Genomic DNA, 235483 nt, shown 5'->3' on the forward strand with positions numbered 1-235483 from the left:
CTCACTGTTCCCCCAGCAACATCCTTCAGCCCCACACTCACTGTTCCCCAGCAACATCCTTCTGCCCCACCCACACTGTTCCCCAAGCAACATCCTTCAGGCCCACCCTCACTGTTCCCCTAGTAACGGCTTTCAGCCCCACCCGCAATCTGTTCACCCAGCAACATCCTTCAGTTCCACCCTCACTGTTCCCCTAGCAACATCCTTCAGCCCCACACTCACTGATCCCCCAGCAACATCCTTCAGCCCCACCTTCACTGTTCCCCCAGCAACATCCTTCAGCCCCACCCTCACTGTTCCCCCAGCAACATCCTTCAGCCCCACCCTCACTGTTCCCCCAGCAACATCCTTCAACCCCACCCTCACTGTTCCCCTAGCAACATCCTTCAGCCTCACCCTCACTGTTCCCCCAGCAACATCCTTCAGCCTCACCCTCACTGTTCCCCCAGCAACATCCTTCAGCCTCACCATCACTGTTCCCCCAGCAACATACCTCAGCCCCACCCTCACTGATCCCCCAGCAACATCCTCCAGCCCCACCCTCACTGTTCCCCCAGCAACATCCTTCAGCCCCACCCTCACTGTTCCCCCTGCAACATGCTCCAGCTCCACCCTCACTGTTCCCCCAGCAACATCCTTCAGCCCCACCTTCACTGTTCCCCAAGCAACAGCCATCAGCCCCACCCTCACTGTTCCCCCAGCAACATCCTTCAGCCCCAACCTCACTGTTCCCCCAGCAACATCCTTCAGCCCCACCCTCACTGTTCCACCAGCAACATCCTTCAGCCCAACGCTCACTGTTCCCCCAGCAACATCCTTCAGCCCAACGCTCACTGTTCCCCACGCAACAGCCTGCAGTCCTACCTTCAAATTGTTCCCCCAGCAACATCTTTCAGCCCCACCCTCACTGTTCCCGTAGCAACAGCCATCAGCCCCACCTTCACTGTTCCCGCAGCAACATCCTTCAGCCCGACCCTCACTGTTCCCCCAGCAACATCCTTCAGCCCCACCCTCACTGTTCCCCTCGCAACATCCTTCAGCTCCACCCTCACCGTTCCCCTAGAAACATCCTTCAGCCCCACCTTCACTCTGTTCCCCCAGCAACATCCTTCAGCCCCACCCTCACTGTTCCCCCAGCAACATCCTCCAGCCCCACCCTCACGGTTCGCCTAGCAACAGCCTTCAAACCCACCCTCACTGTTCCCCCAGCAACATCCTTCATCCCCACCCTCACTGTTCCCCCAGCAACATCCATCAGCCCCACCCTCACTGTTCCCCTGGCAACATCCTTCTGCCCCACCCTCACTGTTCCCGTAACAACATCCATCAGCCCCACCCTCACTGTTCCCCCAGCAACATCCTTCAGCCCCACTCTCACTCTTCCCCTAGCAACATCCTTCAGCCCCACCCTCACTGCTCCCCTAGCAACATCCTTCAGCCCCACCATCACTGTTCCCCCAGCAGCATCCTTCAACCCCACCCTCACTGTTCCCCCAGCAACATCCTTCTGCCCCACCCTCACTGTTCCCACAGTAACAGCCTTCAGCCCCACCCTCACTGTTCTCCCAGCAACATCCTTCAGCCCCACTCTCACTGTTCCCCTAGCAACATCCTTCAGCCCCACCCTCACTGTTCCCCGAGCAACATCCTTCAGCCTCACCCTCACTGTTCGCCCAGCAACATCCTTCAGCCCCACCCTCACTGTTCCCCCAGCAGCATCCTTCAGCCTCACCCTCACTGTTCCCCCAGCAACATCCTTCAGCCCCACCCTCACTGTTCCCCCAGCAACAACCTTCAGCCCCACCCTCACTGTTCCACCAGCAACATCCTTCAGCCCCACCCTCATTGTTCCCCTAGCAACGTCCTTCAGCCCCACCCTCACTGTTTCCCCTAGCAACATCCTTCAGCCCCACCCTCACTGTTCCCCCAGCAACATCCTTCAGCCTCACCCTCACTGTTTCCCCAGCAACATCCTTCAGCCTCACCCTCACTGTTCCCCCAGCAACATCCTTCAGCCTCACCCTCACTGTTCCCCCAGCAACATCCTTCAGCCTCACCCTCACTGTTACTACAGCAGCATCCTTCAGCCCCACCCTCACTGTTCCCCCAGCAACATCCTTCAGCCCCACCCTCACTGTTCCGCCAGCAACATCCTTCAGCGTCACCCTCACTGTTCCCCTTGCAACATCCTTCAGCTTCACCCTCTCTTTTCCCCCAGCAACATCCTTCAACCCCAACCTTCACTGTTCCCCCAGCAACATCCTCCTGCCCCACACTCACTGTCCCCCTAGCAACATCCTTCAGCCCCAACCTCACTGTTCCCCCAGCAATATCCTTCAGCCTCACCCTCACTGTTCCCCAGCAACATCCTTCAGCCCCACCCTCACTGTTCCCCCAGCAACATCCTTCAGCCCCACCCTCACTGTTCCCCCAGCAACATCCTTCAACCCCACCCTCACTGTTCCCCCAGCAACAGCCTACAGCCCCACCCTCACTGATCCCCCAGCAACATCCGTCAGTCCCACTCTCACTGTTCCCCCAGCAACTTCCTTCAGTCCCACCCTCACTGTTCCCCCAGCAACTTCCTTCAGCCCCACGCTCACTGTTCCCCTAGCAACATCCATCAGCCCCGCCCTCACTGTTCCCCCAGCAACATCCTTCTGGCCCACCCTCACTGTTCCCCCAGCAACATCCTTCAGCCCCACTCTCACTGTTCCCCCAGCAACTTCCTTCAGCCCCACACTCACTGTTCCCCCTAGCAACATCCTTCAGCCCCATCCTCACTGTTCCCCAGCAACTTCCTTCAGCCCCACACTCACTGTTCCCCCTAGCAACATCCTTCAGCCCCATCCTCACTGATCCCCAGCAACATCCTTCAGCCCCACCACCACTGTTCCCCAAGCAACATCCTCCAGCCCCACCTCACTGTTCCCCCAGCAACATCCTTCAACCCACTCTCTCTGTTCCCCCAGCAACTTCCTACAGCCCCACCCTCACTGTTCCCCTAGCAACTTCCATCAGCCCCACTCTCACTGTTCCCCCAGCAACGTCCTTCAGCCCCACCCTCACTGTTCCCCTAGCATCAGCCTTCAGCCCCACCCTCACTCTGTTCCCCCAGCACCATCCTTTAGCCCCACCCTCACTGTCCCCTAGCAACAGCCTTCAGCCCCACCCTCACTGTTCCCCCAGCAACATCCTTCAGCCCCACCCACACTGTTCCCCTAGCAACATCCTTCTGCCCCATCCTCACTGTTCCCCCAGCAACATCCTTCAGCCCCACACTCACTGTTCCCCCAGCAACATCCTTCAGCCGCACCCTCACTGTTCCCCTAGCAACATCCTTCAGCCACAACCTCACTGTTCCCCCAGCAACATCCTTCAGCCCCACCCTCACTGTTCCCCCAGCAACATCCTTCAACCCCACCCTCACTGTTCCCCCAGCAACATCCTTCAGCCCCACCCTCACTGTTCCCTGAGCAACATCCTTCGACCCCACTCTCAGTGTTCCCCGGCAAAGTCCCACATCCCCATCCCACTCTCTTCCTCTCGCGAGAACCTACTTATCTCTGCCGTAAAGCACTCAGTGACTTGCCCTCCAACGCCATCTAATGCACTGGGTTCCACCCTCTGGCTGAAGAAACTCCTAACTGTTTTAGTCCTAAAGTGTCGACCCTTCATTCTGAGCACAGGAAGTTGTCAAGATCTGTAACCAGCGACCTGAAAGGGAAATAGAGTCAAATTTTACGGTTCACAAACAGTTGGGGGAATCTTGTGATACGAGGGTGTCACAGGAAAGTATACGTGACGAATTTTGGATCAGCCATGATCCTACTGCATGGCAGAGCAGGCTTCAACAACTGGATGGCCTACTCCTGTTCCTATTCCTTATTGTTTTATGGACAGAACTAATTTGCAGGATTGACATCAGAAAACCGGGACATGGGCTGAAATTGGATGGTACGTGCGTGATGGGATGGAAGATCTCCTCTATTCCTTATTCCCAGGGAATTAGTTGATCATCCCACGGAATATCAGTGAGGGGGTGATGAAGTTCATGTGGATGACGTGTTAATAACATTTCGAAGGGTGTTGGATGAAATGTCACACAAGACGCCTTTGGGCAAAATTCGAATGCCCGTGGAATTGAACAGACAGTGACAGCCTCGTTACAAAACGTTAAAGGGTCAGAAATCAGAGGACAGAGGTGGACGGTTGGTATTCACATCAGGGAGAAGTCTACGGTGGCGTTTCATTGGGGCTGGTGTTGGTACTTTGAGAAGTGTTGGTGAGGAGTGTCCACATGCATCAATTGTGTTGATATCAGCTGACCTGGGACTGAGAACAAACTGGAGGAAGTACAAGTGAAGCCCTATTTGACCATGCCTCTGTATACAGTGAAGAAATGTTCTGAGCTAATTCTGGCATTGTGGTCAGTTCCCTCTTTCACAAGCTCCCAGAAGGTGCCAATGAAATTCACACGATCAGGTCTAAGATGCACTTCCAAAGTTTCTAGATGACGCAAGCATTGTAAACATGAGGGAGGACAGTTCCCTGGATTTAAGGAAATATAATCAGGCTGGGAAAATGGGCTGACATGTGGCAGATGAAATTTAGTGTGGAGAAGTGTGAGGTAATGTGTTTTTATTCCCAAGTATGAAAAGAAACAACAGGAGCTGGATGGAGATGATTCACAAATACAACTATCTGGAAGTGGTAGATAAGGCAAAAAGGATTCCTGGCTTGATGAATGGACACACTGAGCTAGATTTGTATAAACCTGAAGATGGGATGATCCCAGCCTCTAGAAAGCTGCATCCATCTCCTCAGACAACCTCCCTAGTTTTGTCTCAGAGTAATAAAGGCAGATGAGCGTGGATTGTGGGAGTCTGGTTTCAATTTAGACTCAGTTGCAGGACCTTCAGGAACCAATACACAGAGGTAACTTCTCTCTCTGTGCTGATTCGAAATTTAGCATTATGGATCAGACCAGACCCCCTCAGAATATTTTAAGAAGGTAGCCTAGACCCTAACTTTTTCTTATTTGAAAGGCAAATGTAAAGTGGCGTGTTCCAGATGCAATTCAACTGGTCAAACTACTCAATGTAAGGCAAAACACAATTTATTTAAATACGCTTGTTAAAACACAGTAAAAGAAAGAACTTAGAATAATTCAACTCTAGTGGAAAATGTAACAGAGTAATAGTTCCAGTAACTATTAATAATTGACTGTTCCAATACAGAAACATCCCTTGGAAAAAGGCAATTTCAGAAATGGATTTTCACTCACCCAATGCCTTCAGTAGGAAGAGAAACCTGAGCTTCTAGCTGTAACTGAGAGAAGGGAAAATAGCTTCTCCTTCTTCAAGTCTCCGTCAGCCTCTGCTGATTCTAAAAGCTAATCAAAGCAAAAAACTAGAAACGCTACATATCCTGGTCTGTGAGACCTGGCCACACCCATCCAGGCTGCTTCTACTGTTCCAACATTTAAAAAAACCCAAGTCCTCGCAGGCTGTTCATGCTACTGCAGACTGTTCACCGCCTCTCATTAAACTCTCTCACATAAGAAACCAGGACAAAATCACCCCTTAAAGCTACAGCATCATCACATTAGTTAATGGCTCCATTCAATATGTTCCACCCAGATATGAACCCAGATGTCACTTGGGTAGAACTGGAGTGTTGTTGTCCTGTGGGAGCTGCCACATGAAATAAATAATGTGCATATTTTGTATGTTCATTAGTGTGACAATGCTGCCCCTTTAACAAGTAATAGTGCCCTTGTTTTTTTTCAGGAGGGGTCGTAAAGGCAGAGGTTCCAATACGTCTGGAAATGTCTACTTAAAAACAATGGCAGGAGAGTGGCCAGTTCTCCCAGTTCAGGTTATTTTTCTAGCTTGGCTTAGTTTTAGCTGGTGACCTAGAGAAGCAGCTACAGTGGAAAAAGGTTCCATGTTTCAACAGAGGTTGTGCCTGAACTTCCTCTCTGAATCCTCTCCTGCCTGTAAGGCCCTGTGTTTGAATTTAACCTTGGTCAAGGGATGTGTTATGGGGGGGTTGCAGGGATTGGAACTGCTTCATTAAGTTGCGATATTGTGTCAGTTGGGCTATTAAATAAGTTATTCTAAATTCTGTTTTCATTTGTTCGTGTTTCATCTGTAATTTTAAATAAATTCTGTTTTGCTTAAAGCCGAGTGGTTTGACCAGCTGCGTCACTCCTGGAATATCCACCTCACATCTGCCCAAATAATAATAGAAAAGTTAGGGTTTGGGTTACCTTCTGAAAACATTTCAAAGTGGGGGATCGAGCCTGGTCCATAAGATTAGGCAAAAGTGAGGACTGCAGTTGCTGGAAACCAGAGTTTAGATTAGAGTGGTGCTAGAAAAGCACAGCAGGTCAGGCAGCATTCGAGGAACAGGAAAATGGCCGTTTCGGGATTAGCCATGACTGTGGCAACTGGTCCCAACCATTCTTGCTAACCAGCACATTACTGTTTTGTTGGAACAGATGGATGGTGTGCATCCAAACGCCCTGCCATTTTCCAAAAAGAAAACGTTTGAGCGTTCCAGTTTCAAACCATGTTCGTATGGAGGCCTGCTGTTTGAAACTGAAAAATGGAAAAATTGACCCTTTCAAAGGAAGAATACACATCGACAAAAAGCCCACATTCAGCTTCTAATGTCCATACTACATATTTCAATATGAAATATGGGAGAGCATTTGATTAGACGTCGAGCAAAAATAATTCTATCCTGAAGCTTAAACACTGGATCGTTTGAACCAATCTATGTCAAAGCTCCCATTCAATATTCTATGCTCAGTTCCCCAAACATAATCTCATAAAAGCGGAATCTATATTGTTCCATTTTTCACCCCATCCACTTTACATCTGCTACAAATGAGGATTGTTAAGTGACTACAAGTTCTGCCCCATGCCCACTTTGACTGAATGGAGAGTGATGAAAGTAGAATTTAATGTTTCAAACATTGAGGATTTTCTGAAGAAGAGTCCTAACAGAGTGACACATTGGCTGTTTCTCTCTCCACGGTCGGTTGATGTCAGAGCTGCTGAGTTTCTCATGCATTGCCTCACCTTGGACTGATGTAGGTTCAGGTCAGCAGTTTGGAATGGAAAAACATTACATTGCTATTTTATCTGAAGATAGTAAAATAAGATGATTCCTGTCGCTTACCCTCCAATCCACGCACCCTGGTCACCCTCCATCAAGGTGAAAATTTTATTTTGTCGACCCACATCTCTATAATTTTAAACATCTCAGTCATATCTCCTCTCAGTCTCCTCTGGTCCATTTCCAGAATAACCTCACTGCTCTTAAAATCCATGGCTTGGATAATGAAGGTAAGTATCTGGTATGCCTTCTTCACCAGTTCATATCATTGTCTCACGGTGATAAGTGACTGGTATCCCCAGTCAACATGTTCCAGCCCATTGACTCACTCACAGACGCATGCAAGCAAGTCATCCATCTGGGCTTGCTCACAGGCTGGATTCATATCCCCGTGTGACTAGACTCTCAGACACTCTGACACCATAATGCTAGGCTGCATTCCGGATCTTTCTCCACAGTCAGAGACTTCTTTCTATCTCTACCTTCCTCAAGAGGCCTTTAGACTGCTGAGATTGAACCTCTTATAGGAATCAAAAAGGCACTCTCAATTGCCAGCGATCCAGGTATACTCATCAGTGAACGATCTGGCACATGACAATGAAGGGATATTTGAACATGTGCTTCAACTGTTCTCTGAATTTAATCTGCGTCGCTACATAAATGCAGGTGTTCGTGCAGCAGCTCAAGAGCTGAAGCATGAACCCCAATTCTCGTGCAGAGCGATCGAGCCATAAGGTCCGATACCCCACATGCCACATGCGTCGCCATATACTATACAGCAAGAACACTACCCACAGCAGAATGAAATTCACTGAAATAACAAAGAGTAAAATGATGGATTTCCGCCGACTCGCCATCTCAGGATCTCTTGTAATCGCCCGACTGTTGTGAGTCAACAGTCTCCATCGGACTCTGCTGGTCACTATAATATGTTTCACAGTGACAATATTGAGAAGCAAAATGATAACAAATGGGACGGCAGCAGTTAGAATGTGATGGACAAACTCAATTGTTCCCCAGATCCAAGAATACTGAACATCCTCTGTTAACACGCAAAACCATGGTACATTCATCAGCCAATACTTGCCTGTATACATGAAGTACCAGGTGATGTTCTTTGAACAGCTCAGCACAATGACTGCTCCCAGAACTATAGCCGCTGTTTTCTCTACACAATATGTACATTTCAACTTTTGACAACAAATAGCCACAAATCTATCAAAGGTGAAACCAGCGGTGAACCAGACAGAGCAGTCTGTAGCTGCATACAGTAGGACAGCATGGATATTACACACACGGATGGGCTTCACAAAAGAGAATCACCTGTATTCTGAAAGAGCAATTAGAATGTGCCTCAAAATTAAGTTGAGAACAATGGCCAGTAGATCTGATGCGGACATGGCAGGTAATGAGAAATACAGTTGGAGAGACCAAACTTTCCCCGTGATAGGATCACCATCGTCACTATGTTTGTTGCAAAGAAGGTGGATTCTAAAGCAGGACGTGTTACTGTAACATTGCATTCAATGATGCGCTGAAATCAATTGGAGAGAGATTAGATCATGAAAAGGTTGCCACTGTAATTATGGAATTCATAATTTCATAAATTCATCATTTTCTACTCCCTGGTTAAAATATAGTTAGTTATCTAGAAGTGGAAAACTGACACTTTCTCAATTTTCTGTATTTTAGCTTATAATGGAACTTGGACTGAAATGGGAATAGTACAGCTAGTAATGACGGCAAATAGAATTGCTGAAATGGCCCTGAAATATGGGAGAGTGAGATTCATCCAGCAATGGTTGCACATTGTTTTGCATGTTGGTAAACAGCTTAATGGTTTACAACTGAGAGACAGATGTTTCGAGACTCCTGAATGCACAGTTTCTGTTTCTCTATCTCTATAGTCAAGTAAATGAAGACTCCACAAAATATTTTTATTCACCCACCAGTTTCTATCAGCTGCCTACTTGAAACAGCAAGAACAGGATTTTGTAATGAGTGTAGCAATTTTCCCTGTGAAAGAATGAAGGAATCCATAACGATGATTAGGGAACAGGAAATCCAGGAATGAAAAGTAACATTTCATCAAGTGACGTGGAATGGTACCACTGAGCCATGTTTCCCTGCCAATTTCCTCCACATATAACACCAGTATTTTGTTTTTGTTTGCTTCTGCCTGTGTCTTTGTGCAGAACTTGGAAACGGGCGTTAATGTTTCAGCTCGGAGAAAGTGGGTACTGCAGATGCTGAAGATGAGAGTCAAAAAGAATGGTGCTGGAAAAGCACAGTAGGTCAGGCAGCATCTGAGGAGCAGGAGAGTCAACATTTCGGGCAAAAGCCCATTCCTGATGAAGGGCTTTTGCCCCAAATGTCGATTCTCCTGCTCCTCAGATGCTGCCTGACCTGTTGTGCTTTTCCAGCACCACTCTAATCCTGACTCTTTATCAGGCATGTCGGTTTCAGTTTAGTGTTTCAGCTAGTAGACTTAAATATTGATCTTTCTGCTCTGCCTGTGACTGGTGTTCATTTATTTTCCATAAATAATCGTTCTTGAACAGTCGATGAATGTGGTCAGTGCTTTCTGTGAACACGATTCCATCAGAGAAGTTATTAGATTAGAGTAGATTACTTACAGTGTGGAAACAAGCCCTTCGGTCCAATGCCGAATAGGTCTGGGTGGGAATAGGGGAATAGGTCTGGGTGGGATACTGTTTTGGAGGATCTGTGTGGACTTGCTGGGCTGAATGACCTGTTTCTACACTGTAGGGATTTGATGACCTACTAGGAACCCCAGCAACGGTGAAGATGGGATAGTAATTACATTGACTAAACCGAAAAATCCAATAGTTCTGTTCAGCTACTGCGATCCACGTGTCATGTGCAGAAAGACGGTCAAGCCCAAAGTGATGAAGTCTATTGCTTTCAGATTGCAACCCATATTCTCTTTCTCATCCTGGTCTCTGTGGCTCTCAGTTTTTAGCTCTCTGATGAATTGCTCCAATCTGTTGGTCTCGGATTTCAGTCTAACCAACCAGTCTAAGGACCCGAGATCCTCCTACACGTGCCAGGAGTGACGTTTCCACTGAAGGCATTGGAAAAGATGCAGAAGGGAGCGTCTTTTTGTGGAAAGGCTAAATCTTCCGGTGACACAATTAATGCTCTCGTGGACTGACTTTAATTGCAATCACTGAACAAGCAAGTCCAGTTAACCCCTTCTGAACACAAAGCTTTCTCAAGTGGGGTACATGAGAAAGGTTGGTGGAAGGACATAAGGAAATAGCAAAGGACCTGGGCAAATAATACTCATTGGATATGGGAGGCGTGTGTGGAGCAGAAGAGCGAGAAAACTTCAAACCTGTTTGTAGGAAGTACCGTCAGAGAGAGACAGAGAGAGTAGGTCTGAGAACTACTGACTGGGAAGTGAAACAGTGGATGTGGGAGGCTAGGAAAAGCAGGAATGTACCTGCCGCTTTGAAAACAAGACAGGTTTTCGCACGATTGTGAATGTGAGCTTATGAAAGGAAAGTTGTACCACACTAAAGCTCACTCAGTGATTTAAAGGTGGTGTGGGAAATGACACACAATGCATTTGAAGTGAGATTCGATTACTTACAGCGTGGAAACAGGCCCTTCGGCCCAACAAGCCCACACCGACCCTCCGAAGAGCAACCCACCCAGACCCATTCCCCTACACCTAGCACTCTGGGCAATTTAGCATGGCCAATTCACCTAACCTGCACATGTTTGGGACTGTGGGAGGAAACCGGAGCCACCCGGAGGAAACCCACGCAGACACGGGGAGAACGTGCAAACTCCACACAGACAGTCGCCTGAGGCGGGAATTGAACCCGGGTCTCTGCCGCTGTGAGGCGGCAGTGCTAACCACTGTGCCACCGTGCCGCCCACAAAGAGAGCGTCACCCTGCATCATGGAATCCCTACAGCACGGAAAGTGGCCATTCAACAAATCGAGTCTGCATCGATCTCACTGACTCTGCGTGATGTGATTAGATTATGACTTACCAAACATTCAGCTCTTTAATAATTGATTCCAATACTTTTCCAAGAATAAGCCCAATCAGTCTTTTTTGGACTATGTTATGCCTCCCTCCCTTTTTGGTTAGGGGTGTCAAATTAGGAATTTTCCAATTCTCGGATACTCCTGTGATTTCCCTATCATGTTTGGTGCCCTGTGGCAGAAACTTTGATTAGGTTTAAAGCACAACATATGCAGCTGAATTTATATTGCACATGTCACTGGATTGGGTGAGTGTGATTAGACTCGATTCCCTACAGTGTGGAAACAGGCCCTTCGGCCCAACCAGTCCACACCAACCCTCCGAAGAGTAACCCACCCAGACCCATTCCCCTACACCTAACACTATGGACAATTTAGCACGGCCAATCCACCCTGACCTGCACATCTTTGGAATGTGGGTGGAAACCGGAGCACCCGGAGGAAACCCACGCAGACAGGGGGAGAATATGCAAACTCCACACTGTCAGTTGCCCGAGGCTGGAATCAAACCTGGGACCCTGGTGCTGTGAGGCAGCAGTGCTAACCCACTGAGCCACTGTGGGTGGGTCGGTGGGTGGGTGTGTGGGTGTGTGTGTGGGTGTGTGTGTGTTGTGCGTGTGCGCCTGTGTCTGTGTGTGCGTCTGTTTGTGTGTGTCTGTGTGTGCGTGTGTCTGTCTGTCTGTGTGCGTGTGTGTGTGTCTGTGTGTGCGTCTGCTTGTGTGTGTCTGTGTGTGTGTGTCTGTGTGTGCGTCTGCTTGTGTGTGTCTGTGTGTGTGTATCTGTGTGTGACTGTGTGTGCGTCTTTTTATGTGTGTCTGTGTGTGCATGTGTGTGTGACTGTGTGTGTGTCTGTGTGTGTGTGTGTATCTGTGTCTGTGTGTATGTGTGTCTGTGTGTGTGTCTGTGTGTGCATGTGTGTGTCTGTGTGTGTGTCTGTGTGTGCGTGTGTGTGTATCTGTGTGTGTCTGTGTGTGCGTCTGTTTGTGTGTGTCTGTGCGTGCATGTGTGTGTGTGTGTCTGTGCGTGTGTGTGTATGTGTGTCTGTGGGTGTGTGTGTATCTGTGTGTGTCTGTGTGTGCGTCTGTTTGTGTGTGTCTGTGTGTGTGTCTGTGTGCGTGTGTGTGTATCTGTGTGTCTGTGAGTGTGCCTGTGTGTGTGTATGTCTGTGTATGTGTGTGTGTCTCTGTGTGTGTCTGTGTGCGTGTGTGTGTATCTGTGTGTGTCTGTGAGTGCATCTGTTTCTGTGTGTGTGTCTGTATGTGTGTGTCTGTGTGTGTATCTGTGTGTGTGTGTCTGAGTGTGTGTGTGTGTATCTGTGTGTGTCTGTGAGTGCGTCTGTTTGTGTGTGTGCGTGTGTGTTTGTGTGTCGCGTGAGGGAGGGAAAGTCATCAGGAAGTAAAAGACTGAGCACGTGTGGAAAGCCAACAGACAGACGGTTCCAGAAACAAGAGGGGCTGGTCATTAAAATGGCAAGCTGATGCTTGAGTGAACTGACTGGAGGGAAACCAAGGGGGTTGGGGGGTGAGAGTGAATATCAAATTGTCAGAAGGTGAGCCCTGGACAGGCAGTGCAGAAACAGCAGAGATTGACTGCTTATGTAATATTCAATGTTTGACCAGTAAAGTTTAAAACTAACCTTTCCTGGTGGCCTCGTGTCTGCTTCATTGTGAAAACTTCAGACCCAACAATTCTCGGAGCCAACATGCCCCAACTAATGAAGAATCAATCCATCTCAGCCTGAAAAGTTAAAAATGACTCTGCTCATACAACTCTCTATGTCAGGGAGCTCAAAACATATGACATTCTTTGAGAGGAAATTCCTCCTCATATTAATTTTAAATTGGAGCCCTTTCATTCTAAGATGGGGCCCTCCAGTCCTGGACTGTCCCAAGCGGGGCAACATCCTCTCAGTATTCGCTCCGTCAAATCCCGATATGTTTCAGTAAGATCATCTCTCATTCTTCTAAGCTCCAGTGAGGAGAGCCCAAACCTGATTGGCCAACACTTATAATCCATCCATCCGAACTAGCTCTGAATGCCTCCAATCAAATCATACAATTCCTGCTCACATTACTCCAGATGTGGCCTCAGCAGCACCTTGTTCATTTGCAGTAAGAATTCCCAATTTCCATTCTCCATTTCCCTTGAAATCAGGGCCAACGTTCCATTAGTCTTTCTGAATGCCTGCTGCTCCTGTGTACCAGCTTTCTGTCCCTTTGTATTGCATTTTTCTGCAAACATTTAGAGTCATCGAGTCATAGAGATGTACAGCACGGAAACAGGCCCTTCGGTCCAACCCGTCCATGCCGACCAGATATCCCAACCCAATCTAGTCCCACCTGCCAGCACCCAGCCCATATCCCTCCAAACCCTTCCTATTCATATACCCATCCAGATGCCTCTTAAATGTTGCAATTGTACCAGCCTCCAAATCATTTATGTAAATGACAAAAAGTGGAGGGCCCAGCACCGATCCTTGTGGCACTCCACTGGTCACAACCCTCCACCCTCTGTCTTCTACCTTGGAGCCATTTTCTCCCTTTAAATTATAGTCCATTCTTTCGTTCTCTCTTACAAATGAATAACTTGATATTTTCCCACTTTATACTCCATTTGCCAACTGTTTGACAGTTTCCTTAAGCGATCAATATCTCTCTGTGAACTGTGTGTGTCCCTTTCACAATCTGCCTTTCCAGCTATTTTTTTGTGACATCTGTGAATCTGGCTGCAGTGCATTCACATCCTTCCTGACAGTCATCGATAAATCTTATGAACAATTATGTTCCCAGAACTGATCCCTGTGGAAGCTCACTGCTCACAGGTCACCAACATGAAAAATAACAACTTCGATTAACTTGCTGTTTCCAGCCCCTTAGCCAATCCTGATTTCTGAACAGTTACAACCAAGCATTCATAGAGTCATAGAATCCTACAGCACGGAGAGAGGCCCTTCGGCCCAAACTGGTCCATGCTGACCAAAATGTCCATCCACACTAATCCTATTTCCCTGCACTTGGCCCATATCCTTCTAACCCTTTCCTATCCATGTATTTGTCCAAATGCCTTTTAAATGTTATTAATGTACCCGCCTCAACCACTTCCGCTGGCAGCTCATTCCATCTGCGTACCACCCTCTGTGTAAGAAAGTTGCCCCTCAGGTTCCCTTTTATTCTTTCCCCTCTCACCTTAAACTGATGTCCACTTGTCCTCAACCCTGGGAAAATGACTGAATGCATTCACCCTACCCATGCCTCACATGATCTTCTCCACTTCTGTAAGGTTCCCCCTTAATCTCTTATGCTCTAAAGAAATCAATTTATCTGTCATTGCTTTATGGGCGGCACGGTGGCTCAGTGGTTAGCACTGCTGCCTCACAGCACCAGGGTCCTAGGTTCGATCCCAGCCTTAGGCAACTGTCTGTGTAGAGTTTGCACATTCTCCCCGTGTCTGCGTGGGTTTCCTCCCACGGTCCAAAGATGTGCAGGTTAGGTGAATTGGCTAAATTGCATGGAGTGTTAGGTGCATTAGTCAGAGGGGAAATGGGTTATTCTTGGGAGGGTCGTTGTGGACTGGTTGAGCCGAAGGGCCTGTTTCCACACTGTAGGGAGTCTAATCGAAGAATCTCTACAATGTGGAAGTAGGCCCTTTGGCCCATCGAGTCCACACCAAACCCTCTGAAGAGCATCCCAACCAGATGCACCTCCTATCCTATCCCTGTAACCCTGCATTAACCATAACTTATGCACCTAGCCTGGACATGTCTGGACACAATGGACAATTTAGCATGGCCAATGCACCCTAACCTGTATATTTTTGGAGTGTGGGATAAAGCAAAAGCACCTAGAGGAAACTCCCTCAGACGCAGGGCGAATGTGCAAACTCCACAAGGTCACCCAAGGATGGAATCGAATCCGGGTCCCTAACGCTGTCAGGCAGCAGTGTTTGAGACTGAACCAGAGTGCTGTCCAACTCATCATCCCTGTAGTTACCTCTTTTAGGATCTAGTAAGCAGGGCATTCAAGGCCAAGGGTTCTACCTGCATTTAGCCCAATTAGTTTGTTTAATATAACTTTTTGGTGATGGTGATGGCGATTAATTCCTCTCCTGTACTCTTCAGCATGAATGGGAAATTCCAAGTATCTTCCACCACAAAGGCTGATGCAAAACATCTGTTTACCAATCTTCAATTTGCTTGTTCCCCGAAACAATTTCCCCAGATTCATTTCCTAAGGGACCTATGTTTACCCTGACCTCTCTCTTTTGTTTTATATACTTACATATGTTTTTGTTGGCAGTTTTTATATTCCTCTCTAGTTTATCCTCATAGTTTGGTTTTTCTGTCTTTAGGCCTCGATTGCTGGATATTAAATTTCTCCCAGTCTGTGGAAATGTCACTGACTTTGGTCTTCTGATCTGTTTTTCCTTTCACCACACCATGATTTCCATAAATTCCTTAGTGAGCCACAATTGGTGTACTCCTGTGTTAGAGTATTTTCCATTTACGAACCAGAGGACACAGTTTAAAAATAAGGGGGAGGCCATTTAGAACAGAGTTGAGGAGGAACCTCTTCACCCAGAGAGTGGTGGGTGTGTGGAATGCTCTGCCCCAGAAGGCTGTGGAGGCCCAGTCTCTGGATACTTTCAAGAAAGAGTTGGATAGAGCTCTTAAGGATAGTGGAATCAAGGGTTATGGGGATAAGGCAGGAATAGGATACTGATTGAGGATGATCAGCCATGTTCATAATGAATGGTGGTACTGGCTCGAAGGGCAGAATGGCCTACTCCTACAATTATTGTCTATTGTCTATTACACAGATGTATTTTTGGTGAGGGTGATGAATTAACTCCTTCAATGTCTGACATTGCTTTCTTCCCATCATTCTGGCTAACCCACGTGCTCAGTTCACTTTAGCTAACTGTATGCTAATTTATTACAATTCTCTAATTTAAGTTCAACGTTTTATGATTCTGAACCACAGTTCTCACTCTCGATCTGTTTTGTAAATTCTACCACGTTAGAACGAGATCTGGGAAACGTCGACTTGGAACAGTTAGTTGTAAGTAAGTCGACATCTGGAGAGTGAAAGTCTTTGAAAAGTAGTATAGTGAGAATTCAGGGCTAGAATTCAAGGCTAATAGTGTGTCCAGGAATATTGAGAGATGCTAAAGAAAATATACAATAGACAATAGACAATAGGTGCAGGAGTAGGCCATTCTGCCCTTCGAGCCTGCACCGCCATTCAATATGATCATGGCTGATCATTCCTAATCAGTATCCTCTTCCTGCCTTATCTCCATAACCCTTGATTCCACTCTCTTTGAGAGCTCTATCCAACTCTTTCTTAAATGAATCCAGGGACTGTGCCTCCACTGCCCTCTGGGGCAGAGCATTCCACACAGCCACCACTCTCTGGGTGAAGAAGTTTCTCCTCATCTCTGTCCTAAATGGTCTACCCCGTATGTTTAAGCTATGTCCTCTGGTTCGGCACTCACCCATCAGCGGAAACATGGTTCCTGCTGCCAGAGTGTTCAATCCTTTCATAATCTTATATGTCTCAATCAGATTCCCTCTCAGTCTTCTAAGCTCAAGGGTATACAAGCCCAGTCGCTTCAGTCTTTCAGGAATTGACCTCGTGAACCTACGCTGCACTCCCTCAATAGCCAGAATGTCTTTCCTCAAATTTGGAGGCAAGAACTGCATATATACAGTGCACTGTAAATAGCGCAGGGCTCTTCAAAATTATAAAGACTGCAGGAGGGTTGCTTGAAAAGGAAATTAGGAGGGTAAAGGTCTTTGGTAGATAGAATCAAGACAAACACCACGTTGTTAAGTTGTAAGTACAGAGGAACTCTGATTATCCGAAGGACATGGGCCAGGAGTATTTCACTCGCTTAATCGAATGCTGGATAACATAGTCAGCCAAGCATTGGGACCTTGTGATCTTGTTTGGATAATCTGAAGTTCAGTTAATTGATTGCCGGACAATCGAGGTTCCGCTGTATGTTAGCACAAAACAATTGCCAGGGAGCAAGTGGGGCCTATTAGAAACCAAAGGGTCAACCTGTGCCTGAAACCAGTGGACACGGGTGAGAGCTTAAATTACAACTCTCCATCTATATTCACAGAGGAGAATGACATTGCAGCCAAAGCTATCATTTGGTATGTTGAGGTTGTGGACACGTTAAGGTTAATTAGGAGGAGGTATTAGTTGTTTAAACAGAAGTACAGGTGCATCAATCGAAATGACCTGATGAAATGTATCCCAGGCTGCTCTGAGCGACAAGGGCAAAGATTGCTGGGGCCCTGGCAGATATATGTAATCCTTTGCTGGTGAAGCTTAGATGAATGGAACGCAGCTAATTTGGTTCCTTTGATTGAGGAGGCCAGCAGGGATAGGAAGGTAATTACAGATCAGTGAGTCTAACGTCAGTGGAAAGGAAACTATTGCAAAAAGAGATTACTTAGACAGGAGGAATCAACACTTGGAAAGGCAGGGATTGATGAGTGATACTCAGTACAGATTGTTTTACAGGAAGATCCTGTCCGAGTAATTTAACTGAGTGTTTTGAAAAGGTGACAAAATATATTGAGTGGTGCACTACATGTGGTTTACATGGACTTCAAACGGTCCCACATGGAAGGCTGGTCCAAAAGGTATGAGCCCATGGGAACCAAAACCAGCTGGCAACCTGGATCCAAAATTGGCTTCCAAATGGGAGGTAAAGGGTGATGGTGGAAGGTTAAGTTTTGTAATTGGAAACTTGTGACCAGAGGCATTCAACAGGGATCCACAGTGGGACCCTTGCTGCTTGGTATGTACTTGAACAACTTTGATGTGAATGCGGAATGTTTAATCAGTAAGCTTACAGATGACACAAAAATTGGGGGAGTTGTTGATAATGAGGGGGATGGTGTCAGCTGGTAAATTTGGCAGAGCATTGGCAGATGTCATTGAATCCTGGAAAGTGTGGGATGATGCATTTTGGGAGGTATTAAGGGAAGGTTATGCACATTGAGCCAGGTTTAATCAATGATCTCAGAATAAAATATCACCAATGACCAGCGATCATTACATAAAGTCATACAGCACAGGACCTTTGTGTCTTTGCCAATCAATAAAATCCAAACCACACTAATCCTGTTTACCTGTGCTTGGTTAATAGTCAAGATTAGAGTGGTGCTGGAAAAGCACAGCAGGTCAGGCAGCATCCGAGGAGCAGGAAAATTGACGTTTTGGGCAGGAGCCCTTCATCAGAAATGGAGGCAGGAGAGATAAATGGGAGGGGGTGGGGGTGGGGAGAAGGTAGCTGAGAGTGCAATAGGTGGATGGAGGTCAATAGCCTACTATGGTCTGGCATTTTAAGTATTCATCCAGAGGATGATCTGAGATAGATCCTTGCAATAATAGAGGTAACAGTGTGGAAGTAAAATGATAAATATTTGTAACTGCAATAACAATTTAAGTTCTAAATGATTAATTAGTTCAAAGCAGGTCAAATAGGGAGACAATTCATGCCTGAAATGGTAACAGGGTGTCAATTGTGAATTTAACACAAATTGATTCAGTTTTGTAGGAGGGGAACCTGATTAATGAGAATCAAACACAGTGTTCAGGAATATATTGATGAATTTGAGGAGAGACACACCAAATGCATTTGAAGTGAAACAGGAAGGTGGAAATTGGATGGTATTTCACAAAGCTGGAGATTTTCCTCTTCTAGGAGAGGAAATCGTGATGGAAGATTTTAACAGGAAAGAGAACAAAATTGATGAGAGAGAACCATGAGTGTTTTCAGAGAAGTTTGGGTTCAGGAAGGGTCCCCATACTCCCCATAGTGCTGAGTCTCCATATGCCTTGCTCTCTTGTGTTTGGTTTCCCTGTTCAAGTCTGGCATTGGGGTTTGTCACAGTGAAAACAGCGAAGCCTACTTAAGGCTACAGACTGTCTCATGGGGAGGTAGCAAGGAACACCCATGGGGAGTATGAATGGGAGGATGCTGTACCGTGTGAAAACAGGAATCCATAAACAATTGATTCACATTGGAAGATTTAACATCTTACATTGTTAAGAGGTTTTCATTTCTTTCAACAGATGTGAGAAATTGAGAAACTAACCATTGGAGTGGATTAAAGACTAAAGGAGACAGATTTCACTTCTGCCCTTCAGGTGACTTTTGTTATCTCGGTTCCTCCCTGTCCTCCAGGCGTCTCCACTTGTACAATGGGTATTGCTCTTCGTAACCTCTCTATTTGGAATATGAACATACGTATTGCACGGACGACGTGAAACACTGGGATGCTTTCAGTTGTTTTGTTTATTAACTGATTGAATAACTGATGTAAACAGATATTTTACCGTACTTTTGGAGCACTCTCTGAGCTTCGATTGAGTCACTCCATAAATAAATGTGCTCATACAGCAACTTAAGTTCCGAAGCATAAATCCAACTTATCGCAGAATGTACACAGAATAATTATAATCCCTCGGGTCCAGGCCTGTAACGTTAGAATATAAAGAATTCTATGACATGAATCATCCAAAAAAGTATGAACCTTCAGAGATGTTGAAGAGTAAAATCACAGACATCCTTCTGCTCTCTATCTCTAGGTGTCTGTGATTCTCTCCCTTGCTCTGATCTCTCAGTCCTTCCTGGACTTGACTGGTCCTTAAAATGTGTCTGACTGTCAGGCATTGAGCAGCAATATTAAAGCACTTGGGAGTAATGGGGTTAAAACCATGTCAAACCAGTCAAAACCCAGCCATCCAGGCTGAGTGAGGTACCTTGACTTTAAAGAACAAAACCACGGTATATTATCAATGATCTCTCCAGGATCACCTGTAACGAAAAAGAGGATATTGTTTAAACAGAGTACACTGTAGGTTGTTGCAAGCACCACAGCTGCAGTTTTCTCTGTGCAATACTTTGTTTTTAGCTTCTGGCAACAAATAACCATAAATCGATTGAAGGCGAAAGAGATGGTGAACCAGACAGACCTGTCAGTGGCTGCACAAATCATGATGTACACATTATGGAGTGATGTCCAGGAATGATCCTAAAAGATAATAAAGTAAGAATGAATCCAACCAAGTATGGCTTCAATACAGGAGGGGAGCCTTGGTTTCTGACAGCCTTTCTAGCTGTTCTGAGCGGCTGGGTGCGTTTTGCTCCTGTAAACATCTGTGGGCTTGCAGCTTTCATGTGGCCCACATGCTTGTTCAGCACTGCCTCACATCTCTGAACTTTGTACGTCACTGGAGCTGATCTCGCATCGACCATGCCTCTTACCCATACAGAGCCAGTGCCACAGATGGTGAGGTCAATTTAAAATCCCTCCTCCTACACTGACTGAGGGTGAGTGGAAAATTAACGCTCCAGAGATTTATTCTGAAAACATTTCGAGCTTATTCTATCTTGTAAGATAGAATCATAGAATCCCTACAGTGCAGAAACAGGCCATTCGGCCCAACCACAACACACCTATCCTCTAAAGAACATCCACCTGTACCCGTCCCTGTAACTGTGCATTTCCCATGGCTAATCCATCCAGCCTACACATCCCTGTGCACTAGGCAATTTAGCACGTCCAATCCACCTAACCTGCACATCTTTGGAGAGTGGGAGGAAATCAGAGCGCCCAGAACTGATTGTTATCGTGGGTTAGAAACTTTAATCCCAAATATCACTTCTCTCCTTTGTTAAAGCTAATCACAGATTGCCATGTTACATTACAGATATTGAAGGTAGAATGAACAATTACTTTGAACTGAAACCAAATGTATATCAAATTAAAAGCCTATGCTTGATCTGAGGACAATTCCAAAGAATTTGGACAAGATTTTTGATTTCTTGGACCCTCTGCCCCTGATACTGATGTCAACTTTTGAAATTCCCCCCAACAAGACCCTATTAGTAACTAAAGTGTAGCCACCAAAGGTCAGACTTCCCTGGTTTAATAATTTTCATTTCCAGGTTGCCTAGTGTAGGATCAGTAGGATGATTTCCAACTCGAATTGGTTTTCAGAAAAGGGAACAGAGACAATATTCAGCTATACGCCTTAAATATAAAACGATTCTTTGTGAAACATGTGAGATTCTGAGAAGGTCACGGTGGCTAAATTGTGATATGGTGTCTCTGCAATGGTCTTCAACCCCACCCTCACTCTGTTACCTGAGCAACATCCTTCAGCCCCACCCTCACTGATTCCCCCAGCAACATCCTTCAGCCCCACCCTCACTGTTCCCCCAGCAACATCCTTCAGCCCCACCCTCACTGTTCCCCCAGCAACATCCTTCAGCCGCACCCTCACTCTGTTACCTGAGCAACATCCTTCAGCCGCACCCTCACTGTTCCCCAAGCAATAACCTTCAGCCTCACCCTCACTGTTCCCCCAGCAACATCGTTCAGCCCCACCCTCACTGTTCCCCCAGCGACATCCTTCAGCCCCACTCTCACTGTTCCCCCAGCAACATCCTTCAGCCCCAACATCACTGTTCCCCCAGGAACATCCTTCAGCCCCACCCTCACTCTGTTCCCCCAGCAACACCCTTCAGCCGCACCCTCACTGTTCCCCTAGCAACAGCCTTCAACCCCACCCTCACTGTTCCCCTAGCAACAGCCTTCAGCCCCACCCTCACTGTTCCCCCAGCAACATCCTTCAGCCCCACCCTCACTCTGTTACCTGAGCAACATCCTTCAGCCCCACCCTCACTGTTCCCCCAGCAAAATCCTTCAGCCGCACCCTCACTGTTCCCCCAGCAACAGCCTTCAGCCCCACCCTCACTGTTCCCCCAGCAACATCCTTCAGCCCCACCCTCACTCTGTTACCTGAGCAACATCCTTCAGCCCCACCCTCACTGTTCCCCCAGCAAAATCCTTCAGCCGCACCCTCACTGTTCCCCCAGCAACATCCTTCAGCCCCACCATCACTGTTCCCCCAGGAACATCCTTCAGCCCCACCCTCACTCTGTTCCCCCAGCAACACCCTTCAGTCCCACCCTCACTGTTCCCCCAGCAACAACCTTTAGCCCCACCTTCACAGTGAGGGTGGGGCTGAAGGCTGTTGCTCGGGGAACAAATTGAAGATGGTGCTGAAGGCTGTTGCTTGGGGAACAGTGAAGGTGGGGCTAAAGGTTGTTCCCTGAGCAACATCCTTCAGCCCCACTCTCATTGTTCCCCCAGCAACATCCTTCAGCCCCACCCTCACTGTTGTCCTAGCAACATCCTTCAGTCCCACCCTCACTGTTCCCCCAGCAACATTCTTCAGCCCCACCCTCACTGTTCCCCCAGCAACATTCTTCAGCCCCACCCTCACTGTTCCCCCAGCAACATTCTTCAGCCCCACCCTCACTGTTCCGCCAGCAACATCCTTCAGCCCCACCCTCACTGTTCCCCCAGCAACATCCTTCAGCCCCACCCTCACTGTTCCCCCGGCAACATCCTTCAGTCCCACCCTCACTGTTCCCCCAGCAACATCCCTGAGCCCCATCCTCACTGTTCCCCCAGCAACATCCTTCAGCCCCACCCTCACTGTTCCCCAAGCAACATCCTTCAGCCCCACCCTCACTGTTCCCCCAGCAACATCCTTCAGCCCCATCCTCACTGTTCCCCCAGCAACATCCTTCAGCCCCACCTTCACAGTTCCCCCAGCAACATCGTTCAGCCCCACCCTCACTGTTCCCCCAGCAACATCCTTCAGCCCCACCCTCACTGTTCCCCGAGCACCATCCTTCAGCCCCACCCTCACTGTTCCCACAGCAACATCCTTCAACCTCACCCTCACTGTTCCCCTAGCAACATCCTTCAGCCTCACCCTCACAGTTCCCCCAGCAACATCGTTCAGCCTCACCCTCACTGTTCACCCAGAAACATCATTCAGCCCCACCCTCACTGTTCCCCCAGCAACATCCTTCAGCCCCACCCTCACTGTTTCCCCAGCAACATCCTTCAGCCCCACCCTCACTGTTCCCCCAGCAACATCCTTCAGCCCCACCCTCACTGTTTCCCCAGCAAAATCCTTCAGCCTCACCCTCACTGTCTCCCCAGCAACATCCTTCAGCCTCACCCTCACTGTTCCCCCAGCAACATCCTTCAGCCCCACTCTCACTGTTCCCCTAGCAACATCCATCAGCCCCACCCTCACTGTTCCCTGAGAAACTTCCTTCAGCCCCACCCTCACTGTTCCCCTAGCAACATCCATCAGCCCCACCCTCACTGTTCCCCCAGCAACATCCTTCAGGCCCACCCTCACTGTTCCCCCAGCAACATTTTTCAGCCCCACTCTAACTGTTCCCCCAGCAACTTCCTTCAGCCCCACACTCACTGTCCCCCTAGCAACATCCTTCAGCCCCACCCTCACTGTTCCCGAGCAACATCCTGCAGCCTCACCCTCAGTGTTTCTCCAGCAACATCCTTCCGCCCCACCCTCACTGTTCCCCCAGCAACATCTTTCAACCCACCCTCACTGTTCCCCCAGCAACATCCTTCAGCCCCACCCACACTGTTCCCCTAGCAACAGCCTTCAACCGCACCCTCACTGTTCCCCCAGCAGCATCCTTCAACCCCACCCTCACTGTTCCCCCAGCAACATCCTTCTGCCCCACCCTCACTGTTCCCACAGCAACAGCCTTCAGCCCCACCCTCACTGTTCCCCCAGCAACATCCTTCAGCCCCACCCTCACTGCTCCCCCAGCAACATCCTTCAGCCCCACCCTCACTGTTCCAACAACAGCATCCTTCAGCCCCACCCTCACTGTTCCCCCAGCAACATCCTTCAGCCCCACCCTCACTGTTCCCCCAGCAACATCCTTCAGCCCCACCCTCACTGTTCCCCCAGCAACATCCTTCTGCCCCACCCTCACTGTTTCCCCAGCAACATCCTTCTGCCCCACCCTCACTGTTCCCACAGCAACAGCCTTCAGCCCCACCCTCACTGTTCCCCCAGCAACATCCTTCAGCCCCACCCTCACTGTTCCCCCAGCAACATCCTTCAGCCCCACTCTCACTGTTCCCCCAGCAACATCCTTCAGCGCCACCCTCACTGCTCCCCCAGCAACATCCTTCAGCCCCACCCTCACTGTTCCAACAACAGCATCCTTCAGCCCCACCCTCACTGTTCCCCCAGCAACATCCTTCAGCCCCACCCTCACTGTTCCCCCAGCAACATCCTTCAGCCCCACCCTCACTGTTCCCCCAGCATCATTCTTCAGCCCCACCCTCACTGTTCCCCCAGCAACATCCTTCAGCCCCACCCTCACTGTTCCCCCAGCAACATTCTTCAGCCCCACCCTCACTGTTCCCCCAGCAACATTCTTCAGCCCCACCCTCACTGTTCCGCCAGCAACATCCTTCAGCCCCACCCTCACTGTTCCCCCAGCAACATCCTTCAGCCCCACCCTCACTGTTCCCCCGGCAACATCCTTCAGTCCCACCCTCACTGTTCCCCCAGCAACATCCCTGAGCCCCATCCTCACTGTTCCCCCAGCAACATCCTTCAGCCCCACCCTCACTGTTCTCCAAGCAACATCCTTCAGCCCCACCCTCACTGTTCCCCCAGCAACATCCTTGAGCCCCATCCTCACTGTTCCCCCAGCAACATCCTTCAGCCCCACCCTCACTGTTCCCCCAGCAACATCCTTCAGCCCCACCCTCACTGTTCCCCCAGCAACATCCTTCAGCCCCACCCTCACTGTTCCCCGAGCACCATCCTTCAGCCCCACCCTCACTGTTCCCACAGCAACATCCTTCAACCTCACCCTCACTGTTCCCCTGGCAACATCCTTCAGCCTCACCCTCACAGTTCCCCCAGCAACATCGTTCAGCCTCACCCTCACTGTTCACCCAGCAACATCCTTCAGCCCCACCCTCACTGTTCCCCCAGCAACATCCTTCAGCCCCACCCTCACTGTTTCCCCAGCAACATCCTTCAGCCCCACCCTCACTGTTCCCCCAGCAACATCCTTCAGCCCCACCCTCACTGTTTCCCCAGCAAAATCGTTCAGCCTCACCCTCACTGTCTCCCCAGCAACATCCTTCAGCCTCACCCTCACTGTTCCCCCAGCAACATCCTTCAGCCCCACTCTCACTGTTTCCCCAGCAATATCCTTCAGCCCCACCCTCACTGTTTCCCCAGCAACATCCTGCAGCCCCACACTCACTGTCCCCCGAGCAACATTCTTCAGTCCCAGTCTCACTGTTCCCCTAGCAACATCCATCAGCCCCACCCTCACTGTTCCCTGAGAAACTTCCTTCAGCCCCACCCTCACTGTTCCCCTAGCAACATCCATCAGCCCCACCCTCACTGTTCCCTCAGCAACATCCTTCAGGCCCACCCTCACTGTTCCCCCAGCAACATTCTTCAGCCCCACTCTAACTGTTCCCCCAGCAACTTCCTTCAGCCCCACACTCACTGTCCCCCTAGCAACATCCTTCAGCCCCACCCTCACTGTTCCCGAGCAACATCCTTCAGCCTCACCCTCAGTGTTTCTCCAGCAACATCCTTCAGCCCCACCCTCACTGTTCCCCCAGCAACATCCTTCACCCCACCCTCACTGTTCCCCCAGCAACATCCTTCAGCCTCACCCTCACTGTTCCCCCAGCAACATCCTTCAGCCCCACCCACACTGTTCCCCTAGCAACAGCCTTCAACCGCACCCTCACTGTTCCCCCAGCAGCATCCTTCAACCCCACCCTCACTGTTCCCCCAGCAACATCCTTCTGCCCCACCCTCACTGTTCCCACAGCAACAGCCTTCAGCCCCACCCTCACTGTTCCCCCAGCAACATCCTTCAGCCCCACCCTCACTGTTCCCCCAGCAACAGTCTTCAGCCCCACCCTCACTGTTCCCCCAGCAACATCCTACAGCCCCACCCTCACTGTTCCCCTAGCAACATCCTTCAGCCCCACCCTCACTGTTCCCGCAGCAACATCCTTCTGCCCCACCCTCACTATTCCCCCAGCAACATCATTCAGCCCCACCCTCACTGTTCCCCCAGCAACATCCTTCAGCCTCACCCACACTGTTCCCCCAGCAACATCCTTCAGCCCCATCCTCACTGTTTCCCCAGCAACATCCTTCAGTCTCACCCTCACTGTTCCCCCAGCAACATCCTTCAGCCTCACCCTCACTGTTCCCCCAGCAACATCCTTCAGCCCCACCCTCACTGTTCCCCTAGCAACATCCTTCAGCCTCACCCTCACTGTTCCCCCAGCAACATCCTTCAGCCCCACACTCACTGTTCCCCCAGCAACATCCTTCAGCCTCACTCTCACTGTTCCCTGAGCAACATCCTTCAGCCCGACCCTCACTATTCCCCTAGCAACATCCTTCTGCCCCAACCTCACTGTTCCCCCAGCAACATCCTTCAGCCTCACCCTCACTGTTCCCCCAGCAACATCCTCCAGCCCCAACCTGACTGTTCCCCCACAAACATCCTTCAGTCCCACTCTCACTGTTCCCCCAGCAACTTGCTTCAGCCCCACCCTCACTGTTCCCCTAGCAACATCCTTCAGCCCCACCCTCACTGTTCCCCCAGCAACATCCATCAGCCCCACCCTCACTGTTCCCTAAGCAACTTCCTTCAGCCCCACCCTCACTGTTCCCTTAGCAACATCCATCAGCCCCACCCTCACTGTTCCCCCAGCAACATCCTTCAACCCCATCCTCACTGTTCCCCCAGCAACATTCTTCAGCCCCACACTCACTGTTCCCCCAGCAACTTCCTTCAGCCTCACCCTCACTGTTCCACTAGCAACATCCTTCAGCCCCACACTCACTGTTCCCCTAGCAACATCCTACAGCCCCACCCTCACTGTTCCCCTAGCAACATCCTTCAGCGCCACCCTCACTGTTCCCCCAGCAACATCATTCAGCCCCACCCTCACTGTTTCCCCAGCAACATCCTTCAGCCTGACCCTCACTATTCCCCCAGCAACATCCTTCAGCCTCACCCTCACTGTTCCCCCAGCAACATCCTTCAGCCCCATCCTCACTGTTTCCCCAGCAACATCCTTCAGCCCCACCCTCACTGTTCCCCCAGCAACATCCTCCAGCCCCACCATCACTGTTCCCCCAGCAACATCCTTCAGCCTCCCCCTCACTGTTCCCCCAGCAACATCCTTCAGCCTCACCCTCACTGTTCCCCCAGCAACATCCTTCAGCCTCACCCTCACTGTTCCCCCAGCAACATCCTTCAGCCCGACCCTCACTGTTCCCCCAGCAACATCGTTCAGCCTCACCCTCACTGTTCTCCTAGCAACATCCTTCAGCCCCACCCTCACTGTTCCCCCAGCAACATCCTTCAGCCTCACTCTCACTGTTCCCTGAGCAACATCCTTCAGCCCCACCCTCACTGTTCCCCCAGCAACATCCTGCACCCCACACTCACTGTCCCCCTAGCAACATCCTTCTGCCCCAACCTCACTGTTCCCCCAGCAACATCCTTCAGCCTCACCCTCACTGTTCCCCCAGCAATATCCTTCAGCCCCATCCTCACTGTTTCCCCAGCAACATCCTTCAGTCTCACCCTCACTGTTCCCCCAGCAACATCCTTCAGCCTCACCCTCACTGTTCCCCCAGCAACATCCTTCAGCCCCACCCTCACTGTTCCCCTAGCAACATCCTTCAGCCTCACCCTCACTGTTCCCCCAGCAACATCCTTCAGCCTCACCCTCACTGTTCCCAAAGCAACATCCTTCAGCCCGACCCTCACTATCCCCCGAGCAACATCCTTCTGCCCCAACCTCACTGTTCCCCCAGCAACATCCTTCAGCCTCACCCTCACTGTTCCCCCAGCAACATCCTCCAGCCCCAACCTCACTGTTCCCCCACAAACATCCTTCAGTCCCACTCTCACTGTTCCCCCAGCAACTTGCTTCAGCCCCACCCTCACTGTTCCCCTAGAAACATCCTTCAGCCCCACCCTCACTGTTCCCCCAGCAACATCCATCAGCCCCACCCTCACTGTTCCCTGAGCAACTTCCTTCAGCCCCACCCTCACTGTTCCCTTAGCAACATCCATCAGCCCCACTCTCACTGTTCCCCCAGCAACATCCTTCAACCCCATCCTCACTGTTCCCCCATCAACATTCTTCAGCCTCACCCTCACTGTTCCCCCACAAACATCCTTCAGTCCCACTCTCACTGTTCCCCCAGCAACTTGCTTCAGCCCCACCCACACTGTTCCCCCAGCAACATCCATCAGCCCCACCCTCACTGTTCCCCTAGCAACTTCCTTCAGCCTCACCCTCACTGTTCCCCTCGCAACATCCTTCAGCCCCACACTCACTGTTCCCCAGCAACATCCTTCTGCCCCACCCTCACTGTTCCCCCAGCAACATCCTTCAGCCCCACCCTCACTGTTCCCCTAGCAACATCCTTCTGCCCCAACCTCACTGTTCCCCCAGCAACATCCTTCAGCCCCACACTCACTGTTCCCCCAGCAACAGCCTTCAGCCACACACTCACTGTTCCCCCAGCAACATCCTTCAGCCTCACCCTCACTGTTCCCCCAGCAACATCCTTCAGCCTCACCCTCACTGTTCCCCCAGCAACATCCTTCAGCCCCACACTCACTGTTCTCCCAGCAACATCCTTCAGCCTCACCCTCACTGTTCCCCCAGCAACATCCTTCAGCCCCACCCACACTGTTCCCCCAGCAACATCCTTCAGCCCCACCCTCACTGTTCCCCCAGCAACATCCATCAGCCCCACCCTCACTGTTTCCCCAGCAACATCCTTCAGGCTCACCCTCACTGTTCCCCTAGCAACATCCTTCAGCCTCACACTCACTGTCCCCCCAGCAACATCCTTCAGCCCCACCCTCACTGTTCCCCCAGCAACATCCTTCAGCCCCACTCTCACTATTCCCCCAGCAACTTCCTTCGGCCCCACACTCACTGTTCCCCAGCAATATCCTTCAGCCTCACCCTCAGTGTTTCTCCAGCAACATCCTTCAGCCCCACCCTCACTGTTTCCCCAGCAACATCCTTCAGCCCCACCCTCACTGTTCCCGCAGCAACATCCTTCAGCCTCACCCTCACTGTTCCCCCAGCAACATCCTTCAGCCCCATCCTCACTGTTTCCCCAGCAACATCCTTCAGCCCCATCCTCACTGTTTCCCCAGCAACATCCTTCAGCCTCACCCTCACTGTTCCCCCAACAACATCCTTCAGCCTCACCCTCACTGTTCCCCCAGCAACATCCTTCAGCCTCACCCTCACTGTTCCCCTAGCAACATCCATCAGCCTCACCCTCACTGTTCCCCCAGCAACATCCTTCAGCCTCACCCTCACTGTTCCCCCAGCAACATCCTTCAGCCCGACCCTCACTGTTCCCCCAGCAACATCCTTCAGCCTCACCCTCACTGTTCCCCCAGCAACATTCTTCAGCCCAACACTCACTGTTCCCCCAGCAACATCCTTCAGCCTCACCCTCACTGTTCCCCCAGCAACATTCTTCAGCCCCACCCTCACTGTTCCCCCAGCAACATCCTTCAGCCTCACCCTCACTGTTCCCCCAGCAACATTCTTCAGCCCCACCCTCACTGTTCCACCAACAACATCCTTCAGCCTTACCCTCACTGTTCCCCCAGCAACATTCTTCAGCTCAACTCTCACTGTTCCCCCAGCAACTTCCTTCAGCCCCACACTCATTGTCCCCCTAGCAACATCCTTCAGCCCCACCCTCACTGTTCCCCCAGCAAAATCCTTCAGCCCCACTCTCACTGTTCCCCCAGCAACTTCCTTCAACCCCACACTCACTGTTCCCCAGCAACATCCTTCAGCCTCACCCTCAGTGTTTCTCCAGCAACATCCTTCAGCCCCACCCTCACTGTTTTATCCAGCAACATCCTTCAGCCCCACCCTCACTGTTCCCCCAGCAACATCCTACAACCCCACCCTCACTGTTTTATCCAGCAACATCATTCAGCCCCACTCTCACTATTCCCCCAGCAACTTCCTTCAGCCCCACCCTCACTGTACCCCAGCAACATCGTTCTGCCCCGCCCACACTGTTCCCCTAGCAACATCCTTCAGGCCCACCCTCACTGTTCCCCGAGCAACATCCTTCAGCCACAACCTCACTGTTCCCCCAGCAACATCCTTCAGCCCCACACTCACTGTTCCCCCAGCAACATCCTTCAGCCCCACCCTCACTGTTCCCCAAGCAACATCCTCCAGCCACAGCCTCACTGTTCCCCCAGCAACATCCTTCAGCCCCACCCTCACTGTTCCCCCAGCAACAGCCTTCAGCCCCACACTCACTGTACCCCCAGCAACATCCTTCAGCCCCACCCTCACTGTTCCCCTAGCAACAACCTTCAGCCCCACCCTCACTGTTCCCCCAGCAACATTCTTCAGCCCCACCCTCACTGTTCCCCCAGCAACATCCTTCAGACCCACCCTCACTGTTCCCCCAGCAACATCCTTCAGCCCCACCCTCACTGTTCCCCCAGCAACATCCTTCTGCCCCACCCTCACTGTTCCCGCAGCAACATCCTTCAGCCTCACCCTCACTGTTCCCCCCGCAACATCCTTCAGCCTCACCCTCACTGTTCCCCCAGCAACATCCTTCAGCCTCACCCTCACTGTTCCCCCAGCAACATCCTTCAGCCCCACCCTCACTGTTACCCCAGCAACATCCTTCAGCCTCACCCTCACTGTTCCCCCAGCAACATCCTTCAGCCTCACCCTCACTGTTACGCCAGCAACATCCTTCAGCCTCACCCTCACTGTTCCGCCAGCAACATCCTTCAGCCCCACCCTCACTGTTCCCCTAGCAACATCCTTCAGCCCCACCCTCACTGTTTCCCCAGCAACATCCTTCAGGCTCACCCTCACTGTTCCCCCAGCAACATCCTTCAGCCTCACACTCACTGTCCCCCCAGCAACATCCTTCAGCCCCACCCTCACTGTTCCCCCAGCAACATCCTTCAGCCCCACTCTCACTATTCCCCCAGCAACTTCCTTCGGCCCCACACTCACTGTTCCCCAGCAATATCCTTCAGCCTCACCCTCAGTGTTTCTCCAGCAACATCCTTCAGCCCCACCCTCACTGTTTCCCCAGCAACATCCTTCAGCCCCACCCTCACTGTTCCCGCAGCAACATCCTTCAGCCTCACCCTCACTGTTCCCCCAGCAACATCCTTCAGCCCCATCCTCACTGTTTCCCCAGCAACATCCTTCAGCCCCATCCACACTGTTTCCCCAGCAACATCCTTCAGCCTCACCCTCACTGTTCCCCCAACAACATCCTTCAGCCTCACCCTCACTGTTCCCCCAGCAACATCCTTCAGCCTCACCCTCACTGTTCCCCTAGCAACATCCATCAGCCTCACCCTCACTGTTCCCCCAGCAACATCCTTCAGCCTCACCCTCACTGTTCCCCCAGCAACATCCTTCAGCCCGACCCTCACTGTTCCCCCAGCAACATCCTTCAGCCTCACCCTCACTGTTCCCCCAGCAACATTCTTCAGCCCAACACTCACTGTTCCCCCAGCTACATCCTTCAGCCTCACCCTCACTGTTCCCCCAGCAACATTCTTCAGCCCCACCCTCACTGTTCCCCCAGCAACATCCTTCAGCCTCACCCTCACTGTTCCCCCAGCAACATTCTTCAGCCCCACCCTCACTGTTCCACCAACAACATCCTTCAGCCTTACCCTCACTGTTCCCCCAGCAACATCCTTCAGCCTTACCCTCACTGTTCCCCCAGCAACATTCTTCAGCCCAACTCTCACTGTTCTCCCAGCAACTTCCTTCAGCCCCACACTCATTGTCCCCCTAGCAACATCCTTCAGCCCCACCCTCACTGTTCCCCCAGCAACAACCTTCAGCCCCACTCTCACTGTTCCCCCAGCAACTTCCTTCAGCCCCACACTCACTGTTCCCCAGCAACATCCTTCAGCCCCACCATCACTGTTTTATCAAGCAACATCCTTCAGCCCCACCCTCACTGTTCCCCCAGCAACATCCTTCAACCCCACCCTCACTGTTTTATCCAGCAACATCCTTCAGCCCCACTCTCACTATTCCCCCAGCAACTTCCTTCAGCCCCACCCTCACTGTAACCCAGCAACATCGTTCTGCCCCTCCCACACTGTTCCCCTAGCAACATCCTTCAGGCCCACCATCACTGTTCCCCTAGCAACATCCTTCAGCCACAACCTCACTGTTCCCCCAGCAACATCCTTCAGCCCCACCCTCACTGTTCCCCCAGCAACATCCTTCAGCCCCACACTCACTGTTCCCCCAGCAACATCCTTCAGCCCCACTCTCACTGTTCCCCCAGCAACATCCTCCAGCCACAGCCTCACTGTTCCCCCAGCAACTTCACTCAGCCCCACCCTCACTGTTCCCCTAGCAACATCCTTCTGCCCCAACCTCACTGTTCCCCCAGCAACATCCTTCAGCCCCACCCTCACTGTTCCCCCAGCAACAGCCTTCAGCCCCACACTCACTGTTCCCCCAGCAACATCCTTCAGCCCCACCCTCACTGTTCCCCTAGCAACAACCTTCAGCCCCACCCTCACTGTTCCCCCAGCAACATCCTTCAGCCCCACCCTCACTGTTCCCCCAGCAACATCCTTCAGCCTCACCCTCACTGTTCCCCCAGCAACATTCTTCAGCCCCACCCTCACTGCTCCCCCAGCAACATCCTTCAGACCCACCCTCACTGTTCCCCCAGCAACATCCTTCAGCCTCACCCTCACTATTCCCGCAGCAACATCCTTCAGCCCCACCCTCACTGTTCCCCCAGCAACATCCTTCAGCCTCACCCTCACTGTTCCCCCAGCAACATCCTTCAGCCCCACCCTCACTGTTACCCCAGCAACATCCTTCAGCCTCACCCTCACTGTTACCCCAGCAACATCCTTCAGCCTCACCCTCACTGTTCCCCCAGCAACATCCTTCAACCCCACCCTCACTGTTACCCCAGCAACATCCTTCAGCCTCACCCTCACTGTTCCCCTAGCAACATCCTTCAGCCCCACACTCACTGTTCCCCCAGCAACATCCTTCAGCCCCACCCTCACTGCTCCCCCAGCAACATCCATCAGCCTCACACTCACTGTTCCCTGAGCATCATCCTTGAGCCCCAACCTCACTGTTCCCCTAGCAACATCCTTCAGGCCCTCCCTCACTGTTCCCCTAGCAACATCCTTCAGCCCCACCCTCACTGTTCCCCCAGCAACATCCATCAGCCTCACTCTCACTGTTCCCGGAGCAACATCCTTCAGCCCCACACTCACTGTTCCCCCAGCAACATCCTTCAGGCCCACCCTCACTGTTCCCCCAGCAACATCCTTCAGCCCCACCCTCACTGATCCCCCAGCAACATCCTTCAGGCCCACCCTCACTGTTCCCCAGCAACATCCTTCAGCCACAACCTCACTGTTCCCCCAGCAACATCCTTCAGCCCCACCCTCACTGTTCCCCCAGCAACATCCTTCAGCCCCACCCTCACTGTTCCCCCAGCAACATCCTTCAGCCCCACACTCACTGTTCCCCTAGCAACATCCTTCAGCCCCACACTCACTGTTCCCCCAGCAACATCCTTCAGCCACACTGTCACTGTTCCCGCAGCAACATCCTTCAGCCTCACTCTCACTGTTCCCTGAGCAACATCCTTCAGCCCCACCCTCACTGTTCCCCCAGCAACATCCTTCAGCCCCACACTCACTGTCCCCCCAGCAACTTCCTTCGGCCCCACCCACACTGTTCCCCTAGCAACATCCTTCATCCTCACCCTCAGTGTTTCTCCAGCAACATCCTTCAGCCCCACCCTCACTGTACCCCAGCAACATCGTTCTGCCCCACCCACACTGTTCCCCTAGCAACATCCTTCAGGTCCACCCTCACTGTTCCCCTCGCAACATCCTTCAGCCACAACCTCACTGTTCCCCCAGCAACATCCTTCAGCCCCACCCTCACTGTTCCCCCAGCAACAGCCTTCAGCCCCACACTCACTGTTCCCCCAGCAACATCCTTCAGCCTCACCCTCACTGTTCCCCCAGCAACATCCTTCAGCCCCACCCTCACTGTTTCCCCAGCAACAACCTTCAGCCACAACCTCACTATTCCCGCAGCAACATCCTTCAGCCTCACCCTCACTGTTCCCCCAGCAACATCCTTCAGCCTCACCCTCACTGTTCCCCCAGCAACATCCTTCAGCCTCACCCTCACTGTTCCCCCAGCAACATCCTTCAGCCCCACCCTCACTGTTTCCCCAGCAACATCCTTCAGCCCCACCCTCACTGTTCCCCCAGCAACAGCCTTCAGCCCCACACTCACTGTTCCCCCAGCAACGTCCTTCAGCCCCACCCTCACTGTTCCCCTAGCAACAACCTTCAGCCACAACCTCACTATTCCCGCAGCAACATCCTTCAGCCTCACCCTCACTGTTCCCCCAGCAACATCCTTCAGCCTCACCCTCACTGTTCCCCCAGCAACATCCTTCAGCCCCACCCTCACTGTTCCCCCAGCAACATCCTTCAGCCTCATCCTCACTGTTATCCCAGCAACATCCTTCAGCCTCACACTTACTATTCCCCCAGCAACATCCTTCAGCCTCACCCTCACTGTTCCCCTAGCAACATCCTTCAGCCTCACCCTCACTGTTCCCCCAGCAACATCCTTCAGCCCCACCCTCACTGTTCCCCCAGCAACATCCTTCAGCCTCACCCTCACTGTTCCCCCAGCAACATCCTTCAGCCTCACCCTCACTGTTCCCCCAGCAACATCCTTCAGCCCCACCCTCACTGTTCCCCCAGCAACATCCTTCAGCCTCATCCTCACTGTTATCCCAGCAACATCCTTCAGCCTCACCCTCACTGTTCCCCCAGCAACATCCTTCAGCCCCACTCTCACTGTTCCCCCAGCAACATCCTTCAGCCTCACCCTCACTGTTCCCCCAGCATCATCCTTCAGCCCCAACCTCACTGTTCCCCCAGCAACATCCTTCAGCCCCACACTCACTGTTCCCCCAGGAACATCCTTCAGCCCCAGCCTCACTGTTCCCCCAGCAACATCCTTCAGCCCCACCCTCACTGTTCCCCCAGCAACATCCTTCAGCTCCACCCTCACTGTTCCCCAAGCAACATCCTTCAGCCCCACCCTCACTGTTCCCCCAGCAACATCCTTCAGCCCCACACTCACTGTTCCCCCAGCAACACCCTTCAGCCTCACCTTCACTGTTCCCCTAGCAACATCCTTCAGCCCCACACTCACTGTTCCTGAGCAACATCCTTCTGCCCCACCCACACTGTTTCCCAAGCAACATCCTTCAGCCCCACCCTCACTGTTCCCCTAGCAACATCCTTCTGCCCCAACCTCACTGTTCCCCCAGCAACATCTTTCAGCCTCACCCTCACTGTTCCCCCTGCAACATCCTTCACCCAACTCTCACTGTATCCCCTGCAACATCCTTCACCCAACTCTCACTGTTCCCCCAGCAACTTCCTTCAGCCCCACACTCACTGTTCCCCCAGGAACATCCTTCAGCCCCACCCTCACTATTCCCGCACCAACATCCTTCAGCCTCACCCTCACTGTTCCCCCAGCAACATCCTTCAGCCCCACCCTCACTGTTCCCCCAGCAACATCCTTCAGCCCCACCCTCACTGTTCCCCTAGCAAAATCCTTCAGCCTCACCCTCACTGTTCCCCCAGCAACATCCTTCAGCCCCACCCTCACTGTTCCCCCAGCAACATCCTTCAGCCTCACCCTCACTGTTCCCCCAGCAAAATCCTTCAGCCTCACCCTCACTGTTCCCCCAGCAACATCCTTCAGCCTCACCCTCAGTGGTTCTCCAGCAACATCCTTCAGCCCCACCCTCACTGTTCCCCAAGCGACATCCTTCAGCCCCACCCTCACTGTTCCCCCAGCAACATCCTTCACCCCACTCTCACTGTTCTCCCAGCAACTTCCTTCAGCCCCACCCTCACTGTTCCCCCAGCAACATCCTTCTGCCCCACCCACACTGTTCCCCTAGCAACATCCTTCAGGCCCACCCTCACTGTTCCCCTAGCAACATCGTTCTGCCCCACCCACACTTTTCCCCCAGCAACATCCTTCAGCCCCACCCTCACTGTTCACCCAGCAACATCCTTCAGCCCCACACTCACTGTTCCCCTAGCAACATCCTTCAGCCCCACACTCACTGTTCCCTTAGCAACATCCTTCAGGCCCACCCTCACTGTTCCCCTAGCAACATCGTTCTACCCCACCCACACTGTTCCCCCAGCAACATCCTTCAGCCCCACCCACACTGTTCCCCTAGCAACATCCTTCTGCCCCAACCTCACTGTTCCCCCAGCAACATCCTTCAGCCCCACCCTCACTGTTCCCCCAGCAACAGCCTTCAGCCCCACACTCACTGTTCCCCCAGCAACATCCTTCAGCCCCACCCTCACTGTTCCCCTAGCAACAACCTTCAGCCACAACCTCACTATTCCCGCAGCAACATCCTTCAGCCTCACCCTCACTGTTCCCCCAGCAACATACTTCAGCCCCACCCTCACTGTTCCCCCAGCAACATCCTTCAGCCTCATCCTCACTGTTATCCCAGCAACATCCTTCAGCCTCACACTTACTATTCCCCCAGCAACATCCTTCAGCCTCACCCTCACTGTTCCCCTAGCAACATCCTTCAGCCTCACCCTCACTGTTCCCCCAGCAACATCCTTCAGCCCCACCCTCACTGTTCCCCCAGCAACATCCTTCAGCCTCACCCTCACTGTTCCCCCAGCAACATCCTTCAGCCTCACCCTCACTGTTCCCCCAGCAACATCCTTCAGCCCCACCCTCACTGTTCCCCCAGCAACATCCTTCAGCCTCATCCTCACTGTTATCCCAGCAACATCCTTCAGCCTCACCCTCACTGTTCCCCCAGCAACATCCTTCAGCCCCACTCTCACTGTTCCCCCAGCAACATCCTTCAGCCTCACCCTCACTGTTCCCCCAGCATCATCCTTCAGCCCCAACCTAACTGTTCCCCCAGCAACATCCTTCAGCCCCACACTCACTGTTCCCCCAGGAACATCCTTCAGCCCCAGCCTCACTGTTCCCCCGGCAACATCCTTCAGCCCCACCCTCACTGTTCCCCCAGCAACATCCTTCAGCCCCACCCTCACTGTTCCCCAAGCAACATCCTTCAGCCCCACCCTCACTGTTCCCCCAGCAACATCCTTCAGCCCCACACTCACTGTTCCCCCAGCAACACCCTTCAGCCTCACCTTCACTGTTCCCCTAGCAACATCCTTCAGCCCCACACTCACTGTTCCCGAGCAACATCCTTCTGCCCCACCCACACTGTTTCCCAAGCAACATCCTTCAGCCCCACCCTCACTGTTCCCCTAGCAACATCCTTCTGCCCCAACCTCACTGTTCCCCCAGCAACATCCTTCAGCCTCACCCTCACTGTTCCCCCTGCAACATCCTTCACCCAACTCTCACTGTAACCCCTGCAACATCCTTCACCCAACTCTCACTGTTCCCCCAGCAACTTCCTTCAGCCCCACACTCACTGTTCCCCCAGGAACATCCTTCAGCCCCACCCTCACTATTCCCGCACCAACATCCTTCAGCCTCACCCTCACTGTTCCCCCAGCAACATCCTTCAGCCCCACCCTCACTGTTCCCCCAGCAACATCCTTCAGCCCCACCCTCACTGTTCCCCTAGCAAAATCCTTCAGCCTCACCCTCACTGTTCCCCCAGCAACATCCTTCAGCCCCACCCTCACTGTTCCCCCAGCAACTTCCTTCAGCCTCACCCTCACTGTTCCCCCAGCAACATCCTTCTGCCCCAACCTCACTGTTCCCCCAGCAACATCCTTCAGCCTCACCCTCACTGTTCCCCCTGCAACATCCTTCACCCAACTCTCACTGTAACCCCTGCAACATCCTTCACCCAACTCTCACTGTTCCCCCAGCAACTTCCTTCAGCCCCACACTCACTGTTCCCCCAGGAACATCCTTCAGCCCCACCCTCACTATTCCCGCACCAACATCCTTCAGCCTCACCCTCACTGTTCCCCCAGCAACATCCTTCAGCCCCACCCTCACTGTTCCCCCAGCAACATCCTTCAGCCCCACCCTCACTGTTCCCCAAGCAAAATCCTTCAGCCTCACCCTCACTGTTCCCCCAGCAACATCCTTCAGCCCCACCCTCACTGTTCCCCCAGCAACTTCCTTCAGCCTCACCCTCACTGTTCCCCCAGCAACATCCTTCAGCCTCACCCACACTGTTCCCCCAGCAAAATCCTTCAGCCTCACCCTCACTGTTCCCCCAGCAACATCCTTCAGCCTCACCCTCAGTGGTTCTCCAGCAACATCCTTCAGCCCCACCCTCACTGTTCCCCAAGCGACATCCTTCAGCCCCACCCTCACTGTTCCCCCAGCAACATCCTTCACCCCACTCTCACTGTTCCCCCAGCAACATCCTTCTGCCCCACCCTCACTGTTCCCCCAGCAACATCCTTCTGCCCCACCCACACTGTTCCCCTAGCAACATCCTTCAGGCCCACCCTCACTGTTCCCCTAGCAACATCGTTCTGCCCCACCCACACTTTTCCCCCAGCAACATCCTTCAGCCCCACCCTCACTGTTCCCCCAGCAACATCCTTCAGCCCCACACTCACTGTTCCCTTAGCAACATCCTTCAGGCCCACCCTCACTGTTCCCCTAGCAACATCGTTCTGCCCCACCCACACTGTTCCCCCAGCAATAACCTTCAGCCCCACTCTCACTGTTCCCCAAGCAACATCCTCCAGCCCCAGCCTCACTGTTCCCCTGCAACATCATTCACCCAACTCTCATTGTTTCCCCAGCAACTTACTTCAGCCTCACCCTCACTGTTCCCCTAGCAACATCCTTCAGCACCACACTCACTGTTCCCCAAGCAACATCCTTCAGCCCCACCCTCACTGTTCCCCCAGCAACATCCTTCAGCCCCACCCTCACTGTTCCCCTAGCAACATCCTTCTGCCCCAACCTCACTGTTCCCCCAGCAAAATCCTTCAGCCCCACCCTCACTGTTCCCCCAGCAACAGCCTTCAGCCCCACACTCACTGTTCCCCAGCAACATCCTTCAGCCTCACCCTCACTGTTCCCCCAGCAACATCCTTCAGCCCCACCCTCTCTGTTCCCCCAGCAACTTACTTCAGCCCCACCCTCACTGTTCCCCTAGCAACATCCTTCAGCACCACACTCACTGTTCCCCAGCAACATCCTTCTGCCCCACCCATACTGTTCCCCAAGCAACATCCTTCAGCCCCACCCTCACTGTTCCCCCAGCAACATCCTTCAGCCCCACCCTCACTGTTCCCCTAGCACCATCCTTCTGCCCCAACCTCACTGTTCCCCCAGCAACATCCTTCAGCCTCACCCTCACTGTTCCCCCAGCAACAGCCTTCAGCCCCACACTCACTGTTCCCCCAGCAACATCCTTCAGCCTCACCCTCACTGTTTCCCCAGCAACATCCTTCAGCCCCACCCTCACTGTTCCCCCAGCAACTTCCTTCAGCCCCACACTCACTGTCCCCCTAGCAACATCCTTCAGCCCCACCCTCACTGTTCCACCACCAACATCCTTCAGCCCCACCCTCACTGTTCCCCCACCAACATCCTTCAGCCTCACTCTCACTGTTCCCCCAGCAACATCCTTCAGCCTCACCCTCACTGTTCCCCCAGCAACATCCTTCACCCCACTCTCACTGTTCCCCCAGCAACTTCCTTCAGCCCCACCCTCACTGTTCCCCCAGCAACATCCTTCTGCCCCACCCACACTGTTCCCCTAGCAACATCCTTCAGGCCCACCCTCACTGTTCCCCTAGCAACATCGTTCTGCCCCACCCACACTTTTCCCCCAGCAACATCCTTCAGCCCCACCCTCACTGTTCCCCCAGCAACATCCTTCAGCCCCACACTCACTGTTCCCCTAGCAACATCCTTCAGCCCCACACTCACTGTTCCCTGAGCAACATCCTTCAGGCCCACCCTCACTGTTCCCCTAGCAACATCGTTCTACCCCACCCACACTGTTCCCCCAGCAACATCCTTCAGCCCCACCCACACTGTTCCCCTAGCAACATCGTTCTACCCCACCCTCACTGTTCCCCCAGCAACATCCTTCTGCCCCAACCTCACTGTTCCCCCAGCAACATCCTTCAGCCCCACCCTCACTGTTCCCCCAGCAACAGCCTTCAGCCCCACACTCACTGTTCCCCCAGCAACATCCTTCAGCCTCACCCTCACTGTTCCCCTAGCAACAACCTTCAGCCACAACCTCACTATTCCCGCAGCAACATCCTTCAGCCTCACCCTCACTGTTCCCCCAGCAACATCCTTCAGCCCCACCCTCACTGTTCCCCCAGCAACATCCTTCAGCCTCATCCTCACTGTTATCCCAGCAACATCCTTCAGCCTCACACTTACTATTCCCCCAGCAACATCCTTCAGCCTCACCCTCACTGTTCCCCTAGCAACATCCTTCAGCCTCACCCTCACTGTTCCCCCAGCAACATCCTTCAGCCCCACCCTCACTGTTCCCCCAGCAACATCCTTCAGCCTCACCCTCACTGTTCCCCCAGCAACATCCTTCAGCCTCACCCTCACTGTTCCCCCAGCAACATCCTTCAGCCCCACCCTCACTGTTCCCCCAGCAACATCCTTCAGCCTCATCCTCACTGTTATCCCAGCAACATCCTTCAGCCTCACCCTCACTGTTCCCCCAGCAACATCCTTCAGCCCCACTCTCACTGTTCCCCCAGCAACATCCTTCAGCACCACACTCACTGTTCCCCCAGCATCATCCTTCAGCCCCAACCTCACTGTTCCCCCAGCAACATCCTTCAGCCCCACACTCACTGTTCCCCCAGGAACATCCTTCAGCCCCAGCCTCACTGTTCCCCCGGCAACATCCTTCAGCCCCACCCTCACTGTTCCCCCAGCAACATCCTTCAGCCCCACCCTCACTGTTCCCCAAGCAACATCCTTCAGCCCCACCCTCACTGTTCCCCCAGCAACATCCTTCAGCCCCACACTCACTGTTCCCCTAGCAACATCGTTCTGCCCCACCCACACTTTTCCCCCAGCAACATCCTTCAGCCCCACCCTCACTGTTCCCCCAGCAACATCCTTCAGCCCCACACTCACTGTTCCCCTAGCAACATCCTTCAGCCCCACACTCACTGTTCCCTTAGCAACATCCTTCAGGCCCACCCTCACTGTTCCCCTAGCAACATCGTTCTGCCCCACCCACACTGTTCCCCCAGCAATAACCTTCAGCCCCACTCTCACTGTTCCCCAAGCAACATCCTCCAGCCCCAGCCTCACTGTTCCCCTGCAACATCATTCACCCAACTCTCATTGTTTCCCCAGCAACTTACTTCAGCCTCACCCTCACTGTTCCCCTAGCAACATCCTTCAGCACCACACTCACTGTTCCCCAAGCAACATCCTTCAGCCCCACCCTCACTGTTCCCCCAGCAACATCCTTCAGCCCCACCCTCACTGTTCCCCTAGCAACATCCTTCTGCCCCAACCTCACTGTTCCCCCAGCAAAATCCTTCAGCCCCACCCTCACTGTTCCCCCAGCAACAGCCTTCAGCCCCACACTCACTGTTCCCCAGCAACATCCTTCAGCCTCACCCTCACTGTTCCCCCAGCAACATCCTTCAGCCCCACCCTCTCTGTTCCCCCAGCAACTTACTTCAGCCCCACCCTCACTGTTCCCCTAGCAACATCCTTCAGCAGCACACTCACTGTTCCCCAGCAACATCCTTCGGCCCCACCCATACTGTTCCCCAAGCAACATCCTTCAGCCCCACCCTCACTGTTCCCCCAGCAACATCCTTCAGCCCCACCCTCACTGTTCCCCCAGCACCATCCTTCTGCCCCAACCTCACTGTTCCCCCAGCAACATCCTTCAGCCTCACCCTCACTGTTCCCCCAGCAACAGCCTTCAGCCCCACACTCACTGTTCCCCCAGCAACATCCTTCAGCCTCACCCTCACTGTTTCCCCAGCAACATCCTTCAGCCCCACCCTCACTGTTCCCCCAGCAACTTCCTTCAGCCCCACACTCACTGTCCCCCTAGCAACATCCTTCAGCCCCACCCTCACTGTTCCACCACCAACATCCTTCAGCCCCACCCTCACTGTTCCCCCACCAACATCCTTCAGCCCCACCCTCACTGTTCCCCCACCAACATCCTTCAGCCTCACTCTCACTGTTCCCCCAGCAACTTCCTTCAGCCCCACCCTCACTGTTCCCCCAGCAACATCCTTCTGCCCCACCCACACTGTTCCCCTAGCAACATCCTTCAGGCCCACCCTCACTGTTCCCCTAGCAACATCGTTCTGCCCCACCCACACTTGTCCCCCAGCAACATCCTTCAGCCCCACCCTCACTGTTCCCCCAGCAACATCCTTCAGCCCCACACTCACTGTTCCCCTAGCAACATCCTTCAGCCCCACACTCACTGTTCCCTTAGCAACATCCTTCAGGCCCACCCTCACTGTTCCCCCAGCAACATCCTTCAGCCTCACCCTCAGTGGTTCTCCAGCAACATCCTTCAGCCCCACCCTCACTGTTCCCCAAGCGACATCCTTCAGCCCCACCCTCACTGTTCCCCCAGCAACATCCTTCACCCCACTCTCACTGTTCCCCCAGCAACTTCCTTCAGCCCCACCCTCACTGTTCCCCCAGCAACATCCTTCTGCCCCACCCACACTGTTCCCCTAGCAACATCCTTCAGGCCCACCCTCACTGTTCCCCTAGCAACATCGTTCTGCCCCACCCACACTTTTCCCCCAGCAACATCCTTCAGCCCCACCCTCACTGTTCCCCCAGCAACATCCTTCAGCCCCACACTCACTGTTCCCCTAGCAACATCCTTCAGCCCCACACTCACTGTTCCCTTAGCAACATCCTTCAGGCCCACCCTCACTGTTCCCCTAGCAACATCGTTCTGCCCCACCCACACTGTTCCCCCAGCAATATCCTTCAGCCCCACTCTCACTGTTCCCCAAGCAACATCCTCCAGCCCCAGCCTCACTGTTCCCCTGCAACATCATTCACCCAACTCTCATTGTTTCCCCAGCAACTTACTTCAGCCTCACCCTCACTGTTCCCCTAGCAACATCCTTCAGCACCACACTCACTGTTCCCCAAGCAACATCCTTCAGCTCCACCCTCACTGTTCCCCCAGCAACATCCTTCAGCCCCACCCTCACTGTTCCCCAAGCAACATCCTTCAGCCCCACCCTCACTGTTCCCCCAGCAACATCCTTCAGCCCCAACCTCACTGTTCCCCCAGCAAAATCCTTCAGCCCCACCCTCACTGTTCCCCCAGCAACAGCCTTCAGCCCCACACTCACTGTTCCCCAGCAACATCCTTCAGCCTCACCCTCACTGTTCCCCCAGCAACATCCTTCAGCCCCACCCTCTCTGTTCCCCCAGCAACTTACTTCAGCCCCACCCTCACTGTTCCCCTAGCAACATCCTTCAGCACCACACTCACTGTTCCCCAGCAACATCCTTCTGCCCCACCCATACTGTTCCCCAAGCAACATCCTTCAGCCCCACCCTCACTGTTCCCCCAGCAACATCCTTCAGCCCCACCCTCACTGTTCCCCTAGCACCATCCTTCTGCCCCAACCTCACTGTTCCCCCAGCAACATCCTTCAGCCTCACCCTCACTGTTCCCCCAGCAACAGCCTTCAGCCCCACTCTCACTGTTCCCCTAGCAACATCCTTCAGCCCCACTCTCACTGTTCCCCCAGCAACATCCTTCAGCCTCACCCTCACTGTTCCCCTAGCAACATCCTTCAGCCTCACCCTCACTGTTTCCCCAGCAACATCCTTCAGCCCCACCCTCACTGTTCCCCCAGCAACTTCCTTCAGCCCCACACTCACTGTCCCCCTAGCAACATCCTTCAGCCCCACCCTCACTGTTCCACCACCAACATCCTTCAGCCCCACCCTCACTGTTCCCCCACCAACATCCTTCAGCCCCACCCTCACTGTTCCCCCACCAACATCCTTCAGCCTCACTCTCACTGTTCCCCCAGCAACATCCTTCAGCCTCACCCTCACTGTTCCCCCAGCAACATCCTTCACCCCACTCTCACTGTTCCCCCAGAAACTTCCTTCAGCCCCACCCTCACTGTTCCCCCAGCAACATCCTTCTGCCCCACCCACACTGTTCCCCTAGCAACATCCTTCAGGCCCACCCTCACTGTTCCCCTAGCAACATCGTTCTGCCCCACCCACACTTTTCCCCCAGCAACATCCTTCAGCCCCACCCTCACTGTTCCCCCAGCAACATCCTTCAGCCCCACACTCACTGTTCCCCTAGCAACATCCTTCAGCCCCACACTCACTGTTCCCTTAGCAACATCCTTCAGGCCCACCCTCACTGTTCCCCTCGCAACATCGTTCTACCCCACCCACACTGTTCCCCCAGCAACATCCTTCAGCCCCACCCACACTGTTCCCCTAGCAACATCCTTCTGCCCCAACCTCACTGTTCCCCCAGCAACATCCTTCAGCCCCACCCTCACTGTTCCCCCAGCAATAGCCTTCAGCCCCACACTCACTGTTCCCCCAGCAACATCCTTCAGCCTCACCCTCACTGTTCCCCTAGCAACAACCTTCAGCCACAACCTCACTATTCCCGCAGCAACATCCTTCAGCCTCACCCTCACTGTTCCCCCAGCAACATCCTTCAGCCCCACCCTCACTGTTCCCCCAGCAACATCCTTCAGCCTCATCCTCACTGTTATCCCAGCAACATCCTTCAGCCTCACACTTACTATTCCCCCAGCAACATCCTTCAGCCTCACCCTCACTGTTCCCCTAGCAACATCCTTCAGCCTCACCCTCACTGTTCCCCCAGCAACATCCTTCAGCCCCACCCTCACTGTTCCCCCAGCAACATCCTTCAGCCTCACCCTCACTGTTCCCCCAGCAACATCCTTCAGCCTCACCCTCACTGTTCCCCCAGCAACATCCTTCAGCCCCACCCTCACTGTTCCCCCAGCAACATCCTTCAGCCTCATCCTCACTGTTATCCCAGCAACATCCTTCAGCCTCACCCTCACTGTTCCCCCAGCAACATCCTTCAGCCACACTCTCACTGTTCCCCCAGCAACATCCTTCAGCCTCACCCTCACTGTTCCCCCAGCATCATCCTTCAGCCCCAACCTCACTGTTCCCCCAGCAACATCCTTCAGCCCCACACTCACTGTTCCCCCAGGAACATCCTTCAGCCCCAGCCTCACTGTTCCCCCGGCAACATCCTTCAGCCCCACCCTCACTGTTCCCCCAGCAACATCCTTCAGCCCCACCCTCACTGTTCCCCAAGCAACATCCTTCAGCCCCACCCTCACTGTTCCCCCAGCAACATCCTTCAGCCCCACACTCACTGTTCCCCCAGCAACACCCTTCAGCCTCACCCTCACTGTTCCCCCAGCAACATCCTTCAGCCTCACCCTCACTGTCCCCCCAGCAACAACCTTCAGCCCCACCCTCACTGTTCCCCCAGCAACATCCATCAGCCTCACTCTCACTGTTCCCTGAGCAACATCCTTCAGCCCCACCCTCACTGTTCCCCCGGCAACATCCTTCAGCCCCACCCTCACTGTTCCCCCAGCAACATCCTTCAGCCCCACACTCACTGTTCCCCAGCAACATCCTTCTGCCCCACCCACACTGTTCCCCTAGCAACAGCCTTCAGCCCCACCCTCACTGTTCCGCCAACAACATCCTTCAGCCCCACCCTCACTGTTCCCCCAGCAACATCCTTCAGCCCCACCCTCACTGTTCCCCCAACAACATCCTTCAGCCCCCACACTCACTGTCCCCCGAGCAACATCCTTCAGCCCCACCCTCACTGTTCCCCCAGCAACATCCTTCAGCCTCACCCTCACTGTTCCCCCAGCAACATCCGTCAGCCCCACCCTCACTGTTCCCCCAGCAACATCCGTCAGCCCCACCCTCACTGTTCCCCCAGCAACATCCGTCAGCCCCACCCTCACTGTTCCGCCAGCAACATCCTTCAGCCTCACCCTCACTGTTCCCCCAGCAACATCCGTCAGCCCCACCCTCACTGTTCCCCCAGCAACATCCTTCAGTCCCACCCTCACTGTTCCCCCAGCAACTTCCAACAGCCCCACCCTCACTGTTATCCCAGCAACATCCTTCAGCCTCACCCTCACTGTTCCCCTAGCAACATCCATCAGCCCCACCCTCACTGTTCCCCCAGCAACATCCTTCAGCCCCACCCTCACTGTTTCCCCAGCAACATCCTTCAGCCTCACTCTCACTGTTCCCTGAGCAACATCCTTCAGCCCCACCCTCACTGTTCCCCCAGCAACATCCTGCAGCCCCACACTCACTGTCCCCCCAGCAACGTCCTTCAGCCCCACACTCATTGTCCACCCAGCAACATCCTTCAGCCCCACCCTCACTGTTCCCCCAGCAACATCCTTCAGCCCCACTCTCACTGTTCCCCCACCAACATCCTTCAGCCTCACCCTCAGTGTTTCTCCAGCAACATCCTTCAGCCTCCCCCTCAGTGTTTCTCCAGCAACATCCTTCAGCCTCACCCTCACTGTTCCCCCAGCAACATCCTTCAGCCCCAACCTCACTGGTCCCCCAGCAACTTACTTCAGCCCCACCCTCACTGTTCCCCCAGCAACATCCTTCAGCCCCACACTCACTGTTCCCCAGCAACATCCTTCTGCCCCACCCACACTGTTCCCCAAGCAACATCCTTCAGGCCCACCCTCACTGTTCCCCTAGTAACGGCTTTCAGCCCCACCCGCAATATGTTCACCCAGCAACATCCTTCAGTTCCACCCTCACTGTTCCCCTAGCAACATCCTTCAGCCCCACACTCACTGATCCCCCAGCAACATCCTTCAGCCCCACCTTCACTGTTCCCCCAGCAACATCCTTCAGCCCCACCATCACTGTTCCCCCAGCAACATACCTCAGCCCCACCCTCACTGATCCCCCAGCAACATCCTTCAGCCCAACTCTCACTGTTCCCTCAGCAACATCCTTCAGCTCCACCCTCACTGTTCCCCCTGCAACATGCTCCAGCCCCACCCTCACTGTTCCCCCAGCAACATCCTTCAGCCCCACCCTCACTGTTACCCAAGCAACAGCCATCAGCCCCACCCTCACTGTTCCCCCAGCAACATCCTTCAGCCCCAACCTCACTGTTCCCCCAGCAACATCCTTCAGCCCCACCCTCACTGTTCCACCAGCAACATCCTTCAGCCCAACGCTCACTGTTCCCCACGCAACAGCCTGCAGTCCTACCTTCAAATTGTTCCCCCAGCAACATCTTTCAGCCCCACCCTCACTGTTCCCGTAGCAACAGCCATCAGCCCCACCTTCATTGTTCCCGCAGCAACATCCTTCAGCCCGACCCTCACTGTTCCCCCAGCAACATCCTTCAGCTCCACCCACACCGTTCCCCTAGAAACATCCTTCAGCCCCACCTTCACTCTGTTCCCCCAGCAACATCCTTCAGCCCCACCCTCACTGTTCCCCCAGCAACATCCTCCAGCCCCACCCTCACGGTTCGCCTAGCAACAGCCTTCAAACCCACCCTCACTGTTCCCCCAGCAACATCCTTCATCCCCACCATCACTGTTCCCCCAGCAACATCCTTCAGCCCCACCCTCACTGTTCCCCCAGCAACATCCATCAGCCCCACCCTCACTGTTCCCCTGGCAACATCCTTCTGCCCCACCCTCACTGTTCCCGTAACAACATCCATCAGCCCCACCCTCACTGTTCCCCCAGCAACATCCTTCAGCCCCACTCTCACTCTTCCCCTAGCAACATCCTTCAGCCCCACCCTCACTGCTCCCCTAGCAACATCCTTCAGCCCCACCATCACTGTTCCCCCAGCAGCATCCTTCAACCCCACCCTCACTGTTCCCCCAGCAACATCCTTCTGCCCCACCCTCACTGTTCCCACAGTACCAGCCTTCAGCCCCACCCTCACTGTTCTCCCAGCAACATCCTTCAGCCCCACTCTCACTGCTCCCCTAGCAACATCCTTCAGCCCCACCCTCACTGTTCCCCGAGCAACATCCTTCAGCCTCACCCTCACTGTTCGCCCAGCAACATCCTTCAGCCCCACCCTCACTGTTCCCCCAGCAGCATCCTTCAGCCTCACCCTCACTGTTCCCCCAGCAACATCCTTCAGCCCCACCCTCACTGTTCCCCCAGCAACAGCCTTCAGCCCCACCCTCACTGTTCCACCAGCAACATCCTTCAGCCCCACCCTCATTGTTCCCCTAGCAACGTCCTTCAGCCCCACCCTCACTGTTTCCCCTAGCAACATCCTTCAGCCTCACCCTCACTGTTCCCCCAGCAACATCCTTCAGCCTCACCCTCACTGTTCCCCCAGCAACATCCTTCAGCCTCACCCTCACTGTTACTACAGCAGCATCCTTCAGTCCCACCCTCACTGTTCCCCCAGCAACATCCTTCAGCCCCACCCTCACTGTTCCGCCAGCAACATCCTTCAGCCTCACCCTCACTGTTCCCCTAGCAACATCCTTCAGCTTCACCCTCTCTTTTCCCCCAGCAACATCCTTCAGCCCCACCCTCACTGTTCCCCCAGCAACATCCTGCAGCCCCACACTCACTGTCCCCCTAGCAACATCCTTCAGCCCCAACCTCACTGTTCCCCCAGCAATATCCTTCAGCCTCACCCTCACTGTTCCCCAGCAACATCCTTCAGCCCCACCCTCACTGTTCCCCCAGCAACATCCTTCAGCCCCACCCTCACTGTTCCCCCAGCAACATCCTTCAACCCCACCCTCACTGTTCCCCCAGCAACATCCTTCAGCCTCACCCTCACTGATCCCCCAGCAACATCCGTCAGTCTCACTCTCACTGTTCCCCCAGCAACTTCCTTCAGTCCCACCCTCACTGATCCCCCAGCAACATCCATCAGCCCACCCTCACTGTTCCCCCAGCAACTTCCTTCAGCCCCACGCTCACTGTTCCCCTAGCAACATCCATCAGCCCCGCCCTCACTGTTCCCCCAGCAACATCCTTCTGGCCCACCCTCACTGTTCCCCCAGCAACATCCTTCAGCCCCACTCTCACTGTTCCCCCAGCAACTTCCTTCAGCCCCACACTCACTGTTCCCCCTAGCAACATCCTTCAGCCCCATCCTCACTGTTCCCCAGCAACTTCCTTCAGCCCCACACTCACTGTTCCCCCTAGCAACATCCTTCAGCCCCATCCTCACTGTTCCCCAGCAACATCCTTCAGCCCCACCACCACTGTTCCCCAAGCAACATCCTCCAGCCCCACCTCACTGTTCCCCCAGCAACATCCTTCAACCCACTCTCTCTGTTCCCCCAGCAACTTCCTACAGCCCCACCCTCATTGTTCCCCTAGCAACGTCCTTCAGCCCCACCCTCACTGATTCCCCTAGCAACATCCTTCAGCCTCACCCTCACTGTTCCCCCAGCAACATCCTTCAGCCTCACCCTCACTGTTCCCCCAGCAACATCCTTCAGCCTCACCCTCACTGTTACTACAGCAGCATCCTTCAGTCCCACCCTCACTGTTCCCCCAGCAACATCCTTCAGCCCCACCCTCACTGTTCCGCCAGCAACATCCTTCAGCCTCACCCTCACTGTTCCCCTAGCAACATCCTTCAGCTTCACCCTCTCTTTTCCCCCAGCAACATCCTTCAGCCCCACCCTCACTGTTCCCCCAGCAACATCCTGCAGCCCCACACTCACTGTCCCCCTAGCAACATCCTTCAGCCCCAACCTCACTGTTCCCCCAGCAATATCCTTCAGCCTCACCCTCACTGTTCCCCAGCAACATCCTTCAGCCCCACCCTCACTGTTCCCCCAGCAACATCCTTCAGCCCCACCCTCACTGTTCCCCCAGCAACATCCTTCAACCCCACCCTCACTGTTCCCCCAGCAACAGCCTTCAGCCCCACCCTCACTGATCCCCCAGCAACATCCGTCAGTCCCACTCTCACTGTTCCCCCAGCAACTTCCTTCAGTCCCACCCTCACTGATCCCCCAGCAACATCCATCAGCCCACCCTCACTGTTCCCCCAGCAACTTCCTTCAGCCCCACGCTCACTGTTCCCCTAGCAACATCCATCAGCCCCGCCCTCACTGTTCCCCCAGCAACATCCTTCTGGCCCACCCTCACTGTTCCCCCAGCAACATCCTTCAGCCCCACTCTCACTGTTCCCCCAGCAACTTCCTTCAGCCCCACACTCACTGTTCCCCCTAGCAACATCCTTCAGCCCCATCCTCACTGTTCCCCAGCAACTTCCTTCAGCCCCACACTCACTGTTCCCCCTAGCAACATCCTTCAGCCCCATCCTCACTGTTCCCCAGCAACATCCTTCAGCCCCACCACCACTGTTCCCCAAGCAACATCCTCCAGCCCCACCTCACTGTTCCCCCAGCAACATCCTTCAACCCACTCTCTCTGTTCCCCCAGCAACTTCCTACAGCCCCACCCTCACTGTTCCCCTAGCAACTTCCATCAGCCCCACTCTCACTGTTCCCCCAGCAACGTCCTTCAGCCCCACCCTCACTGTTCCCCTAGCATCAGCCTTCAGCCCCACCCTCACTCTGTTCCCCCAGCACCATCCTTTAGCCCCACCCTCACTGTCCCCTAGCAACAGCCTTCAGCCCCACCCTCACTGTTCCCCCAGCAACATCCTTCAGCCCCACCCACACTGTTCCCCTCGCAACATCCTTCTGCCCCAACCTCACTGTTCCCCCAGCAACATCCTTCAGCCCCACCCTCACTGTTCCCCCAGCAACAGCCTTCAGCCCCACACTCACTGTTCCCCCAGCAACATCCTTCAGCCGCACCCTCACTGTTCCCCTAGCAACATCCTTCAGCCACAACCTCACTGTTCCCCCAGCAACATCCTTCAGCCCCACCCTCACTGTTCCCCCAGCAACATCCTTCAACCCCACCCTCACTGTTCCCCCAGCAACATCCTTCAGCCCCACCCTCACTGTTCCCTGAGCAACATCCTTCGACCCCACTCTCAGTGTTCCCCGGCAAAGTCCCACATCCCCATCCCACTCTCTTCCTCTCGCGAGAACCTACTTATCTCTGCCGTAAAGCACTCAGTGACTTGCCCTCCAACGCCATCTAATGCACTGGGTTCCACCCTCTGGCTGAAGAAACTCCTAACTGTTTTAGTCCTAAAGTGTCGACCCTTCATTCTGAGCACAGGAAGTTGTCAAGATCTGTAACCAGCGACCTGAAAGGGAAATAGAGTCAAATTTTACGGTTCACAAACAGTTGGGGGAATCTTGTGATACGAGGGTGTCACAGGAAAGTATACGTGACGAATTTTGGATCAGCCATGATCCTACTGCATGGCAGAGCAGGCTTTAACAACTGGATGGCCTACTCCTGTTCCTATTCCTTATTGTTTTATGGACAGAACTAATTTGCAGGATTGACATCAGAAAACCGGGACATGGGCTGAAATTGGATGGTACGTGCGTGATGGGATGGAAGATCTCCTCTATTCCTTATTCCCAGGGAATTAGTTGATCATCCCACGGAATATCAGTGAGGGGGTGATGAAGTTCATGTGGATGACGTGTTAATAACATTTCGAAGGGTGTTGGATGAAATGTCACACAAGACGCCTTTGGGCAAAATTCGAATGCCCGTGGAATTGAACAGACAGTGACAGCCTCGTTACAAAACGTTAAAGGGTCAGAAATCAGAGGACAGAGGTGGACGGTTGGTATTCACATCAGGGAGAAGTCTACGGTGGCGTTTCATTGGGGCTGGTGTTGGTACTTTGAGAAGTGTTGGTGAGGAGTGTCCACATGCATCAATTGTGTTGATATCAGCTGACCTGGGACTGAGAACAAACTGGAGGAAGTACAAGTGAAGCCCTATTTGACCATGCCTCTGTATACAGTGAAGAAATGTTCTGAGCTAATTCTGGCATTGTGGTCAGTTCCCTCTTTCACAAGCTCCCAGAAGGTGCCAATGAAATTCACACGATCAGGTCTAAGATGCACTTCCAAAGTTTCTAGATGACGCAAGCATTGTAAACATGAGGGAGGACAGTTCACTGGATTTAAGGAAATATAATCAGGCTGGGAAAATGGGCTGACATGTGGCAGATGAAATTTAGTGTGGAGAAGTGTGAGGTAATGTGTTTTTATTCCCAAGTATGAAAAGAAACAACAGGAGCTGGATGGAGATGATTCACAAATACAACTATCTGGAAGTGGTAGATAAGGCAAAAAGGATTCCTGGCTTGATGAATGGACACACTGAGCTAGATTTGTATAAACCTGAAGATGGGATGATCCCTGCCTCTAGAAAGCTGCATCCATCTCCTCAGACAACCTCCCTAGTTTTGTCTCAGAGTAATAAAGGCAGATGAGCGTGGATTGTGGGAGTCTGGTTTCAATTTAGACTCAGTTGCAGGACCTTCAGGAACCAATACACAGAGGTAACTTCTCTCTCTGTGCTGATTCGAAATTTAGCATTATGGATCAGACCAGACCCCCTCAGAATATTTTAAGAAGGTAGCCTAGACCCTAACTTTTTCTTATTTGAAAGGCAAATGTAAAGTGGCGTGTTCCAGATGCAATTCAACTGGTCAAACTACTCAATGTAAGGCAAAACACAATTTATTTAAATACGCTTGTTAAAACACAGTAAAAGAAAGAACTTAGAATAATTCAACTCTAGTGGAAAATGTAACAGAGTAATAGTTCCAGTAACTATTAATAATTGACTGTTCCAATCCAGAAACATCTCTTGGAAAAAGGCAATTTCAGAAATGGATTTTCACTCACCCAATGCCTTCAGTAGGAAGAGAAACCTGAGCTTCTAGCTGTAACTGAGAGAAGGGAAAATAGCTTCTCCTTCTTCAAGTCTCCGTCAGCCTCTGCTGATTCTAAAAGCTAATCAAAGCAAAAAACTAGAAACGCTACATATCCTGGTCTGTGAGACCTGGCCACACCCATCCAGGCTGCTTCTACTGTTCCAACATTTAAAAAAACCCAAGTCCTCGCAGGCTGTTCATGCTACTGCAGACTGTTCACCGCCTCTCATTAAACTCTCTCACATAAGAAACCAGGACAAAATCACCCCTTAAAGCTACAGCATCATCACATTAGTTAATGGCTCCATTCAATATGTTCCACCCAGATATGAACCCAGATGTCACTTGGGTAGAACTGGAGTGTTGTTGTCCTGTGGGAGCTGACACATGAAATAAATAATGTGCATATTTTGTATGTTCATTAGTGTGACAATGCTGCCCCTTTAACAAGTAATAGTGCCCTTGTTTTTTTTTCAGGAGGGGTCGTAAAGGCAGAGGTTCCAATACGTCTGGAAATGTCTACTTAAAAACAATGGCAGGAGAGTGGCCAGTTCTCCCAGTTCAGGTTATTTTTCTAGCTTGGCTTAGTTTTAGCTGGTGACCTAGAGAAGCAGCTACAGTGGAAAAAGGTTCCATGTTTCAACAGAGGTTGTGCCTGAACTTCCTCTCTGAATCCTCTCCTGCCTGTAAGGCCCTGTGTTTGAATTTAACCTTGGTCAAGGGATGTGTTATGGGGGAGTTGCAGGGATTGGAACTGCTTCATTAAGTTGCGATATTGTGTCAGTTGGGCTATTAAATAAGTTATTCTAAATTCTGTTTTCATTTGTTCGTGTTTCATCTGTAATTTTAAATAAATTCTGTTTTGCTTAAAGCCGAGTGGTTTGACCAGCTGCGTCACTCCTGGAATATCCACCTCACATCTGCCCAAATAATAATAGAAAAGTTAGGGTTTGGGTTACCTTCTGAAAACATTTCAAAGTGGGGGATCTAGCCTGGTCCATAAGATTAGGCAAAAGTGAGGACTGCAGTTGCTGGAAACCAGAGTTTAGATTAGAGTGGTGCTAGAAAAGCACAGCAGGTCAGGCAGCATTCGAGGAACAGGAAAATGGCCGTTTCGGGATTAGCCATGACTGTGGCAACTGGTCCCAACCATTCTTGCTAACCAGCACATTACTGTTTTGTTGGAACAGATGGATGGTGTGCATCCAAACGCCCTGCCATTTTCCAAAAAGAAAACGTTTGAGCGTTCCAGTTTCAAACCATGTTCGTATGGAGGCCTACTGTTTGAAACTGAAAAATGGAAAAATTGACCCTTTCAAAGGAAGAATACACATCGACAAAAAGCCCACGTTCAGCTTCTAATGTCCATACTACATATTTCAATATGAAATATGGGAGAGCATTTGATTAGACGTCGAGCGAAAATAATTCTATCCTGAAGCTTAAACACCGGATCGTTTGAACCAATCTATGTCAAAGCTCCCATTCAATATTCTATGCTCATTTCCCCAAACATAATCTCATAAAAGCGTAATCTATATTGTTCCATTTTTCACCCCATCCACTTTACATCTGCTACAAATGAGGATTGTTAAGTGACTACAAGTTCTGCCCCATGCCCACTTTGACTGAATGGAGAGTGATGAAAGTAGAATTTAATGTTTCAAACATTGAGGATCTTCTGAAGAAGAGTCCTAACAGAGTGACACATTGGCTGTTTCTCTCTCCACGGTTGATGTCAGAGCTGCTGAGTTTCTCATGCATTGCCTCACCTTGGACTGATGTAGGTTCAGGTCAGCAGTTTGGAATGGAAAAACATTACATTGCTATTTTATCTGAAGATATTAAAATAAGATGATTCCTGTCGCTTACCCTCCAATTCACGCACCCTGGTCACCCTCCATCAAGGTGAAAATTTTATTTTGTCGACCCACATCTCTATAATTTTAAACATCTCAGTCATATCTCCTCTCAGTCTCCTCTGGTCCATTTCCAGAATAATCTCACTGCTCTTAAAATCCATGGCTTGGATAATGAAGGTAAGTATCTGGTATGCCTTCTTCACCAGTTCATATCATTGTCTCACGGTGATAAGTGACTGGTATCCCCAGTCAACATGTTCCAGCCCATTGACTCACTCACAGACGCATGCAAGCAAGTCATCCATCTGGGCTTGCTCACAGGCTGGATTCATATCCCCGTGTGACTAGACTCTCAGACACTCTGACACCATAATGCTAGGCTGCATTCCGGATCTTTCTCCACAGTCAGAGACTTCTTTCTATCTCTACCTTCCTCAAGAGGCCTTTAGACTGCTGAGATTGAACCTCTTATAGGAATCAAAAAGGCACTCTCAATTGCCAGCGATCCAGGTATACTCATCAGTGAACGATCTGGCACATGACAATGAAGGGATATTTGAACATGTGCTTCAACTGTTCTCTGAATTTAATCTGCGTCGCTACATAAATGCAGGTGTTCGTGCAGCAGCTCAAGAGCTGAAGCATGAACCCCAATTCTCGTGCAGAGCGATCGAGCCATAAGGTCCGATACCCCACATGCCACATGCGTCGCCATATACTATACAGCAAGAACACTACCCACAGCAGAATGAAATTCACTGAAATAACAAAGAGTAAAATGATGGATTTCCGCCGACTCGCCATCTCAGGATCTCTTGTAATCGCCCGACTGTTGTGAGCCAAGAGTCTCCATCGGGCTCTGCTGGTCACTATAATATGTTTCACAGTGACAATATTGAGAAGCAAAATGATAACAAATGGGACGGCAGCAGTTAGAATGTGATGGACAAACTCAATTGTTCCCCAGATCCAAGAATACTGAACATCCTCTGTTAACACGCAAAACCATGGTACATTCATCAGCCAATACTTGCCTGTATACATGAAGTACCAGGTGATGTTCTTTGAACAGCTCAGCACAATGACTGTTCCGAGAACTATAACTGCAGTTTTCTCCACACAATATGTACATTTCAACTTCTGACAACAAATAGCCACAAATCTGTCAAAGGTGAAACCAACGGTGAACCAGACAGAGCAGTCTGTAGCTGCATACAGTAGGACAGCATGGATATTACACACACGGATGGACTTCACAAATGAAAAATATTCTGAAAAAACAATTGGAATGTGCCTCAAAATTAAGTTGAGTATAATGACCAGTAGATCCGATGCTGACATGGCTACCAAGTAGTGAGTAATACATTTTGAGAGACCACATTTTCCCCGTGACAGGATCACCATCGTCATTATGTTTGCTGCAAGGAAAATAGATAAGGGTGGATTGTAAAGCTGGACCTGTCACCGTAACACTGCATTCAATAATGTTGAATTAAATGTGAGAGAGATTAGATCATTAAAAATCTACTCGAATTGTGACTGCAACATTGATCATAACCTTCCATGACCTGGTTTAAATATAGTTAGTTATCCATAAGTGAAAAGGTGGCACCTTCTCAATTCTACATGTATTGGAATATAATGAGATTTGGATTGAAATGGGAAGAACACAGCTTTAAAGCCAAAGACTGTGTACAGAAGTGCTGCTCTATATAAAAAAAATGAAATGTTACTAAAACTCTTTGAAAGTTTTATTTCCAGTGATTTCCTTGAAAGAGAGATAAGAAGAGATAAGTGTGTGAGAGTGACATTCATCCAGCAACAGTTGTGCGTTGTTTTGTGAAATTGTGACCAATTGTTGAAGCCAGAAGTCATCAGCCCGAAGTCCATTCTCTGACTGATGAACCACTTGACAGTTTACAATAGTGGGAGAGAGAGAGAGATAGACAGAAAGAGAGAGAGAGAAAGGAAGAGAGAGATGAGAGATGAGAGAGGGAGGGAGGGGTTGAGAGAGAGAGATGAGAGAGGAAGGGGGGGAGCGAGAGAGAGAGAGAGAGAGAGAGAAGCTTGCAGAGTGCTGAATGCACAGTTTCTCTTGATCTTTCTTGGCAGTCAAGTAAATGAAGCACGCAGCAAAATGATTCTTTTCTCCCCATCAGTTTCTGTCAGTTTTTCTCTTGAAACAGTAAGTATGATATTATACTGAGCATCACAATTGCCCTGTGATTTCTGTGATGGAGCCCACTCAGGAGATTGGTGAACAGAAAATACTCTGAAGCAAAACTAACATGTCATTAAAACATCTGGACTGGTGCCATTGAAGCATGTTTCCCTCCTGTTTTCCTTTAAGTCTAACTTTAAGTCTACTACCTGAAACACATAACACCAGTGTTTCGTTTTCGTTTGATTCTGCCCATGTGTTTGTGCAGAAGTTTTACAAGACAGTTGGTGTTTCAGGTAGTAGACTTAAAGTTGGTCGTAGTTCTGTTTTGCCTGTGACCAGTGTTCATTCATTTTCTGAATGTCATAGCTCTTGTTAAGTTGATAAACGGGTCAATAATTTCTGTTGACCTGATTCCATCAGAGAGGTTAACTGTGGATTTTGGGTATCCAGCAGATAACGATGTGAAAAGAGCAAATAGAAGTGGAAATTGATACTTAAATCAATCACAAAGACTTGCGCTTTATTAGATTTGTGATAATATTTAATTTTTGAGGTCCCAGTGCTTTTTCCGGCCAATGTTGAAAAGAGGGGAACACAGAGAATAAGGAGAAATGGAGTTGAATGACAGCAGAATAGGTTTGATACCAGCAGAGAGACTGAGACAGGCAGTGGGACAAACAGGAGGGCAGGCTCAGGTACAACTGCAGCATTCATTTCAGAACAAACCACTGTCACGCTGCAATTCTGGGGGAACAAACAGCACACACACACAGGAAGTAAGCAGTCCAATGGTAGACAGTGGTATCTGTACTTGTGAATGAAACTCACTGTTCCAGATCTGATTGCTTACGTTTGAGTTCCTAAGCGTTTGTATTCTTCGGACGATTTACAATAGAATGATCTGCTGTTGTTGGTGAGCAACATTGACAGGGGATGAAAAGAATTTAAGATTCCAAAACAGAACTACAAGAGCAACAAGTCTTGTTTATTTGTGCATTTAACATTGCACTTAAATATTTCCTTAGCATGGAATTTGCTTGAAGTAATGCATTTTGAGGGGATGAGTGAAGAGAGTCAGACCAGTTAAGGGAACCTGTACACAATATTGTAGGTACAATATCACAGAGGTTTATCAATAGAAATATGTTTTCTGTACTCTGTTGATCCAATCCTGTCATGACAAAGCTGGCAAAACCTTTGGCTTTCTAATGACTTGTTGCACTTCCATGTTAGTTTGCAAGAGACTTATAAAGAAGGACATTGAGGTCCCTTTGACACCGATCACTCCCAATCTCTCGCTGTTTATGAATTAAACTGTTTCTCTGTTCTCCCTCCCAAAGTGGACAACCTCATATTCTCCAGATTGCATTCCACTTGTCATGATAACACACGAACTGTTAGACATAATCACTGTTCCACATCACCCAAAACTACGAGGATCCTCTGCATGTTTTCACCAACATAAAATAACACATAGGTCATTCACATACTTAATATGACATTCACAAAATTAGAAATAGTGTATTTCCTGCTATAGTTAATGGGTCAACAGGTCCTTGTTTAATCACACTCCCTTTTTTAAAAGTGGTTGTGACACATTTGCAACCCTCTAATTCAGCACAAGTCATGCACAGGAGAAGCTCTGCAATGGGGAATTCTGCTGCATAGGCAGTGTCACAAAGCTGGTCCCCTTTTCTTTCTGAAAGCTGTTCTTTTCCTCAAGGATCCTGTGTCCTTGATCTTTTTCAGAGGGGTCAAAAATTCTCCCAGTTCCGATTAGACGAGCTCGGTACAGAGGTGAAAAGGGTATTGAGAGGCCTTTTTGTTTATATGTAAACAGACGATTCTTCAGGCCAAAGTGGTCATGTTTTAGAAGTGACCTGTACAATGGAAGGGGAGTGGTCAGCTCTCTTAGCTGAGCAGTTCAGTCCAGAACTCATTGTGAGTTCAGCAGTGGACTATGTAAACAGGCTCTCTCTCTCTCTCCTTCTGTCTTTTTAACTTCAACCTGTAAACATTAGTTGCACTTTTCTCACTGGTCTTTAAGTAGGTTTGCATATTGGGATTGTTGTGTATATTCGGAACAGCATTATTAAGTCTCGTTTGGATAAACTGAGTTCTGCAGGGGTTCCTTATTCTATTCTTTGTGTTTCATTGTGTAATTTTGTGAATACATTTTTGTCTGCTTTAAAACCTGGTAGTCAACCTTGCTAACTTACTCAGGGTAATTTTCACTGCACACTTACTGGAACAAATTACAAAGTTATGGTCTGGGGGTCCTCCTGCTTAAGAATGTTTTGAGTGGTCTGGCCTAGGCCCTAACAATGGAATCAAACAAAAACAAAACACTGGTGTTATGAATGGAGGAAACAGGAGGGAAACATGGTTCAATGGCACCAGTCCAGATGTTTTAATGACATGTTACTTTTCCTTCCCAGGATTTTCTGTTCTCTGATCTCCTGAGTGGACGCCATTGCTGAAATCACAGGGTGGCCCAGTGCTTAGCACTGCTGCCTCACAGCGCCAAAGACCTGGGTTCAATTCCCACCTCAGGCGACTGTGGAGTTTGCACATTCTCCCCGTGTCTGTGTGGGTTTGCTCCGGCTTCCTCCCACAGTCCAAAAATGTGCTGGTCAGGTGAATTGGCCATGCTAAATTGCCCGTAGGTGAGTAGCTTAAGGTGGATTGGCCAGGAAAAATAGAGGGTTATAGGCAAAGCATTGGGTCAAATGGCTTGTTTCCACACTGTAAGTAATCTAATTGCAATGCTCATTATAATATCATACTTACTGTTTAAAGAGAGAAACTGATGGGGAGAAAACAATTGTTTTTCTGCGGCTTCATTTATTTCAAGAGAAACTGTGCCTTCAACACTCTGCAAGCTTCTCTCTCTCTCTCTCTCCCTCTCTCCCTCTCTCTCTCTCTCTCTCCTTCTATTGTAAACTGTCAACTGGTTCACCAGTCAGAGAATGGACATCAGGCTGATGACTTCCGGCTTCAACAATTGATCACAATTTCACAAAATAATGCACAACTGTTCCTGGATGAATGTCACTCTCACACACTTCAGGACCAACGCTTCTTATCTCTCCTTCAAGGAAATCGCCGAAAATAAAACTTTCAATGAGTTTTAGTAACGTGACATTTTTTTTAAGAGCACCAATTCCATACACAGTCATTGGCCTTAAAGCTGTTGTATTCCTGTTTCAGTCCGGATCACATCACTATCCAACACATTTAGAATTATAGATAATTAACTGTTAACCCTTGCAAGTTTATTTACACCCGAAACCCCACTCCATGTCCTTTTAGCTTTATTTGCAAATCTCCTGTTTAAGAACTGATTGAAAGGCTTGTGCAAATCTAATCAGCACCAGATTCACTGGGTCTCCTTATCTGTCATCTTAGGAACATACTCAAGCAATCTCGAACGTGTTTGTCAAACATGGTCTCGCCTTCATAATTTGATGTTGATTGTGGCCCAATCAGATCAGTGTTTTCTCAGTGTCCCGTTATCACATCACCATCTACAAGAAATTCTATCATTTCTCTTCATACTGACGTCAACCAACTGGGTCAATAGTTCTTTGTTTTACCCCTCTCCCTTTTTTGTAAATAGCTGTGATACATTTGCAACCCTCTAATCCTAATGGACCAATTCAGAAGCTGTAAAATGTTGACAGCGGGCCAGCAATGAAGTATTATTCACCACAATTACTTCTTTCAACTCCCTGGGACGCATTATAATTCATGTTAGTAAATCTGTCAATTTTCAGCTCCAATTATTTCTCCAGTGTTACTGTGTCGTTATTGGTTTTTGAGTTCCTCATTCACATCAGTTCCTCACAGAAGATAGAACATAGAACAATACAGCACAGAACAGGCCCTTCGGCCCACGATGTTGTGCCGAACATTTGCCCTAGCTTAAGCACCCATCCATGTACCTATCCAATTGCCGCTTAAAGGTCACCATTGATTCTGACTCTGCCACTCCCACAGGCAGCGCATTCCATGCCCCCACCACTCTCTGGGTAACAAACCTACACCTGACATCCCCCCTATACCTTCCACCCTTCACCTTAAATTTATGTCCCCTTGTAACACTCTGTTGTACCCGGGGAAAAAGTCTCTGACTGTCCACTCTATCTATTCCCCTGATCGTCTTATAAACCTCTATCAAGTCACCCCTCATCCTTCGCCGTTCCAATGAGAAAAGGCCTAGCACTCTCAACCTACCCTCGTTCGACCTATTCTCCATTCCAGGCAACATCCTGGTAAATCTCCTCTGCACCCTCTCCAAAGCTTCCACATCTTTCCTAAAGTGAGGCGACCAGCACTGCACACAGTACTCCAAATGTGGTCTCAATAACTACTGGGAGACTTACTGTATTTTCCAACGTGAAGAACAATTTGCATATCTCATCTGCCATTTTTATCTTTTGAATTATAAATTATATCTTGGGTACCTATCTTCTATCACTGGAATGATGGATGCAAGAAATTTGCTGTTGATTAAGATGGAGCAGGTATAGGTTGGCATGGGCTGTATTTTATTCGAATTTGGAGCAGGGACATTTCCCAAAATTTAAACCATGAACTACAGATCATCTCAGGCAAGATACAGTTGAATAGACATGCTGTGCGGGGGAGGGATAGTATGTCGGTTGGAGGAGCTAATGGTTAGTATGTGGGGTCAGAAATCAGTTCAGGTCCAAAACAGTCAGCAAGAATGTGAAATGTCTCATGCAAATGTTAGACATGAAGGTGAAAGGTTTTTGGGTGGATGGACAGTGTACAATGCTTGTCTCGGGCGTTGAAGCTAATGTACTCCATCAGATAAGCATCAAAAACACATGAAATGAAACGTTATTTTTGGATCTAATGGTTGGACACAGCAGGAACACCAACAGCAACAGAAAAGGAGAGTGTGTGGTAAGAGCAGGAATAGGATTCCACATGGTTTCAAAATGTCAGAGGGTGAGTAGTGATACCTACCAGGGACCCCAATAACAGCGAGGATGGGATAGTAAACAAATTGAATGATGCGAAGAATCCAATAGATCTGATCCGCCAATGTGATCCACGTTTGATCTGCCGAAAGACGGTCAAGCCAAAGAGATAGAATCCTGTCCTCTGTTGTAGTATTGAAATCTGTCGCTTTTAGATTCCAACCCATTCTCTTTCTCATTCCTGTCTGTGTGGTTCCCAGTTATTAGCTCACTGATGAATCGTTCCAATCTATTAGTCTCGGATTTCAGTTTCTCCGCTCACTCTCTACGGAACCAAGATGCTCTTTACGTGCCAGGAGCGCTGCTTCCCCTGAAGGTGTTGATAAAGATGCTGAAAGGAGGGCCTTTTGTTGGAAATAACTGAATTCTCCAGTGACACAATTAACGCTGCTGTGGATTGACTTTAATTGCAGTCACTGAACAAACAAGTCTATTAACCCCTTTGAAACAGACACTTTTTTGAACAGAATTGTGCAAAAGTTTTATTCAGTCCTGATAGGGTACACCAGAAATATTGATGGAAGGACAAAAGGATATGACCCTAAAGTATTAATACCTACAGGATATGGGAGTGGACCAATGAAAAAAGTCATAACCTGTTTGAAGGAAGTATTGGCAGTGAGAATGATCGACCTGAGAACTACTGACTGTAAAGTTAAACTGGGTCTGTCGGACATTTGGACAAGCCAGGGAAAGAAACAAATTATCCATTGCTTTGAAAGCTGAACAGGTTTTTACCTGGTTATGGACGTGGGTTTCTTAAAAACTGTGCCACACCAAGCTCACTCAGTGATTTAATGTAACATGGGGAATGTAACATGTATTGAAGAGAGATATTAAAAATTGCAGAACATCACGCTGCATCATAGAACTCCTACAGCAGGGAAAGAGGCCATTCAGCCCATCAAGTCTGCACCGACCCTCCAAAGACATAGAACATAGAGTGCAGAATACAGTGCAGAACAGGCCTTCGGCCCTCGATGTTGCGCCGACCTGTGAACTATTCTCAGCTCATCCCCCTACACTATCCCATCATCATCCATGTGCTTATCTAAGGATTGTTTAAATCTCCCTAATGTGGCTGAGTTAACTACATTAGCAGGGAGGGCATTCCACGCCCTTACCACTCCCTGAGTAAAGAACCCGCCTCTAACATTTGCCTTAAATCTATTACCCCTCAACTTGCAGTTATGCCCTCTCGTACAAGCTGATGTCATCATCCTAGGAAAAAGACTCTCACTGTCTACCCTTTCTAATCCTCTGATCATCTTGTATGTCTTTATCAAAACCCCCTTAGCCTTCTTCTTTCCAATGAGAACAGACCCAAGTCTCTCAGCCTTTCCTCATAAGACCTTCCCTCCAGACCAGGCAACATCCTCGTAAATCTGTGCCCCTTTCCATCCCATCTGGGCCTGTTTCCCTACCCTATCCCCCTAACCACACCTAGCCTGTGGATCTCTGGACACTGCGGGGCAATTTAGCATGTCCAATCCACCGAAACTATATGTCTGGTTAAATGGTCGCCCGGTTGTCATGGAGACCTTGGATTTCAGTTTCTCCGTTCGCTCTCTATATCAGTGTTTGCAGAACCAGTCTTTAACAAGATTCGTTCTAGACTCCAACCTTTAAGTTTGTGCAAGACCTTAGCTAGACTGAGAACATACACTGGGGAAACAATCCATATTAAGGGCAAGACTTCAGTTCCTGTCTCCTACGAGAAGCAGTTCCCACTGACTGTAGCAAAAGCCTCGGGCCTAAGCTTTATGGTTCGGAATCAGTTCGGAAAGATTCACCTCGATTGGCTCAACATTTTCCAATGAGAAAATAGCTAGCCTGAGTGAAATCCTAAATAAATACCTGGAGGTTATCCAACAAGGCCTGGTGACTATCAAAAGAGCCAAAGCCACCTTACGTATTGACCAGGAAGCAATTCTGTGATCCTTAAGGGCAAAGGTGGAGGCAGAATCAGGAGGCGGGAAAGGGAAGGAATTATCAAGCTCGTGTAGTTTGCAGAACGGGCAGCACCAGTTGTACCGATGGTGAAGCCTGGTGGGTCAGTTTGCCTTTAAGCAAATGGTCAACCACTTCTTATAGCTGGATAAATACCCAATCCCTCACACAGAGGATATGGACACAAAACTGTCGAGGGGTGGGGCAGCGGACCTGCACAAAGCTGGAGATGGACCTGCAGGATGAGGTGTCCCAGAAGAACGCCACAAATGAATACACGTAACGGTTTCTACCAATATACGAGGCTGCCATTTGGGGTATGACCAGCCTGTGCCCCTTTTCCAGTGGACGATAGAGAACATTTTACAAGGTCGACTCCAGGTTGCTATTCATCTGATCATGTGCTCATAATGTTTCTCCCAGGTGGATGCATGCCTTAGAAGGGAAGAAAACATGTATATTCCAGGCACCCCAAGTGATCAAGTTGGGCTACAAAGTTGACAAGATTGGGTTATTCCCATTGGAAGATAAAGTGAGGGTGAGCAAAAGTATCCCAGCTCCCATGTCTGCACCTGAGCTTACGTCTTTCCTTGAGCTGGTGAATTATTACGGAAAATTCATAAGTCACTCGGTCTCCGCACTGGAACCCTTGCACTTGCTATTGAGAAAGGTTCATTCTTGGAAAAGGCCACATCACCAAGAAGCAGCCTTTAAACAAGTGAAAAAAGCACCATCGTCATCCAAGATGTTGGCCGTTCTGATCCTGAGCGTGAGGTGGTGCTGACAGGCGCTCCCTCCACTAACAGTATCATGTAGCGTTGGCTGACCGGTGGCTCAAAGGAGGGGAATACCCATAGCTTCGGCTTCCCGGATGTTGGTAGTTGCCAAACGCAAATATGCCCAGAGAGAAGGAGGAATTGGCAGTCGTCCTTGGCATGAGAAAGTTCCATCGATAACTTTATGGACATAAATTTATAATAATAATGGATGACAAACACCTGGTAGAGCTACAAAAAGAAGGCTAAAGTCTTTACACCCCTAGCTTCTGCTTGAATTCAGCAGTGGCCATGACAAGCAGGATTGAAACCTTTCTCAAGCCAGCGAGACCCGATCACCGTAGAAAATGCCACATTACTGTTGGAAGTAAGAGTGATTCTCATGAGTAAAGGTCGCCATCAGATACTGGTTGAACTCTCCCAGGGTCATCCAGTGGCTTTCTGAATTGGAAATGTTGGCAAGACGTTGTGTCTGGTGACCGGGATTGGGTGCTGAAATAGCTGTGTCGATGGACCGGTGCCCAAAGCACCAAGACAGAGTGAAATTACCACCAGCAGCGTCCCCCACATTTGTGGGAATGGCCGGGTAAACCCTGGATTTGGCCACACGTGGACTACACCGGTCTTTTCATGGAGTCAATGTGCTTGGTCACTCTGGATACCCATTCAAAATGGCGGGACATGCATAGAGTTCATTTGGCAAACTCAGGGATGATGATTAAAATGCTGTGAGTGTGATGAGGCTGTTCCTTTAATAAAGTTGTGCTCTCATTGGGTTTGTTTTCAGAGAAGTTATGAAAGCAGCAATTCTGAAAGTCTAGATTTGAAGGATTTAAGGGCCAGTTTAAGGGCTAACAGATACTGCCTCAGAAAAAGGGCTTTCAAGTTTTAAAACATCAAGCTTCACATCAAAATTATTCAAGGAAGTTGTGAACAGCTTAGGAATCAAACAATTCAAATCTACTGTGTACCAACCAGAGTCACAGGGAGGTCTGGAAAGGTGACATCAGACATTCCAGACCATGTGAAGATTTATGGTCAAGACTATCCAGGTGATTGGGATAAGGGAATTTCATTTGTGCTTTTTGTGATCAGAGATGCACCAAATGAATCGACCAAATTCGGTCCGTTTGAATTCGTTTTTGAGCAGGAAGTGAGAGGACTGCTAAAATTGATTAAGGACATATCGGTAAGTCAGAATTCATATACCACATGGTCTCAGTATGTGTCAAGGTTTAGGGAACGATTAAATAGAGCAGAGCAGTTGGCTAGAGAGAAAAGTATCACAGCATACAATGAAACAGGAAGCAAACAAGAAATCAAAAAACTCGCAATTTTGCTTTTGAGGATAAAGTGTTTGTGTTACTTCCAGTGATAGGTGAACCTTTAAAAGCAAGGTTTAGTGGACCGTATCAAGTCAAAAGGAAATTGAGTGAGGTGAACTATCTGACAAAAAAGAAATCTCACAGAGTGTGGCATGCGAATATGCTCAAAAGGTACTTTGACAGGGAAGGAAAGCCAAAGGAGACTGTGTTATCGGTCACAACACAGAAGGAAGAACCAAGCAGAGAGGATTCTGAATTGGACATTCCTCAAATTAAATTGGACAATGAAGAAGTTCTAAAAAAATTTGGGCAAATTATTGAGTTACCTTCCAGAGATAAATTGAAATGATCTGAAAGAGTTATCTCTATCACATGGGGAGATATGTGGAAGTAATCTGGGAAGTACTAACTTAATTATGCATGATGTAGATATAGGAAATGCTGTTCCAATTAAGCAACATCCTTTCAGGCGCAACCCTCTCAAGTTGACACGGGTTCAAAACGTGATTGAACTCATAGCTGAGGCCCTGACAGATATCTTTGTAGCACCCTTAAAGACAGGAGAGTTGCTGGGGAACTGGAAGGTTGCTCATGTTGTCCCCCTGTATAAGAAGGGTAGTAGGGATATTCCAGATAAGTACAGACCAGTGAGCCTGACATTCGTGGTGGGAAAGTTGCTGAAGAAGGTACTGAGGGATAAAATCTATTTATATTTGGAAAAGAATGGGCTTATCAGCGAAAGGCACCATGGTTTTCTGCGGGGAAGATAATGCCTTACCAACTTAATAGTAAGGCATTGAAGAAGTGACCAAGTTGATAGATGAAGGAAGGGCTGTAGATGTCACATACATGGACTTTAGTAAGGCGTTTAATAAGGTTCCCCATGGTAAACTAATGGAGAAAGTGAAGTCACGTATTGTGCAGGGTGTTCTAGCTAGGTGGATAAAGAACTGGTTGAGCAACAGGAGATAGAGAGTAGTAGTTGAAGGGAGTTTCTCAAAATGGAGACCTGTGACCAGTGGTGTTCCACAGGGATCAGTGCTGGGGCCATTGTTGTTTGTAATGTACATAAATGATCTGGAAGAGGGCACTGTTGGTATGATCAACAAGTTTGCAGATGACATGAAGATTGGTGGAGTAGCAGAAAGCATAGGGGACTTCAAAGAATACAGGAGAATATAGATCGACTGGAGAATTGGGCGGAGAAGTGGCAGATGGAGTTCAATCCAGGCAAATGTGAGGTGATGCATTTTGGGAAGTCTAATTCTAGACCCAATTATACAGTCAACGGAAGAGCCTTGGGAAAAGTTGATGAGCAGAGAGATCTGGGAGTTCAGGTCCATTGTACCCTGAAGGTTGCTGCACAGGTGGATAGAGTGGTCACAAAGGCATATGGTATGCTTGCCTTCATTGGGTGGGGTATTGAGTATAAGTTATGTTAAAATTGTACGAGACATTTGTTTGGCTGCATTTAGAATACTGTGTACAGTTCTGGTCGCCACATTACCAAAAGGATGTGGATGCTTTGGAGAGGGTGCAGAGAAGGTTTACGAGGATGTTGCCTGGTATGGAAGGTGCTAGCCATGAAGAGAGGTTGAGTGGGTTAGGATTGTTTTCATGAGAAAAAACAGAGATTGAGGGGGGGACCTGATTGAGGTCTACAAAATCATGAAGGATATAGACAGGGAAGAAAGAGATAAGCTTTTTCCCAGGGTGAGGGATTCAATAACGCGAGGTCACGCGCTCAAGGTGAGAGGTGAAAAGTTTAAGAGGGATACACGCGGCAAGTACATTACATATAGGTGGTAGGTGCCTGGAACGTGTTGCCAGCAGAGGTGGTAGAGACAGGTACGGTAGATTCATTTAAGATGCGTCTGGACAGATGCATGAGTAGGTGGGGAGTAGAGGGATGCAGATGCTTAGGAATTGGCTGACAGGTTTAGACAGTGGATTTGGATCAGCTCAGGCTTGGAGGGCCGTAAATTTTCTTTGTTCTTTGTTTGTTATTTGCATGCTCCAAGATGACATAATCAAACTGAGTTACAGTGACTGGTGCTCACCCATAGTAATGGTGCCAAAACTAGATAGTACCCAACAGTTATGTGTGAAGTATCGCAAAGTCAATGCAGTTACAAAGACTGATGCATATCTGATTCCATGTTTGGAAGACTGTGTTGAAAAGGTGGGACAAGCAGCTTAATGTCTAAGTTGGACTTGCTCAGAATGAAACACTTTTGGCTTCCATCCCGCCAAATGGACAGTATCAGTTTAAAGTCATGCCATTCGGTCTGAAAAGTGGCCCAGCTACATTTCAGAGACAAACCAATAAGGTGACTTGGGGATTGCCCAATTGTATCATATACACCGATGACCTGGTAGTTTTTAGTCACACATGGAAGGAATATTTGCAACAGTTATCAGACCGGTTTGATCGACTTCGGGAGGCGGGCTTGTTGAGAAACCGAGCTCAGAGTGAATTTGCCAAAACCCAAGTCACCTTCCAGGGCCACGTTATTGGACATGAACAAACGGCTCCACAGAATGCAAAAAACAAAGGGAATTGGGGAGCTTCCCATACCATCAACAAAAAGAACAGTACTATGATTCCTGGGATTGAACATTCATGGATTTTATCGAACATTCATACCAAATTTTGGCAGGCTAGTTGCTCCACTCACTGAATTGCTAAAGAAAGGTAAGAAGTTTCAGTGAACAGCAGACTGTCTGAAGGCATTTGACAGCCTGAAAGCTGTGTTACCCACTGCCCCAGTGTTAACCACATCTAATTACACAAAACCATTCAGATTGGCTATTGATGCAAGTGATGTGGGTGTCGGTGCTGTGCTCTTACAGGAAGACAACAAGAAGTTAGGAAGACCTATCGGGCATTTCACTTGGAAACTGAACATTCATAGGCAGAAATATTTGACTGTATAGAAGGAGACTTTGAGCATTACAACATTTCAATGTATCTGAGACAGTAATGTACCAGTAATGTATTCTCCTGCTCCTTGGATGCTGCCTGACCTGCTGCGCTTTTCCGGCAACACGTTTTCAGCAGTAATGTATCTGAGACAATCTGAGACACTGGTCATGACCGAATGAAGTTTATGGAGAAATTTAAGGACAAAAACTCCAGACTGTTTCAATGAGGCTTGTTGTTGCGTGCACTCAATGTGAAAACTGTGCATGGGGCAGGATGAGAAAATCGGACTGCTGACGCGTTTTTTTAGATTAGATTAGATTACATTACAGTGTGGAAACAGGCCCTTCGGCCCAACAAGTCCACACCGACCCGCCGAAGCGAAACCCACCCATACCCCTACATTTACCCCTTACCTAACACTACGGGCAATTTAGCAAGGCCAATTCACCTGACCTGCACATCTTTGGACTGTGGGAGGAAACCGGAGCACCCGGAGGAAACCCACGCAGACACGGGGAGAACGTGCAAACTCCACACAGTCAGTCGCCTGAAGCGGGAAATGAACCCGGGTCTCAGGCGCTGTGAGGCAGCAGTGCTAACCACTGTGCCACCGTGCCGCCCACCATGCCGCGTTGTCGAGACTTGAATAAGAAAGGAAGGCTTTCGGTGGCAGGAGTAAAATGGACTGAAACGAAATGTAGTAGAGCGCGTTGCATGGTCATCGTCAATGTAACGTATACGTGTGTCTTCGAGTGCTAACAGGTTAAGATTAAAGGGTTTTAAAATGAAGCCATCTTTGGATATTGATGGGTCTTTTTTTTAAAGGGGGGAGGTACGGCGATGCTGTTCCTTTAATGTGGTTATGATGTCCTTGGCTTTTCTTTTCTGAGAGGTCATAAAAGCAGTGATTCTGAAAAGACTAGGTTTAAAGGGTTTGAGGGCCGGTTTGATAATAGCTAACAAGTACTGCTTCAGGCAAAAGGCTTTCGAGTCGCACAGTGAGCTCTCCCAGCTCAGCTTTACTCCGGTTTGGTTTGGTTTTGGATTTTTAGCACTCTGGCTGTTCACTGAAAGCGGTGCGTTTTGATGCAAGGAACAGCTGCGTGGAAGAAGGTGTTCCTTGCTGAATCTCTCTGCCATCTCTCTCTCTCTCTCTCTCTCGCTCCTGGAAGACCCTGTGTTTGATTCCACCTTTTGTGTGGATTGTTGCAAATAGTTGGAATAGCATTATTATGTTGGGGATAATCTGTTGGGTTTTAGGATAGATTAAGTTGTTCTGTGTTCTGTTCTCATTTGTTTGTAATCTAGCAAATAAATCCTTTCTTTTTCTTAAAGCTAAGTGGTTGGGACAGCTGCATCACTCCTGGAATATCTACTCTACACCTGCTTAAAACAACTACCAAAGTTAGGGTCTGGGCTAACCTCTTGAAATGTTTTGAGGGGGTCTGGCTTGGTCTATGACATGAGCATCGTTCACGCTACACGGACTTGCGGAAGTATTGGTCGCGGACAATGTGTCATCATTTACCAGCAGGGATTTCAAGTATTTCCTACAGTCGAATGGCATTCGGCATGTTTGGACAGCTCCATACCATCCACTGTCCAATGGTCTGGTGCAAAGATAGGCAGAGGGACGGGTAGCATTGAGGAGGCAGGGAGGCCGCAGAAGGATTTGGACAGGTTCGGAGAGTGGGCAAAGAAGTGGCAGATGGAGTACAACGTGGGAAAGTGTGAGGTCATGCACTTTGGTCGGAAGAATAGAGGTATGGACTGTTTTCTAAATGGGGAGAAAATTCAGAAGTCTGAGGTGCAAAGAGACTTGGGGGTTCTAGTCCAGGATTCTCCCAAGGCAAACTTGCAAGTTGAGTCAGTAGTTAGGAAGGCAAATGCAATGATGGTATTTATTTTGAGAGGACTTGAATATAAAAGCAAGGATATATTTCTGAGGCTCTATAAGGCTCTGGTCAGACCACATTTGGAGTATTGTGCACAGTTTTGGGCCGCATATCTCAGGAAGGATGTACTGGAACCTGGAGCGTGTTCAGAGGAGGTTCACGAGAATGGTTCCAGGAATGAAAAGCTTCACATATGAGGAATGTTTGAGGACTCTGTGTCTATAGTCGATGGAGTTTAGAAGGATTAGGGGGGGATCTAATTGAAACATACAGAATACTGAATAGCCTGGACAGAGTGGATGTTGAGAAGATGTTTCCATTGGTAGGAGAGACTAGGACCCGAGGACATTGACTTAGAGTAAAGGGAAGGCCTTTCAGAACGGAGATAAGAAGAAACCTCCTCAGCCTGAGAGCGGTGAATCCATGGAATTCACTGCCACGGAAGGCTGTGGAGGCCAAGTCACTGAGGATATTGAAGACTGAGATAGATAGGTTCTTGATTATCAAGGGGGTCAAGGGTTATGGGGAGAAAGCGGGAGAATGGGGTTGAGAAACTTATTAGCCCTGATTGAATGGCAGAGTAGGCTTGATGGGCTGAATGGCCTAATTTCTGCTCCTATGGTCTTATATTAGTTCTTCCCAGCTTATTCTCACATATCTCTTCATGTGAGTATAATAATTCTTTCAGGTCATTTTGATTTCCTTCTGCAAGGTAACCCAGTAATCCATCCCATTTGGGAACTTCCTCATTGTCCATTTTAATTTGAGAAATGTCCAATTTAGAATCAATTAAACATCACATAACACCAGAGTCATAGGATCTTGCCCTACTCGCTACCTGATGAAATAGCAGCGCTCTGAAAGCTTGTACAGGTAGACTAATCCTTGATCCGAAATTCTGAAATCCAAAGAGCTCTGAAGTCTGAAGCTTCCTTTGTGAAGTTTTTTTTCTCCACAACAAGGCAGTTTGGCATGCAAACAGTTAACCCGACTCCACACCCACTTGACCCACGTCACTCAGACATGACTTGGTGGCATGGCCCCGCGCTGGCAGGCACCAGTTTTGTCTCAGTGCTCATAGTAGTCACACCTGTGCTGCTCAGTCAGTTTATTTTATTTCACTGTGAAAATGTCATTTATTCCAAAATCCGAAAAAAATCCAAAATCCGAAAACCAGCTGGCCTCAAGGGTTTTGGATAAAGGATTGTCTACCTGTACTTCCAACTAAACCTGTTGGACTCTAACCTGGTGTTGTGTGATTTTAAACTTTGCCCATCCCAGTCCAACATTGGCACCTCCACATCATGACATTTCAGAATCATCTGAGCTGGCTTCTTCACTCTGAATTGTTATCAGTAACACAGTCTCCTTTTGCTTTCCTTCCCTCAAACAAAAACGTTTGAGCATATTCACACGACACACTCTGTGAGATTTCTTTCTATCTGGCAATCTTATTTTTTTTCCAAAGTTCCAAAACACTGCAACAGCATATAAAACAGTAATTGCTGCTCCTAGAATTCGAGGAAATCATCTCCAACACCTAAAATACCTCAAAAAAAGGAGCAGCTCTTACAGCCAGAAATTTTTCCTGTCCTCCATCTTGGATTACCCAGAATCCTGGTCTCCTTCCTATCATAAAGATGTTGTGAAACTTGAAAGGGCTCAGAAAAGATTTACAAGGATGTTGCCAGGGTTGGAGGGTTTGAGATATAGGGAGAGGCTGAACAGGCTGGGGCTGTTTTCCCTGGAGCGTCAGAGGCTGAGGGGTGACCTTATAGAGGTTTACAAAATTATGAGGGGCATGGATAGGATAAATAGACAAAGTCTTTTCCCTGGGGTCGGAGAGTCCAGAACTAGAGGGCATAGGTTTAGGGTGAGAGGGGAAAGATATAAAAGGGACCTAAGGGGCAACTTTTTCACACAGAGGGTGGTATGTGTATGGAATGAGCTGCCAGAGGATGTGGTGGAGGCTGGTACAATTGCAACATTTAAGAGGCATTTGGATGGGTATATGAATAGGAAGGGTTTGGAGGGATAAGGGCCGGGTGCTGGCAGGTGGGACTAGATTGGGTTGGGATATCTGGTCGGCATGGACGGGTTGGACCGAAGGGTCTGTTTCCATGCTGTACATCTCTATGACTATGAGTATGACTATGAAATAGTTAATCTTTCTCAGTTTTTGTTCAATTTGATAAGGTCTGCTATATCTTGTCTTAACATTTGATCTCCGCTAGCAAACTTGCGAATTTTTGATTTATTGCCTGCTTCCTGTTTCATCACATGCTGTGCTATTTTCAGATGCTGTCTAGCCAACTCACCCACTCTATTTAATCTTTCCCAAAAAATTGACACATTGTTCAAACGTGTGGTCTCTGAACTCTGACTCACCAATTTCTCCTTCATTACTTTTAGTGGTCCTCTCATCTCATGCCCCAAAACTAAATTTGGTAGATCCATTTAGTGCATCTCTACTTCCATAGTGGAATTCCTTTTCCCAATCCGCTGGATAGTCTTGGCTATAAGCCCTCAACATTGTCTTTAAAGTTCGATGCCAATGCTCCCTACAATTCTGGATGGTATGCAGTGGATTTGAATTGTTTCTTTGTTCAGCTATTCTGAACTCCTTTAAATGACTTTGATGTGAAATTTGACCCTTGATCTGATTGTATCTCTGTAGGTAGTCCATATCAGGTGGAGACTTTGAGTAACTCTTCGCCAATCCTTATAGCCGTAATGGAATGGCCTTGGAAATCTAGTGGACTCATCAGTTATGGTCAACAAATACTGATTCCCACTTTTTGTTTTAGATTGGAGTCCTACACAAACAACTAAGACCTTTGTAGAAGTTTCTTCAAATGCCAGAATGGGTGTTAAGAGTACTGGTTTTCTAATTACCTGACACGGACGACATTTCTGGCAAAATTCAAACACATCCTGATGCAGTCCAGGCCAATAAAAATGTTTTTGTATTTTGGCTTGAGTTTTCCTTACACCTAAATGATCTCCTACTGGTAATTCACATGCTACCTGCAACACCTCCTTTCTATAACCCATCGCTAATATAATTTGATGATTTTCTGCCCATTTCTCATCTGCATGAATACGTGATGGTCTCCATTTCCTCATTAAAACACCATTTTTAAGATAGTAACATTCTGGGATACACTCAGATTCTTCTCTTGTGTACATGCCTTGATATAACTGCTTTAGTTTCTCATCTCTCTGTTGTATTTCAGTTAATTTCTCTGAACTAAAATTGTCCACTTCGTCCTCCAGCTGTGTTTGTTTTTGTTTCTCAATCATTTGATCAAACATCGTGTCTGATAATTGAACTTCAACTTCCCTATCTTTATTCTTTGATTTCTCCTACAGTTCCTACCTGTGGCTTTGTGACCTTGTTACCATACAGTCAGGAAAAATCCCAGCATATGTTTCCTCAGTTGCCTGATTTTCCACAGGCTTTTCAACCACAACAGGCCTCACTCACCCCCTGTGATCCAGCTATATCATTAGCCAGGATAAAGTGTATTCCTGGAGGGATATGGGCCAAATCAGGCCAGTTGGAACTAGCTGAGTGGGCATCAGGGTCACTGTGGACCAGTCTGGGCTGAAGGGTCTGTTTCCATGCTGTATTACCCTATGACCCTGTAACTGCTACTGAAGAACTGAGAAACTAAAAATCCTGGTTCTGTGGGAGTTTGACAATACCCTTTCAGACTGCTTTTATAGTTCTAATTTAAAGAAAAAGTCTCACAAGCTGTTTACTTTATTAGCTTTTCAAATAGGCACCTCACTACCTCTGACTTAAAACCGCCCTTCTAAAGAAAACAGGACAACCTCTTAAGCATTTCTATTATCACACGTCCTCTGGCAGTTCATTCCGCACACGAACCACTCGGTGTATAAGCGTTGTCTCTCTCTCTCTCACCTTAAAAATATGCCCACCAGTTTGGAACGCCCCCGCCCTAGGGAAAAAGACCCCCGGCTATTTACCTTATCCAAGCCCCTGGTGATTTTATAAACCTCGATAAGGTCACTCCTCAACCTCCCATGCTGTAGTGAAAACAGGCCTAGCCCATCCAGCCTAACTTTACAACTCACACTTTCCATTCTGAGCAAATTCTTGGTAAATCCTTTCTGAGCCCTCTCCAATTTAATAATATCCTTCCGATAGCTGTTGCAGAAAGTGTAGAAATAACATTGCTAATTATTGATTTGGTAACGAGCGCCCATTCCTCCATTTAACGATGGCAGCCAATCAATCTTGAGTTTCTACTGTGGAACTCCATATGACTCAACAGACTGGCTCGAGGCCTAAATCTTTCATCACATAGAACGGAACAGGATGCCCCGCATGGTAGAGCGACCTGGAACGCAGGATCTTCAGATTTTGATAAGGCTTCAACCAGAGTGGATTGATGCGGGCCAGTAGATATGTTGTATTTCGACTTCCAGAATGTGTACAGCAAGTTACCTCACAAGGGTTCACATCATAAGCTAAGGGCTGGTAGTAATGTGGCATGAGTAGAGAACTGGCAGACGGGCAGGAAACAGCAGATGGGATAAGGGATACCTTTTCAAGTTGGAAACCTATAATCGGTTTCCACAGGGATCAGTGCTGGGAACGCAACTATTTCCAATATGTATGAATGAATGGGAGGAAGGAAGCTAATGTACTGTTGCCAAATTTGCAGATGACACAAAAATAGGTGGAAAGACAAGTCGTGAGAGGCATATACTTATATGTGAAGTGACAGAGTAAAATTTGTCGCATTGAGTTTATTGCAGGAAAATGCGAAGTTGTTCATTTTGGAAGGGAGAACAATGGGACAAGTTAAATGGAGCAAGGACAGCAGGACACTGCAGAAGAAATGGACTTAGGGTGTAAGACTGTAAGAGACAGGAGCAGAATCAGGCCATTCAACCCATTTAGGCTGCTCTGCCATTATATCTTGGCCAATATGTTTCTCAAACACATTCTCCTGCCTTCCCCCCATAAACATTGAAACCCTTACTCGTCAGGAACCTATCCTTACATGCTCTCAAGTACATGGCCTCCACAAGCGCCTGTGGCAATGAGTTCCACAGATTCATTGTCCAAAGAGGTAACTGCGGGTGGAACTCAGAAAGCTGGTACATCAGGTAATCAGGAAGGCTGAAGCAATTTTGAAAGGTTGCCCAGTGGCAATGATGTGGGTCAACCGGTCGACACCGGGGGTGTGGAAGAGGTGAGAGGCAAGCACTGGGGAATGTGGAGCTGGCTGGGATCGGGTGGAGGGAGTGGAAGGGGCCTTGTGCAGCTCTGTAATATGAGATGAGTGCTACCAGGATGGGGAGGGGGAGGGGTGGTGAGCATTTTGACATACACTGTGGTGAATGATTTGTGTTACTCACAAATCCCTGGAATCAGAAAAGTTCGTGTGCATTTGTTTATTCAGTGGAATGTCATTGATATCCCTGATCTTATCCCATGGAGACATCTCTTTCATTTAAGTAAGTGACTCTGAGTATATTCGGTGCTTACACACAGTCAGAAAAAGATTGCCTGGCAGTGCAAACATTGGAGTTTCTCGCAAGAAATGGGATATCCCACAATTTTTCAGATCAGGTTTATTTCCTAGCCAATTCTTGCTGCTATCAGTATTCTTGGTAAGCGAGTGAAAAAAATATAGTACAAGTTGAATACCAATGCGCAAAATTAAATTTCATCCATTTTCTGCTTGCTGGTATTTGTTTAATGTAAAGAGAATGTCCTATTTTCGTAAAGTGGTTCACAAATTGCAATTTGCACCTCAGGCTATGTTGAAACAGTTAATGTCTTTGAAGTTTCAGAGAGAAACTCTGACCTAGGAGGGCACTGATGTCAGATGAGAAATGAATTACAACTTCTTGAATGTTTCAACGCTAAAGTTGCTGTAATGCTTCTATCAAGGTGGTTTCAATAATTGCTTCTTTGCAAAATTATTTCACGTTACATTGCAGAACTCTGTCTCATTTGCATGTCTTTGTATCCAGCGTCTTTATCAATGATGACCTATAATTTCCATGCTTATTAACTGGGTTAATGCGAACGGAAAATCGACAATTTTCTTTTGTTGGTGTGCGATATACTTGTCATATTTTCCATTTCCCACTTTCCCCAAGGACTAACCAGCGTTTGGTCCACGAATGAGATTTCCCATTCAGGATTTTGCTAAGAGATTATGCAGGGGACTTCTGAGTAACAGCAGCAACCAGAACGGTCCTGAATGGAACAATCAGAGAACACCGTGGTTTTGCTTTTCAGTATTTCTGCTAATTTCATATTCCTTTAGATGACGTATATTGTACGTTCGGTAAATTGGCCAGTGATAAATTATTGTGACACAGGCAAATACCCTCAGTAATCCGATGTACATCACTCAACAGGTTGGATTGTTACTGCAGCTTCTGGGTTCCGACACAAATGCGTCCATCTATGGAACTGTGCAGAGAAAGTTCAGAGAGGAACTGAAGCATTTGGCAAAATATTTGTTTGCACTGAATGGGAACTTGTTTCAGTAACAATATCTTCTGCAGCTTCATAATGTCCTTCCTACAAAAGGATGACCAGAACTGGACATAGGTGAGCTTGCTCATTTTTGAATTTAAAGCCTCCCGCCCTGAGCATAACTCGTGTTGAATGAATAAATGAATGATATTTTTCACTGCTGTGTATATTTTACAGTGGAAAAATACAGTAACATACGGTGAAAAGCTTCCCTTGTTGCCATAATTCCGCCACGACTTTGAATAGTTTAAGAATATGAAAAGATATTGTTTGAGGAAAGTCTTCCACCACTGCTTCACCATTGTCAACAGAGATCCTGTGGAATCCCCATTTCTGCAGAGTTTGAAGAAATCGCTCGGGACATTGAAGATCCCCCTGGGAGGTTGTCTCAGGCCTGGAACACTCCAAAAGTATCCATTTCAACTTCAGAGGGTTTTGTATAAATTCAGCAAAAGTTAGACTATTAGATACCTCAATGTGAAGGAGGACTGGGTGATCGATGCGGTGGGGAGTTGACCCATCCCCAGCTCCCGGAAGACTGGGGAATCAATGTGGTTGGGAATTGATCCATCCTCTGATGGACTGGATGATTCATGTGATCGGGGATTGATCCGTCCCCCTGGAAGATTAGAAGACAAAAGGAGGGCAAACAGAGAGAAATGTGGAGCTTGTGCAGTGATGTGGGGAGGCCAGCAGAGGGTGGCACTTTACCTCTTCAAACAACAGAGAGACAGAGAGATTCTGAGACGTTGACTCATTGCATTTTGATTAATTCATTCAAAGTGTGTTCCATTACAGGCAGAGCTGGTCACTCTGTCACAGACTCTCATTCATGCTCTGACAATTTCTCAGACACGCACAGCCTCACATTCACACGAACTCACTCTCACGACTGATAAATTTGCTGTTATCTCTTCCTGAATAAACGCCAAGACAGCAAACACATTAAGTATTCTGAACTCTACCTCAAGACTTATTAATCCCTTTGTCCCTGGTAGGACTCAGCGGCACAGTGGCTAGCACTGCTGCCTCACAGCGCCAGGGACCTGGGTTCGATTTGAGCCTCGTGTGACTGTGTGGAGTTTGCACATTCTGGGTAGGTTACTTCTGGGTGCTCCGGTTTCCTCCCACAGTGTTCAGGGATGTGTAGGCTAGTTGCATTAGTCAGGGGTAAATATAGAATAATGGGGAATGGGTCTGGGTGAGTTACTGTTTGGAGGGTTGGTGTGGACTTGCTGGGCCAAAGGGCCTCTCTAGCTAGGAGGAGGGAATATGGTTGGGATGGCTAGATGCCTACTTACGGGCAGTTTATATTTAAATGCCCAGGCCGCAATCTTGGCAACGGGATGGGAAATTGGGTTTTGGGATGGGTAGTTGCCCCCTTTGGGCAGGGGGTGAGTTCCCATATTCAGCGCCATTGGCTCCTTATATGTTGGTTTGTATTTTGGTTTTTGTTGTATATAATCTTTGATAGCTTTGAGTGTTTGTTAACTGTGGTGGGTTTAGTTTATGTAGTTTTAATGTTCGATGGATCAGGTGACACTAAGGCTCGGCGATTTGTGGTTCGAGTTCCTCCTCTCTGGAATTTAAATGTTACTGCAGAAGGTTATGGCTAATGATGTACCTGGAATATCAAGGGGTGTCACTCACCAATTAAGAGGAAGAAGGTACTTTTGAGTCTTAGAAAAGAGAAGGTGGATATTGCTTTGTTACAGGAGACACACTTGGATGATAGGAAGCATTTGAAACTAGAGCAGAATGGCTTTGTGTTTGCTTTTCATCTTTAATACCAGAAGTTGGGGAGTGGCTCTATTGGTTCGGAGGAATCTCCCATTTAAGGTACCAGAGTGTGTTAAAGACACACGGTAATTCTCAAAGACCTGATAAACGGGGAATAACAGGGTGTTTTAAATGCTTATTGCCCTCTGGCCCATCCCCTCAAATGTTTGGTAGATGCGTTCTCTAAACTGATCAGTCTCAAGTCCCGGCATATCATTGTGGGGGAGATTTTAATTGTCTCATGGATCCCACAGTGGACAGGTTGCTCAAAGGCCCCTCGATACCCTTTGTACAAACTAATCAGTTAATGGATCTGTTTGTGGAGTTAGAGTTGGTGTATGTCTGGAGGCGTCGCCACCCTATAGGCAGGGATTTTACGGTTTTTTTCGAATCCACACAGATGTCATACCAGGATTGATTTTTTTTTCTGACCCCCATGACCACCCTGGACTTGGTGGCATCTTGTACAATTGGTAATTAGATTAGATTAGATTACAGTGTGGAAACAGGCCCTTCGGCCCAACAAGTCCACACCGACCCGCCGAAGCGCAACCCACCCATACCCCTACATTGACCCCTTACCTAACACTACGGGCAATTTAGTATGGCCAATTCACCTGGCCCTGCACATCTTTGGACTGTGGGAGGAAACCGGAGCACCCGGAGGAAACCCACGCAGACATGGGGAGAATGTGCAAACTCCACACAGTCAGTCGCCTGAGGCGGGAATTGAACCCGGGTCTCAGGCGCTGTGAGGCAGCAGTGCTAACCACTGTGCCACAGTGCCGCCCTAAATGTTATGTTATCATCTCCGATCACACTCCAGTTTACCTTTTGGTTAAGTTTAAGGATGTTACAGTGGGTCCGAGGCACTGGCAAATGGATCCCTTTATCCTCGAGGATAATAAGTTTGTGAAGTACATCACTAGGGAATTTCAGGCATTCCGAGACATGAACTCAGGCTCGGTTAGTAGCCCATCCGTCCTTTGGGAAACTGCCAAAGCCGATACCAGGGATTAGTTATTTCCTACTCTGCCAAGAGGAAGCGGCAGAAGGATGAGCAGCAACGTCTCCTCGAAGCACGGCTGAAGGCAGCTGAGAAGGCCTACTTTGACAGGCCCTCGTTGGTCAAGTTACAGAGGAATACAATGCTGCGGTCTGCATTGAATTCCGTGCTCACACAGACAGCAAAGAAAGACCTTACTTGTGCAAAGCAAAGGTTATATGAGCATGGTGACAGGCCAGGCAAATACTCATCAGGAAATTCACACGGATGATCCCTGGAATGACAGGTCTAACATATGAGGAACGGCTGAGGATACTGGGATTGTATTCATTGGAGTTTAGAAGATTAAGGGGAGACTTAATAGAGACGTACAAAATAAGACATGGCTTGGAAAAGGTGGATGCTAGGAAATTGTTTCCGTTAGACGAGGAGACTAGGACCCGTGGACACAGCCTTAGAATTAGAGGGGGTAATTTCAGAACAGAAATGCGGAGACATTTCTTCAGCCAGAGAGTGGTGGGCCTGTGGAATTCATTGCCACGGAGTGCAGTGGAAGCCGGGACGCTAAATGTCTTCAAGGCGAAGATTGATAGATTCTTGTTCTCTAGTGGAATTAAGGGCTACGGGGAGAACGCTGGTAAGTGGAGCTGAAATGCGCATCAGCCATGATTGAATGGCGGAGTGGACTCGATGGGCCGAATGGCCTTACTTCCACTCCTATGTCTTATGGTCTTAAAAGAGCGCCCCTCAAGCCATTATGGCAATTAGGGAAGAGTCTGGGAATCGAACATGTGACTCCAAAAAGATTAATGTGGCATTCCAGAGATTTCACTCCAAGTTATATCAATCTGAGGGTTATGAGGAGGGGTGGGCCAAAATGGAGTCCTTTTTCAAGGATCTGGACCTCTCGGGCATGACCCCTGAACAAGAGTCTTTTCTCAATGCCCCCATTTGATATGGTGTGGGAGGCTGTGAAGCAGAGTGGAAAGGCACCCAGTCCTGGTGGACTTTCCAGCGAATTCTATAAGGAATTAGTGGATCTGTGTGTGGAGTTAGGGTTTGTCAGGCCCAATGCTCAACATGCCCTATGACTTATACAGCCATGATTGTCTCCTGCCATCACTTAGAGAGGCCAATATTTCGCTTAATCTTAAAAAAAGAGAAGGTCCTGGAGGCCTGTGTTTCATGCAGGCCCATTTCACTCTTAAATGTGAACTTTAAAATCCTCTCTAAGACTCTCACGTTAAGGCTGGACACTGTGTTACCTTCTAATGTTAAAGAGGACCAGACGGGCTCCATAAAAGGCTGCAGATCCTCCAATAATGTTAGGAGGCTGCTTAATGTAATTCAAGCATGTCAACAACAGAGAATATAGGGAGTGGTGATTTCTGTAGATGCAGGCGTTTGACTGAGTTGAGTGGCCATATCTTTTTATACTCTAGAGCAGTTTGACTTGGGCAAAGCCTTTATAAGGTGCGTAAAGGTTCTCTACAGTGACCTTCCAATTGCGGTCATCACCAATGGGGTACAATCAGTCATTTTAACAGTTTTAGGGGCGGCTGGAAAGGCTGTCCCCTTTCACCATTGCTTTTTACGTTGGTGATTGAACCATTGGTCGAGGCCATTCATGGGGATCCCAATATATCAGCTCCAGGTGTGGGGTCCAAATTACATCAGATTTTGTTGCACGCGGACAATGTCCTAATTTTTTTTTGTCAAATCCAGCCGTTTCGGTGCCTCACCTGATACAAGGTATCAGTGCGTTTGGTGCCTTTTCAGGGTACAAGATTAATCTTGCAAAATCAGAGGCTAAGCCTATGGGTGGTCTTATGAAGGTGCTAGGTCTTGAGGGCGTATATCGATTCCTATTCAAGTGGTCACACGGGGGCTTTGTGTATTTGGGCATATTTATCACTCCAGTTCTGGATTGGCTGTTCAAAGCCAATTTTACTCAATTATTTGACAAAATCAAACAAGACCTTCAAAGATGGGAGGCGCTTCCAGTCTCGTGGTTGGGTCAGACAGCGCTTATTAAGATGAATATTCTCCCCCGTTTGTTATACCCTATACGGATGCCCCCCCCTCCCCGATTTTCAATACGCAAACATTCAGGAGACTGAATGGCTGGTTCAGCTCTTTTATTTGGCATCGTAAGTGGCCTCTTATTAAATTAGCTAAATTGCAGCTGCCTCACAGATTGGGGGGAGTGGATCTCCCAGACATTAAAAGCTACCAACTAAGCTCGCTTTTATCCTATGTGAGTGATTGGGCCTGTGGGGACTCTCTTTCAATAAGGTTAGATATTGAAACCTCCCAGGCAAGGTGCCCCCTTACCAGTTTGCTGTTTTTGGACAAAGTGAGGACAGTTAGGGAATATTGCCATAACCCAATAGTTATCAATACTGTTAAAGCATGTTGGCCCAATTCAGCAGAGGGAAGGCAATATTGGCAAAGCATCTTCTTTTATACCTATAGTGGGTATGCCGGGTTTTCAACCGGGGATGATAGATTCAGGATTCAAACATTGGGCAGCGGTGTGTCTTGCATGGGCAATTTATTTGAGGGAGACACAATGATGTTCTTTGATCAGTTAGCACGGAAATACAAGCTATCTAACAGGGACCTCTTTCGCTTTTTTCAAGTTAGGGATTTTATTCAAAAAGACTACACTTTTGACTGACCCCACAAATCTGACATGGGGGGGGGAGGGTGCTCAGTGCTAAAAGTACACTTTCTGTCAGCACTTTATACCATCACTTGAGGAATTCCCCCTCAATGAGTTCAATCGACTCTGCAGGGTGTGGGAGAGAGAGCTAGGTGTTGAGGTCTCCTCAGAGGCATGGGAAGATAGTTGGGAAAACGCAAGGAAGATATCAATTTGCAGTAGGACCCATGCTTTACAGTTGAAGATTCTCCACAGGGTCCACTTGGCTCTGGACCATTTGTCACAATTTAAACCAGGGGTATTTTCAACATGTCCCAAGTTGGCACGGGCACTCTTACCCATTAACCAGTTTTGAGAAGATTTGTAGCTTTCAGGTTCTGGAGGTTGGTTTACTCGCTGAGCTGGAAGGTTCATTTTCAGACGTTTCGTCACCCTACTAGGTAACATCTTCAGTGAACCTCTGGACGAAGCAGTGCTGATGATTCCTGCTTTCTATTTATATGTTTGGGTTTCTTGGGGTTGGTGATGTCATTTCCTGTGGTGATGTAATTTCCTATGGTGATGTCATTTCCTGTTCTTTTTCTCAGGGGGTGGTAAATCGGGTCCAACTCAATGTGTTTGTTGATAGAGTCCTGGTTGGAATGCCATGCTTCCAGGAATTCTCGTGCGTCTCTGTTTGGCCTGTCCTACGATGGATTTGGTGTCCTTCCTTGTTTGTATGTAAGGATACTAGTGAGAGAGGGTCACGTTGTTTTGTGGCTAGTTGATGGTCATGTATCCTGGTGGCTAGTTTTCTGCTGTTTGTCCAATGTAGTGTTTATTACAGTCCTTGCACGGTATTTTGTAAATGACATTAGTTTTGCTTGTTGTCTGTATAGGGTCGTTCAAGTTCATTAGCTGCTGTTTTAGTGTGTTGATGGGTTTTTGGGCTACCATGATGCCAAGGGGTCTGTGTAATCTAGCAGTCATTTCCAGAATGTCTTTGACGTAGGGGGAGAGTGGCTAGGGTTTCTGGACATGTTTTGTCTGTTTGTTTGGGTTTGTTGCTGTGATATCTGCGGACTGTGTTCAGAATGCAGGAATCATCAGCACTGCTTTGTCCAGAGGCTCACTGAAGATGTTACCTAGTATGGTGATGAAACGTCTGAAAATGAACCTTCCAGCTCAGCGAGCAAACCTACATCCAGGCTCTTACCATTGTCTCTGGTCCTGTGGTAGGCTTCAATCATACTGGAACACTGTGGCGGTTTGTCTCTGCCGCTTCCGGTTGTCAGTTCCAGCTGTCCGCTGCAGTGGCCGGTATATTGGGTCCAGCTGGAACGGATAACCGGAAGCGGCAAAGACAAACTACTATAAATGCCGGAGGAAAGATCACAGAAGCGCTTCACAGGAGGCTCCCAAGCACTGAGGATGTCACCTAGACAGGGGATGAAACGTCTGCAACACAAATTCCCAGCTCGGCGAACAGAACCACAACAATCAGTAAAGATCTCTCATTATATCAATCACCAATTTCGTTCAAAACTGTGTGTACCTCATGGAAATTTTAGTTCCCCTTCCAAGATACAGTCTAATTGTCAGCAGAGGACAACTGACCAGAGTATCTGGGCCACAGTTTTCACAGAAAGGAAGTCCTCCTTCGCTCAGCCTGGTTTGGGCAAATTTGCAAATACTTTCTTCACGTAAGAAATAGCTGCAGCAAATTTCCAGCTCATTTCCAGCTCCTGAATTCAGCCTGTTGGCTTCAAACTGTCTTGCATTGCACCACTTGAATCATCATCATCATGTATCTGTCAGAGATGAAAGAAGTTCCTGAGATGGGGAGGGATATGTGGCTCAGGAAGGCTAAAGAGATGGGGCAATAGGGACAGAAACAGAGAGAGGAATGAGGGCTTTATAAAACAAGGATGGACTATTTACCTCGAGGCATTGCTTGACTGTCGAGGAATGTGAATTCTTCGAGCAGGAGGGATCATGAATGGGACTTGCTGTGAGTAAAGATATAGAGGTTTGGATGATCTTGAACACACTAGGGGGATAATTATAGGAGGCCAACCAGGAATGTGTTGCAATATTGATATTTGGAGTTAAAGCAGACTCATGGGATAGGTCTCGGCCATCCCTTGAACTGAGGCAGGGGGTGAAGTCTGATGATCTCAGGGAAGTATCAGTACATCACCTTCATGGTGGCATTTATGAGTTTCCATACGCAGAGAGCAAGGATGAAGACAGTGGACAGGTCAAAAGAGATAGTGTTCTGGTCGAGATGGATATCTCCAACCTGCATGTAGGAACCTACACTGTTTTTTACATGTGAAATTTGAGGAATCTGAAGCAGCCAAGGAACAGTGAGAGGATGGGGTCAAGAAGACTGTACAGGTGCTGTTCCACATGACTTGACATTCATAGAGACTTAATGGAGAAAGATGCTCGGGGCAGGAGTGTCAATGTCAGCGAGCAAGTTATGAAGAAGGAGAACAGGTAATCCGCCTTCGCCCACATCAAATAAGATGTAATTCCTTCCCTCAATATTTCCGTAATCTTTCTGGGCTGAGACCTGAATGGAAGGTCTCAATGTTAAGCTCTGGCACAGATCAGGGATGTAAGATCACAAAGAGTGGGGAAAGGGTTTGGGAAATTGAGTTGCCAGGGAGGATGGGGTGCTGCTTTTCAGCAGAGGCATGTGAATGGCCGGTTGGATGTAGCGAGGGATAGAACCTGAGGAGAGAGAGCAACTCACAGCAACATCAAAAGCTCCAACTGCCTTTCCTTTTGGTCCTTCCAAACCTGGGCAAGGGATCCAGGTGCACATTGAAGCCTTGGCTCGTGTTGCATTTACTGTGCACCAGGAGATGTGCAGAATTTGCTCTTACACAACTAAGATTTTTCTTCTGCAGCAGACAGAAAGAAGCGAGATTCCAACCACTCTGAGTGCGTGCAACTATATCTGCTGTTCCCTTGCTGACCTCTGGAGGTGCTGTGTCTCTCCTCTTGAACTTACTTGTGGAACTCCAATCTCTTTCCCCCTGTGCACTTCACTTTGTCCTCTCTTGGAAGGCTTTGAGTAGGTTTGTGAACTCGAAACCCTGTGACCCGGCTCTGGGATGTTGTAAAATGTTTTGGTTTTAAATACAACGAGCGATTGCTGTAAGTGGATATGTCACCATGCTCCTGAGCTGTTCTCGAAACTTGGACTGAGTCACTCCATAAATGAATGTGTTAGTGCAGCAACTCAAATTCAGTAGCATGATTCCCACTTCGTGGAATATATATTCTGAATTGGTGTAATCAAGAGGCTCTTTTCCTGTAAATTCATCATAAAAAAAATCGATAACAATAACCAACCAAAGGATGATGAAGCTACCAGAAATGGTGAAGAGTAATACCACAGATTTCCTTCTGCTCTCCACCTCTGGGTCACGGTGATCCCCTGGGCTTCTATGACCCCTCAGTCCTTTGCGGAGTTGACTTGCCTGTAAAATGTACCTTACTGTCAGAGCATTGAGCAGCAGAATTAAAGCAAATGGTAGCGCTGGGGTTAAAATCATATCAAACCAGTGAAATCTAACCCATCCAGGTTCAGTGAAGTAACTTGGTTTAATATAGCAGTCCCAGGAAACATGGTCGATTCTCAGCCCGGGTTCAAATACAAAGTAAAAGGGAACATTTTTTAAACAGAGCAGGGCGCAGGTTGTTGCAAGAACCACAATCGCATTTTTTGCAGTACAATATTTTGTCATTAGTTTCTGGCAGCAAATGGCCACAAACCTATCAAATGAGAAAGTCACAGTGAACCAGACAGAGCAGTTTACAGCTGCACGAATCAGGACAGCAATGATACTGCACACAGGGACGATATTCAGGAAACAAAATAGGAAATAATAAGAATTGAGCCGCCTCATTATGATTTCAGTGATAATCACCAGCAGATCAGCCATTGCCATGGCTATCAGGTAGCGAGTGCTGCAAATAGAGAGGCCACACCTTCTTCGGGAAAAGATCACAATCGCCACTAAGTTAACTATAAGAGAGAAAAAGCAAAAGGTACTTAAAATATTGACAACAAAATCAGGCACAGGGATCAAAAGAAGGATTTCAGGACTGGTTAGGTTCTGGTTAGAAAGGAACAATCGCAATCACAAAAATCTCAGTTCCAACTCTAATGCACTTCTGACATTCTAGTTTCCAGAGTGAATCAAATCAGAACAGCTGATATGTAGACAATGAATGAAAATGTCTGTACTGACCTGTTTTTATGGGTATTTCTATAGCCAGCCAGTTTTTGTCTTCATGTATTATACACATGAGTATGTAAATCTGATTAACACAGGAAAGGTTTGAGAATAATTAGTTGGAAAATCAACATGTAAGGAGGCAGAAACGGTGTTACCATTTCAGGCCAATATCCTTTGGTCAAACCTGGACGATGTTGGATATTGAGCATATTAAAAGAATGGGAGGGCTCGAGAAATGTTGGGTATTGGGGAGAGAGGACCAAAAATGAATGTTTGTAATGCTGCTAATGGAATAATTCAGCTTTAAAAGAGATGATTGTTGAAGACAATTGGGTTAATTGAAAATTAGGTGATAGCTCTCGGAGAGGGGATAATTGTGACAGTAGAATGACAGAGCAGCAGGAAAGCCTGCAAAGAGCTTGAAAGGAAGTCAAAGCACTGTAGGCTTCGAAAGACCATAGGAACCAGTCAGAGAGCTGTATGTCAATTAGGTTTTATGAACTGCGTGACCAATTGGAAATTGTGAGGCAGAAACAAAATGCCAAAATCTGAAGACAAATCTAAATTGGAAAATGCAGCTAAGAGAGATAGACAAGCAGAAAATATCAGAACACATCCAGTATAATCATTAACAAACAAGAGGGAAGGGCTTTACATAGCAAATCAGTTTCAACGTCATTGATGTTGTGCGGAGTGACATTTTTGCTGGAAGGATTAGAGATCTGTTTATGACTTGGGGAATAGGAGGTTGAATGTGGTAGGTGGGCAGAGGGGCCTCATGTACACATTCAGAAATCTGTTGAATTACTGGCTAATGTTATTTGCATGACAACGATGAAGAGAAGAAAAAACATTACTGGGGCTAATTTTATCAGAATTGAATTTATACCAAAAAAAACCCCCAGAACAACACCCATGAAATATATTCTAGTCTTGGGTATACAGTGTATATCATCAAGCATATTGGGTCTGGAATCCACCATCATCAACACCCTGGGAGTTGCCATTAACTCAATGAAATTGCCACGTTAATATAGCTGTGACAAAAGCAGGTGAGAAACTAGAAATACCACAGTAAGTAACTCATCTCCTGACTCACCATAGCCCGCCCACAGTCTCAAAGGCACAAGTCTGGAGTGTGAAGGAATACTCCTCACTTGCATTGGAAGACGGAAGCTCCAAAATCGCTCAAGAAGCTTGAATGCATTCAGGGCAGAGCAGCCCTGGTTTAAGTTGGTGCCACATCCACAAGCATCCATTCTCTCCACCGCTGATGCTCAGTTGCAGCAATGCATATCGTTGACAAGATGCACCACAGAAATTCGCCAAACGTCCTGCGTCAGTACCTTCCAAACCCACGGCCTCTTCCATTTAGCAGAACAAAAGGAGCAGATACATGGGAAGACTGCCACCTGCAAGAACCCCTCCACGCCACTCAACACCCTGACTTGGAAATATATCACCTTTCGTTCAGTGACGCTGAGTTAAAATTTTGGAATTCCCTCCCAAGGGGCATTATGCATCCACCTACACCATGTGGACTACAGCAGTTCATCAGCACCTTCACAAGGTTCAACCGGGAACTGGCAATGAGTGCAGGAATAGCTGGTGATATACCACATCCTACGAATGAATTTTTAAGAAAGACCTTTTATTTAAAAGAGTCGCAGATTTATATGCTTGAGGGAGTATAATTATTTTCAGCTGGATCAGATCAGAATTGAAAAAGGTGGACTAATAAGGTCGTCAGTACAATTTTAGGAATGTGCGTTCTGTCCTCTGTATGATGCAATCCCAACATGTATGGCCACAGTTACAGGCACCTCTCCTGTCTGGAACAGGCCTCACACAACCAAGTGTTGATAGAGTGAAAAACATAAGGACTGATCAGCGGTGATAGCTGACCCGTCAAAACATAATCAGTTACACAGAACCGTGACTCTGTCTTAGAGGGCTAAAGATATTCAGCAAACAGGGCCAACAGATTCTCAAACCTTGCTGTGGGAAAAACAAATGAAGCATTTACATCATCAGTTCTCAAAGTGTGACCATCAATAACAGAAGAGAGTCAAATTATCGCTCCTAGATATTCAATGCCTTTGCCACTGTTAAATCCCCCATATTTACGTAATGTAGTAATGTGGGTTACTATTGATCAGAGGTGGAACTAGGCTAGCCATATAAATATTGAAGCTACAAGAGCAGGTTATAGGCTGGGACTTCTGTGGTGAACAACACCTGATAACCCATTGAAGTGAGTGCAGCATTTAAAGGGCACAAGTCTGATAGAATATTCTCCACTTGTCCTGGGCAGGTACAGCTCCAACAACACTTAAGAATCTCAACTCCATCCAGGACACAAGATCCCAGTCATCTAGCACTCCATCCCGAACCATTAACTTCCTTCACCAGTGTTGCACAGTGGCAGCAATGTGTACCATCTATGAGCTGCACCACACCAGCTCTATAAGACTCCTTCAACAACACATCCCAATTTTGGAAGGAGACAGGCAACAGACACATGGAAACACCATAACCTGCAGTCGGGGTAGGGATAAGGTAAGGGATAGGGTTATGCTGTCACAGGCAATTGGCAATAAATGCTGTGCTCGCCATGCCCAACAAAATAACTGGAGAGATCATTCAAATCGTTTGCCTTGACAAAATTATTCACTAATTTTTTTTACCACAGTAATACGACCAGTAGAGCAGCATGTAACATTAGTGACAAAATACATACAATGACCAGCTCAAAAACTCAGCTTTGCACAACTACTGTCACTTACCAGGAGCACCAACGATGGCAATGATCAGGTAATATATCTTAGCAACACTATAAAATGCCTCACGCATTTTCTGAGTGAAATGATCCTATCCTTTGTGCTGCCAGCAACAATTCGCATTAAACTCCAAGGAGACCCATTGCCAATCCCATTAATTTATACCGTGTCAGCTCTCTGCGGGTACATTGGGGTTGCAACATCATTCCATAGGGATTGGAAAAATACAACCACATTATGACATTGAGTTAAGCACCTGCTGTCAATGACTATACTCCCTTCGGATATTGAATTGGAAAACTTAAAAGACTGGACAATTCAGATTGCATTGGAAAACCAAGCACATTGAAGATGAATGTTTCACATGAAGGAGTGAATAGTGGTCTGTGTTTTAACTTTATTTGTATGCAGTTGTCTCAAAATCTTCAATCACATGTCAGTTAAAACAAAATCTCAATGAAGCAAAGCAGTGAGGACCTGACTATGAGTTTCAGGACAGATCCTGACTGCTTTGTTATTTCAAGTTAGATTAGTTCCCTTAGGATTACATGTTAAAAAGGACCAATTTAAGACCAGAGTTGATTCTTCTTCATAGTTTTTCCTTAATACCTAGTTACATAAGGGGCTGCTCAATGTAATAATATATATAATATTATAATAGCAGAGCACATAAAATTACATCCCATAATCAAGCAGAGTCGGCATTGATTCAAGGAAGGAAAACCGTGTTTGACAAATGTATTAAATTTCTTTGAGGAAAAAGCAGGACAGATAAAGGGCATCCTTTAGATATATTCCAAAAGCCATTTGAAAAGGTACCGCAAGACACATTGTGTCCGATCGGTTTGTTATCATGGAAGAGGGTTGCCTAACTAACAGAAGTCAAGCAATTAGGATAAAGAAGCTGCTTCAGGATAGCAACATGCAAGTCATGGAGTGCAATATGGTCTGTGGTGGGGTCAAAATTATTCCAAATATATATGAATGACTTCGATAATGGAAGTGAATGCATTCTTGTCACGTTTGTGGGGGGGGGGGGGGGGGGGGGGGGGTAATGTGAGACAATGCTGCTCCTTTAACAAGGTTATGCTGTCCTTGGCTTTTCTTTTCAGGAGGTCGGAAAAGCAGCGATTCCAAAATGTCTGGCTTTGACGACTTGAGGATGCTTTCAAGTCGAAAGAAAAACACTTGTACAATGAAACGGCAGTGACCAGTTCTCTCAGCCCACCTTTTTTCGGTTTGGTTTGGTTATTTTTGGTTGGTTTTTAGCAATCTGGCTGTTCACTGAAAACAGTTAGTAGGCTTTGAGGCTGCTGTCAAAAAAAAAAAGAGCTATGTGGGAGAAGGTGTTCCATGCTGAATCTTCCTGCCATCTTTGCCTCTGACATCTCTCCTGGAAGAGCCTGTGTTTGATTTTACCTTTGTGCCATGCGGTGTTTATGTTGCAAGTATTTGGAACATTAAGTTGGGATAATCCTGTTGGGTTTTCAGAGAAGTTATGTTATTCAGTATTCTGTTCTCCTTTGTCTGTCTTTCATTCGGTAAGCTTGCAAACAAATTCTGTTTTCTTTGAAACTAAATGGTTGGGCTGCATCACTCCTGCAATATCTACTTTACACCTGCTTAAAACAACAAACAAAGTTAAGAGTCCGGACAATTTTCTTGGAATGTTTTGAGGGGGTCTGGTGTGGTGTGGTCCATAACAGATTAGGGGATCGGCCGGGATTTGTTCTATAGTTCCAAATTGGGATTGGGGTTGTTGGACTCAAAGGCTGCGAGTGGCAGGTATTCGTGTCTTCTGTTCTTGGTGTTAATTTCAGTTGGTTTAAGTGTTTGGGACAACAATGGCTCTTTCAGTCAACCAAGAGTTTTCTGGGGCTGGCAAAGTGACTTTGGCTGTTTGACAAAAAGGTGATTAAGGCCAAGCTGTTGGAATTAACAGACAAGCTGGAGCTGGAGCTGGAGCTGCTTCCTTCCGTGAGGAAAAGAGAGATAATTACATTAATAGCTCAGTATTTAGATTTGCTGGAAACACCATCCGAATCTTTAGAGATGGCGAAGGTTCAATTGAAAATGAAGCAGCGTGAGTTAGCATTAGAATTCTTACAGTGTGGAAATAGGCCCTTCGGCCCAACAAGTCCGCACCGACCCTCTGAAAAGTAACCCAGCCAGACCCATTCACGAACCGTCTTACTTTACAGTAACCCCTGACGACTGCGCCAAACCCACACATCCCTGAATGCTACCGGGTAATTGAGCATGGCCAATTCACCCTACCTGTACATCTTTGGATTGTGGGAGGAAACCGGAGCACCTGGAGGAAACCCACGCAGACACGGGGAGAATGTACAAACTCCACACAGAGAGTCGCCTGAGGATGGATTCAAACCCAGGTTCCAGGCGCTGTGAGGCTGCAGTGCTAACTACTGAGCCACCGTGCTGCCCCGAAGTTGAAGGCAAAAAACAAGGAAAGGGCAAAAGGAATGAAACTGTTTGAATTCCGATTAAAAGCAGAGGAAAGAGAAGAATGAATCACTTGAACAGAACAAAGAGAAAAAAAAGAGAGAGCAAGAGAGAGAAAAAAGAGAAAGAGACAGAGAAAGAGAGAGCAAGAGATGAGAGAAAAGGAGAGAAACTAAAGGAAGAAAGGGAGGGAGTTTGAACTTTGGAAATTGGGACTGAGACAGGAAAGTCAGCTTAAAAAGATGGAGATGAAAGCTGAAGGTAAGCTCAGTGAGGATGAGCAAACCCATGGTAGCCAAAAACCTGGTGAGAAACTGTTTAAATATATTCAAGCTTTGTCTAAATCTGATGATAAGGATGTGAAAGCTTTTTCCATCTCATTTGAAAAGATGGCTAAACAAATGTGATGGCCAGTGACCATGTGGGTTTTGTTTATCCAAACAAAAGACCGAGTGAGGTATTCGCATCCCTATCAGAGGAGGTATCTGGGCTGTATGAGGTGGTGATGACAGCCATCTTATGTGCATATGAGCCTGGGCCACAAGCCTATAGACAGTGTTTCAGGAATGGAAGGAGGGACCCTGGTCAAACCTACATTGAGTTTGAAAGGATCAGACAAAGTAATTTTAATCGATGACAGGGCATTAAACATTGAGCAAAACTATGATACTCTTAGAGAGATGATTATTTTGGAGGAGTTCAAAACTTCACTTCCTGACGTAGTGAGAACTCATGAGGAAGAGCAGAGGGTCAAAACAGCAAGGTTAGCAGCTGAAATGGCTGATGATTATGAGTCGGTCCATAAATCAAAGTTTGGGTTCCAAAATCAATTTCAATCCACGAGGGGTAGAAATTGGGGAAAAGAGAAATCCTCACGTGGAAAGGGAAAGGTAGATCTCAGTGAAGATCATCAGAATAACTTACCACAGGGTCAAAAGGAAACTCATGAAGGGGACAGAGAAATTATAAATTTCCAGTGTTTTCACTGCAATGAAGTAGGCCACATGAAATCACAGTGTTGGTGGGTTAGGGAAAAGCACTGGGAAGCCAGATGTAGGATGACAGGATAAGACAGGGAATTTTGTTGTAATGGTAACGGAAAGCACAGTGGAGGTTAGAAAGCTGCACCAGAGTGTACAAACTGGTTGGAGGTTGGGTAAGGATCATCTTCAACCATATACCTGCGAAGGTAAAGTTCATTCACATAGGCCAGGAACAACAGGCAAAGAGGTGACAATATTAAGAGATACAGGATCGTCTCAATCTTTGATGTTGAAAGATGAGGAGATATGTCCCTCTGAAGGACTATTGCCAGAAAATGTACTAGTAACAGGAATTCACGGTGAGACAAGAAGCTCTCAATTATGTAAAGTGGGGTTAGAGTGTCCAGTGAAGAGTGGACAGTCATGGTAGGAATCCTGGACCAACTCTCAGCTCCAGGAATATCATTTGTCCTTGCGTATAATATAGCTGGTTCACAGTTAGGAGTGCTGCCTGCTGTGGTTGAAAGACCAGTGGAAACTCAGGCAACTGAACTACCGCAGGACACATATCCTGGGATGTTTCCCAACTGATTGGTAATGAGGTCACAAAGTCACCAGTTGAAACAGGAGAGTACAAAGAAGAAAGTTGAAGTGGAATTAGCAGAGACCCTGTTTGATTCGAAGGTTGACACAAACCAGGAGCAGACAGCTTTAGCTCAGAGAAATTAACTGAGTTACGGCAGGAAGATGAAATTTTATTGTGATTGTATCAGAAGGCATACACGGAAAACGAATCTGAATCTATCCCTGAATGCTACTATCTTAGATGTCTTGATGAGGAAATGGAGATCATCACATTTTCAGGCAGATGAGAAATAGGCAGATATTCTTCAAGTCATACTGCCAGTGGGTTTTCAAACACAGGTTTTGTGGGTGGTGCAGGAACTACCAGCAGGAGGTCATTTAGGGGTGAGAAAAACTCAAATTAAAATATAAAAGCACTTTTACTGGCCTGGACTGCACAAAAATGCAGTTGAATTTTGCCAGACATGTCATATCTGTCAGGTAATTGGAAAACCATAGGCAGTAATAAATACCAAAGCTTTAATACCTAATCCTGCATTTTAGTAACCTTTCACAAGAGCCTTAATTCATTGCATAGGACCCATATCTACAACAAAAAGTGGGAATCAGTATTTGTTAACAATAATGGATGTGTCCACTAGATTTCCAGAGACCATTCCTTTATGCAATATCATAGCTAAAAGGATTGTAGAGGAATTGCTCAAATTTTTCACTACATACGGACTACTGACAGAGATACAATCAGAGCAAGGGTCAAACTTCACATCAAAATTATTTAAAGAAGTTATGGACATCTTAGGAATAAAACAATTCAAATCTACTGTGTACCAAACAGAGTCGCAGGGAGCACTGGAAAGGTGACATCAGACATTAAAGACCATGTCAAGACTATCCCGATGACTGGAATAAGGGAATTCTGTTTGTACTGTTTGTGATCAGAGATGCACCAAATGAGTCAACCAAATTCAGTCTGTTTGAATTACTTTTTGAGCAGGAAATGAGAGGAGCAGTAAAATTGATTAAGGAGAAATTACTAAGTCCAAATTCAGATGTTTGGACTCTGTGTCAAATTTTAGAGAAAAATTAAATAGAGTGGGTGAGTTGGCTAGACAGCATTTGAAAATAGTACAGCATGTGATGAAACAGGAAGCAGTCAAGAAATCAAAAATTTGCATTGTGCTAGCTGAGATAAGGTGTTAGTCTTACTTCCAGTGGTAAGTGAACATTTCCAAGCAAGGTTTAGTGGGCGTTATCAAATTGAAAGGAAATTGAGTGAGATGAATTAGATGGAAAGAAATCTCACAGAATGTGCCATGTGAACATTTTGTTATGGAAGGAAAACATAAGGAGAATGTCTTACTGAACACAGAGTGATGTACCAAGATCAGATGATTCAGAATTAGACATTCCTCAAATTAAGTTGGACAATGAAGAATGTTCCCAGAAATTGGAATAGATGATGGAGTTTCCTTTCAGAGAAAAATCAAGATGACCTGAAAGAGGTATTCCAATCACTTAGGAAGATATGTGGCAATAAGCTAAGAAGTACTAGTCTAATTGCCCATGATATAGATGCAAGAAATGCTGTTTCAGTGAAGCAACACCTTTCTGGACTTAACTCTCTAAAATGGCACAGATTAAATGCATGCTCAAAGACAACATAATGAAATGAGTTGCAGTGAATGGAGCTCACCTATAATAATCGTGTCAAAACCAGATGACAACTAACAATTATGCGTGGACTATCGCAAAGTCACTGCAGTTAGAAAATCCGATTCAAATACCAGTTTGGAGGACTGTACTGAGAAGGTTGGACAAGCAACTTATATTTCTAAGTTGAACCAACTCAGAGGAGGTACCTTTAAAAAGAACAATGAAAATTTTGGATTTCATGACATTGAATGGACTGTACCAATTAAAAGTCGTACAACTTTGTATGACAAATGTCCTTGCCACATTTCAAAGACTAACCAATAAAGTCATCTCAGGATTACCCAATTGTGTGGTATATGTCAATGACCTGGTGATTTTTGGTCACACATGGAAGAAAGATTTGGAGCATCTTTCGGAACTCTGATCAACTTCAGGAAGCGGGTTTGGCAATACATTGGGCTGAGAGTAACTTCACAAAAGTCCAACTCACGTTCCTGGGCCATGTCATTGGACATGGACATGTGCCCCCTACAGGTTGTGAAGAGAAAAGTTATTGGGAAGTTGTCCACACTATCAATGAAGAGGGAGGTACTATGATTCCTGGGACTGAGTGGTTTTCATCACGGGTTTGCACCAAATTTTAGCAGTGTGGTTGCTTCACTGACTGACTTATTTAAAACGTGTCTGAAATTTCAGTGGATGCAGGGCACTCGACAGCCTGAAAGTTATGTTAACTACTACTCCAGTGTTAGCCTAATTATGCAAAGCCATAATTTGATGCAAGTGATGTGGGTGTCAGTGCCGTGCTCTTGCAAGAAAACAATGAGAAGATGGAAAGACCTAGTGGGTATTTGTCCAGAAAACTGAATAATCATCAACAGAAATATTCCACAATTGAGAAGGACACCTTGAGTTTAGGGTTGGCATTACGACATTTCGACAGTTACACTGCCAGTAATGTGTCTCGGACAATTGTATATACTGATCATAAAGTCTTCCGAAAGCATTAAGGGGTTAAGGACAAAACTTCCAGGCTGTTTAGAGGGAGCTTATTATTGCAGCCATTCACTTTGAAAACTATATCCAGAACAGATCAGAAAACCTAATTGCTGACACGTTTTCCCGACTGTGTTAAGAAAGATGGAGGCATTCTGTCATAGGACAAAATGGACTGAAATAGATACAGTAATGAGTGTTTGCATGCTTATGGTCACTGTAACCTATATTTTATGCAGTGTACTAATAGCATTAAATGGAAGGCTTTTAGAAATGAAATCATCTTTGTATATTGATGGTTCATTTCTTTAAAGAGGGGAGGTCTGATGACATGATGGCTTTTAGACATTACTTTGTCATTTATTTTAAAGAGAGGTTTCAAGGTAGAGGTGTAGAGCAGTCTCCACAGATCCACTAAAGCAAACAGTTTGAGAGGCCTTGGGTATTTTTTTCCAAAGTTGTAGCAGTAGAAACAACTTGAATAGGTGTAGGTAATCTCTCACAGAACCAGGATTTTGAGTTTCTTAGTTTTTCAGTCGCAGTTGCTGCTGAGGTCTGGAAGAAGGGGAAGCTATTTTTCCCTCTCTTAGTTCTCACCAAAAACTGGGTGTTCTCTTTCTGCTGCTGCAGTTGCATGTGAGACCATCTGTTTTCTGAATTTCCCTTTTGCTAAGGGTGTGTTTGTGGGGTGTTGCGAATTCAGAAGAGTTACTGTGTAGTAGATAACCAATCTATTAATTCGTTAAGCATTTCAATATAGAGTTACAGCTAAGGCAATTCTTTTCTTTTGCTATATTTTAACCAGAGTGTGTGAATAAAGTGCATGTTGCTTCAAAGCTTAATATATTTTGAGGGGTTCTGATCCATAATAGTGACCCACACACACTCACCCACTCGCATTGAGCCTCTCACTCACACACACTAACACAAACACTGGCCCACACACAGACTGTGTGACATCCCTCAGCAATCTATCCATGATTCTCCAATGGCTCCCTCGACACAACCAACCCGTATAGGCAGTGAGTTCCAGATTCCCTCTGCATGATTTCACTTTCTCACCAATTTCTGGTTGAGGTATCTCCTATCAGTCACGTGGTTAAAAAAGGGACAGATTAATTTCCACATCTAGGCTGATGACAGCCAGTTTTGACCTCAGAACCAGCTCTGGGAACTCCCCCATTGTGGTCTATTTTGTTGCCATTAGCTTTGCTGTCATGGATGAGCGGAAACTTTGGAAAACTGAGCCAGTGGGATTTCATCCCTGCTCCAAAGGTTATTCCTGCTCCATTCATACCATCCTTCTCTTTCGCGATTTGCTAATGCTGAGAGCTCTCTGTTTTTCACCACGGTGTCAAACCTTATCCCGAGATGGGATTTCAACATGATACTGAAGTTTCTGATTTCTACCCATCTCTGCCTATGTCGGTGCACTGCCATTTCAATTCCCCAACCTATTGTCAAGTGGGACATTTCTGTCCTTGACCAACTGTAATGCTCCAGTGGGACTTAAAGTGAAGGTTGAGGAACCCCATCTCCTTTTCTGAGGAGGCACTTAACAGATTTCTACAATCAACCTCAACTTCACAAACTTACTTTCGGTCCTCCCACTTGTGAGTTTTGTTTTGCATGCCACCGTGTTACACTTGTCTTTCTGTCAAAGCCGTTTTACAACTTCATGGCACATTTATACTATTAACCTCCTCAGGGCCTGCTACACAGGGCCTTGCTGAGATCACGCATAGAGTATGGTAATGCAGTTTCAGTCTGCTTATCTGAGGAAGGATGTTCGGACTATGGAGGGGGTGCAATGAGGGACTACCAGCCTAATCCCCTGAAATGGCAGGAATGGGTCTGTTGGACCAGATTAGATTAAGTCAGAGATGTCTACAGGACAGATAAAAGCCATTGGGCTCACTGAGCCTTTTCCAGTCAAGCACAATCACCGAAGTGTTCTAATCCCATTTCCAGCATTTGATCCAAAGCCCTTGCATTGCCAAAGCGCATAGGGAAAAGCTTCTCCAATGTGTGACAATGCTGCTCCTTTGACAAGGTTATGTTGTCCTCATTTTTTTTCAGAGGGGTCGTTAAAGGCAGAGGTTCTGATACAAGGGCTTTTGCCCGAAACGTCGATTTTGCTGCTCCTCGGATGCTGCCTGAACTGCTGTGCTTTTCCAGCACCACTCTAATCTAGACAGAGATTCTGATACGCCTGGAAATACCTACTTGGAAAGGCTTAAGTCTATTTTTTTAAAGCACTTGTACAATGAAAGGGGAGTGGCCAGTTCTCCCAGTTCAGAGTGGTTTCTTTTTTGGTTTAGTTTAGTTTCTGCTGGGGGCGGAGGGAGAAGCTGCTGGACCCAAAGAAACAGCTGATCCTCACTCCCTCTCTGCAATCTCTCTCCTGTAAGAACCCGCGTTTGAATTCATCTTTTTTGCCAAGGGGGTGTTATGAGAATGTTGCAACAACTTGAAACAACATCAATAAGTTGCAATAGAGTCAAATGGGTTTTCAGATAGATTAAGTTGGTTATTTTTTTGTTTGTGTTTCATTCAGTACAGTACAGTACAGGGGCAGCACCAGTAGTTAGCACTGCTGCCTCACAGCACCAGAGTCCCTGGTTCGATTCTGAACGGCCGAGCAATCTCAAAGGGCTGAATGACCTATTCCTTCCACAAGTTTCTCTGTTTCAATGAATGGTGCGTTGGGAATTATACAAAAGCTGTTTTGTTTCTTTTCACTTTAAAAGATAAAGTTTGGGATTATATTTTTAATGTGGTTTTTAAAATCCTTTGAATTTGTATTATAAATAAATGGTTTGGACTGTTCTTTTATATTAATCTCTTTTGCTAATAAACTTCTCTTTTATTGTTAAAGCAAAAAGGTGCAGCGTTGTATGCTTATGTTTCAGTGAGAAACCACATTGTCAAAACTAAAACAAATCACAATTTCAGGATGCTGTCTTATTTGCCCAGCTGGGATCACAACAGGTGGGGGCTCTTGATGAGATGTTTGAGTGCATTGGATTTAAAGAGGATCTGTGTCTCTCTTGTGAAAGTATGAACTACAGATTGGTTCCAGGGCATGAAGCAGCTGTGCATGGAGACGTTTATTGCACAAAACTCTGGGGTGGCACAGTGGTCAGCACTGCTGCCTCACAGCAGCAGGGACCCAGGTTCGATTCCATGCAAAATGTATTTTTTGATACATCAAGAACATTTCTGAACTGACAGCCAGACTACTACGACCACTAGGACTCATAACAGCACACAAACCAACAGCCACTCTCAGACAACAACTCACCAGGACAAAGGACCCGATACCCAGCATGAGCAAAACCAATGTCGTGTACAAAATCCCATGCAAGGACTGCACAAAACACTACATAGGACAAACAGGAAGACAGCTAACGATCCGCATCCATGAACAACAACTAGCCACGAAATGACACGACCATCTATCCTTAGTAGCCACACACGCGGATGACAAGCAACATGAGTTCGACTGGGACAACACTACTATTATAGGACAAGCCAAACAGAGAACAGCCAGGGAATTCCTAGAGGCATGGCACTCATCCACAGATTCTATCAACAAACACATCGACCTGGACCCAATATACCGACCACTGCAGCGGACAGCTGGAACGGACAACCAGAAGCGGCAGATTCAAACCACTACAAATGCCGGAGGAAACATCACAGAAGCGCTTCACAGGAGGCTCCCAAGCACTGAGGATGTCACCTAGACAGGGGACGAAATGTCTGCAACACAAATTCCCAGCTCGAACAGAACCACAACATTTAAACAGACTGAATACCAAATTCCTATGGTTAGCCAACAAACGCAGAGAGAACCGTTGTTATAAATGTAAAACACCCAAATTGAAATCCCTCAGATATGAAACACGTCTGCTGCTGTCATAATTCCAAAGGACAAAGGAAGTTCAGCCACAAATATCACATGAAGGGATAAGTTATACTCACTAAGAAAGCCTGATGCGCTTGTCCTTAAATAAGGGAAGGCTGAGAGATGACATACTAGCAATGGAAGGCTCTGCTCCTGTTTTGTCTTTACCAATATTAGGGAAAACTTAAACCTGCCAGTTCACTTCCAGTCAGGAAAGGTCATAGTTCTACACTAACCTCCAAAATGATAGCACATTTTCAGCTTTCATCCTTGTTAGTTCTGACTCTAAAGACAGTTGTAAAGGATGTTCTGTTCTGTGGCTAGGAGCTGTGAACCATGGAAGAAAGTGGCTGGAATACATCTCTTGCTTTCCTCAAGATCAACTTACCAGGTCAGTCCTGGCTGCCACGAACAGCAGCAATACCATCAGAATCGAACCACTACAGTCAGTTGTGAACTTGCTGATGTTGCAGCAGATTGGATGACTGAGTGAATCCTTTCCCACAAACAAAGCAGGTGAATGGCCTCTCCTCAGTGTGAGTGCGTTGGTGTTTCAGAAGGTGGGATGCGCAAGTGAATTTCTTGACACACATGGAGCAGGCGAATGGTCTCTCCCCAGTGTGAATTCGCTGGTGTGTCACCAGGGTGGATGACCGCGTGAATCCCTTCCTACACACAGAACAGGTGAATGGCTTCTCCCCAGTGTGAGTGCGCTGATGTCTCAGCAGGTTATTGCTGCTTTTAAAACTCTCCTCACAGTCCGAACATTTAAAAGTTCTCATGTCAGTGTGAACTCGCTGGTGTCTCAACAGGTTGGATGAATTAATGAATGCCTTCCCACATGCTGAGCAGGTGTATGGCCTCTCACCAGTGTGGGTCCGCTGATGTACAGAGAGTTCAGATGATTTTCTGAACCCAGTCTTGCAGTGAGAGCACCTGAAAGGTTTCTCATCAGTGTGAACACGCTTATGGGACATCAGGTCCCCAGAACATTTGTAGCACTTTCCACAGTCTGAACATTTAAAAGGTCTCACGTTAGTGTGAACCCGCTGGTGAGCAAGCAGGTTAGATGACTCTCTGAATCCCCTTCCACACTTGGAGCAGGTGAATGGCCTCTCCCCAGTGTGAGTACGTCGATGTATTTCCAGCTGGGATGGCCAACTGAATTTCTTCCCACAGTCCTCACATTTCCATCGTTTCTCCATGATGCCGGTGTCTTTGTGCCTCTCCAGGTTGGATGATTTTCTGAAGACTCATTCATATAAAAACAAACACATGTGATTTCTCTGGGCTGAGAATGTTGGAAGGCTCATTCAGGCATCATAATTGGTTAAAGCTCTTTCCAGAGTCAGTGCACTGCAACACTCTCACTTGGGTGTTTGTGTGTCTCACAATAATTTTCCATTCAAACCGATGACATTTTCCCAAACAGACAAGCATTTCTACTTCCACAGTGAAAGGTGGATCATAGTCAGATTTTGTGAGATGACGTTTAGTTTGAGATTTCCATTTGCAAATCAGCTTCTCTTAATCCCCTGGAAAAGGAATGCACAATGTCAGTATCATGATCAGTCCATTGATGGAAATTCAGAACAAATAATTCTAGCTAAACGGTCACTCAATCACGTTGCTCTTTTGGAGAACCAGTGCTCACCAAAAGGCCTTCTTCTGCACCATAACATTTCTATGATTCTGTGATGGAACATTCTTTCCACTCAAATTAACAGAAGCAAAAATAAAGAACTTTTAAAATAAAGAAAGGAAAGGGAACCCCCTAACTGAAACAAAATCTTCCGCCCAGTGTCTATGAGATGTACTGTATGCTGAGGTGTTAACTTTGTGGAAGGTATCAAGCTTAATGGGGACACTGTGTGGCATGGGCAAGGAGAAAACCATGCAACAGAGGTCAGGCAGGAAACTGGAATTAAAGTCACAATTTGTTCAGCTATGATCCAACCGAATGATAGAGAAAGCTTGCTGGCCTGACTACCATACCTACTTCTTAAATAAGAAAATTCCGTAAACCCCTGACCCAGCTTCGTCGAGTCCCACAAGTTGCTGTTTTAGCCAATTTTTTCTGACTGGCTGCCTCTTCTCCACCTTGACAGCCAAAGATTAGACAGTTGTGGCTGAATTGACAGCAAAACTAGAGGTACCTCAAATAGAAGTTGCAAGCTTCCTGTAACTACACCAGAATCACTCTCACTGAATGCATTCAAGGCTGCATACTCAGCTGCAGCCTGGGGATGGGTGAAACGATTGAAAGCCCTTGTTGAATGTGACTTCACGGCAGGCGCTAGGACCCAGCGGAGACCCTTGGAGACCCACCCACCGTGTGACGTCGCTGATTGCGCGTGCACAGACCCCAGACGGGAACAAGATGGCGACCGTTAAACTGGAGCCGCTTCCAGAGAAAAGGCCTGAATCTGGAGATACAGCACCCGTAGGTTTGTATTCAGCTTTCGTTGCCTTCCACCGGTGCTTAGAAACTTCTTCTGTGTCCCCGCGGTTTCCGTCGCTCCCTCCGCGGCTGTCAATGTTTACCGACGGCGAATGTGACAAAGGTGTATCTTTCCCCTTGCCATTGCCCTCACTGCGCATGCTCCGAAGGCTCGCCGACACGGCGCCTGCGCAGTGCTCCATTGTGATGTTGATCGGGGACCTTCGCCAGCGCTGGGACTGCTGGGTAAAGAAGCCGCCATGAGTGAGTGAGTTCATTTTGCTATGATGTCGAGTTTGAGTCGGTGGAGAATGATGCAATGCATACAATTAGAATCGAAGTTATGCAGCTATTCAAGTGCGTATGCAATTCATTGTTTCGTTTATAGAAAAGAAATAGCAAGTAGTCCCTCGTGAATAAAGCAATGGCCAACATCTCCTCCATTACTTCCTGGCTTCTTTCCAGTTCCACGTAATCTGAGTAACAACAGAGGAGTCACACAGAACACTTCGTAAGAGTGTTTGTTGTCATGGTGTCTGGAGCATGGTGAAGAGAGCAGTTTCTGTTTTATGGCACGGCAACTGGTGATCAGTGGATATCTGCAGGGGTCAGTGTTGAAACCAAAACTACTTGTGTTACACATTAAAGATCTGGACAAAGGAACTGAGGACCTTGTTGCTAAGTTGGTGAGCTGGGACATGAATTGGACATTGAGTTGAAATAGTCCCGCAAGCTGCTCATGTGCAACTTTCAGTTTCCAAAACCCACTGAACCAATGTGTCTCCAGTGAATCTCACAAGAGAGCACCTGGCAGACATTCCTCACTAAAACTAACTGACATATGGCAAATTCTAAACAAATCAAAGTCCTTTATGCTTTTGTCACTGTCTTGCCACCAGGTCTCTCTGACTATCCAGCCCTCTAGGAAAGGGAGAGAGTTGCAGAGTGAGGTCATGTAGATCAGACAAAATGGACTGGGTGTTAAACTAGAGACAATACACAGAGAAGCTACTCAGATTGGTGACAGGTGGAGAACTGCTGCTGCTGCTTCCCAGAGAGAGATGGCTGGAAACACTGACATTTCTGGATTTGGCAGAATTTTGAACTCCAATTTTAAAATGTGGGACAAGAATTATTATTAATCACAAATAAAAATCTCCCAAGTCTGTTGTGGAGTTGCTCATTATATTGGGTGTAGTGGACAGCGAAAAGGGTTACCTCAGATTGCAACAGGTTCTGGACCAGATGGGCCAATGGGCTGAGAAGTGGCAAATGGAGTTTGATTGAGATAAATGTGAGGTGCTGCATTTTGGGAAAGCAAATCTTAGCAGGACTTATACACTTAATGGTAAGGTCCTAGGGAGTGTTGCTGAACAAAGAGACCTTGGAGTGCAGGTTCATAGCTCCTTGAAAGTGGAGTCGCAGGTAGATAGGATAGTAAAGAAGGCGTTTGTTATGCTTTCCTTTATTGGTCAGAGTATTGAGTACAGGAGTTGGGAGGTCATGTTGCGGCTGTACAAGACATTGGTTAGGCCACTGTTGGAATATTGCATGCAATTCTGGACTCCTTCCTATCGGAAAGATGTTGTGAAACTTGAAAGGGTTCAGAAAAGATTTACAAGGATGTTGGCAGGGTTGGAGGATTTGAGCTATAGAGAGAGAGAGGCTGAACAGGCTGGGGCTGTTTTCTCTGGAGCATCGGAGGCTGAGGGGTGACCTTATAGAGGTTTACAAAATTATGAGGGGCATGGATAGGATAAATAGACAAAGTCTTTTCCCTGGGGTCGGGGTGTCCAGAACTAGAGGGCATAGGTTTAGAGTGAGAAGGGAAAGATATAAAAGAGATCTACGGGGCAACTTTTTCACACACAGGGTGGTACGTGTATGGAATGAGTTTCCAGAGGAAGTGGTGGAGGTACAATTGCAACATTTAAAAGGCATTTGGATGGGTATATGAATAGGAAGGGTTTGGAGGGATATGGGCCGGGTGCTGGCAGGTGGGACTAGATTGGGTTGGGATATCTGGTCGGCATGGACGGGTTGGACTGAAGGGTCTGTTTCCGTGCTCTACATCTCTGTGACTCTGACTCTAAATGATATCGTCCAGCAGGAAAAAATAGTGAAAGCTGTGAATAACACATACTGGTCTGTCTCATGTTGTATATTTCAAAATAGAACTCCAGTACACCTGGTATGTTCATTTTCAACTCGTGCAGGCTTTTATAGTTAGCCAATCCACTATCCACACCACTACCTTGCCTCTAACACTGTGGGATCTTATTTATCAACTTCCTGTGTGGCACCTTGCCAAAAGCCTTCTGGAAATCCAAATAGATCACATCCACTGGCTCTCCTTTGTCTAACTTGTTCATTCGAGATTTGTTTTGCTTTTTTTTTCATTCTGGGCAGAAAGTGATTAACAGATTGAGAGTGTGGTTAATAATGGGAAAGACTGTGACAAAATTCTAGTATTTAACATGTCAATAGAACAGAATTCCTGCTTATAACACAGTGAGTTCTCTAGTTCAGAAGCAAATCCTGGGATGCCTGGAGGCTTCAGAAATACCTTGTGTAGACCGAAAAGTCCAAATACGAATCTGAAGATCCTGTATCTGCAGCTCTTGTGCCTTGTCCCAGGGACAGGCTCTGGTTAATGACAACTAACTTGGATTCAGGAGGAAATGCGTCTGTCTTGGTGATGCAATAGAGCAGGAGGGAATTTGATATCCCCGTTGTCAGGGAAAACAAGAATTGCTTGATTTCCAATACCATTGATATCTTCCTCAATCTGCACACATCTGTGGAGAAATGGACCTAGCCAGAGTTAATGGGGAGTGAAAGCTGATAGTGGAGGAAAAAAGTGGTGCAATGCGTATGGATTTCAGGGATGAGAGTGTATGTGTGAGTTGCACAGTCATGCAAACAAGAGAGGAAAATGATGTTCCATAGAAACTAGAATTTTCTTCTGAATGTCTGTCCTGTCCTTTCAGCCAAGGGTTTTGTAAACTTATTTTCCAGAGCTTTTTAATGAGAGGATTTACAGAATGGAAACACAAAACAAACTTCCTTTCATAAAGAGAACCTCCATGTCATTGGCCTTTGAATGTGGAAGGAGAAATGTTTGTCTTTTTTTGTCAGTAACATTTGTCTGTTTTGTCGAAGGGAGTATATATCGAACATCAACGTGACTGGAAAAGAATCAAGAAATATACCTGAGTGAGAGCATTCCAGTGAACTGACTGTGGACAGAGCTTTAACAAGTTACACTCCTGGTTGTATGTGTTCCAGTGAACTGACCGTGGAAAGAACATTAACCAGTTACAAATCCGAATGAGAGTGTTACAGTGAACTGACTATGAAAGAACTTTAACCAGATACACAACCTGAGCAAAACATTACACCACCCACGGTGAGGAGAAACTTTACACATGTTCTGTATGTGCACATGGCTTCACTTGCTCATCAAAGCTCAAGTGACACAAGGACCCTCACACTATGGAGAAATCTTGGAAATGTGAGGATTGCAGTAAAGATTCAATTCACTATTCCTGTAGGAAAACCATCAATGCATTCACACTGAGAAGAAGCCATTCATTTGTTCTGTGTGTGGGAAGGGATTCACTCAGTTATGAGGAATTCTTGTAGAGATGTCATGCAGCTGAGATTGCTGACATCCAAAAGCACTACTATCATCTTATATGCCATGCATGACTCCAACCAGCAGACACCAGTTTGCCCCCTTATGCTCATTGATTCCACTTTTACTAAAGCTTCTTGATGCCACACTCTGTCAAATGCGACCTTGATATCAAGGCCTGTCACTCTCACCTCGCCTCTGCAATTCAGCTTTTTTGTCCATGTTTGATCTCGGCTGGAATGAGTAGTCCTGGTGGAACACAAAGTGGGTGTCACTGAGCAGGTTATTGCTGAACAAGTGCTGCTTGATAGCACTGCTGACACCTTCCATCATTTTACTGATGATTGACAGAATATTGATAGGGCAGTAATTGGGCAGGTTGGATTTGTCCTTTTTTTTGTATATGGGACACACCTGAGCTGTTTTCCACATTGACAGATAGATGCCAATGTCGTAACAAGAGTAGAAGAGCTTGGCTAGGGGAGCGGCAAGTTGTGGAGTGCAAGTCTTCAGTAGTTGCCATATCGAGTGCCTCCAACCATTTCTTGATATCAAATGGAGTGAATTGAATTTGCTGAATACTGCTGTCTGTAACACTGGGGACCATTCAAGGACGCTGAGATAGATCATCCTCTTAGGACTACTGGCTGAAGGTTACTGCAAATGTTTCTGCCTTTTGCACTAACGTGTTGTCCTCTTACATCATTGGGGATACTTGTAGAGCCTCCTCCTGCAGTGAGTTGTTTAATTCATGACTGGATGTGGCAGGACTGCAGAACTGAAATCTGATCTGTTGGTTGTGGGATCGCCGATCTCTGCCTGTCACTTACTGCTTATTCTGTTTGGCTCACAGGTAGTCCTGTTTGGTAGCTTCATCTGGTTGACACCTCATTTTTGGATGTCTCTGGTGCCATTCTGGCATGCCCTCCTGCACTCTCCATTAAACCAGTGTTGATCCCCCAGGCATGATGGTAATGGTTGCAGGGACCATGAGGTTACAGATTGTGCTGGAGTATAATTCTGCTGCTGCTGATGGCCCACAGTGCCTTATAGATGCCCAGTCTTGAGTTGCTGGATGTATTCAAAGTCTGTCCCATTTAGCATGGTGATAGTGCCACACAATATGGAGGTTATTCTTAATGTTAAGGTGGGACTCCGTCTCCACAGGCACTGTGCAGTAGTCGCTCTAACTGATGCTGTCATGGATGGATGCATCTGCGACAGGCAGATTTATTAAGGGTGAATTCAAGTATTTATTTTTCATCTGCCAGATGCTGCCTGACCTGCTGTGCTGCTTCCTGCATCACACTTCATCAGCTCTGACTTCACCAGCATCTGCAGTCCTCACCCATGATCGAATTGCAGAGAAGCCTCAATGGCCTAATCCTGCTCCTACATCTTATGGTCTTATTATCTTACACTACTGATGATGTACAAGGTGATGGGGATGAAGTGGGCAAATGGCTTTCCAGAGTTTGATCAGCCTTGATCATATTGAATATTGGGCCAGGATCAATGGCTTACTCCTGCTCCTATGTTCCTCTGAAAGTGGCAAAAACTTTGTAAAACCCACATTCATTGGGCGCGCCAGTGCATTCAAATCAGTTCCACTCCATTCATCTGCCCTCACTGTCAGAAGCAGTTCAGTGATTCTCCAGAAGGCAGGAAGTGCTAGAAAGATTTCAGGGAGCTGCTGTACAATCAGTATGTTCCCACTGAGGAGTGTGTGCTCCCACTGTGGGATCAGTGTCCATCAGCGCACTCTCATTGCAGAGAGACAGATCACCCTATTCCAGGTGTGGGTGGGGACACAGTCCACCTCAGTGTATAGAATATATTCACACCAGAAAGAGATGTCTTCAAAGTTCTGTGACCGAAAAAAGAAATTGCATCTCCTGAAATCAGAAAAACATTGTCACTGATGGTAGACTTTTCACTTGCTCTGTGTATGGGAAGAGATGCACTCAGTCACTGCGGTGGCTCAGTGATTAGCACTGCTGCCTCACAGCACCAGGAACCCAGGTTTGATTCCACCCTCAGGCGACAGTCTATGTGGAGTTTGTACATTCTACCTGTGCATTTCCTCCAGATGCTCCAGTTTCTGTCCGCAGGCCAAAAATGTGCAGGTTAGGTGGATTGGCCATGGAAAATTGCCTCTAGTATCCAGGGATGTGTAGGCTAGGTGGATTAGCCATAGAAAATGCAGGTCTACAGGGATAGAGAAGAAGGATGAGTCAGAGTTGGATGCTGTTCCGAGGGTCATTGTGGACTCAATAGGCCTATTGGCCTCCTTCCACACTGTAGGGAATCATGATGATTTAATTTACTGCACAATCAGTCACAAGTGTCTGCAGGGATTAAATGAATTGTTGTGTTAATGCTTTAAGAGCTGTGGTTGCTAATGAGCCAAGAACCAAGTTGGGGTAGCACAGTGGTTAGCACTGCTGCCTCACAGCGCCAGGGAACTGGGTTCAATTCTCGCCTCGGGTGACTGTCTGTGTGGAGTTTGCACATTCTCCCCGTGTCTGCGTGGGTTTCCTCTGGGTGCTCTGGTTTCCTCCCACCGTCCAAAGATGTGCAGGTTAGGTGAATTGGCCGTGCTAAATTGCCCGTAGAATTAGGTGCATTAGTTAGGGGGAATGGGTCTGGGTGGGTTACACTTCGGAGGGCCGGTGTGGACGAGTTGGGCCGAAGGGCCTGTTTCCACACAGTAGGGAATCGAATCTAATCTTAAAAAAAAAAATGACTGGCTGCTGTGTGCAAGAAACGAAAGCAGGAGGTTGTACATATGTTACCTGTAACAGTAAACTGTTGTCAAACCAGTTAATAAAGCCATTTGAGATATTCAAATAACATGAATCCCCTTTATTTAATTTGTGTTTGAACAAATAACATCAAAATAAATGATTTTAATCACTTCATATCCACACCAGTGCCTCTCTACCCTTTCTATAGTGTGGTGACGAGAATAGCGTACAGTATTCCAAACTGGTCTAACTGAGGTATGACACAAGTTTGGCACAATCTCCCTATTTTTCATTTCTCTCCCTCTAAAAATGAAGTATAGTTCTTAATTTTCTTTATTGGTCTTATTAATCTATATTTAAACTTCCTTTTTGAGATTGTAGTCTTTCTACTTCACGTTCCCTCGGCTCCTCTGCCCTCTGGAGACTGAAACTTTCCAACAACGAGTAACCTCCCTGCTATTCTTACCAAAATGTACCACCTCTCATATTTATCTGTGTGTCGAGTTCCGCGTGGAAGAAAGAGATAGTGCCACAGCGACAAAGGTGATAGAACTCAGAGGGCCACTTCCAAGGGGTTGTTATTTAGTGTGACCCAGGATAGGGTTGTCTCATAAACACTGTTTTCCTGATAGTTGTAGTAAAAGAGTGTTTGGGAAACACTCCACAATACTGTATATGTATGGTATAAATTCTTTATAAATAAATATATATTTCTTTAGTTGAATGGTTCAACTGGAATTCCATCCTTGCTGAGGTCTTTGTTTGTTCAGCAAACAAGGATCCTTGTGAGCTCAACAGATGAGATTTTTTTTCATCAAATTCAACCCTGAGACAAAACTGTGGGATGAAGTTTGAGAAATGTCAGTCTCTCGAACATACAGTGTGGCCATCCATTAGTCCTACTATAATCCAAAAATTAGCTGTAGTATAAGCAGTGAGTACCTGGAAGTAACTGACGTCAGAAGGTAAGCACTCTCCATGAGAACATAAAAAATTACTCCCAGGAAGAGCTAATCAATATGTCCTCTTTGAGTTCTGCATGTGTTTTCCAGAGGGCATATGGTGCTTCATTGATTGTTCTTAGTATTATAAGCAGCTAAATTAATAAAGTGTTCCTAATCTTAACTTGAACCCGACAAGGTGCATTCCAATAGCTCAGATGCAATCAACTGACTACTCAGTAATATTTAACATACCTGTTCCAGTTCATCAAAATCGTGCCAGTGTTTTGCCAAAGAGTTTCTGAGGGCATCCTTCCCTGATTGTATCAATAGCTCAGACTGATATCAGCAAGAAGGATTCATAGCAATGAATCCACCTAAGGCATCCCAGAAATCAACATTTGCAAGAGCAAACATGAATCTAAGTCTGCTTCCAGAAAATTGCTGTAGAGCTACAAATGTGAAACCTGCAGGTTTTTATTCAGGGATTAGGGGTTCCACCAGCTTTTGCTCTTCCAAAGTTTCCTTCCTTACCAGAGATCGTAGCTGGTGTGTGTGAGATTTGAATTTCACATTTCTATTCACCTTCTGCAAATCTTTGATTCCTTACCTAATTCAAAATCTGTCTACCTCTGCCTTAAGAATATTCAACTACTCTGCCTCCTGCATCTTTTCGGAGGTGGCGTTCCAAAGTGACCCAATCCTCTACCGGAAAAACTATCCCCATCTCTGCCCTGAAAGGACACCACTAATTGTAAGACAGTGCCTCTACTGCTGGCCTCAGCCAAAAGGCAAAACATCTTCTCTGCATTCTCTGTGAAATAACAGAGGCCGGTGTCCTGTCATCAAGTCACTCTTTATTTACTTGGGCACAGTACACTGGCTGTGGCCAGCCAGCTTGGAGTCAGTCCCCTGAACTGAGGAGATTCTAATCTCCTGACTGTATTTTTATTTCTGTTTACATTCTCTCTTTTTTAAAATGCACCCCTACACTATTGCCGTACAGCAGCGCTGCTTATTTTTTGCAACTATATTATGCGTGTGTAAGTCAGTAAAAACATCACGTTCAAACTAATTTTATTCAACATTCCACCACTAAGAAAACACTCGTGGCCTGGGAACCAGTAACAAGTGAAGCTCAGTAGGAGCAATGCTTATGTGAAAGAAAATGTGTAGGACAAAGTAGGGATCAAATCAAAATGGAGTTGGAAGGGGGAAAAATAAGCACTCCACTCACTGCAGTGCCCATCTCACCCTAAAGACATTGAGAGGTTTGGTGGAGACCGCATGCTCCTTCCCCAAGGACACCCGGGCTCGAACATAACCACAGACGAGGGACAGGCAGTCAGCAGAAACATTCCCCTCCACGGCCCACTGCCTGGACCTGTTAATAGCCAGCCTGACCAGGCCCAGGAGCAGATCCATGAGGAGATCCTCCAACCGATGCCCAAAGATCAAGATCATGGGGCTGAAGTGCAACCAAAGATAGGTCTTTTAGATAACTAAAACGGGAATGCAAACACCCACACCCACATCCAAGGACTCCCCAGCACCCCCACCCCAGTGCAGACAGTTAACTGGTACCAATATCTGTTTGGAGCAAGTGAGGACTGCAGATGCTGGAGATCAGAGCTTAAAAATGTGTTGCTGGAAAAGCGCAGCCGGTCAGGCAGCATCAAAGGAACAGGAGAATCGACGTTTCGGGCATAAGCCCTTCTTCAGGAATGAGGAAGGTGTGCCAAGCAGGCTAAGATAAAAGGTAGGGAGGAGGGACGTTGGGAATACGATAGGTGGAAGGAGGTTAAGGTGAGGGTGATAGGCCGGAGTGGGGTGGGGGCGGAGAGGTCGGGAAGAAGATTGCAGGTCAAGAAGTCGGTGTTGGGACTGAGAAAAGGTGGGGGGAGGGGAAATGAGAAAGCTGGAGAAATCTGCATTCATCCCTTGTGGTTGGAAGGTTCCCAGGCGGAAGATGAGGCACTCTTCCTCCAGCTGTCGTGTTGCTATGGTCTGGCGATGGAGGAGTCCAAGGACCTGCATGTCCTTGGTGGAGTGGGAGGGGGAGTTGAAGTATTGAGCCACGGGGTGGTTGGGTTGGTTGGTGCGGGTGTCCCAGAGGTGTTCTCTGAAACGTTCTGCAAGTAGACGGCCTGTCTCCCCAATGTAGAGGAGGCCAGATCGGGTGCAGCGGATGCAATAGATAATGTGTGTGGAGGTGCAGGTGAATTTCTGACGGATATGGAAGGATCCTTTGGGGCTTTGGATAGAAGTGAGGGGGGAGGTGTGGGCGCAAGTTTTGCATTTCTTACGGTTGCAGGGGAAGGTGCCGGGAATGGAGGTTGGGTTGGTGGGGGGTGTGGATTGACGAGGAAGTCACGGAGGGAGTGGTCTTTCCGGAACACTGATAGGGGTGGGGAGGGAAACTCCCCCTCCCACTCCGCCAAGGACATGCAGGTCCTTGGACTCCTCCATCGCCAGACCATGGCAACACGACGCCTGGAGGAAGAGCGCCTCATCTTCCGCCTAGGAACCCTCCAACCACAAGGGATGAATGCAGATTTCTCCAGCTTCCTCATTTCCCCTCCCCCCACCTTTTCTCAGTCCCAACCCTCGGACTCAGCACCGACTTCTTGACCTGCAATCTTCTTCCCGACCTCTCCACCCCCACCCCCTCTCCGGCCTATCACCCTCACCTTAACTTCCTTCCACCTATCGTATTCCCAACGCCCCTCCCCCAAGTCCCTCCTCCCTACCTTTTTTATTTATAGATATTTTTATTAGAGATTTAACATTTTTACAAGTTTACAAAAATAAACAAAACTCTCAAATACAAACATTGATATACAATTAAATCAAATATACAATAGCCAAAATTTAACAAAAGAAAAAATACCGAAAAAGAAAAAAATACTCAACTGTCTACTAATCTAACCTACAACTAACCAGACTGTATATTTAAGTTCTTACATGCTCGGAATGTGTTAACATCAAATGTAATAAACCCGTATTCGTGCGGGATTCCTCTCCTAAGGGGCTCCGGACCAGCCAGGTTTGTAATCTCAATTAAATAAAAGCCCTTGTTAGGATAGCCGAAATATCTGTGTTTATATAATTCAAGAAGGGCTGCCATATTTTATAAAATAATTCGGTCTTTTGGTGCACCATATTTGTGAGGAAGTCAAGGGGAATACATTTCCTAATTAATCTGTGCCAATTTGAAAGTCCAGGGGGGCCCTCAGCCACCCAGTTCACCAAAATATTTTTCCTTGCACAGAAAGAGAGAATAGAAAATAGTCTCTTCCCGTACGTGTCCAGGGAGGGAAAGTTCGAAAAGCCCAAAAGGAGAGATACAGGGTCCACTTTAATTTCCGTTCCTAAAATTTCCGTCAGGGTACCTGCTACTTTAGTCCAATATCTACGGATCTTATGACAGGTCCATAGGCAATGTATAAGAATGCCCACCTCTATTTTACATTTAGGACACATTGGAGATGCTCCTGCCTTACATTTTGCCAATCGAACTGGCACGATATGCACCCAATGAAGTATCTTCAGCTGGATAGCCTGGGTTCTGTTACAAATAGTAATTCTTCTATGTTTTCCCAAATATCATTCCATGTTTCTATAGAGATTTCTAGTCCCAAATCCTGATCCCATGTTTTAAGCAGATTATCCATATCTCCCGATACTTCATCATGTAGTAAATGATAAATAGTACTGACGGATGATACCCCCACTGGTCGTAGGACACTACATTCTCTATCTGATTTATAAAGACTATCTAATAACGTAGTCTTCTTCTGTATATAGTCTCAAATTTGGAAGTATCGAAAGAGGTCTCCATTAGGTAATCCGAATTTCTGACGCAGCTGTTCAAAAGACATCAGGACCCCATCTTTAAACAGATCCCCTAGACATGAGATACCCCTGGATCTCCAGAGTTTAAAAGTGGCATCTGTAAACCCGGTTTGAATCCCCATGCTCCCACTATCGGTGCATAGGGGGATGTTTTATGTGAATTGCCCTCATTTTGCCGCATTATATTCCAAGCCTTAATTGTGTTTAGTATTATAGGGTTTTTACAGTGATCTGTAATGATTTTCCTCTTGTCTGAAAATAAAAGGTTAATAAGTGGATATTTTACTTGAGAGGCCTTGATGTCCAACCAGATTGGGTCTTGTCTGATCCACAATCAATCAGCTATGTAACTTAATAGGGAACTTAACTGATATTTCCTAAAATCTGGGAAGTCCAATCCTCCCCTTGCCTGTGGAAGCTGGAGCTTCTTCAGCTTAATGAGGGGCCGCCTATGATTCCAAATAAAGGAACCCAGCCAGCCATACAATTTACGTAGAGCCAGTCTCGGCAGCATCACCGGGAGCATTCTCATAGGGGAAAGGAGACGGGGCAGGACATTCATTTTAATTAGTGCTATTCTACCCAACCAGGAAATTGGAAGGTCTCCCCATCGCTGGAGGTCCTGCCTTATCCTTTCCAGTAAATGCACAAAATTAGCCTTGTACAACTGACCAAATACTGGGGTAATAAAAATGCCTAAATATAAGAAGCCCTCCAGGGACCAACAAAAGGGAAAAAGGGATCTGTCCACTAAGTGGGGTATCATAGCAAGGCCATCCATTTGCATAGCCTCCGCTTTTGAAAAATTAATTTTATAGCCTGAGAATGCGCTAAATGTATTAATAACTTGGATTAGGCGAGGTACAGACATCAGAGGATTACTGAGGAATAGAAGAACATCATCTGCATAAAGGGTAATTTTATGTTTACCTGTACCAATCCTTGGGGCCACTATATTAGGATCAGCTCGTATAGCTTCTGCTAGTGGTTCATTTATTAGCGTAAATAACAATGGCGAGAGAGGACATCCCTGTCGGCAGCCCCTACCCACACGGAAGCTATCCAAACCTAATCCATTGGTAACCACAACTGCTTTGGGATCACTATACAATGTTGAGACCCATTTGGTAAACACCTATCCAACGCCAAACCTTTCCAATGTGTCAAACAAATATGACCATTCGACCCTATCGAATGCCTTTTCCACGTCTAATGAAACTACTACTCCTGGTATCTTTCCCTGATGACAGGCTTGAATCATATTCAAAACCCTTCTAATATTATTGGATGATCTACGGCCCTTAATAAACCCCGTCTGATCCTCCTTTATAATATGTGGCAGTACCCTTTCTAGTCTCAATGCTAACGTTTTAGAAAGGATTTTAAAATCTACATTTAGCAAGGATATTGGTCTATATGACATACAATCTCTGGATCCTTTCCTTTTTTAAGGATAAGAGAGATATTTGCCTCTTTCAGCGAAGGCGGGAGATAGCCCTGACTATATGCATAGTTATACATGTCCATAAGTGGACCAGCCAATATTTCTGTAAATTCTTTATAGAATTCAGCTTGAAAACCATCTGGGCCCGGTGCCTTACCGCTCTGAAGTTGCCTAATTGCATCAAGTATTTCTTGGACTGTTAGAGGAGCATTTAGAACTGATACCTATTCCGGAGTTAGGCCCGGAAAGGTCAAATTTTTAAAAAATGACTGCATCCTCCTAGTCCTGTCTTCACAATCCTGCGATTTATATAACTCAGAATAAAATTCTCTAAAGATCGCATTAATCTTTTTATGATCATGAGTCAAAATACCCGTACTTTCCTTGATAGACGTAATAGTCTGAGGGGCCTTTTTATTCTTTGCAAGAAATGCTAAGTATCTACCCGGTTTGTCGCCATATTCATATAACCTTTGTTTTGCAAATAATATTTCCCTCTTAGCCGTTTGAGTAAGCGTAGTGTTTAGAGCTGTCCTAAGAGCCGTAATCCTTTGCAATTTAATAATAGAAGGTCTATCAATGTATGCTGTTTCAGCTGCTTTTAAGCGAGCTTCAAGCAGACGCTGTTGTTCTCCCTTCAATTTTTTCTGGGTGGCTGAATAGGAGATGATCAAACCTCGCATGTAAGCTTTGATGGTCTTCCACATCATTGATAGGTTGCTAGGTGTACCTGAATTAATTTCTAAAAAAGTTTTAAATTCTTGAGAGAAGTACTTTACAAATTTACTATCTTTCATTAGAAAGGGGTCCATACGCCAATGCCAAGGGGATGTCCCATTGTTCCTCGCCTTAGTTTCCATATATACAGCAGCGTGGTCGGAAATTGCTATACTACCTATTTTACAGGATCATTTGGAATTTAAAAAAAATCGAGGGAGCAAAAAATATATCAATTCTGGTATGACATTTATGTGGATTGGAGTAGAAAGAAAAATCTCTGCCCTGTGGATGAAGACATCTCCATACATCTACTAATCCTAATTCTTTGTTCAGATCCATCAATTGTCTAGATCTGGGAGATACTCCTGCAGTACTCTTGGGAATCCTATCTATTTCCGGATCCATAATACAATTAAAGTCTCTCCATATAATTATATGACGGGCACCAAAAGCCATCAGTTTTGAAAAGGCTTCCGTTATAAATTTAAAGGGGTGTTGCGGGGGGGCAGTACAAATTTAAAATCCCATATTCCTCTCCATTTATAAGGGCTTTAATCAAAATATATCGTCTAGATTCGTCTTTTATCTGATTTAGGATTTTGAAAGGGAAATTCTTCCGAACAAGAATAACAACTCCCCTGCTTTTTGAGCTAAAAGAAGAAAAAAAGGCCTGATCAAATCCACCCTGTCGTAATTTCAAGTGTTCTTTATCTGACAAGTGTGTCTCCTGTAGGAGAGCTATATCAACTCTTTCCTTCTTAAGATTTGATAATATTTTCTTCCTTTTGACTGGCAAATTACTCCCCTTGACATTCCAGGTGCACCACTTAACCGACTGATCAACCATAATCATCCGGGCAAATCCGAGACCCCTCGGGAGGGGAAACCCTATCCAGAACATCCCGAGCATAGAGCATATAAAATTTACAAAAATAAAGGCTCTCTAATACACTCACAACAGTATAATAAAAAACTATTTCTAAATAATAAAAAAAATATAAAACATATTTAAGTGGAGATTTTCCCCCTTGTTCCCGGAGGTGTCACTTCCTCTCCAAAAGTCCATCATATCCTCTCCCAACCAATGCCCCACCCTTGACCCAGGCGCTCCTCAATAAAATGAGGAGAATTCAGATATAGTACAAAGCTAGAGTTAACAGTGAGCACCCTACCCCCACCCATACCAACACCTGGATATATTTGGTAATGTTAATACCATATATAAACATATAACTATAAAATTACAACCTCAACAAATAATAATTAAATATAATGATACAAAATAACAAGGGAAAAACAACCCTGCTCCTAAAGACAGAGGTAAAATAGAATAAGGTAACCACCTCCCCCCACCAACACTAACCAAACCCCCCCGGCTTTTATATATATATATATATATATATATACATACATACATACATCCACACACATATACATACATACTCACATATATACATAAAATAATAAAAGAAAACAACCCCAAGGGGGGGGGAGAAAATCAAATCCCTCTCCCCACCCCCCATGATAGTATTAAACAGTAAGGTAAGAAAAAAAGGGGGGGGGGGGGGATATAAACCAAAGCGGGGGGAAAGGCAAACCAACATCCATTATCTCTTACAGTTTATCTAAGAGAGTCCAAGAATTCCTTAGCCTTTTCTGGCGATCTGAAGTTATACACGGATCCTTCATGGTTAAAGCGTAGTGTCGCTGGGTAGCGCAGGGAGTACTGAATATTTAAGTCCCTTAAACGCTTCTTCGCCTCATCGAATGCCTTCCTCTTTCGGACCAGAGCTGGGGAAAAGTCCTGGAATAACATGATCTTGGATCCTTTATAGATCATAGCTTGGGGGTCTTTTCCAAGATTTCTAGAAGCTTCTAGGAGTATCTGCCTCTCCCTTTAGCTCTGCAGCCGGAACAGGACCGGGCGTAGGCGCTGGTTCGAGCCGGGCCCGCGTATTGCGACCCGGTAGGCCCATTCCACCCTTACCTGGCCTGATCCAGCTTGCAGATTTAAAAGCTGTGGCAGCCACTGCTCGAAGAACGCTGTAAGTATTCGATTATCGAGGTCGTCAATGTAATTCTCTAAGGTCCGGACTCGCTGTTCGAGAGTCCGGACCTGATCCACGGCCGATTGCGCTGTAGTTTCGGAGGTCGCAGCCTTTACCTCCGCCCCTCCAACTCGACGCTCAATTTCCTGGATGTCTCGGTCGTGCTTCTTCAGCGCGGCCGAGAGTGAGTCCCATCGATTTCGGGATTCTTCGATAAAAGCATCGATCTTCGCATCCAGTTTGGAAATCATTTCCAAAGGCTTGTCACTGTAGGTAAGTCCCCCGGGGTGGCTGTGGACACCTCAGCTGCAGTTGGAGAGGGTGGGGGAGGGGTTCCTGCTTGCTGAGAGCTGTGGGCTCCCTTCCCTTTTGTCATTTTTACTAAATATTAGATTGTTTAAATGTAATACTAAGCAACTAATTAAATTAAACAGCTATTATGAATGATTTGGTGAGTGCGGTGGGGGTGGGTGACCCACTTTACCCAAGTCTTGGGAGGAGCACTATAGACTCAGACTTGCTGGGTCGCCGCCATCTTGGATCCCCCCTCCCTACCTTTTATCTTAGCCTGCTTGGCACACCCTCCTCATTCCTGAAGAAGGGCTTATGCCCGAAACGTCAATTCTCCTGTTCCTTTGATGCTGCCTGACCTGCAGCACTTTTCCAGCAACACATGTTTAAGCACCAATATCTGTTTCCCCTCTCAATCTTTTTGCTGCCACATTAAGGACATTGCAAAATGAAGGTTAGTGCTTGTTCAGCACTTCCCTGTAGCTACCACAGTGCAATTCCTGTTCTGCAGCATCTGAGCCAAATGGCCTGAAATGGTTACTGTTGCTCTGCCTTTCCTTGGTCTGTTTGGAAACCACCTTCTGAGAATATTGTTCACCTGAGGTTTGTGTCTCTTGTGTTATCTGTGCTAGACTGGACTTTCTACTGTACTGTCACACCTCTCTACTGTCCTCACTGTAATTCTGCCTCCAGTCTGATTGCTAGGCTGCACTTCAGAGCCCTTCAGCCGCTGCTCTCTGCTACTGCTGATCTTGTCCCCAGGCATTTTCTTCTTGCGAAGCACCATTTCTCTTGGGTGTGGTCACTGCCTGCTTCCATGTATGAATATCACGAGCAGCTTCTGAGAACTTGGGACAGTCTGGATAGGACACAATACCATTAAAAACTAGCACCATTGTTTGCTATTAGCCAGGTACAAAAGCATCTGATGGGCAGGATAGTCTCCTGTGTTGCAATGACTTAATTTTTTTGATATAGTTTGCTTTATTGTGGTATCTAACACAATAAAACAGGGTATTTCTGGAAAGATACTGCAGGTCCTCCTTTATCTGCAGATTAAATGTCGATGGTGTAATTGTACCTGAGGTGAACAGGCTCCTGTGAACCCCTCCGTCTACTATTTTAATGCAGACTTTAAACAATTTATTTCAAACAGGTCTATTTTAAGAATTAGTGTCAGCCTTAAAGTCATGATTACCTTGTCGTGGCTACAAGTCAATTTCGGACTGGAAATATAGATCTACTGTTTTACTTGAGTTGGGAACAGAACACTGTTTGACGCCAGTCTCTCATTTGAGCACATTTTAAGCATTCACTGATGTTTTTCCTGACTCAAAACATAATTATACAGGAGTTTCTGTTCTGTGTCTAGCTCCATGGAACTTACATACCACATCCTGCAATCAGATATTTAGAAGCTCTTCTGTCAGTGAGCACTTGGCAGTATGCCCACATATTTGTAATCAATATGGAAAGTAAGGATAAGGCAGGAAAGTGGGGTTGGAGATATCTGATCGGCCATGACCTTTTTTTGATTTTGGAAGATTGATGGGCTAAATGGCCTACTTCTGTTCCTATGTCTTAAGTCCTTTCGGCACTGCCATAGCCCAGGCCTTGTCATGACATGGTTGGCTGTGCTGAAAGCAGCCCCATTTTCACCTGCTTCTTGTCCTCATTATCTGCATTTCTTTCTCCGTGCCATACTACCATCCGACCCTATTTCTGCTCAACATTTGTCCTTTCTGCCTATCCACTCTTACTTTTCTTCTTCCTCCCTCCCCCCAACCCCATCTTCAGTTTATCTCCCACTTTTCATTGACCTCACATCAGCCTTTCAGCTTCTCTTTCCATTCCCTTTTCCCACATGTAATTGTCTAAGTTCCTTTTGAAAGTAACGCAGGTTATTGTTGAAACACTTCCTGTAGTGGTGAGCTCCACATCCCAACGACACTGAGGAAAGACATTTCTCCTTATTTCCCTGTTGGATTTATGAGTACAGTCATTACCTCCAGGTCCTACATGCTAGACTGGGCACAAAAGTAAAGCTAAGGAGATCCAACCACAAGTCACCACTTACATCCAAAATTGACAGACAACCAAGAATGATAGTCTCTGGGTTTATGTGATGGGATGGTGGTTTCCAGTGAAGTTGCACTGGGTTCAATCCTGGGTCCTTCATTCCAGAGCAATATCCTTGATGCAGATGAGATGTAGTGACATGAATTTTCAGATGGTACAAAAATGGGCAAGTGCTTGATATTAAGAATGAAAGCTGTAGATCATAGGAAGTTAACAATAGACTAGTCAGGACATGAGAAATAGGAGCAGGATTAGACCATTTGGCCCATCGACTGTGCTCCACCATGCAATAAATGTATGACTGATCTCACTAGCTGACCCTTTTTGATGAAAAATCTGTTCCTCAGGCCTGAATATTTGCAGTAACCCAAGCCTGCACTGCTCTCTTACCAAACACACACAATTTTCTGAGATGAAATTCCTCTTTGTCTCTGTCTTAAACCAAAAACTCTATTCTAAAACAGATTTTCCTTGTTCTAGATTCCCCCATAAGAGGATACATCTTCTCAGCAGTTAATCTATCAGGTCTCATCAGAATTTTTTTATGTTTATATGAGATAAACAGTCATTTTTCTCAACTCCAATGGATACAAACCGAAATCTTTCCTCATATAATAATTCTTTCATCCCAGACATTGACCTTCTGAACCTCTTTATGAATGGTTCCCAAAACAAGTATAGCCCTCCTTAATGAAGGAGGCTAGGCTGTTGTTAGGACTGTGACAGGAGTAATGTGCTGGTAATCAATTACAGTACAGCCCCTTTAAACCACCAGTGAACACTGTGGAGTTGCATTGATTTGTTCACCAAAACAGCCAGTTAATTCCCAATTGTATCATTGTGCAGAATAGAGGAGACTTTTGGCAGGCTTCTTTTAAACAAAATTTCAAAATAATCCATTTATTATAAAACTAAACTGACTCTTTAGACTATTGACAAACCCTGGTTAACATCTGAGCTATAACCTGGAATAAGGACTATATTCCCTTAAAGACACACTCACCCAACACAAAGAACATTGCATAGATTGCTACTTAAAAAAGAAGAGTCAAAGGTCTGAAACGAAAGGGTAGAGTTTCTTGAATGTTCATGATGCACTTATTGTGAAATTGAATTGCTGACAGTCATAGGATGGAAGACCTTCAGTTCAGATTGAATTCAAGCTGAACCAAGCATTTGGAAAGTGGTAATAATTCAACTTTCAGAGATTATAAAGTCAGAAATACTGATATTTGGAAACTTTATCAGGTTCCTAATAACTTCTACTGAGAGACTAAGTAAGAGGGACCTGCTGCTTCTGTTTCCTTACCACCTAGATCAGTGAAAACATAGGTCAAGCCGAGAAAGGGCTGCTAGGAAAACCATCAGTACTCAAGAGTTTTCCCAGGAGTTCATTTCCATAAATCCCATTTTCCAAAAAGCTTTGCTTGTCTTTTCTTTCTCCTAAGTCATTTGACTTTCAGGATTAGCAGGTAAACAACAGCAGACATTAAATTTGACCTCATTTTCCAAATGAATAACTGTAAAAACCCTTTACATTCCAAAAAGTGTCCGAACAGTTCCATACCTTACTATTTTTCACATAGCTTTGAATTTTATTCCACAGTACTCAAGGACATTCCCACCATGAGGTAGTTAGGGCTGAGGTTAGGAATAGGAAAGGTGAGGTCACCCTGTTAGGAGTTTTCTACAGGCCTCCTAATAGTCCTAGAGACGTAGAAGAAAGGATTGCGAGGATGATTCAGGAGAAGAGTGAAAGTAATAGGGTGGTTGTTATGGGGGACTTTAACTTTCCTGATATTGACTGGGAAAGCTATAGCTCGAGTTCGTTAGATGGGTCGGTGTTTGTCCAATGTGTGCAGGAGGGTTTCCTGACACAATATGTAGACAGGCCAACAAGAGATGAGGCCATACTGGATTTGGTTTTGGGTAACGAACCAGGCCAGGTGTTAGAATTAGAGGTAGGTGAGCACTTTGGGGACAGTGACCACAATTCAGTGACTTTTACTCTAGTGATGGAGAGGGATAAGTGTGCACTTCAGGGCAAGAGTTATAGCTGGGGGCAGGGAAATTATGATGCGGTGAGGCACGACTTAGGATGTGTGGCTTGGAAAAGTAGGCTTCAAGGCAAGGGCACAATTGATATGTGGAGCTTGTTCAAGGAGCAACTATTGAGTGTCCTTGATAAGTATGTACCTGTCAGGCAGGGAGGAAAGGGTCGTGTGAGGGAGCCGTGGTTTAATAAGGAATTGGAATCCCTTGTTAAATGGAAGAGGGCGGCCTATGTAAAGATGAGGTGTGAATTGGGGCGATTGAGAGTTATAAGGTAGCCAGGAAGGACCTGAAGAGAGAGCTAAGAGCAGCAAGGAGGGGACATGAAAAGTCCTTAGTTGGTAGGGTTAGGGAAAACCCTAAGGCTTTCTATAGGTATGTCAGGAATAAAAGAATGACTAGGGTAGGAATAGGTCCAGTCAAGGATAGTAGTGGGAAGTTGCGTGTGGAGGCTGAAGAGATTGGGGAGACACTGAATGAATACTTTTCGTCAGTATTCACTCACGAACAGGACATTGTTGCCGATGTGAATACTGAGTCACAATTAATTAGAATGGACGGCTTTGAGTATGTAGGGAAGAGGTGTTGGAAATTCTGGAAAGGGTGAAAATAGATAAGTGCCCTGGGCCTGATGGCATTTATCCTAGGATTCTCTGGGAAGCAAGGGAGGAGATTGCAGAGCCATTGGCCTTGATTTTTATGTCCTCGTTGTCTACAGGAGTAGTGCCAGAAGACTGGAGGATAGCAAATGTGGTTCCCTTGTTCAAGAAGGGGAGTAGGGATAACCCTAGTAACTATAGGCCGGTGAGTCTCACTTCTGTTGTGGGCAAAGTCTTAGAGAAAATTGTAAGGGATAGGATTTATGAACATCTGGATAGGAATAATGTGATCAAGGATAGTCAGCATGGTTTTGTGAAGGGCAGGTCGTGCCTCACAAACCTTATTGAATTCTTTGAGAAGGTGACTAAGGAGGTGGACGAGGGTAAAGCAGTAGATGTGGTGTATATGGATTTTACGAAAGTCGTGGAGTTGTTGACAGTGAGGAAGGGTGTGTCAGGTTACAGCGGGATATAGATAAGCTGCAGAGCTGGGCAGAAAGGTGGCAAATGGAGTTCAGTGTAGGTAAGTGTGAGGTGATTCACTTTGGTAAGAGTAACAAAAAGATGGGGTACTGGGCTAATGGTCGGATACTTGGTAGTGTGGATGAGCAGAGGGATCTTGGTGGCCATGTACACAGATCTCTGAAAGTTGCCACCCAGGTAAATAGTGCGGTGAAGAAGGCATATGGCGTACTGGCTTTTATTGGTAGAGGAATTGAGTTCTGGAGTCCTGAGGTCATGTTGCAGTTGTATAAGACTCTGGTGCGGCCGCATCTGGAGTATTGTGTGCAGTTTTGGTCGCCATACTATAGCAAGGATGTGGAGGCACTGGAACGGGTGCAGAGGAGGTTTACCAGGATGTTGCCTGGTATGGTAGGAAGATTGTATGAGGAAAAGCTGAGGCACTTGGGGCTGTTTTCATTGGAGAAAAGAAGGTTTAGGGTGACTTGATAGAGGTGTACAAGATGATTAGGGGTTTAGATAGGGTTGACAGTGAGAACCTTTTTCCACGTATGGAGTTAGCTATTATGAGGGGGCATAGCTTTAAATTAAGGGATGGTAGGAATAGGACAGATGTTAGGGGTAGATTCTTTACTCAGCGAGTCGTGAGTTCATGGAATGCCCTGCCAGTAGCAGTGGTGGACTCTCCCTCTTTATGGGCATTTAAAAGGGCATTGGATAGGCATATGGAGGTTATTGGGCTAGTTTAGGTTAGGTGGGCTCGGATTGGCGCAACATCGAGGGCCAAAGGGCCTGTACTGCGCTGTATTTTTCTATGTTCTATGTTCTATCCTGTACAATCGTAATAAGACTTGCAAATCAGACCGAACAATCCAATTGTCTTCCTGATTACTTGCTTTACCTACATACTACTGATCCAACAACCCAGATCCCTCTGCAATGCAGCATTCTGCTGCCTCAACCACTGAAGCATGACTCTGCATTTCTATACTTCCTGTCAGAGTGGACATCCACAATTAGGCTCGATCTGTCATTTTTGTTTTTCCCAGTACCTTCCTTGCTTTGCAGTTTCAGTCTAACCTCCTCACATCTTGTTCAGCAAGTTCAGGTACAATACATTAAATCCAAGTCAGTAGTAGGGATTGCAAATAGTTGAAGAACGAGCACTGATCTGTCATACTCCATGAATTAATGTTTGCCAACCAGAAAACTAATCATTTATCCCAATGATTGGGCTGCTGTTAGTGAGCTAAACCTCTGCCATATTAACCGCCAACGTGGTGAGCTCTTACTTTGCATAGAAACCTTTTACCTTGTAGCTTACTGAATGCTGGTTGGAAATCCAAATAGATAACATAGAACATAGATTAGTATAACACAGAACATGCCCTTTTGCTCTCAATGTTGTGCCAATCTTTTATCTGACTTCAAGATCAGACTTATCTACAATCCCTTCATTTTTCTATCCTTCATGTGCCTATCAAAGAGTCATTTAAATATTCCTAATGTATCTGACTCGACTATCATTGCTGGCAGCGCATTCCATGCACCCACCACTCTCTGAGTAAAGACCCCACCTCTGACATCTCCCCTAAACCTTCCTCCAATCACCTTAAAATGATGCTCCCTTGTGACAGCCATTTCCAGCCGGGTAAACAGTCTCTGGCTATCCGCTGTATCTATACCTCTCATCATCTTGTACACCTCTATCCAGTCACCTCTTATCCTTCTTTGCTCCAATGAGAAAAGCCCTAGCTCCCTCAACCAGTCTTCAAAAGACATGCCCTCCGGTCTAGGCAGCGTCCTGGTAAATTTCTTTTACATACTCTCTAAAGCTTCAGCATCCTACCTATAATGAGACATACAGAACTGAACGCAATATTCCAAGTGTGGTCTACCTAGGGCTGCTTTCTCAACCCTCCTTGTCACACCTTCTAAGAGGTCAAATCTCCTCAGTCTTGTTGAAGGTGAGGATGGAGGAGACAGGAAAGGGAAAGCCCTTCACAAGGAAGTGACTTATGTTAGAGATATTATTGTCTAGATCCTTGTGCACAAGTCCCAGAAAGCTAACATGATGATGTCACCAAATGTAAGGAAGACAACTGATGGGTTGCTAGTTATTACCAGGGGATGGGACGAGGAAATTGGGTTAGTCTTGTTGTGATTGTAGAGCGGACATGCTCATCATGAACCAGCTCAAAAAGGCCAACAGATGGATTACAGATAATCCAGGAGAGGAGAGAAAAACAGAAGACAGACACACACACTGACCAAGGGACAGAGGGCAACAGACAGATATTTGGATTTCCAACAGGCAGGACAGTCTTCGATTTAAAAATTGAAAGTTTTCTTGCTGAAAATACTTTGAAAGATAAATCATGAAGAGGGTGGAAGAGGTATTCAAATTGAGTGATGTAGAGATGATTAGTCATTGGGTAAAACATGGTCCAATGCAGCATTAAATGGAAATTGTGATGTTTATCAGGAAGACTTGATAAAGAGCCTGTGATTTAAGAGGGAGATGTTGCAGGACTCTGAGGTACAGAGGAATCTGGGTGTTCTGGAATATAAATCACATTGAGTTAGTCTGCAGGGGCAGCAAGTCATAGTCACAGAGATATACAACCAGACCCTTTGGTCCAACTCGTCCATGCTGACCAGATATCCCAACCCAATCTAGTCCCATTTGCCAGCTCTTAGCCCATATTCTTCTAAACCCTTCCTATTCATATACCCATCCAGATGCCTTTTAAATGTGATAATTGTACCAGCCTCCACTACTACCTCTGGCAACCCATTCCATACACGCACCACCCTTTGCATGAAAAAGTTGTCTCTTAAGTCCCTTTTAAATCTTTTCCCTCTCGCCCCAAACCTATGCCCTCTAGTTCTGGACTCCTCCAACCCAGGAAAAGACCTTGTCTATTTATTCTATCCATGCCCCTCATTATTTTATAAACCTCTATAGGGCCACCCCTTTGCCTCCAACTCTCCAAGGAAAGCAGCCCAGCGTATTCAACGTCTCCCTATAGCTGAAATGCTCCAACCCTGGTAACATCCTTGTAAATCGTTTTTAAACCCTTTCCCCCTTCACAACATCCTCCTTATAGGAGGGAGACTAGAATTGCACAAATATTCCAAAAGTGGCCTAACTAATGTCCTGTACAGCCACAAAAAGGATTGTTTGTTTTTCATTTGTTCATGGGATAAGAGCATCATTGGCTGGGCCAGCTTTATCCCCACTCCTATCAGCCCTTGAGAAGGTTGTAGTGAGCTACCATAATGAACTGTTGCACCCCCAAAAACTAATTTGTTTTTGGGGTGGCATGGTGGCTCAGTGGCTAGCACTGCTGTCTCACAGCGCCAGGGACCTGGGTTCAATTCCGTCCTCGGGCAACTGTCTGTGTGGAGTTTGTACATTCTCCTCATAGGTTTCCTCCAGGTGCTCTGGATTCCTCCCACAATCCAAAGATGTGCAGGTTTAGGTGAATTGGCCATGTTAAATTACCCATAGTGTTCAGGGATGGGTAGGTTAGGTGCATTGATCAGGGGTAAATGTAGGATAATAGGGGAGGGGAATGGGTCACTCTTTTGAGGGGTCGGTGTGGACTTGTTGGGCCGAAGGGCCTGTTTCCATACTGTAGGGATTCTAATGTAGTCGAAATTAAACTGCAGCTTTCTATTTTCCTGCTCCTAGTTTAACATTCAACCAATTTCTACTGAGTTAGAGGTTGTCTCCCTACATATCCCTTGTCTCTCTTGCATTCCCCCACCATGTTTTGCAGCCTCTCCACCAATCAGGTACCCCCAAAATTATGCAGTCCAATTTTGCTCGCCCCCCCCAGTTATACACTGCCTCGTTTTGCACCCATGTCTTCACCCACCCTCAATTATATACCACCCATAATTTTGAGCCCCCCCCCCCCAAAAGTTTTGCACACACCCCAGGTTTTGTACCCCTGCCAAATTTTGCATCCCAAATATTGACCCCAAAGATATAGCACTCCCCCATTTTCAGTCACCCCCACCATACAATGCAGCCCTCCCTCACACCACCTCCATGTGTGCCTGTTTCTCCCCCCCCCCCCCCCCCAGGTTTTGGAGGCACCTTCCCAAATGTTGCACCAACCCCAATTATGCACCCCCCCACACATAATTTTATGTAACCCATAATCTGCGGCCCCCTTCCGATATAACTTGCAAGCTGTCACATTTCCCCTATTATCGTGCTCCAAAGTGTTGACATCCCCGAATGTTGATCCCACCTCAGATTTGGCAATCACTACCCTCCCCCCTTCCAAATTTTTGACCTCCCCCAAGTATTGTCCCGTGTTTGTGCCTGTTCCCACTTTACGGCCACTCCATGTTTTATGCCACCAATCCCTCCATTGCATACCCCTCCCATTTTTGCCCTCTGCTAATTAAAACTCCTCCAAATTTTATGCCTTTCAGGTTTTCCCACAATTTTTAAACAACCTCAAACCCTTTGGTTAGATTTCAATCTCTAACTCAGTCCAGTGTATCTGTTATTCTATACTTAAGAATACCCCAAATATGGGATTCCAATTTGTAACTCACTCCCATGTATTTGTGACTCTGCACATAAACTACCTCAATCCCTTGATTAGATTCCAGCCTGTAACTCTTGGGTATATATTACTCTCTATGTAAGCCACCCAAATCCCTCAATTAGATTCCAGTTTGTGACTCAGTATCACGTACCTGTTATTTTGTATAAAAACCATTTGAACCCTTATGTAAAAACAATCCCAAATTGATTAGATGATCATCTTAATTCACTCATGTGATTCTGTAATTCTGTATATAAAGCAATCAAACCCCTTGATTAGATTCTAATTTGTAATCACTTCTGTGCATTTGTTATTCAAAACATAAACCATTCTTAAGCTCCTTGATAAGTTTCCAATCTGTATTCACTCACATGTACCTGTGACTCTGTACATATGCCACTCTGAACCCTCAATTAGATTCTAGTGTATCTCATGTGTATCTGGTAATCTATATGCAACTCACCCCTGATTCCCTCAGATTCCAGTCTCTAACTCACTCCAGGGTATCTTTTATTCTATATAAAAGCAATCCCCTGGATTAGATTCGAGTCTGTAACTCACTCCCAGGTATTTGTGACTCTGGACATAAACCATCTCAAATCCATTCCATGTTGTAACTCACTCTTGCATATCTGTTATTCTGTACGTAAACCACACCAATCTGTTCGAATTGGATTCCAGTCTGTAACTCACTCCCTAGTATCAGTTACTCTGTATATAAATTACCCCAAATCCCTTGATTAGATTTCAGACTGTAACTCATTCACTGGTATGTGTTATGTTCCATACAAAACCCCTGATTCCCATGATTAGATTCTGGTTTGTAACTCATTCCCCATTGTGTTATTCTATAAACAAACTCACTGAGCCCCGGGGTACAAAACCTGGGATGTGTGCAAAATTTTTGGGGGACTCAAAATTATGGGTGGTGTATAATTGAGGGTGGGTGAAGACATGGGTGCAAAATGAGGCAGTGTATAACTGGGGGGGGGGGGAGCAAAATTGGACTGCATAATTTTGGGGGTACCTGATTTGTGGAGGGGCTGCAAAACATGGTGAGGGAATGCAAGAGAGACAAGGGATATGTTGGGAGACAGCCTCTAATTCAGTAGAAAATGGTTGAATGTTAAACTAGGAGCAGGAAAATAGATAGCTGCAGCTTAATTTCGCCAGGGGGTAACCAGAGTGGGAAAGAATAGAGACAAAGGCAGAAAGAAGAGGTAAGAGTTAGAAATACAAAAGAATGAGAAAGAAACAGAGAAAGAGACAACATAAGAAAGAGGGAATAAAAGAGGTAAGGAGAGAGGTGAAGAGGGAGAGCGCGAGAAAAGGGGAACAAAGTCAGAGAGACAGACAGGAGTTAAAGGAAGACATGCAGAAACTGAGGAGAGGATACTCATCATTCCAGTGGCTCCCAGCTCCCTCGATGGTTTCTCACACTCCCTCTCTCCCGTGAGAGATAGACCATGCTCGTGGAGTCTGCTTCAGCTTGGCTGGTTCAGGGGAGAGTAGGGGGAGATTAAAGGATCATAACTGGCTTTGAGACTCCAATAATACTCAGTGTTTCTCTCACACATATGGATAGAGAGAAACCCTCCAATGTTCACCTCCTGCTCCGTCCACCTGGCAAAAGGAACTATGGCTAGCAGGGCCTACTTTAAATACCCTTCAGGTCTGTCCCTCAAAAACACTCCTCTCTGCCCAAATCCCAGCTCATCCAGTCAGCTCCCAGCACTCTCTGCCTGGAGCACACCTTTGCCAGGTATGGAGCAATCCAAGGGGCACCTTCATGAGATTAGAGGGAGATGGAGGAGAGAAAGCAGCAGCTCAATAGTTTAATCTTTCCCTCTCCTGCCTCACCTTCTCACTTTACACATTGGTCCCAGACGTAAAATCCACACAGAGACAAAACTGGCAGCAGCCACATCACAGGGTCAGTTAAACAATGGGACACAGGCTTCTGCAACGATTTGGCACAAATTTATTCCACAAGGAAACACAGGATTTTCACACAGATCAACGTGCAAATGGACTGTAATGAACAAGTCAGCAAGTTTACTTTTAATGAGTTTGAGAATTCTACAAAAGAATGATGCAATTTACAAATTAAAGGAGATTATACAGATTCCTCTCCTCAACCCCCAGCCAATGGACATGGTTCAATCGTCAATTAAGAAATAAGAAGAAAAAAAATCAAACTGCTCTAACACAGCTCCATAGCAGGTGGGACTTATAACCAGATCTTCTGCCTAAAAGGTAGGGACACTACACAGATATCAGGGCACATTAAGAGAGCAGTGAGCAAAACATACGGAATCTTGAACTTCATAAATCGAGATACCGAGGAGAAAATTAGGGAAAAGATGCTGACCTTTTAAAAATCTCTGTTTAGGCAAGAACTAGAGTCCAGTTCCGGTCACCATACTTCAGGTGAAAGACATTTTTGACAGGTTTAGGTGAGGTAGAGAAAACAAGACATTGTTTCTATTCTGTGATGGTCCAAAGATGAGGGGAGCGACAGGAAAGGATTTGGGAAAGAGATGCAGAGGTAATGTAAGGAAACGTTCCATTAAGAACAAAACCAGCAGCAATGGGATGACTGAATAAATCCCTTCCCACAGAGGGAGCAGGTAACAACTTCTCAGAAGTGTGTATTTGTTGGTGTGTCAAGGCGTTTTGAATGAACAAGTCATTTCCCACATACAGAGCAGGGGAATGGCCTCTCCCCAGTGTGAATGCATTGGCGTATCAGCACATCACATCTGCTTTTAAAGCTTTTTTCACAGTCCAAACATTAGAAAGGTCTCTCATCAATGTGAACCATTTAATATGCTCTGAGCTTGGACAACTGAAGAATGTCTGGCCACGCTCAGAGCAGAGGAATGGCTTCTCCCCAGTATGAAAGTGCTGGTGTCAGCAGGTGGGGTTTCATAGTGAATCCCTTCCAACACTCAGGACAGGTGAACAGCCTCACCCCAGCGGGAATTCACTGACGTGTCAGTAGGTTGGATGGCTCACTGAATCCCTTACCACACTCAGAGCAGATGAATGGCCTCTCCCTGGTGTGATTTGTGTCGATGAGTTTCCAGCAGGGAAGAGTATTTGAATCCCTTCCCACAGTCCATGCACTTCCATAGTTTCTCAGTGGTGCAGGTGTCCTTGTGTCTTACCATGTTGGATGATCAGTTGGCTTCTCGCCAATACACAGGACAGGGGTACAGTTTCTCCCCATTGTAAACAGTGTAATGTCATTCAGGCTGTGTGACTGGTTCAAGACCTGACCACAATCAGTTCACTGGAACACACTCACTTAGGCTGTGTAACTGGCTCGAGCTTTCTCCACTCTCAGTTCACTGGAACACATGCTTGGGTGGATGTGCCTTGTTGCGTTTCCTGTCACACTGATGTTTGAATTCTTTTCCCACAGGCAAACTTTGAAAATCCAATGGTTTTCAAGTCCTGAGGAATTGACTCACTCTCAGATCTTGATGGGATGTTTGTTTGGAATTCTTGCTGATAAATGCGCCTCTGTGATTCGCTGCAAAACAAATTTACACCAGAAACCGTGAGTATGAGAAAGAGAACTGTGTAAGACACCAAAGGAAATTGTGAAGTGGAGTTCATTGAATCCAGTAATTTGTGTGAAAGACACTCAGAAATAGTGACAATGATAAATTACTGGATTGTCAAAAAACTCAATGGGTTCATGAGTGTCCTTCAGGGACGGGATCCTGAGCCTGCACAAGACTTTACGTTCAATGGGAGGAGCGACCGTGAGAGCCAGTGGGATATTTAAAGACACAGTTTCCTCCCTTTACAGCACAGGAATAACAACAAATCCTCCTTCCAAGAATGGCAAGACCAGTGTGTCTGAGGAGCCAACATCTATAAACTCCCTTCCAAGGTGCACACTGTCCTCTTGTGGATGCATATCTCTGTTTCTTTATAAGCTGCTGCCTGAGAGCCCTGTCACCCCTCACTGAACAGCACTGGGAGAATGGTCACAGCAGCACAGCAGTGAATGGTGGCCTCTTTAGCCTTGCTCATGTCCCAGTTATAAAGTTAAATGTAAATTGGATTAGAACTGTTGAGAATCTTTCTTTGCAAAATATATTTTGTTCATAAAAAGGAAATCTTTATGTGCATGCACAATTGCTAAAGCCGTTCAGATCTATACAGTTTTTGTGTACAGAGAAGGAAACAAACATTGGGGTTTGATTTTATTGATAGCTACAACTAAGCTAATTGCATTTCTTAATTATGCTATGTACTAGGACCTAATTACATGCATCTGAGGCATTGGGAGGGTCTGAAAAATGAATAGATCGCTGTTGTACTTGGCTGAAAGTCCTTAGACAGTGGTTTTTTGCCACTGCGTTTTGGGGGCAGCTGCCCCAAGCTATAACGTGTCTCTCAGCATGTAATCCTGCAGCCAGTCCACAACACTTGATCAGGGTTAACCATTTTACCCAGATGAACAGCAAGTTTTGGGCAGACCAAAGAGTGTTTTTCATCGTGTTGATGGTCTTTCAGGCACTGTTGATGTTTGTCTTGGTGTGCATCCCAGGCAACAGACCGTAGAGCACAGAGTCCGGCGTCACAGAGCTGCATTCTCTCTCTCCAGACTTCCTTTGCAAAGGCACATTCCAGCAGGAATTGTGTGACAATTCCAACATCTCCCCCACCAGCTCCACTAGCCACTTCAATGGCAGCCTGCAGTGATGCAGATAGTCTGGGTATACATCAAGGATCTCATAGGTCAACTGCACCCTTCTCATCACCAGCCAAACATTGTCTTGGGGTTTGTTGGACCAGGCAATGAGGCATTCTGCCAAATGACATTTGGAATACTGCATTCAGTTCTGGTCTCCCTGCTATAGGAAGGATGTTATGAATCTTGAAAAGTTTCAGAAAAGATTTACAAGGATGTTGCCAGGATTGGAAATTTTGAGCTACATGGAGAGGCTGAATAGGCTGGGACTGTTTTCCCTGGAGCGTCGGAGACTAAGAGGTGACCTTATAGATTTTCACACAGAGGATGGTGCGTGTATGGAATGAGCTGCCAGAGGAAGTGGTGGAGGCTGGTACAAATACAACATTTAAAAGGCATGTGGATGGATATATGAAAATGAAGAGTTTAGAGGAATATGGGCCAAATGGGACTTGATTAATTTGGGATAACTGATCGATATGGATAAGTTGGACTGAAGAATCTGTTTCCATGACCTTGACCTTGACATCTATGACCTTGACAGTCTGCTCAGGAAACTGCCCAACAAGATCAACTCTCTCCTTTTGCCACTGGGTCTTGAGGATCTTACGTGCTGACCATTGTCTGATGGACTTGTGGTCAAAGGTGTTTTTCTTCACAAATGTCTCCACAAGGGACAAGTGATACAGGACAGTCCAAGTACTTGGAGCTTCCTGTGGCAATGAAGCCAGACTTATCCTTTGCAACACTGAGGACAGGTAAACCTCAGTAAATAGTGACACTCGGTGTTTGCCTACTGATTATCTACGCACAGCTTGATGCAGAGTACTTGAAGGTGCATGGTAGAATAGGGCAGAATTAGCATGGCTTTGTCAAGGGGAGGTCAGGACTGACATCTGTTCAAATTATTTGAGGAGGTAATGAGCAAGTTAGACAAAGGAGAGTCAGTGGATGTGAACTATTTGGTTTTCTAGAAGGCCGTTGACAAGGTGTCACACAGGAGGCTGCTAAATAAGATAAGATCCCATGCTGTTAGCGGCAAGGTACTGGCATGGATAGAGGATTGGCTGACTGGCAGAAGGCAGAGAGTAGGGATAAAAGTGTCTTTTTCAGGATGTTAACCAGTGACTCATGGAGTTCTGCAGGGGTCAGTGTTGAGACTACAACTGTTCACGTTATACATGAACGATCTGGATGAAGGAACTGAGGGCACTGTTACTCAGTTTGCAGTTGACACAAAGATAGGTGGAGGGAAAGGTAGTGCTGAGGAAGCGGGGAGGCTGCAGAAGGACATGGACATGCTAGGGGAGAGGGCAGAGAAGTGACAGATGAAGTATAATGTGGGGAAAGTGTGAGATTATGTACTTTGGAAGGAAGAATTTATGTGTAGACTATTTCCTAAATAGGAAAGAGCCTTGGAAATCTGAAGGGACTGGAGAGTCTTAGTAAGGATTCCCCTCAGGTTAACGTGGAGATTCAGTTCGTAGTTAGGAAGGCAAATGCCAATTTGATATTTATTTCACGGGGCCTAGAATGCAAGAGCAGAGATATACTGCTGACGGTGTATCAACTCTCGTCAGACCACATTTGGAGTATTGTGAGCAGTTTTGGGCCCCTAAGGAGAACATGCTGCCATTGGAGGGGGTTCCGAGATGGTTTACAAGAATGCTGCTAGGGATTGAGGATTTGTCATATAAGCCGCAGTTGAGGACTCTGGATTTGTGATTGATAACAGATTAGAAATATGAGGAAACTTACAAAATACTGAGAGGCCTAAATAGATTGGAGGTGGAGAAGATGTTTCAGTTAATAGGAGAGATTAGGACCTGAGGGCATAGCCTCGAATGAGAAGATGACCCTTTCGAAATGAGATGAGGAAGTGTTTCTTCAGCCAGGGGTGGTGTACCTGTGGAACTCATTGCTTTAGAGGGCTGTGGAGGCCAAGTCATTAAATGTATTCAAGACAGATGGAGACAGGTTGTTGATTGCTGAGGGGATCAGGGCTGATTAGATTAGATTAGATTAGATTACTTACAGTGTGGAAACAGGCCCTTCGGCCCAACAAGTCCACACTGCCCCGCCGAAGCGCAAACCACCCATACCCCTACACTTACCCCTTACCTAACACTACGGGCAATTTAGCATGGCCAATTCACCTGACTGTGGGAGGAAACCGGAGCACCCGGAGGAAACCCACGCAGACATGGGGAGAACGTGCAAACTCCACACAGTCAGTCGTCTGAGGCGGGAATTGAACCCGGGTCTCTGGCACTGTGAGGCAGCATTGCTAACCACTTATGGGGGAAGGCAAGAGAAAGGGGTTGAGAAATGTATCAGCCATGATCAAGTGGCAGAGCAGACTTGATGGGCCAAATGGCCCAATTCTTCTCCTGTATCTTGTGGTCTTCTGGTTGTTGTGGGTGAGTTCAATCTGATTGGACAAATCATATCAGTAGCAGTACCAATAAAGGAGAAATTTCTGAAAGTGTGTAAAAGATGGTTTTCTAGATTCGGATCGAGGATCCAAGTGAAGGTCAGGCCATCCCAGTCTGTGTATTGTTTGGAGGGGAGTGAGGGAGTGGGGGGAAATTTGCTAGGTTGGCTGGATGACTGGTGTGTGATGCAGAGTAACGCCAACAGCACCTGTACTGACTGAGATCACCATGAAGATCCCATCCTCTTAAACTTGACCCATGCCTCAGGCATGGTGACCCTCCGGTTAAAGCAGTGCTAGCTGTAATGAGAGACCAGCCATATGGTCCTCTGGGACCATGGCAATCCGAAGACTGGGAGCAGTTAAGATTTCAGCAAAAGAGCACCAAGGGATTGACTAAGACAGGAAAAATCAAGTATAGGGGTAAGCTTGCAGGGAACATACAAACTCATTGTTAAAGCTTCTCAAGGTAATGAAGAAAGAAAAGAGATTAATGAAAACAAATCCCCTTACAGTCAGAAACAGGGGAAGTTATAATGAGGAATAAAGAGATGGCAAACCAATTACATTCAACTACATAGTCTGGATCTGTCATCAGAAAGGATGACACAAACAATATCCCAGGCATACACATGAGAGAGAGAGAGAGAGAGAGAGAGAGAGAGAGAGAGAGAGAGAAACTGAAGGAAATCAGCACTAGCAAGAAATGGTGTTGGAGAAATTGGTGGAATTAAAAGCTAACAAATCCGCAGCATCTATACCTCAGAATTTAACAAAGTGTCCCAAGAAAACGTGGACGCATTTCTGAAACTAGGGGCTTGAATGTAAATTGAGGCAATTGATGGTCATCTTTCAAGATTATACAGACTCTGGAACAATTCCTATTGGTTGGATGATAGTTAAAGTAACCCCCACTATTTAAAAATGGGGGTAGAGAGAAAATATCAATTTTAGACTGGTTAGCCTGGAGAACAGTGACAGAGTCAGTCAGCATGGATTTACAAAAGAGAAATCATGTTGGACAAATCTGCTGGAATGTTTCAAGAATGCAACTTGTACAGTTGATAAGGAGGCAGTAGATGTGGATTACTTGGGCTTTTAGAAGGCATTCAAGAGGTCCACAGAAGAGATTAGCATGTACAGTTAAAGCACTTGGGATTGGGGTAGTGTTGAAGCAGATACACAAATGGCTGGCAGACAGGAAACAAGGAGTTGGAATAAATAAATCATTTCTTGAGTGGCAGCCAGTGACCAGTGTTGTTCCACAGGGATCAGTGTTTAGACCCCAACTGTTTACAATGAATATTAATGTTTTAGGTGAAGGAACTTAAATGTCATATCTCCAAGCTTATAGATGACATCTAACGAAGAGGATTGATGAAGACAGAGCAGTGGATGTGGTCTATATGGATTTCAATAAAGTGTTCAATAAGGTTCCACATGATATACTGGTTAGCGAGGTTTGGTCACATGGAATTTAGGGACAACTAGCCATCTTGATAAATTACTGGCTCAAAAGTACGAGACAGAGGGTGGGGTGGAGAGTTGCTTTTCAGAATGGAGATAAACAGTATGCCACAAGATTCAGTGCTGGATCCACTGCTTTTTGTCATTTATATAAATGACTTGGATATGAATATAGGAGGTATGGTTAGTAAGTTTGCAGATGACACCAAAATTTGTGGTGTAGTGGACAGCGAAGAAGGTTACCTCAGATTACAACAGGACCTTGATCAAATGAGCTGAAGAGTGGCAGATGGATTTTCAATGAGAAAAATGTGAGATGCTGCATTTTGGTAGGGCAAATCAGGGCAGGAATTATACACTTCATGTTAAGGTCCTGGGAGTCTTGCCAAACAAAGAGACCTAAGGGTCATATGCAGGTTCATAGTTCCTTGAAAGTGCAGTTGCAGGTAGACAGGATAGTGAAGAGGGTGTTTGATCCATTTGGTCAGTGCACTGAGTTGCAAGGTCATGCAGCGGCTGTACAGAACATTGGTTAGACCACGTTTGGAATACTGCTTGCTGGTCTCCCTGGTTCAGGAGCGACGTTGTGGAACTTGAAAAGGTTTACAAGGACGTTGCCAGAGTCAGAGGGTTTGAGCTGTAGGAGACTGAATAGGCTCGGGCTATTTTCCCTGGAATGTCAGAGGCTGAGGAGTGAATTTATAGATGATTATAAATCATGAGGGGCATGGATAGGGTGAATAGTTAAGGTCTTTTTCCCAGGACAATGGAGTCCAGAACTAGAGGGCAGAGGTTTAAGATGAGAGGAAAAAGATTTAAAAGGGACCTAAGGAGCAACTTTTTCATGCAGAGGGTGGTGCGTGTATGGAATGAGCTGCCAGAGGAAGTGGTGGAGGCTGGTACAATTGCAACATTTAAAGGCATCTGGATGGGTATATGAATAGGAAGGGTTTGGAGGGATATGGACCAAATGCTGGCAAATGGGACTAGATTTATTTAGGATATCTGGTCGACATGGACAAGTGGGACTGTAAGGTCTGTTTTCATGTTGTACATTAGACTTTGAGTGCGAGCAGCAGCTAAGGTAAGACAGTTTGATTTAAAATTACTTACCGGTAGTGGGCAGCGGTGTTTTTTTTCTCTTCACAGAAAGAGCGGGAAGTGACGAAGACCAGAGGGGCAGCCGGGACCCAGAAGCAGGTAGAGCGTAAGGTTACCTGGGTAGGTTTTTTTTTCCCTTTAAAAGCACGCAGAAGGGAAGGGTGGAGAAGAGCAGAGCAATAGTAATTGGGGACTCGATAGTTCGGGGCACAGATAGGCGGTTTTGTGGGAACGAGAGAGACTCACGTTTGGTATGTTGCCTCCCAGGTGCAAGGGTACGTGATGTCTCTGATCGTGTTTTCCAGGTCATTAAGGGGGCGGGGGGGAGAGCAGCCCGAAGTCGTGGTCCACATTGGCACCAATGACATAGGTAGGAGGAGGGTTGAGGATGTTAGGCAGGCTTTCAGGGAGCTAGGTTGGAAGCTCAGAGTTAGAACGAACAGAGTTGTTGTCTCTGGTTTGTTACCCGTGCCACGTGATAGAGATTCGAGGAATAGGGAGAGACAACAGTTAAATGCGTGGCTACAGGGATGGTGTAGGAGGGAGGGATTCCGGTATTTGGATAACTGGGGTTCTTTCTGGGGAAGGTGGGACCTCTATAAACAGGATGGTCTGCACCTGAACCTGAGGGGCACCAGTATCCTTGGTGGAAGGTTTGCTAGTGCTCTTGGGGGGGTTTAAACTAACTCTGCAGGGGCATGGGAACCCAGACTGTAGCTTTAGGGTGCAGGACCTGGAGTGTAGGGAGGTTAGGAACATGGCATCAATTTCAAAGGAGGGTGCCTGTAAACAGGAAAGAGGCTTGAAGTGTGTATACTTCAATGCAAGAAGTATACGAAATAAGGTAGGTGAACTTGCAGCGTGGGTTGGTACCTGGGACTTCGATGTTGTGGCTATTACGGAGACATGGGTAGAACAGGGACAGGATTGGCTGTTGCAGGTCCCAGGGTTTAAATGTTTTAGTAGGGTCAGAGGTGGGGGTAAAAGAGGGGGAGGTGTGGCATTACTTGCCAAAGATAGTATTACAGCTGTGGAAAGGACGATGGATGAAGACTCGCCATCTGAGGTAGTTTGGGCTGAGGTTAGGAATAGGAAAGGTGAGCTCACCCTGTTAGGAGTCTTTTACAGGCCTCCTAATAGTCCTAGAATCGTAGAAGAAAGGATTGCGAGGATGATTCAAGAGAAGAGTGAAAGTAATAGGGTGGTTGTTATGGGGGACTTTAACTTTCCTGATATTGATTGGGAAAGCTATAGCTCAGGTTCGTTAGATGGGTCAGTGTTTGTCCAATGTGTGCAGGAGGGTTTCCTGACACAATATGTAGATAGGCCAACAAGAGGTGAGGCCATACTGGATTTGGTTCTGGGTAACGAACCAGGCCAGGTGTCAGAATTAGAGGTAGGTGAGCACTTTGGGGACAGTGACCACAATTCGGTGACTTTTACTCTAGTAATGGAGAGGGATAAGTGTGCACTACAGGGCAAGAGTTATAGCTGGGGGCAGGAAAATTATGATGCGGTGAGGCCTGACTTAGGATGTGTGGCTTGGAAAAGTAAGCTTCAAGGCAAGGGTGTAATTGATATGTGGAACTTGTTCAAGGAGCAACTATTGAGTGTCCTTGATAAGTATGTACCCGTCAGGCAGGGAGGAAAGGGTCGTGTGAGGGAGCCGTAGTTTAATAAGGAATTGAAATCCCTTGTTAAATGGAAGAGGGCGGCCTATGTAAAGATGAGGCATGAAGGTTCAATTGGGGCGATTGAGAGTTATAAGGTAGCCAGGAAGGACCTGAAGAGAGAGCTAAGAGCAGCAAGGAGGGGACATGAAAGGTCCTTAGTTGGTAGGATTAGGGAAAACTCTAAGGCTTTCTATAGGTATGTCAGGAATAAAAGAATGACTAGGGTAGGAATAGGTCCAGTCAAGGATAGTAGTGGGAAGTTGCGTGTGGAGGCTGAAGAGATTGGGGAGACACTGAATGAATACTTTTCGTCAGTATTCACTCAGGAACAGGACATTGTTGCCGATGTGAATACTGAGTCACAATTAAGTAGAATGGATGGCTTTGAGGTATGTAGAGAAGAGGTGTTGGAAATTCTGGAAAGGGTGAAAATAGATAAGTCCCCTGGGCCTGATGGCATTTATCCTAGGATTCTCTGGGAAGCAAGGGAGGAGATTGCAGAGCCATTGGCCTTGATTTTTATGTCCTCGTTGTCTACAGGAATAGTGCCAGTACACTGGAGGATAGCAAATGTGGTTCCCTTGTTCAAGAAGGGGAGTAGGGATAACCCTAGTAACTATAGGCCGGTGAGTCTCACTTCTGTTGTGGGCAATGTCTTAGAGAGAATTGTAAGGGATAGGATTTATGATCATCTGGATAGGTATAATGTGATCAAGGATAGTCAGCATGGTTTTGTGAAGGGCAGGTCGTGTCTCACAAACCTTATTGAATTCTTTGAGAAGGTGACTAAGGAGGTGGACGAGGGTAAAGCAGTAGATGTGGCGTATATGGATTTTAGTAAGGCGTTTGATAAGGTTCCCCATGGTAGGCTACTGCAAAAAATACGGAGGTATGGCATTGAGGGTGAGTTGGAGGTTTGGATTAGGAGTTGGCTGGCTGGAAGAAGACAGAGGGTAGTAGTTGATGGCAAAGGTTCATCTTGGAGTGCCGTCACTAGCGGTGTTCCGCAAGGATCTGTTTTGGGACCATTGCTGTTTGTCATTTTTATAAATGACCTGGAGGAGGGGTTAGAAGGTTAGGTGAGCAAGTTTGCGGATGATATGAAAGTCGGAGGAGTTGTAGACAGTGAGGAAGGATGTGGCAGGTTACAGCGGGATATAGATAAGCTGCAGAGCTGGGCAGAAAGGTGGCAAATGGAGTTCAATGTAGCTAAGTGTGAGGTGATTCACTTTGGTAAGAGTAACAAAAAGACGGGGTACTGGGATAATGGTCGGATACTTGGTAGTGTGGATGAGCAGAGGGATCTTGGTGTCCATGTACACAGATCTTTGAAAGTTGCCACCCAGGTAAATAGTGCAGTGAAGAAGGCATATGGCGTACTGGCTTTTATTGGTAGAAGAATTGAGTTCCGGAGTCCTGGGGTCACGTTGCAGTTGTATAAGACTCTGGTGCGGCCGCACCTGGAGTATTGTGTGCAGTTTTGGTCGCCATACTATAGGAAGGATGTGGAGGCACTGGAACGGGTGCAGAGGAGGTTTACCAGGATGTTGCCTGGTATGGTAGGAAGATTGTATGAGGAAAGGCTGAGGCACTTGGGGTTGTTTTCATTGGAGAAAAGAAGGTTTAGGGGTGACTTGATAGAGGTGTACAAGATGATTAGGGGTTTAGATAGGGTCGACAGTGTGAATCTTTTTCCACGTATGGAGTCAGCTATTACAAGGGGGCATAGCTTTAAATTAAGGGGGGGTAGGTATAGGACAGATGTTAGGGGTAGGTTCTTTCCTCAGCGAGTCGTGAGTTCATGGAATGCCCTGCCAGTAGCAGTGGTGGACTCTCCCTCATTATGGGCATTTAAGCGGGCATTGGATAGGCATATGGAGGATAGTGGGCTAGTGTAGGTTAGGTGGGCTTGGATCGGTGCAACATCGAGGGCCGAAGGGCCTGTACTGCACTGTATTCTTCTATGTTCTATGTTCTATGTTCTATCTCTATGCCTCTAAATGCAGGCAGATGGGAGTAGGTTAGTTTGGGAACCTGGTCTGAGTGGGCTGGTTGGACCAAGAGGTCTATTTACATGTTGTATGACTATGATTACATGCTGTGTATCCATTTTAATTTTGACTTGTACTTTAAAACCCCTCAATCTCTCAGCACCTCAGAATTCTGCAGTCATTCTCCATTTAAGAAATATTCTGCTTTTATTTATTCTTCCTGCCAATGTGAACGACGTCACACTTTTTCCCACATTATACTCCAGCTGCAAGATATTTTGCCCATACACTAAACCTATCTATATCAGCCCAAAACCTCATATCTTCATCACAACAGTTTTCTATCCATCTTTAGCTTCAATCCCCTCAGCTAAGTGATTTATGGAAGCTATGAAATATTTGATAGTGTATTAGGCCCAGCCATTTCTAAGATGGGCAAGAGATAAAAACATATAGAAAGATGCCATTCAGGCCATCACGTCTCACCAAGAAAATGCCGTCCAGACGCTTTTCCGATTGTCAATTCCAATGAACTATCATCACACGGTCTAACAGAGTCACTCCATTCACCAGCTTCTCACTATCATCCCCCCCAATCCCCTCTCCATGACCCCGCATGCACACACACACAGTGCAAATGCTATGCAGACAGTTCGCACAACGCTGCAATCAAATCCAGGTTCCTGGCAGTATGAGGCAGCAGTGCTGAACCACTGGGCCACCGTCATGCTCAGGACTGACTGGTGAAACCTGGGATTTAAACTTTATACTCCCAACTGAGCTATTTCAGCAACAACAGATGTAATGCTTCCTACCCACCCCCAGAGTGAGTGGTACTACATAGACCTCTATGTTCACAGGTGGGAACAAAGAGAAACAATGACCGAAAAAAACATAATTAGACAAGCATTTAATGGAACTAAACTTGCAGAGCCTTGGGGAGGGTGCAGGGGAATTAGAGAGACTGCATTTCCATACCAAAAGTGATGAAGTCAGTTAAATTATTTCTTTCTGTGCCCTAATGAATCTAAGATGGATTTCTGCAATCTCTGCCCGTCACATAACCCTGGACTCCAGGAATCGTTGGGGTAAATCTGCCATCTTCCCCAGGAAGGTCCACAGTCTCTCTTTCCTCAACTGTGGTACCCAGTCATATCCTCTGGGGCTGCTCGGCACACATTTTTGAATTTCTCACCGTTTTTCCTGCGGTATTGATCTCGGAAATCTTATCCCACAGACACAGTAGACAAACGTTTTACCTTGCACGGTGAAAGACCAATGATAGTGAGAAGCTGGTGAATGGAGTGACCCTGTTAGAGCTTGTGATGATAGTTTGTTGGAATTAACGAGCAGGAAATGCTTCCCATTGAATCTGCAGCAAAACGAGTGGACAGAAAACTCAGTCTGGAGAGCATGGACCTGGTTCCAGCACACCTCTGGCACGTGCCCTAGTCACAACTCTAGACCCATCTTCTCTTTCACTGATTGATTGGTGAACTTGCCCCACCCCTCACTCATTCCGATTGTGTGGAGGTGCCGGTGTTGGACTGGGGTGGACAAAGTCAGAAATCACTGGGTTATAGTCCAACAGGTTTATTTGAACCCGCAAGCTTTCAGAGCCCCCACTCCTTCCTCAGGCAGCTAGTGAGAGAAAGTACATTGGACACAGCATTTATAAGTAAAAGATCAAAAAGTCATACAACTTATGAAAATGTATTGAACAAACCTGGATGACTATGAAGCTTTAAGCAGTTAGAATGGAGGTGCTGGCTTTGATTGATTAATAGGCAAATCCCAGAATTTGTTTCAAGTCACCGCCCCAAGTCTGATTCCAGTTTGAGATACAAACAGACTTGGAACAAGACGTCACACCTAAAATGCATTGTTTGATCTTGGGGCAATGACTTGAAGGAAATCATGGAATTTACCAATTAATCAATCGAAACCTGCATCTCCATTCTAATTGATTAAAACTTAATATCCATCTGGGTTTGTTCGACACATTCGCACAAGTTGTATGATCCTTTGATCTTTTACTTATAAATTCCGTGTCTGATGTATTCTCTTTCACTCGCTGCCTGAGGAAGGAGCAGGGACTCCAATAGCTTGCGGTTTCAAATAAACTTGTTGGACTATACCCCAGTGTCATGCGATTTTTGACTCATTCCGGTTGATTGAAGGTCCCGTCCTCCCCCACTTTGATTGATCATGGTGCCCAACCCATCCCTCATTATGCCTGATTGGTTGGAGAACCAACAGATGCAACTCTCGCCTTCCATGCCTTTCTTGCTATTGGTCACGAGATGACATCAATCAAGAGGGCACGGTGGTGGAGTATGCGCACAGTGAATTGTAATTGTGAGCATACATGCCACAAGTAAACCTACATCTACTAATATACTACCCAATCTACCCGAACTTGTCCCTATGTGGTTGTGTAGTTTTGTTTGATTACTCCCTGTGAGAGGTCAAAGTGCAATGTGACGATTAGATGAAGTTCATGCAATGAAAAGCAGCAGTACCACTCTTTCCACAGTCAATTCACCGGAACACTCAATCAGGCTGTATAACTGGTTTCAGCTCTTTCTACAGTCTACTGGAAGGTCATGTGTAATAGAAACAGGACTAGGCCATTCGCCTCATCGACTCTGTTCCACCATTCAATAGGATCGTGGCTGATCTGACATTCCTCAAGTCCACTTTCCAGCATATTTCCCAACTCCTTGATTCTCTTATTCATCAAGAATCTATCGCAGAAAGTCATAGAGATGTACAGCACAGAAACAGACCCTTCAGTCCAATTCGTCCATGATGACCAGATCTCCTAAATTAATCTAGTCCCATTTGCCAGCATTTGACCCATATCCCTCTAACCCCTTCCTGTTCATAAACCCAGTCAGATGTCTTTTAAATGTTGGAATTGTACCACTTCCTCTGGCAACTCATTCTATACACACACCACCCTATGTGTGAAAACGTTGCCCCTTAGGTCACTTTTAAATCTTTGTCCTCTTACCCTAAACCTGTGCCCTCTAGTTTTGAACTCCATACCCTGGGGAAAAGACCTTGGCTATTCACCTTACCTGATGATTTTATAAATGTCTATAAGGTCAACTCAGCCTTTAAATATACACATGGACTCTGCTCCCACAGCCTTCTGTGGCAAGAAGGTCCAAAGGCACTCAACACTCTGAGACGTATTCCACCTTGTCTCAGTTTTACGTTGGCGCCCTGAGACTATGCTTTCTGGTCCGAGATGATGCTGTCTGGTCCTCGACTGTAAAATGAGGGGGAACATCCTTTCAGCATTTTCCCTGTCAAGCTCCTTCAGAATCTGATTTGCTTCGATGTGATCACCTCTCATTATTTGTAACTTCAATGAATAGTGTCCCCCTCACTCAATCTGCATCATTGGGGCGGCACGGTGGCTCAGTGGTTAGCATTGCTGCCTTACAGCGCCAGGGACCCGGGTTCGTTTCCACCCTCGGGTGACTGTCTGTGTGGAGTTTGCATATTCTCCCCGTGTCTGTGTGGGTTTCCTACGGGTGCTCCAGTTTCCTCCTACATTCCAAAGATTGTAGGTTAGGAGAATTGGCTTGTGCTAAAATGTCCATAAGTGTTTTAGGTGCATTTGTCACGGGTAAATATAGGGTAGGGGAATGGTTCTGGGTGGGTGACTCTTGGTCCAAAGGTGGGCCTGTTTCCACACTGTAGGGAATCTAATCTAAAGTCCTTCCACAGTCACTGCACTGTATTAGAACCCTTGCCAATAATAAAAGTATCATTTTTGATTTGAATCTGAGAGCTGAACGGTGACCTGTGGACTGTGAGCAGCAGCTTGTGTTAAAAACAACAAACAAGCAATTGTTTGTCTCCGAAGCCAGGCCTGGAATGTAATTGCAGCTTGGTTCTTCGTCAAAAACTCTTGGCAACTCTTTTAGCCATCAATGAGGTTAGTATCTAGGAACTGGTGTCAGCAAGCCTGGGAGAGGACATGATCAAACGGAAGGAAAGGCCGGAGTTTTTTGGACTCTGAGAAAAGGACTTTGGCTGTTAATGTTACAGCATGAAGAAGGTTTGACAAATCCTGCATACTTGTGAAACAATGCATCTTGGAAACTGCTTAAGAAATCTGCTCAGTTTTCTTTTATTTTTATTAATTTATCCCTTAACTGTTTATCTGTCTTTGGTGTGTGAATGGGACCGAAAACAAAGATTATTGGGTTGAATCATTGCTGTATTTGCCGACAAGTATGTGCAGTCAGCTCTTGGGAGGCTTGTGCATGCTAGTGACTGTGGTTGGTGGAAAAGAGCCCACGTGCACATCTTTGTCACTGAGCTTGCTGCCAAAGTGAAAAAGGCTGAGAGAGCAGAGCAGAGAGTGGAGGGAGAGAAATGAGCGGGGGTGGGGAGGTTTGGAAATAGAGCCACTGTCCCCACATCATGCCACAAGATCCTAGCCCATTGTTTCTCTCAACCACTCCCCCCCTCCCCCACCCCATATGAATAACATCTTAGACACCAAGTTTATAGAGCAAAAAAAACTTGAGAAAACAAATGTAAATAGCTCAGCAATCTAATCAATATCTGTGCTTTAAAGAAAATCTCTAATTATTATCTTTATTCATAACCTCCACTCGGACTAATTGAGAGACACAGATAAAGGAGGTATTAAAATGAAAATAAAGCTAACGTAAATTGTCAGTTCAATTAAACAGTTTCAAACAATGGATGGAAAGGCTTTGTGCAATACTGAGTTGTTAACAGGAATGTAAACCATTATCCAATTTCTAAGTCAAGTGACTGTAAACAGTTTCAGCAGACGTCTTGAATTATTTTCTCACTTCCCACATTACTATGTTATTTTCTCAGAACATTCAACGATTTGATAACTGGATAGAAAACAAGAGACAGAGCAGCCAAAATCATACTGCACCTCTTTGAACTTCTTGGACTGCTGCAGTCCATGTGGTGAAGCTACTCCCAGATTGCTACTGGTGAGGACTTGCAGGATTTTCATTCAGTGGTGATAAGGTAGTGCTAATATCTGGATCAGTTAGAATCATTTTGTTTTTATGTCCCATCTTTAACAAAATGGAAAAATAGAAAATAGAAACAGGAGTAGGCCATTGTAGCATTTGATCCTGCTCTGATACTCAGTGTTATCGTGGCTGACCATCCTACTCCATAGCTTGTTAAACCCATACCCTTTGAGCCCTTTCCTCCTCAGAACCATATCTTCTTCTTGGAAACATTCAATGTTTTGGTCTAAATTACTCTCTGTGGCAGGGAATCCCACAGGCTCACCAGTCTCTGACTAACGAACTGTAGAGGTAGCTGTCCTATAACACGCTGGTCGCGTTCTTGTGAAACCCCACACGCTTTAGAAACACTGCTCAAAGTGTTGGCGATCTAATTGCGTTACAGCCAACACATGTTTTAAAAGTTTGCACTTTGGAAACAGTGTCCCCAATTCATCAATCACGTTGCAGCGAATTCACATTAGCGAAACATGCGTTACAGCAGAATGACCTGTATCCTCATCTTTATCCTAAATGGCCTACCCCATGTCCTTAAACTGTAACTTCTTGGTTTTGGACTCCCCAGTCATTGAGAGCATCCTTCCTGCATTTACCTTGTTAGTCCCATTGGAATTCCATTCATTGCTGAGAGATCTTCTCTCATTCTTCTAAACCCCAGTGAATTTTGTCCTAACCGGTCCATTCAGACCTCCTATATCAGTCCTGCCATCCCAGGAATCAGTCTGGTAGCCTCCATAGCCAGAAGATCATTCATCTCACAAGTATTCCAAAACTGCACACAATACTCCAGGTGTGGCCTCACCACGGCCTTATACAATTTCAGCACGACATCCCTGTTCCTGTTCTCAAATCCTGTCACTGTGAAGGCTAACATATCATTTGCCTTCTTCACCTCCGTCTGCACCTGCATGCTTGCTTTTAGTCACTTGAGTACGAGGACACCAGGTCTCATTTCACCTCTCCCTTTTCCAACCTATTGCCATTCTGATAATAATCTGTCTTCCTGTTTTTGCGATCAAAGTGGATAACCTCCCATTTATCCATATTAACTTGCAGCTGCCTTGCATTTTTGCCCACCCGCTCAACTCCAGATCACACTGAAGCATGTTCGCACCCTTCTCACAGTTCACTGTCCCACCCAGTTTCAGATCATCTACAAGCTTGGAAATGTTACATTGAAGTTTCCTCATCGAAATCACTAATATATATTGTGAATAGCTGGGGTTCAAGTACTGATCCCTGCGGTACCACACTGGTCGCTGGCTGCCACTCAAAAAGTGACCTGTTTATTCTGACTCTTTATTTCCTGTCTGCCAGCCAGTTCTGTATTCGTGTCAATACACTACCTTCAATTCCATTTGCTTTAGTTTTACATGTTACTCTCTTATGTGGGACCTCCTGAATGCCTTCTCAAAGTCCAAGTAAACCACATCCACTGTCTCCTTATCAACTCTAGAAGTTGCATTCTTGAAACATTCCAGCAGATCTGTCCAGCATGATTTTCCTTTCATACATGCATGCTAACCGACTCTGTCTAATCCTGTCACTGCTTTGCAGTGTTAGGCTAACCGGTCTATAACTCCCTGTTTTCTCTCTACCTCATTTTTTAAGTAATGGCTCCCCTCCAATTCATGGGAATTATTCAAAAGAGAATCTTGAAAGATCACCATAATATCCACTATTTAGATTCAAACCCCTAGTTTCAGAATGTGTCCACTATATCATGGGCCACTTTGTTGTCTACTGTGGGATATAAATTACCAGGTGCTGGGATTTGTCGGTTTTTAATCCCATCAACTTTCCCAATACCATTTCCCTACTGATACTCAGTTCCCTTCTTCTCATGTGTTCCCCAGCATTTTAGGGATATTATTTGTCATCCTTTGTGATGACAGAATCAAAATATGCAGTTAATTAGTCTGCCACCTCTTTATTCCATATGTCACAAAGCTCATTTCTTTTTTCTAAAAGCTGGTCCTTTTTTCAATGTCCTTGGTTTTATCCAGAAGGGTAATAAACCATTCTTGATGCCGATTAGACCAGTTTGGTACAGAGATTAAAGGGTTTTGAGAGGCCTTTTTGTTTATATGTAAACAGATGAGACTTCAGGCCAAAGTGGTCATGTTTTTGAAGTGACCTGTATAATGAAGGGGGAGAGATCAGCCGTCTAGCCGAGCAGTTTAGTTCAGTCCACAACTAGTTCTGGATTCAGCAGTGGACTGTATGAACAAGGTCTCCCTCTTTCTGCCCATCTAATTTCAACCTGTAAGCATCATTACATTTTGTACTGGTTTTTAAAGGGGATTTGCTTATTGGGATTGTTATGCATATTTGGAACAGCATTATTAAGTCTAGTTTGGATAGACTGAGTTCGTAGGGGTTCTTTATTCTGTTCTTTGTGTTTCATTGTGTAATCTTGTGAATAAATTTTTGTCTGTTTTAAAACCTGAGAGTCAACCTCGCTAACTTAATCCGGGTAATTTTCACTGTACACTTACCAAAACAAGTTGGGACGCTATGGTCTGGGCTGTGTGCTTAATAATGTTTTGAGTGGTCTGGCCTAGTCCATAACACATTTTAACTTCCCCTGTTTCTGACTGTAAGGGATTTGTTTGATTAATCTTTTTGTTTCTTCATATCTCTTTAGGAGCTTTTACAATTAGTTTGTATGTTCCTCACAAGTTTATTCGTATACTTTATTTTTCCCTTCTTAATCAGTCTGTTCGTCCACTCTAGCTGAAATCTGAATGGCTGTCACTCTTCAGATCTGCTGCTCTTTTTAGCCAATGTGTATTCCTCTTCCTTGGATCCTATACTTTCCCTAATATCTCTTGTTAGCCATGGTCGGCACACTTTCCCCATTTTATTTAGTGTCAGATAGGAATGAACAACAGCTGCAGTTCCTCCAAATACTCTTAAATATTTGTCAATCCTTTAATTATGTTCCTTAATTTATTGTAGCCAGCTTGTTTGTCTCATACTATCATAATTTCCTCTATTTCGATTTTGGCCCATAGCCTTAGAATCAACTCTGTCACTTTCCATCTTAATAAAGAGTTCTTAACTCTTCCACAAGGGGCCTCACATGGCTAGAATGCCAATTCTTCTCCTCATTACACAACTAAAATTTTGAAATTAAAGGTATCTTAGTCCCAGAAGACCAGAGGACTGCTCTCTCACTAGAGAGAGAGGGAGAGTGATGACTAATGATGCTTTAACCTGCGGGTCATCCCACCTCAGGCAAGGAACAAGGTTAAGAACATGGGATCTTCATGGTGACCTCAGGCAGTACTGGAATTGAGCATGTGCTGTGGGTGTCATTATGCATCACAAACCAGCCATCCAGCCAACTGATCTAACCTACTCCAAGCCATTACACAGTTCACAGTCAAGGATGGCCTGTCCTCCACTTGGGTTCTCAATGTAACAATCCAGAAAACCATCTTGTACACACTTCAGGGATTTCTCCTCGATGGTATTGTAAGTGATTTGATTTGCTTAGTCTGTGTGCAGATTGAAGTCACGCATAATAACCAGAAGACCACGAGATATAGGAGCAGAATTAGTCTGTTCGGCCCATTGGGTCTGCTCCACTGCTTGTTCATGGCTAATATGTTTCTCAACCCATTTCTCCTGCCTTCCTCCATAACTGTTGATCCTGCTACCACTCAAGAACCTATCAATGTCTCTCTTGAATACATTCAATAATGTAAGGGTTCAAAACTGTTCACAATATTCCAAATGCAGTCTGCCCTTGTATTCTAGACTATTTGAAATGAATGCTAAAATGGTATTTGCCTTCTTAACTGCCAACAGAACCTGCATGTTGACCTTAAAAGAATTCCTGAATTAGGACTCCAAAGTCCATTTGTGCTGGAGATTTCTGAATCTTTTCCCTGTTTAGAAAATAGTCCATGCCTCTATTCTTCCTGCCAAAGTGCATCACCTCATACTTTCCCATATTTATCCATCTGCTACATCTTTTCCCACTTGTCTAGCAAGTCCAAGTCCTTCTGTAGCCTTCCCTCTTCCTCAACATGATCTGTCTCTCCACCTATGTTTGTGTCATCTGCAAATGTAGAAACACTGCCCTCAGTTCCTTTGTCCATAATGCATAATGTGGATTGTTGTGATCCCAACACCAACCCCTGTGGAAGTCCATGAGTCATCAGCTTCCATCCAGTAAAAGACCCCTTTATTCTGACTGTCTGTCTTCTACCACTTAGCCAATCCTTTATCTTGCCACTGACACCATGCTCTGGTCTTATTTAGCAGCCTGCTGAGTGGTACCTTGTCAAAGGACTTCTGGAAATCCAAAAAGATCACATCCATTGGCTCTCCTTTGTCTAACTTGTTTATTACCCCCTCAAAGAATTCTGACAAATTTGTCAGGCATGACCCCTCGTTGACAAAGCTGACTCTGCCCTATTTTGCCATGCACTGCCAATGACTCTGCAGTCTCATCCTTTAAAATGGCCTCTAAAACCTTACCAACAACTGATGTCAGGGTGCCCAGCCTATAGTTTCCTGCCTGTTCCTCCCTCCTTCCTTAAACAGGGATATTGCATTAGCCATTTTCCAGTCCGTTAGGACCCTTCCTGATGCCAGTGATTTCTGAAAAATCACCTCCAATGCCTCTACAGTCTCCTTCGCTATCTCCTTCAGAAGTCTGGGGTGTAGTCCATCTGGTCATCTTGATTTATCCACCTTCAGACCTTTCAGCTTCCCCCAGCATGTTCACCTTAGTGATGGCCATAATACTCATCTCTGCCCCATGCCTCTCTTAATTCACATATGCTGCTGGTGTCTTCCACTGTGAAAACCGATGCAAAGTACCTACTCAGTCCCTCCACCATTTCTTTGTTCCCCATTACTACTTCTCCAGTGGTCCAATGTTCATTCTTTCTCTCTGTAACCTTTTATAGATTTTTTTTAAAAACTACTGCAGTCTTCTTTTGTATTACTGGTTGCTTATTCATTTCTCCTCTTATTGTTTTTCTTTGTTTAAATTATCCTCTGCTGGTTTTTAGAGGCTTCCTAATGCTCTGGCTGCCTCTAATCCTCACCACATTATATGCTTTTTTTTCTTTTGCTTTGTTGTCCCTGACTTCCCTTCTTTGCTGTGTGGAGTTTGCACATTCTCCCCGTGTCTGCGTGGGTTTCCTCCCACAGTCCAAAGATGTGCAGGTCAGATGAATTGGTTATGCTAAATTGCCCATAGTGTTAGGTGCATTAGTCAGGGGTAAATATAGGGTAGGGGAATGGGTCTGGGTGAGTTACTCTTTGGAGGGTCAGTGTGGACTTGTTGGACCAAAGGGCTTGTTTCCACACTATAGGGAATCTAATCTAATCTAATCCTCTCTCACACTGGAGAGAAGCCATTCCCCTGCTCTGCATATGGGAAAGGATACACTCAGTCATTCCATTTGCCGACACATCAGCAAGTTCATATGTTAGTGCAGGGTTTGGATTCTGCGTACTGCTTCTGTTAATCACACCTAGGATTGACTATGTTTAGTTTGTTAACATCCCCTATAACTGGATGGAGCTTAATATTGTGGATGTATCACTGTTTTTCAGTGTTGCAATGTTTTTTTTTAAAAGACCACCTTTCCCACTTACAATCATTTCCCTGAACTCGATTACACCACTGTTCCGAACTTTTGTTCAGTCAACCCTGAATGCAATATCTACAATTCAATCACTGAGATCTTCCACTGATAAACTCCTCCAATGAGAAGGTGCTGATTAATTGTTGCTGACAATTCTTACTGACTTGTATATTCTTCACAGGGACCCCTTCATTATGGCCTGAAATGAAGCAAAATAATGAAATATTTTCCAGGAACATCAATAGACGTTGTACTCATCAACATTAATATTGATGAAATTTGGAATTGCTGGGTTCAGTAACTTTTGACACGTTTCCCAATATTTGGTGAATGTAGAACTCACAATAAAGACTGAATTCAGACCTACTCAGCAGAGATGGCATCTATCCCTGAAGCAAATACTAAAACCCCCTGATGTACAACATAAACCCAACAGCTAAAAAACAGTTTTACTTAAAGGAGCCAAGATAGTCATGTATATTGCAGGTGAATATGGTGCAAATAAACCCTGGGTCAATTTGAGCAAAGAAATCCAAACTGCCTTTGCTGATTGAAATCTATGTGCTGTGTGTGATGCGATTGAGAGATAACTCGGTACAACCATCACCAACATTATCCCTACCTGAAAATGACAGATGGTGAAGTACACAGGGAGAGAAATAAGCAAATGCCTCACTGGGTTGAACATTACTCTGAGCTGTACTCCTGTGAAACAGATATTCCCCCCAGTCTCCATTTGATACTTTACTGCAGTTGAACTGAATTGAATTGAATTTATTGTCACATGTACCGAGACACAGTGAAAAGCTTTGTCTTGTGAGCAATACAGGCAGATCACATATTTAAATAGCATAGATAAGTAAATAATAAGTAAACAGCGGCAAAACAAAAAGACGGTACAGGCAAATGCTACAAGTTTGTGAGGCCCTTCAGTATTCTAACAACAGTGGGGTAGAAACTGTTTTGGAATCAACTGGTGTGTGTGTTCAGGCTTCTGTATCTTCCTCCCGATGGTAGAGGTTGTAGAAAAACATTGCCAGGGTGGGATGGATCTTTGAGAATGCTGGCAGCCTTTCCTTGACAGTGGGCCTGGTAGATGGATTCTATAGATGGGAGGGTGGCCTTTTTGATTGTCTGGGCCGAGTTCACCACTCTCTGTAACCGTCTCTGATCTTGAATGGTACAGTTGCCATACCAGGCAATGATACATCCAGACAGAACGTTCTCGATGGCATTCCTATAAAAGTTGGCAAGGGTATTCGCCATCATGCAAAATTTTCCTAGCTGCCTGAGGAAGAGGAGACATTGTTGGGCCTTTGTAACCAGTGCGTCCACATGAAGAGTCCAAGAAAGCTTGTTGTGGACGACCACTCCCAGGATCTTGCCACTCTCCACTCGTTCCACCTCTGTGCAGTTAATGTGTGGGGGGGCACGAGTAACATCCCGCTGAAAGTCAGTAGTGAGTTCCTTGGTTTTGCTGGCATTGAGAGCTAGGTTGTTCTCAGTGCACCATTTTTCCAGGTCTTCCACCTCCTGTCTGTAGTCTGTAGTCTGATTTGACCGACTGTGTGGTGTCACCAGCGAACTTGTAAATTGCCTGTCCTGATTGAGTTGAATGCAGATCCCTCCTCAACTGATCTGGAAAAAGCTGTTGAATGGATTGTCAAAATTTCTGTAAGTACACAAAAATGAAAAGAGTGTCAAAACCAATTGTGGGTCTATTCATAATTGGAAATATAGAAAAAGCAAAGATTCTAAGTACTTGTGTCTGTCTTCAAAGAGGAGGATACAATATGTTTCCCAGAAATAATTAAGGTAGACAATTCTAGTATTAGTAAAATGTAGAATATGAGATGTAAATAGGACTGAATGTTGAGAAACTGGGGACCGTCAGGGGGTGTCTGGCTCGTGGGGAGAGTGAAAGAGAGGGAAGCAGGAGGGGCAGCTGGTCAGATTGTCTTCATTCTCCTGACAAAGCAGCTCCATGAGTTTGCTCTTGTTTTGGGGACGTGAAGATGGAGGACTTGGAGAGAGGGAGAGTGCTTGAAAAGGAACAGTCTCATGTTATAGACATTTAAGAGACTCAAAACACTGTGGGTAAGACAAAGAGAATTTATTTCATCTGCAGAATATTAACACCCATGGATGTACATTTGCTCGCTGAGCTGGAAGGTTCATTTTCAAGGGGTCCAAGTCGATGTGTCTGCTGATAGAGTTCTGGTTGGAATGACATATGATAACTCGAACTCTGTCAACAAACACATCGACTTGGACCCCATTTACTACCCTCTGAGAAAAAGAACAGGAAGGGGCACCACCAACCCAAGGAAACCAAAATACACAAATAGGAGGCAGGTCATAACACCAGTGCTTCACTGGACACTCACTGATGATGTTACCTAGTATGGTGATGATACATCTGAGAACAAACCTTCCAGCTCAGCAAACAAACTACTAGAGAAGATGCAAAACCTGACCTACTCTTGGGAAATAAGGCAGGGCAGGTCACCGAGGTATCAGTGGGAGAGCACTTTGGGGCCAGTGACCATAATTCAATTAATTTTAAAACAGTTATGGAAAAGAATAGACCAGATCTAAAAGCTGAAATTCTAAATTGATGGAAGGCAATTGACGGTATTAGGCAAGAACTTTCAAAGCTGATTGGGGACAGATGTTCACAGGTAAAGGGACGGCTGGAAAATGGGAAGCCTTCAGAAATGAGATAATGAGAGTCCAGAGTTAAGGTGAAAGGAAAGTCTGGTAGGTGTGGGGAATGCTGGATGACTAGAGAAATTGAGATTTTGGTTAAGAAAAAGAAAGAAGCTTATGACAGGTAGAGACAGGAGAGATTGAGAGAATTCTTAGAGGAATATAAAGACAGTAGGAGTATACTTATGAGGGAAATCAGGAGGGCAAAAAGGGGACATGAGATAGCTTTGGCAATAAAGGGTTTTTATAAATACATTAAAGACAAAAGAGTAACTAGGGAGAGAATAGGGCCCCTCAAAGGTCAGCCTATGTATGGAGCTGCAGGAGATGTGGAAGATACTAAACAAGTATTTTGCATCAGTGTTTACTGTGGAGATGGACGTGGAAGTTCTAGAATGTGGAGAAATAGATGGTGACATTTGAAAAACATCATATTACAGAGGAGGAGGTGCTGGATGTCTTGAAATGCATAAAAATGGGTAAATCCCCAGGACCTGATCAGGTGTACCCTTGAACTCTGTGGGAAGCTGGGAAGTGATTGCTGGGCCCTTTGCTGAGATATTTGTATAATGGATAACCACAAGTGAGGCGCCAGAAGACTGGAGGTTTGCTAACGTGGTGCCACTATTTAAGAAAGATGGTAAGGAAAAGCCAGGGAAGTATAGACCGGTGAGTTTGACATCAGTGGTGGGCAGTTGGAGAGAATCTAATGGACAGGATTTACATATATTTGGAAAAGCAAGATTATGGATACTCAACATGGCTTTGTGCGTGGGAAATTATGTCTCACTAACTTAATTGAGTTTTTTGAAGTAACAAAGAGGATTGATGAGGGCAGAGTGGCGGACGTGACCGTATGGACTTCAGTAAGGTGTTTGACAAGGTTCCTCATGGGAGACTGGTTAGCAAGGTTAAATCACATGGAATATAGGGAGAACTAGCCATTTGGATTCAGAACTGGTTTGAAGGTAGAATAAGAGGGTGGTAGAGGGTTGCTTTTCAGACTGGAGGCCTGTGAACAGCGATGTGTAACAAGCATCAGTGCTGGGTCCACTGCTTTTTGTTATTCATATAAATGATTTGGATGTAAACATAGGAGGTATGATTAGTAAGTTTGCAGATCACACTAAAATTGGAGGTGTAGTGGACAGTGAAGAAGGTTACCTCAGAATGCAACAGGGTCTTGATCAGATATGGGCCAATGGGCTGAGCAATGGCAGATGGAGTTTAATTTAGATAAAGGTACGGTGCTGCATTTTGGAAAAGCAATTCGGGGCAGTACTTATACACTTAGTGGTAAGGTCCTGGGGAGTGCTTGGAGATCTTGGAATGCTCGTTCATAGTTCCTTGAAAATGGAGTCACAGGTAGACAGAATGGTGAAGGCGGCATTTGGTATGCTTGCCTTTATGGGTCAGTGCATTGAATGTAGGAGTTGAGAGAAAATGTTGCAGCTGTATAGGACATTGGTTAGGCCATTTTTGGAATACTACATGCAGTTCTGGTCTCCCTGCTGTGGGAAGGATGTTGTGAAACATGAAAGAGATAAGATTTAGAAGGAATGTTACCAGGGTTGGAGGGTTTGAGTTACACTGAGAGGCTGAATAGGATGGAGCTTTTTTCCCCTGGAGTGTCAGAGGCAGAGAGGGAACCGTGTAGAGGTTTATAAAAATCATGAGGGGCATGAATAGGGTGAATGGACAAGGACTTTTCCTTGGGGTGGGGGAGTCCAAAACTAGATGGCGTAGGTTTAAGATGAGAGAGGAAAAATTTAGAAGGGGCATAAGGCGCAACCTTTTCATGCAGACGGTGGTGAGTGTATGGAATGAGCTGCCAGAGGAAGAGGTGGAGATTGGTACAATTACAACATGTAAAAGGCATCTGGATGGGTATAAGAATAGGAAGGGTTTAGAGGGATGCAGGTGAAATTCTGGCAAATAGGACCAGATTAATTTAGGCTATTTGGTCGAATTGTACCAAAGGGTCTGTTTCCATGCTGTACAGCTCTATGACTCTATGCCAGACTGGGATGAATAACTTTTGTAGCTTGTCCATGCATTCTTTAAATGTTTGCCAAAACCTATCTCCCATCCTCTATTTAAATATTGGTCCACAATTTATCACAATTAACTCACACCAGTACTATTATCATTTTCTTTCTTTTGTTACAGTCTCGGTCACAGAGATAGCATCACCCACCATCTTAATGAAGAATTCTATCCTGTTGTGGTCACTCTTCCCTAAGGACCCATGCTCAACTTGATTGTCAATTATTCCTTTCTTGTTACCCAATACCATCTGCTTCTTCAACATATTGATACATTAAACTGTTCCATATACACACTAAGAACTCCTCTATTGTATTGCTACTGACTTGATTTGCCCAATTTATATGCTGGTTAAAGTCCCCCATAATTACAGCCCTAACTTTTTTGCTCGCACCTCTAATTTCCATTTGAATGCTGTCCTCAATATTGCTATGGCATACTGGCATCTATATCCAATCGTCCTATCATTTTCTGCCCATTGATGTTTCTAAGCTCAACCCACACAGATTGTACTTCACCAGAGCCTATATCCTTGCTCACAATCACATTAATTTCCTGCTTCAGTCAGCAGTTCTAACCCACCTCCTTTACTTTTTTGCCTTCCAAACCTGTCTTTCTTGGACAACTTGCTGATTCCAGTACCAATCTCATAAACCTCCCCTTAACCACCTCCAGTAAATTTACAAAAGACCATCAAAACCTGCACACAGTAATCGAGATGTGATCTCACCAATTTCCCATAAAATGAAGCAGAACATTTAGATTTATGTTAGATTCCTGTCATCATAAAGGATACAGCCCATTAACTTTGATTCCATGCCAAATGTGCATACGAACTTTGTGACTCATACTCTATAACCCCTAAATCCCTCTGCACCTCAGAATTCTGCAGTCATTCTCCACTGAAGGAATACTCTGCTGTTTATTACTCTTCCTATAAAAACGATGACTTCACATTTTCCTCATTATACTCCAGCTGCAAGATATTTTGCCCATACACTAAACCTATCTACAACCTCATGTCTTGATCACAACATGGTTTTCTATCCATCTTTAGCTACATTGCCTTCAATCCCCTCATCGAAGTGATTTATGTAAATTGTGAAAGGTTGGGTAGTGTATTAGGCCCAACCGTCTCCAGTATGGACAAGAGATAGAATCAAGAACAGTGGACAGTATCAGGCAATTTTAAGGACCACAATCCACCTAACCCTGCCATTCTGTGGGCCATGGAAGGAAATATAAGTACCTGGAGGAAACCCATGCAGTCATAGGGAGTACATGTAATCTCCAAACAGATATTCACCCAAGGGTGGAATCAAACTCGGGTTCCTGCGCTGTGGGGCAGCAGTGCAATCATGCTGCCCAAAATTGACTGGTAAGACCTGGGTTTCCACCAGGAACCTTTATATCTCCAGAATAATATATTATATACTAATAGCCAACTGAGGGGAATAAAGCTCGTTTCTTCCCCCCAGAATGATTGGTACTATACATTCCTCTGAAGAGAATCAATGGCTTCAAAAAGTAAATTAGACAAGCATTTAAGGGAAATAAACTTACAGGGTTTTGGGGAGAGCAATGGGAATTAGAGAAACTGCACTTCTGTAAGTTGGCATTGATGAAATAGGCTAAATTACTTCTTTCTGTGCCGTAATGAATCTAAGACTGATTTCTGCAACCTCAGTTCATAATATAACCCTGGAGTCCAGCAATCACGGGCAAATCTGCAGTGGTCCCCCAGGAAGGTCCACAGTCTCTCCATGCTCAACAGTCGTACCAAGCCATATTCTCCGGGGCTGCTTTGCACACGATTTTGAATTTCTCAAAGCTTTCCAGTGGCACTAACCTCGGAAATCTTTTCCCACAGACCCAACAAACCAACCTATCACCGCGCTGATTGATGGTGAAGTGCTGGTGAATGGAGTGACTCTGTTAGATTTTTGCTGGGATGTCTGGTTGGAAGTAACGATCTTATGCAAGTAACGATGCACAAGACCGTCGGACGTGGGAGCAGAAGTTAGGCTATTCAGCCCATCGAGCCTGCTCGGCCACTCAGTCGTGGCTGTTAAGTTTCTGAACCCCATTCTCCCGCTTTCTGCCCGGAACCCTTGACAATCCAGAATCTATCTATCTGCCTCAGTCTTAAATACACACTCAATACCGTTGCATCCATAGCCTTCCATGTCATGGCAGTGAGTGAGATGTAGAAACAAGAATGCACAGATAGCATTCCTCCTCCTGTCCAGGCCACAATACTCTGGCTCCAGGACACCAACTGCACATGCGCACACTGGTCCATGTCCGCCTTCTCTTTCACCGATTGGTTGAAAGATTAGCCCCGCCCCTCACCCTTCCAGACGGCCGATCGGTTCGGCCCGCCCCCATCTTCGGATTGGTTGGTGCCCCCCGCCCATCTCCTTGTTTCCTCCAATTGTTTGGAAGACGAGTGCATCAGCTTGCACTTGCGGTCCCGCCCCCTGCTTACTATTGGTCGGGAGGGGTCATCAATCAAGCGGGGCCTGGTGGGCAGGGCGTGAAGTGGGACTGCGAGCGATGGCCCGGGAGGAATGTTCGTCTTTCACATGCACAAATGGTGAGTGAAGGCTAGAGATGAGGGCAGTGTTTGGCGTAAAATATTCCAGCGAGAAGGCTTCGTGATTGCCTTAGATTAGGTTTCAAGCCCCAGATGTGGGCCTCGAGCCAGGCAAACCTCCAGGCGCTCTCCTCGAAACCGGTCCCGGTCAACGGCAGTGCGCGTGCGTGATGGTTGTGGTGACGTATTGAGTGGGCGTGGCTGTGTTACTCCGCCCCCAAAGGCAGTGCGCGTGCGTGATGGTTGTGGTGACGCATTGAGTGGGCGTGGCTGTGTAACTCCGCCCCCCCTTCATGTGTCCATCTGTGGTTCTGTGGTTTCATTGATTGTTTCCGGTGGGAGGCTTCAGTGTGGTTAAAAATGCAATATGAAGGGGACGTGAAGCTTAACGTGATTATAAAGCAACAATCCCACAAGGATCCAACTGCTGTAACCTTCGGGCGTCTCAGCAGCTGAATCCTTCCTGCACATGGAGCAGGTGAATGCTGTGTCCCCAGTGTGACTGTATACCATTGTGTGGCCAGCTCAGGCAGGTCATTGTCCTGGTATTTCCACACTGTCGGTATCTCCTGGCTGGATGATCAAATAAATTCTCATCCAATGGACAGAACATCCCGTTTAATTTCTCTGAACTGTGTGCAGTGTGATTTTTATTTCGGTCTGAGTTAAAACTCTTTCCACAGTCAGTTCACTGGAACACACTCACTCAGGCTGTGTAACTTGTTCTAGCTCTTTCTACAGTCTACTGGTAGACCATATGTAAGAGGAACAGGAGTAGACCATTTGCCCCCTCAAGTCTGTTGTGCCATTCTGTATGATTGTGTCTGATCTGGCATTTCTCATGTCCACTTTCCAGCATTTTTCCTGTATCCTTAGATTCTTGATCAGTAGAAGAATCAATCTTAGTCTTAAATATATACAAGAATTCTGCCCCTATAGCTCTCTGAGCCCTTAGAAGAAATTCCTCCTCATCCTAGTTTTAAATTGGTGCTGTTTATTCTGAGACTATGCTTTCTGGTCCTAGACTCTTCGATGAGAGGGAACATCCACTCAGCATTTACCCTGTTAAACCCCTTCAGAATCTGATTTGCTTCAATCTCTTTGTTCTAAACTACAATGATCAGTGTCCTACTCACTCAAACTCTGTCACTGGTTAAAAGTCTTTCTACTGAGCACGTGCTGATATTTTTGTTAAAAATCATTTTTGGTTTGAATCTGAGAGCTGAAGAGGACCTCTGGACTGTGAGCAGCATTATGTGTTAAAAAGAGCAAACAAGATTGTGTTTGTTTCGGAGGCCAGACCTGAAAGTTAATTGCAGGTTGGTTCTTCTTCAAAAACTCTGGAGACTCTTTTGGCCATTAATGAGATCAGTGTCTGACAACTCCTACCAGCAAGGCTGGGATAGGATATGCTCAAACATAAGTGACAGCTGGAGTTTTTGAACTGTGGCTGTCTGATGATACTAAGCTAGGTGGCAGGGTGAAATGTGAGGAGGATGTTAGGAGATAACAGGGTGACCTGGACAGGTTAGTGAGTGGTCAGATACATGGCAGATGCAGTGGATAAATGTATGGTTATCCACTTTGGTGGCAAGAACAGGAAGGCAGATTACTACCTAAATGGAATCAATTTAGGTAAAGGGGCAGTACAAAGAGATCTGGGTGTTCTTGTACACCAGTCAATGAAGGTAAGCACGCAGGTACAGCAGGTAGTGAATAAGGCGAATAGCATGCTGGCCTTCGTAACAAGAGGGATTGAGTATAGAAGCAAAGAGGTTCTTCTGCAGCTGTACAGGGCCCTGGTGAGACCGCACCTGGAGTATTGTGTGCAGTTCTGATCTCCAAATTTGAGGAAAGACATTCTGGCTATTGAGGGAGTGCAGCGTAGGTTCACGAGGTCAATTCCTGGAATGGCGGGACTACCTTATGCTGAAAGACGGAGCAACTGGGCTTGTATACCCTTGAGTTTAGAAGACTGAGAGGGGATCTGATTGAGACATGTAAGAGTATTAAAGGATTGGACACTCTGGAGGCAGGAAACATGTTTCCGCTGATGGGTGAGTGCCGAACCAGAGGGCACAGCGTAAACATACGGGGTAGACCATTTAGGACAGAGATGAGGAGAAACTTCTTCACCCAGAGAGTGGTGGCTGTGTGGAATGCTCTGCCCCAGAAGGCAGTGGAGGCCCAGTCCCTGGATTCATTTAAGAAAGAGTTGGATAGAGCTCTCAAGGATAGTGGAATCAAGGGTTATGAAGATAAGGCAGGAAGAGGATACTGATTAAGGATGATCAGCCATGATCATATTGAATGGTGGTGCAGGCTCGAAGGGCAGAATGGCCTACTCCTGCACCTATTGTCTATTGTCTATAAAAGGAGTTTGGTTGTTAATGTTTCAGCATGAAGACTTAAAAATCCTATGTACCTGTGCAACAATGCATTATGGAAACTGATTAAGTAATCTGGTCAGTTTTGCTTTTGTTTTTACTCTTGACTTAGCTCTTAATTGTTTATTTATCTGTCTTTGGTGTGAATGGGGCTGAAAACAAAGGTTATTGGGTTAAATAATTGCTGTGTTTGCTCCAGGTTATATGCAGTATGCCCTTGGGAGACACTTGTGCACATGCCAGTGACTGAGATTGATGGAAAAGTGTCCACTGCTACAGTCTGTGTGGTGAAGCTACTCTCAGATTGCTGTTTGGTAAGGAGTTACAGGATTTTCATCCTTTGGTGATGAGGTTGTGCTGATATGTGTCTCAGTTACAATCATTTTGTTTTTATATCCCACCTTGAACAGAATAGAAATGTAGAAAATAGGAACAGGTGTAGGCCCTTGTAGTGTTTGATCCCACTCCGCTATTTAGTGTGATCATGGTGTTCATTCTACTCGGCTTATTCCATTTTAAACCCATACCCTTTGATCCCTTTAACCCTCAGAGCTATATCTGTCTTCTTGGAAACATTCAATGTTTGCCTTAACTGGAGTTTGGTGCCATAGAAAAGCACAGGCTCACCACTCTGAGTAAAGAATTTATTTTCTCATCTCTGTCTTAAACAGCCTACTCCATATCCTTAAACTAGGACCCCTGATTCTCGACTCCCAGGTCATTGACAGCAATCTTCCTCCATTTACCTTGTCAGTCCTTGTAAAATTTTATTGGTTTCTGTGAGATCATCCCCCGGTTCTTTTCAACCTCCGTGTGTTTCGATCTGACAATCCATTCTGTCCTCCTACAGTCAGTCCTGACATCCCAGGAATCGACCTGGTAAACCTTTGTTGTACAGCCTCCATAGATAGAGTGTCCTTTGTCAGAAAAATATTCCAAAACCCCACACAGTACTTCGAATGTAGTCTCACCCTGTACAATATCAGAACGACATTCCTGCTCCTGTACTCAAATCCTCTCCCTATGAAGGCCATAAAAACCAATTGTTTTCTTCACCTCCAGGTGCACCTGCATGCTTACTTTCAGCGACTTGTGTGCAAGAACACCGGATTTAATTTAACATCCCCCTTTCCCAGCCTATCCCCATTCAGATGATAATTGGTCTTCCTGTTTTTGTGATTAAATTGGATAACCTCCTGTTTATCTACATTATCCTTCACCTGCCTTGCATTTTTGCCCACTCCCCCGATTCCAAATCGCACTGAAATACTTCCACATCGACTTTGCAATTCACTGTCTCACCCAGCTTCATGTCATTTACAAACTTGGAGATATGACATTTAAATTTCCTCATCTAAATCGTTAATATAGATTGTGAATAGCCGGGGTCCAAGCACCTTATCCCTGCTGTACCAGATTGAGCATTGTCTGCCATTCAAAAAAAAAAAGACCTGTTTCTTCCTGCTGTTTGTTTTCTGTCTGCCAGCCAGTTCAGTATCCGCATCAATACTGCATCCCCAATCCCAAGTAAACCACATCCACTGCCTCCTTATCAATGCTAAAGGTTGCATTCCTGAAAGATTCCAGGAGATTGGTTCAACACCAACCCTCACTTTTAAGCAGTGTCATCTAATTCTAGGCATGATGTGGAGGAGCCGGCGTTAGACTGGAGTGGTCAAAGTTACAAATCACACAACACCAGGTTATAATCCAACAGGTTTATTTGGAAGCACTAGCTTTCAGAGCAAGCCGTGCTCCAAAACCTAGTGCTTCCAAGTAAACCAGTTAGACTATAACCTTGTGTTATGTGATCTAATTCTAGATTATCCCACAAGAGGAAACATCATTTTCACTTCCACTCTGTGAATGCCAGTTAGGATCTCTTGTATGTTTTAATCAATTTACAGAGATATACAGCACAGAAACAGTCCCTTCGGTCCAACTCATCCATGCCAACAAGCTATCTTAAATCAATCTAGTCCCAGCATTTAGCCCATATTCATATACTCATCCAGATTCCTTTTTAAATTTTGTGATTGTACCAGTCTCCACCACTTCTTCTGGCAGCTCGTTCTATACGTGCACCACCTTCTGCGTGAAGACTTTGCCCACTAGGTACCTTTTAAATCTTTCCCCTGTCACCATAAACCTATGCCCTCTAGTTTTGGACCTACTCCCACCCCAAGGAAAAGGCCTTCTTCATTTCCCCTACCCAGGCCCCTCATGATTTTATAAACCCCAACGATCCGCATCCATGAACACCAACTAGCCACGAAACCACACGACCAGCTATCCTTAGTAGCCACACACACAGATGACAAGCAACATGAATTTGACTGGGACAACACTAATATTATAGGACAAGCCAAACAGAGAACAGCCAGGGAATTCCTAGAGGCATGGCACTCATCCACAGATTCAATCAATAAGCACATCGACCTGGACCCGATATACCGACCACTGCAGCGGACAGCTGGAACTGACAACCAGAAGCGGCAGAGACAAACCACTATAAATGCCGGAGGAAACATCACAGAAGCGCTTCATAGGAGGCTCCCAAGCACTGAGGATGTCACCTAGACAGGGGACGAAACGTCTGCAACACAAATTCCCAGCTCGGTGAACAGAACCACAACAGTTGTACAAGACTTTGGTTTGGCCACATTTGGAATACTGTGTACAGTTCTGGTCACCTCATTACCGAAAGGATGTGGATGCTTTGGAGACGGTGCAGAGGAAGTTCACTAGGATGTTGCCTGGTATGGAGGGTGCTGGCTATGAAGAGAGATCGAGTGGACTAGGATTATTTTCATTAGAAATACGGAGTTTGGGGGGAAGTTGATTGAGGTTTACAAAATCATGAGAAGTATAGACAGGATGGATAGCAAGAAACTTTTTCCCAGAGTGGGGATTCAATTACTAGGGTTCAAGGTGAGAGGGGAAAAGTTTAAAGAAGATATGTGTGGAAAGTTCTTTACACGGAGGGTCGTGGGTGTCTGAAAGGTGTTTCCAGCAGAGGTGACAGAGATGGGCACGATAGCATCTTTTAACATAGATGTAGACAGATACATGAATGGGAAAGGAGCAGAGGGATACAGATCCTTAGAAACGAGGCAACACCTTTAGATAGATGATCTGGATCAATGCAGGGTTGGAGGGCTGAAGCATCTGTTCTTGTGCTGTGATTTTCTTTGTTCTTTGTTCACAATCCTTTGGGCGAAGAAGTTCCTCATCAACTCAGTCCTAAATCTGCTTCCCCTTATTTTGAGGCTATGACTCCTAATTCTGGTTTCAGCTGCCAGTGGAAACATTCCCCCCTCGTCAACCTTATCTATTTATTTCATAATGTTATGTTTCTATAAGACTCCCCTACCCCACCAATCTTCTAAATTCCATTAAGCATAGCCCCAGTCCTACTGAATCTCGTAAGCCAACCCTCTCACCTTCAGAAACAACCTAGTGAAACTTCTCTGCATCGCTTCCAGTGCCAGTATATCCTTTCGCCAGTAAGGAGACTAAAATTGCACACAGTATTCCAGTGTAGCCTCACCAACACAACAAAGTCTCCCTATTTTTAATAACTAAAAGAACTGTGGATGCTTTATATCAGAAACAAAAACAGAAATTGCTGGAAATGTTTTGAATTCTAAGGAAGGGTCACCAGGCCAGAAACATTGACTTTGGTTTCTCTTCACAAATGCTGCCGGACCTACTGGGTGTTTTCAGCAATTTCTGTTTTTTCCCTCCCCTGTTTTTAAACCCCGTTCTTCTAGCATTAAACTATAATATTTCATTTGCCGCCTTAATTATCTGCTGCACCTGCAAACCAATTTTGGTGATTCATGCACAAGGACACCCAGATCCCTCTGCACAGCAGCCTGCTGCAATTCTCCATCATTTAAATAATAGTCCATTTTGCTGTTATTGCTTCCAAAATGGATGACCTCAGATTTACCGACGTTGTACTCCATCTACCAGACCCTTGCCCACTCACTTAACCGATCTATATCGCTCTGCAGACTTTGCTCTACCACTCCTCTTTGTATTGTCTGCAAATTTTGACACACTACACTTGGTCCCCAACTCTAAATCATCTATGTAACACTAATCCGTGAGGCACACCACTAGCCATTGATTGCCAACCAGAAAAACACCCATTTATCCCACACTTTACTATCTGTTAGCTAATTTCCTATCCAGGTTAATACATTACCCATACTAATACATTACCCATAAGGCCTTGCACCTTTATTTTATGCAGCAGCTTTTTGTGCAGCATCTTGTTGAATGCCTTCTGGAAATACAGATACACCATGTCCACTGGTATCCCATTGTCCATTGAGCATTACTGAATCAATTGATACAGCAATCAAAGTACACAGACCCTCCACCATTGTTTTTGAGTGTAATTAACAGCAGAACAACTCCAAACAAACATGGGGTAGCACAATGGCTCAATGGTTAGCACCACTGCCTGACAATGCCAGGGACCGGGTTCGATTCCAGCCTTGGGCAACTGACTGTGTGTTCTGGTTTCCACCCACAGTCACAAAGATTAGGTGGACTGGCCATGCTAAATTGCCTTGTAGTGTCCAGGGATGTACAGGATTAGTCTTGGGGGTAAATGGAGGCTGGGTTTGGGAGGGATGCTCCTTGGAGGGGTGGTGTGGACCCAGTAGGTCAAATGGCCTGCTTCCACACTTTAGGGATTCTATGTTAGATGTGAGATGATTTGGGTCTTTACGAGTAGGGTGAACAAATGATAGAGGAATAATTAAACATTGTGATTCTCATAAGAGTGTGCTGACTGTAGATGAAACTTTTTGAAGTTTTACAGGTGGGGAACTAAGGAAATCCTTTCACACAGGTGAAATATCTGAATGATTGTGCTGTTGTGTAAGTAAATGGGGCAACCATTTGATTCCTGCTCATTGATATGGCACAATCTCTCCGTCTCAGACTCCAGTTACTCATCTCAGATCTGAAATTCTGAGTTTTTAGCAAGGAGTTAGATATTGCTCTTGGGGCTAAAAGGATCAAAATGTGTGCAACGAAAGCAGGAACCAAGTACAGTGGTGACCCCGGAATCCGAACGCCCCATTGTTCGAGCAACTTGGAACCTGAACAATTATTTCGAGGAAATTTTGCCCTAAAATCCGGACACGTTTTCAGAATCCGAACACCACGTACCGTTCAGGTTGCACATTATTTGTTCAGTTTGTCCCGGGAAGTAGTCGTGAAAGCATCTCTCGTGTGTCCATCACTAGTTTACCTTGTGTTTTCATCTTGATTTGTGCTGGGTTTTTTTTAATTATCACCCTTGTGCATTCACCATTGCACCCAAGAAGAGCGGTGAAGCAAATAAGTGCATTCACCATTAGCATTCCTCACTAAGGTAGATGAAGTTATTTTCATGTTAGTACATTTATTTCTTGCTTTTATTATTATTACTTGATATTTAGGTCATTTACTCACTTTACTTAACCATGTGCATTTGCAGTTAAGAGTGTTTTGAAAATTTTTTTTCTGGGTCCAGAAACGGATTAATTCACTTTCCATTATTTCTTACGGGGAAAATAGTTTGGGAATCCGAACTTTTCGCAATCCAAACAGCCTCCTGGAATTTTTGTTTAGATCACATTACAGTGTGGAAACAGGCCCTTGGGCCCAACAAGTCCACACCGACCCGCCGAAGCGCAACCCACCCATACCCCTACATTTACCCCTTACCTAACACTACGCGCAATTTAGCATGGCCAATTCACCTGACCTGCACATCTTTGGACTGTGGGAGGAAACCGGAGCACCCGGAGGAAACCCACGCAGACACGGGGAGAACGTGCAAACTCCACACAGTCAGTCGCCTGAGGCGGGAATTGAACCCGGGTCTCTGGCGCTGTGAGGCAGCAGTGCTAACCACTGTGCCACCGTGCCGCCCATTAATGAATTGAATTCGGATTCCGAGGCACCACTGTACTGAGTTTGGTGATCACCGATGATCGTAGAGCAGACTCGAAAGGCAAACGACATGCTCCTGCTCCGACATTCAGTGTTTCAAGATGCCAACATCTCGTACAGATGTGTCTGCTCTGGGTCACCTTCATGCCTAGCAGTTCCTTCAGGGAAGCCGTCCTGTTTTGCTTATATTTTAATATAAGCCAATCAGGAAACACAGACCAATTAAGAGTCAATTTACTCTGATGCAAGACCAGTTTGAGCTGGAACGGAAATGAGGCAGAAGTTGCAGGGTCTAACCCAGAGTACTGTGGAACACAGAAGGGCCCGACAAATTCGAATGTGAGACTTTAAGGGGAGATCCTTGGGAAAATTGCTTTCTAAATGGACACTGTCCCTACACTGCATTAGAAGAAGCACATTGTTTTCATAGGTATATCTGTGGTGTCTTCTCATCCACTTTAACTAAAAAGACAGCATTTGCTTTATTCTTGGGATATGGGTATCAGCGATGAGTCCATCTGTCTAATCTAAATTTTGATGGGGAGAACATGGTGGTTTCCTTCTTACCGACTGCTGCAGACAAGCTGGTGAAGGTACAACCACGATGCTTTCATAAGGATTTACAGAATTTTCACCCAGCAACAATCCACAATTAGCAATTCATGTCTGAATCTTTACAGGGCACCTAGGCCGGAGCAGTGTCGGGAAATGCTGCAGCCGCAGCCAGGAAAGCGGGGACACAGTAACTGGTAAGCTCATGAATCTAGTGCAGTGCGGATTCCGGCCTAGTCTTTACAGAGCAGCACTGGTGAAACCCCGCAGCGGCAGCTGAGAAGGTGGGTATGCAGAAACCAGTAAGTGTGGTACGGATTAGGGCCTAGCTTTTACAGGGCACTTAGCAGTTGTGAAAGCCAGCTGCAGCAGCTGGGAGGCAGGGGCGCAGCAACTGGTGAGCCTATCAATCTAATGAAGTGCGGATTCAAACCTAGTCTTTCCAGGGCACTCAGGTTGGAGCAGCAGTCGGGAAATGCCGCAGCAGCAGCAGGGAAGGCCGGGATACAGTCGGGGGAGGCAGTGGTCTAGTGGTATTATCGCTGGACTGTTAATCCAGAGACTCAGGTAATGTTCTGGGGACCTGGGTTCAAATCCTGCCATGGCAGATGATGGAATTTGAATTCAATAAAAATGTGGAATTATTCTAATGATGACCATGAATCCATTGTTGGAAAAACCCATGTGGTTCATTAATGTCCTTTAAGGAAGGAAACCGGCATCCTTACCTGGTCTGGCCTACATGTTACTCCAGACCTGTAGTAACATGTTTGATTCTCAATAGCCCTCTAGGCAATTAGGGATTGGCAATTAATACTGGCCTAGCCATTGACGTCCTCATCCCATGAATGAGTTTAGACAAAAAAACTGGTAAGTCTGTAAATCTAGCACAGTGCGGATTTGGACCTAGTCTTAGCAGGGCACTTAGCCGCAGTCAGGAAACCCCGTAGCAGCAGCCGGAAAGGTGGAGACACGGTCATTGGTAAACTTACAAATCTAGTATGGCGCAGACTCGGGCCTAGTCTTGACAAGCCATGAATCTCAGAGCAGCGAGAGGCAGGATGGGACACAGGAAATGGAAGCTGCAGGAACCTTCCGTGCAGCTCCTGTTGATGGCATAAGTTCAAAAGGTGAGAGAGACTCCAGACTGGTGAGTACTGGGCACCTGGCAACTATTGATTAACGCTTTCTTACCCCAACAGATTTAGACGAGTGGGAACTTAGTTACAGTTAACCTTTTCATAAACTTCCTACTCTAGCACTAAGATTAACAAATAAAGCGTGAATTATAGTTTTGAGGTATGAGGAGAAGCCAGCCAAGTGTAATGTGCAGCTTTTCATATGTGGGTAGGCCTGGATGCTGCCAGTGTCCTAGATGAGCACGTGCAGCAAGTGCTCCCAGCTGCAGAAGCTAGACCTTTGGTTCTCAGAGCTTGAGCAGCACTTAGAGACATTGTGGTGTCTGTATTTACGCCAAGTAGGAAACGGAAGCTAGAGAACTCAGAAATCAATAGTGGTGTCTTGCAAAGTGTCCATATTACATTAGAGGACATGCTGCACATCTTCAAATGCAAAGGTGGATAAATGTCTGAGACCTGATCAGGTGTATCCCACAACCTTGTGGGAAGCTAAGGAAGTTGATTGCTAGGCCCCTTGCTGAGCTGTTTCTATCATCAATTGCCACAGGCGAGATGCCAGAAAACTGGCTAATGTGGTGTTATTATTCAAGCAAGGTAAGGAAAAGACAGGGAACTACAGACTGGTGAGCATGATGTCAGTGGTGTGTAAGTTGTTGGCAGGGTTTCTAAGGGATAAGATCTACATATATTTGGAAAGGCAAGGACTGATTAGGGATAGTTAACATGGCTTTGTGTGTGGGGAATCGTGACTTGCTAACTTGCTTGAATATCTTTTTTGAAGGCAGAGTGGCGGATGTTGTCTATATGGATTTCAGTAAGACGTTCGACAATGTTCTGCATGGGAAACTGGTTAGCAAGGTGAGGGAGAGCTAGCCATTTGGATACAAAATTGGCTTGAAGGTAACAGACAGGGTGATGGTGAAGGGTTGCTTTACAGACCAGAGGCCTGTGACCAGCAGTGTGCAGCAAGGATTGGTGCTGGGTCCACTGCTTTTTATCATTTTCATAAGTGATTTTGAATGTGAAAATCTGAGGCATGGTTAATAAGTTTGCAGATGGCACCAAAATCCTTGGTGTAGTGAACAGTGAAGAGTTTTATTCAGAGTACAATGGGACCTTGATCAGATGGACCACAGAGTGGCAGATTGAGTTTAATTCAGATAAATATGAGGTGTTGCGTTTTGGTAAGGCAAATCTGGGCAAGACTTATGCCCTTAATGGTAGGATCCTGGGGAGAGTGGCCAGACAAAGAGACCTTGAGGTGCAGGCTCATAGTTCCTTAAAAGTGGAGTCACAGATAGATAAGACATTTGGTATACTTTCCTTTATAGGTCAGAGCATTGTGTATAGGAGTTGGGATGTTATGTTGCAGCTGTATAGCACATTGGTCAAGTCACTTTTGGAATACTGTGTTCAGTCCTGGTGTCTCAACTGCAGTAGGAAAGATGTGGTCACACTTGAAAGGGTTCAGTAAAGATTTACAAGGATGTTGTTGATATTGGAAGGTTTGACCTATGTGGAGAGGCTGGGGCTGTTTGGCCTGGAGCATCAAAGGTTGTGGGGTGACCTTATAGAGATTAATAAAATCATGAAGGGGATAGGCTGAAAAGCCAATGTCTTTGCCCCAGATGTAGTGAAGTCACAGAGGATGATGCATGTATGGAAGCAGGTGCTGGGAGGCTGGTACAATTACAATATTTGAAAGGTGTTTGAATGGATTCATGAATAGCAAAGGTTTAGGGGGATATGGGCCAAATGCTGTCAAATGGAACTAGATAAGTTTTGGATATTTGGTTGGCATCAACGAGTTGGACCGAAGGTCTGTTTTTATGCTGCACAACTCCATGACTATGACTGTTTTCACAAGGCTGAGTGTTATGTGAATAGCACATTTACTTAGATTAAATACAGTGTGGAAACAGGCCCTTCGACCCAACAAGTCCACACCGACTCGCTGAAGCGCAACCCACCCCTACACTTACCCCTTCACCTAACACTACAGGCAATTTAGCATGGCCAATTCACCCTAACCTGCACATCTTTGGACTGTGGGGGGGAAACCAGAGCACCCAGAGGAAACCCACTCAGACACGGGGAGAACGTGCAAACTCCACACAGTCAGTCGCCTGAGGCGGGAATTGAACCCGGGTCTCTGGCGCTGTGAGGCAGCAGTGCTAACCACTGTGCCACCGTACCACCCACGGTGGTCACACTACAGCTCAAGGGACAAGTGGGAAGAAGGGAATCGGTAACCTCCCCAGACAGACCAGAATGAACAGACAGTCATGCAAGAGTCCCCTGGGATCTGACTCACCAACCATTATTTTGGATGTTGATGAGGGTATTGACGCCTCAGAGGAATACAGTCAGATCCACGTTTCTGGCACCATAAGCAGCTTGATTGTAGCATGGGGTTGTGGGAGTGGGAGTGGTGGTGGGGGTGTTGAAGAAGGATGGAGAAAGGAAGTGCAATACTGATTGGGGATTCTTTAGTCGGGGAAACACCGAGTTCACACTGAGGAGAGGCCATTCATCTGTCCCTCGTGGGAAGGGGCTTGCTTATCCATCCAACCTGCTGACACATCGAAGTCACAGCATCATTGTTTACTAAAAACCATGCACAGAAGCATCTGATGGGCAGACTGTGTTTTTCTTTTTTTCTGATATCTCTCACAATAAAACAGGGAATTCTTTACAGGTTGTTCTATCTATGTAGATTAAACATCTATTGTATAATTGTACCTGAGGTTTACAAGCTCCTGTGAACTCCTCCATCTCATGCCATTTTATTGCAGATTTTAAACCATTTAATTCAAACAGGTCTATTTTAAGTCAGCACCAACCTTAATGTGGTTGTTGCATGTAAGAGCTACAGTCGGTTTTATACCAGCAATTTAAACCTGTTGTTTTACTTTGTCAGGAACAGATCACTGTTTGACACCAATTCTTGATTTGGCAGCAGATTTCCAGCATTCATTGATGTTCTTCCTGACTCGAAGCATAATTATAAAGTAGCTTTCTGTTTTGTGCCTGAGTCAGAACCACTGAAAAGTGCGGCCGGGAAGCATTTCTTCTACAGTTTCAGGATTAACTCAGATGGGGATTTTGCTGTCAGAGAAGCGAAATGAGAAAGATCACTACTTGTCCCTCTCGGTGTGACTCGGAAGGGCTGTGTGCAGGCTGAAGTTCTGTACCTGCCAACGATCCCTCCACAGATTACCCTTTCTAGCCAGGTGATGTTAAACTTTCAGATGGGAAAGGAAAATCGGCAGCTGAATTATTAACCATGTATCCAAAATATCAAGTTGCAGCCCAGTTACAATGATTATTAACATCAGCAGAAGCAAAACTCAAATGTTACATTTTGATTAGAATCCCTACAATTTGGAAAGAGGCCATTTGGCTCAACAAGTCCACACCGACCCTCAGAAGAGTAACCCACCCAGAACCAATCCCCTACACTATTGTCTACATTTACCCCTGACTATTGCACCTAACACTGAGCAATTTAGCATGGCCAGTTCACCTGATCTGCACATCTTTGGACTGTGGGAGGAAACCAGAGCACCCGGAGGAAACCCACACACACACTGGGAGATTATTCAAACCCCACATAGACAGTGGCCCGAGACTGGAATTGAACCTGGGTCCCTGGCGCTGTGAGGCAGCAGTGCTAACCACTGAGTCACCATGCCGCTCATTATCCTTCCTGACTGTGATTAACAGTAGAATGCAATTGTTGCTGTCACTTGAACTCACAAGTGTCTCAGTTAGTGAGCTGAGTGACAATTGTCGCACATATAAAACAGGTGAACAGCTTCTCATTGTCAATGGGTTTGTAAGAAAGACATCAAGTCTATTTTGCTTTTAAATCCCTGATCACAAAATTTGAAAGGTTTTTGTTTCAAAATGAGCACATTGCTGCTTAATGACGTGGATGACTGCTTTGAATCTTTTCCCAAACTGAACAGATGACAGTTCTTTCAACAGTGTGAATGTGCTGGTTGACAATCAGTTAACATAATCCTCTGAAGCAGTGGGAGCAGTTGAATGGTCTCTTCTCAGTGCGAACACGTCAAAAACACATCGGCTCCACAAAACCTTCATACAACTTCCTGAAATCAGACATTTAAAAGATCTTCTGGCAATGAACACTTGTAGTGTGTCCACAATATGGGAATCAGGGTTATTGGGATAAGGTGGGAAATTAGAGCTGAGGATTGTCAAACTAGCTGTGGTCACTCTGGGCTCCACCCCACTTCCCAATCCTGTCTTCAGCTTGTGTACCAGATTTTCTTAGGCTTCTTTAGCTATTATCAATTCTAACAGCAACAGGCTCTAGTTGGTCTGTGCTGGAGTTTATGCTTTACGGGCTTCTCCTCCTCTCCTTCATTGACTTTATCTCAGTCATTCAGCTCGTTTCCAATCCCTTTTCTTGAATGTATTCATCTCCGTTCCTTTTGAAAGGTCTAGAAAGTCTTACGTGGCAGACTGAGCATAAAAGTAAAGTTCACGAGATCCAAGCACAAGTTACAACTTGCGTCCAAAGTTTGCTTGATGGGAGGAAGCAGTGAATGATGGTCACTGGGTGTTAGTTTATAAAACAGGATGATTGCTTCCAGTGAAGTTGCATTGGGCTTAGTCCTGCGTCCTTCATTCCTGACTTAAACCATTGATGCAGTTGAGATGTATGCATCTGAATAAGAAATTTAGGAGGTAATACAAAAGCTAAGGTGTCATCCGGTTTCCCTGTCGCTCTATGTGTCGAAGCAAACAGTCAGAGATACAGTATGGCTTTACCTCCTTCATCTTTATTCTGGGCCGTGGACAGAGAGAGAACGATCGTCCATGTGCATGTAGGCATGAGTTCTCAGTCGTCTCTCAAACAACAGGTTCTTAATGAATTATATAGTCACTTACAAGGAGCAGCATTCAAGTAAGGCAGCATCCATATTGATTGGGTGACCATTACAATCAGCGAGTGTTGATAGTAAAGTTTAAGCCATCTGACATTATACAATGAATGTTCTTAACCTTGTTAACTGGCTTTACATAAGGAATGCTTTTTCACCTCGTCAACCCACTACCCTTGCCTCCAGCACCTCATTGTTTACTGCAAGTTCTTTTCTGATCCAAGTCATGCTAGCTGAGCCTTTGTCTCACGCAACCCAAAGCTTAACTCTTTCCCTACCTGCTCATACATTGTACATTTTCTCAAAGGGAGTTCCTGATATTAAGAATGAAAGCTGTAGATCACAGGAAGTTAACAATGGAGAAATAGGAGTGGGCCCATCGACCATGCTCTACCATCCAATAAACTTACGACTGATCTCACTGCGTGTCCCTTTTTGATGAAAAATCTGCCCACCTTTGAATATTTTCAATAACCCAGCCTCCAAGCATAAACAACCTTTTGAGAGAAGAAACTCCTCTTCATCTCTGGCTTAAACCAAAGACTGTATTCTTAAACAGTTTCTCTGCACCAGATTCTCCCACAAGTGAAAACATCCTCTCAGCAGCTAACCGGCTATCAAAATCTTATGTTTTATGAGATCACCACACTCCTTTTTCTAAACTCCAATGGCTACAAGCCCAGACCTTTCCTCATATAATAATCCTTTCATCCCAGTAATTGGCTTCCTGAACCTCTTTTTGAATGGTTCCCAATGCAAGATAGCCCTCCTGAAGGAAGGAGGTTAGACTGTTGTTCACACTGTGACAGCAGGAATGTGCTGGGGTAATCAATTACACTATAACTCTATTACACTACCAGTTACAGTATCTGGGTAGATGCATTGACTTGTTCACCAAAGCAGTCATTAATTCCTGACTGTACTACTATGCAGAATAAAGGACACTTTCACCAGGCTCCTTTCAAACAAAATAATCCATTGATTATAAAACAAGGAACTCGTAAAGCTGATAGCAAACTCTAATTAACATCTGAGTTATAATCGGGGATAAGGACTATATTCCCTTTAAAGGCACACTCAAACAATACAAAGAATACTGCAGAGATTACTTTTTTTAAAAAAACACAAAGGTCTGAAAAGAAAGGGGAGGATTTCATGAACCTTCACGGCCCACTTCTCATCAATGAAATTGAATTGCTGACAGCCAGAGGATCTTTAGACTGGATTGAAATCAAGCTGGATCAAGTGTTTGGGAAACGGTTAACAGTTCAGCTTTTTGGGATAATAAAGTATTCAGAAATACTGATATTTGGAAACTTTATCTGGTTCCTAATAACTTAAACTGAGAAACTAAGTGAGAGAGACTTGCAGCATCGGAGATTTCCTTCCTTACTGACCACCTAGATCAGTGAAAACACAGGTCATAGAGATCAAGACCAGAAAGGGTTGCTGGGAAAATCATAGTCAGAGAGTCATAGAGATGTACAGCATGGAAACAGACCCTTTGGTCCAATTCGACCATGCCGTCCAGATATCCCAACCCAATATAGTCCCACCTGCCAGCACCTGGGATCTTCAAACCCTTCCTATTCATATACCCATCCAGATGCTTTTTAAATGTTGCAATTGTACCAGCCTCCACCACCTCCAATGGCAGCTCATTTCATACATATCAATACTAATAATTCCTCATAGTCTTTTGAAAAGCTGTGTTTTCCTGGAATTAATTTCCATAAATCCAATCTCTGATCTCTCTAAAAGTTTTACCTGTCTTTTTCTCGCAAGTCATTGACTTTGTACTTAGCACATAAAACACAGCAGACAATAAATCTGACCTTATTTTCCAAATAAATAACACTGTAAAAATAGTTTACATTCCAGAAGTTGTCCAAACATTTCCACATCTTCCAATTTTTCACACAATCCATAAATATGAATGTGTATTCCCAACACTGTCCATGGTGCTTGAGGTCATTCCTACCAATGCCTTGTACAATCACAATAAGACTTGCAAATCAGGGTTATAAATCTGTTTGTTTGTCTGATTAATTGCTGTACATGAATATAACTGCTTGTGATTAAAGGACAACAGATCTCTCTATACTTCAGCATTCTGCGGTCTCTTCTATTTAAGGACTATTCTGCTTTTCTATACTTCCTCCCAGAATGGACAGCCACACAGTTTCGCACAATTCAGCTCAATCTGTCATTTTGTTTTCTTCAATACCTTTCTCGCTTTGCAGGTTCAGTTTAACCTCCTCATGTCTTGCTTAGCAAGTTTACTTACAATACAGTTGCCTGCTTCACCTGAGTCAGTAGTTATAGATTGATCCGTGTTACTCCTTTAATTAAAATTTGAAAACCTTAAAACTAATATTTATCCCAACAATCAAGTTGCTATTAGTGAGCCAACCCTCTCTCCATGATAACCCTTAACACTGTGAGCTCCTACTTTGCACAGAAACCTTTTACCTGACATCTTATTGAACATTGGTTGGAAATCCAAATATATATCTTGACTTCTTTCTCCACCTTCCTTGTCACATCCTCTTAAGAGATCAAATCTTGTTGGTGGTGAGGATGGAGGAGAGAAGAGAGAGGGAAAGTCCTTCACAAGGAAATAACTTATGTCAGAGATATTGTAAAGATTTAACACACTACACATTTAACACTGAGCTGATACGACTTTTGTCCAGAATAATATTCCCCAAAAATAAGTTGGTGTTTTTAACCTTGGCAAAGAAAGTGAATATGATTCAGGCCTGTACCTGATTAACAGAAAAGCCCAACCACAGCAGTTATTTGTGAATTTGCTGGTGCCTCAGCAGAGTGGATGAGTTAGCAAATCTCTTCGCACACAAGAAGCAGATGGATGGGCTCTCCCCGGTGTGAAATCACTGGTGTTAGCAGTTTGGATGACTGAGTAAATGCTTTTGCACACTCTGGCAGGTGAATGGCCTCTCCCTAGTGTAAAACCTGATAAGTCAGCAGGCAGGATGACCAAATGAATCCCTTCCCACATTCTGTACAGGTGAATGAACTCAGCCTCTGAGTGAGAGTACCTGATTAGTCTCTCGTCAGGGTGAACACGTTGGTGACGCATCAATTGCCCAGACCTTTTAAAGCTCTTACCGCAGTGTGGACATGTAAAAGGTCTTTGGTCAGTGTGAACTCACTGGTGAGCCAATAGATTGCATGACAAAGTGATTCTTTCTCTACACTCAGAGCAAGTGAATGGCCTCTCTCCAGTGTGACTGCACCGATGAGATTGCAACTGAACTTAGAATTGTATCCCTTCCCACTGTGCCCACATTTCATTTGTTTCTCCCCAGTGTGATGTTTCAGGAGTGAATTAGGAAACACTTGCAAATAAAGTAGAGGGTGGAACACATTTAATGGATAGAATGACCAACTCCTCAAATGACAGAATCTTACAACCAGAAGGAGGGCATTCAACAATTTGCCCTTGTGCTACTTCTTTCAAAGTGCTGTTATTTTAGCCCCATCCATCCACTTGTCTTTTGTAACCCTGTAAGTGCCACATTTTCAAATACATGTCAACTGCCTTTCAAAATTTCTTCAGGATCAGATACCATCTTGTTTTCAGGTTGAAAATTCCAGGTTCTGACCACCGCCTTTTGCCGCAGAAACTGCTGAGTTCAGAGGTTGTAAAGAGTCAAATTGAAAGAAGAGCTGTTGTTCCCCCAGCTCCCACTGAGCTTTATTGGGATAGTGCAGTGTTGGATTAGGACAGAGAATTACAATGACACATGGCCAGAAGCTAAGGGGCCAGCTTGGATACTGAAGGGATTTTGAAGTTGCAAAGTGGCTATTTCTGTGTTTGATCTTCCCAATATCTACCAGGCTGAATCATGAGCATCAGATACAGTCATTAAATTACATGAAATATAAGTAAATCACCATTTCGGTTCATCTCAAAATATGGTGGAAACCCTTAAGAAATGCCCTTTATTCGAAGGGTTGATTATGTGGTTAAATTATAAAGAAGTGTTATAATTTAGAGTTAATGTTTTACAAGATAAACAAAAATCATCATTGAATACAATGTTGCACATAGGGTGACTGGACCAATCAAACCACTTCTTGCTGATGTGACAAATAATCTAGGACAGATATAGAATCATTTGTATTTCTGTACCTTACGTAGTACAGGTATCCCCTGCCTTTCGGATGTTCACTTTATGTAATTTTGTTTTTAGGAAAGACCTACATTTGTACATGTTTTTATGAATCCGAAGAGAATTTTCACTTTTACGAAAAAAAGGCGATACTTTTTCCCATATAAATCATGCATTTACACCATTTTCGGCTTACGAAAGGTTTCCTGGGAACGCTCTACTTTCGGAGAGTGGGTGCTATCTGTATTAAATATTTTATACTGCTCCTGTATAACTGGCAGTTTTTTCTTGGCTCGAACAGAGAAGTGGATGATTCCCACGTGGTTTGCTGCCAGCAGTAATATATTATGCAGTTTAATTTATAAGCCAGCAGGTTTATTTGGGAGTGCAAGCTTTCAGAGCGCAGCTCTTTCAGCAGGTAGCTAGTCGGGCAGGATCATAGGACTCAGAATTTATAGTAATATAGTGTAAATTCTGTGTCCTATAATCCTGCCCACTAGCTACCCAATGAAGGCGCTGTGCTCTGAAAGCTCGTACTTCCAAATAAACCTGTTGGACTATAACCTGGTGGTGTGTGATTTTCTTTTTAACTTTGACCACCCCAGTGGTTTTATTCCTCTCTGTGCTTCAGGTTTAGGAAATAAAACGTACTCAAAACCTGGCTAGTGGGACAAATACTTTGAAATGTTCACTTTATTTTCTCCCTATTCGATTTTTTTTAATGTACGAGAAGGATAACAGTCTTTTGAGCTGGAACATTTGTGGAAGGGGGGGTGGTGGTGGTGCTGACATAGTAATGGCGGTCGCATTTCCCACAATGCCGAGCGCTCAGGAAAGTGCTCTGGCTCGCACCAAGGACGCATGCCCGCAGGTCCGGGCGCAGGGCATGCTGGGCAGTCCCTTTGTCAGGAGATGCACTGGGCAGAAGCGGAGGTGAGGGCTGGAAGAGGAGTTGTCTTAGAGACAGAGGGAGGATCCAAACACAGACAAAAAGAGCTGGATTCCGGAGGTGAGGTGAAGGTGACTGCATTGAACATCACCGCAGCATCTGTCTTTGAGTGTTGCATCAAGAGGCCCAGTACAGTAGTGGGAATCAGGATAAAATCTCTGCCTGCAGTCAGACTTTGCCCAAAGGCTAGTGGATGTTGGAGGTCGATCACCTCAGTCTCGTGATACCACTGCAGGACTTCCTCAGGACACCTTCAGCTTCCTTATCGGTGACCTCCTCGCCAACAGAAGTAAGACTTTGGCACTGTATTGCCATTCCTCAATCACTGAAACTCTTAGGACTCATTAACAGCACTGTGGTTGCATACACACCACAGGGACTGCAATGAGATGGGGACATCTCTGGCTAGACCGGCATTTATTGCCCATCCCTAATTACAAGCAGGACAGTTAAGAATCAACCACATTGATGTGGGTCTGGAGTCGCATGTAGGAGGCCAGACTGGGTATGGATGGCAGTTTCCTTCCCTAAAGGACATTAGTGAACCAGATGGGTTTTCTTGACAATGGATTCACAGTCATCACTAGACTGTCAATTCCAGATATTTATTGAATTCAAATTTCATCATCTGCCATGGTGGGTTATAAAGTGGAGGTTGACCTCCCCTCTGGGAACTAAAACCAAATCACACAAACCATAATCTGTTTAAAATGTCCATGAGAAGGGATGTAATCTGTTTTTTTTTCTAGTGGTTAAGTAAAAGAAATCCCTGATTCTCCCCTCACAATTAACAAGTGACAATTTATCTAACTCTAACAGTGAACAACCTAACTAGTAACAAACCAAATAAATCCCTTCTAGCTACTAACTAATAAAACAAGGCTCTAATGGTATGCAGTTCCAGTAAGTACAAGTCCACTTGTATACGAAAAATAATAATTTAGTCTCTTCAAATTACAGCCAGGTTACATGTCTTCTAGAATTTTCTGTGCTTTCTCCATCGATTCCTCTTCTGTGAGGAGTGCTTTAATGGGGGTAGATTCTTCTATCAGGAGTTTAGATATGGGTGTTGCAGTACCGTGGTATATAGATGGTGTTTTCTCAAAGAGATGGGAGCTGTTAACTTTGACAGATGGAAGTTAGCTTTGCTGATTTTTTAATCTGCTTCCTTCTTTTATAACCTTGATGACCTACAGTCGGATTGGTCCTAGGTTGTCAAAACCATCAGATTTAAATTTACTACGTTTTTGATAGCTAAGGGCCTGATTTAAATTGATTGGCTAAATTCAAGACCTGTTACCTTGATAAAACTGCTGCTTGGCCTTTCGATACAAAATGTTTCAATTTGGATGCTCTGTGTACTAGCAAACTCAAGCTGCTGCCAGACATCTATTTTAATGCTAAGCACAGAAAAATACACCATCTTTTAGAGAAACCGTACAATGCTTTCCCCATTTTACACACACCAACTTCGCAACACCTCCCCCCTTAAGAAAAAAATGAACCATCATTATGAAAAGATGGCCTTTTTTCTCTCTTAAAACCTTAACTCCGTTTTACTAGATCCATTGATCATTAATCTACGGTTATACATTTTATACAAATTCTATTTAGGCACAACATGAAACACTACCATTCCTACCTTGTATACACATTTTTCTTTTAAATCTACGTTAATATTTTCGCGACCCGCAATATGTACAATCTGTAAATTAAATGCTTGTAACCTGAGACTCAACAAAATGTGTTCTTATCCTGAAACCATTGTATAAATATTGAAGGATTATGATCGGTGTGCGCAGTCATCTCTGATACGTTGCTTGCAACGTAAACATTAAAATGTTGCAAGGCCATTACCGAACTCAATAATTCATTTTCAAAAGCTTTCTGGTGGATTTTGAGTTTGTTTGAAAAGTAACCAGTTCCTCCTGTCACAAAATAACTCCCAGCACCTACATCACTTGTGTCAATGGTGACTTTTAAAGGGTTTCAGGAAATTTGGCGTGGCTAAAACTGATGCAGTGGTTAAAACTACTTTTAAATTCTCAAATGCCTCCTGGCATTGCTCTGTCCTTGGAAATTTTGTGCTATTTTTCAACAAATCTGTCAACGGTGCCAATATGGTACTAAAGTTTGGTTAAAAATCTCCTGTAGAATCCACTCAGTCATAAAAATTGTTATACTTCCATCTTCAAAGATAGTTCCTCTATGTCATTTGACTGTATCCAATGCTGTGCCAGAAGAATGTCACTTCTGCCTTCACAAGATCTGTTTTTGTCAAGTTTATGATCAACTTTGCCTTCTGTAGTCTCTCAAAGAGCTCTGCGAAATGCTTCATGTGATCTTTCCACGAATGGCTAAAGATCACTAAGTCATCTATGTAGATGGCACAATTAGTCAATCCGGCAACAGCTCTGTTCATAAGCCTTTGAATAGTGACTGGTGCATTTTTCATTCGAAAAGACATTACTTTAAGGGGCTGTTTCCACACTGTAAGTAATCTAATCTAATCTAAGTTGATTTGGGATTACAAAAGCAGAAACTTGCTTTCTCCAACAATGGTACTTGCCAGTAACCACAAAGTAAGTCCAACTTTGTGATGTAAGTGGCTCGACTCACTTTTTCCCACACAATCCTTCAGCCTTGGAATTGGGTACGAGTCAAAATTTGCCACAGCGTTAACCTTCTGATAATCCATGCAGAATCATTAAGTGCTATCAGGGTTCAGCACCAACATGATCAGCAAACTCCACTTGATTTGACTCATCTCTCTAATGTCAACTTGGAGCATCACTTCCACTTCCTTCTGAACCTGTCCTCCTTTGAGAGGATTAAGCTGGTAGGGGTATTGTTTTATCAAACCAGCATTGCCTATGTCAAACGTAGAAGATAGGAACAGGAGGAGGCCATTCGGCCCTTCAAGCCTGCTCCACCATTCGTCACAATCATGGCTGACATCCAACTAATCCTGCTTTCTGCCCCGTAACCTTTGATCCCATTCACTCCAAGTGCTCTATCTAGTTGTTTTTGAATACATTCAATGTTTTGGCATCAGAACTACTTTGGGAGAAGAGATGTCTCCTCATCTCTGTCCTAAATGATCTTCACCGATCCTCAGACTGTGACCTCTGGTTCTCGACACACCCACCATCAGGAACATCGTCCCTGCATCTACCCTGTCTGGTCCTGTTAGAATTTGATAGGTGTCTATGAAATCCCATCTCACTCATCTGAACTCCAGCGAAAACACATCCTGACTTCGTCAATCTCTCCTCCTGTTATCAGTCCCACCATCCCCGGGATCAGCCTGATAAACCTTTGCTGCACTCCCTCAAGAGCAAGAGCATCCTTCCTCAGAAAAGGAGACCAGAACTGCACACAATATTCTAGATGTGGCCTCACCAAGGCCCTGAATAACTGCAACAACACATCCCTGCTCCTGTACTCGAAACCTCTCACAGTGAAGGCCAACATACCATTTGCCTTCTTTATCGCCTGCTGCACCTGCATGCTTACCTTCAGCGACTGGTGCACAGGGACACCCGTGTCTCCCTGCACACTCCCAATGTACAGCCTGTCGGGTAGTAACCTGCCTTCTTGTTTTTGCTTCCAAAGTGAATAACCTCACATTTATCCGAATTATACTGCATCTGCCATTGATGTGCCCACTCACCCAAACTGTCCAGATCATGCTGAAGGATCTCTGCATCCTTGTGACAGTACACCTTTCCACCCAACTTACAAATCTAGTGTACTGTGGCATTGGTCCTCACAGCCTTGTAATAATTTTTTAAAAATCAATTCTCTGTTCCTGGGAGATAGCTCGCTACCTTGTCCCATTCCTTCAGGATTTCCTCATTAGTCAATTTATTCTTAGGCATGTCAAAGGTCAAATCTGGATTTAATTCCTCACTCTGGCAATACAATTGGACCCTTGGTCTGGCCGATTCTCCCTGGATAGTCCATAAGGGGTAAAAAAAAAAGTAAGAAACTCTTTCCTAACCTTTTTTGCTGTGGCATTCAGTAATAGTGTTTCCTCCGGAAACCTGGAAGAATATCCATTATGGTTAGTAAATACTGATTCTCACTTTTGGTTTTAGGGAGGGAATCTATACAATCAATCATAACCTGTGTGAATGGTTCTTCAAGTGCACAAATTGGCATCATAGACACTGGTTTTATCACTGCCTGTGGTCTTTCTACCATATGACGGGTATGGCAAAATTCAACCACATCTTTAGGTAATCCAGGCCAATAAAACTGCTGATGTATCTTAGCCTGAGTCTTCCTCACTCCTAGATGACCCTCCTACAGCTGATTCATGTGTTACCCGCAGTGCTTCCTGTCTGTATTCTACCGACAACACAATCTGGTGAACCTTCGCCTCTTTCTTACCTGCAGTAACCTGCCAAGGTCTCCATTTCCACCTAAAGGTTTTATCCTTAAGGTAACAGCATTCTGGAATACACTCAAATTCCTTTTCTGAGTAGGCTGTGTGATATAAATCCTTTATTGTCTCACCTTTTTGTTGTAACTCCATTAATCTGTCAGAACTAAACACATGCTAATCTGTTTTTTTCCTTTGTCATCTCATCAAACAGAGTGTTAGCTAACTGGACCTCAACTCCTTCATCTTTCTCTTTTGTTTTCCTTTCTGGTTTTAACTTATTCCTGTAAGATCTTGTCACCACACAGTCTGGAAAAATTCCAGGGTATTTTTCTTTTAACTCCTTAGTTCCCTGGATTTCTTTTGGCTTTTCCACTACAATGGGCATCACTCCCACCTGTGATCCTGCTATATCATTTCCAAGAATAAACGGTAATCTTGGAATAGCCAAGTTTTCCATCACTTCCATTATCACTTCCCGAGTCTTGATTTGACTCACTGGCTTTATCTTAAACAGGGGAACACTACTCCTCTCTCCACTTATTCCACAGATTACCACTCTCTCAGGCAATATTTCAGAAGAGGTTTGAATATTTTCATCTCTTATTAGAGACAGACAAGCTCCCATATCTCTCAATATTTTAACTTCTTTATCTAGTCTTCCTGTTCTAATTGAGTAAATCTTGAATTTATGTGTCCCACCTTATTGCACTGAAATCTCCTGAGGTCTTTCACCTCTTTTTCACCCTCTTTGGTTTCTTTTTACACCTGTGGTAAACTGTTCCCAGTACATTTTGTTTTTCATTGAAGGATCTCTCTCTTTCCCAACTTCTATCCTTCACAGAGTGAAATTGCTGTTGGAAGCTGGATGTCAATTTGTGCACTAATCCGTACCCATCTGCCATCGCTGCTGCTCTTCTGTCTGTTTGAACTTGCTGTTCCTCAACATGTGTTCTTATCACTTCTGGAAATGAGTTTTTAAGCTCCTCCAGCAGAATAATATCTCTATGATCCCATATGTCTTCTATCTTGAATGCTCTCATCCACCTATTGTTCAATTCATTTAAACTCGAGATAAGTCTGACCTGGTTCCTTTCTTACATTTCTGAACTGTTATCTCTATGTTTCTGGTACCAATTCGAAGGCACTCAAAATTGCCTTTTTTACATCTTCATATTCTCTTGACATCTCTGACAACACTGCAAACACCTCACTTGCCCTGCCTACTACCTTAGTATGAATTAATATTACCACACAATCTCTGGCCAGTTCAAAGGAAATGAAAAAGGCTTCCTCATCTTTTTCATCAAATGTTGTTAATGTTTGTATATACCCCTACTAGGCCATTGACCAAGATGAGTTTGCTCATCCTCACTTCTATCCTGTAGTTTAAAGTCTCTTTGCTTCAGGTTTCAAATTCATTTTGCTAAGTTAAACATATTCTTCCTTTCCTCTGCAGCAGTGGTTCTTTCCTTTTCTCCCCCTCTGCAGGAGTGGTTCTTTCCTTTTCTCCCCTTCTGCAGGAGTGGTTCTTTCCTTTTCTCCCCCTCTGCAGGAGTGGTTCTTTCCCTTTCTTTTGCTGTCTTCTAACTCCAACCTTTTAAGCTTATTTTCTAACTCCAATTGTCTCATTTGGAATTCAATTTTGTTTCTAATTCCACTGCACTTGACTGTTTCCTTGGTGTGTCTAAATACTTGGCTAACTCTGTTATCATTTCAGCTTTGTTTTTACCCTAGTTAAGCCCAATTTTAGCCTTTTTGCCTAATTCTGCAAGTGTCATATTTTTCTGTCTTTCAAAACTTCCTTGGCAAATTTGGGAAGCATCTTCAACCCCAGAACCTCTTTAGCAATGTTAAGAGCCATTTCCCCACTTTTGATTTAACTAACAACAAGCAACCAAATTTAAACAGATTTCCACTTCCTACTTAAGTTTTAACTATAGATCTAGACCACTAATCTCCAAGTCTGGGACCTATCGTACCCTAATCCTTTCAAATCTGTCCAGATCTCGGACCCAAGCCCCCATTCTGTTACAAAGCCGAGGTTGACATCTTCTCTGAGAATTAAAACTAAATCACCTGAAAGGGGAGCACTTCACCCTACAATCTATTAAAAGGAGTGGGAGAAGATGCATAATCCATTTTTTTCAGCAACTTTTAGTGGTTAAATAGAAGAAATCCCTGGCATTCACTTCACCATCAACAAGTGCACAATTTATCTATCTAACTCTAACAGTGAACAACCGAACTAAATTAGTAACAAACCAAATAAATCTGCTCTAACTACTAACAATTCCCGAATAAAACAAGACACTTATGGTATGCTGTACCAATAAATAAGAATTCCACTCATATACAAAAAAACCCCATAATTTAGTCTCTTGAAATTACAGCCAGATTACGTGTCTTCTGGAATTTTCTGTGCTTTCTTCCATCAAGCTCTCTCTGGCAGGAGTGCTTTCTCTGTAGATTGTTCTGTCAGGACTATAGATGATGTGCCGCAGTACCGTGGTATATGGATGGTGCTTTCTCTAAGAGCTGAGAGCTGTTAACTCTGGCAGATGGCAGTTAGCTCTGCCAATTTTTCAACTGCTCCCTCCTTTTATAGCCTTGATGACCTATCGATTTTTACAGTCAGATTGATCCTCGGTTGTCAAAACCATCAGATTTAAATTTAATGAGTTTTTGGTAGCTAAGGGCCTGATTTAAATTGATTGGCTAAATTCAAAACCTGTTGCCTTGATAAAGCTTCTGCTCGATCTTTTGATATGAAATGTTTCAATCTGAGTGCTCTGTGTACTAGCAAACTCAGACTGCTGCTACAAATCAGTTTTAATGCTAAGAACAGGAAAAAAAACATCTTTTAAAGGGACCGTTCAATGCTTTCCACATTTTACAACTTTACACATACCAACTCCTCTGCCCGGGGTGGCACGATGGCACTGCTGCCTCACAGCGCCAGAGACTCGGGTTCAATTCCCGCCTCAGGCAACTGACTGTGCAAGCTCCACACATTCTCCCCGTGTCTGCGTGGATTTCCTCCAGGTGCTCTGGTTTCCTCCCACAGTCCAAAAATGTGCAGGTTAGGTGAATTGGCCATGCCCGTAGTGTTAGGTGAAGGGGTAAATGTAGGGGAATGTGTGGGCAGGTCGGTGTGGACTTGTTGGGCCGAAGGGCCTGTTTCCACACTGTAAGTAATCTAATCTAATCTAATCTAATCTAATCTGTTAGAATGGACAATTACTGGCCTTACCTGTGACACCCACACACCATTAGCATGATAAAGTGGTTAAAATCTCAAATTCGCTGTTCTGTATTTCTATCCTGAACTGACTTTTGTAAACTCCTTTTGTAGGATTTTTGGAAGGAAGACTTTGCAGATACGAATCTCAAACCAAATATCCCATCAAAATCTGACCGATTCACTCAATGCAGCAGTGACTGTGTATCACTGAACATTTGATATTCAAGGAGCAATGTTTTAACTGATTGCAAAGTCTGAAGAAACATCACAGCACTCACAGTTGGAGAAACTGTGTGGGGAGGAGGTGTGAATTGATCATCCAACCTGGAGAGACACGAGGACACCAGCACCGCGGAGAAGCCGTGGAAATGTGGCGATTGTGGGAAGGGATTCAGTTCCCCATCGAAACTGGAAATTCACCAACGCAGCCACACTGGAGAGAGGCCATTTACGTGCTCTGTGTGCGGGAAGGGCTTCACTCATTCATCCAACCTTCTCAGACACAAGCAACTTCACACGGAGCAAAGTTCACTCATTTGCTCTGTCTGTGGGAAGGCAATTAGTCAGTCGTCGAACTTTCTGAGGCATCAGCAAACTCACAGTGGAGAGAGGCCTTTCACCTGCTCTGTGTGTGGGAAGGGATTCACTCAGTCGTCCTACCTGCTGAAACACCAGCAAATTCACACGAGGGAAAGTCCATTCTCCTGTACCTTCTGTGGGGAAGGATTTAACCGACTGTCCAGATTTCTGAAACACCAGCGCACTCACACTGGGGAGAGTGCGTTCACCTGCTTTATCTGTGGGAAAGGATTTAATCGACCATCCAAACTGCTGACACATCACCGCATTCACACTGGGGAGAGACCGTTCTCCTGTACCTTGTGTGGGAAAGGATTCACCAATTCATCTGACCTACTGATACACCAGCGTGTTCACACTGGGGAGAGGCCGTTCATCTGTTCCATATGTGGAAAGGGATTTACTCGATCATCCCACCTTCTGACACATCAACTTGTTCATACCGACCATAGGCCTTTCCAGTGCTCTGACTGTGAAAAGACCTTTAAATGCAAAAAGGATCTGCTGATACACCAGCGAGTTCACACTGGGGAGAGACCATACACCTGCTCTGTGTGTGGGAAGGCTTTCACACAGTCATCCTCCTGCCTGACACACCAGCGAATTCACAAGTGATGACAGGGGTGGTTTCAGCAGCTATTGTTACTGTTGCCCATGTTAAGGATTGAATTCTTTCATTCTGACAAGTTGGTTTCTTTATACTGATTTTGAAAACAAGATAAACAGTTTGCTGCTTATTATTCTAGATAAATATCAAACGCATTGTTGTAATTTGTTTTCTCTCTCCCACCTGCGTGGGAGCTCGGAAAAGAATGTAGAACAGGAACAGAGTATCAGCCTGGCCATTGTCCTTCAGAGTCACTCTGGGAGGGACGGTATTTTAGTCTTTTTCATCTCTTCACTGCAACAAAGACCCCTTTGTGGATTAATTTGAAGGTGTGTAAGCAATATGTGACAGTTGCTTCTGTACAATATATTTTCACGTTTACCAAGATCAGGCTGTGTGATGTGAAAAGCCACAGAGCATCAATGGATGGAAAGACTGTTCCAAAGCCCCTGTGAATCCAGCCTCTGATTTCTGTTTTGTAACTATCATCATTCCGACCTCCACACAATAGAGGAGAAGCTCTATTATAGCAGTGTTTCTAAACAGGAATAGTGGACACATTCTGTTAAATCAGAGATTGGTGTAAAGCTGTGCAGTGTTCCTGACTAAACTGAAACGGCAGGATTACGTTTCCACCTTTAAAAATGAGGACGATCATCGGCGAAGTTTTTGATGTGTTTTTGTGACAGTCCTGAGGCAACTGTTTTAAACCCGCATCAACAACTGCTTGTATTTATATAGTGCTTTTCACATTAAGCAATAATAGGTCAGAGATTGGCAATTCGACAGTGAGTAACTCACCTCCAAACCTGCAACTGTTACCTTTTAGAAGGGCAACGGTAACAGATACATGGTAACATCTGCACCAGCAAGTTCCCCCATGAGACACTCGCCCATCCTGCCTTGGAAGTAAATTGCTGTTCCTTCACTGTGCTGGGTCAAACTCCTGGAACTCCACCCCCTCAATCAGCGTTGTGAGTGTCCCTACACCATATGACCTGCAGCGTTTCAAGAAGGTAGCTTAACATCACCATGGGGTCTGTTGCTCTATGACTCTTCGGTCCAACTTGTCCAAGCCGACCAAGTTTCCTAAATTGAAGCTGTCTAGTCCTGTTTGTCTGTGTTTGGCCCACATCTCTTAAACCTTGCCTATTCATGAACCTGTCCAAATGTCTTTTAAATTTATAATTATACTCACCTCTACCACTTCATCTACCATCTGCTGGCCAAGTAGGGCTGGGCATTAAGTACCAGCCTAGCCAGCGATGCCCATATCTCATGAATGATCCATTTTTCTTATCCAATCAATGCATATTAATAGCAAATTGAAGAGTTCACAGGAGCTTTAAATGCTGGTGCAATGATACAATGGATGTTTGATCACCAAATAAATTGGGATCTGCAGCATGTTACCAAGAATTCCTCACTGTATTGATGTGTACATGTCAGTAACCAGGACTTTATAGTAGTCCTCCTCAGTGTTAACTTTACCTCTAAATATAATAATCAATTAATAAATAAAGCAGTTTATCACTTCTTTGTGATTTGTTCAGTTAGCAATTGAATTAAAGATGTAATGAACTGTGCTACCACATTTTAAATTTCTGTTTATGATTTTACTGAAATTCTGTTCCCACGCTGTAAAATTGGGGTTTATATTTCTGATGCTCATTCTCATGTAAATTGTCAATAACTGAGCGTTCATTTTTTTTCCCTGTGGAACACCACTTTCCAATCTTTTACTTCCTTGAGTAACTACTTTCTGATTCCTGCTTTGTAACAGGCTTGCCATCCATCACAATATGACTGATCTATGTGGTGAATCTGATCAGGCTGTGTGGACTGAAGAGCCCGGCAGTAGATTGCATTGAAAGATAAAAACAGAATCTCAATTGTTGCGATGCATTCGGAGATCAGTCCGCCCATTGTATCTGCACAGGGCTGTCCAAAGGAACAACACAACAGTGTCATTTTCTTGCCTGTCCACTGAGCCCTGCACATTAATGCTATTCGTATAATTATCTGATTTCCCCCTCTTGAATGTCTTGGTTAAAGTTGACACTGCCGCACTTCCAGGCAGTGCATTCCAGACCTTAACTATCAGCTGTGAACAAGGTTTCTATCCCTTTGCATTTCACTTTCAAGTTATGCCCTTCAGTTCTCAATCCACGTCTAAACAGAAACCGTTTCCATCCAGACCCTCTTGATTTTGAAAACTTCAACCAAACCTCTTAACCTTCTGTCCCAATTTCTTGACATTGTCTTTATAACAAATTCCTCATCCTTGAAACCATTCCTGTAAAGCTCTTCTGCACTTTTTACGATGAGTTCTTATTCTTCCTGAAGTGGGCACCCAGACCTGTACATAATACTCCAACTGAGGTTGCAGTTGTGCCTTACATAAGCTCTACATAACCTCTTCTAATCTATACTGCGAATAACAAAACCTAGGATACCATAAGCTTCATTAATGGCTCTCCTTATCTGTGCTGCCATCTTTAATGATTGATGCACATTTACATCTAGGACCCTCTGCTAATGCTCCCTGTAGAGTACTTACCCTTGATTTTGTACTGTCCATGTTCTTTCTGAACTTCAACTCCTTCAATTTATCAGTATTATTTTCAGGTTGTTCACCATCCTCGGAGCTTACTATTCTCCCAAGTCTCCTACTGTCTGCAAAGTATGAAATTGTGCATTGGACAAAATTTCAGATTATTAACATGTCAGGAAAGGGTCTCGACGCCAACCACAGAGGAACTCCAACTCAAACCTTCCACCGTGTAAAAAAATATCTGTTGATCATTCATCACTGTTTCTTATAATTTCCTAACTGCTCACGAGTCTCTGTCCGATGGAATGGTTTGTATATGGGCCGTCCATTGCTGACACAGTCCCTCATGACAGCCCCTGAACAAATCTGAATATGTTGATGGGACATCAGTTCCCTGGAACCTTTAAAGCATTTGCCGCGTTCTAGGCATATCAGTGATCTCTCCCTGGTATGATTTCAGTGGTGTTTAAGGCAAATGGATGGCTAAATGAATCTGTTTCCATGCATGAGCAAAGTGAACTACTTCTCCCTATTGTGAGCGTGCCAGCCTGCGGTGAGTAGCAATTGTCACCTGAACTCAGTACCACAACGAGAACACATTGACGAGACATCCGGTCCTCAGAACCTGCACAGCATTTCCCACAGTCTGGGCACTCAAGAGATATTTTACCAGTATAAACGCTCATGTTTCAAGCAGTTTATCTGACAATGAATTCCTCCCCACGCTCAAAGTGAACAGCATCTCCTCATTATCATTTTGTGTGTCTGCAGGTGGGATCAATGAGGAAATTCCCTCCTCTACACTAAACAGTTGAATGATTTGTCCCCAGGTAGACGTCGTTGGTGGGTCAGCAGGATGGATAATTGAATGAATCACTTCCTACACTCAACAGCTGAATGGCTTATTCACAGTGTGTGCACATCAGTGCATTTCCAGCTTTGATGAGTAACTTGATCCCTTCTCAGTCCCCAAATGTCTGGGTGTCTCCTCAGTGTGATGAGACTTGTGAACTGGCTGTTTTCTTACAGTTTTAAAATGCTACGCTATTCAGATTATAATGAATTAGACACTTCATCAAATCCTGATGACTTGACTTTCACAACTGAAAATCCTCCCAATTACTTGGTTTGTAAAATTGATTTAAAACAGGAAAAAAAAGTGAGAAAGATTTCATAAAAACACAAAGGCAAATTGTAAAATTTAGCTGAATGAATCTGAATAATCGAGATGTACAGCACTAGGAGGGTGGATTGGGTAATTAGGGTTAGTGCTGTGAGAAAGAGAATACCAAGATGTTGACTCAGTGTCAGTGAAGGGTGAGTGATATCGTTCTCAGTCAGAATGGTGTATGGCTTGGACAGGTACTTCAGGTAGTGACACTATCTTGAACCTATGGAACTCTGTCTAGGTGGTGGTGGTTGTGGGTTTAGGTGTGTTTTAAGAGCCTCAGTGAGTTATTACAGTACATCTTGTACATGCTAAAATGTGCTGCTACTGTGCATTGGTGTTGAAGGGAATCGAGGGATTGGCAATCCATCCATATTTTGTTCTGGATGGTGTCGTCTTGAGTGCTGTTGGAGCTGCATTGTTCAAGATGAGCAGAGAATATTTGATCACATAGTTGCCTTGATGATGATGGATGGGTATTAGGAGACAGGAGGTGATTTATTAACCCCGAAATATCTGAGCTTCTGACCTACTTTTGTAGCCACAGTATCTATATGGCTGATGCAAACAGTTTTTGATCAGTTGTAATCCCCAGGATGTTGCACTGTTTATATATATATTCATAATAAGGATTTTCAATACAAAGGAGGTGTGCGTGGCTCACCTGATGTATTGTCGCCCTGCTGACAGCTTCCAGTAAAATTTGATGCCTAGTTTTTTCATTTAGCTTTCTCTTCCTCTGTCTGTACTGAAATACAACAAAAATAAATCACGTTACAAGACATCAAGTCTTCAGTGCCAGGTCTGTTACCCAGCAGAGGTAGGAGCAAATTACTGCCGATGCTTCAATCTATATTGGAAACAAATTGACCTGGAGATCGCAGCGGGTCAGGCAGCATTCATGGAGAGAAAGCAAGCTAATGTTTTGAGTCTAGATAATTCTTCATCAGAGCTGAAGGGCAGTGTGGAGGGAGCAGCACTTACACAATAGTGGGGAGGGCAGGATTGGAGTGCTGGGGGAAAAGGATGTTGTTAGTTCAGCTTAAGTGATCAGAATGTGAGAAGGGCAGAACAATGGTATGTCCAACTGCCAGAATGGAAAGTACTGGCAGTCTTACTGGAGGTGGAGACATGGTGACAGAGAAAGTAACAAGAAAAGCTAAAAGTAAGCAAAGGAATGGGTTCATTCTTCAATCACCAACATTAACTTCTGTGCCCCACCCTTCCCACAGCACCTTCTCATGTAACCACACCCGCACCTTCACCTCCTCCTTACTCCCCATTCAAGGACCTAAACAGTCTTTCCAGGTGAAGCAACATTTCATCTGTACCTCCTCCAAACTTGTGTATTGTATGTTCTGCAGCCAATGTGGCCTACTCTACATTGGAGAAATCAAACAGACTGGGTGACCACTTTGCAGAATATCTCCGGCCCATGCACCAAGCATGACCCCAACCTTCCACTAAATAGTCGTTTTGACACAGCATTGTGCTTGCATGCCTAAATTATCTGTCCTTGGCATAGTACAATGCTCCAACAAATTACAGCACCACTTGAGGAGCAACATTTCATCTTCAAACTAGGCACTTTACAAACTTCTGGGCTCAACATTGAGTTCAACACCTTCATTGTGAACCCACTCATGCACTTTCTTTTAGCTTTACTGGTTATATTCCCTGGCACTATGTCCCCTCGCCCATTCCCCACTCTAGTGGGGCTGCCTGCCCTTTCCAATCTAGCAGTTGGACACATCGTTGTGCTGCCATAATCAACATCTTTTTTTTTTCCCCCAGCACCACCCTCCACACTTCTCTCCAGCTCTGATGAAGAGTCACCTAGACTAGAAACGTTGGCTTGCTGTCTCCCCATGCATGACCCTCTTGTTATCTCCAGTGCCTCATGTTCTCTGTTACCCAGCATTCCCAGCTCTTGGTTGGACCCAACAGCAGGAGCGCATGCGCACTGTGTTGGCGTGTACGGAGCATGCGCACTGTGTTGGCGTGTACGGAGCATGCGCGGAGTGATCGCGGGCGATGGGTGAAAGCCCTAATGTCGACTCCGTAAACGATGAGAAAAAAAAGGCGGTGCCGAGGGAGCGATGGACCCGATTGATGGATGGGGAGGTTTATTAAACATGTTGCGTAAGTCCCAGCCCCCCTCGGAGTAGGTTTTCTGGTCCACTTGTTTACACAGAGTGAGGCCGCGGCTTCCAGCGTTAGGCCCGAGCTAACGGCCGCCATTTTTGTTGGGAGCAATGTATGCCGGGAAGGATGCGCGGCCGCCATCTTTTTGCGGGGCAATTGTTTCAATGACTTTGACATTCCAAGGTGCAGTTTCAGAATGGCCACAATTTGTCCACGAAGCTGCATAAGTCCTTGAGTCGCAGTGTATTGCTGATGAAGCAGAGCGTCGGTAGAGAAGCAAAGAGAGGTAAATCATGATCTCTGGTTTCCCTGTGTCATTGAATGCCTACACCTTGGAAGCAGGCCATTCGGCCCATGGCATCCACACCGACCCTCCAAAGACCATCCCAATCCCTACCCTGCATTTACGATGGCGCCGCCCCCGCCCGCCAGTCTGCACAACTCTGGACACTATGAGCAATTTGGCATGACCAGTGCACGATTTTGGACTCGGGGGGGGGGGGGTGGAATTGGAGCACTCAGAGGAAACCCCCATGCATATGCAGAGAGAATGTGCAAGCACCACACAGATAGTTGCCCAACAGTGGAATCAACGCAGCAGGTGAGGCAGCATCCAAGGAGCAGGAGAATCGATGTCGATTCTCCTGCTCCTTGGATGCTGTCTGACCTGCTGCGCTTTTGCAGCAACACATTTTTCAGCTCTGATCTCCAGCATCTGCAGTCCTCACTTTCTCCCCCGACAGCGGAATCAGCCCCAGCTCCCAGGCACTGTGAGGCAATAATGCCAGCCAGTGTTCTGCCTGAATGAACTGAGCTGTGATCAGTAATATGAACATCCACAGCAGTAAAACATCATGACCCGGAACAGCTGATGATAAAAAGAGGAAATGCGGAACAGAATACATGTATGGCCATCTGGATGAGGATACAGGAGAAGAGAATTTTGTCCATTTTTCTCCTAGAGTGACAGGGTTAGAGGTTCAACGGTCTTCCTCTGGGGGTGTCAGAATGGGAGGATTTATATACAACAAACTCAAACCCAAAGAAATATTTGACCCTTCTGAATTTCTGTCCTGGCCTGGTAGTGATGGTTTTTGTGAATCTCTTTTGCAGGATACTGGAAGAGGATTTTCAGAAAGGAAACTGAAAATTAAACGTCAAATCAAGATCTGAGTTAGTCACTTCATTAGGAACTGGGTGTTACCAGATTTTCAGTGTAAGCATTGAATATTAGCTTATGGTCACACACTGCATACCACTCCTTCCTCATATTCCACTCTCCTCTTACAATCAGCTAATAGGATCAGCTTTTCTTTATCTCCTTATCTAAACCTATTTGAACTTTGCCACAGTCCCTTGCTGCAAATAGAATAACCACGGTTTCTCCAATTTAAATTTGCAACCAAATTTCCTCAGCCCCCAACCCATTCCAATAAATCTCCTCTGCACCCTCTCCAGGACCCTCACCTCATTGAATCATACAGTAGAGAAGAGGCCCTTCAGTCCATCAGATCTGCGCTGTCAGAAGCATACAACTACCTGCATTAGTCCCACTTACCTGCATTGGGCCCAGAGCTGTGCATGTCAGGATGCTTCAAGAGTTCATACAAGTACTATTTAAAGATTGTGAGGTTTCCCATCTCAAGCGCATTCCAGACCCCCACCGCTCTTTGGGTGAAAAAGATTTTCCTCAAATCCCTTCTCATCCTGCTGCCTTTCACTTTAAAAGTATGCCCATTGTTGTTGCCCCTTCAATGAAGGGGAACAGCTGTTTTCTATTCATCCTGTTCATACTCCTCATCCTCTTATTCATCTCCATCAGGTTCCCCTCCCCTGCTCCAAACCTGAGCCTATCCAGCCTCTCTTCATGGCTGAAATATTCCATCCCTGGCAACATTCTGGTGAATATCCTTCATTGCAATCACATCCTTCTTATAGTGTGGTGACCAGAACTGCACGCTGCAGTGATTGTAATGAGGTCAGCCACCAGTTCATTACAGAATGGGTTCCCTGATCGGCGCTGGTACTCTGGTTCAATCAAAGAGCCCTAACTGACACAAAAAGTTTGCGTGTCAGAGATATTGTCACTCCGGTGCCTGGCTCTGCTTGAGGCAGGACGACAGTCAAGGACTGTTCGTGTGTCAATAAAGGGTGACTTGGTGACGGGGAACAAGCCTCGGTGGAGTTATTTCGCACACAGTGCTCCAGAAATAAGAAAGGGATGATCACCTTATTGGGATTGTACTATAGACACCCTCCCTCAAATATTCATCAAGCAACTGAGAAGCAAATTTGTAAGAAAACCTCAGGTATCTGTAAGAACAGTAGAGTGGTGATGGTAGGGGATTTTAACTTTCCAAACTAGACTGGGACTGCTATAGTGATAAAGGCATGGATGGAGAGGAATTTGTTCAGTGCTTACAAGAAAATTTTCTGATTCAATATGTGGATGAACTTACTAGACAGGGAGCAAAACTCGATCTACTCTTGGGAAATAAGGCACGGCAGGTGACTGTGGTGTCAATGAGGCTTTGGGCCTGTGCTCATTATTCTATTCATTTTAAAATAGTAATGGAAAAGGATAGACTGGATCTAAAAGTTAATGTTCTAAATTGGAGGAAGGCCAATTTTAACGGTATTGAGAAAGAGCTTTTAAAAATTGGTAGGAGGTGGATATTTGCACATGAAGGGCTGAATAGTGAGAAGCCTTCAAAGATGAGATACCGAGAGTCCAGAAACAATATGTTGCAGTTCAGGTGAAGGGCAAGGCTGATGGGTATAGGGAATGATGGATGACTAGAGAAAGTGAGGGTTTGGTTAAGAGAAAGAAGGAAGCATATGTCAAGTCTAGACAGCAGAGGTTGAGTGAATCCCAAGAAGAGTATAAAGGCAGTAGGAGTATACTTAATAGGGAAATCAGGAGGGCAAAAAGGGACATGAGATAGCTTTGGCCAACACGGTTAAGGAGAATCCAAAGGGATTCTACAAATACATTAAGGAAAACAGAGAAACAAGGCAGAGATCAGGGCATCTTAAAGATCAGCAAGACCACCAATGTGTGGAAGTGGGGGGAGATACTAAGTGAGTATTTTAGGACACCGAACTGTACAGCACAGGAACTGGCCCACGATTTTGTGTCGAACATGATGCCAAATGAAACTGATCTGTTCTGCCTGCCATTGGTCCAAAACCCTCCATTCCTTCCATATTCATGTGCTTATCTACAAGTCCCTTAAAGGCCCCTATTGTATCTGCCTCCTCCACCACCATTCCAGACTCCTACCACTGTCTGTGTAAAAAAGCCTGCCCTTCACATCTTCTTTGAACTTTCCCCCTTTCTTTCAATGCGTGCCCCCATTACACATTTCAATGTATATGATACATTTCAACTCAGCAAAGGATTCTGACCATCAACCATATCTATGTATCTCATAATTTTATAAACTTCTATTGTCTCCCCTCAACCTCTGCCTCTCAAAAGAAAACAATCTGAGATTCTCTAGCCTCTCGTTATAGCTCATACTCTAATCCAGGCAGCACCCTGGTAAACCTCCTCTGCGCCCTCTCCAAAACCTCCACATCCTTCCTGTACTGCGGCAACCAGAATCGAACACAGTACTCTTAAGTGTGGCCGAACCAAAATCCTATAAAGCTGCACGTGACCTCCTGACTCTTGTACTCAAGTAAAGGAAAGCATGCTATGTACATCTTCTTTACCTTCTGTACTCTCTTTTAGAGAGCTATGGATTTGAACCCCAAGATCCTTCTGTACATTAATGCTGTTTAGTGTCCTGCCATTAACTGTATATTTCCTTAACATTTGATCTCCCAACCTACAGTACGTAAGACTTAACTGGATTAGATTCCAACTGCCATTTTTCCGCCCATATCTGCAACTGATCTATATCCCACTGAATCCTTTAACAAGTTTCTACACTGTCCACAACTCCACTGATGTTTGTATTGTCTGCAAACGTACTAATCCACGCATCTATGTTTTCATCTAAGTCATTTATATATATCACAAACAGCAGAGGCCCCTGTTCGGATCCCTGTGGAACACCACCAGTCACAGACCTCCAGTCAGAAAAACACATTTCCACCACTATCTTCTGTCTTTTATGGGCAAACCAATTCTCAATCACAAACAGCCACGTAACCGTGGATCCCATGTATCTTAAATTTATGGATGAGCCTATCATTAGGAACCTTGTGAAAGCCTTACTAAAATGCATGTAACATAATCTACTGCTGTACCCTCATCGATCACTTTTGTCACCTCCTCAAAAAAATTCAGTCAAGTTAGTAAGACCAAACCTGCCCTGCACAAAGCCATGGTCACTGTCTCTAATTATTTTGCGTCAGTGTTTACTGTGGAGAAGGATATGGAAGCTAGAGAATTTGGGGAAGTAAATAATGACATGTTGGAAAAAGGCCATATTACAGAGGCGGAGGTGCTGAACATCTTAAAACGCATAAAGGTGGATAAATTCCCGGAACTTGATCAGGTATACTCGAGAACTTGTGGTTGCTGGGCCCCTTGCTGAAATATTTGTATCATTGACAGCCACAGGTGAGGTGCCGGATGTTTTGGAGGTTAGTTAACACGGTGCCACTATTTAAGAAAGGTGGTAAGGAAAAGCCAGGGAACTATAGATAGGTCACAAAAACAGAAATTGCTGGAAAAGCTTGGCAGGTCTGGCAGCATCTGTGGAAAGAAATCAGAGTTAACGTTTCAGATCAAGTGACCCCCCTCATCAGAACAATATGAAACGTTAATGTTGATTACTCACCACAGATGCTGCCAGACCTGCTGAGCTTTTCAGCAATATCTGTTATCATTTCTGATTTCCAGTATTTTCAGGTTTTAGATAAACTGTGAGGCTGAAATCAGTAGTGCGCAGGTTAGGCCACTTTTGGAATACTGGATACAGTTCTGGTCTCCCTGCTATAGAAAGGATGTTGTGAAACTTGAAAGGGTTCGAAAAAGATTTACAAGGATGTTGCCAGGTTTGGAGGGTTTGAGCGAAAGGAAGAGGCTGAATAGGCTGGAGCTGTTTTCCCTGGAGTGTCAAAGGCTGAGGGGTGATCTTATAGAGGTTTATAAAATCATGAGGAGCATGGATAGGGTAAATCAACAAATTCTTTGCCCCGGGTGCAGAGTCCAAAACTAGAGAGCATAGGTTTAAGGTGAGGGGAAAGATTTAAAAGGGACTGAAGGGGCAACTTTTTCATGCAAAGTGGTGAGTGTATGGAATGAGCTGTCAGAGGAAATGGTGGAGGCTAGTACAAGTATGACATTGAAAAGACATCTGGATGGGTATATGAATAAGAATGGTTTAGAGGGAAATGGGCCAAATGGTGTCAAACAGGACTAGATTAATTTAGGATGTCTGATGAGTTGGACCGAAAGGTCTTTTTCTGCATTGTGCATTTCTATGACTCAAAGTTGTTAGAGCGGATCCTGAGGAACAAGATTTACATGTATTTGGAAAGGCAAGGACTGATTAGGGACAGTCAACATGGCTTTGTGTGTGGGGAATCATGTCTCACGAACTTGATTGAGTTTTTGAAGAAGTGATGAAATGGATCGATGAAGGTAGAGCGGTGGGCATGATCTACATAGACTTCTGTAACTTGTTTCATGGTTAACAAGGTCAAATCACATGGAATACAGGGAGAACTAGCCATTTGGTTACAGAACTGGCTCAGAGATAAGAGACATAGGGTGGTGATAGAGGGTCACTTTTCAAACTGGAAGCCTGTGACTAGTCGTGTGCCACAATGATCAGTACTGGATCCACTGCTTTTTGTCATCTATATAAATGATTTGGATGTAAAAGTAGGAGTTATGCTTAAACAGTTTGCAGCTGACACCAAAACTGGTGGTGCAGTGGACAGCGAAGAAGTGCATTGGGATCTTGATCAGAAAGGCCAAGTGTGCCAAATGGAGTTTACTTTAGATGAATGTGACTTGCTGCATTTTGGAAAGGCAGGTCAGGGGAGGACTTATATACTTAATGACAAGGTCCTGAGGAGTGTTGCTGAACAAAGAGACTTTGGAGTGCAGTTTCATGGTTCCTGAAAGTGGAGTCCCAGATAGAGTCATTGAGTCCTACAATACGAAGACAGGCCCTTTGGCCCAAACTGGTCCATACCGATCGAAATGTCCATCCACGCTCAACCCATTTCCCTGCACTTGGCCCATATCCTTCTAATCCTTTCCTATCCATGTATTTGTCCAAATGCCTTTTAAATGTTGTTAATGTACCCGCCTCAACAACTCCTGCTTGCTGCTCATTCCGTATGCATACAACCCTCAGTGTAAAAAGGTTGCCCCTTAGGTTCCCTTTTATTCTTTACCCTCTAACCTTAAACTGATATCCTCCAGTCCTCAGTTCCCTAACTCTGGGGGAAAAAGTCTGAGTGCATTCACCCTATCCATGTCTCTCATGACCTTATACACCTCTATAAGATAGCCCCTCAGTCTCCTACGCTCTAAAGAAAAACGTCCGAGCTTGCCCAACCCCACCCTGTAACTCGGACTGATGAGTCCTGGCAACATCCTCGTAAATTTCATCTGCATTCTTTTCAGTTAAATAACGTCCTTCCTAAAGCAAGGTGCCCAAAACTAAACACAATACTGCAAGTGCGGCATCATCAAAGTCCTGTATAACTGCAGCATAACTTTCCAACTGCTATACTCACTGTCCTGATTGATGAAGGCCAGTGTACCAAAAGCCTCCTTCGCTGCCCTGTAACTCCACTTTCAAAGAACCGTGTACCTGAATCCAAGGTTTCTCTACTCTACTACACTCCTTAAGGCCTACCATTTACCTTGAAACTCCTGCCTTGATTTGACTTTCCAAATGCAAGACCTCACACTTGTCCGTATTAAACTCCCATTTGCCATTTCTTGGCCCACGTCCCCGGCTGACCAAGGTCCTGCTGCATCGTGGGCAGCACGGTGGCACAGTGGTTAGCACTGCTGCCTCACAGCGCCTGAGACCCGGGTTCAATTCCCGCCTCAGGCGACTGACTGTGTGGAGTTTGCACGTTCTCCCCGTGTCTGCGTGGGTTTCCTCCGGGTGCTCCGGTTTCCTCCCACAGTCCAAAGATATGCAGGTCAGGTGAATTGGCCATGCTAAAATTGCCCGTAGTGTTAGGTAAGGGGTAAATATAGGGGTATGGGTGGGTTGCGCTTCGGCGGGTCGGTGTGGACATGTTGGGCCGAAGGGCCTGTTTCCACACTGTAATGTAATCTAATCTAATCTAATCTAATCTAATTTCTGAGAACCTTCCTCACTGTCCACAATACTGTCTATTTTAGTGTCATCTTCAAACTTACTGATGATGCCTCGTACATTCTCGTCCAAATGATTGATACAGCTAGCAAACAGCATTGGGCCCAGCACCGACCCCTGAGGCACTCCAGTAGCATCCTTACACCATTACCCTCTGCTTCCTACCATCAAGCCAATTGTGTATCCCAATTTGCCAGCTCCCCCTGGACTCCATGTGATCTAACCTTCCAGAGCAGGGTACCTTGTGGAACATTATCAAAGGCCTTACTGAAATCTATAGACACTACGTCTACTGCCCCCGTAAACTCCTGTATCCCCTGTGTAACTCCAGGGATTCCCTTGATCCCACCTGCCTGTATCTAAACCACACTTCTTTTTCTGGTCAGAACCTCAATACCTCTTGTAATCCAGGGTTCCCTATTCCTGTCAACCTTGCCCTTCACCCTCATAGGAACATATAGACCTTAAACTCTAGCTCTCCCACTTTTAAAGGCCTCCCACTTGCCAGCAGTCCCTTTGCCTGTAAACAAACTACTCCAATCAACCCCTTCAATCTCCTGTCTCATTCCATCAAAATTCACCTTGTCCCAATTTAAAATTGAACCTGTGGACCAGTTTTGTCCCTGTTCATAACTATTTCAAAATTATTTGAACTAGGGTTACAGGTCCTAAAGTGCTCCCCCACTGCCACCTCAGTCACCTGTTTCCCAAGAGTAAGTCGAGTTTTGCCCCTTCGCGAGTAAGACCCTGTGTATACTGCTTGAGGAAACTTTCCTGAACGCACTTAACAAATTCCACCCCATCTAAGCCCTTGACGCTGTGTCGGTCCCAGTCTATGTTAGGAATATTAAAAACCCCTACTATGACAACCCAATTGCTCCTGCAAGTCTCCCCAGTCTCCCTGCATATTTCTTTCTTTAATTCCCGTTGACGATTTGGGAGCCTATAGTACAACCCCAGTAACATCACCAGCCCCTTCTTATTTCTGAGCTCCACCCACAAAACCTCACTGGATGACTCTTCAATTATTTCATCTCTGACTACTGCTGTCATACTCACCTTAATCAAAAGTGGAATTCCACCCTCCCCCCATTCCACCCCCTCTGACCTGCCTAAAGTACCTGTACCCTGGCACATAAAGCAGCCAGTCCTGTCCCTCCCTTAGCCATGTTTCTATAATGGCTATAATAGCCCGGTGCCATGTACCTATCCCACGCCCTGAGTTCATCAGCCTTACCTGTATTGTAATAGATGCAATTTAATCCAACTGGCATTCCTTGCTCCCTGTCGTGTTCCAGCCAGACCTGTCTCTTCACATTACTATTTCTGATTACTGTATTTCCTTCCAGCCTCACACGTGCCTCCCTGCTGTTGAGAATCACCCCCCCGCCACCACCAATCTAGTTTAAACCCTCCCTTGTAGCACTAGCAAACATGGCCGCCAAGATAATGGTCCCCCTCCAGTTCAGATGTAATCTGTCCCTCTTGAACAACTCCCCCTGGCCCCAGAAAACATCCCAATGATCTGGAAATCTGAATCCCTGCCCCCTGCAGCAATTCCTTAGCCACGCACGAATCTGCCATATCCTCTTGTTCTTACCCTCACCAGCATGTGGCACGGTAAGTAATCCAGAGATTACCACTGACCAAGCCCTGGGTTTTCATTTTTTTTCTGGCTCTCTATAATCACTCTGCACGATCTCATCCCTATTTCCACCTATTTTACTGGTGCCAACGTGCACAGTGACTTCTGGCTGCTCACCCTCTCCTTTGAGAATGTTCTGCAGCCACTCCAAAACATCCTGGATCCTTGCACCCGAGAGGCAACAAACCATCCTGCATTCCCATTTGCAGCCTCAGAATCTCCGGTCTGTCCCCCTATCGAGTTTCCTATCACTAAGGACCTGTTTAGCTTTACCCTTTCCCACTGTGCCCCAGAGCCAGGACAGTGAAGAAGGGGTTGGGTATACTTGCCTTTATTGGTCAGTGCATTGAGTATAGGAGTTGGGAGATCATGTTGCGGATGTCCAGGACATTGGTTAGGTTGCTTTTGGAGTATGTGTTTAATTCTGGTCTCCCTGCTATGGGAAAGATGTTGTGAAACTCGAAAGGGTTCAGAAAAAACGTACAAGGATGTTGCCAGGGTTGGAGGGTTGAGCTAAAGGGAGAGGCTGAGGGTGGCACTATTTTCCCTGGTTTATAAAATCATGAGGGACATGGATAGGATGAATAGCCAAGGTATTTTCCCCAGAGTAGAGGAGTACAAAACTAGAGAGCAAAGGTTTAAGATGAGAGGGAAACATTTAAATGGGACCTACATGGCAGAGGTTGGTGCGTATATGGAACAAGCTGCCAGAGGAAGTGGTGGCAGCTGGTAGAATTACAGCATTTAAACAGCATCTGGCTGGGTATATGAATAGGAAGAGTTTAGAGGGATGTGGCCCAGTGCTGGCAATGGGATGTGATTAATTTAGGATATCTGGTTGGCATGGCCGAGTTAGACTGAAGGGTCTGTTTTCATCCTTCCAGCTCCATGACTCTATGTGGCCAAATCATCATTCTGTACAACTCCAACATAACCTTCCTGCTTTTATAATCTGTGCCACCATTGATAAAGGCGAGAGCCCTGTTTTCCCCCTTTACTACCCAAGTAATCTGTCCTGCCACCTTCACGGATCTGTGGACAAGCAGTCCCACATTCCTCTGTTTCTCCAAGCTTTCTAGTGTCTTGCTCTTCATTGAGTAGTCCCTCTGACATGTCCCCTCTTACAAAGTACATCATCTCAAAATAATCAGGGTTAAATTCCATCTGCTAATGATTTGCTCATCTAATAAATCTGTAAGTATATCTTCCTGTAACCCAATACCTTCCACCTTCCTCCTCACTGTAAACCACCTGGCCAATCTTTGTCTCATCCGTAAACTAACTTATCATCCCACTCACCTTCTCAAATTCGTCATCCTTCATGATGGATGGTGATCACTGGTTTGCACACACCCATATTCTTTGTGTTTATCTGTATGATGTCATCATGCGCTGACAGTTGTGTGGTGACATCCTCACTGTACATGGAATAGTTCCTGAACAGTCAGATCTTCCCCTGACTTCAGTGCTTCTGATATCGTTCCAACTGCATTCATTGGGGAATCCGATTAGACGGGTTCAGTCATAATCCCACAGATGGTAACTTTGCAGCATTGTCTCTTCGGGCTGTAGGCTCGAATAAGGCATTTTAAAACAGAAATTGGTGCAATTGTTTCAAATTTTCACAATTCATCGACAGTGCAGAGGTTTCAGGTTTGCACTGTGTTATTTCTGAGAGATGTCATGCTGCAGGGTTGGTGTGACTCCTTTCCGGGGAATCTCCATTCACGTCAATCCATTGCTCTTTTTGACATCTGTGCCTCTCCATCATTGTCGTATATCCTCTGTTGCAAGTGATGGGCTTATTGTAGTTGAGTACTTAACTGTTATTTTCGACCATATACAGAGGAACCTCCATTATCCGAATGTCAATTATCCAAATTTTGGGTTATCTGAACAAGATCACAAGGTCCCGATGCTTGGCTAAACTGTGTTATCCGGTATTCAATCATCCGAACAAAATACTCCCTACCCGTGTCGTTCGGATAATCGAGGTTCCTCTGTACTGCCTTCTTGCCAACTCTATTTTCTGACAGTATGTTTTAAAGTCAGGAATTGTTTGTGCTGCACAATAGTCCATTTCTGATTCGTTTCTGAGCTTGTAAAAACCATCAAGTTCTTCAACATTTTCATTACCCTAACTGATTCTGCTGATGCCCAATTTTTAATTCTATTTCTTCTTCCATCGATACTGTCTGAACAGCAGCATTTTCTATTTTTTTTTAATTGCAGATTTCTAGGAGCTGCAGTATTTCGCTATGATTTGGTTGCAGGCGTTGTTCAGAGAACCGAGACTGGAAATACAGACAGGACAATGAAGAGCTGGTTTGTGTGAAGGTGGGTGTTGGTTGCAGAATTTGTTCCTGCTCCCAAGTGCTAATCCCCTTTCGTTGAATCACAGAATCATGTAATGATTACAATACAGAAAGAGACTATTCAGCCCATTGCACCTATCCTGCCTCTCCACAGGAGTGAATCAGCTTCTTTCATTTCCCTGCTGTTTGGCAAAGAATTCCAGCAGACATAGTGACTCCCCAGGTTACCCATAGAGAAGATGGGTGTTTCACCTTCTTGAACTACTGCAGCATCTGGTGTGGAATACCCAGGGTTGGAGAGTGTGCTGTGTGTGTGTCTCTCTCTCTCTCTCGAGCCACCACCTCACCAATCACATCAATTTCAAAGCTTTACCCAGTTCCTGATATGGCCTGTTTTATACTTTGCCTACATTCAATTTAAAATACAAATTCGCCAACCATATTTATTTGCTAAACAGTAAAACTATTGAAATTTTAAAAAAAAAACAAAGAACTGTGGACACTAGAAATCTGAAACAAAACCAGAGAATGCTTGCAAATTCAGTAGATCGAGCAGCACCTGTAGAGAGAAGGCAGAGTCAGTGTTTTGGATGCAGTGACCCTTCAGAATCAATAAAACAATTGGTTTATTTTCAAAAACAAGATTTATCTCACAGTGATTAACAAATTTGATTAACACGCAGTATGAAACATTACAGGATAAGCATTTATCCTTCAAAAAAACCCAACACGCATACACAAGGTAATTAGGACAGAGAAACTAATTGCAAGCTCATGATGGTAAAAAGGATAAAGTAAGAAATGTTCAAGATGGTTTTCAGTCACTATCTTGACACACATAGATGGGTGTCACTAAACACAGGCCTTTGCAGATGCAGGAAACAGGAAAAATAATTACTTTTAGTGGCTTTTCAGAGGACAGTTGGTTCAATGTTTCAGTTATAATGCTGAATCCTCAAAAAATGGCTCTCTCAGAAAGGCAAGAATGAACTGGGAGTAGCTTTATAAACAGACTGTTCACCAAAAGTGAAAAAGAAAGCTAACTCCCAACATCCAAGAACTCACGCATAGCTTAAGAAATGTCTTCAAAGAAAATGTCCTGTTTCTCACACGTTTTCTTTAAAAAAAAACAAATTGTGAAATATGACATTTTCTAATGTCCACTGTCCACTTTGCTTCAAACACAAATCCTCAAAACAAAATTAAGAATCAGGCAATTTCATAGCAGTTTCAGGTGCTCTCTCAGAACCGTTACAGCAGGAATTCCAGAATTTTCCCCCAGTAACGAGGAATGAATAGAAGTTTATGCCCAAATCAACAACAACACTTTGCATTTGATTAGCACCTTCCACGTAATAGAAGCTATTTCAGCAGACTAATAGAAAGTAACATTGACACTGAATCACCAGAGGAGATAGAGTCAGATAGCACGGAAACAGACCCTTCGGTCCAACCAGTCCATGCCAAACATAATCCCAAACTAAACTAGTCCCACCTGCCTGCTCCTGGCCCATTTTCCGTCCAAACCTTTCCTATTCATGTACTTAGCCAAATGCCTTTTAAACACTGTAACTGTATCCACCACTTCCTCAGGAAGTTTATTCCACAGTCGGACCACCCGCTGTGTAAAAAGATTGCCTATTTTGTCTTTTTTTTAAGTTTCTCTCCTCTCACCTTAAAAATGTGTCCCCGAGTGAAATTTCCCATCTTAGGGAAATGACAACTACCATCAACTCTATCTGTACCTCTTTTTTTTATATAAGCTTCTACCAGGTTGCTCTCAACCTCCTACGCTCCAGTTAAAACCTTCCATACCTGACAACATCCTGGTAAATCTCTTCTGAACCCTCTCCAGCTAAATAATATCCTTCCTATAACAGGGTAACCAGAACTGGACACAGTTTGCCAGAAGAGGCCTCACCAATGTCCTGTACAACCTCAACATAATGGAAATTGGAACAGGTGACCAAAAACCTGGTTAGAGAGGTAGATGTTAAAGAGGATGTCAAAGGAGGAAAATGAAGAAGAGAAAGGGAGAGGATTAGGAAGTAAATTCCAGAAATTATGGTCTTGGTAACTGAAGACTCAGCCATTCGAGGTAAAACAAATAAAAGCAGGAATGTCAAGGGGGCTGGAATTAGAAGAGCACAAATATCTTGGAGGTGATGAGACTGGAGCAGATGGTTAGAGTCAACAAGGCAAACTGAGGACTGCAGATGCTGGAAACCAGAGTTTAGATGAGAGTGGTGCTGGAAAAGCACAGCAGGTCAGGCAGCATCCGAGGAGCAGGAAAATCGCCGTTTCGGTCAAAAGCCCTTCATCGGGAATCCCTGATGATTTTCCTGCTCCTCGGATGCTGCCTGACCTGCTGTGCTTTTCCAGCACCACCCTGATCTAAACAGCAGATGGTTAGAAGCTGATCCTCGGGTGAAATATGACATTGTCCAGTACTGTACACAATGGTCAGGAATAGGGATGGAGTTGCGAGAGAGGGAGTGGTTTTTGTAGCAGGATAGCTATAGTCTTCCCAAGATTAAAATGGAGGAAATTACTGCTGAACCAGTGCTTAACGTTAGGAAAGTCAGGACAGTGTGTGAGTTTGAGGGAACTTAGTGGTGATTGTGTTCGTATACCCCTGCCCACCTGGTCCTTCTAGGTGGTGGAAGTTGAGAGTTGGGAAGTTTGTCAGAGTTCTGGTCAATCTGTAGATATATAAAATTCCTCTCTTTCCTCTCCCGCCTTGCTCCCACTCTCTCTAACTCTCTCTGTTCTCCCATAGAATATTGCGTGGCTCCAGGCTGGGCGGCAAGTTCCTTTTACTGAAGGACATGAGTGAGCCAGTTGGGTTTTTAATGCAATCCAATAGTTTTCATGGTCGGTTTTCACTCGTGCTGGCCCCAGAAGTTCCCAGATTCATTCTGCTCAATTTCACAGATGTTGTGGGTTCCCTCTCAATCCCATTTTTTTTTTCTCTCTCTATTTTCAACTAATTTCATAGGGTTTAAAAGGAGAGGATCTACAGTCAGGAACCTTAACCCAAATACCGGAACAGGTTTGGACGGAGTCTCCCAGTTTATCGTAACCTGACTATCATTGGTTTTGAACATGGAAGGGAAAAGCCCCAATCACAGCGGGGAGAAACCATTCACATGTTCTTTGTGTGGACGAGGTTTCAGCCGATCATCCGGGCTGTCGAGACACAAGCGCAGCCACGACGGGGTGAAGCCATGGAAGTGTGGGGACTGCGGGGAGGGATTTAGTTACCCGTCTGAGCTGAAAACCCATCTCCGTCGGCACACTGGGGAGAGGCCGTTCACCTGCTCGGAGTGTGGGAAAGGATTCACCGACTCGTCCACTCTGCTGAGACACCAACAAGTTCACACTGGCGAGAAGCCTTTTAAATGCCCAGACTGCACAAAGTGCTACAAGAATTCCTGGGAACTCCGGCGCCATCAGCGACTTCACACAGATGAAAGGCCTTTTCAATGCTCAGACTGTGGGAAGAGCTTTAAAAGCTCTGGGGAACTGATGCGCCATCAGCATGTTCACACCGACGAGAGACCATTCAGGTGCTCTCACTGCGGAAATGGGTTCAAGCGGCCGTCTAACCTCACCATACACCAGTGCACTCACACTGGAGAGAGACCATTCACGTGCTCCAAGTGTGGCAAAAGATTCACCCAGCTATCCAGCTTGCTGAGACACCAAAGGGTTCACACTGGGGAGAGACCATTCACCTGCTCCAAGTGTGGGAAACGATTCACTTGGTCTTCTGATCTGACAAAACACCAGCGCGTTCACACCGGGGAGAGGCCATTCACCTGCTCTGATTGTGGGAAGGGATTCACTCAGTCATCCAGCCTGCTGACACACCAGCGGTTTCACAGTGGAGAGAGGCCATACACCTGCTCCGAGTGTGGGAAGGGATTCACTCAGTCATCCCACCTGTTGATCCACCAGCGGTTTCACAGTGGGGAGAGGCCATACACCTGCTCTGAGTGTGGGAAGGGCTTCACTCAGTCATCTACCTTGCTCATACACCAGCAGGTTCACAGTGGAGAGAGACCGTTCAGCTGCCCTCAGTGTGAGAAGCGATTCACTCGGTCATCCCACCTGCTGAGACACCAGCAAGTTCACAAGTAACTACGGTGATTAGATTTTACTGTTAATCTTATTGGAGCGTGAACCATGTTCATTGGCATCTGTTTCTGCTGATCGGAATAAGCTGTAGCCCTATTATGAGTGTTAATGTTCTGGATTGTAGTCAAATAAACCAGTTTTGTGTTAATTGCAATGTTTTAAGCCTTTTTTACTCATTCATGGGAGGTGGGCGTTGCTGACTAGACCTACATTCCTGGTTGCTCTTGGTGGTGGTAAGCTGCCTGCTTGACCTGCTGGAGTCCATTTATTGTAGCTCCTCCAACGATGCTTTTAGGGAGGGGACTCAGATTTCACCCAGCAACAATGAAGAATTGGCGCTACCTTTCCAAGTCTGGATGGTGAGTGGCTTGGAGCATAACTTGCAGGTGATGGCGTTCTTATGTATCTGCTGCACTTGTCCTTCTAGGTGGTAATGGTCTTGTGTTTGGAACCTTGGCACATTTCTTCACTGCATCTTGTAGATGGTACACCATGCTGCTACGGAGGTCATCATCAGTGGAGAAATTAAATATTCAGGTACATCGTTTGTCCTTGGTGGTGTCAAGCTTCCTGCATGTTGTTGGAGCTGCAGTCGTTCAGGAAACTGGGGAGTATTCTACTGCACACCTGCGTTGTGCATTGCAGATGACAGACAGGCTTTGCGGCAGTGTGGTAACTTCAACCTTTATCAGTTCATTCAGTCTCCACCGCCCCCGACACACCCACATACACGTGCCTTAAGTGGTTAATCCTTTATGGGTCCAAGATCTTTAGACTCCGGGAGCTGTACTGCATGGAAACAAACCCTTCAGTCCAACTCATCTACACGACCAGATATCCTCAATTAATCTAGTTCTGGAAACCTCTGGCTGTTCTCAGCCTTTATGGTGTAGAAGGTTCATCTCAAGTAGTCTGCTGTTTTAATTGTATTGTGAAGATAGAAATCCCTATTTAACCTTATAGTCTAAAATAGAATAATACCACATGGTGCTGTATATCATGTAATCATGAGTCAGCATCCCACTTCTGACATTATGATGGAGAGAAGGTCATTGATGAAGGTTGTTGGGCTGAGGACACTACCCTGAGGAGTTCCAACTGAGGTGTCCTGGAGCTTAGATGACTAACTTTTAATAATCACAATCATATTTCTTTGTGCTGGGTCCAACCAAGAGTTTTCGCAATGATTCCCATTGACTCCAGTTTTGCTTGAGCCCCCTGATGTCACATTCTGTCAAAGTCAGCCTTGAACTCAAGAACAGTCATTCCAAACTCACCTCTGGGATTCAGTTCTTTTGTCTGTGTTTGAATGAAGACTTTAATGAAGTCAGGAGTTGAATAGTCTGCCAGAACCTAAAGTGAGCATCAGTGTCCAGGTTATTGCTAAGAACATGTATTTCATTTTCCATAACATTTATTTCTGCCCCATCTCAGCTCACGTGCTGCTGAAAATCTCATTCATGTCCATGTTACCTTCAGACTGGATTATTTCTGACCAGTCTTTCATAGTCAGTTTATTCTCTGAGATATCCGTACGCCTGGTCATGCCCTTATCTATCTGTGTAATCTCCAGTCATTCACTCTCTGTGATATCTACACCTGGTCGTGTCCCTCGCTATCCGTTATCTCAGTCGCTCATCCACTCTCTGTGCACCCGTCATCCTGATTTACTGAGGATCTCTGATGTTAATTCTTCCATCATTAGTGGCCGTGCCTCTGTGCGACGCTCAGACATTTCCTCCCTGAACATTTACAGCTCCCTCCTGATTAAAAATGTTTCTTCACATCTGCCTTTTCAAACAAGCTCTTGGCTATTTCGCAAATCTTGCCCAAGGGGACTCGGCATCAAATGTTGCCTTAGCAAACTCATCTGAAGCACCTTGGGTTGTTTAATATATGAGACATGTGGTACGTATATTCAAGTTGTTCTGTTTCACAGCAGCCAGTTTCTGTATGGTACGATTCCACGAACAGCCATCAGGTAAGTGACTGACTGATCATGTTTTTTGGTGTTAGTTGAGTCGGGACTGGTGATCCCACAGCAGCTGCAGAGCTCCCTTGAGGACAGCGTGTAGCATTTATTGAGGTCTCCTGATTGAGAATGTTGCTGATTTACCTGTCAGGTCTGCAGTGAACTGTGAAGAACCAGGGTCTGGGATCTTTCCTCTTCAATCACTGACTCCCAGCTGAGGTTGTCTCTGCAGTAAAGTAGCCCACTTTGATAATCATGAGTTCACCACGGGTTTAAAAAAAATCTACAAGTTAAAATCCCGGTAAAAGACAAAAGTCCCTGTGTTCATTCAACATTTTTCATACCCTCAGGACATCCCAAAGTGATCCACAACAGTGGATTTTTAAAGAAAGAGTAAGATGAGGGAGAATAAACTAAATGGGAGTATTAGAGTGCAAAGTGACCTGGGAGTGGAGATGTACACATTATTTAATGTGACAGGACAAATTGATCTTTGGGGAAAAAAAGCACAAACTGCTCCCTGGCTGTAATAATGGAGGTCAAAAACAAGTTATACAGAACCTTTAAAAATCACTCTGGTTCATCCTCAGGTAAAATCTGGTGATTACTTCTGAATGTCACACTTCACGAGAGATATCAAGGCCTTGGAGAGGGAGCAGGAGAAAGCATTGCCAGAATAGTATCCGAAATGAGGGGAAGTGAAACCAGAGGAGCTGGCACTATCCTCCTCAGAGCAGAGATGAGGAGTGACTCAATAGAGGTCTAGTTTTTGTGGGCATCCATTGGCAGAGAGTTTGGTGACCACAGAACACAACTTCTGAGAAAATGATTTAAAATTCCAGGGTAAAGATGAGGGATTATACTGACCAAGTTATGATGATTTGGAACATAGCGAATGGTAGAAGCAGATTCTGTAGTAACTTTCAGAAACAATTGCGATTTATTTAATCAGCGTACGGAGCAAACATTTCAACATTTGTTAGTTTGATTCAGGAAGAATTTATGGGAATATCAGTGTTAGGAAAAAGGAAATTCAGTGGCAGGTTTCCGGAGCTGGATCCTGCAGTTGGTTTCAAATATGAAAAAACCGCTGCCTTTGTTTCTCATTCATTCACAGACTATTGCATTGCTGACTAGGCCAGCATCATTGCCAATCCTTAATTGCCCAGAAAAAGGTGATCGTGAACTGGCTTCAACTGCTGTAGTTCAGAGGGTTATAGGTAAAACATTTGTGCTGTTCTAGGAGAGAGTTCCAGGATTTTGACTCAGCAATGGAAAGGTCAATATCTTTCCAAGTCAGGTTGTGTGGCTTGGACAGGAACTGGCATCTGCTGCTGTTCTCCCTCTGGGTGGCAGAAGCTGCAGTTTTGTAAGGTGTTGTCTGAGGAGCTTTGGTGAGTTGCTGCAATGCATTTTGGCAGGTGATACACACTGTGCATTTGTAGTGAGTGAATGTTGAAGGTGTTAAGTGGGTCCCAATCTTAGTGACAGAATTTCTATGATTTCAACTTGAATGGATGTGAAGATAGATTACAAAGAGTAACCAAGCCGGGTTTCATATCAAGCTGATTTTACTTGCTTTTTATCAGAGTATTGACCACAATAAGTGAATGTCAGCCCGAACATACCTTCATGTACATATTTCTGTTTGTGTTGGTAGAAGTCCAGTCACTATAATTTCTTGTGAACTAGCTGGTGTCTCAGTAGGGTAGAGGAACGACCAAATTTCTTCCCACACTCGGTGCAATTAAAAGGTCTCTCCCCAGTGTGAACTCGCTGGTGTCTCAGAAGGGTGCATGTCTGATTGAATCTTTTCCCACACGTGGAGCAGGTGAATGGTCTCTCCCCCGTGTGAGTACGTTGATGCACAGTGAGGTCAGATGATTGCTTGAACCCAGCTCCACAGTGAGAGCACCTGAACGGTCTCTCGTCAGTGTGAACACGTTGATGGGACATCAGTTCCCCAGAACTTTTATAGTGGTTGCCGCAGTCTGGGCATTTAAAAGGTCTCTCGTCAGTGTGAACCCGCTGGTGTCTCAGTAAGTGAGCTGAAATGGTGAATCCCTTCCCACACACGGAGCAGGAAAATGGTCTCTCTCCAGTGTGAAGCCGCTGGTGTGTTAACAGGTTGGATGACTGAGTGAATCCCTTCCCACACACACAGCAAGTGAACGGCCTATTCCCAGTGTGAATGCGTTGGTGTGTGAGCAGGTGAGACGAGGTAGAGAATCCCTTCCCACACTCTGTACAGGTGAATGGTCTCTCCCCAGTGTGACTGCGCTGATGAATTTCCAACTGAACTGGGTAACTGAATCCCTTCCCGCAGTCCCCACATTTCCATGGTTTCTCCCTAAGATGGCTGCATTCATATTCTGACAGGTAAGGCGACTGACTGAACCCTCGTCCAGACAAACCACACGTGTACGGTTTCTCCCCATTGTCAACTGTGATTTTGGTTTCCATGTTAAAAACCCACGATAATATTCCAGTTACAGTAAATCAGGTGACTCCTTTTGATCCGGATGTGAGGTCAAGTTTCTGTTTTCTTACTGCAAACCCTCCTTTTCTAAAACCCTGTGAAATAGATTGAAAACAGAAAATAAACGTATGTGTGAGTGAACCTGCAAAAACACAAAGGCAGACTGTTAAACTCAATGAATTCAGTAACTTGCGTGATGAACATAAGGAAAAATGACCATAAAAAGCTAGTAAAATTGTCACAAAATGCTAACTGGTTCACAAATGACCATCAGGGAAGGGAACTTGTCACCTGGTCCTACCATAGGAGTCTGGTCTCAATGGGAGGAGAGAGAAAATAAGACTGTTGCAATAGAGACACTTGGCAAAAACAGTGTTAATCAGGATTCCTGATGAAGGGCTCTTGCCCGAAACTGCTCAACTCTCCTGCTCCTCGGATGCTGCCTGACCGGCTTTTCCAGCACCACACCCTTCGACTCTGATCTCCAGCATCTGCAGTCCTCACTTTCTCCCAAATTCAATCAGAATCTCCCAACCCTTTTCAAATTCAACCACGCAAAAGGATCAGGTTGGCAGATGTATGTAAACCACTGCCACCTCCCAAGTCACCCACCTTCCTGACTTCCGTGTCATCCATTGTAGAGGAGCAGAAATTTATCCTGTTTTAGTATTTCAAAGAATGAAACCATTGTCTTCAATCTGTAGTCTTTGAGGAGAAAGTGAGGTCTGCAGATGCTGGAGATCAGAGCTGGAAATGTGTTGCTGGAAAAGCACAGCAGGTCAGGCAGCATCCAGGGAACAGGAGAATCGACGTTTCGGGCATAAGCCCTTCTTCAGGAATGGGGAAAGTTTGTCCAGTTGGAGGAAGAACGCCTCATCTTCCGGCTAGGAACCCTCCAACCACAAGGGATGAACTCGGATTTCACCAGTTTCCTCATTTCCCCTCCCCCCACCCTGTCTCAGTCAAATCCATCAAATTCAGCACCGCCTTCCTAACCTGAGATCTTCTTCCCGACCTCTCCGCCCCCACCCCAGTCTGACCTATCACCCTCACCTTGACCTCTTTCCACCTATCACATTTCCGACGCCCCTCTCCCAAGTCCCTCCTCCCTACCTTTTATCTTAGCCTGCTGGACAAACTTTCCCCATTCCTGAAGAAGGGCTTATGCCCGAAACGTCGATTCTCCTGTTCCCTGGATGCTGCCTGACCTGCTGCGCTTTTCCAGCAACACATTTCCAGCTTCAATCTGTAGTCACTGACTCTTTCCCTCTTGTTGCCAACCGAGGCTGAACCAGCCTGGTCACAGCTCTGATATCTGATCTCCAGCTGAGCTTCTGAATACAGAACAACTCTGTCTCCCAGACCAGCCATTTCAATCTGAAACTTGAGATGATGTGAATCTCCTCTGACTATATCCATAGTCTCTTGCTGCCTCACAGCGTCAGAGACCCGGGTTCAATTCCCGCCTCAGGCGACTGACTGTGTGGAGTTTGCACATTCTCCCCGTGTCTGCGTGGGTTTCCTCCGGGTGCTCCGGTTTCCTCCCACAATCCAAAAGATATGCAGGTCAGGTGAATTGGCCATGCTACATTGCCCATAGTGTTAGGTAAGGGGTAAATGTAGGGGTAGGGGTAGGGGTATGGGTGGGTTGTGCTTCGGCGGGGCGGTGTGGACTTGTTGGGCCGAAAGGCCTGTTTCCACACTGTAAGTAATCTAATCTAATCTATAAAATAATTTGATGGTCTGTACAGTTGGTCATGCCATACATATGTAAACATGTACATACAGAGATCAGAATTTATCATTTTTTCACAGGTCTGTACATTTTTCCATCATATGCCCATATAATTAGCTGAGGCTTGTTCACTCCCCAGTCATCACTGCCCTTACTAGCCTGCACAGTATCTAAGTCAAACAGCTCCTCAATTAAAACTCTCACTACTGTTTACCAATACCCTCCTTGATTTGGCCCTTCCCCATTCCCAGTCGTGCTGATGTTTGAATTGGTTGACAAAGAGAGGCGCTGTCAGTTCAAGGTTAAAACTTCAGAACAGACAATCATTGCTGTTGTCCGAGTTTGCTGGGTGTAAGTCCCCTCCTAACACAACTGAGGAAGGAAGAATGCTCACAACCTGTTTGACGGTACAGCCGTCTGTTGCAAACGCGGGAGCTGGAGACTCTAACTTTGGTCTGGATGCTCTCCGGGTATTTATGTATCCTCTCCCTGGTTCCGTTAGTGCACTTGGCTGTTACCGTCTCCCCCTCCTGAAACTCCAAGGATCCTGGGGGTGGGGGGGATGGTGGCGAGAAGAGCACGTGGTCTCTTTGTAGGACTTGATTGGCTGGAGGACCATCCGATGGTGTCCAGTTCCACCTTACTTTGCTATTGCACACTGTGGCGTCAGTCAGACACGGGGGCGGTGCGGTCCTGAAGTGGGCAGATGCAAACTGGCTCCAGAGAGTCACTGGGGCCAGGGAAGTACCGCTCCCAGTAAGGCTCAGGAAACAGGAGGTGAAATCATGAATTTCTGACCTAGGCGTCCACGGATGGCTTTTGTAAACTTCTTTTAGCGGAATTTGCAGATGGAAAGCAGGAGTTTTCTTTTCCCTCTAGGGAGGTTTTACTGAGATTACGTGGGGGGAACGTTCAGAAATTCCGTCTCACTCACTTGATAAATGTTAAAAATCGCACAACATCTGGTTATGGTCCAACAGGTATATTTGAAAGCTTTAGCTTTCGGAGTGCTCCTACTTCATCAGATGGTTCAGGAATATAAGATTGTAATACATAGAATTTATAGCAAAAATTTACAGTGTGATGCAACTGAAGTTATATATTGAAAAAAATCTGGATTGTTTATCAATATATAATTTCAGTTGCATCACACTATAAACTTTTGCTATCAATTCTGTCTTCCGATCTTATATTCCACAATCACCTGATAAAGGGGCAGGGCTCCGAAAGCGAGTGCTTCCAAATAAATCTGTTGGATTATAACCAGATGTTGTGTGATTTTTAATTTGTAAGCCCCAGTCCAACACCGGCACCTCCAAATCATCACTTGGTAATAGCGAGATTGTGGATTATTGAGAGTTTCATTATACTTGTGTGTATTAAACTGTATTTGCATGTCATAGAGTCATAGAGATGTACAGCATGGAAACAGACCCTTCAGTCCAACTCACCCATGCTGACCAGATACCCCAACCCCATCTAGTCCCACCTGCCAGCACTCAGCCCATATCCCTCCAAACCCTTCCTATTCATATACCCATCCAGATGCCTTTTAAATGTTGCAAGTGTACCAGCCTCCACCACTTCCTCTGCCAGCTGATTCCATACACATACCACCCTCTGCTTTTAGGTCTCTTTTATATCTTTCCTCTTTCATCCTAAACCTATGCCCTCTAGTTTGGACTCTCCCACCCCAGGGAAAAGACTTTGTCTATTTATCCTATCCATGCCCCTCATGATTTTGTAAACCTCTATAAGATCACCCCTCAGCCTCCGACACTCCAGGGAAAACAGCCCCAGCCTGTTCAGCCTCTCTTTGTAGCTCAAATCCTCCAACCCTGGCAACATCCTCGTAAATCTTTTCTGAACCTTTCAAGTTACACAACATCTTTCCAATAGGAAGGAAACCAGAATTGCACACAATTTTCCAACAGTGGCCTAACCAATGTCCTGGACAACCACAACATGACCTCCCAACTCCTGTACTCAATACTCTGACCAATAAAGGAAAGCATATCAAACTCCTTCCTCACTATCCTATCTACCTGCGACTCCACTTTCAAGGGACTATGAACCTGCGCTCTAAGGGCTCTTTGTTCAGCAACACTCCCCAGGACCTTAACTATTAAGTGTATAAGTCCTGCTAAGATTTGCTTTCCCAAAATGCAGCACCTCGCATTTATCTAAATTAAACTCTGTGTTAGACTATTTATATGGACTACACTGTATTTATGTGTGCGAGACTGCACATATATTAGACTCTCTGCCTTTTTAGCCCCACTCTGAGTTCCAGGCTGCAGATTCCAGCCAGGAGTATAGAGAATTGGGAGGATTTTCAGTCAGGATCTTCAAACAATGTTGCATAGGATCTGATAGAGTCGTCCAATCTAACAGAATTTCAATTTCACTGTGTGTATTATCTGGGTGCGAACATCCAAAGCCATTGTGCGAGCGAACACAGACATTGCTTTGCTCTTCTATAACGTTAACACGTTTATTCTCTAAGATTTGTTTATACTTTTTCAAAAAAAAGTTTATAATTGTACATTATCTTTGTTATCCACATGCGATGGTTTCTAAAATATTGCCTCATGTTGTATTCTTTCTTTATGTACATTCCCAACAGTGCGAGGATTACAGAGATGTTGTGGCACAGGAAAACTTCATTTCCCCCATAGTCTCTTAGCTTGCTCTCCAAATGAGCGTTCTGGCTTACTGACATTCTCTTGCCTTTTCTCCATGCCCTTGCATCTTGTTGCTGGGCAAGTCATTATTTAATGCTTTCTTGATTGCGCCAGTTAAATCTCGCCATACTTCCTGGCAGTAAATGATGGTTGAATTGAACACAGAAGCTGGAGAATTGAACGCAGGGAGAGGGGGGGTGAGAAAACTAACAGAAGAGGAAAGAAATAACGATCTTGGTGGAGAAGGTTCAGATTTCAGCAGAGGAAAGAGAAAGAGTATGTTGGGTTGGACATTTTAGGCTGAAGTACAATGATAAAGTCAGGGTGGATTGGCCAGGCTAAATTGCCCATAGTGTTAGGTGCATTAGTCAAAGGGTAAATGCGTCTGGGTGGGTTACTCTTTGGAGGGTCGGTGTGGACTGGTTGGGCCGAAGGGCCTGTTTCCACACTGTAGAGAATCTAATTTTAAAAAATCTAAATACAGCAAAGCATTTTGAATACAGACAGGCGTTGCCTGTCCTGAATTTCTGAACTTCCAGGGATGATTTTTCCACACTCTGCTTGCAGGGTATGAGAAAGGGAGGATTTAAAGACAGAAAACCTAACACAAGGATCACATCAAGATCTGACAGATTTACTTGACTCGTCAGGGACAGAATGTCTCCAGCTTTGGAACACAGAAGGAGAACTGTGTGTTCGTTCTGTCTGTGGGGACAGACCTGAAACAGCATTGTGACTGAAAAACCGCCGAAGTGCATATATCACGGAGAAAGTGTTTCACTGCTCTGACTGTGGAAAGAGTTTGAACCAGTTACACATTGTGAAAGACAACAGCAGGGAAAAAGCGTGTGTGTGTATGTGTATGTGTGTGTGTGTGTGTAACATTTAACCTGGTAATCCAGTATGCATAGAGACAAGGGCAGAGCTGCAATGGAGAAATCATGGAGATGTGAAGACTGTACTGAAGGATAAGAATTTCCGATTCGAAGGTGCTGATGAATCTTTGCTGGCAATTCTTACTGATATTCTTCACAGCAGCATCCTCATTTTGAAATTTAATTATCAGGCAAGACAATATTTCACAAGCATATCGATAGAAACTTCATCAATAAACATGGAGATTGACAAGGACAGGAATTCGCTGAGTTTATTTGTTGGTGATACAGCAGCAGAAGCAAGAAAAATGCTGGTAATAACTTATGAGCCTCCTAAGAGTATTTCGGTGTAGGACAGAGCCTACAGGAAGAGTTAATAAAGTATGTATATTAGAAACCATAATAATCACGGGTGACTTCAATCTTTGTGTGGACCGTGAATCTGATTTCCAAAGGTGGCCTAGAAACTTTTTTTTACTGGTCCACATTGGAGACAAGTTTTAAGATTAGTAAGTTCTCGAGCCATCTGGGGAACAGGCTATTGTTATGGAGCAGACCAAACCCCCTTCAAATGTGTTGAGGATACAGCCTAGACCTTAGCTTTACATCTTATTTAAAGACACGTGTAAGGTGCTGTGTTCCAGATTAAATTCGATTAGTCACATTACTTGACTTTAATAAAAATATGTGTCATTCTTAAACCCAGTGAAAACACAAAGGAAAGAAAGAAGAATTTGTATAAGTTTAACAGAATGGTAGATTATTTAACCGCTAAACAGCAACTGTTCCAATATGGTAATATCCCATAAACACTCCCTTGGCAAAAGCAAATTCAGTAAAATAGACTGCCTCACAGGCAGTGTTTTTTTTTCCAGTCCAGGAGAATAGAACACCAACAGAAAATTCTGGCAGCGAAAGCAAACTCCAGCTATCTGCTCTGACAGAGAATGATGAAACAGCTTCCACAGCCAACTTCAAAACCCCAACAATTAAAAACTAAATTAAAATCATGGTTCTATGGGAGCCTGATGCCACTTGTTTCAAGTTTTTTAAAAAAACCCAGGGCCTCACCAGCTGTTTACTTTGTTGGTTTTGAAGAGACAACTCGATACTCCTGGCTCAAAACCTCTCTGAATCAAAAAGACAAAATGCACCTCTCAAAGCCATAGCAGCTTCACTTCTCCCTGAAAAGGATGAATCACAATAAACAAAGATGGCATAACTTAAAAAGATCTTTAGTCGTACACAATTAGTACACTACAATACATATACATTGACTAATGCAAATATTCAATATTACAGTCCATTTCTTCCACCACTGAACACCTTTGTTTTCCTTCATGAGAATGTATCAGTAATTATCTTCCCCCATCCTGCCATGTGTTTAATTTTCAAATGAAATGACTGGAACAATGAACTTCATCTGAATTATCTAGGTATTTTAACCTTTAAAATTTTCCAAAAATGTTAAGGCGTTTTGATCAATAGAAGTACAATTGTCCCAGACACATTTATTGACAACATAAATATTGAAATGTTGTGACATCAACATCAAACTCAAGGGCTTCCCAATTGTGGAATATTTCTGTTGATGAATATTCAACTTTCTGGAAAAATCTCCAAAAGGTCTTTCGACTTTCTCATTGTCTTCTTGCAAGAGTACTGCACCAGTATCCAAATCCCTCATATCGATAGCCACCTTGAATGGCTTTGCCATTTGTAATTAGATGTGGCTAACACTGAGGCTGTCGTTAACACAGGCTGTCAAATGCCTTCTGATGTTCTACCATCCTCTGAAATTTTCTGCACTTCTTCAACAACTCTGTCAATGGAGTAACGTCACTGCTAAACTTTGGTATGAATTTTTGATTAAAAACCATTCAGTCCCAGGGATTGTAGCACTTCCCTTTTCATCAATGATATGGGAAACTCCCCAATACTCTCTGTTTTCACATCCCAAGGGGACATTTATCCATGTCCAATGATATGGCTTAGGAACGTGACTTGGACTTTTGCAAACTCCCTCTTAACCAGGTTTATCACCAAGCCCGCCTTCTGTATTTGATCAAACAATTTTGATAGATGCTCCAAATGTTTCTTCTATGTGTGATTAAAAATCGCCAGACCATCCATGTACACCACACATTTGGGTAATCCCAAAATGACCTTTTTTGATTAGTCTTTGAAAAGTAGTTGGTGTATTTTACAAACCACTTTATGTGAGGAAAGTCCGTTTGGTGTCACAAATGCTGAAATTTCCTTCATGCTCTCAGATGAAGTACCCCTCAAATAAGTTCAGCTTCAAAATATAAGTTTCTTGTCCTACCTTCTCAATATAGTCTTCCAGCCATGCAATAGGATATGAATCAGACTTCATAACTGCATTGAGTTTGCTATAATCAATACATACCATTTGGTTTTGGCACCATCATTATGGTTGAGCTCCATTCATTGCAACTCACTTTGATCACATCTCATGTGAGCATGCTTTCAATCTCTTTCTGAACCTGTGCCAATGTTAGAGGGTTAAGCCTATAAAGATGTTGCTTAATTGGAACAGCATTTCCTATTTCTACATCATGCGTAATCATGTTAGTACTTCCCAGCTTATTCCCACATAACTCTCCATGTGATAGTAATAACTCTTCCAGGTAATTTTGATTCTCCTCTGGAAGGAAACTGAATAATTTATCCCAATATTTGAGAGCTCCCTCATTACCCAGTTTAATTTGAGGAACATTAAAATCAGAATCAACTGGATTTGGTTCTTCACTCCAAAGCGGAAGCTGAGAGGTGACCTTGAAGAGGTTCATAATATCATGAGGGGCATGGATGGGGTAAATAGACAAAGTATTTTCCCTGGGGTGGGGGAGTCCAGAACTAGAGGGCATAGGTTTAGGGTGAGAGGGGAAGATATAAAAGAGACCTAAGGGGCAACTTTTTCACACAGAGGGTGGTACGTGTATGGAATGAGCTGCCAGAGGAAGTGGTGGAGGCTGGTACAATTGCAACATTTAAAAGGCATCTGGATGGGCATATGAATAGGAAGGGTTTGGAGGGATATGGGCCGGGTGCTGGCAGGTGGGACTAGATTGGGTTGGGATATCTGGTCGGCATGGATGGGTTGGACAGAAGGGTCTGTTTCCATGCTGTACATCTCTATGACTCTATAATTTATACGTTCGTGTCTGCTTTGTGGATCATGTCCCGAAACTAAACACTACCGAAAGATTCATTTATTAACGAAGGCATTCTCTTGTCTCACATGTTTAAGGTGTGTTGCTACTGGAGGACAATCCCCTCATCCCTGGAATGGATCCAGTAAACATTCCTGAGATGGCTTCGAAGGCAAGTATTTCCCTCCCTGGTTTAGGAGATCATTACTGCACCAGATTCTATTTGTGTGCTCACTAAAACTAACACAATTGCAGCAAAACTTTCATATTCAACTTTACCAGTCTGATTCCAGGAAATTCACTCTGATCTTGAGTGAAAAATCCATGGCCGATGTTTCACCCTGCCTTCCCATGTGAACTCTGTGCAGCCCTGCAGCCCCGGTCCATTGAGAGTGGAACTGACCAAGTGCTTTGCTGGGATTCCCCTGATCTGGGACAGTCATGTCAGATTGTAGCAGCTGCTCGGCCCTAGCAGAAAACCAGGCAAAAGTGAGGACTACAGATGCTGGAAACCAGAGTTTAGATCAGAGTGGTGCTGGAAAAGCACAGCAGGTCAGGCAGCATCAGAGGAGCAGGAAGATTGACGTTTCGGGCAAAAGCCCTTCATCAGGAATAGAGGCAGGAAGCCTCCAGGGTGGAGAGATAAATGAGAGGGGTGGGGGTGGTGGTGGGGAGAAGGTAGCCAAGAGTACAATAGGTGAATGGGGATGGGGGTGGGGATGGTGGTGACAGGTCAGAGAGGAGGGTGGGGGAAGGTATCAAGGAGTACAATAGGTGAATGTGGGTGGGGATGGAGGTGATAGGTCAGAGGGGAGGGTGGAGTAGATAGGTGGGAAGGAAGATAGGCAGGTAGGACAGGTCATGGGGACGGTGCTGAGCTGGAAGGTTGGAACTGGGGTAAGGTGGGGGGAGGGGAAATGAGGAAACTGGTGAAGCCTACATTGATGCCTTGGGGTTGAAGTGTTCTGAGGCGGAAGATGAGGCATTCTTCCTCCAGGCGTCTGGTGGTGAGGGAGCGACGGTAAAGGAGGCCCAGGACCTCCATGTCCTCAGCAGAATGGGAGGGGGAGTTGAAATGTTCAGCCACAGGGCAGTGTGATTGATTGGTGTGGGTGTCCCGGAGATGTTCCCTAAAGTGCTCTGCTAGGAGGCGCCCAGTCTCCCCAATGTAGAGGAGACTGCATCGGGAGCAACGGATACAATAAATGATATTGGTGGATGTGCAGGTGAAACTTTGATGCCTTGAGGTGAGAGAGGAGGTGTGGGCGCAGGTTTTACAATTCCTGCGGTGGCAGGGGAAGGTGCCAGGACGGGAGGGTGGGTTGTAGGGGGGGGGGTGAACCTGACCAGGTAATCATGGAGGGAATGGTCTTTGTGGAAGGCGGAAAGGGGTGGGGAGGGAAATATATCCCTGGTGGTGGGGTCTTTTTGGAGGTGGCGGATGATTTGGTTATGTGAAGGTTGGTAAGGTGGAAGGTGAGCACCAGGGGCGTTCTGTCCTTGTTACGGTTGGAGGAGTGGGGTTTGAGGGCGGAGGTGCAGGATGTGGATGAGATGCGTTGGAGGACATCTTTAACCACATGAGAAAGGAAACTGCGATCTCTAATAAAGGAGACCATCTGGTGTGTTCTGTGGTGGAACTGGTCCTCCTGGGAGCAGATCCGGCGGAGGCGGAGGAATTGGGAATTTGGGATGGCATTTTTGCAGGAGGTAGGGTGGGAAGAGGTGTAATCCAGGTAGCTGTGGGAGTCAGTGGGTTTGTAAAAAATGTCAATGTCAAGTCGGTCGTCATTAATGGAGATGGAGAGGTCCAGGAAGGGGAGGGAGGTGTCAGAGTTGGTCCAGGTAAATTTAAGGTCAGGGTGGAATGTGTTGGTGAAGTTGATGAATTGCTCAACCTCCTCGCGGGAGCACGAGGTGGTGCCAATGCAGTCATCAATCTAGCAGAGGAAGAGGTGGGGAGTGGTGCCGGTGTAATTACGGAAAATCAACTGCTCTACGTAGCCAACAAAGAGACAGGCTGAGGTGGGGCCCATACGGGTGCCCATGGCTACCCCTTTGGTCTGGAGGAAGTGGGAGGATTCGAAGGAGGAATTGTTAAAGGTGAGGACAAGTTCAGCCAAACAAATGAGAGTGTCGGTGGAAGAAGAAACGTCGGGAGAGGAAGAAACAGAGGGCTTGGAGTCCCTGGTCATGGCGGATGGAGGTGTAGAGGGATTGGATATCCATGGTGAAGATGAGGCGTTGGGGGCCGGGGGAACGGAAGTCTTGGAGGAGGTGGTGGGCGTGGGTGGTGTCTCGAACATATGTGGGGAGTTCCTGACTAGGGGGGATAGGACAGTATCAAGGTAGTTCGGTGGGGCAGGAGCATGCTGAGACAATGGGCCGGCCGGGTGGTCAGGCTTGTGGATCTTGGGAAGGAGATAGAATCAGGCGGGGCGGGGTTCCTGGACTACGAGGTTGGAAGCTGTAGGTGGGAGATCTCCTGAGGTGATGAGGTTCTGGATGGTCTGGGAGATGATGGTTTGGAGTGTGTTGGAGGCGATTGAAGGGGTCTTCGGAAGGTGGGTGGGATTGTAAAAGTAAGCTCAGAGGCGGAAGCAGTGGAAGAAGTGTTTGACATCCCGATGCATATTAAATTCATTGATGCGTGGCTGGAGGGGGATAAAGCCTTTGCTGATCCCCATAGCAGAAAACCGCTTCTTGTAGGATTGCTGTGTGAAGATGAGCCGTGGAAACCAAACAGGCCGCACGGAAAACTCCCATGTTAATTTCCTGAGGGAAGGGTTTCCTGGCTCTGATGAAAAGACATTTGAAGAAATTTCGTAGTTAACATTGCTTACTTTGGGCGCATGTGTGACACTGATCTCTCCCTCCCCAAGTGGTTGCGAGGGAGTCACAGAGTCATACTGAATGGAAACAGACCCTTTGCTCCAACTTAACAATGCTGACCAAGTTTCCCAAACTGAGCTCATCCCATTTGCCTGCATGTGGCCCATATCCTTCTAAACTTATTCATCTATGTGTCCAAATGTCTTTCAAATGTTGTAACAGTACCTGCACTTCTTACTTCCTTTGGCAGTTCATTCCCTATAACAGCCACCCTCTGTGTGAAAAAGTTGCCTCTCGAGTCCCTTTTAAATCTTCTTCTCTCACCTTCAAATTATGGCCTCTAGTTTTGAAATCCTCAACCCGAAGGGAAAGATTTGAGCTATAGGGAGAGGCTGAATAGGCTGGGACTGTTTTCCCTGGAGCGTCAGAGGCTGAGAGGTGATCTTATAGAGGTTTATAAAGTCATGAGGGGCATGGATAGTGTAAATAGACAAAGTACTTGCCCTGGGGTGAGGGAGTCCAGACCTAGAGGGTATAGGTTTAGGGTAAGAGGGGAAAGATATAAAAGGGATCTAAGGGGCAACTTTTTCACGCAGAGGGTGGTGCGTGTATGGAATGAGCTGCCAGAGGAAGTGGTGGAACTTGGTACAATTACAACACTCAAAAAGCATCTGGATGGGTATATGAACAGGAAGGATTTAGAGGGATATGACCCAAGTGCTAAAAAATGGAATTAGATTAGGTTCGGATACATAGTCGGCATGGACAAGTTGGACCAAAGGGTCTGTTTCCGTGCTGTACATCTCTATTACTTTTGCTATTCACCTTACCCATGCCTCTCGTGATTTTAAAGAGATTACCCCTCAACCTCCTACACTCCAGTGAATTAAAGTCTCAGCTTTACCAGCACTAGCTTTCGGAGTGCTGCTTCTTCATCAGGGAGCTGTAGAGCAGGATCATAAAACACAGAATTTATCACAAAAGATCACAGTGTCATGTTTGCAACTGATATGATATATTGAATGAACCTAGATTATTGTTGCATGTGACCTTTTACTATAAATCCTGTGCGCTACGATTCTGCTCCACTAGCTCCCTGATGATGGAGCAGCGCTCTGAAAGCTAGTGCTTCCAAATATTGGACTATAACCTGGTGTTGTGTGATTTTTAACTTTGTCCGCCAACAGCTCCACCACATCATTTTTCTGTTGTTGTAATTGTTGATAAACAAGTGTTTTGTTTTGAAACTAATGTCAAGTTAACCAGACCACAGAACAAATCAACGAAAAGCATCTTGAGCTGGATAGGATTTGAACACAACCTCATGGTTTGGAGTCTAACATGCTACTGTCATGCTACAAGCTCAAAACTGTTTACTGTGCTGTCCCTTGAAATATATTTATATGTTGAATTAAATTCTTTTTCCTAATTTTCATTTGAATTTTGTTCTGTCAAGTTCATGATTCATTTAAATTGTTTTCATGGGAGTCTGCTGGTTTCCAAGCAGACCCATTGTTCCTATTACTTCGACTTGCTGGCAGTAGAGGGAGTTTTTCAGTATATATTTACACATTGATATGGTAAATTGGCCGAATGGGCAGTGCTTCTCAAACCTTTTTGGTTTGAAAGAGGGTCTGAAAGGAGACCGTGGAAAAGTGTAGACATTTGAGTTCCAGAAGAGGAGGTTGCTCTAGACATGTTCCCAAGTTGAAGTCTCAGGATGCTAGGTACATTGGAAGAAACAGAGATCACTGCTTCTGAATATCACGAAAACAGAAAATGAGACCAAATTGACCATTTTTACAGAATGCAAGAGAGGTATAAGACAATATGCTATAATCCCAGGTAAGTCCAATTCCACACCAAAACCTGGCTTGATAGATAAGTTTATAGATAAATCTTATAGATAATAAGTTATTTTTACAGTTTGTTGACTGCATTGGTCAGCCGCTTAACCTAGAAACCTATAAAATTCTAACAGGACTAGACAAAGTAAATATAGGAATGTTGTTGCCAATGAGCCAGAAGCTAAGATCTAGGGGGCACAGTCCAAGGATACGAAGTAGGTTATTTAGGACTGCGATGAAGAGGAATGTTTTCACCCCGAGAGAATTCTCTGCTGCTTAAATATGAACTTTGTCCAACTCCCCATATTCTGTTGGCCCAGCTCTTTATTTTACCCGGAAGCTCAGATCTGACACAGCGCAGGTGGTGGTGGTCATAGCTCCTCCCTTCTAACTCTACAGATGCTGGAATCCAACGTAGACAAGGAGGGAGCTGGAAGGACCCAGCCAGCCAGGCAGCATCCAGGAGGGGGAGAAGGCAGGACTGATAAAGGGTTACCCCCAAACCGTTGACTTCTCCCTCTCCTGCTGCTGCCTGGCTGGCTGGCTGTGTTCCTCCAGCTCCCTCCTTGTCTATTTATGATCGAATGGTGGCGCAGACGACATGGGCTGAACGGCTTAACTTCTGCTCCTATATCTTATATTAAGATACAACATAAAATAAGGCCATATCCAGAGTCCTTCCATCGTTGACCTGCCAATAAATCCACATGGCATTAATTTTCTGGGCCTTTGCCTGTAACTCAGACAACAATCAGCAGAGGGCAGAATTAACAAAGCTTTGGAACTGGACTTATTGTCCTCCATTGCATTTTACCGACACATTGCAACTTATTCTCATCTTTCATGTGAATAGGAGCCGTCGGAATGGTGTTTAATAAAGATCAGTTTAACTGTGTCCATTGAGCGGAAGGAAATTGCTTGTAATTTGGAAACATTCCTTTCTGAACTCTACAACAGGAAGAGCTGAAATCTCCCGATGGATTGAAAAACAATAAAAGCAAATGACTGCGGATGCTGGAATCTGAAACCAAAAGAGAAAAATGCTGGAAAATCTCAGCAGGTCTGTCAGCATCTGTAAGGAGAGAAAAAAAACTCTTCTCTGGCAGCGTCGGTAAGAGTTTGATGCTGCCAGACCCGCTGAGATTTTCCAGCATTTTTCTCTTTTGGATTGAAAAGTAATGATGGTTGTTTATAAAAGATCAGGAAAAAGCAATTTACAACTGAACGAAGCGGTGCACAGAGGGAGGCGAATGAGTGTTAATCCCCGTCGTTTTTGGCTTCTCACACTGCTCTCACATTAAATCGTTGCAATGCAGGTGAAAGCTGGGACGATAAACTTGCGCTTTCCAAATGAATTTCGAGCCCATGACAAACGACTGTAAAACTGCAGCCGTAGATGCATTGAGCCTGACGTGATTTGAACACGCAACCTTCTGATCTGGAGTCAGACGCGCTACCGTTGCGCCACAAGCTCGCACGGCCGTCAAACCAGCCTCCTTGGTATATATTTCAACCTTGGTTGTATGAAATGCCATCAAAGATATTTGTTTCAAAATGCCACTGGTCTTTCAAAACAGTGCACAAATTATGTTCCACAAATTAAACAAGAAACTTCCAGATACGTTCAAAAGATCTTAGTACAACAACGAAAGTAAAAAAACAGAATCTTCCCCCCCAGACGTATCCTTTACGGATATTCAATACCAGTGAAGCATCACTGCTGTTAAATTAGAAAGAGCCAGAGAAACTCATGGTTTGGAGATGCCGGTGTTGGACTGGGGTGTACACCAGGTTATAGTCCAACAGGTTTAATTGGAAGCACACTAGCTTTCAGAGCGATGCTCCTTCATCAGGTGATAGTGGAGGGCTCAATCCTAACACACAGAATTTATAGCAAAAATTTACAGTCTGATGTAACTGAAATTATACATTGAAAAATTGATTGTCTGTTAAGCCTTTCATCTGTTAGAATACAGTGATAGTTTCACTTCTTTCATGTGTAAATCACAAAATCTTTTTTTAAAAAGTTGCATTCTCAGATTAGCTGTTAACAATGGTGATAGCTAGATAATATGTTGAAGGTGTTGGCCCCCTGTGTTCTCTGTGGATGCCATGATGTTTAGATTGATTCTAATCTAAAAAGTGAGATAACGGAGTTTTACATGAATTCATACAGTTTTTGAGCAAAGTACAATGTAACCCTGCAAGTACAAATTCACCCCACAAAATATATGCGTGCATGTGGACCTCTGTCTGTGTGTGTGTGTGTGTGTCTGTCTGGTTTGGGGGTCGTGAGTGTGAGAAAGTGTATGTGTGTGTGTGTAGTGAGTGCAGAGTGTCTTCAGTCTATGAGGGGGTGCATGTGTGAGTGTGTGTGTCTGTAAGGGTGTGTGTGGGTGTCTGTGTGCGCGTTTGTGTGTATGTGCGTATAGGAGTGCCTGTGTGTGTGTGTGTGTAGGAGTATCTGTGTGTGTGTATAGTGCAATGGTGGTCACCTGTAATGTGACATGAAACTCGACAGCTCCTGCAGCATCTGTGGAGACAGAACTAAAGTTTTGTGTCCAGTGACCCCTTGGTCACAACTGATGAAGGACTTTGTCCTGGCCAACTGTCTGAAAGACACACAAATAAAAATTGCTGGAAAAACTCAACAAGTCTGCCACAGATATTCAAAACTCTGACCAGACCCACTTAGAATACTCTGAGCTGATCTAGGAAGGATATATTGGACTTGGAACAAGTACAACAGAGGTATACAAGAACTATACCTGGACTTCAGGGATTGAGTTAGTAAGAAACATTAAATAATTAGGCCTGTTTCCTCTAGAGTTTTGAAGATTAAAGGAATGATCTGGTCAAAGCCTTCAAGATATTAACAGGAAAAAAGTAGGATAGATAAACCATTTCCACCAGTTAGTGATTGTAGAACTAGGAGACATAGAGTGAACGTTAGGGCCAGACTGTCCAGGAGACATATTAAGAAGCACTTCTACAAACAAAATATGGGAGGTGTTTGAAACTGTCTTCCACAAATGGCAATAGATGTTCGTTTATTGTTCATTTAAAGTGTGAGATAATTCTTTGAAAATAAATTTTCAGCAAACATATCAAAAGACGTGGGCCAAAGGTAGGTACATGGGGTTAGGCCACAAATCAGCCATGATTTCACTGAATGGTGGAAGGTTTTTGAGGAGCCGAATGGCCTACTCCTATCTCTATCATCCTGTCTGGGAAGGGGAAAACAGATTTAATGTTTCAAGTCCAGTGAGTGTCCTGCAGAACTTTCTTTTATTTCTGACAAAGGGTCAATAGACATGAAACATTAATTCTGTGTTTCTCTCTGCAAACGCCGTCAGGTCTGCTGAGTTTCTCCTGCACTTTCAGATGAAGTTGTCTTTCCTTGTTAACTAGATTATTTTAAAATTCTATACTGGTGGATTAAATCCCAGTCTTAAAATTTTGCGATCGACTGTCTACAAAAGTGAAACGATCTTCCTCAGGAACCACCCTGTGTAAAATAATCTCTTCTCATGTCTTTTTTAAGTCTCTCTTCACTCACCTTAAAAATGTGCCCCCATCTTAGGGAAAAGATAACTACCATCAACTCTATCTGTACCTCTCATTATTTTATAAACTTCTAACAGGTCGCCTCTCAACAGCCTACACCCCAGTGAAAAAAAGTCCCAGCCTATCCAGTCTTTCTTCATAACTCAAACCTTCCATTCCTGGAGACATCCTGGTAAATCTCTTCTGAACCTTCTCCAGCCTAATAATCTCCTTCCTATAACTGGGTGACTAGAAATGGGCAGAGTATTCCAGAAGAGGCCTCACCAATGTATAAGCCCTAGGAGAAAGTGTGGACTGCAAATGCTGGAGACCAAGAGTTGAAAAGTGTGGTGCTGGAAAAACACAGCAGGCCAGGCAGCATCCGAGGAGCAGGAGAATCGACGTTTCGGGCATAAGCCCTTCTTCAGGAATGTATAAGCCCTACCCTTGTTTGGTGTACCAAAATGCAATACCTCTCATTTATACATGCAGTCATAGAGATGTACAGCACAGAAACAGACCCTTCCATCCAACTCATCCATGCCAACCAGATATCGTAACTTAATCTAGTCCCATTTGCCAGCACGTGGCCCATATCCCTCTAAACCCTTCCTATTCATATACTTATCCAGATGCCTTTTAACTGTTGTGATTGCACCGGCCTGCACCACTTCCTCTGGCAGCTCATCCCATACACGCACCACCCTCTGCATGAAAAAGTCACACCTGAGGTCCCTTTTAAATTTTTCCTCTCTCACCCTAAACCTATGGTCTCTAGTTCTGGACTCCCCCATCCCAGGGAAAATACCTTGTCTATTTATCCTATCCATGCCCCTCATGGTTTTATAAACCTCTATTAGGTCACCCCCTCAGCCTCTGACGCTTCAGGGAAAACAGCCCCAGCCTGTTCAGCCTCTCCTCAGAGAGTGAACTCCATCTACCATTTTTCAGCCAATTGACTGATTTGATCAGGCTCTTCACAAAACTCTAGAGCCAACATAGTGTTCAATCATAGTGCTCTGTGAAAACTGCCCTCACTTGATTTCCTTTTCTTTACATTCTACATGGCAAATTTGTAATTCTGAGTGAAAACACGGATTATGGGGAGCTAGACAAAGGTCCTATTTGCACAGGAGAAAGTGAGGACTGCAGATGCTGGAGATCAGAGCTGAAAATGTGTTGCTGGAAAAGCGCAGCAGGTCAGGCAGTGTTGCTGGAAAAGCTCAGCGGGTCAGGCCTGACCTGCTGCGCTTTTCCAGCAACACATTTTCAACTCATATTTGCACAACCAACAATACATCTGCACAACAGGAAGCTACACAACAACATTGAAGATCCCTTGACATCCTTCTCGATAACGCGGGTCACAGGGAGAACGATTTTGGGAGAAATGCAGAATATTATGGGGATTGGGCAAATGCACTTCACACAGATCAGGCCAGAGTGAGAGAGCTAATGAAGGCCAATCTGATGAATGGACTCTCTAACTTCAAATAATGTTGATCTTGCTTCACGCACCTTCTGTGCAGTGTAATCTGTATGCTGCACTCTGTCTAAGTTCCCTATGACCTGTATGTCCTTGCATGCTATGATCTTCCTGTACTGCTCACAAACAAAGCTTTTCATTGTACTTAGGTTCATGTGACCACAATAAATCAAATCCAAATCCAATCAGTCCATCATACCTGTTTCAGCTCGGGCATTACAAAGGATATGTGAGAGTAGAAATGCATGATAAATGTGTTCAGGTATGAAATGTTTACTGGAAGGGGAAAGCTGACGAAGATATTGGGGAAAGCTATTGAGATCTGACTGCAGGAGCAGCAAATACATTGTACAGCGTGCTGGTGAACTTTGAATTCAGGTTGATGGACCTAACATGGTTTCATTATGCCACGCTGCTACAGAAGATAGTATGGTAGTACTTCTTAGTATTGTGATGTATGAAGCTGGTCATAAATTCAACTGGTATGCTTTCTTTTATTGGTCAGAGTACTGAGTACAGGAGTTGGGAAGTCATGTTGTGGCTGTACAGGACATTGGTTATGCCACTGTTGGAATATTGCGTGCAATTCTGGACTCCTTCCTATCGGAAGGATGTTGTGAAACTTGAAAGGGTTCAGAAACGATTTACAAGGATGTTGCCAGGGTTGGAGGATTTGAGCTATAGGGAGATGCTGAACAGGCTGGGGCTGTTTTCCCTGGAGCGTCAGAGGCTGAGGGGTGACCTTATGGAGGTTTACAAAATTATGAGGGGCATGGATAGGATAAATAGGCAAAGTCTTTTCCCTGGGTTGGGGGAGTCCAGAACGGGAGGGCATAGGCTTAGGGTGAGAGGGGAAAGATATAAAAGAGACCTAAGGGGCAACTTTTTCACACAGAGGGTGGTACATGTATGGAATGAGCTGCCAGAGGAAGTGGTGGAGGCTGGTACAATTGCAACATTTAAGAGACATTTGGATGGGTATATGAATAGGAAGGGTTTGGAGGGATATGGGCCTGGTGCTGGGACTAGATTGGGTTGGGTACGGACAGGTTGGACTGAAGGATCTGTTTCTGTTCTGTACATCTCTATGACTCTATGATCATAAGAGCTCCACTGCAGGAAATTCATTTTTCCAGCACAAGGGGGCGTCTTTACGTAACACATGTTATATAGACAACCCTTTCATGTAAAACATCGCACTCCATCTTGGAGCATGGCATTTTATTTGTCGCTGTGTGTGTTCTGAAGGTGCTTTGCACCGTCTGGGTATCTATTTGCCAGACTCTTACCATCTGCTTAGTGTGACACAGTTGAATTGTGAAGCCAGAGTTGTAACATGTGCTCACCTTCAAACTGACAGAAAACAGAAAGCCTGTGCAAAAGGTGTCAGACTATGGTAGCACAGTGGAGCAGTGGGAGTGTGCTGGGGACAAAGGCCGATGGATTAAATCTATCCTCTGCTATGTGCATTTTCCCATTATTGCTGCGAATGTGCATGAGCCACTGCCTAGACTGTTACTGCAATCTCCATTTTGATTAGCTTCCTGTTTTCCTGTAACTCCAACCATCTGGAAGAAACATCACATATTGACACTGGGGCCGAGGCTGGACAGGTTCATGTCAATGGCATCGTGTAGGAGATAGGTCCACTTGAAAATAGATCAGAAAACTGGGAGACTTCTCCTTTGCTGTGCTGTGTCAGCTTTGAGATTCCAAGTGAAATCGGAGCTGGACCCAACAGAATGTGGGCCGTTAGACGAAGGGTATTTTTACACAGCCAGGACACATTCAGAAGAGTACATAACAATGGGAGGCAGAAATGCTCATACCCACAGAGTACTTAGTTTTCACAGAGTATTGATGGTTGGAGTTTTGTGTTCTGTCCCAGTGCACAGCCAATATATACTCTGCCTGAGAGAATATTAGGAGACAGGGAAGACAGTGCATCTGCAGACCCCATTTTTTCCCAGTTGATTTCAACCTTACTGCGAAGCTTCTTCCAAGGATGTCTACGTTCTCCTCCTCTCTCTACAAAGATGTCAGTGAGTCCCTCTCTCACCGTACTCCCCAAGTTCACCCACTTGACAATCTTCCTTCCCACCTATCTTCCCCACCCTCCTCTCTGACGTATCACCTTTAACCCCACCTCCATCCACCCATCACACTCTCAGCTACCTTCTCCCCAGCCCCACCCCACCACCACCCCCTTTCCCATTTACCTCTCTACTTCTGTGGCTCCCAAACCTCATTCCTGATGAAGGGCTCAGGCCCGAAACGTCGACTTTCCTGCTCCTCGGATGCTGCCTGACCTGCTGTGCTTTTCCAGCACTAGACTTTCAACTCTGAGAGAATATTGACCTGGTGCCTCTTAGCGTTATGATATAGCAAAGCAAATGTTCACCCCCTTATTATCATTTTACTAAAGGAAGTACTTTTTTTTGCAGAAAACAGCGGAATCATTGTGGAACAGAGAAAGCACCATCATGGCATCCTTCACGGATCTATGTTGTTTGTAGTTTATCTTTGGTAGTACAGATTTAATGGACAGAACACCACTTCTGGACTGTATCATTCAATGTGCTTTTACTGTTATACAGAGCAAAACTGCCACTCGCACCAGCCAAGTCCTTTCCCTCAAACGCACAGTCCTTTTCTTGGAAGATGGGAGGTCATAGTGAAGATCCAAGACCCCTCAAGAGGGGCCTCTTGGTTAGGGATCGGCCAAAGGAATTGACAAATGTGATCTATTCAAGTTAGCAAGGGTCATTAGTTTATTGAATTAAGATACCTTGACGCAATTCTATCCAGCAACACAGAGACTGAAGCTTCTATGTTGTGGTGAAGTTGCGTAATTACATTTGAAAATTACACATTATTTATGTTTTTTAAGTAATAATACAACCTTAATCACAAGAAAGACCAATC

The 235483-nt window shown here is 45.7% G+C and overlaps 6 protein-coding genes, 1 non-coding gene and 1 pseudogene across 12 annotated transcripts; 3 read left to right on the forward strand and 5 right to left on the reverse strand.

Annotated features, from left to right (window-relative positions):
* Positions 1–7700: 7700 nt before the first annotated feature.
* LOC148136214 (uncharacterized) lies at positions 7701–8587 on the reverse strand (annotated as a pseudogene).
* Positions 8588–19471: 10884 nt separating this feature from the next.
* On the reverse strand, positions 19472–103176 carry LOC122543914 (uncharacterized). Of its 3 annotated transcripts, XR_006310185.2 has the most exons (3): positions 102975–103120; positions 100922–102068; positions 85901–86949 (listed from the first exon to the last, which is right to left on the reverse strand). XR_006310185.2 is itself a non-coding variant. In XM_087983648.1 (2 exons), exons 1-2 carry the CDS (start codon positions 103174–103176, stop codon positions 102026–102028), a joined length of 354 nt encoding a protein of 117 aa, XP_087839774.1. In that variant the 3' UTR covers positions 101751–102025. The 3 variants fall into 3 exon arrangements, 1 of the variants encoding a protein (XP_087839774.1); XR_015754567.1 differs by lacking the exons at positions 85901–86949; positions 102975–103120 and adding an exon at positions 19472–19986 and having other exon boundaries at positions 100922–101791; XM_087983648.1 differs by lacking the exon at positions 85901–86949 and having other exon boundaries at positions 101751–102068; positions 102866–103176.
* On the reverse strand, positions 55424–62256 carry LOC148136215 (putative G protein-coupled receptor 139). The gene is made up of 2 exons (XM_087983604.1): positions 62064–62256; positions 55424–56322 (listed from the first exon to the last, which is right to left on the reverse strand). The coding sequence occupies exons 1-2, from the start codon at positions 62254–62256 to the stop codon at positions 55424–55426; spliced, it is 1092 nt and encodes a 363-aa protein (XP_087839730.1).
* Positions 102922–187932, forward strand: LOC122543924 (uncharacterized). 4 transcript variants are annotated; one of them, XR_015754573.1, is made up of 5 exons: positions 103111–103241; positions 131847–131984; positions 162388–162502; positions 168827–168982; positions 187581–187932. XR_015754573.1 is itself a non-coding variant. In XM_087983678.1 (4 exons), exons 1-4 carry the CDS (start codon positions 103234–103236, stop codon positions 187678–187680), a joined length of 315 nt encoding a protein of 104 aa, XP_087839804.1. In that variant the 5' UTR covers positions 103111–103233; the 3' UTR covers positions 187681–187932. The 4 variants fall into 4 exon arrangements, 1 of the variants encoding a protein (XP_087839804.1); XR_015754574.1 differs by having other exon boundaries at positions 168827–168895; XM_087983678.1 differs by lacking the exon at positions 162388–162502 and having other exon boundaries at positions 168827–168895.
* Positions 187788–190241, forward strand: LOC122543921 (uncharacterized; the record flags this gene model as incomplete). The annotated part of the gene is made up of 1 exon (XM_043682851.2): positions 187788–190241. A coding segment is annotated over one exon (876 nt), but the record flags the coding sequence as incomplete, so codon positions are not given.
* Positions 190242–194393: 4152 nt separating this feature from the next.
* On the forward strand, positions 194394–210074 carry LOC122543911 (uncharacterized). The gene is made up of 4 exons (XM_087983633.1): positions 194394–194519; positions 195636–195738; positions 205704–205808; positions 208785–210074. Exon 4 carries the CDS (start codon positions 208892–208894, stop codon positions 209927–209929), a length of 1038 nt encoding a protein of 345 aa, XP_087839759.1. The 5' UTR covers positions 194394–194519; positions 195636–195738; positions 205704–205808; positions 208785–208891; the 3' UTR covers positions 209930–210074.
* Positions 210075–210203: 129 nt separating this feature from the next.
* LOC122543918 (uncharacterized) lies at positions 210204–216643 on the reverse strand. The gene is made up of 2 exons (XM_043682835.2): positions 216510–216643; positions 210204–214472 (listed from the first exon to the last, which is right to left on the reverse strand). The coding sequence occupies exon 2, from the start codon at positions 214359–214361 to the stop codon at positions 213570–213572; it is 792 nt and encodes a 263-aa protein (XP_043538770.2). The 5' UTR covers positions 214362–214472; positions 216510–216643; the 3' UTR covers positions 210204–213569.
* Positions 216644–228928: 12285 nt separating this feature from the next.
* Positions 228929–229000, reverse strand: trnaw-cca (transfer RNA tryptophan (anticodon CCA)). The gene has a single exon. It is a non-coding gene; the product is annotated as a tRNA-Trp (tRNA).
* Between the last annotated feature and the right edge of the window lie 6483 nt (positions 229001–235483).

The sequence above is a fragment of the Chiloscyllium plagiosum genome, unplaced genomic scaffold (genome assembly GCF_037043375.1).
Source record: "Chiloscyllium plagiosum isolate Xiang-an unplaced genomic scaffold, Cpla_swu_hap1 HiC_scaffold_46, whole genome shotgun sequence".
NCBI lineage: Eukaryota > Metazoa > Chordata > Chondrichthyes > Orectolobiformes > Hemiscylliidae > Chiloscyllium > Chiloscyllium plagiosum.

Excerpts from the sequence above, each read along its gene's own strand:
- LOC148136215 (XM_087983604.1), bottom strand. The coding sequence starts at position 62,256 with ATGAGAAAGAGAATGGGTTGGAATCTAAAAGCGACAGATTTCAATACT. Across the intron at positions 56,323-62,063 it reads CGCTGTTATTGGGGTCCCTG|CAAACATAATGACGATGGTG; the intron begins GTAGGTATCACT and ends TTTTCCTTGCAG.
- LOC122543924 (XM_087983678.1), top strand. Across the intron at positions 131,985-168,826 it reads ACAAATTTACACCAGAAACC|GGCACCTAGGCCGGAGCAGT; the intron begins GTGAGTATGAGA and ends GAATCTTTACAG. Across the intron at positions 168,896-187,580 it reads AAGCGGGGACACAGTAACTG|GATTTTTGGAAGGAAGACTT; the intron begins GTAAGCTCATGA and ends CTCCTTTTGTAG.
- LOC122543911 (XM_087983633.1), top strand. The coding sequence starts at position 208,892 with ATGGAAGGGAAAAGCCCCAATCACAGCGGGGAGAAACCATTCACATGT.
- LOC122543918 (XM_043682835.2), bottom strand. The coding sequence starts at position 214,361 with ATGGAAACCAAAATCACAGTTGACAATGGGGAGAAACCGTACACGTGT.
- LOC122543914 (XM_087983648.1), bottom strand. The coding sequence starts at position 103,176 with ATGGAGCACTGCGCAGGCGCCGTGTCGGCGAGCCTTCGGAGCATGCGC. Across the intron at positions 102,069-102,865 it reads GCAATCAGCGACGTCACACG|GGGATTAAGAGAAGCTGATT; the intron begins GTGGGTGGGTCT and ends TTCCTTTTCCAG.